Here is a 283128-nt window from a genome sequence, read left to right as displayed (position 1 = left end):
GCGACAGAGAGTGTGTGTGTGTGTGTGAGAGAGACAGTGTGTGTGTGAGAATGTGTGTGTGTGTGTGAGAGAGAGACAGAGAGTGTGTGTGTGACAGTGTGTGTGTGAGAATGTGTGTGTGAGAGAGACAGTGTGTGTGAGAGACAGTATGTGTGTGAGAATGTGTGTGTGTGAGAGAGACAGTGTGTGTGAGAGACAGTATGTGTGTGAGAATGTGTATGTGTGAGAGAGACAGTATGTGTGTGTGAGAGAGACAGAGAGTGTGTGTGAGAGACAGTATGTGTGTGAGAATGTGTATGTGTGAGAGAGACAGTATGTGTGTGTGAGAGACAGAGTGTGTGTGAGAATGTACATGTGTGAGACAGTGTGTGTATGAGTGTGTGTGAGAGACAGTGTATGTATGAGAGAGACAGTGTGTGTGTGAGAATGTACATGTGAGAGAGACAGTGTGTATGAGTGTGTGAGAGAGAGACTGTGTGTGTGAGAGAGAGACAGAAAGACAGCGTGTGTGGAGAGACAGAGAGTGTATGTGTGAGAAGACTGAGAGAGAGTGTATGTGTGTGAGAAGACTGTGAGAGAAAGTGTATGTGTGTGAGAAGACTGTGAGAGAGTGTATGTATGAAAAAGACTGTTGAGAGTGTGTATGTGAGAGAGAGACAGAGAGAGGGTGTGGTTAGGGCTGTAGCAGTGACAGCAGCAACGGAGGAAAGCAGGCACGAAAGAGAAGGTAAATGGTAGAGGTCAAGACAGATTATTGTCCTTGTCACTCACCAGGAAAGCCTGGGGAAGTTGTCAAAGGACAGAACTCAAAATGACTGGGGAGAGAAGAGATAAGCCAAGACACAGCCATTAGAAGACACGGAGTAGGGTGGGGACATAAGCTGAAAAGGGTAATAGAGGAAGCATGTGTGTGACTAATGTGTGCAGACACAAGAGATCTGTGTAAACCAGAAAGTCTTAAAATTATACTAAATTATACTAAAAGCTATCCAGGAGCTTTCTAGGAAAGATGTAAATAAGGCTAGAGAACATGGCCTGATTTGGAGATGATCCTCAGAAGCCGTATACACCCAGAATATCTGTAAAATGGCTACATATCACAAAGGCCTTTTGGATTAACGTGTTCTAGAACTGACCACAGCAAACAGGAGAATATGAAAAAACAAACTCCCTACACATCAGTAGTGGAAACTGGATTGTTACCACCACTTTGGAGAGCAATCTGGAAAAAATGAACCCTCAACTCAGCGGCTCCATTTTTACCCTAGAGAGACTTACAAATGCTCACTAGAGGATATACTCCAAGGATGCTGTCCGCACTCCTGTCATGGTGAAAAGCTGGAAGCAGCCTGGATGTCCATGGGAGAATGGAAATGGTGTTGCATACAGATTGTAGCACTTGACTTCTAGGGCTCCAATGACAGCCCTGCCGCCCGCTGTTCATAGCTCTGGCCTGGACCTGCTAACTTCCTTCTAACCATGAGAATATGGCAAAAGATGGGTGCTGCTTCTGGGATTTGGCTGCCACTGGTTTCCAAGGGCTGTTGCAGGCTCTTCAGGAGCAGCACCGGACTTAAGCTCTTGGTGACGGCCAGCAATCCGGATGTCCTTTGATTGGTCTCTATATCCATCATTATATTACCTTGTACATGTGTCTGTGTACCCTCATCTTACAAGGACACCAGTCACTGTATTCAAGGACCATCTCACAATTCTTAAATGAGGTTGCATTTTTAGGACACTGCCCGATGGCTCCCTCCTTGGTCTAACAGAGCAGCTACCATGTTTCCAGCTGCTCTGTGGAGAGGCCCCGGGGAAAGGGACAGCAGCCCACCTGACAGCCAGCAGGAACTGAACCCTGCCAGCTCTTTATCCGTTACAGCTGCCCCAGAAACACCTCGTACAGCTTAGTGAGAATGACAGCTCCATTCCTCACCCAGGTAAACCAAGGCAGCTGTTAACCAATGACATCATGAAATGTGCATGCAAATGAATGGAACTAGAGAAGAATCATAAAGTGAGGTAACCCAGACACAGAAAGACAACCGTGGTATGTGCTCACTCATAAGTGGGTATTAGCTGTAAAGGAGAACCAAGCTACAGTCCACGGACCCAGAGAGGCTAGGTAACAAAGAGGGCCCAAGGGGGAGTGCTTGAATCTCCCTGGGAAGGGGAAATAGAAGAGATTTTTCAGGTGGATTGGGGCAGGTGGGGACGGGAACAGGAGGGATTAGGTGCAGAGAAGATGAGGTGGAGAGAACTGGAAGAGACCACTGGAAAAGGGGGGCATTTTAGGTGAGGCAGAAACCTAGTGTAATGGAAGCCAGGTAGTGGTGGCACACGCCTTTAATACCAGCACTGGGGCCGGGCGTTGGTGGCGCACGCCTTTAATCCCAGCACTCGGGAGGCAGAGGCAGGCGGATCTCTGTGAGTTCGAGGCCAGCCTGGTCTACAGAGTGAGTTCCAGGACAGACCCCAAAGCTACAGAGAAACTCTGTCTTGAGAAAAACAAAAAAACAACCTAGCACAATGGAAAATCCCAGGAATCTACAAGGGTGACCCTAGCTATGACTCCTAGCAGTAGGGGATAGATAGCCTGACTGGCCATCTCCTGTGACCGTGACCAGGCAGGACTTCCAGTGGAGGGATTGGGACATTAACCCAGTCACATAACATTTGTCCTGCCTACAAGACCTGCTGGGGCAAAGGTGGCGCAGAGATTTTGGGAGAGGCCAACCAATGACTGGTCCAGCATGAGCCCCATGCCAGAAGAGGAAGCCACCTCTAACACTGAGTAGAGCGCCAGGACTCAGCAGTGGATAGCCCAGAGGCCTAGGATAGAACCAAACATGACTAACCAGAAGTCAATGTAATGCTGCCTAGCGATATTCTGCTACACTCATTGGTGCCTAGCCCAATGGTCATCAGAGAGGCTTCATCCACTAACTGATAGAAACAGATGCAGAGACCCACAGCCAAACATTAGGGAGAGCTTGGGAATCCTGCAGAAGAGGGGTAGGAAGGATTGTAGAAGCCAGAGGGGTCAAGTTCCCTACAAGAAAACAAGCAATCACATGGAGGCTTATTGTTTCTTATAAATGCCCAGCCTGAGCTTGGCTTGTTTCTTGCCACCTACCTTGTGCCTCTGGGATTTTTCCTTTCCTTACTTCTGTATATCTTACTTTCACTCCTATTCCATGGCTGGCTGTGTGACTGGCCCCTGACATCCTCCTCTCCTTGTTCTCTCTGGCTCCTTCCTCCTCTTCCCAGTTTTCTCCTATTTATCTTCTCTGCCTACCATCCCTACCTATCCTTGCTCCTGCCTCCTATTGGCCATTCAGCTCTTTTTAAGACAGGCAAAGACACAGCTTCACAGAGTCAAACAAATGCAGCATAAACAAAAGCAACACACCTTAAAGTCATATTCTACAACAACGTCAATACTTACTATTTAAAGGTACAGTCACCAAGAGGGAGGGCAATGGTGCAGGAAAGAATGTGACTGTCACTGGAGCAGAACAGAGAACAGACTCACATAGCAACAGCCAGTCTCACTTTTCTCAAATGGTGCCCGCATATCCACATACAAAGGCGACTTTAGGCTCAGACCATAGTATCTGCTATAAAAATTAACTCGAAATTGATCACAGGTGTAAATCTAGAACGGGAAACTCTGAAACTCCTGGAAAACAACCTCAGAGAAAATCCTCAAAAAGAAAAAAAAAAGGAAAAACCTAGACTGGGGACTTTTTATGTAGAAGACCCGAGGTGGACTGTGGGGAATGGATCAGAGGGTCAAGTGCTTGTTCACTGATCAACACAAGGAACTGAGTTCAGATCCCCAGGACCCTGTAAAGAACACCAGGTATGGTGATTTTTGTCTATCACCCCAGCACTGGGAAGATCACTGCAGGTTTCTGGCCAGCCAGTATACCCAAAATAGTAAAGTCCAGGTTCAGTAAGAGACTGTCTCAACAAAGATAATAATAAATACATATATAGTGAGAAGGGAGAGGGATCTGGGATTGACACATGAAGCAGGCTTGTTTCTAATTTAAATTTATGTTAAAGTTAAGACCTTTTTTTTTGTTTAGACAGAAAAGAGATGATGGGGAAGTCCTGTGTATATGTCAATAAAGCACTGTTGGCCAATAGGGAAGCAAGATAGGTGGGACTAGGAGTCCAGGAGAACTCTGGGTAGGAGAAACACAGGGAGTCAAGATGTAACCGCCGTAGGGATAAGAAGCCTAGACCCTTTTCTCCAGTAAGAGAAATACTTAGATTGGCAGTTATGGGGTGAATACTTAAGTCAGAGATAGCCAGTAAGAAACAAGCAAGGCCAACAGCTTCATAATTAATACAGTGTCTTGTGTGTTATTTGGGGACTACAACTCGGCAGAGCCCAGGCAACTGGTGGGGAGAAACCAAAGCGGCTGGCAAGGAAAAGGCTTCTCTCTACATACATATATAAACAAAGTAGAGAATAATAGAGAAAACATCTGACAATTGACCTCTGGCTGTGTACTTGTATCCACACCCACAAGCCCATACGCAACACACATGCACCTTCATCCACACAAAAAAGATCAGTGGCGGGTGGTGGTGGCACACGCCTTTGATGCCAGCACTCAAGAGGCAGAGGCAGACAGATCTCTGTGAGTTTGAGGCCAGCCTGGTCTACAGAGTGAGTTCCAGGACAGCCAGGACTACACAGAGAAACCCTGTCTCTAAAAAAAACAAAACAAACAAAAGATCAATGTGAACCCATGATGATAATTGATGAACTAGACTTTCTACTCTGAAATACAAATATCAAGAGAGTAAAAAGCGGGAGGGAAACAACATTGCAAAATACACATCTGATAAGGGACTGTATTGTTATCTTAAAATGGGTCAAAGACCCCAACAAAGACATAGTTGACAAATAAGCGTTACAATAGTAATACTGCACGTGTTAGGGAAATGTAAGTAAAGCAATGCCACACTGGTACATGGCAGGCTTGCACAATCTGCACGGACAACACCAAATGCAACAGGGATGGAGCGCCTCACACCACTGGTGGGAATACAAAACAAACTTCTTTTCAACATGCCCGTGTGTGGTGTAGCATCCCAAGGGGACTGGACGAGGGCACTGGCGTCCCTAGAACTGGAGCCGAAGGTGGTCGAGAGCTACCACATGGGTGCTAGGAACTGAACTCAGCTCCCTAACTGCTGAGCCCCAGAAAAGAACACTCTTCCTACCTCACGATCTGGCAAGCATAATCCTTGATATTTGCCTAAAGGACGAAAACCACATCCACAGAAAATCACCTGAATGTTCACACAGATCCACTCACGACTGTCAAACTCGGAAGCAGCCAAGATGACGCCAGCGGGTGAATGACCAACTGTTGTTGCCAGGCAGTGACGTTCCTAGGTTAGTGCTAAAAAGAAGTGAGCCGTCAGTCCACACAGTCAGGAACCTTGAAGGTACACGCTATGTAAAGGGAGCCACACTGGCAGGCTGGCAGGGTGTGGCTCTGACAAAGCAGCGGGCGACAGCACATCGCTGTGACTGTCGGGTGGGCGGGTGGGGAGAGGCAGAGGACGGTGTCCATCTTACACTTTGCTGGCACGTGTTCAGGGCATTCAGTCTCCGGCTGGCTATGGAAACTCAGACATGGGCATTAGTGGTGCACACAGTCACCAGGGGTAGGCCTCGGAGTCTAGTCTGCAGTTCTCAGCTCCTGTCTGCTAAGATGTGTGGCACCCCATCTTCCCATCCTCACACACTGCCAAGCCCCCCTCCCGAAACCACAAAACAAACCTCCCCACAAGCCGCTTCTGCCACGTGACACAAAGGAATGCACGCGTGCCAAAGCGTACAAATGTAACAGCTGTACAGCGCCAAGTGTGACCCCTATGTCAAGTGTGGACTGCAGGAGATTGATTAGAGTTGGAGGTGTCAATGTACATTCATCAACTGGGTCTCTATGGAGACGGGAGCTTAATAAAGGCAGTGTGCTGTGTGGTGACAGCACATACGAGAATTTTGTGACTCACTTTCCACGAGCACACGTGTGCACGTTTGCTGTGAATGTGTGGAGCCAGAGGAAGCGCCCGCTTTCTTCCTGTCACTTCTCCACCTTAGTTTTTGACACAGGGTGTCTCACTGAAGCTGGAGCTCTCTGTTCTGGCTAGGCCAGCCAGCTAATGAATTCTGAGCATCTGCCAGTCCCTGCCTCTGGCCCTGGGGATGCAGCTGTGTACTGCCCGTGCTCGGAGACCTGAATCCGGGTCTTCACGCTTGAGTAGAGGTGACTAACCCATGGAACGTCTCCCTAGTGCCTTTCTCTCACCTTGTTATAGACATGAAACAAAATCCAGGGGTTACATACACAGGAGGAAAGCAAGTGCCTGTTTATATGCTAAACACACTTGTCTTAGCTAGGGTTACTATTGCTGTGATGAAACACCACTGCCAAAATACAAGTTGGGAGTTATGGGTTTATTTGCCTTTCACTTCTCATCACTGCTTATCGCTGGAGGAAGTCAGGACAGGAACTTACCTGGAGGCAGGAGCTGCTGCAGATGCCATGGAGGGAGCTGCTTACTGACTTGCTCCCCATGGCTTGCTCAGCCTGCTTTCTTATAGAACCCAGGACCACCAGCCCAGGCATGGCCCCGCCCACCATGAGTTGGGCCCCTCTGCATGTTTCACTAACTAAGAAAACACCTTAAAGCCAGATCTGGTAAGCCAGGCATTGGTGGCGCACGCCTTTAATCCCAGCACTCGGGAGGCAGAGGCAGGCAGATCTCTGCGAGTTCAAGGCCAGCCTGGGCTACAGAGGGAGTTCCAGGACAGCCTCCAAAGCCACAGAGAAACCCTGTCTGGAAAAACCAAAAAAAAAAAAAGCCAGATCTGGTGGCACCTTCTCAATTGAGTTCCTCCTTTCAAATGACTCTAGCCTGTGCTGAGTTGATGTAAAACCCTCCAGATGTGTACAAAGACCGTATCAGCTTCCCACAGGAATGGTAACTAGGGGACACAGCAGGAAGGGCTTTTAGCTGCATTTGGGGAGGGGGCGCTTTTGAATTTTGAGAGAAAAGATATAAATAGATGTAAAGGCATATCCTACTTTCAGTGTGTGTTAATTTTACACAAGTGGGGTCTTGGGAGGTAGCTCAGTGGGTAAGAACACCTGTTGCACAGCTGAAGGATGCAAGTTCAAATCGCAGAAGCCACCCGAAGAGACTCATCCGCACTTGTAACTTCAGCATTTGGGGTGGGGTGGGGGCAAGGGGGGCGTAGAGTCCCTGAGGTTTGCTGGCTTCCAGCCTAGCTCCAGTTCAGTGAGAGAGCCTGCTGAACGGGACACGCAGTGTCTACACATGTGCACACACCCATGTGCACATACAATGCCCAATCATGCATACGCAAATTTAGTACAAATGTCGTCACTGTCACCTACTTTTGTAGAGTGCTTAGAGTGCATCAGGGCAGACACAATTAGAAGCGACTATTTTTGGTCTCTGTCCCTGGTTCCTAGCGTGGAGCTCCTAAGTCCTGTGGTGTTTTCTAGACAACAGACACGTCTGCTCTCGTGAGGCTCTGAAGTGGAGCATGGGTGTGTGGTAACAGCTTCAGGAGGCGGCTGTAATCGAGGATATCCAGCCATGGTTAGCTTTAGCCGAGCTGTGGGAGAGGAGTCAAGAGACAGGATTAGTCCTAGGAGGCCAGCGACTTAGTCCATAGCACTGTGGAGAGACAACACACGCTGGGAGGGCGGGGCGGTGGGGGAGGGGGCCCACAGCGCTCCCCACTTGGCTCCACTGTCTCCTATGCGGTGGTGCTCTGGGAGGTCCTGCTGGGGTTGGCTAATTATCAGACCCGAGGAGTGGGCTGGGGGAGCCTCACATCAGCGGTCCGGGGTCACAGGCTAAGTTTCCAAAATCCACCCGCAGTGCGGCGGGAAGAAGCGTCAGCTGAAGGCATAGGTCTGGGCTAGAGTGAGTTTGTGGCCAGCCTGGACAAGTTAGTGAGATCCCGTCTCAAGATAAAAAGGGGCTGGGGATAGGGCTGGAGGCAGAGAACTTGCCTGGTGTGCGTGAGGCCCGGTCCTCTGAGTCTGGGTCACTCATGCAAGCATGACAGCTTTGCACCGTGTTCCAGCTGCTCTTGTGCGTCACCGGAGACGCTCTCACCACTATCCTGGGTGGGCCCAGGAGCGCTGTCAGCTAGGCGTGCTGTCAGTTCTGCTGCACACCCCCCCCCCCCCCGCTCTAAGCCCCCCCCCTCACGATGACAAGGTCAGAGCCCACAGCCTTGTGGTTCCTGGGCAGGTTACTGAGGTTAAGTCCCCAAACCCAATAAATTCTTTGGTTGTTGTTTGAGGTGGGGTTTTACTGGGTAGACCAGCTTGGTCTTGAACTTACAGAGATCCTCCTGCTCTACATCCCCCAGTTCTAGGGGTAAAAGTATATGCCACCACATCCAGCCCCCCCAATAAATTGTATCTATCTATATCTATTTTTGGCTTTTTGAGACAGGGTTTCTTTGTGTAACAGCTCTGGCTCTGTAGACCAGGCTGGCCTCTAACTCACAGAGACCCATCTGCCTCTGCTTCCTGAGGACTGACTGGGGTTACAGGCAAGCACTACCACCAATAATTTCTTATTATGCTAATTCTTTATAAGTGAAAAAGACATACAAGGCATGGCATAGCCCTAGATTTCACCAGAGAAAGATTGGTGATGCCACCTGTTTGAAGGGAAGGGAGGGACCAAGGGCGTCTGCCACACCAAATCCAGTAGATTCTGTGTGACAAGTTCCACAGACTGAGGAGATAACTTCAGAAGAAGGAGGTCATTTAAACAAAAGATATAAATGAGAAACCATCCCAAGACATGGTCACTGACCATGACCTCGTCTCCGGGAAAACCAGTGCTTCTTGAATCATTCATGTCACTCATGTAAGTAAACAGTAATAGTATTAATAAAAATTTCCCCAACAATCAAAATTTTTATGGCTGTACATGTGTGACCGAGAGTGGTTTTAATGTTTGGTGAAGAAAGCTTTTTTGATAAGAAAAAAGTTAAAATTGCTCTATTTCAAAGACTTAGAAGAACTAGGCAACAGATCAACAGATGTCAAACAATAACCATAAAAATTTATTAACCTGATCTTAGAAATAGGTGGTTAGCTACGGTTAGCCTTGAATAACTTTTTGATTTATCATTTTATTAGCCTTGGAAAAGTTGTGTTATTATGCCTAGTAACGACGATGTCATTTGTCAGCTTCACTGAACACAAACTCCGAGAAGGTATGCTTTAGTCTGGATAAAAGCCTTGCTAAAATCTGCAAAATACACTCAGATTGAAACTGCCTCTGTTTGCTTCTGTTTGTCACCGACGAATCGTTACCCTCATCCCAGGGACCCCCATACCCGGCTGGGGTGGCCCGTGGCAGCTGTCCTCAAAGTCCCACCTCCTGGCTGAGCTCCCCTGGAGCAGGCTCTGCAATGCCCCACAGCCAAAGGCAGTGACATTCAGACGGAAGCAGAAGTCACCAACCTGGAGGGTGGCAAAGGTCCATGCACCTGCCTGGCTTGGGCGGGACCTTCCCATAAAAAGGAGAGAGGGGAGAAAGTGGGGGAGAGGGAGGGAAGGGGGCAGAGGAGAGGAAGAGAGAGGGAGGAGGGAGGGGGGAGCCCAAAAGCTTGCTTCCTGCTTTCTTCAAAGAGGCAGCAGCTGGGGCCGTGTGGCTGAGTCACAAGGAAGCCTTTTCCCTGGTGGGAGCAGAAACAATGGATCGGGAGAGCAGCAGCTCACACAAGCCAGGAAGAGGCTGAATCAACCTAACAATTGTCTCATCCTGCTGTATCCAGAGGAAACTTCAAGCCACTCGCAACTGCCACGCCTGTGGCTATGCAGCCTGTTAGATGGTCTTGAGTCTGGAAGGAAAGACTCCAAGGAAACAAAGTCCTGCACCTGCCACCTTGGCACCCCCAAGGAAGGCGCATCTCTGCCTCTGGCTCCCCAGGCCCGCCCTCCCTGCAGCAGGAGCAGCGCCAGCCAGCGGGGATCTGTTTGCACACCACCCTTCCCGTTTCCTCCAGCCCTGCCGCACCAGCCTCCAACTCCACCTGCAAGGCCGGGTTCCTGGCGGGTGGTGGGGCCCTGTCTAATGGAGACGGGAGGATGTACACTCGGCCCCAGGAACCAGTAGCCTTCACCCAGCACTGTGGGCGGACAATGTGGGAGGGTCCAGGGCAGATCCAGGCTTTTTGTTATTGTCCAGGAGAAAGGAGATCTGAGTAGAAATTACAGATGGAGGCTGAAGAGACTCTCTAAAAATAGGGGTAGAAGTTAGAAACTGGCTTGGTGGTCAGGGCACACTGCTCTTCCAGGGATCAGAACTGAGTTGGCAGTACCCACAACCACCTGCAACTCCAGCTCCAGGGGGCCCTCTTCTGGACACCACCCACACTTACACTCGTGTGTGTGTGTGTGTGTGTGTGTGTGTGTGTGTGTGTGTACCCTTCCTCACACACACACAAATAGAAATAGAGGTAACTGTTTAACATATACAAGGATGGAAAGACAAAAACAATCTTTTTTTGGGGGGGTAGGGAGATGACTCTTGTCAATGAAAACTCTCCAAATGAAGCCGTGTCTGCAGAGACCGATTCATTTCGAGCCTGTGGGGAGACTGGAACATTGTAGGTCCAGAGGCTATTACCTAGTTCTAGAATAGTCACCCCTTGCCCACCTGTGTCAGAAAAAAAAAATCTTTTGTTTTTTGAGACAGGGTTTCTCTGTATTGTTTTGGAAGCTGTCCTGGAACTAGCTCTTGTAGACCAGACTGGCCTTGAACTCACAGAGATCCACCTGCCTCTGCCTCCCGAGTGCTGGGATTAAAGGCGTGCACCACCAACGCCCGGCAGAAAAAAACATCTTCTGACAAATAGAAACTTTTCAGAGAACTGGGCGGTGGTGGAGTATGTCCTTAATCTCAGCACTCAGCCTGGTCTACAGAGAGAGTTCCAGGACCAGCCAGGGCTACATAGAGAACCCGTCTCAAAGAAAAGCCAAACCAAGGAACCTCTAGAATCCACTGACTTAGAAATCCATTAACTCCCACCAACCCAAGCTCAGTATCAGCACTGGGGCTTGTAGAAAAGCTCTCCCATCTCTCTGTACCTCTGTCTCCCTGGTGTACCCCCAATGTATTTTAAACTCTATGGCTCTTTGTCCTGTAAAACTAAACAAACCCTCATGAAACTGCCTCCATGTTGGGACCTGGGACTTGGGGGTAATGTTAGTCTTGTGTTCCCAGACCAGGGAACACTGGCAGGTAAGGGGCGGGCCTGCAACCCTCGCTCCTGAGAAGTACAGCAAGCTGCCGACACTCAGTCCTCATGCTCACCAGGAGAGGGCATCAGATTCCATTATAGATGGTTATAAGCCACCATGTGGGTGCTGGGAACTGGACTCAGGACCACTGGCAGCCAGAGCTCTTAAGCACTGAGCCAGCTCTCCAGGCCTCCACACACCTAACATTTATACATTTTTTCCCTCCATGACACAGACACTGACATTACATAACATCAGGTTCCGACGACATTCTCACCTCACCCCCAAAATACTCACGTCGGAGACAGGGTCTCTAGGGCAGGCTGGTCCCCAGCTGCCTACATGGCCTTGAACTTCTGATGCTCTTTCCTCTATCTCCCCAGTGGCGGGTGTTAGGAATAATGTGGGGGGACCGTGGCGGGTTCCATGGCGGGTGGGGACAAACATCAGGCTTAAGTGAGAAGTTTCCTTAGAAAGGGGAGGGAGGTGGGAAAGAAAGAGAAAAGAGACACGGAGAGGACAGAAGAGACAAGAGGAGACAGGAAAAGTCCTGTCTGTCCAGGGGAACAGCGGGAAAGAGAAATGGGTGGGGCTCCTCTCTTTAAAGGGTTCTTTGAACCCTTCCTATTGACTACATAGTGACATAGCAGTCCTGGAACCCTGGTCTGACCAGGGTACTGCCTGAGTGTATTCTTCCAGGTGACAGGGGCAGGCCAACATGATGCCCGAATCCTTACACTGGGAACTTTTTACTCCTCTTTTCTGGAAATGGGATCTCTGGCCTGGAATTTTCAGTGTTAACCAGACTGGCCGTGAACTGACAGGGACCCTGGGTAAATGGTGTGTATTATCAAGCCCAGCTCCAGGGCTGGGATTACAGATCTGCACTCTACAGGCTGTGCTGCCACGCCCAGCTCTGGAACCTGGTTTAAGGTCACTGCCTATAGGTGGGGTGGAACCTTCAACAAGACTTTAGAAAGTGACAGTGCCTCCTGGTGACCTTATGAGGACTGCAGACTTAGGTGTCCCTGAAAGAATACTAGCACCAGAAACACTGCCCTTTTGTTGTGTTTTTCCAGTTTCTCTGTGCAGCTTTAGAGCCTGTCCTGGAACTCACTCTGTAGACCAGGCTGGCCTTGAACTCAGAGATCAGCCTGCCTCTGCCTCCGAGGGATTAAAGGCGTGCGCCATCACCACTAGGCTCTTCAATTAGCACTTACAACAAATTATCCCAGTTCTACTAATCTTCGTTCCGCCATGTAGCTCTCTACCCCTCTTCCATTCCGTGCGGTGTCTCGCTGGCGAAATTCACACACCTTGACTCATCCGGTCCCTCTGCCTGGAAGCCCCAACTAACCTCTCCCGCCCGACTACCGGCCAGTCAGCTTTTTACCCAACCAATCACAAAGACACATCTTTACGGTGTACAAATGTCCCACAACATAACATGGTTCATAGAATTACATACAAAATTAGAGTAAGCAAGATTATGCAAGGATAAAACTTGCTACAATGGACATGATTACCGGAAGAGAACGGCAACTTTAATTTGGAGCTTTTTAGCTACCAAAGTAGAAGCAGTTGGTAGTGACACTATAAGCCATCCGTTCCCCCTACATTGATCATGGTGATTTGAGGAAATTTGTCCTGTGGTAAACTGTAACATAAATTACATTGTAAACTGTCATGTGCTGCTGGGCTCGCTGAGAACAGGACAGCCACCTTGTCTCAGACTCAAGCATGTTTAATCCAAGTGTCCTCCAAGACTCCCTGTCCTGGGGCAGGCTACCCCGGCCCTGCAATAGGGAGAAGGGGAAAGCAAAGAGCTCAGGACTCTGAAAACCCTGAACCCTTGAGAACAGCTAGAAGGGGAATCACTTCCAACAGGGGTCGCTCCGGTTCATCCCGGTATCAAAGCGCTTGTGAGACAGCAGCCGGAAGCTCACCCACAGAGGACTCAATACCACTGTGCCAGCAGCCATCACTGCCGGATGAAGGTGGCGCCTGAGTTAATGCTGTATCCATCCACTGCTTGCTCTGTGTTCTGCATGGAAGCCCTCCTGAGGGGAACTCCCTGCCCCACCTGCCAGGGCCTCTGTTGGAAGCTCCGGCTGGCTGCCTTCTAGGAGCTTTAGAGCTGAGTGCCTGGCCCGAGGACGCCATGCATCTATGCTTGCTATATGTTTTTATTTTTGCTTGCCTAATGCACTTAGTCACTCAAAACTGAAAGCGCAGCTACCCAGATCATTCTCTGGGTAAAACACAACTGAGGTGGCCCTGGAACAGAGCCAAACTGTACTTGTACACACATGAGGTTCCTTAGGTAGAACAAAGGCCCATGGCTACACCATGTAACACCGACATCTACACTCCACTGACCTTGCTGTTTCAAATGTTCAAAGAATTGAAGAAAATGATACCTAAGACGTGCATGATAATAATACAAAAGAAAGAGAATCAGACACATATAGGAGCAGGCTATTGAATATACTATTCAAAAGAGGCTTGTGAGCTGGGTATAGTGGCGCACACCTTTAATTACAGCACTTAGGAGGCAGATCCCTGTGAGTTCGAGGCCAGCCTGGTCTATAGGGTGAGTTCCAGGACAGCCAGCCAGGGATACATAGTAAGATTTTCTAAAACAAAACAAAACAAAAAACAACAAAAAGAAGCTTATGTTAACCGCCAGGCGTTGGTGGCGTTGGTGGTTGCCTCCCAGCACTTGGGAGGCAGAGGCAGGCGGATCTCTGTGAGTTCGAGGTCAGCCTGGTCTACAGAGCAAGTTCCAGGACAGCCTCAAAAACAATGCAGAGAAACCCTGTCTCAAAAAACCAAAAAAAAAAAAAAAAAAAGAGGCTTATGTTAATATAATTTGTTGTAAGACATTAATGATAATATCTAGAACAATCTTGGAGAAAACAACTCAGGGGCTTGACAGCTCAGCAGAAGTCCTGGGTTAAGTTTCCGAACCCACACAGCAGCCCCAAACCACCTGTAATTCCAGTTCCAGAGGATCTGGTGCCCTCTTCTGGCTTCTGCAGGCACTGCACCTACACTCATACAGCCAAAACATGCACACTTGTTAAATTACACGCACATGCTACAAAACAATAGGATGGAAAATAAGCAGCTTAACAGTGTCACTGTAAGCCGGGCAGTGGTGGCGCAAGCCTTTAATCCCAGCACTCGGGAGGCAGAGGCAGGCGGATCTCTGTGAGTTCGAGGCCGGGCTGAACCGACAGCCTCCAAAACAGAGAAACTCTGTCTCGTAAAAACCAATACAAACAAACAGTGTCACTGTATCAGGAATTATCTTAAGCATAAAGAGATTAGAAACAGAATAAGCATTCAGTTGCAGGTAGGGATTATCAGAATGCCATTTACAACTTAAACCAATGCTTTCTCCACATTGACTCACACACAAAGGTGAAACTACAAGGAATGAAAAATCATCATTCAGGCAGGGACAGAGGGAACAGATAAAATACATGAACCAGATGAAACTTAACACTGTAAACAAAAATTGGTAGGTTTGGTGGCACATGCCTGGAATCCCAGCACTCACTCAGGAGGTGGAGGCAGGAGGATCAGGAATCCAATCAAGGCTATCCTTGACTCCGTAGCTAGTTCCAGGCTACCCAAGTCCCCTCGTCAAGAAACCGACCAAAACTGAACTACCCAAGTCAACACCACTTGAAGGAGACTTACTTACCAAGCACTGATTTAGCACGGGTGTGCACTCCAAAACAGACCACACATTGTGCTCCCAATTCTCAAAAAGTGAATTCATTCCTACTGAGTATGTTCTCTGACCAAAACGGGATTGAAATTAGAAATCAATAACAAGAGGAAAACCTGCAGACACAAACATATAGAATGTAAAATCACAATCCTAAATAGTAGCTTGAAAATGTTCTACAGTCTTGCCTACAGCCTGGTCTTATGGAGGTTTTCTCAATTGGGTCCCTCCTCTCTGATGGCCATAATTTTTGTTGCCATAAAACTGACCCCTTGCTGGGCGTTGGTGGCGCACGCCTTTAATCATAGCACAGAGAGGCAGAGGCAGGCGATCTCTGTGAGTTCGAGGTCAGCCTGGTCTACAGAGCAAGTTCCAGGACAGCCTCAAAAACAATGCAGAGAAACCCTGTCTCGGAAAAACCAAAAAAAACAAAAAACAAAAAACAAAAAAACAAAAAAACCTTGTCAATTTGACACACAAACACATCACTGTTAAGTCCCAACTTTTCCTTCCTTGTTCATCTCCAAACAGCACACAATATGAACATCGCAAAATATTTCAAGTCTTACAAGTCCCACAGTCATTACAAATTCAAACATTTAAAAATTCAAAGCTAGGGCTGGAGAGATGGCTCAGAGATTAAGAAAACTTTTAAAAATCATTCTCTTAACTGTGGGCTCCTATAAAATAAAATAAAAAAATACTTCCTTGCTTCGAGGGGAAAACCAGGCAGGACATGGTCACAATCAAACTCCAACTGTATAAACAACTCAGTATCCAATGTCTGGGGCCCACTCAGCGATCCGGGCTCCTAAGGGCAGGCTCACTTCTCTGGCCCGGCCCTCAGCAGCACACACAGCCTGCTGTGGAAGCTCAGGCGGGCTCCACCCCACTGCTCTGTTCTTGGGTCATCCATGGTCCCTAGCTACAACCTGGCTGGCTGCACTTTCACCAACAGACTCCTGGGCTTCTCTTCAGGACTCAGGCTCCAGCCTGGTCACAGGGCTCCAAGACTCAACTGGTCGCCAGGGCCCCTTCATGCCCTCAAAACCAGCAGCACGTGGGCGATGCTTGCATGTGTGCTGACCCTGAGAAACACTTCCCAGATTTCCCTCAATCGCTCTCAATCACAGCTGACTGTTCAGCCCCAGCTGCCCAGCACATTGTCTCAGCAAAGCAAGTTTTCCTTGAGTGGTTCGAGTATCCTGTTGATCACAGGCTTCACCACCTCCAGCTGAGCAGACCCTACTCTTCATACAAAAGGCCCAGTGGAGTCTGCTTCCCTCTGAAACTTCACAAGGCAGGCCCCCATCATCTGCCTTGCTCTCCAAACAGCTCCCTGAGCTCTCAACATCCAATAGCCTTTCCAGCCCAAAGTTCCAAAGTCCTTCCACAACCGTCCCCAAAACAACGGTCAGGCCTATCACAGCCATACCCCACAATCCTGGTACCAACTTGTCTTAGTTAGGGTCACTATTGCTGCTATCAAGCACCATGACCAAGAGACTTGGGGGTGAGCTTTATTTGGCTCGCACATTCTCATCCTGTTCATCAAAGGAAGGACAGGCATATCAAAAGCTCATGCACAGGTCACGGAGGGTGCTGCTTCCTGGACTGCTGGCGGCTTGCACAACCTGCTTGGAGAACCCAGACCACCAGTCCAGGGATGGCCCCACCCACAATGGGCTGGGCCCTCCCCATCAACCTTAATTAAGAAAATGCCCTACAGGCTTGCCTACAGCCAACTCTAATGAAGGCATTTTTCTCAATTCAAGTTCCCTCTTCTAACTCAGCGGTTGGAGAGGGGTTATGTTAAGGACCTTTTTATAGGGTTGAATATCAGATATTGACATTGCAATTCATAACAGAATTAGTTATTTAGTAGCAACAAAAGTAATTTTATGGTTGGGAGGTCACAACCTGAGGAACTGTATGGGGTCACAGCCTTAGGTTGAGTACTGCTCTAGCTTGTCAAGGCGACAAAACTAGCCAGCATAATTAGAATACCTTAATGCCAGATAAAAGACTACACACACATATAGACATAAAACAGGTATGGTGGTGCAAGCCTTTAATCCAGCACTTGGGAGGCAGTCTGCTATATAAGGTCAGCCAGGGATACACAATGAGACCTTCAAAACCACCCACCTACCCCAGAAATAAGTATAATATATGAGGAATTAATAGTTTACCACATAAAACTACTTCAAAGACAAGTCATGACAGCCATAATGGGTAGATCAACTTTTTCCCCCTTGGTTTTTCCGAGAAAGGGTTTCTCTGTAGCTTTGGAGCCTGTCCTGGAACTCGCTCAAACTCAGAAATCCACCAATCTGTAGAGTGCTGGGATTAAAGGCACGTGCAGGTAAACTCAATATTGTTAAAAAAAAATCATCTTAAGATAAACATGTCAGCAGTGTTTTGCCTCCACGTATCTCTGTGCACCTAAGTGCAGCCTGTGGAAGCCAGGCCTCAAGAGTCCCTGGAATTGGAATTAACAGATGGTTGAGTAGTGCCATCCCTGGGCTGGGGGTCCCAAGCAATCAGTAAGCAGAACCCATCCACGGTCTGCATCAGCTCCTGCCTTTGACATGGAAGTGTAAGTCAAATAAACCCTGACCTCTACTCTTAGCCACCCACTTAAATAACTCTCATTCCAGCAGTAACAGAAGTATCCTCTTAATCACCAATCTATGAACACAGTGGTTTTAAGGTGTACATGTCCTTTGCTCTCCAGCTTGAGACTGGGCATCCCTCAGCAAACCCAGAGCCCCCAGGACTTCAGTCCTTGATTACAAGTGCTCAGCCACGCCTGTGGCCCAGCTCCGGTTCCCGCATGCCTGCACAGCACGCAGGCCACCCATTGAACTAGCTGTCTACTCAGCCCATTGAAAAAAACAGAGAGGGTCTCACTTTGTAGCTCTAGCTGGATCTCAGCTCCAGCTGGTCATTTTAAGTGTGAAAGGAGTTATCAACAGATGTCAGACGGGCAGGATGTTAATGAGGCACAGGTTAGCCTCAAACGCTTGAAACCTACTAATGGCAAAGGCGAAGTTTTCACAGTGAATTTTAGGGTTCAGAGCTAACATAAAAAACCAGCACACCTACCTCACCCTGGTTGACACTATTGTCCTCCAACTGGACATGCTGGTCCCACGAGCTGACAGCAAAGCAGCTTTCTGGCGTGTCCTTTAGAGCTGAGCACACTAGGTCTGCACACGCAGGCCTGTTATAGTGTGTGCTGCCTGGCTGCCCCATCCCAGATGATGGCCAGGCTAGCTAGTCCTGAGGTCTGCCTGAGCCTCCTACCCCAACAGCAGCAAGAACAACACAGGCAAGGTTATTTCCAGGTTTATTGAAAATATGACACAACAGGCTCAAACGGCTCCACGTGGTGTTTTGAAATTCATCCCAACTGTAGGCTGAGTGACCTGCAGGTTGGAGAGACTGCCGAAGTCCTGCAACAAAACATGGCCAGCAGTGAGTGGTGGAGGTTGGGGTCTGGAGCTGGGTCCTAGACCAAAGGCAGCCAAGGGGCTTAGGACCTGACTAAACACCCGTGAGTTAACAGGACCGCCTAGACTTTCAGTCAACCTTCAGCAGGCCTTCACTCCCCCTAGCCGGCACACACTGAATCGGCCTAAAGCTGCAACACACACACAAACAAACCCAGGCCTGCCTTCCACACCCAAGGAGTCAACAGTCTTGCCACTAACTCCTAACTAAAGCCTAATGCAGGCATCTTCTACCACAGTCCACACATCTACGGCTGCAAGCACACTAAGACACGGCCCCCAGCCCCAGTCAAGGGGCACCACAGTTCACTCTACCCGAGGGAAGCAGATGTCCAAGGCACCAGGAGTGAAGTTCTGGTCAGGCCCCAAGCACACTCCGCACCCAGAGGGCCAGCATGCCCTGGAGTCACATGACTTCAGAAGTCAAGACTGCCCCACAAGGAGCAGATCCGCACAGAGCAAGCTTCAGCTGCTGCTCTGCTGGTTCAGGTGTGGGTGTGCATTTTGTTAGTGCCTCAGATTGCTTACAATCATTAACAGCAGCTCAAGTCTGGAGCCTGGCCACCTCCACACAATTATGAAAAAAGACACCTGTGAACTGTCCCAGGCAGTGCCCAACTATTCTGAAAATGAGACCAGAAGTCATTTCTGTCATTACAATCATGAGAATCCAAGGAAAGCAGGCGACAGAACCAGCACTGAACTGAAGAGGGAGGGGGACAACTTAGGAGCCAGCCCCACAACAAGGACAAGTGCAAAGGACTCAGTAATGAATGCCCCACGACCCTGAAATCGTCGTGTAAGCCATTCCACCACACACGAGAACAGGCCACCAAACACTGTAAAGCCACTCGTGGTCCTTGACCAGGTGTCAGTGACACTCACCAGAAGCTTCAGCATTTCCTTGGTGTCAGGATCGACCTCAATGATCTCCTGGTCTAGGGCTGAGACCTGGGAGGGAAAGAATCAAGTTCATGTTAAGAATGTGGAATCTTTGCCGGTGCACGCCTTTAATCCCAGCATTAGGGAGGCTGAGGCAGGCGGATCTCTGTGAGTTCGAGGTCAGCCTGGTCTACAGAGTGAGTTCCAGGACAGCCTCCAAAACAATAGAGAAACCCTGTCTGGGGGAATTAAAAAAAAAAAGAATGTGATATCTTCCACCTCCTCTCCTCCCATTCTAGACCAGGCCTCACTATCCCACCCTGGCTGACCCCCGGATATGCCTGCCAGTGACTTCCCAGTGCTGGGAAGGCACACCACCAGATGTTAGGACGGTGAGAACGGTTCTTGCTTCAGACAGGGTCCTCTGCACAGTCCTGGCTGGCCTCAAATCAGAGATCCGCCTGCTCCTGCCTTCCGTGCACTGGGAATGCTTTATTCTTTTGCCAGAGATACTCTAGCATGTCAAGCTAATCAAGCCAGGAGACATGCTCCCCGGGCTCCCACATCGACAGAGAGCAGGCTTAATGGACGGGGCAGAAAGTAGGTAGGCAGATGACAGGCACCCACAGGCAGCTAAAGAAGTCTAGCTAGATGTGGCTCACGCCTGTAATCCGGCACTCAAGAGGCTAAGTCAGGCAGACGGATACACTGAGGCGATCCTGTTCTACACCGCGAGACCCTGAGTCGAAACACCCAACCGTTGAATGGCTAAGACCCCTCACCGCAAATGGGCCCCCCCAACCCTCGAGAGCCTCCATTTCCACCTGGACAGGAGATAGAGGTTCAGTAAAGACCCACAGTTTACCTCAGGCACATAATTATCTCTCCGCTCTCTCTCTTCCTCCTGCAACTTGATCGAGATGCCTCTCACGGGGCCTCTCTGAATCCTCTTCATGAGATGCGTGACATAGCTACAACACACAACAGGGCGGCAGGGAGTGACCACACCAGCTTCCCGAGGGTCCCCCAGCATCCTGGTACAGAGCGCCCCGTTTCCGCATCAGAACGGACGCACATCGGAGAGCCTCCCGTGCCCGAGGGCATCGAGGACCCCCGCCCCGGCCCGCTCAGCTCTCACGGAGCACCAACCCCCCCAGGATCGCCGCTCAGCGTCTGCACCCCGGCCCGGCCCGTCTTTAAGAGGCCCGGCACGGCCACGGCGCTACTGCAAGCAGACGCCGAGCGACCCAGCTGAGGGCGGAACCGACGTCGCACCCCTCCAGCACTTCTCGGGGGCCCCGCGCCGGGGAGGCGCCCGCTCACCCGGCTATCTTGTTGCGGAGCTTCTTGCTGGGGATGATGGCGATCTCCTCGCACACGCGCTTGTTGGTGTGGAAGTCATTGCCCAGGCGTGTGTAGTACTTCTCGATGATGACCCGGGCCGCCTTCTTCACGGTCTTGGTGCGCACGCGGCCCTGGGGGTGGGGAGCAACAATCACCGGCGAGCCCGCGCCCCCGTGGGGGAGGCGAGCGCGGTCCGCCCCGGGGAGCGCCGGGCTCGCAGAGGGGCCGAAGCGCGCGGGGCTCCATGCGGGAGCACGCCAGGCCGACAGACTCCGCGCAGGCCCGGCCTACTGCCTCCCGCAGCGGGCCGGGGCCGCCGCAAGCGGGCGATGGACGCGGATTGAAAAGGACGGAGGCCCCGGAGCCAAACACCTACCATGTTGACGGGTCCTGGTAAAAGAGGAAACAGGAAGCACTAGAGAGGCCTATAAAGCGCAGGCCAGAAAGCCGCTTCCGCCCTGCTGGGACGGCGCGCGGCTCGCACTACAGCGCCCCCTGGCGAATGGAGGTGCCTGGCAGTGGGTTTGCGCGTGCGCACGCAGGTGGCCCGGCCGTTTAGTTTCCGCTCCATATAGTTCCCTGCTTGATGGGCTTCTCGTTGACGTTTAATGTCCTTTAGTCTAGGAAAGGCTTCGAGGCATTGAGATGAGGCAGACAGGAAGCCCGCGCTTTGGAAAGGTAAAGTAGTAGAGGGAGTTTTCCCGACTTCCATCTCGCGCGGCTCAGGTTAGAGCTTTGTAGGGTCTAGCCTGATTGGAGAGGCTACTTTCACTTCCTAACGTTAGTGCAAACAAGGCTTCACCAGAGGGCTTTTCTTCACACCCCATCACAGTATTGCATTGGAGCTGCTCTTAGCACGTCAAATGACCTTTCTGTTTTCTTAGCCAGGGAATGAGCTAAGCAGGAAGGGCTAAACTCCGGTGTTTAAAACAGCTGCCGGCTCAGAGAAAGCTCTCAAACGTTTATATGAACAAATTAAGATCTCAGTTCGCAGCTGGGCGGTGGTGGCGCACGCCGTTAATCTCAGCAGGAAACAGAGGCAGGCAGATCTCTGCGATTTCGAGACTAGCCTGGTCTACAGAGCGAGTTCCCGGACAGCCTCCAAAGCCACGGAGAAATCCCGTCTCGAAAAACAAAAGATCTCAGTTCGCTCTACTGCCACTATCTGCCATACCCAGGTCCAAAGCAGGTTCTTAAGCCACGGTCAGTGCCATCAGCCTAGGGAGGGTCTAGCTGTTCCATGGCCCTGGCGGGGTCCTAAGGCTAAAACCTGAGATTGTGCCAGCCACAGCTATGTCTCAACCTCCAACTCATCCATCTCTCACTCTGGTCAGATGGTGAAGCGCAAAAGCCCTTACCTTATCTAAGGAATAGGAAGAGGCTGGAGAGATCAGTATGCTCTAAGTGTTGCACGAGTTTACCAGTGAAATGTTAATGAAGTGGCCGCCAGGCTTAGACAGAGACAGTCTTTCAAGACTTGGATCAGGACCACTATCGAGTTTCTGCACCTCACAGAAGGGATGCTTTAGTATGGAGGCCGAGTCCCTCTACCTCAGACTAGTTTCCCCAAGGATCATCACCCTGGGATGGAATCCCATTACAGAAAATCCAAGAGGACTTTTCTCTGGAATATTACCTGCTTGTTACACACACCCCAGACACAGAGACAAAAGCACAATTCTGCTGCAACGTGTTTATTATGTGCCAAAAAAAGTACACCACAGCTTACTCCACACATCTGTAGGAGAGTGCAGTCTTGCCTGCATATACAACAATGAGGTAGAGACTTCACACACAGCTTCACAAAACCCACAGAGTAGCTGGGATATGCAACAATGCAACGTCAGCTCAGCAGGAGGGAGGAGGGGTTAGGACACTGGATCTTTGGCACACAGCTTCCTTAAGAGGGGCAAGTGATAATTAAAAAGAAAAAGTCAAGTTTTCAAATTCCAGTAGCATTTTTTGTCAACTCTGTTGATTTCTACATTCTTCAAATAAAAGATGTAAGGAAGGGTACTTGCCCCTCTAAGAGAAAGGGCTCCTGTGAGCCTTCAACTGCCCCCACCAAAAAGCAGCCCTTTTTTTTTTTAATTTTTAAGCTCAATTACAAAAGAAAAAAGTCCTGTGACTGTGATTAAAAACTTCTATCAACCCTCCCCCCCACGTAAGTGCAACATAAGAAGGTGCAACAAACCATTTAAAACTATATACAGCAGCTGCTCAAACCTAATTTTCCCCCTCCGGTCCAGTTTTAAATAAAATAATTTTCCCTTGGTTACAAATACTTTGATTTGCAACTGTGACCAGCAGTCCCCCAGACACAAATTTGCTATAATGTTAAAAGCTGCCAGAAAAAAAAAATCTATTGTTCCAAATGACTTAAAAACTGTTTTAAGGAGTGTAAAAAGGAACCAGTAAAAACCCTCGAGCGTAAACTATGAAATATGATTTGGTTTAAATGAAGAGCAAAGTCTCCTTGTTTGTTTACAGTAAAAAACACCAGCTGAACACTCAATTTATGCCGTTCAGGTGGGGGTTAAATAAATTTAAAGGCACTGTATGGCAACTGCACGAATGAACCAATGAGACCTGCGCATCACCACCGTCAGTATTGCAAGGAATGTAAAAAGCGCTTTAATAAATAAACTTAGGTGTAGGCATCTGCGTCAATACCTTCTGGACACATGGTTTGTTGTTTTTCTTTTCATTTGCAAAATGAGGAACTAGAATCTGGGAAAACTACATTTGCTTGAGGGTGAGCCTGAGGGTCCTTGCTCTGGCACACCCCCTGGAAACAAAACCTGACAAAACTCATTGTGCATTAATTAGTGCAGAAACAAAGACAGATTTAGCAAGTACAAAGGTGACTACAATTTTCCCTTGTCTGCAGAAAGCTAGCTCCTTGGGCGCCAGTGCAGGGTATAGGCCTGACTTGCCAGCCTTCAGCAAACAGGCCACTGGGCAAGGCCAGCTTCTCTAACTGGATCTCAGTTCTTCTGGTTCCTCATCAGGGGGCTGTGATGGCGCAGACCTTCCATGCTGTGTCGCCAGTGCCAGCAGCTTCGGCAAAAATACTTGAAGCAGACCTAGGTGAGGGAACGAGGAGGAGAATGCCTTAGGTATAACAGGTCTAATTAAGAGAAATGAAGTCCCTGGTTTCTGTGGGACTAGCCCTTTCACTGTAACAGCTCCAACTGACTAAGGCAAATACTGTCCAGTTGCAACCTGTAATCTTACACAAACATTTTAGGCTCCTGGTGTGCAAAAAGACCATGCAGCTTCCCAATTCCCACTCTTCTCACATGCAGAGCAGCTGAATCTTATGTCTGCCAACATGAGAGAATATCTGAGGAAGGGATTACAGATTCAAATATAAAAGGAGACATGCCTAATCTCAATGAGAAGTGACTAGTTTTGCTCTCTGAATAACCCTAAGCAAGTCATAACCTCCTACCAAGAATGAGAAATTCAAGGTTCACTGTGAAAGATACTGATCTATAAATGCTAATTTAGAAAGATACTTGTTTTCAGGCTTTATCTCACTACCCAAACTTACTCTGAGCTCCCTTGGGAGCCTGTCTTTGACTATCTAGAGCCTCCATGCAAATGACAGCACCACTGTAAGACAAAGCATGGATTAATTGCTAGAGTCTGCAAGATTCCCAAACATCCCAGAGAAGGTTTTAAAATGTGGTTCAATGATTGTGCCTGCACAAGATCAACCTGATGAACATTCCAGCATGAGCAGGGAAAAGGCTCACAAACCACTACTAGGTGAGAGTCACTGACAGCTTACGGCTTCTGGAAAAAGTCAGTTTTCTTTAAGGGTTCATCCCTTGGTAGATGGACTACCATGAGTAGCACATTGGGACTAGGTGTGAGTGTCATTTAAAAATAATAAATAAATAAAGGAGACCCGGCATGGTGATGCATTGCCTTTTATTCCAAAACTTGGAAAGCAAAGGCAGGCTGATAATCGAGTTTGAGGCCAGCCTGGTTTACATAGTGAGTCCCAGGCTGACCAGAGGTACAAGGTGAAACCCTATCTCAAAGATAAAAAATAAAACCAAACAGTATCAGCACCAAAATAAAACAAAAAGATGAAATTGAGAGGAGTGGATGAGAAGTGAGTGGGGCTGGACATAATCACAATTTATTGTATGCATATATGAAAACATACCTTAATGTATTTTTTAAAAAGAGGTCTTCCAAAACATCAACACAGACACCACTCAGCAATTTACTAAAAACACAGACTTGTCAGGATCCACCCAAACCCAGAGTCAGATTCTCATTTAACAAAGTTCTCAGCTGATCTGTACATACATTCAAGTCAGAAAGCATTGACTGCCAAACACACCCAGATCCCATCCATGTGCCACCATCCAGAGACACCCAATAGGAAGTTTCCATGTAGCTTCCACCTCTGATGAGTGTGCTTAGAACCCAGATACAAGTAACAAAGCGGCTCATAAGTTCAGAAATAAAGTAAGGCAAACTCATCCCAGCAAGGTGTGCTTAATTTTTTGGCATTGCAATACAATGCCGTCATTTACATGGTTCACGCTGGAGAAACATGCAATCCAGATATAAAACCAAACCAACACTTCACAAGGTGGGAGGGTCCTCTTAAAATTTTGGGTTAGGCAATATTCATAGATATCCTGAGGCAAACAATATCAGACTGTAGTTGGACATGCTTGTCAGATTTAGAAAAAGTATCAGTAGTGCTTGATTCATAGGTACCCAACTACCAAATGTCCACAAACCCACTAACTAGGTATGGTAACACAAGCCAATGATACCAAGGCTCTGGTAGAAGCAGTGGGCAAGAAAGAGGCTTGTGCAAGCTCAAGGTTAGCTTGGCTACATGAGTCCCAAGCCAGTCAGGACCAAACAGTAAGACCATTTCCAAAAAGTAAAACAAAAAGCACCCACCATCATCAATGGCCATATTGTACAGTAGTAGCCCAGGAAGGGAAAGGGAAAATCCAAAAAGCACCCTGACATACCTAGAGTTGTGGATCAGCCTATCTATAGTGTGCCCTCCTGATGGTTGTCTTTATGCTCTCACACATCACAAGTTACCTACGAACGCTACTGCTCAATGCCATAAATGCATCTTAACACATTTTTTAATTGTGATAGGAACTTTGTTGACATTTCTAGTGCCGAGGGACTCACCTGATCTCGACAGAAGAAAGGGCCAGGCTGTGAACTGCAGATAAGACACAGAGAATCTTCTAGATAGGGGTCAATCTGAACCTGAGGAACAGCAACAGAGGGAAATAAAATGGTTTTATGGGTCAGATGAATGGTTAGTAGCATATTATTGAGCACACAGGGATGTAGGATGTTTGTTTGTTCTAATGGAGGCTAGACAGAATTGTGGGCTAGGGCCTAAAATGGCTCTTAGTGGATAGACTCATTCTACAGAAACAGAGCTGGTTGCTTCTAACATTTGACAACCACAAGCTTTATTGCCTACTCTTCTCAGCAAAATGAACCCTGGCTCTCCATCAATTAGCATCAGGGAAAAGTTCAGAGGATTCAGGTAAAAGGGGATAAAGAAAGTCAATCTACTTAGCAATTTCAGACAAATATCAAAATGAGGCAACTTCTCCCCACCCACACCTACTAAGGCAATTAACAGTCTGGGTCCCTTCTTCCTGAGTCCTCAGAGACAAAGCCCACCTCAAACCCTGAACTAAAGTTAACTTGGAAGTTGGGCTTATTGCCCTAACCTTGGAACTATGCTGGTTTGTTTTTTTTTTTTTAATGATCTAAGTCTCTCTCAAAGTAAGAGACTAGACACTCACCTTCTTGGTAAACTCGGTGGTACTATGCTGTTTTTTTTTTTTTTTTTAATGATCCAAGTCTCTCTCAAAGTAACAGACCAGACACTCACCTTCTTGGTAAACTTGGTGGTTTTTATCTCCACAAAAGCAGCGCTGACTGCTTTCAGGTAACTACGTTGGTTATTGAAAGTCACACGACCAGACCCTAGGAAAACCGGACACAAGCTTACACATTCCTGCTCAAATTCTCTAAAATACTCAAGAAACCCTGTTTCTACACCAGTGCTGTCTGACATAAAAGTATTTATGTAATTTCTAATTTAGTGCTTGTCACAGCAAAATTGAACTATGTTATTAAAATTCTACTACTTTCATCTATGTGTTAAAGATTTTTTTTCCAAGACAAGGTTTCTCTGTGTAGCCCTGGCTGTCCTGGAACTCTGTCAACTAGACTGGCTTCAAACTCACAGAGATCCACCTGTCTCTGCCTTCCGAGTACTGGGATTAAAGGCGAGCGCCACCACTGCCTGGCTGTGTTCCAGGTATTTTAACACATAGGAGAAGCTGCATTTCAAGTACTCAACAGCCACCTTCTGTTGGTGACCGCCACACTGAACCAACATCATAAGACATGTTAGTGTAAACCACTTAGTAAAGAGGGAAGGGAATGGGTCCCTACCTCTGGCAGATGCAAGTCAGAGGTAAAGGGCTCAGGTGGAAACTGCAGACTAAACTGTCTCTGAAGGGTAGAAATGGCGATCAAACCTTGTCTGACCCAGAGGCACCTTAGAGAACTAGGAGCTAGCAGAAGAACCCCCTCTTGCCAAGTCTGGCCCCCAGCCTCTGAAGTCCTTGCTCTCCGTCTGCAGCAAAGCACTGGCATGCACACAGTGCTCCTTCCTGACCAGATTCAGTCTGGGTGGGTGGGTAGACCAAGCATCTGAGAAGGTGGATTAACTATATATGCCTTGATCAGAGTTCAGATTAGCATCACTTCCAAACCCAATCACTGATATTGCTGTACCAAGTCTGGAACTAACCTCCTTTCTCAGAAAAGCTGATCAAAAGTCAGTGGTCAGGACACAGACTGCCTTAGAGTAGAACAGCTCAATAGCTGTACCAGTTTCTGAGTTATCCAGAAAGCACCTTTGATCTGACCTAGTCTCTTACTCTAGACAATATCAAACATGTAAAAATAAAACAAATTTTCCTTCCTTCCTGACAAGGTCTCACTATGTAGCCCTGGATATCCTGGAACTCTCTGTAGACCAGGCTGGTTTTGAACTCAGAGATCCACCTGCCTCTGTCTCCCAAGTACAGGCATGTGCTACCATGTCTGGTAAGAACTTTTAGTACAGGAAATTGGGCAAGTTCTCAGCAGAGTATGTTTTTAAATGCAATACTACCCTATAGTATTTGGCTGTGTCCTTTGAATTTCAACAAACTTTCCCCCTCACTTTCACCAATACTGTCATGGCTTCTATAATCACCCTGTTTCCCACTGTGGGAAACAGAAGCAGAATCAAGAAGCAGGTGGCCAGTATTGGTAACTTCTGGAGGAAAAGATGATTTGCAAACCTGGGTCAGTTCTCTCTCCACTCTCAAGGGCAAGTATTACAATATTAATTTACTCCCAGGGGCACCAAGCCTTCCCACACAGAAGTAGGACACTCACCAATGGGGTACTTGTGCTTATCTGTGTCAATCCCAGCATACACCACTCCACCAAATAGGTCATTCAAGATGGCAGCCAGAGCCTCAGCATTGAGCATCCCGTGCAAGGCACCAACAAACACCGTCCTGCTGGGATCCAGCCTCTGAGATGGGCTCCAGACAAAGTTGCTGTCAGCCAAGACCCAAGGGATTACCTGCACCTGAAAACGCCCCCAAAGGTTTATCAACCAGCAGCTTCAGAGAGTCTCCTGTATGGTAGAACATTGCTCTGGATACTATAGCTGCAGCTGCTGAAGCTGTGCAGGGGTGAAAGGGTGTTGTCACCTGCCTGAGGCACACAGGCTTCCAGTAAGGCATCCTTATCCAACCCAACCTAAGTTGAATTTCCTGTGTTCATGTGTTATTAATGGTGAGAGAAAATACAACAGAACTTTCTGCAGAGTAAGCAAGAAGTACCAAATTGACAGGCCACAGGAACTAACAGAGCATGAGTTCTCAAGAAAAAAAGAAAACCTTGTGAAAGGCAGAACTTACAGAACATTTAAAAGCTAGAAGCATGAAGGACAGAAGGGTGGAAATAACTTTTATCAGTGAGATGGTTACTGACCTAAACCTAGGTATTTAGAGGGCTTTGTGCCAGCAACAGTGGGAACATGTTCTCTCTCCCACGCCAGTCCCCATCTGTGTAAAGCCATGCACAAAGAACTGAGGTGTTAAAAAGCTAGTTTTGCTGATTCTGACTTCAGAATCAAACCTAGTCTAGCAGGCAGAGGGTGTTACAATAAAGTAGGCTTACAAATACCAGTAACTTTTTGGAAAATAAGTCTGAAGATCTTTTAGAAATGTTTTGAAGCAGGAAGAGAACTGAGGCAAACACAAGTAGGTAAAAACAATTCAAAAGAAGACTTGAACAAGGCTGTGGCAATGGTCACAGGTGACAAGTAAAGTGAAGACGTCAGACTTTTTTTTTTCTTGGTTTTCTGAGACAGGGTTTCTCTGTATTGTTTTGGAGGCTGTCCTGGAACTCACTCTGTAGACCAGCCTGGCCTCAAACTCACAGAGATCCGCCTGCGTCTGCCTCCCGAGTGCTGGGATTAAAGGCGTGTGCCACCAACGCCTGGCAGACGTCAGACTTTTTGAGAGGGTAAGCAAGGAGGAACCAGGCAGGACCTAGATCCGCAGAGCCTGAGGTTTGGAAAGCCTGGTAGAAGGTACCAGGGGAAACCAACAGCCCTACAAATCCATGAAAATGGCTACTTTGCACACAGGGCAATATAGAGTTACAGGATATATTAAAGAGTATAGGGTCTACATAGGACAGGAGGTTAGATAGGTACATCTGGTCTATAAAGAGTAGAAACGAGTAAATTATCTGAGATAAAAAAGATGACAGGAGGGAGTCAAATATCATATGGATAATGGTGGATGACAGTCAGTACGCACAGAGAAACAGTCACAGAGAGAATTGGGACAGCCTGCAGCTGGTACATCAAAGAAACTCAATCTCTGCTAGGTGGTAAGGAGGGGTGGGAGACATGAAGGTATTATCAGGGCCTTGTAGCTGTGGTGGTCTCATGTGTGGAAGCAGGAAACAAAGCAGCAAAGAGTTCATGAGTTAATCTTAGATATGACGACTTGTTGTCTGAGGACCAGACAAGTGAGGAAAGAAGGGAGCTTGAGTCACTGTGGGAACCAGAGAATGAACAACATCTGTCAGACTGAACAACAGAAACACAGGGAATTTCTATAAAGCAAAGAACCAGATTAGTCAATGGATTATTTAAAAGTGATCCTAATGGACACTTTCCCCTTTAAAAGACACAGATGTAAAAAAAATAGACTTTGATTTAGTTTACAGCAAAACTGCACTAAAGAACAGACATTTTCACATGCTCCCTGTCCCACAAGCCTCAACTAGCAATATATGCACCAGAAGGTCTGTTTGTTCTAGCTGATGACCCTACACTGACAATTATCATTACCTCAAGACCACGGTTTACACTGGGTTTTCCTCATGTTTGTTGTGCATTATTGGTTTGGAGGAAATATGTGATGACTTATGACACTGCAATGGTAGCTGAATGTCATCTCACAGCCCAAAAAGTCCTTTGTGCTCTGCCTAGTCATGTCTCCCTCCCCTGGAAAGCACTGATCTTTTTAATTAGAGATATTTTTAGTTTCCAGGGAAGCAATAAAATTTCAGTAATGTTACAAAAGTGATGTTCTTTGGAATTAGTCTAATAAAACCACCACACCAATTCCTGAACTCAAAACAAGTGGTTCTCAAAAATCTATCCACTAGCACCATTTGGGGAGTCTCATTATAAGACATTTCTGGCTCTATCCAAAGCAATCAGTAAGCCTGACATCATCTTCAATGAGTTCCCCAATGTGAAATCAGTATGATGTTTAGAACACACAAGCTTATGCCAAGAATGAATAAAAAGACAACAAATTGATAACACTATGCAATAAAGCCCTGAGAGGGAGGGAAGTAGCCATGGCTGGATTTGTGCTGGAGGAGAATTTATTCACCCACCACATATTATGGGGTCAGAAGGCACAGTCTGAGAACCAGGAGAAAATATCTGTAGATTTTATCAGTTTAGTCCAAGTAAAGAAAGTTTCTGCTTTCAAGTTCATCTCTAAATTGAAGTTTGGAATTTAAATGTAGATCAGAACAGAGAAGAAGAGGCTGGGAAGGCTTGATCCCCACTGGCTCTAGGATTGTTTGTGCACATTTCACATACCTCCCTTTTGCCTCTGCAAGGCTCAACAGTTGCCTTTGTGTGTGTGTGTCTTGGGAACTCTAATCTGGGACCGTCCTTTGAGTAGAGCCCCTTCTCGGCCACTTTTCCCTTTGCAAGTTGTGGCCAGCAGGCTCCATAGCATAACTCACATGCCTCCCTCTGGGGCGAAACTTTTTTCTTCTTCTTTTTTTAGTTTTTTTGGGACAAGGTTTCTCTGTGTAGCTTTGTAGACAGTTGCCTTTATTTTTTAATTAACTTAAAAATGTAATTTAGTGATTTATTTACCATGGACAAGAAAAGCAGACTTCTTGCCTCAGCAAGAACAACTGTTGCCCTGGTTCCAAGAAAATCTAGTGTCCTGATGTGCCAATTATCTTGGCACAAGAAGGTATGTGGTGGTTTGAATGAGAACTGCTCCCCAAAGTTTGGGGCCTTTAAACTTGGTCCCCACTTGGTGGTGCTGTTTGAGAAGTTTTTGGTGATATAGCCTTGCTAGAGTAATTGGATCACTGGGGAATGGAATTTAAGATTAAAATCTTCCTGCTACTTCCAATTTGCTCTCTTGGTTTTGTGCTTATGGTACAGGATGTGAGCTCTTAGCATTTTGTTCCTGCCATAATGAATATTTATTTGTTTGTTTGTTTTTCTAGGCAGGGTTTCTGTGAGTAGCCCTGGCTGTCTTGTAGACCAGGGTGGCCTTGAACTCAGAGTTCTGCCCGCCTCTGCCTCCCAACTGCTGGGATTAAAGGTGTGTGCCACTGTGATGAACTCAAACCCAAATTAATTCTTCTGTAAATTGCCTTGGGTCGTGGCATCTTAATCCCAATGACTTGGTTTAAATGAGAATGGCTTTTGTAGGCTCCTTATGTTTGAATGCTTGGTCCCTAGTTGGCAGTCCTTTTTGGGAAGGATTAGGAGCTGCGGCCTTGTTGGAGGTGTCATGTCACTAGGGGCTGGCTTTGAGGTTTAAAAATTTGCTATTCCCAATGTGCTCTCTGCCTCCTGCTTGAGGGTTAGAGAGTTAGAGATGTGTTCTCGGGCTGTTCCTGCTGCCATGCCTCCACTCTACCGTCAGACTCGAAAACTGAAAAACTGATTGAGAATATCTTTTATAAACTACCTTGGTCATAGTGTTGTATCACAGCTACTAGAGCAACAGAAAGTAACTAACACAGGGTATCAAGCTGACTCACCTCTTTGCAGCGCATCCTTCGACTGGACATCTTGAAATAATATTCACTCAGGCCATCTGGGCTCATTGGGTCATGAGAACAAGCCTGAAGCAAGGCCCGGACAGACTTCTCTAGTTCAAACACCAAATACACATACCCTATACCCAATAAAAGGAAAAGAAGTTTTAATTATTCTTTGGGTGGCTATTTAACATCCTCTATGGTGACTGAAGAGTTATGGCTTTGAGCAGGGAGTTTCTTCTAAGAGAGGAGCCTCAAAGTATGAGGACCACTACCCTTTTGGATGTAGATGCTGGGGACTGAACCTACAGGTGCTAGACAAGCATTTTATCACTGAAATGAATTGCTCAACCCAAAGTACATTTTTTTCTACTCCTGAAAAGGCTTGTCCAATGAAACACTCACTATGCCTTATGCCCAGGCTAAGGGAGAGAAATGCATATCCTATTTCACTAAGGGAAGGAAGTGTCGGGCTGGAACAGAAGACCCCACCCACTAGCACACAGCTCTCTACCCCAGAGCACAGAGAATGCTTGGGTCAGCAGAGCCAGGAAGAATAGCAGTTTGTCAGGGGATGCAGATATTGTCTTAAAAGCCTAATTAAACCACTGGTTCAAATTCAATGAAGATGGGGCAGAGAGAAAATAGCACCCGCTGCTTTCTACAGGGCAGGATCTCATTTTAGGCCAGTGAGGAATCAGATAGTTGGTCCTCCTTCCTGACAACTCTAAAGGGAATCTCAGAACTAGGTCAGACGACAACCTCCTAGGCAGCAAAGGCAGGCAAAGAAACACTCTTGAAACACCTTAAAGAGGAAAGGCACTGGTGGGGTTTAGGTTTGGAGGGAAGTGCACAGGAAGGGGTCTGGTGGCAGCTACCCACAGCACTGCAAGTTTAGACAGACAGATGGATAAAGGAATGTGAAAAACTGAAGAGGATGTGCAGATTGTACCCTGGAGTGCCTACATTAACAGCATGCTTCTGTGACATCCCAGCACCACGTGGTACAGTACATGTGAGGGAGGGGGAAAAATTCCTACCATGTCTTTATTACCTTTAGGCATATTACCTTTGGGAGGACACCGGGGGTGCTTGCCATCCTTACCAGGCCACTCCACACTCAGAGAGCCAAAAACACGGAAGGTGTTAACCAATCCAGCTGCACAGGTGGGGAAGAACAGAAACCAAGACAGTCTACTCAGCAAAGACAGACACAGGATCACCAGCACTCCTCAGAACTGATTTCTGGTCTTGTGTGTAAGCAGACACACAGAAGCACTCTGAAAGCTTATGAAATGCACCCTCCCCTCAGCTGTTCCAGTATCACTCTACTGAGGCAGAGGTTCATGCCCCAAACAGGAGCCTAGGGCTCACACTTCTTAAAGATATGCCCCACCTTCAACTCTTGTAAGAGATCTTAGAGGCAACTCACCTTCCGTAATATCCCAAGGAACACCTCCTAGGAACACCTTGCATGAGTAGATGGGGTTCTTGTAGTTTCGGGGAGGAAGCTGGCCACTCCAGGTACAGGTAGCTTCATTCACAGCTTTGTAGGAAACAAAGAAAAAAACAAGGGTTCAATCAACAGCCACTACCTTTCTCTGAAATGGACTTATTGTGAGGAAACAGTAGTTACAATTCCAACCTGGCTGCCTGTGAGGACACTATGCATGGTTATCCTGAAATACAGAAGATTTTATGTCTTGTCAAATATTTAAGGTATTTGATAATCCTACCTCAGCATCTTTGCCTTCAATAAGAATGAAAGGAACAGCAGATGTACAGGGTAAAAATTACCACAACTTGGGCTACAGAGGTGGCTCAGTTGCTCTTCCAAAGGACCTGAGTTCAATCCCTAGCACCCACATGGTGGCTCACAGCCATCTGTAATGAAATCTGATGCCTTCTTCTGGCCTGCAGACATACATGCAGTCATGCAGCCAGAATAACTATATATACGTGTATATACGTAAAATAAATAAATCTTTAAAAATTATCATAACTCAAGCAATTTCAACCATATAACTGATAAACTATCAACAAAGCAGTTTTATCTTGCTATTGTTTATAGATTTATAAATAAAGAGTAGACAGAACAATTTTATAAGTAAAGCCCTTCAAGTTTTAACCCTAGTAGACTTTCTCCCTGAGATACAAGAACACTCTACCATTTCCCTATCTTGTCTCTGAAGTCAGGATACTGCCAATAGAGTAGAAAGCACAACTCACCAGAATAAGAACATTGTCATGTCCCATAAACCCACTCACAAGCACCTGAGCAGGCACTGAGCTCCTCTGCTGCCCACACTGCATGATGACGGATTTCTGCCCTAACCCCCAAGCTTCCTACTTAGGTCAAACCCAATTATGTCAAGAGGCCCTTTCTGCTGTGTAAGTTTGGAACTCTCTTCAAATTGGCCTGTCCTACCAGTTTTTAGAAATCTGTTCTTGGTGATCAGTTCAGGCCTTTCACATAGGAATTTGACCTAGGTGAGGACTGGTTACTCCTCCACAAATTACCTTTTCCTTTCAGCACTGAGGAAGACATTTAAGGAGATGAGCCATTATTCCCTCCAGGATACCAGGCCATTCCCCAACACATACAGTGCTAATGTGTTCCTGTGTTGAAAAACTGGGCAGTGCTAGCAATATTTCATACAAAGCCAAGTAGCCTCCAGAAAGCATACCATGCAACAGCACAAACATGGGCTATCAGAACAAGATAAGCAGACTATTCACACTATTAGGAGAGAATGAAATAGGGACAAGTTCTATGCAAACACATGTAACAGAGAAATAATGTTCATTCAGTCTGGCACCAGACCTCAGTGAGAACCATGATTTGAGTGGGAAGCACGGAAACATTAGCAGTTAATGACACAAGTAGTCATTTACTTTCAAGCTCAAATGTAATGTAAAAAACAGATTTAATGCACACTTAAGATTATGCACTTCTTCAGGCAGTAGTGGTGCATGCCTTTATTTATTCCTAGCACTCAGGATACAGAGGCAGGTGAATCTCTGAGTTTGAGGCCAGCCTGGTCTACAGAGTGAGTCTGATGCCAGTGTGGTCTACAAAGCCAGTCCAGGATAACCAGGGCTACATGGAGAAACCCTGTCTGGAAAAACCAAAACCAAACAAAAATTTTTAATATTTTTGTATTATGTACATAGTTGTCTTGCCTGCATGTATATCTGTGTGCTGTATGCACACCTGATACCTGCAGAGGTCAGAAGAGGGTTTTGGATACCCTAGAACTGGAGGTACAAACAATTGTTAGGTGCCATATGGATGGTGGAAGAGAAACCAGTGCTCTTTAAGCACTGAACCATTTTTGAAGCCTGGACTTAAGATTACTTAGATGACAGAAACTAAAGGACTTCAAAGAGATCAGAGCATCTGGTGACATCCCATCTCTCAGAGGTTAACCTGAATATAATCAGAAAAATCTCAGGACAGAAAGCCAGAAAATGAGTTGTGACTGCTATGACTCTGAATTAGAAACAGGAAAGGCAGATAAAATTGTAGGCATCATTTTCAAGATTTTGTCCTTCTCATGCAACAATCAAAAGTGGGAGCAGGGCACAGCCAATTTCACAGAAGCCCACATACGATGGGCCAGCCACTTCTCCTGTGGCACAGCTGTGTGCTAGGCGGCCTGCCTCTTTCAACTCAGTCTCGAGGTTGTCCCTTAGTCTACAGAATCCACGGCTTTTACAGACCCGGGAACTTCATCACATTATCAAGCCCTCTTCCAGATGAGTTCACCATTGTGTGAACAAAGGTCAATTCCGTTGCTAGAAAGAGGTCTCAGACCTCTTTCTGCACCCAGTCCACATACTGCACTCACCTGCAGCCTGCCGGTGTAGTCTAGCTTCTCTCTCTATGCTAAAAGGGTCTTTAGGAGCTTCCAGAAGGTCCCAGGATGGCCACACAGAAGCTCCTGGCCACCTCTTTGCAGCACTGGTTGGAGAGGGAGTAGCTGCAGCAAGTGCAGCTTGTTCTTGATCCATTCGGGACCCAACCCCTATCTTAAGAGGGTCTCTGGGACCATTTCCTGTCATAGAGAGGAAGGGCAGAGGAGGGGAAATGCGAAGGCTTGACTAGAGGAGAAAAAAGAAGACACAAGTCTTAAAAGACAGTTTTGTTATAAAGTAATAATCATATAACAAAATACAAAAAGTAACATTTGTGATTTGATATATTTTCTCTTATATCTGTTTTCCTATTCATTTTTAATAGTATAGATTATTTATAATTAAGATAAATTTTGACTCACCACGTAGACAGTTTTTTTCTTGCCAGAGTTCTCATAACAATTTTAATGAATTTATCACATTTTATTCAGGAGACCAACTATAGCCTACTGATCTAGTTGCCTGTGGCTAAACAACTTTTTCTCTGATGGCTCTATGCTCTATTAGAAATGTATTTGAACATGTTATACTATATATTTGTATCAAATCTTGAAATTCTAAGTATCAAAAGGATATATTATTAAAATTTGTTGATAGAATATTTTCTGTAAATACAAAACTGTTTCATTTCCTCTTTTGTGTTAGCTTTGTCCAAATTAATTCTTAGGTGAGTATCTGAGAAAGTTGTTTTTGTCAATCATGAGGTAAATTTCCAAGATGAGTTCTAGCTCAGTAATGAAACAGAACAAGCACCTCATGTGAACCCATCTTAAAGGGAAGTAAAGGACCTGACTGTAGTTGTCTTTCTAGAAACTAATCTGGACAGATTAAATGAATGCTTCATGGCAATACTAATGCCATCTTTCACAGTCCAGGACAGATGGAAAAAGAAGTTAGGGTAGGTTCTAAAAGCCATGAATGGGAAACCACGGAGATAAGAAGATGAGAAATGAGCCTTCCTATTCATTAAAGACTTAGCTTAGGGCATTTGGTAACAGAAAATCAAGGTTGAGATAGGACTTTAAAACTGAATCTTATTTCAGAAGATTGTCTCATTGCCTCTTTTCCCCTTGAAGACTCACATGTGATTACTTCTACCCTCTAACAATATTGTCTATGCTATTTTATATATACCAGTTATACCATCCTTCCAACCCATTCTAATGCATTTCCTACCTAATTAGCATGGAGATTGCTCATGTCACACATGGCTGTGGGTAAGGAACATGGAAGATATAAACTTGATAGTTTCTGACTATGGGTTGGCATGGGTCAGCGCAAAAGCACAGGAGCTGGAGTCAAATCTTGATGAAAATTCCAATGCTAATTATTAATTATAAAGGTCGTTTATTAAAATACCACTTATAAACTTTGGGATACTATACACAGAGATATATAACTAATATTGTTTAAAGGCTAAAAAGGAAACATTCATGTATTTCAAGAAACAGAACACTGTCAAGATGCTCATGTTTACTTTGAAATCAACTGTTCTATAACAGCTCTTGGTATAAGTCCTAAAAAGTATTGCTCACAGACATTCAAAGTGCCCCTGAGTTTGCTAAGGATGAATGGCTATAAAGTAGGTGCCTCACTTGTCTGCATCCTGGTGGATGGGTACCCTGTTTCAAGCTCTAAGACAGATACTTCAGCTTCTTTCCTCTAGGACACACACAGACAACTCCACCTCCACATCCCCCATTCCTGAGCATGTTACATACAATCAAATCTGAGAGATGATCTGATCCAGAGCTGAAGCCACTCGTGTCTGAGTCAGAGGGGCTGCTAGAACGGGAGTCCAGGATGGGTCGGGTGTCCAGGCGAGATCCTCTAACTGAGGGTGCTGGGAACTTGTCCAAGTCAGACCCAAGGGGATCCAGAGACAGGAGGCTCAAGGGGGTTTTTCCTAGGACATTTCCCAGTGGATTTTGGAGCATGCTTAATACTAGGATGACAAAAAGAGAGAGAGAAGAAGAAAAGAAAAGGAATGCTCAATGACCTCTTAATTTTCTTTCCAGACAAGAGCCCTTTTCTTTTCTCCCATAGTCACCCGAGGCAGGATTTCAGAAACACAATGTACAAGTAACTGATGGTTTGGGAGACCTGGCCTCCCAGTCCTCATTAGAAGTTACAGGATGACTGAACACCAGAGCTCCTGCTACTCAAGTAGCAGCAAAACTGTTCTCTGCCACAAGGCTTAAGGAGCAGTGCTATCATCTGAGACTTCGCTACTGGGGACCCTGATTACATCTGGATATACCTGCAGTACAATTAAGAAGTCAAAACCATATTTCTTTACTGCCTATCAGTGTGTTCTCACTGAGCTAGATTCTCACTTTTCTAGTGATACTTTGCTAAAACACAGAATTGCATGTAACATACCACACACTAATATAGCATAAGCATGTCTCATCTGAGAAGTTGTCTTCTGAAAACTTCTAACAGGGACAAATTGTCTATGCAGCCCCAAATTTCAAATATTTAGGATGGAAACAGAATGATTTCATAAAGTCCACTATCTGAGGAAACAAACGTGGTATGGAAACCCTGGTCTGAAACTTCCTTCAGACAGTTGTAACTATGAGAAGCTCACCTGGAGGTTTCTTTCTTCTCACTGGTATCTTGGGTGAAATACCAACTATTTCACAATACTGCTCGCCAGGTTCAATAATCAGACAGCAGATGAAAAGTGCTCAGCAAAAATTCCCAACATACAATTAATAAATATCTAACATCAAAAAGAATAAAAGCCTGATGTGGTACAGCACACCCATGAGCTCTAGGACAGCCTGCGAAACTGTCAACATTCTTTTACCCTAGGTTTTTCAAAGTGTTTTTCAAGTACTAGCACTTAACTGCACACTGGATCTACAGGTCTCAAAATGCTTAGATTCTGACACCCATCACAAAAAAATCCTTGATAAACTTCAAGTAATCCTTGTCTTGTCAAATCCCCGTTTGAAATAACTGAAAATAATCCAAGCTCCTGCATCCATGCTCCAAAAAGGCAAGAGACAAGCAGATTTTAGCTTCTTCCCTGATCTTGCAAAGTCTGGCAAAATAGTATTGTTAAACTTACAGATCATTTACATTCACTAGTTATTGAAATGGTATCAATGCCCTAGAGCAGTGGTTCTCAACCTCCCTATTGCTGCAACCCTTTAACACAGTTCCTTGTGTTGTGGTGACCCCAAACCATAAAATTAGTTTTGTTGTTACTTCATAGCTGTAATTTGGCCACTGCTATGAACTGTAATGTAAATATCTGTTTTCTATTAGTGTTAAGTGACCCCTGTGAAAGAACTGTTTAATCCTCAAAGGGGCTGTAGCCCAGAGGTAGAGAGCTGCTGCCCTAGAGGGCCACTTCCTTCTTCACATTTTACAAAAACAAGCTCAGGGCAGTCAACAATGAGCTGACAATCAAATAAAAATGAAAGCATTGGCTGTTCTTGCAGTGGATCCAAGTCTAGTTCCCAGCACCCATATGATGGCCACCATCTGCAACTCCAGTTCCAGGGGATCTGATGCCGATTCTGACCTCTGTGGACACCAGGCATGCATATAATACACATGCATTCATGCAAGGAAAGTACTCACACATACAAAATAAAAAAGCTTTAGAAAATCATAAAAGAGCAAACTAAAAAAAATTCTGGCTCTTTTTGGTATTGAAAGAACCTGAGATGAGGAAGTTCTTGCAAGTAGATAGGGAGTAAAAAAGGAATGGTGTTGAGGAAGGTAAGGCTGAGAAGATAAGTAGGTTCCACCTGGCAAAACAGCACCTTAAAAGCTTCAGACCACCCTTCCCCTAAGGATTTACGTGCAGTTGCTTTCCTAATACACACACACACACACACACACACACACACACACACACACACAAATCTTAAGAGAAACCTATCTTTTGGAGCTGTACAAAAAAGTCCCCAGCTTCCACTATCCCCAAAGGCTAAGAATGTCATCAGATAACATCTAATAAGTCTATAGCAGAGAACTCCTAGCTTTCCTATCAGTCTACCCAGCATTTCAATCATTTTTTTCACGTATTTATTCGAGACATGGCCTTACCATGTAGCACTGGCTGGCCTGGAACTGTCTAAACATACCAGGCTGGCCTCAAACTAGTGATCATCTTGTCTCTGACTCCCAAGTGCTTTGATTAAAGGCATATATGCATATATCACAACTGGATATCACTGGTTTACTTTTAAAGTGCCTTGATTTATGACTGTCTTTTGTTTGTTGCAATAATAACTTCATCAAAATATTACCACATTGGAACATGGTATTTGGGGTAAACTTAATTTGCATTCCCAGGCCATGGTCATTTATACTGGGTTCCAAAATAAAATACCTCTATTTCTTTTGAGGGAAACCTGTGCTCTTGCATCATCATATAGCACAAAGCAATGTGCAAAAAAAAAAATGGGGACTGGAGAGATGCTTCAGTAGTTAAGAGCACTGATTGTTCTCCAGGAGAACCTGGGTTCAATTCCCAACACCCACATGGCAGCTCACAACTGTCTGCAACTGTAGTTCCAGGGAATCCGACACCTTCACACAGACATACAGTCAAAATACCAGTGAACATAAAAATAATGATTTTAAAATGTCTGAGGGAGACTGACTGGACTATATTGGTGTTATATCTAGGGACACCAAGAAGGACAAGAATAGTCTGTGGGAACTATGTCTTTACCCAAAAGTGCTTTTGTCTTTTCATCTTACATGGATTAGAAAGAGCCAAAAACCAACTAGTCACCACTACAGGTGACTTTACTCATTCACTCCAGCTGATATTCACTTGTACTGATACATATTTCACCAGCCACAAATTCTCCTTCAGCTAACATTCAAACTGTTAGCATCTTGGGGCTCTTGCAAATTAATATATCAACAACAGGAATTGTATCTATGGAAATCTTCTACTGTGAGGCCTGGCATGGTGACATATTCCTTTAAACCCTGTACTTGGAGGCCAGGCAGGAAGATCTCTCTGAGTTCCAGGACAGCCTGGTTTACAAGCAAGCTCTAAGCCAGTCAAAGCTACATAATGAGACCCTGTCTCAAACAACAACAACAACACAGAAATCCTCCACTATAACCTATCTAAAGAGAAGAATGGCTAACAGCCCATGCTAGTAAACTCCACTTTCTTAAAAGGTGGTCAGTCATCTAATTTATGATCTGGTACAGGTTTAGTCCAGTTCCTATTAATAGCAACTTTTCCATGTACTGAACATCAAACATATGTCAGAAGTACTCTGGATAGATATGAATCTTTCCCTAAATTCTAAAATATTAGCCCATCCTAAAGAACTAGTTTTGAGATTAGCGATATGCATGCAGTAGCAAAGTCTGATTGTTTCTGACTCCAAGCTCCATCTTCTGAAGTGCATCGTTTACTAGCTACATTATAAAGCACTGCCAGGACCTCATGTCTCCTTATTTTCATGTCCTTGACATTTCCTTTTTGTTCAAAATCATTTAAGATCATCAACTACACATGAGCAACCAATCCACCTACCAGAAGTGCAGGGGACCTAAAAGAGGTCTCAAAATTTAGCTGTGGCCTTAAAACACCACTTGAGGTCTGAATCAGAGCCTGCATTTTAACAAGATTCCTGTAAAGTTTATATATATATATATATATATATATATATATATATATATATATATATATATACACTAAAGCTTTTAAACTCCTGTTTAAAAAACCTAGGTTTGCTACTTAAGTTTCCAATTATTCCCCTTACTACATATAAACATACTTCATATGAAATTATTTACCTTAATTTAAAGACTGGAGCCTATAAATAAAACTCTTACAGCATAATTGAAGACTAACACTGAAGGACGTAGAAGTCAAAGTGACTGTTACAGGACATTTCACAAAGAGTCTAATTTCTAAAAAAACTATGTGGGAGTAGAAGAAGAATCAGAGAAACAGTACCATCAACAATAAAGAATATAAAAAGGATGGGATGGAATATAACACATTTAGGAAAGTGGTGGCCAGAACTAGCTGCATATTATAAAAAGGTTCGTATTGAACAAAAACAAAGGAAGCTAAGGCCTACTACACTTCAGGTAGATTCATGTTTTTAAAAAGGCAAGTCAGTTGCTACAAAAGACATTTCTGGGGCTAGAGAGATGGCTCAGTCATTAAAGGATAAGGTCACACATACACACAGAGAGAGAAATTATTGAAACACTGGGCAAAGGACGAGTTTGGAATATAAAAACAATAGTTTAGTAAGTGAATACATCTGTTTTAAACTGCCCAAAGTTCATTACTGTTCTGTTATAGACAAATCTAAGTAAACTCACTTGTATTTTTAAAATGGTTCACAAAGAATGTGTATATACAAATGCATACAGAGAAAATGCACAGTTGACAAAGCAAAAGGGATGGGGTGAATGTTAACAATAGGGGAGAATCTAATTAAGCTGGTCTGAGACCTTTCAGGCCACAGAATGAGCCAAGTTTCTGGAAACTGTGACCCAAAGTCAGATGCCCTCAAGTGACCTGACCGTCCCTTTACAGCCCATCCTGGCAGAAGGTTCCAACTCATTAATGCCATCAGAGTACAAGAGACTAAATCAGCAGTAATATTTTTAGACTGATTTTTAACTTTCTCTGCTTTCACCCTTCTCTCTCTATGCCAGGTCCCTGGATTTTCAGCTGAGTCATGGTTAGAATTTTCTGAAGCCTCCTCACTCTCCAAGAGTCTAAAGGTACCCAGATCTGAAGGCAGCACCGGAACAGCAGCAGGGACTGGAAATGGAGGCCTGTATTGCAAGACATGCACGCCTCTCAGCTCGAGCTCATTGCTGTAGTGGGATTAGACCCAGTACACCATCATCAAATGCTTTTTATCTAGTAAGAGTAGTCACAGAGATAATCTAGACCAGGAGCCATTATTTCTAGCCTAAGACATAGCTGTGTACTGGAATCTTCTTTCCTATATATGTACCCTTAGTTCTGAGGCTGTTTGTAGAGGGTTGAAGCAGATTTGGGTTCAGCCCATATTCCACATAGAAGCATAACCCTACTTTGAACACTGCCTCAAAAACACAGTTAAAAAAAGACTGGGAGAGCAGAGAAAAGTGCCAAAGACATTTATGTCATCGTCATCCTAGGCTGATCTACCCTGTGGATCAATGGGGAGGTCTGCAAATGACACAACACAAGGGAACATTTCCATTCAACCAGTCAACAGGAGAGAAAACAAAGAGGTTAATCTCATGAGGCTTCTAAAAAAGGATTGCGAATAGACAAGACAGTCTTCTGGCATCCTTACGCTGAACATCTCACTTGCCCACTGAGCTTCTGTACAAAGTGGTCATTAAGAGTGTTTGCCCAGGTTCCTTAGGTAGATTCAAAGTCACCTTACTCTCCTGCTGAGTAATGCTGCACACAGAAGAGTTGCAAGGGAAAAGGCAGAAAGACAAATCCAGTGGGTGCTTAAGCTGATGAACTGAGACCAAAGGTGGGAACTGTCTGTTGAGTACCCTCACCTTAAGAGATGTCATCAAGGGAGTACATCACCTCTGGTGACACAGCCCCTGCACTACATGAGTTTACCTTAAGTCTTCCTGTATAACACATTAAGATTCTGGTCACAAGAAAGGGGCCTAACAGGAAGAATGGGAGTTTTAGAACAAAAGGTTTGGGATACTGAGCATGACAATAGGCATATCACTTGAGATATTTTGCAGCCTCTGAGACTTCATCATCTGTGCAAGCATAAAAAAATCATGAGATGTGCTCAGCACTAAAAAAAAAAAAAAAAAAAAAAAAAAAAAAAATCAAAGCCGGGCGTTGGTAGTGCACGCCTTTAATCCCAGCACTCGGGAGGCAGAGGCAGGCGGATCTCTGTGAGTTCGAGGCCAGGCTGGACTGACAGCCTCCAAAACAATACAGAGAAACCCTGTCTCGTAAAACCAAAAAAAAAATCAATATAAGGTGACAAATAAAGCTATTTTCACGCCATTCCCTATCCCAGGATACTGAGGAAGCTTCCACAGCCAGAATATTCTATTAAAGAACTTTTCCTTTGATAGTCATGGTGATTTTCTTTTTTAAAAATTTCAAATTCCATTTATTTCCTCTGTGTGTGCTGTGTATACACAACATGTGTGTAGGGTCAGAAAACAACTTTTTCGAGTTGACTCTCTTCTTCTAACATGTGGGTCCGAGGAATTAGGCTCAAGTTGTCAGGCTTGGTGGCAAGTGTCTTTACCCGCTGAGTCAACTGCTCAGCCCTATAGATTCTTAATGGCAATGGTTTTATGCTATTCACTGGTAACACCTTCAGTGCCCAAAACAATTCCTGGCATATAGTTGGTGTTTAATGTCTACTGAGTGATTTATAGTCAGGATTTTCCATCAAGAGCCCTACTTTCCAACCTCACCCAATGCACTGTCAAATATTTAAAAGTGGTTAAGACTAAGTTGTGAGGCTACAACTTACTGGAAGAAAATATCACCAACCAGAGTCTAAACAAGAAGCTTGCACCCAGGTTCCACACAGAGAAAATAGGGTATCAGGCTGCTTGCAAGCATAACTCAGATTTCCTGCAGCTATTGAACTATCTCCTCCCTTCCTCAAGAAACTGAGTGAGCTGGTTTTCAGATGGGAAGGCAGTGTGGGCACTGGCATGTGGGCTGAGTGTTCCTGCATTACTGGCAAGGGTGCACGATCTGGCACTGCAGCTGGCTGGTGGGAGGGCTCCATCCTACTCTAGGAGACAGCACCCTCATATGGGTGTTCCACGAAGGCACAAAGCTTAGGAAAAGGGGAAGGCTACCACCACAGCTCCTAAAGTCAAACATAGCATGGAGATGAGGGATGGGCATGTCTTTTCGCCCAGAAAGCAAGAGATACCCACATGTTAATCCTGCCTTCACAGCTAGATCACTGCACTGGGGCCAGTCTCAGGTCTTTACAAACTCACAAGTTCAGACTGCATTCCTTCCCTGATGTATAAAAATCATGTAATATTTATCATTAAAGTGCTTGAGATGGAGAGTGAAGAAAAACATACCTCTTTTTGACCAATAGCTGTACGGTCAGGTTTTTTAGAGGGTAGGAAAGCTAACAGAATTATGCCTAGATTGAACTTTTCTTTCTTTCATGAGACAAGGTCCTGCTACATTGCCCAGGCCATTCCTGAGCAGACAATCATCTTACTGTTTAGCTGTTGGAGCAGGCTCTCTAAATCTCAAGATGGACACATCTAAATTTCTATGTGTCTAAAGTTGTACTTCAGAAGTTAACTTTGTAGCTAAGAGAAACAAGAGCTAAAGAAGGGTCACATCCTAATCTGATACCAGCACAAATCAGACACTGATGACCACACACAGGTGCTCATCTCCTGTGTGAGCTCTTCTTTTGCTCAGATCCTGTGGGAGTAAAGAAAGGACAAAGCTTGTTTCAAAGAACAGATAAAGAATGTACTGTGGCCTCCAAAGCAAAGGACATCGAATAGTGACACATTTCCTGGCCTAGGGAACAGGATAGTTATCAACCTTTCCACAAAGGCTGGAGTTAGATAAAAGGCAGGTAGGTAGTGCTCACGATAACTTTACCTTCAAGAGATCCTACCCACAAGCCAATTAAAAAAAAAAAATCAACCTTCCTCTTCTCCAATGCATTTTACCCAAATAAATGGGCATTAAAATGTCAAAGAGACATTAGGAGTCCCAGACTCTGCAAAGCATTTTAAAAAACAAAACAAACTCCTACACCATATAGGGTGGAGGCCAGAGAAATCAACATAGTACCTTGCTTTCAGAATTGCTGGTCCTAGATTGAGGAGGTTATCTGAAAGGACAGCAGGCATAGTGTACTCTAATGTGAGCAGCAATAGCAGATAGCTACAGGTACCCCAGCCCACCACTTCCGCCCCTGTCTTTCTTCCCGAGACAGGGTTTCCCTGTGTAGCTTTGGAGGCTGTCCTGGAACTGGCTCTTGTAGGTCAGGCTAGTCTCAAACTCAGAGATTCGCCTGCCTCTGCCTCATTTTCCCTTTTCTTACAGAATCTGCTAATACTTTTGTATTATTACACAATTTAAATAAAAAATATTGATTTTTTTAGTAATACTGTAGCATTTAAGTTCACAATTCTTCCTGGACAATAAGGTTTTCATTGGCCAATATCCCCCCCCCCCAAATACTGTAACAAGGGAAATAAACATATAATGGGAAGGTCTGAGAAGAAACAGTTCAAAGATATGTCAAGAACTCCCTGTAATTTTTTCCTATTAATTCTACACCAAGAATACAGGGGACCCTAAAGGGGAGTGGCCCCTCATCCATTAGTTATTCTCAACAGACAAGACAGGGTGGGAGGAGAGGACCACCTCTTCCTCTCTGTATCTGGGAGTTACCTCCTCTCCCAGCCAGCCCCCTGTCAGGATTGATGCTCTTAACCTAATGTTAATGCAATCAATCCTAATGTTAATTCAAATAAAATTGCTCAGCTCATCTTCTTTGCTGATTCAGGGCTACTCAACCTTCACATATAGCTCTCTAGTTTTAAAACCACTAAACAGAATTTGGTCATCCAGTCATCAGTCCCTTAAGTCCCCTCCCCCACCTAAAAGTGTTTTGCTTCATCATCTTCAAGACAGGCCTGGGCATCGGGGCTTAGATGGATCATATCTGCAAAAGGCCGTAACCCTGGGGACCCTTGTCAGAGACACCTCAGGTGTGGACTACAAACTCCAGGCATTTGTCCGGGCAAGTTAGAAACGCCCCATCTGTCTTTACCACAGCCATCTGTCTGTCTAGCAACACTCACAGCTACAATCGACTGCAAAACAGCTCTGTGTTGCCTGTATACAGGGGAGTGATGCAAAGGGGGAACAGAACAACTGTTGCTTTGCTATCTTAGCTCACTACCCCACTCGCCCCCTCCCCCAGCCAGTCACCTTATCCTCTTGCACTCACCCGACTGTGTGCTGCTCTGGGCTGAGGAGTCTGAGTCTTGAGTGCTCCAGGGTCGGTCCCAGCCAGTCAGACTGAGTGATTGCAGGCCAAGGCACAAGCCATTTGCATCTGGGAGGCCACGGGGAGATTCTTGCGCAGAGGTGGGGAAAAGCATCCTGCTTGTAACTGTTTCTTCAGAGTCCTGGAAGTCTGTTTTGGAAAGGAGAACAGCAAAACAAACCCCTAGAGTTAAGGGTTGTTCCCCTCAACACTGTCAACAATAAATACCTCCAATAATAGTTCCCCCAGGTTCAGGGGCAAGATATCCAAGCTGGCTAGATGCTGCAGCTGCTGCCTCGGTACTTTTGGGGGCATTCAAACAAGAATAGTTGCCATATAGCCCCCTCCCCACACACACCCCTATCCCATCTGCATTACAGACTAGGTAGCATGTGATCAGGCTGCTGATGCTTCCCGCTGCCAGTGACATCAGCCGGCAGAGCCTAGCGATAGAGAACCGCATCATCTCTCACAGAACAGGGGGAGGAGCACGAGGGGACGACTGGGAGGAGACTTGCCTCCAAGGGAAAGACGGCACGGAAGCTACTTGGAATAGTCCGGTGCAGTATGGTTAAGTCAGGGTTGTGAGACAGCACCCTCCCCTCCAGTCTCAGCAATGGTGGCCAGGTAGCCCTCTGGCACAACTGCTCTGCTGACAGGAAAGCTAAAGGCAAAGCACTGTGGACAGCTCGCGTGTGCTGCTCTCTCTGCCCTGCTGCCTGCCACTCCCTCTCCTTCTGTTCTCCACCTCAAATCCCCAGCTGCTCTAGTGCTGGACTCTCGAGCTGCTGGCTCAAGCCCTAGCTTTGCAGTCCAATGCGAAGCTTCCCAATCCTGCTAACAAAAACAAATACTACACAGGATCTATGTACTCCAAGTGGCCTCTGAGCAGCACCTTGACACAGCAGTGTTTACCACTGAGGAATGGGATAACCATCAGAAAAACACTGTATATTTGGGCCCTTGGGAACAACACCTGGTGCTCTGGGATTGTCTGGAGCAGCTTATCACAGAAAAGGAGGACATCTTAGAGGGTGGGGGTTATCAGGCAGCTTTAGGTACAGAGCTCATAAGGCCTGGCCCACATACCACAGGGAGGACTGAATAATCCATTTTACCCAGGCTTCTTTATACACCAATAGGATAGATATTAGCCGGAAATGGACACGAGAGCCCAGCTTTTCCTTTCCCTTTTGCAACTAAAGGAACAGACAGAGAAAACACTCCCAAAGTAGTATATGACAAATTACAATAAGAGAAACAACCTCAGAACTACTGTTATGTTCAATCAGTAGTCAGTACTCAGGAGCTCACATCATCTGGTTGTGTTTGTCTTTTCAAGATCCCTCAAGGGTGATGCCTGGCAAGCTACAAACACCACTGACACCCTTAACTACTGTGCTTTCTTCAGAGGTGCTGCCCAAGATGAAGAATCCATTTCAATGACTCCCCAGATCTACTAGCAACAGCAAAAAAAAAAAAAATCAACTTTGAGCTTCGGTCATTTCCTCTTTCCCAATGTCTCCTAAGGGCCAAGGCCACTTCCACCCCTACCAGGCTGGGTGGCAGCACTCCATTCGCCTATTCTCCCCCTTGTTGCAAGGAAAAGCAAGCAGGTAATAGAAAACATCTCAGCCTGGGACTGATCCTGGTAGAGTCTGAGCCAGTTAAGACAGTGGAATAGTGCTGTTAACTCAGGGAATGCCTTCTGCAGCATACTCAGAGTACTCACACAAAGACCCTGGAGGGAGAAATGTCTCTTTGTGGGAAGGACTCCTCCCTTTTGAGGATTTTTTAAATGCTGTACTGCTGTGTCATCCATCTACATTATTCCGGTCTGTCTGTAGCTACCCTGCTTGTTCCTTGTTTCTGTGTGTCAAAGCTGTATTCTTATTACTGTACAGGCTGAGCAAGAATGGATCTATACTAGAATTGTCCCCACCTCAAATGCTGCCCTCCTGCTTCCCATGTCCAACCCTTCCCCCAAACTAAGGCTATACTTTTAAATTAACCCATGTTTTAATTACAAAAATAAAAAAAATCCGTTTAAGGCATCCACACCTGGGTCAGTGAGATGGTTCACTGCCACGAAACCTAATGACCTAAGTTCAATTTTCAAAACATTCTGATCTCCACATGTGTGTCCTGATATTCACGTGCATGAATGAACACTTACATATATATGATAAAAACACAAACTGACTTCAGGAAAACATCAGATTGGATTTATTCTGGAGCTATTCCAACATGGGTAAATCAATAAATGTTATAAATTGACAAAAATGGACTCAAGGACAAAAATCATCTAATCATCTCAATGCATGAAGAAAAGGCATTTGACAATATCCAACATCCCTCCATGTTAACAGTCCTAAAGAAACTCAGAGTAAGCCGAGTGGTGGTAGCACACATCTTTGATCCCAGCACTAGGGAAGGCAGAGGCAGGCAGATCTGAGTTTGAGGCCAGCCTGATCTACAGAGTGAGTTCCAGGACAGCCAAGGCTATACAGAGAAACCCTGCATCAAAAAACTAAAAATAAAAAGAAGAGAAAATTCAGAGTAGAAAGAACACAGCCCAGCACAACAAAGGCAAGATATGACAAGCCTATAGCCAACATTATGTTAAATGGGGGAAAACCCACACATTTCCACTGAATCAGGAACAAGAAGAGGATGTTCACCTGCTCTGTTCTTATTCAATACAGTGCTAGTAGTCTTAGCTATAGCAGTAAGACAAGGGAATAAAGGGAACAAAATAGGGATGGAAGAGGTCAAAGCAGCACTATTTGTAGATGTTAAGGTTCCATATGAGATCCTAAAGACCCCACCAGAAAACTTTTAGAATTGACAGATACTTGAAGTGGCAATATACAAAATCAACACACAAAATTATTAGCCTTCCTAGATACCAATTACAAAACTAGAAAGGCAAAGGGAAAACAATTTAATTCACAATAACCTTTAAAAAATAACTTGCCTAAATGACCCAAAGAACGCTACCAGGGAACTCTTACAGCTGATTAACACCTTCAGCAAAGTGGCAGGCTACAAGATCAACCCAAGAAAATCAGAAGCTCTACTATATACAGATGATAAAAGGGCTGAGAAAGAGATCAAGGAAACATTACCCTTTACAATTGCCACAAACATAAAATACCTTGGGGTAACGCTAACCAAACAAGTGAAAGACCTGCATCGCAAGAACTTTGAATCTTTAAAGAAAGAAATTAAAGAAGCCCTCAGAAAATGGAAAGATCTCCCATGCTCTTGGATAGGTAGGATCAATGTAGTAAAAATGGCAATCCTGCCAAAAGCAATCTATACATTCAATGCAATCCCCATTATAACACCAGCACAATTCTTCACAGACCTTGAAAGAACAATAATCAATTTTGTATGGAAAAACAAAAGACCCAAGATAGCCAAAACAACCCTGTTCAACAAGGCAATGTCCGGAGGCATCACCATCCCTGACTTCAAGCTCTATTAATAGAGCTAAAGTCCTGAAAACAGCTTGGTATCGGCACAAAAATAGAGAGGTAGACCAATGGAACCGAATTGAAAACCCTGATTTTAACCCACACATGTATGAACATCTGATCTTTGACAAAGAAGCGAAAAATATACAATGGAAAAAAGAAAGCATCTTTAACAAATGGTGCTGGCATAACTGGATGCTGGCATGTAGAAGAATGCAGATCCATCCATGTCTACCACCATACACAAAACTTAAATCCAAATATGCAGATCCATCCATGTCTACCACCATACACAAAACTTAAGTCCAAATGGATCAAAGACCTCAACATAAATCCAGCCACAGTGAACCTCTTAGAGAAAGTGGGTGGTACCCTTGAACGAATTGGTACAGGAGACAGCTTCCTGAACATAACACCAGTAGCACAGACAGTGAGATCAACAATTAATAAATGGGACCTCCTGAAACTGAGAAGGTTCTGTTAAGGCAAAGGACACAGTCAGCAAGACAAAAAAAAAAGGCAGCCCACAGAATGGGAAAAAATATTCACTAATCCCACATCTGACAGAGGGCTGATCTCCAAAATTTATAAAGAACTCAAGAAGCAAGTCTCCAAAACACCAAAGGATCCAATTAAAAACTGGGCTACAGAACTAAATAGAGATAATAGAGGAGTCTAAAATGGCTGAGAGGCACTTGAGAAAATGCTCAACATCCTTAGCCATCCGGGAAATGCAAATCAAAACAACTCTGAGATACCATCTCACTCCTGTCAGAATGGCTAAAATCAAAAACACCAACGACAATTTATGCTGGAGAGGATGTGGTGAAAGGGGAACACTCCTCCATTGCTGGTGGGAGTGCCAACTGGTTCAGCCACTTTGGAAATCAGAATGGAGATTCCTCAGAAAAATGGGAATAAACCTACCACCAAAACCCAGCAACTCCACTCGCAGGCATATATCCAAGAGATGCCCATTCATACAACAAGGATGTCTGTTCCACTATGTTCATAGCAGCATTATTTGTAATAGCCAGAACTTGGAAGCAACCTAGATGCCCCTCAACCGAAAAGTGGATAGAGAAAATGTGGTACATTTGCACAATGGAGTACTATTCAGCAGAAAAAAACAATGGAATCCTGAAATTTGCAGGCAAATGGATGGCACTAGAAGAAACCATCCTGAGCGAGGTAACCCAGTCACAAAAAGAGAAACATGGCATGTACTCTCTCATATATGGATTTTAGACACAGATCTGGGGAGTGCCAGCCTATAATCCCATGGCCAGAGAGTCTGGGAAACAGAACCTTCATTCAGTGGCTGATGAAAGCAGAGGCAGACTCCCACTGCTAAGCACTGAGCTGAACTCAAGAAATCCAGTGACAGAGAAGGAGGACTGATGACCAAAGGCATTAAGACTGGGCTGGTTTAACCCCCAGAAACAGCTGACCTGACAAGGGTTAGCTCTTGAATCCCAGACTGATGGCTGGGAATCCAGCATGGGACTGATCAAGACCCCCTGAATGTGGGTGTCAGTGAGGAGGCCTAGGTAATCTATTGAGCCTTAGGTAGTAGATCAGTATTTATCCCGGGTATACAAATGGACTTTGGACTCCCATCCAACAATGAGAGATGCACTCTCACCTTGAACTCTTGGGGGAGGGTCCAGGCCCTGTCCTGGATGAAATGACAGACTATGGACACCCCCATGGAGAGCCTGGGGAAATGAGGGGATATTGGGGGGTTGGTGGGAGGGCACAGGAGGAGGGGAGGGGAAGGGAGAGGGACCTGGAATTGATATGTGAAGCAACCTTGTTTCTAATTTAAATTTAAAAATAAAAATATATAAAAAAATAACTTGTTAGCTAAGCATGGTGGCATACACCTTTAATCCTAGCACTCAGAAGCAAAAGTAAATCTCTGTAACCTGGAGGCCAGGGAGTTCCAGGAAAGCCAGGGCTACACAGAGAAACCTTGTCTTGAAAAGCAAACAAATAAAAACTTGTTATAAACCTAATCAAGGATATGAAAGGCATAACACACACACACACACACACACACACACACACACGTGCTAGAACACTGAAGAAAGAAATTGAGGAAGAACCAGAAGATGAAAACATTTCCCATGCTCATGAACTAGAAAAAAGTACCAATATTGTCAAAATGACTTACTATAACAAACCTATATACTGACTATAATTTCAATAAAAATTCCAGTTGCATTTTTTCACAGAAATAGAGCAATCTTTAAATTCATATGGAATCACAAGAGATTCTGGAGAGGCAAAGCAACCCTGAGTAAAAAATAATACTGCAAAAGATTATCACTTGATCCCATCATACTACAGAGCCACAGTAATAAAAAGACATACTGATCAACAAAAAGTAATAGAGAACCTAGATACAAGCCCACACAACTTTAGCCACCTGATTTTTGATGAAGATGCCAAAAATACACACTGTAGAAAAGACAGCATCTTCAACAAATGGCACTGGGAAAATGATATATACATGTAGAAGAACAAAATTAAATCCCAACTTCTTACCCTGCACAAAATCAACTCCAAATGGATCAAAAGCTGCAAAAGGAAAAAGCATGGAGGAGTACACCTTAGCTAAGGGTTTTCAGAATAGGACTGTCATTACTCAAGAAGTAAGGTCAATCAACCATTAAGACTTAATGAAACATGACAGCTTTTATTTATCAAAGGAAACTCTCACTAAGAGTCAGCCTAGAGAATACCAGTTATGTATCTGATAGATTATTAAATATTTAGAAGATACAAAGAACTCAAGAGATAAAAAAGTTAAGAAAACAACCCAATTTTAAAAAATGGGCATAGAACTGAACAGAGATTCCAAAGAAGAAATACAAATGGCTAATAAACATTTTTGTGTTTTATATTATTTTGGTTTTGTTTGGTTTGATTTTTGAGACAGGGTCTCACTATGTAGCCCCGGCTCACTTGGAACTTGCTTGCAGACAAAGATTAATGTGTCTCTGCCTCGAAGTACTAGGATTCAAGGTGTATGCCACCATGTCCACCATCTAATAAGTTTTTTTTAAATTTTCAACATCATAGCTACCAGGGAAACAGAAAACTTTGACATTTTAACTCTAGCCAGAATGACTACAATCATCAAGAAATCAAACAACAGATGCTGGTGAGGATGTGGGGACAGGGGGGCACTTATACACCAAAACATCAGTGTGGAAGTGTCTCAAAAGACTATAACCAGAACTATGAGCTACCTCTACCATTGTCAGGCATATAATCAAAAGGACTCCCTATCCTCCTACAAAGAATCATGCACAGCCATGTTCACTGTGGTTCTATTCACAATAGTTATGAAATAGAATCAGCCTAGATGTCCACCAACTGATGAATAGTGAAAATATGGTACATATATGCTGGATTTTATTCAGCTAGAAATAACACAGGTCTGAAGATTTCAGGAACATAGATACAGGTAAAAAATATACTAAATGAGGTAACCCAAGTAAAGAAAGACAAATGCTACATCTTCTCTCTCATGTATGGATCCTAGCTTCAAATTTTTATATTTGAATGTTTATTAGGAGTGTCTGTAGACACTAGAAAGGAAAGGACTTATGAGAGGGGAGGGAAATGGGCCAGGAGAAGTAAAGGTATGACAGCAGAACACATGTGATATGAAAGTAAGGAAAAATACTAATAAATTTTAAGTGAGGATATGGGTGGAACATGAGGGTGCAGGGTATGGGGTGGGGTAACCAAAGATAAGGATATGATAAGCTCCTAGAAACCTACTATTTTTTAAAGATGATTTTTGTCTTAATCACTGTTCTTGCTGTTAAGAAACACCATGACCAAGACAATCTTATAAAAGAAAGTATTTAATTGGGGACTCGCTTACAGGCTTAGTCTATTATCATTTATGGTAGAAACCATGCAGAACATGCAGGAGTGTGCTTGAGAAGTAGCTGAGGCCAGCATCTAATAATGCCGATCCACAGGCAGAGAAAAAGAGACACTGGGCCTGACTTGGGCCTTTGAAACTAACAAGCACATACCTTCTAATTTTTTTAGTTTAATTAATGTGAGTGCTCTATCTGCATGTATACCTGTATGCCAGAAGAGGGCACTAGATCCTATTATAGATGGTTGTGAGCCACGTGTGGTTACTGGGAATTGAACTCAAGACCTATAGAAGACTTCGTTTGTAACCCCTGAATCATCTCTCTCCAGTCCTTCCTAATCTTTCTAATCCTTTCAAACTGTTATACTCCCTGAAGACAAAGCACTCAAATTATGAGCCTATGGAGGTCATTCTTATTCAAACCACCACAGTTCTTTAAGACTTATTTTTATTTTATGTGTATGGGTGTTTTGTATGCATGTGTGTTTACCTGATGCCAGAAAGAGGGCATGAGAAACTCGAACTAGAATTAGGTGTGGTTTTTTGATATGTGGGTGCTGGGACTCGAACACGAGTCATCTGGAAGAGCAGTTAGTGCTCTTAATCCATGAGTCATCTCTCCAGTCTTGGGAACCCACTACTTTGTAAGGAGTTGGAACACATGGGTAGACTATGCTTCTATAGGAGTTATTAAATGAAAATCTTTGTGCCAGTACTAACACTTTCTTACTAGTTACTGGTCAAGCAGGCCCCCCCCCCAAACAACACATGCTATTACCAATGCTCATAGTCGCCCCACCGTAACTAGATAATAATACTCTCTTGCTGAAGATACAACACACTTTGGTTGCAGCAGTACATACAGAAGTCAAGGTGGAAATGTCCTGAAAACTTCTCAATGGCTAGTCTTCATAGTACTTAACATTGCTATGCAAGCCACCAGGGGAGAAGAGTCATTCATAGTCTTACTCAATGGTGAATCCTGAATACTGTATTAACCTGCCAGGCAAGAGGTACCCCACTGGTAAAACAGAAGTAGAGAGATTACAAAGATAACCTAAGATAATCTAAGGATGTATGATGAAACCTACTATTTTGTAAGATAATACACTTGTCTCAGTCACTGTTCTACTGTTGTGAAGAGACACCATGACCATGGCAACTCTCATAAAAAGAAAGCATTTAATTTGGAACTTGCTTACAGTTTCAGAGATTTAGTCCATTATCATCATGGTAAAAAGCATAGTGGCATGCAGGTAGACATGGTAGCTGAGAGCTCTATATCCTAATCCAAAGGCAGCAGAAGAGAGACAGTTTGGCCTGAACTTTCGAAACTCCAAAGTTCACCCAGTGACATTCTTCCTTCAACAAAGTTACACCTATTCCAACAAAGTCACACCTCCTAATCCCTCTCAAGTAGCACCACTTCCTAATGACCACAAATTTAAAGACTGTGGGGGCCATTCCTATTCAAACCACCTCATGGGGGTAACCCATCACTTTCTGATTAGATCTAATGTCTGCTCCAAAGGAGGGAATTCTTGTCTGGTACTTTAAGCCTGTTCTGAAGCTCATGATTTGGAGGTCACAGGCTCTAGGAGGGAATCCACTAATGTTGTCTTACTAAATGGACAAGCTGTCAAACTGCTTTCTCAATATGTTTATAATGCAACTCTCAACTTTGACCAGAGAATCTTCTGTAATGTGCAACAGTTAATGCAACAACTCTAAAGGGTCCAAATGTTGAACCCTAAATGGGATATCTACATCAATACCCTTTTCTCAAGGGTCAGGAACTGATGGGGGAAGTCCTGTACATTTGTCAATAAAGTACTGTTGAGCCAATAGGAATCTAGATGGGTGGGACTAGGAGTCCAGGAGGATTCTGGGAAGGAGAAACACAAGAGAGTTCGAGATGTAACACCATGGGGTAAGAGCCCGGAACTATTCTCCGGTAAGAGACATACTTAGATTAACAATTATGGGGTAATTACTTAAGTCAGAGCTAGCCAGTAAGAAACAAGCAAGGCCAACAGCTTCATAACTAATATAGCCTCCTGTGTATTTATTTGGGACTGATGCGGCTCTAGAACCAGGCTGGCGGGAAAGCTTCTCTCAAAGGAAAAGGCTTCTCTTAACAGGGAACACCAAAGAAAGAATGGAAGTCATAGAATGGGGAGGAGTACTGTGAAATGTTTCATGGACATGACAGGACTGCTGATTATTGAGTTCACTGTAATTACAGTTAATCATACAAGAACAAGCCAACAAGACCAGTTACTATTTCAGCAGGTAGCATTTAATTAGACTCAGAGGTTTATAGGGAGGGAAAAACAAAAGACATGAAAATATGAAGAGGATGTGTTGGGGCATGTCCTGGAGGACTAGGGAGGAGTTTACCATGGATATGTACATACATGTATGAAATTATTAACTAAAAGAAAAGAACTTCAAAACATAAAATAAGCCAGGCATGATGATGCAATCCTCTAATCTCAGCCCTCAGGCAGAGGCAAGAAGATGTCTACATAGTAAGTTTCACAGCAGACAGGACTACCTAGAGAGTCCCTGTCTCAAAAGCAAACCAACAAAAAACTCAAATAAATAAAATATAATCAACCTTTAAAAACAATCCACATTCAAATACCCATTCTTGCCTCTATCCCTCTTCTCTACCCTAACTGAAAGGCATTCGTTGCACTGAAACAGTCATTCTCCTTCCACATCTAAAATTAGAGGACCTATGTATATATGGATACTTTGCACCACGGTCAAAGAAATGTACTCAACAGCTATGCTCTTGCTACTCAGTATGGTGGGCCAGTAATTTCAGCAAATCTACATTATCAGCAATACTAGGAGACTGTTTAAAAACTTAAAACCTTTGGAATTGAGCTATTTTAATAAGATTTCCAGTTACATATATGCACATGAAAATTTGGGCAGTACTGATCAATAGTACCTCTCCACTCCAAAAGACCTCAGTCATGAGCAACAGGTCCTGCAAAACCACCAAAGGTCCTAATGGTTATATGAACCCAGAGCCTGGAGAGCCACATGTGGCAAAATTTCAGCCCCATGTCCAGAAGTCTCACTTTTATTCAGACACACATTAACCCACTGTTTCTTCCACATAAGGGTTTTTACTACCTGTGGTAGTTTGAATGTAAATGGCCCCCATAAGTTCACAGGGAGTAGAACTATTAGAGGTATGGCTTAGCTGGAGTAGGTGTGGCCTTGTTGGAAGAAGTGTGCCACTGTGGGGTGGGTTTGGAGGTCTCCTTTGCTCAAGCTACACTCAGTGCGACCTTAAGTTCCCTTCCTGTTGCCCGAGGATCAAGATATAGGACTCTCAGCTCTTTCTCTGGCAACATGTCTGCCTGCATGCTGCCATGTCCTGCCATGATGATAATGAACTAAATCTGTAAGCCACCCCAATTAAATGTTTTCCATTATAAGAGTTGCTGTGGTCATGGTGTCTCTTCACAGCAATAGAAATCCTAATAAACCATAGAATTCTTTCACTAGATTAAAAAAAGTGAAGGCCAGACCCGGTGTGGTGGTGTACAACCTTAATCTTGGCACTTCGGAGTCAGGTGAATCCCCGAGTTTTAGGCCAACCTCAAACTACAGAGCAAGTTCTAGGACAGTCAAGGATACACAGAGAAACGCTGTCTTGAAAGGAAAGAAGATGGCGGTCATACCCAGAAATCAAGTAGCTTTGACAGACTGACAGACCTTACCTGCTCATCAGGTCTACCACCATGTGACCTTATCACAACACTCTTCCAGAATATTATCTGTAAAGTGGTGAAGGCAGCTATCCTTTCAGATGTTTTGTGCAAACTAAAGAAATTATCTAGTACAGTGATTCTTACTCTAGTAAGGCTTTGAACTATATCTCAAATGCTTTCTCCTAGAAGTTTCTTTATATATGAAACTTCTCCCAGAAGGTGTGTTTTATACCTAACAAAGCTTCCAATTAAGCTTAAGTCAGCTCAACATTTAAAAATTATTTCTCTTTAAAAACGTCATCTTTCCAGGGGCTGGTAAGGGGGTGGTTAAGAGCATTTTCTACTCATGTAGAGGACCTGGATTCAGCTCACAGCCCCCACAAAGTGGCTCACCACAACCATATGTAATTATAGTTCCAGGGGATCAGATACATCTTCTGACCTCTCAGCCACTTCATTTGATGTGTGCTTTTACACACACCCACACTTTTAAAAACAATTTTAAACTTTCTATAGTTTTCCTCCCAAATTCCTGAACAACTGAGCAAATGCAGGAAATTAACTCTAAGTTGGCTATGGTTTCAATGTGTCCTCCAAAATTGGTATTAGAAATGTAATTCCAGCACTGGGGAGTCAAAGGCAGTCAGATCTTTGAGTTCAGGGCCAGTATGGTTTCTACAGAGGGATTCTGGACAGCTAGGACTACACAGAGAAAACCCCTAAATTCCTCTCTTGAGTTAGAAGATGTCAACGGGCTCCCTAGTTGGTTTGTAAGAAGAAATGACGGAATGAGTGCATGGCTGGTACCCTCTGTTATACCTCAGTACAGTAAGAGTATCTGCATCAGGTACTGATATGATACCACATGTTGGCACCAACCTCAGATTTCCCCTCTTCAGAACAGTAAGCTAAATAATTTTTTTAAATCACCTTTATTTGTGATGAGGAAGCATGCATGCATACATGTGGTCAGAGGACAGGATTTGGGGGTTGATTCTCTTGTTAAACCATGTGGGTCCTAGGGATCAAACTCAGATCAGCATTTGGCAGCAAGCATTTTTATCTGCTAAGTTATCAACAGCCAACTTCTTTTAAATGTTTTTTCACCTTTATTATTTGAAGTATATGGATATTTTTCGCACATGCACTCCTGTGTCTCACATGCTTGCCATGCTTGCAGAAGCCAGATGAGTGTGTCAGATCCCCTGGTACTGGAGTTATATAAGCTGCTACGTAGGTGCTGGGAATCAAACTTGCATCCTCTGGAAGAGTAGCCAGTGTTAAACTGCTGAGTTATCTCTCCAACCCCAATTTCTATTCTTTACAGTAAAAAGTAATAAGCCTCAGATGCTTAAGTCATAGCAACAAAAAAATGTAGGGACTTTTCTAAATTAAAACATTCTTTTACAGGTGTAAACTACAGACTGGTTTCAAGGCTCCTAGTGTTACAGTCACAACTCTGATCTTTTCCAGCCTTAGCAGTAAGAACCTGTCTCTCTCTCATAGTTCCTACACTAAAAGAAACTCACCATTAAATTGCTCAGGCTCCTCCACAAGTAACATTCTTAGGTATCTGCCAAGCAGGAGAAAAGAGAACAGTGCCTTAACACCTTAGAGGCCCTCCTTTTTACATCATTAAGGCTGAATGTTATAAAGGTTCTCAGTTTTTACAGTTAAAAGAGAGGGAAGGATATGGCTACTAAAACAAATGAAAGTGGAACCATGCTGGGAACAAATAATGTACCCATATTACTGAATGACATCTACACCACAATTATAAGAACTCTGTATATTGATGAGCGACACTGGTACAGGAATGTGGAGACTACAGCTAATGTGTGTGGGTAGCAGGATGTTAAATGGATCACTGTTATTTTCATTATTACAAATATCACAACAAGAAATAACAAAAATCTGCTCTCTTGTTCTTTCTAGACAGTACAGCAACCACATCTGAGCTCTTTTTACCTAATCTCTGCTCCACTGGAAAAGTTCAGTCTTCAGTAATAAAGATAGGACAACAGAGTCATTTGCCCCCATTATGTTCTTTCAAACAAATTATTTCACAGCAAATTGAGACCATTGTTATTATTTACGGTTATTCTTAAAATTCTTACAAGTCAATTCCCCTACTATATACCACAGAATAATAAATAAAAATCCAGTTCCAGGAATGGGTCATCTCTTTTGGAGTTGTTGGCCAGTGAGGTCCTATAGACCCTTCAACTATTACAAATAGGCTATTGTCAATGCTCTTTGATTACCCTTCAGAACTTGACAGAAAAACACTGCTTACTTGAGTTATTAAACACAGGGAAATCAAGCTGGTACTTACCTGAAAGTCTCATCCCTCATACTGGCTAGCTTAGTGCTAGAAGGAGCTATGTATGTTACCAGAGTTAAAAAGCACTCACCAACCTTGCCCAGCTGTGAATCATGTGAGCTACAATGACAAGATAAGCTTGCTAGTCCAACAGTATCACAAATGTCATGGAAGTAACCAATCACTTTCTGATTGAACTGAAGTCCCACTCCATAAGTTGAAGCTCATACCTAACACCATATGGGGGCCTAGAACCTGTGATTATACAGGTTATAGACCATAAGGGAGAAACTACTACTTATCATTCTGCTAAATGACATAGTATTAAACTCTAATGACTTGTCATTATACCCACAGATTATTGTATCTCTCAACCTTCATCCAAGAAGTTTCTCTGTGCTGTAGATGGTGATTAATATAGAGACCTTCAACTAATCAATGTATAGAGAAATAAACTGAACAATGTTACACCCTAAACCAGACATCTATATCACACCCCTTCCTCCCAAGGCTCAAGGATCCTTGTTCAAGAGGGATGGAGAGGTTTTTAGAGCCAGAGGTAGTAGATGACAGTAACTGTTTTCTGAACACAGCAGGGCAATTGGCTCTAAGAACTTATAACTGTTGAGACAGCATGAACAAGACCTTCACAGGCTCAGGCCAGATAAAATTCCAGTGTGGACAGGTAAACTGGACATGAAGTCCCAGCTCTAGTAGAGGAGCTATTGGCAACTGACAGGTGCCTAGGAGATGGTTACTTAGTCTTCTTTAAGGGTAAAGCCCCTGGCAGGGCAAACTCACTCCAGCAAAGACCACACATACAAGAGCATATGGGGAGCATAAATAGTACTTGACAGCTTTAAAAGTGGGCAGTTGAAGCTGGGTGTTGGTGATACACACCTTTAATCCCAGCACTTGGGAGGCAGAGGCAGGCGGATCTCTGTGAGTTCAAGGCCAGCTTGGTCTACAGAGTGAGTTCCAGGACATACTCCAAAACAATACAGAGAAACCCTGTCTTGAAATCAGTCCAACAAATCCCTAGCACAAAATATCCAGGAAATATGGGACACGGTGAAAGGACCAAACTTAAGAATAATAAAGGTAAAGAAATCCAACTCAAAGTTGCAGAAAACATATCCAACAAAATCATAGAAGAAAACTTTCCCAACCTAAAGAAAGACATGCCAATGAAAGTACAAGAAGCCTACAGAACACTAAATAGAGTGAACCACAAAAATAGTTCCCTTGCCACATAATAATCAAAAGCACAAACATACAGAAGAAAAAAATATTAAGAGCAGCAAAGGAAAAAGGCCAAGTAACATATAAAGGCATGAAGAGCCCCAACAGTTAACCCCCCAATAGTTGGAAAATTTATTTCCCAGACCTCAGTCCTCAAGGACTTGGGAACATTCCCCAGACTTCAAGGTTCCAGGTAAGTCACAAAATTCAGCCAGGGCACAGACGTTGCCTAAGACAGATAACGAGCCAGTCAGCCAGACAGCCACAAGCATACCTGATTCATGAAGGTCTGGCACCAACTTCCAAACTCCCCTTGTACCCCACCACCCTGTTTGCGGTTTAGGCTTTAAAAACTTGCTCTAAATTTCTGCTCAGGGTTTACTCCTTCCCAAGGTTGCTGAACCCCGGCGTGCCAGCTTAATAAAAATCCTCTTGTGCTTTACAGCGATCTTTGGCTCCCTCTGGTGGTCTTTGGGACGAGGGTCCTGAGAGAAAGACTGAAGGGTCTTTCAGGCAAACCTATCAGAGTCACACCTGAATTCTCCTTGGAAACTCCGAAAGCCAGAAGGTCCTGGATATTCTACAAACACTAAGAGACCACGGATATCAGCCCAGACTATTATGCCCAGCAAAGCTTTCAATCACTATAGTGGAGAAAACAAGATTATAGTGGAGAAAACAAGATATTCCACGACAAAACCAGATTTAAGCAATACATATCCACTAATCCAGCCCTACAGAAAGTAGTGGAAGAAAAACTTTAACCTAAGGAAGGTAACTACGGTCACAAAAACATAGGCAATAGATAATCCAACTTTACCAAAATCCAAAAGAAAAAGTGGGGTAAATCCACAAACAAGAACACCATCACCAACAAAAACAAGAAAGAAGTACACTCAATGGTCCTTATTCTCCCTCAATATTAATGGCCTTAATTTGCCTGTAAAAAGACACAGGCTAACAGAATGGATACGAAGACAGAATCCATCCTTCTGCTGCATACAAGAAACACACTTCAACTTCAAAGACAGACATTACCTCAGAGTAAAGGGTTAGGATAAGATTTTTCCAATCAAATGGACCCAAGAAATAAGCTGGTGTAGCTATCCTAGTATCAAACAAGTTATACTTTAAACTAAAATCAAAAGAAATGAAGAAGGGCATTTCATATTCATCACGGGAAAAATCCATCAGGAAGAAGTCTCAATTCTGAACATCTACGCCCCAAATACAAAGGCACCCATGTTCGTAAAAGAAACATTACTAAAACTCAAATCACACATAAGACCTCACACAGTTATAGTGGGAGACTTCAACACCCCACCCTTACCACTACATGGGACCAACAGACAGAAAATTAAAGAAACAAAGGAACTAACAGAAGTTATGACCCAATTGGATTTAACAGACATCTATAGAACATTCCATCCAAACACAAAAGAATATATCTTCTTGTGCTCACTTCGGCAGCACATACACTAAAATTGGAATAAAATAGAGAAGATTAGCATGGCCCCTGCACAAGGATGACACGAAAATTCGTGAAGTGTTCCAGATTTTTAAGCATTCATGTTTCTAATTTAAATAAAAACATTACAAAAAAAAATATACCTTCTCAGCACCACATGGAACTTTCTCTAAAATCAACCACATACTTGGCAACATAGTAAACTTCAACAGGTACAAAAAAAATCGGAATAGCCCCCCCCCGTATCTTATCAGACAACCATGTGTTAAAGGTAGAAATCAACAACACAAATTGCAGAAACCCTACAAACTCATGGAAATTGAACAATGCGCAATTGCACTATTGGGGTCAAGGAAGAAATAAAAGAAATTAAAGACTTCCTAGAATTCAATGAAAATGAAGACACAACATACCCAAACTTATGGGACATTTTGAAAGTAGTGAAGGTTTTATATAGTAACTCCACTCTAAATTTGATTTGCAGGGCAGGTAAGATGGCTCAGAGGGATAAACTGAATTTGCATTTAACTTCTTCTATCCTAGATTCCCCCTCCCCAGTAACTCATCCTATCCTTACTTTAGTACTACTTTTTCATGGTAGTCAGTCAAGCTCCTAAACAATAATCTCCTCTACGATTAAAATAAATTTTCAGGCTTTGACTATTTTTTAACCTTATACTGTTCACCAAATGTAAAAGGTTAATGTGAGTTCATTTCAACTCCCTAGAAATTGATGCCTTAGAGAAGGCTTTATTGCCAATAGGTACAAGAGTTGTTCAAAAGACAGACAATGCATGATAGGTAGGATAGTCAAAGTACTGTCTTGAACGTTAAGCTATACACTAATCTTTGTCATTATGATCAGGTGTAACAAGAACACTAAGCTTCTTTTGCATTTCCCATCATAAAAATATGATCACTGAATTACTTTAATCAACTGCTCTTAATAATCTTCAAAAAATTCTGTAAATTATTTCAAACAAGTTTCTATTAACAGTCCTTAAAATAAACATTAATATGTTCAGATTTTACATTTTTATACCATTTTAGTAAAGCTAGAAGAGAAGTGAACTAAATATTATACTGTCTAGGGTAAAATATACACGCGTTCACTCCAACACATGTGTGGAATTACAAGGACAACTTCAAGTGTTGGCTCTCACCTTCTACTTCATTTAAGATAGAATTTCTCTTGCTCACTGATGCACATGCCAGGCCAGTTGACTTGCATATTTTGCTGATTCAAAGATCTTTGCCTCCCATCTCCCAGTAGGGAATACTAAGAATGGTTTTTATTTGAATGAACTAAGGTTGTCAGACTTGCACAGCAAGCATTTCACCAAACAGTCTCTCCAGCCTATGATCTTTTCATTCTTGATCCACAATTCACCATTCTGTGCCCTGATGTCAATAAATCCCACATTCTTGATGATGTGAGACTAATTTTTCTGTAGTTGCCACCTACCCCAAATGGCCAATATATTGATTCCTAAAACTCAATTCCATTATGTCAGGGGTCATCCTTCAAGTCATAATTCATGTAGATGTACTCATAACATTTTAGATATCCTTATAAAATAATCAAGGGTCAAAATCTGGTCCACACTTCATTTCATTTTCTAAATCTTCCTTAAAAGGCTTGACTTGTATAAACAGAGGGCTATATTTATTGTGGGTATTCCCTCCACAATGTCTCCAAGTTTGAAGTGAAGAAACACTTTAGGGTTCCTAACTGGCTCATTATCATTGCCCTTCTTGTAGGTGGTAAATTCAAAGACTGTTGCGTTTTTTACCTCAAAGTGGTTTTCTTTGCCTATCTTCCAACAGAGAAAACCATCTTGTCTCCCCACAACCTCCAATCCTTCCTACCTCAGGAACCTTACTGGGTATGTCAAATATTCTGTGAACACCCCATATGATTATCCATGACCTTTTCAGGTACCACCTCTGAGCTCAAGGTACCAGCAGGGTTTCACTAGTCATTAAACATTTACCTGAACCATGTTTAGTTTAAAATCTCTGTGCCAACATAGCCTTGGGACTGGTTGCAGAGGGAAGAGGGAGTTGCCAATCAATGCAAAAATCTGCTACTGTAGAGGATAGATGCAGCTGCAGCAGCAACAGCAGCAGCAGCAGGGTTTTTAGAGCCATACAAGAACTTTGAAGGCTATATGGCTGCCAGTCACTAATATAAAGTATTATGAAAATCAGTGAGGAGAGGTTTTTATTAATACTTTAGGGTAGCGAAGTGAATCTGAAGTTGATATTATTTGAGTCATCATTCTCTGGAGCATCTAAGGTCTAGCTACAGAATTAAAAAAAACCTAACTCCCTAGGTAGAACATCCAAAGTTTACATAAAAGAAAGCACTTTTCTGTTGTTTCTTGTAGTGGACACCCTAGCCTTTAGGGGTACAGTGGACAGTAATTGTTGGCAATCTGATATAGACTACAAGGACAATACATCTGAAGACTGCCTAAAGCAGAAATCTGAGTGGGCAGAATGTAATGTTATTTATAGTCCATTGCTCTTTTAGGGCATGGACTTTAAACCAGTAGACCCTGGGTTTATGAAGCATTTACATCACACAGTATCACTTCACTTATTGTCAAAGCAAGCATGCTTACACAGAAGGAACATAAACCACTTAAAAATACATAATGAAATAAATTCAGGCACATAAAGTTAAAACACTTTCAGAGAAAGCTCATGGAGTGCTGTTGCCAGATGCTAGAGGATTTGATGGTGTGCCTGGAGCGGAGCCTGGATTAGCTGGACCCCAGAGATGAGGTAAAGCCGAGGATGAAATCGCAACATGCCCTTATGATTACAGTCATTGCTAGCAAAGCACATGGAATAATGTAGATTGAGGAAACTGGGCTATGTCAAAGAAGATGATGAATGTATAATCCGGTTTTTGTCTTTTTCCAAAATTTTTCTATGATAAGAAAGAAGTTACTTTGGATTCACATTTCCAGACAATTTAAGAAGCTAGAACTAAACTTGGAAAAGACAGTGATTGTTATCGTCAAATAATCAGAGACTGTATATTCTTCAGTGCCTGTTGAAGTTCCTCTAAATCACAAATGGTCTGCTTGGGGCATTCTTTTTGCCCTTCATGATTTTGTCATTAAGGAGACAAAGAGCATTCTGGTTCTCAAGTCATTGAAAGTGACGGTGATCTGTTTATCGACTTGGCTGCTAAAGTTAATCAAGATATCACTAAAGTTCAATATCTTACCTGAAATCCTTGCAGAAGTGAAAGATAATAAGATACTAGTCCTATAGAGCTAAAAATAGTCATATAACCAAAACATTTTATGCTGAGGTAATTTGGGATGTGATAACGTATACATTGGAGTAATTTAGTAATTGTTGGCAAGAAGAACAGGAAAAAACAAAAGATGATGCTGAAAAGAATAAAGAAAGGTCACCAGTGGTAGATTCACAACAGTCTGGTGGGAGTTATTTGTCTGGTTAGATGTTGACAGTTTATGACATAAAGGTTCCGAGTAGAAGCCCACACAAATGAAAATATAGTTAAGAGAGTGATGGAGAAAGATATCACAATCATAAAAGAAAGCAAAAAATATAAACAGAATATTTGTGAATGCATTAAGTTCATAGCATAACCAATGAACTAATATTTTAATTATAATCTTTACATAGATTATACATGTATTATGATAATGTAATGCTCATTATTTTAATAAATATACTTCAGAAAATTTTCCCTAGTAAAATATGAAAGTTATAAAGTATTTTTGGAACCTATGATGAGATGTTAAAAAGATAACAAGACTCTCTGGCTCTTACAGTAGTGAGTAGTAATCCTGTAAGAGCCAAAGAGTCTTGTAAAAAGGACCCCAGGAAGACAGTAACATTGGGTATCACTGCAGCTGAAAATGGTGAACACTGACTTTTACCATAACAAGAAATATATTGGTAAGAAGACACATGTAGACAGAATAATGTCACAAATGATATGCACCATGAAAATGACTGAAGTGGGAAATCTGCAATTGTGATTTATTTTGCAGTTAGAAACAAGAAAAGACCACTTACTAAGGGCACTTTGGCACAAATAGAAAAGAGCATGTAGTTAAGATGAAGATAAACAGGTGTTTTATTAGACAAAGAGCAAAGCTGAAAGATTCTGAAGCTGAACTCCAACAGTGCAATGATCAAATGAAAACTAATTTCAAAGCACAACAAAAAAAATTAGATGAAAAATATTAGTTTCAGGAAGAGAAATCAACCCTGAGGCCTGGCAACATATTTAGAACAAGAAAAAGAACAAAAATGCCTTTTAAAGTCCATGCGCTGGCACAGGATTAGTTGCCATATCAATCTTGGGCATCAGGGTTTGCTGACTCTGACCAATCTGTACTGTCTTTATTCCTATCAATGAATTTAAAAGCATGACAAAAATAATTTTGTTGTTGTTCTTTATGGCAATTAAAGTGTTTGGAGGGGCTGGAAAGATGGCTCAGAGGGTAAGAGCACTGGCTGCTCTTCCAGAGGTCCAGAGTTCAATTCCAAGCACCCACATGGTAGTTTACAACCATTTATAATGAGGTCCGGTGCCCTCTTCTGGTGTGCAGGAATACATGCAGGCAAAGACTGTATACATAATAAATAAATCTTAACAAAATAAATAAAGTGCTTGGAAATATCTAGAGTGTTGTGTACTTAGAAAGTTAACAGTTCTAAGTAAGTACCTTTCCATATCCTCTTGCTACCTAGAACTTTTCTATAACAGTTTTTGTTTGCTTGTTTTAGATCCTTTATATATTATTCTCTTGATCATGAAATTAAAGTATAACTATGAACCTGATAGGGGTTGGGAGCTTTGGAGATGGAAAATTCTTTTTTTTTAATTTGCACAGTTTAGGGAAAGCATTCTACCATTGAACTCTATCCCCAGCCCAAAGACATGTAAGACACAGAATGCAATGATCATTTGAGAAGTTTTGGTAAATTATATGTTATCAAAATTAAATATTTCTGGTCAAGACACTACAAGAAAATAAACAGGCAAGCCATGAAATGTGAAAAAAATCTACAACTTTACCTAACAAAGTTAATTCTATGGAGTATAGAAGGAATCTCAGAGGTAAAAATTTCCTAATCTTTAAAAAGGCACCAGATCTTCAAGGCTTTCCAGAAGGATTATAAACAGCCAATAAGAACTTAAAAGAAAACACCACTATCAGCAATCAAAGAAACTCAGAGTTACACAATGGAGCATGAGGACAACTACCACACTGTTCAGATGAAAACAGCACACTTTGTCAGCATTTGGTTATTACCTACCAGAATTCCATTTTGGAAACAACCACTTTGGAAAAAAGGTGCAACTTCTAAGATTAAACACACACTACCCAGAAATTCTACTCCTAAAAAATTCAACTAAGAGAAATAAAATGTATTTCTCAAACTGTACAGAATGGTAGAAGCCTTACTTATAGCTGCCCAAACTTGGATATAGTCAAAGTGAAGATAAAACAAAATATAGTATTTTAATATAGAGCAATACTTACTAATAAAGTTATGCAATGCTGACATATAAAAGAATATGCATAAATATATAAATGCTGAACAGTTAATGGTGCATACTGAATATTCAAGGGTGAACTATATCCATCTATAGCTTACTTTGGACTGAATTATAAAAATAAGACATACTCAAACAGCTAGAGGAGTAAACAGCTCTGTGATAATGAGACTATGATAAAATGCTCATCAAACCTTGATGGTAGATATTATAGGTACCCACTCAATTCTGTAATTCTTTCAACTTTCTTGCTGTGACCGAAATATTCAGAATAAAGTACTGAGAAACTAAAGGCTGAACTAACTGGCTTAACAGTAAGAACTTTATTGTAGATTTCTGTAGCATACATTAAAATCTATAGGCTGCATAATTTGATATAAACCTACTTAATTTGAGTGATAAAAATCATTTTAAAATTTATAATGGCTAAGGGGTATTTTCAAACAGACAGTATTTTAATTTCCCCCAACTCTTTAGATGTATCTAGTAAAACGCGGTATTCTCTAAAGTGAAAAGATCAACAGTCATTTGAAATTTCAAAACAGCATTTTGGCATACTTTCAAGAAAATGAGTTAACATCAGAAGATGGAAAGATCTCATATGTTCATGGATCAGTAGGATTCATATCATGAAAATGGCCATCCTACCAACAGCAATCCACAGATTGAATCCAATCCCTGTACAATTCTTTTCCAAACTTTAAAGGATGATGTTATGTAACCATTTCCTCCAACACTAAAACACTCCATTCAGTAGGGAATCTCCTTGAACTCAAAGGAAGGTAAATAATTCAAAATAGCTTTGGGAAGTTATTGAAACTGGCCAGATTCACTAGGCCCCTCCCTGCCAAATTAAGCAACACAAGCTGAGTCCCTCTCAGAAGAGCAGAACCAAGCTGCAAAGATGACTCCAAGACCAGACCAGGCAGAAACTAGCCTGGCTGCCTGGAAGAGGTTTAGACCAACTGAGTCACGTAGAAAAGAATACTCTTCAACCTTTTAAGCTACCTGAAGGCTGTATAGTGTGCTCCAGTGTGTTCTTAGCTTTTGTGAGCTGTCAACCATGCTGCAGTTAGCTTTGGTGATGCAGCCATCTTTGAGTCATTTCTGCTCCTATAAGTAACCCCTCACCCAAATTTCTGTAAGAAATCCTAAATACAAATTTTTGTTCACCAAGTTGGACTTTGGTGTTATTGGTACTTTGGTCTGTTATGGGCTCCCTATTTAGGGCGAGTAGATTTGTGTGTTGAGTCTCCCCAGAAGTTTTGTCACAACAATTTTCAGCTTCACATGGAAACACACTCACGCATGCATGCATGCATGCGCACGCGCGTGCGCACACACACACACACACACACACACCACAAAACACAAAACACTTCCCTCAGGATAACCAATACTGAATAATAATAATAATAAACTGCTAGAGGTACCACCATCCCAGATTTTAGTTGTACTACAGAGCTATAGCAATAAAAATAGCATGGTACTGGCATAAAAACAGACATGTTGCCAGGTGGTGGTGACCATGCCTTTAATCCCAGCACTCCAGAGGCAGAGGATAGTGGATCTCTAAGTTCAAGGCCATCCTGGTCTACAGAGTAAGTGCCAGGACAAAGCTGTTATACAGAGAAATCCGGTCTTGAAAAAACAACGCCTTTAATCCCAGCACTAGGAAGGCAGAGGCATATAGATCTCTAATGGCTGCTGCATGTAGAAGAACGTATGTATTTGTACAGGCTGCATGTATCGGCCTGTACAAAATTCAACTCCAAAACTGATCAAGGAACTCAACATAAAGTCAGATAACCCAGAATCTGACAGAACAGAAAGTGGGGAACATGCTTGAACTCATCAGCAAAAGAAAAGACTTTCTCAACAGGACACCAATAGCACAGGTACTAAGACCAACAATTAATAAATGGGACCTCATGAAACTGAAGTTTCTGTACAGCAAAAGACATTTGAAAAAAGTGACAGGCTACAGAATGAGCAAAGATCTTTACCAAAAGGTATTTTGGTATATATAAAAAGTAAAAAAAAAATGGGTATCAAGAAAAAAATTCACCAAGCAGTGGTGGCATATGCCTTTGGTCCCAGTACTTGGGAGGCAGAGGCAGGTGGATCACTGTGAGTTTGAGGTAAGCCTGGTCTACAGAGTGAGTTTCAGGACAGCCAGGGCTACAGAGAGAGAACCTGTCTCAACTGCCCCCCCAAATCAAACCAAAACAAAAACCCAATTAAAAAATTGGATACAGAACTTATCAGAGAATTCTCAAAAGATGAAACACTAATGGCTGAGGAACACTTAAAGAAATGATCAACATGCTGGGCGGTGGTGGCGCACGCCTTTAATCCCAGCACTCGAGAAGCAGAGGCAGGCAGATCTCTGCAAGTTTGAGGCCGGGCTAGACCGATAGCCTCCGAAACAATACAGAGAAACCCTGTCTCGTAAAAACCAAAAAAAGAAAAAAGAGAAAAAAAGAAAAGAAATGATCAACATTCTTGTTATCAGGGAAATGCAAATTAAAAATATTGAGATTTTGTCTTATACCAATCAGAATGGCCAATATCAATAAAACAAATGACAGCTCATGCTGGCAAGGATGTGTGGGAAAGGGGAACACATATTTAATTGCTGATGGGAATTTGAACTTGTACAGCCCCTATGGAAATTGGTGTGACAATTCCTTGGGAATATTTCCCAAAGACTCTACACCCTATTCCACAGATACTCAGCCATGTTTAGTGCTGCTCTATGATATCTAGGAAATGCAAATTACCTAATGTTTTACAACAATGAATGGATAATGAAAATGTGGTATATATATACTTTGAAATACTATTCAGCAGTCTGAGAATCATCCCTTTGGTCTAAGCTGAGGTAGAGGTAAGAGCTAGTGGCTGGCTGCTTTGCTTTTCTGATCTTCAGCTTAAGGTTTGAACCCCAGTATCTGTCTCTGGGTCATTTATTTTTTATGTTACATTACACCTCCAACCATTTAAACAGACAGGTTTCCAATCTATTATTCTGAAATCCAATGGATGAATCTTCACCTAGTTAAACATACAAGAGTTATTCTGTATTAGAAATTTTCATTGTGGTAAAATATACCTAATATAAAATTTAACCATTTTAAGTATACAATTCATCTTTTTAGTAACTATCACTACTATCCACTTGCAGAACTTGTTCATTCCAAGTAAAACTCTGTGCCATTTAACAATAATTTAGTACCAACCTCTCCTAGGCTTTTGATAGCTATTTTACTTGTTCATCCTAGGAATGCTATGTACATGAGTGGAATCATCTAAGCTATATCTTGAATCTGTTATTTTTCCTAGCATAATGTTTTCAAGTTTAATTCATGTTGTAGCATGTATCAAAACCATCCTCCTTGTTAAAGCTGGTAATATTCACTTTATTTTGCTATCCATTTGTCTTTCAATGGTTTCCTAATCTACACTTTTTGGCCATTATGAATAGTGTTGTTATGAACATTTATGTACAAATATGTGTTCAAATTCCTACTTTCAAATATTTAGGGCAGTAGTTCTCAAACTTCCTAATGCTGCAATCCTTTAATACAATTCCTCATGTTGTGGTGATCCCCTCAACCATAAAATTATTTTGTTTCTATGTCATAACTAATTTTACTACTGTTAGAATCATGTTTAGATCTGATATGCAATCCCTGTGAAAGGGTCATTCAACCGCCTAGAGGGGTCACAACTCACAGACTGAGAAACACTGATTTAGGGGCATCTTTCTAGATGTAGAATTGCTGAACCACATGATAATTCTGTGTCTACCTTTTATGGAGCATTATACATTTGCCACAGTAGTTTAACAATATTACATTTTCAACCAGTAATGCACAAGTCTTCCAATTTCTCTACATCATAACAATTTATATTTTTGGGTTTGCTACTATTTATAGTGTCCATCCTAGTGGGTATAAATCACTAATTGATAAGTACATGGGGGGTGTTGAAAAAAGTACTTAATTTCTCTGTGTATTTCTGGCTGTCCTGGAACTCACTCTGTAGGCCAAGCTATCCTCAGATTCACAGAGATCCGCCTGCCTGTGCCTCACAAGTTCTGAGATTAAAGGCATGCACCACCACTGTCTAGCTGTGAAGTACATTTCTAAGTTAAGTTCCACATAAATATTTGAAGACAGTTATCATGTAGTTTATGAATCTCCAAGATCATGCCTTTAGAAAATCTCCCACATGCTTTGGTTATTTGTTGAACTATTTTTCTTTTTACAACAATCAATTGATCCAAAAGGCAAATAGCATCTTCTTGTAGGATTCTACTTCACTAGACATACTTATGGTGGCTATACTAGTCCATTTTGTTACTATAATTTGTTACTATAATTAAATGTCTCAGGCTAGTTACTTTATAAAGGAAAATACTTATTTACTTATGATTCTGAAGGTTCAAGGGCATTGTATTAGCCTAACTCTGGAGATCCCTTACTGTGGACAGTGTCATGGTCAAAGAGATCACCTGATGAAATAGAGGAAAAATAAGGGAGGGCTCACAACAATCTTCTGCAGAAAACTAATTCATATTCCCACTGTTTTAATCCTTTATAGAAAGAATGCCCTCTATCATCTAATGACTTCTCCCTAGGTTCTACCTGTTCAAGAATGTGCCATGGAGGTGGCAGCAAGAATACTAGCTCAAAGTCATCCCTCAGAGACAGTTTAGATCAAAATCATCCTAGTCTATGTGAGACCCTTAAACCAGGCAGTGACAGCACATGCCTTTAAAAAATCCCAGCATTCAGGAGCAGAGGCAGGTAGATCTCTAAGTTTGAGGCCAGCCTGGTCTACAGAGCAAGTTTAAGGACAGCCATGGCTGCACAGTGAAACCCTTTCTTGAAAAAAAATCAAAACAGCAACAACAAAAGACCAACCCCTTTCAAAAGATACCCTACCAGCTGGTTTTATTATCTCTACGCTGAGGACCAAGGTGCTAATACACGAGCCTTTGGGAAACACGTTCAAACCAAGCCATGGTAACACTATTATTCCCTTGACTATAGAAACCAGTCCCATTATGATCATGACTCAGGTAAAACTAACACACACACACACACACACACACACACACACACACACAAACACACACACACACACACAAACACACACAAACACACACACACACACACACACACACACACACACAAAGTCATTTCCCAACTGTTCATGATGCCTGATGTCATACATATAACCCATTCCTTAGACAATAGGCAATCATCAAAGGTAGAAAATTAAACTCACTGTGGTGGTTTGAATGAAAATGCCCCCTTTCCAATAGGCTTATAGGAAGTGGCATTATTTGAAAGGATTACGACATGTGACCTAGGTAGAGTAGGTATGGGTTGTGGAGAAAGTGTGTCACTAGGGGTGGGGTTTTCAGGTTTCAGACACTCAAGCCAAGCCCAGTGTCACTCTTTCTTCCTGCTGCCTGTGGATCCAAGATGTAGAACTCTCAGCTACATCTCCAACACCATGTCTTTGAGTGCTGCTGTTTCCAGGCATGACAATAATGAACTGTAGTCTAAACTGTAAGTCAGCTCCAATTAAATGTTTTCCTTTATATGATCATGGTGTCTCTTCACAGCAACAGAACCCTAAGATACTCACCTTGGGGAAGAAGCAGAGTTAAGACAATAGAGTTTTATATTCCACATCTCTGCTTTTCAATCATTCCTTTGTATTTTATAAACTATATATTGAGAAACTTCCAACATAATTATTTTTCTGAAGTTAGTTCTCATTAATTTAGTCATTCTTCAATTAAGAGTCCCCTATATAATGAAGGCCCTTTCACAAGAATTGATCAACTAAGCAAATTGTACACGCAGAGCAAAAATCTCAGAGAAGCAAAGCCCTTGAAGTTCTAGTACCAGGCAACAAAGACACAAAGAAAAGTAATACAAGAACTGAAACACTTCCTGGAGAAGAGCCCTCTAGAATGCAAACAAGGCCCAGAGTAAACAGAAATGACAGTACCACTAAAGGTAGTGGTAGAATCCAAATCTAGACCTGTTGGCACCAATAAACCCAACGACCAACACATACTTATATTTCCTATTCTGTGACATTTTTGAAGATTCAGGGCCATTCTAATATATCCTGCTCAGTTCTATTTTATTAGGACATTATCAACAGTTTTTCTCTTCGTCACTCAGGTCCCCATGAAGCTTGGCATTAAATCTATTCTGTATTATCAATAATTCAATTTTAAGGTTTATATTTTGTGTGTGAATGTTTGGCCTTCATGTATAAAAGTGCACCATGTACATGCAATGCCCAAAGAGGCCAGGGGAAAATGTCAGATGTCCTAGAGTTGGAGTTGAAGATGTTTGTGAGCTACAATGTGGGTGCTGGGAACCAAATTTAGGTTCTCTGAGATGGCACTAAATATTCTTAACCACTAGACAATCTCTTTTATTTCCAAAATCTTTTCAAGTCAGATTTCTTTGTGTAGCCCTGGCTGGCCTCAAGCTCACAGAGATTCACCTGCCTTGCCCCTGCCTCTAGAGTACTGGCATTAAAGGCATGTGCAGCCACCACAGGCCAAGAATTTAATTTTTAACTCTAGCTCTTTCTACCCCTTTCCTACAATTTTCTACTTTCTCAGCAAAAAGTCAACTTGATTATTCTGATGCTTCCAAGTCTCACTACCACGCACATGTATTATACTTGAAGATGGTAATTTTACATCCTTCAGGAAAGCAAAAGAAACCTATTGATTCAAGACTAGCCTAATATAATCTATGAACTTTGGGAAGGGAGTTTAAAGCTGACTATCTTTACATTTCCAATTTATAGTTCTAGAATCCAATATCCTGTTTAGTGTTGCCCCCAAGTAGTATATCAAATCAGTATAGCTGAGGCAGTAGCCTTGCATTCATGAAGCTCAAGTTCAATCCCTATCACTCCCCCCAAATAAACAAAAACCACTAGAGGGCTAGGGCAAGAAACTTGGTGGTAGAAAGCTTACCTAGTGTGCACAAGGCCCTGGGTTCAATCCCCATCACTCAGCTGGTCAATTTCTGGAGTATTATCAAAGATGTGTGTTGAAAACTCAAAAGGATATTTATTCCTAAATGGTAAAGCCGACTTTCAGGGATAACCTCAGATACAGCAAAAGTTTTAACTTCAGGTACTTCTTACTAGTGTATAAAACAGATACTTGATTTTAATCTATCTAAATAATGGAAGCCTAGAATTCTCTTCATGCATCTAAGGCTCCTATAGTGTATCTATTTACATAGCTGAATGTCATACAAACCTTAAAAATCAGTGACAGAAAAAGAGAAATTGAGAATTTAATACATAGTACGTTCTGAAAGATTTCATGTAGATGAAATCTGTATGCTAGAGAAATACTGCAAAACAGATCAAAATGTCACTAGTAATTATGTATGTCTCTTGGATTTTTTTTTGTCTTTTCTACAAAACGTTTACAACCAACATTACTAGAAAAAAATACTTCTTACTAAATAGGGTAAGGGTGCTCAGATATAACATCCTCTAAATAAAACTGAATTTTTCTTTCAGTATTTGCAAAAAAAAAAAAAGCCCATTTTACATGAGATCAACGACAAAATGAAATTAGGGTCACAATACAATTTAAACATACCAAGTTTCAAATTAAAAAAAAGCAGAACTTTTAACTTTGTAATTTCCACCAATTACATGCCTCAGAAGACATTTTCTCCTTCTTTCCTACCTTGGTCTTGTCTCTGAGATGTAGCTTTCCTAAGTACCGGGTGATGCTGGCTGTCCATGATTAACATCAAAGTGACTGACTTTTGTGGGCTAAATGGGATTTATATAGACATAACTTTTTCTTTTTTGGTTTTTCGAGACAGGGTTTCTCTGTATTGTTTTGGAGGTTGTCTTGGAACTCGCTCTTGTAGACCAGGCTGGCCTCGAGCTCACAGAGATCCGCCTGCCTCTGCCTCCTGAGTGCTGGGATTAAAGGTGCGCGCCACCAACGCGTACCTTTTCAACTAGATGTTTTTAACTTTAGGCCTTTCTTTTTTGTTTATGAGTTTGTCTGCCTAAATATATCTCAATGACTAAGGCAATGAAGAAACTAGTTTTCTCTTGAACGTAATACTCTAGAATAGCTGAGCTGTACAAAATTTAAGTGGCTGGATTCCATGAATGAACTCTCTTTGCAGCTGGTTTACAAGTTTGATGTTAAAATCTCACTCCACAGGAAAGTACAACAAAAACTAGAAGGATAATAAGCTCTACTAAGAAGAAATCTAGAAGCTACACCCATCTCTCCAGTGAACATGGGATTACACCAAGCTGTAGGAGAGTCTGGGAAATGTAGGCTCTCTTTTAGTGTGTGTAGACTCAATCCTGTTATTCTGCTGTCCTTTTTCTTTCAACTTGGGAGGAAGACAAAAATAAAGACTATACTTCTCAAAATGTAGATCACGGTATTTATATACTCTCAAAGCAGAATGCAAAATTTTTTTCTGATGTTTTAGCTCCTGTTAACAAGAAATCAAGTTCATGCTTTTAGCCCATTAACACAATTTTTGTGAAATGGGTTAAAAAAGAAAGGCAAATACTTATTTTGTAAACAAGAAACTAAAAATCCACTGAGAAGAAAATGGGTAAGAAGAAATTGAGTTGTATCCCCCAGGTATCTAAGTACTAGAGCCCTATTTCATGATGCACCAGGTGTAAGTAGTAAGTATCCAAGAACTAGGGATCAGTGACCCTGGGAAATGTGCCCTGAACATGATTAGAATCACCATCACTGTGCTCAAGTCTAAGACATACTGAATTTGACAGTTATTTTTATTAGATTTGTTTTTGTCAACTCGACACAAGCTAAACTCAAATGAGAAAATGCCTCCATCAGATTGCCTGCAGTGCATTGTCTTAACTAGTGACTGATGTGGCAAGCCCAACCATTGTTGGTGATACCATCCCAGAGCAGGTGGTACTGGATTATAGAAGAAAGCAGGCTGAGTAAGCAGCACTCTTCCATAGCATTTGCTTCCTTTCCTGCCTCCAGGTTCCTTCCCTAAGAATTCCCTCAATGACGGAGTACAACGTAGAGTTGTAAGCTGAAATAAAATAAACCTTTTCCTCCACCAACTTTTGCTTTTGGTCATAGTGTTTTATCACTGAGTTTTACAACTAAGACACCAGGTATATGACCGAGAGAAGAGAAACACTGCCAGATTCTTGCTTAAAGACACTACTCTGTCAAGTACTGGCATCCTTTTCCAGGTGTTCTCAGATGTTATTCACTCCATTTGAGCCAACATGTTGCCATTTGAAATGCCAGATGTTCCATCTTTTTTCTCCTACCCAAGAACGCCTTTTGGCAACATTCTAGGAAACTCATGGACCCAAATGACACTTAACAAGTTGAGGGAAAAGGCTCCCAAATATGTTTTGTGGAGATACTAACTAAACATCTGATCTGAGACTAAAGGGTGGGAACAGAGTACCATGCCAGGTTTTTGGTTAAACAAACTGGTTTGACTCTGTGCTCTTAATCATTTTAGGATCCATATTTTCAATAGTAACCCTTCCCATTCCAGAAGCAAAAGTTTTTCCACTCATTTAAATCCCTTTTTTTGTTTGTTTGTTTTTTACGAGACAGGGTTTCTCTGTATTGTTTTGGAGGCTGTCGATCCAGCCCGGCCTCGAACTCACAGAGATCCGCCTGCCTCTGCCTCCCAAGTGCTGGGATTAAAGGCATGCGCCACCACCGCCCGGCCTTAAATCCTATTTTTGTATCCTTCAGAATAGTTTCTCCATAGGTAACTTATTTATGTGTCTATTTCTAAGGTGCTGTCCTGGAGCACAAAATAATTTTTCATTTAAATTTCTAACTATTAGGATGAAGAAAGCTATTGTTTTATGCTTATTTTGTGCCTTGTCCTAAGTATTTACTTTACACCTGCTTTTTTATTAGTTGTATTTTTTTTTTTTGGAGACGGGTTTCTCTATGTAGTCCCGGCTGTCCTGAATTTGTTATGTAGATCAGGCTGGCCTCCAACTCAGAGATCCACTGCTTCTGTCTCGCAAGTACTGGGATTAAAGCTTCTGTCTCCCAAGTACTAGGATTAAAGATGTATACCACCATTCCCAACCTTGTAATAATTTCCTATTGATCTCCTGAATTCTCTAGAAATTAAATATCCTCTCAAAAATGTATTAATTAAAAAACAGGAAAAACTTTAAATGCCATGCTTAGTACTGATTCCTAAAGCCTCCACCCTTACCTCTGCATGGCCTCCTCACCTGTAACTGCACTCATTCATTCTTCAGTCAAATGAAGTAGAAGATCTAACCTTGGAAACTGGAACACAAGTAATTCTGACAGTGATTAAGGCATGATCAAGTTTTCTTAGTGGTGCAACTCTGACAGCTCAGAGATGGGGATGTCTGCCACAAAGACCAAGGCACAATGGAATAGAACATCAGTCTTCAGTTTCACAAATGAGGGGAAAAAGAACAAGAAAACTAACTTTGTATGTTTAAGAGGAATATACAACATATAAACCCAAGGAGAAAGAAGTTATCATGTTTTTTCTTTTTTAGTTTTTTGAGACAGGGTTTCTCTGTGTAGCACTGGCTGTCTTGGAGCTCCCTCTGTAGACTAGAATGACCTGGAACTCAGAGATCCACCTGCCTCTGCCTCCCAAGTGCTGGCATTTAAGCTGTGTACTGCCACTGCCCAGCTGATCTTCTCATCCTCACCCTGTTTGCTTCAAATAAATAGCTTAGAAGTCAGTGAGCTTCCACTAGGTCAGGTCAGCTGCTTCTGTAGGTATTCCCAAAATGGTCTCGACTCTAAATGTAAAAGGATAACCAGCCCATAGTTCATGACCCCAGAAAAGCTAGGAAACAAAGAGAACCCAATAGAGACATGGATCCCCCTGGGAAGGGGAAATAAACAAGATCTCCTGAGAAAATTGGGAGGGGGGAAAGGGTGGGGAGAAGAACATGAGGGAACAGGATGGAGATGGTCGAGATGGGGGAAGGACAAAGAAGGGCAAAGAAAGATATCTTTATTGAAGGAGCCATTAATGGGGCTAGCCAGAAGAAATCTGGCACTAGAGAAATTCCCGGGAATTCACAAGGATGCCCCAGCTAAGACCCTAAGCATTAGTGGAGAGGGTGCCTGAACTGGCCTTCCCCTGTAATCAAGATTGATAACTGCCTTAAACTAGCATCATAGAACCTTCATCCAGTAACTGATAGAAGCAGATGCAGAGATCTACAGATAAGCACTGGGCCAACCTCCCAGAGTCTAGTCAAAGAGAGGGAGGTGCATTAATATGACAGCGGGGAACCCGCATAGGACTGAACTAGGCCCTCTGAATGTGGGTGACAGTAGCGTGGCTTGGGCAGTCTGTGAGGCACTAGCACACTGGGACCAGGACTTATCCCTAGTGCTTGAACTATCTTTTTGGAGTCCATTCTCTTTGGAGTGATACCTTGCTCAGTCTAGATATAGGGGAGGCCTTGGTCCTGCCTCAAAGTGATGTGCCAAACTTTTGCTGACTCCCCATGGGAAGCCTTACCCTGAGTGGAGGGGTGATGGTAGTGGGGAGGTAGGAGGAGGGGAGGGAGTGGGAACTGGGATTGGTATATAAAATGAGAAAAGATTGTTTAAAAATTAAAAAATGATGAAAAATCTTGCTTTTATGCCACTTTCTATATTTTTGTTTGGTATGGTTTTTTGAGACACAGTTTCTCTGTGTAACAGTCCTGGTACTCACTTTGTAGACCAGGCTGGCCTGGAACTTACTGAGATGTGCCTGCTTTTGCCTCCTGACTGCTGGGATTCATATCAGCTTATTTTATGTGCATGTGTATCTGTGTGAGGGTGTCAGATCCCCTGGAACTAGAGTTATAGGCAGGTGAGAGCTGCCATGTGGTTGCTGGGAATTGAACCCAGGTCCTCTGGAAAAGCAGCCAGTGCTCTAAACCACTGAGCCACCTCTCCAGCCTCTCTTTGTATCTTTTTTAAAAACTGGTGTTACTCAAAGTTCCAGGAACATGATTAAGTTAAAAAAGATTCTAATGACTTAATTTTTGTGCATTAGGCATTAGAAAAGCAAATGAACTGAGGAAAAACAGTTGCAAGTCTTGATTTCATTGATTTATAATTTTGTAGTAGAAACAAACCAAATAATCACACATATGGAATGAAGTGTTAGGAGGAAGACATGAAACTAGAGAAGGAACACATGGAGAGTTCCTGGACTAGAGTGAAAAGTGTTTCAAATTTTCCAGGTAAGCATGTTTTTCAGATATCTTGCTAGTGTAATTTACCCTGTCCCCAAATAGAATAAAACAGCTGGGAGCTGTATTCTTTGCTCTATTTTCTTTAATCAAGAATTCTAATCTCATATCCTTTCCTTTACAGCAAGTCAGCATTTACTGTCCTCTGTAAAGAACGAACATCACACTCAAACAAAAATTATACCCAAAGCAATTTAATTACATTTCCTATGTACTAGGTAATATTTAAAACTGTAGAACTATTACTTTTCTGGCGTTCAGTCAGAACAAAGTTACTTCAGTTACATTTTGTTCAAAGTACCAAGCTGCTGGAAGACAAAACAATACAAACAAAACAAAACAAAAAACCCAATTTAATCTACAGGTTTGAATTTTTGTGTTCATTAGGAAAAGAAACTAAAGATACTTTGCCAACCTGGTTTCATAGCTATTCTAAATGGAAGTTACACTTGTGAGCACACCTTTATACTTGGGACAGAACTATGCAAGTGTTAATTCACAATTATCATTTATAGCCAAAATTTGTGTTTAAAAAAAGTTCAATTTGTCAGTAAAATATGTGTGATTAAATAACATGGCTTTGTAGCAGTTTCTCAGAGTATCATACTTATTAGGAACTAGATAGTAATGAATTAATATCTGCCCATCATCTTTTAATTTCTTAAACAAAAGCAGTAATCACAACTCTTTTTAAGGAAGTTTTTTTCAGATAGCCTGGTAGCTTTCCTGTGTAGGGGAAAGACCAAAAAGACTAATAGCTTAAAAAAAAAGTAGCTCCACTTATTAAGGAAATGGAAATCAAAATGAGAATTTTACTTTATTATCTAAATGTAAAAATTATAGTTAAAACATTCAGTGGTTATGAGTCATTTTGCTAATTTTCTTCACTCTACATGTGATGAGTCAGCACTATCAAACTGTGGAAGGGACAAAAGGATAGCATTTCCACAAATGTAAGAGTTTAAAATTTTTTGAAGCTGGGCAGTGGTGGTGCACACTTTTAATCCTAGAACTTGGCAGAGGCAGGTGAATCTCTGTGAAAGAGGCCAGCCTGGACTATAGATCAAGTTTCAGGACAGCCAGGGCTACACAGTGAAACCGTAGCTGGGTATGTGTTGGAGGGAGGAAAGAAACTATTAGTTTCAATATAATAATTTTCTTACAGGGTTCAGGGTATGGTTCAGTAGTAGAGTCAGTTCTAACTCCCTACCCTTCAGCAGTACACCCTCCCCCCACCAAAACAAACATCCATTCCTAAATAAACTGAAATGCTAACGATTTGTCACAACATTATCAGAGGTGAAATATTGAAGTAATTATTTCCCTTCAAATGAATGATGGCTTTAATCATCATCAGAACAGAAGCCTTTTTGTTTTGCCCTCATCCTTGTCTAATAATAGTCCCTAGCTGGGCTTGATGGCACATGCCTATGATCCCAGAACATTGGAGGTTAAGGCAGGAGGATCATGAGTTCTGGACCAGCTTGAGGTAACAGTGAATTGCAGGCCAATCTAGCTATTATATAGTGAGACCCTGTCTCAATCTCAAAACAACCCTTTACATAACTAGATTTGTCATCCTGATAATTGCAGAGAGAGAGGGAGAGAGAGAGAGAGAGAGAGAGAGAGAGAGAGAGAGAGAGAGAGAGAGAGAGAGGTCTTCCCTAAATTCACCCCCCATTGCGACCTGTACAAATGATATAACCACAGAACCCTGTCCCAGTCATGCCCTATCTTGCCCCACTGTTTAGTTTTCAAATTATTTGGAATAATCTGTAAGGTCTTCTTTGTACTACCCTCTATCATCCTTCTGAGCCCACACACATACTATTCATAGCTTTCTACAAGAGAGCAGACACTGTGTTATCTGCTCACATCTGTAGTCACAGCATCCAGAACAACTTGATTATTACGTGTCAACTAAGGAATTGTCTCTTCATATGTTTTTAAACATGGTTGTTAGTCTACAGAACAAGTTCCTGGACAGCCAGGGTTACACAGAGAAACCCTGTCTCAAAAAACAAAAACAAAAACAAAAGAAACTAATCAAACAACAAAAAACAATATATGGCCTTTTAAAAGTTTGTTTTCCTTAGATTGTTTTCAAGGCACATCCATATTGTAGTACCAATTAGGACTTCATTCTTCATCACTCAATAGTATGCTCTACTGTAGCAACACTTTCTGTTTATCCATTCACTAGTTGTTTCAACATTGACACAGTATGAAAAAATGATGTGCAAAAGTCTGTTTACAAGTTTTTACTTATACCTATGATAAATTCTTTACAATGCTGGGGACTGAGTCCAGTATCTCACACATACTAGCAAGCAGCACTGCCACCAAGCCAAATAGGCCTCTAGCCCTTGAACCTATATTTGTTTTTAAAGATTTTTAAAAAGATTTACTTTTAAATTGTGTGTGTGTGTGTGTGTGTACACGCATGTACATGCACACGAGGGCTTGAGCATGTGCATTCAAGGGCCTGCAGAGGTCAAAGGCATTTATTAGATCCCCTGGATCTTAAGTTACAGGACTCTGTAAGCTATTCAGTATGGGTGCTGGGAATGGAACCTGGGTCCTCTGAAAAAATAGTAGGTGCTCTTAACTGAGTCACCTCTCTGGCTCCTGTTTTTATTTCTTTTAGATACAGATTAAAGTCATTTTTAGGTCTTTTGGTAACTTACACTTGACCTTTTGACTACTTCTATACTGTTTTCCAAAGCAGCAGAAAGATTACGCACCAAGAATACATGAGAATTACACTTTTTCCACATGTTGGATTTTTTAAAAAATCAGTCACTCCACTAAATAAGTAGAAAATCAGCTGTTCAAGGATAGGACCATGTGAACAAAGACAGGTAATTGCAATGTATCAAGACAGATCCAACACATTAAATTCATTATGCCATGATACTGGAAAGCATACTAGTCAACTTTGGAGAAATCAGTTCAGTATTATGAAACAAAGTAAATACGAATAATCAACCACTTAACTGTCTTTCCTAACTGTTTTAGGTTAACCTATCAGTAAAAGCTTATTTTTACAAAATTACACCAGTTAGTAAATGAAGGAGAGAGGAAATTGTTGTCAATCCATAACATACTAATGCATCCAGGTATGGTCATCATTGGCTGCTGGCACAAGAGCTAAAATATCAACTATGAAATATTCTTGCTTTAAGAAAGTCAAACCTAAGTTTGCTAAAGTCTCTAAATATAATGATCAGTTAATTAAAAATACTGGCAGACAGTCAGGCAGTGGCCCACGCCTTTAATCCCAACACTTGAGAGACAGGCAAGTGGATATCTCTGAGTTAGAGGCCAGCCCAGTCTATAGAGTGAGCTACAGGACAGGCTCCAAAGCTACAGAAGAACTATCTTGAAAAACCAAAAAAGAAAAGGAAATACTGGAAGACATTAAGTACTGCCAGTTAACAATCTGTAATGTGGATGATTCTACAAAATAAACAATATGGAAAAGAAATAGAGGAAGTTACCAGTAACTAAAAGCAACTGGAAATTTCCAACAATCATGTGTATGTTTATCATCTACTTCAGAAGAATGCAAACCAGGTGGGGACTTGTCCCACAAGAAATTCAGTCAATACTAAGAATAATATAACAAGACTGGGGCATTTATGCTCCCAACACCACAATATTCTGACTCAATTCGTCTTAATAAAACTGTTTGCGGTGTCACCACTGTATTACAGACAGGAACCTCTGCTCTTGGCTTAGATTCCTGAACATCCTAAAAACAAATCCTAACAGTATGCTACCTAGCAGAGTCACTTCTTAAACCCATTGACAAAACCCAGCATGTAGGACAGGGTAGGTACAAAGTACTATCCCTAGTTGAGAAGCTATTGGTTAATGATTACTGCTAGGAAAGGAAATCAGTTTTTTTTGTTTTTTTTTTTGTTTGTTTGTTTTGTGTTTTGTTTTGTTTTGTTTTGTTTTTGAGACAGGGTTTCTCTGTGGCTTTGGAGACTGTCCTGGAGCTAGCTCTTGTAGACCAGGCTGGTCTTGGACTCACAGAGATTCACCTGTCTCTGCCTCCCGAGTGCTGGGATTCAAGGCATGTGCCACCACTGCCCAGCATCAGTTTTCTTTAATGGTATAAGTAAATCTGGTATACTGAGCAGGAGTAGTTGATCAACACAAACTGGACATGATTGTGGGAGTGAGGGGGAAATGAAGTTAGGTGGGTAAATTTTAGTTGTTCTTACCAAAACTTAACATTTGAATAGAAATCAACTAGATTATTTCACTTTTATTGAAAATCATAATATTCTTCTATAAATATATGCAACTGTAATTTAATTTTACCTTAAAATAGAAAAAATTGGGGTGTTCAGTTATAGCTGAATGATAGAGTATATGCTCAGTATTTATAAACCCTGGTTTGAATAACCAGCACGAGATTAAAAATAAAAGGGAAGCCGGGCGGTGGTGGCGCACGCCTTTAATCCCAGCACTCGGGAAGCAGAGGCAGGCAGATCTCTGTGAGTTAGAAGCCGGGCTGGACCGATAGCCTCCGAAACAACACAGAGAAACCCTGTCTCGTAAAAACCAATAAATAAATAAATAAATAAATGGGAAAAAAATACAAAGTAATTTGTCCAAAGAAAAACTCATTATCAAAACCACATCCAAGGGCTAAGGATGTCATACTGTGGTAGAGTGCTTACTTTGCATACACAAGACCCTGGATTTTATTTCAGCCCCACCCCTACTCCCTCATTTCTCCTTGGACTGCTTTTGAATACTAAAAAAGCTAAACAACGGGTATTAACAGTAATGGGGTCCTCACCCACTGCCAGCAGAAATGTAAAATGGCAAAACTATTTTAGCATCAAGGTATTTTAACATAAGAAAAAACGCTCAACACCTTCAGCCATCAAGAAAATGCAAATCCAACTACAATGAGATTATAGCTCACCCCAGGCAGAAAAAGGGCTATTCAAATAAACACAAACAAACAAACAAATACTTGTGGGTCTACACTGTTAATAAGAATGGAAATTAGTGCAACCACTATGGATGTCCCTCAAAAAAATTAAAATGGGGCTTCTGGGATTCTGGGACTTAAGAGACTGTACAGGCCGGGCGGTGGTGGTGCACGCCTTTAATCCCAGCACTCGGGAGGCAGAGGCAGGCGGATCTCTGTGAGTTAGAGGCCGGGCTGGACCGATAGCCTCCGAAACAATACAGAGAAACCCTGTCTCGTAAAAACCAAAAAAAAAAAAGAGACTGTACAGTAGTTTAGAGAACTGTCTGTTCTTCCAGAGAATCCAGATTCAACCCCAGCACCTGTATCTTCCTACAGTCTGTCACTCCATTTCCAGGGGATCCAGTGCCCTCTTGTGAAATCTAGAGTGGTACATGGATATATATGCAGGCTTATTTAGGGTTTCTATTGCTGTGAAGAAACACCATGATTACAGCAACTTACAAAAGAGAACATTTAATTGGGGTTGGCTTATAGATTCAGGGATTTAGTTCATTAATTTCATGGTGGGAAATATGGCAGCATGCAGGCAGACATGCTGCTGGAGAAGCTGAGAGCTCTATACCTAGATCAGCATGCAGCAGGAAGAGAGAGACTAGACATGGTTTGAACATTTGAAAACTTACAACAGCCCATCCCCAGTGACTCACTTACTCCAAACAAGGATATACCACCTAATGGTGCCAATCCCTAACAACTAAACATTCAAATAGCCTATGGAGGCCATTCCTATTCAAACCACCACACAGGCAAAATACTCATTCATAAAATAAAAATACTTTTTTAGATGAAACTTCCACCAGCCTTTTGTATCTGTAGGCTTGGGCTAGTGGTTTAAGTTTTGAACAAAAGTACAGTTGGCTTTCCATATCCATGGGTTCCACACTGGCATACTCAAACCAACTACTGTGAAAAAGCAGGAACATACTGAGCTTCTTCCCCAAAAAATGTGTTTCAGCTGTCCTAAAAACCCCAACACCCTCCACACCTGCCCATTGAAAAAATAAGATTAGAACTTCCTGGTGGCGGTTGGATGCTGTCAGCTCTGGATTGGTGGAATCTGCTGAGATGTCAGCACCAGGGGTGCACAGCCTTTGGAATAGACTGAGACTGAACAGAGGGCCTTCAGGGCCTTGAAAAAGATCCTGGTGTCTACACCAGTCCTGGTCCTCACAGACTTTACTAAGCCATTCCACTTGTACATGGATGAGGCCAGAGACATTGCCTAAGGGGTCTACATGCAAACTCTGGGTCCCTGGAAAAGTCCACTGGTATTATCTGCTCAAGAGACTTAACCTCGCCACAGTTACAAGGCCAGCATGTATAAGGGCCACAGCTGCCACTGCTCTGCTGGTACATAAAGCTAATAAATTAACTTTAGGGCATGAACTGCTCCTGACAGCCCCTCACTCTGTTGAGGTTTTCCTAAAGGGGAGCACCTGAGAGATGGATATCTAACTCCTAGGCAAGCAAATACCAAGTCCTGTTTCTGCATCAACCCTACACTTGGTTCCAAAAGACACCAGCCCTCTCAACCCTGTGCCAGCCTCCTGCCAATGATGACTCTTGAGGGTCTGATACGTGACTGTCTTGAGAAACTGACCTAATCCAGCCTATGAGACCTAATCTGAATGACATCCCATTGGAAACACCAAATGAGTACAGTTTCATCCAAGATGATCACTAACCTTAGCAGGAAAATAAAATACAGAGATCAGCCCTTTTGGAAGCCATCTGGTTACCCAAGAGGGTAAGTCATCATCCAGTGCAAATGACACCAAAAAAGGGGTTTCCCAGAAGCCAGAATAAAAAGAGAGGCTGAGCTGGCAACTAGGAGGTGGTCCTAGAACCAGTGGGTTCTCTCCAAGTCTTAGGAACCCTACCAGAACCCAGTTTACTGGACTGCCCAGAATGCAACCCAGTGCGAAACTGACAGAGAAACAAGACTGGCCACACAGGATAAAAAAGAATGGCAGATGCTGCCAGGTGACTTGTTAGAAATCTCTACCAAGCCACTCACTTAAGGGCTACAGACACTGCAGAATTCTTCAGATCCAGATATTATGTTACAAATTTGGAAGCACCAATTTTAGATGCACCACCTGTAGTCAGGTAAACCCCAAAGAGGGAAGGAAGATTCCACAAGAGATCTGGGCTTAGTAAATGGGCCTGGGGAGCACTGGGAGTTGGACCTCACTGAAATCTGGTCTAGTGCTTTTGGCTATAAATATTTGCTGACATCTTCTCAGGATGGGTGGAGGCCCACCAACATGAAAAGAAACTATTTCAATAGTTACTAAGAAACGTCTTCAGGAAGTATTTCCTCCATTTGGATTGCCTCTAGCTTTGGGGTCTGGCAATGACCCAGTCTTCATGACCAAAATGTCTCCAAATCTGATAAAGGTATTAGGTATTAATTGGAAATTATACTGTGCATATAAACCACAGAGCTCAGGCCAGACAGAAACTATGAACAGAACCCTTAAGGAAACTGAACAAACTGGTCCCAGAAACTAGTGAAAAATTGGGTTAACCTCCTCCCTTGGTCCTTCTCAAGACCAAATGTACTTCTTATCGGGAGGGGCTTACTCCTTTTGAAATTATGTTTGAGAGACCACCTCCCATCATCCCCAATCTCTGAGATATTTCCCAGGTAGAATTGTCTAATCACTCCCTTTCTCAAGCCTTGAAGGCTTTAAGAGGAGCTTGCCTGGCCACTGACTGGTCTATGAAAGGAACCCTGCCATCTTCCACCTCTGAACCCTCCTGCCTTGACTCCAGAACCTGTCTGGAAGCAGCTCTATCTGGTCATCTTCACTAACCCAACTAGTGTCAAAGTAGTTGGTGTCATCCCTTAAAAAAAGGCCACTGAGGATGATGACAGATGGACCATCATTTGAACCTCAGACCCCTTAGAGATACTAACCTGCATACACACTCCCCATCAGCTGGAAACCCGGACATGGGAATTCAGAAAAAGCAATGATGGGAAACTATCTTTCAGGTGGACCTCTGTTCTCTTTTGCCCCCTTACAGGAGTAGAGCAAATGGGTCTCGGTAAACTAGATTGTGGAGAAGAATGGCTAGAGTCTACTACTTTTGTATCTATTTTTAAAATGCAATTACAACTTTAAAAATTTACCTTAGAAAACAAAAAGCACTCCATATCCATATGGTTTCACTAGTAAATTTCACCAAAACTTAAGCAGCAACATCAGAAAAATGTTAGAAAGAACTCTTAGAAATAATAGGAAATAAAAGGAAATTTCCAATTTGCTTCAAGGGGCTAATATGACTGACATCCAGGGTACATTAAAGGTACCTACAAGATAATTTCTAAAGTGCACAGACACAAAAAATCCTAGGGACAACATATACAAAAATCAAACTTAGCAACATGCTAAATAAAATGTATTATGAAGAATTTGGATTTCCTGAAGGGCTGAAAATCTAGTTTTACTTTGGTATTCTTTCCTGAACACCAAAGTACTATAAATTCACACATTTATAGAGGTAAGAATATGTTTGCTGATTGGTTCATTTCAACCTGCTTTCTAGTCATGTTTTTTCCAATACGGGAGATTGAACTTGGATAGATGTACTCCCAGCCCTAGAAGCAAGCATATAAGAAAAATGACAAAAAATTAATGTAACTTAAAGCCCCACATTCATTAGCTGGCCATGGTAGCTCACACCTATAATTCCAGTCTCAAGAGGGTGAAACAAGAGGAATGCTATGAACTTTAGGCCAACCTGTGCTGCAGGGCCAGCTCCAAGCCAGTCTGGGATACAAAGCAAAGCTCTAGTTTGCAAGGAAACAAAACAAAAAAATCCATTGAGAAAACCGAAAACAATTCCCTTAATCATTTAAAGAATATCCATAAACTCCAGCATACCTACTGTTAAACCCTCAACACCCATCACGCTTCCCCAAGACTACAAAGCAACACAAAAAAGCGTATACTATCATTTCTAGTTAGCCTTCAATTACAAGAGAGGAAGAGGAAAGGTTACGACAAAAAGGAATAAAGAACTGAAATGACCATAACCTTTAGACAACATAATTGTATATATAGAAGCTCTGAACAATCTATAAAGGCATAGGTAAAAGCATCTATAAGTGAACTTACCAAAGTTACAGACTATAGTGTCAATATACAAAAAGCTTAAGTTCCTATATACTAGCAAATGACTAAGCAATAAGAAAAATTCAGGCGAGTATGGAGAGATTGCTCAGTGGTTAAGAGCACTTCCTGCTCTTGTAGAGGACTACAGTTTAATTCTCATCACTCATACTGGCAATTCACAACTGCATGTTAACTATGGCTCCAGGGGATCTGATATCCTCTTTTGGTATCTTCAAGTACATGTACACATGTGGCATATAATCACAAACACACATAAAAATAAATCTTAAGAAATTTAAGTAACATTTATATCATTGATGGAAAACACTGAAGTTTTCCAAAGATAGCACACAAATATTTATGTCCTTGAAAAATGCAAAGTTTAACTATGAAGTTAAAATGTTAACTATAAACATCAATTCATTTGAATTATCTTAAAACGAATAACTTATGCTCACAAAGAGACATTAGACAGCCAAAAACATAAGCTAAAAGTGGAAGAGTAACTGTACACATCTAACAAATTCACTGCAGAATAAACAAATGCTTACAAAATGTATTTTACCAGTAAGAATGCAAAGGACATGCATAAACAAGGTAAGAAACAGTATTTCAAAAGGCCAATAAAAATTTGAAGATATCTAACTGAACTAGCAATCAGGAAAATACGAAGTTAAAACCACATGTGACTATGTTGGTGGCACATGCCTATAACCCCAGCACTTCAGAAGCTTAGGTAGACGATCATTGTAGACAGCTATGACTAAATGAGACCCTGTCTAAAAAACAAACAGCCTGCTAACAGTAAGAAACTATACACAGTATCGCTGCACTCCGCAAAAATGGTCATTTGAGAGAGTGATAGTTAAGGATGCCATGCAGCAAGCACTGATGTACCCTTCTGTGGGAATGAAAAGTGATCTAAACTCCCATACCTAAATATTCTTCACCAGAGTGTACACCAGGTAATTTGTATACCAGGGTTCATGTACAACAATGTTCACAGCATCAATGCTTTAACAGCCAAAACATTTAAATGTCAACATTTAAAACCAACATCCGAGTTTCACAAACCCCTATAAAGAGTATTTACTGTTCCCAGCTTGGACTCAAGAGTTGGCCACAGTCAAAGCAAACAAGCAGCAGAGCTAGGATTTGTTTCAAATCACCCGTGCCAGAGCCTGTACCATTGTTTTGTGGAAACTTAATGTGAAATGGGCAGACTGAGGGTTTTTTTTTCCAAAACTGTTCCTTTTCCTCTCCTCCCTATTTTGAGACTATATCCACACACAGAAAGAGCAAAGTCACATAGATGGTAGAATGTGGTAGGCAGAAGATTGAGGAAGTTTTCAGAGAGGACAATCAAACCACACTTACATACAAATAGGATAATTCTTTTTATAGAGTTTTTATTATGTGTATGTGTGTGGTGCACATGTGGGCTCAGAAGGTCAAACATTAGGCTTGACAGCAAACCACTTATCTACTGAGCCATCTCATTGGCCGAAGGACAGAATATGCCTAACTATACAGCATTCAAGGCACTTGTCAGTCCAACCCTGGAACATACTTCCAGAATACTCTTCTGGACTGTGGATTTAGCTCATTGATACACTTACCCAGCAATAGAGGTACAGTCTTCATTTCAATTCCCAGTAAAACACATACAAACAGGATTCCCCAACACACACACACATACACACAGTGCTAGGTTAACGGGCTAGTAATACACAACAAAATGAATCTTAACTTTCTAACATTACAAAAAACTAAATTCCAAGTGGGCTGCAAATCTAAGCATAGAGGCAAACAACTGATGCTCATGAATGGTAAGAAATAATGTAACACAATCTCCATCAAAATTCTAATGCTATTTTAACAGAATTTGGGAAAAACTATTTTAAAATTCATATGAAAGCACAGAAGAGTACAAATAGTTAAAGCAATCCTGAGCAAGATAATAATCCTGGAAGAATCACTAGAGTTGATTTCAGGTTATAGTACTGAGTTATAGTAACAGAAACAGCATTACAGTGTACAAAACCAGACGTGTAAATGAATGGATTGCAACAGAGGACCCAGATATAAGCCCACACAACTACAACCACCTGATTTTTTAACAGACATCAGAAACATACATGGGGGAGAAAAAAGACAGCTTTGTCAACAAATGATGCTGGACAAACTGGGTATCCACATGTAAGAGAATGAAACTAGATTCTCTACATCCTGCCTTGAAGAAAAATTAATTCCAAATGGATCAAAGACGTGAATGAAAGAATCAAAACTCTGAAACTGCTAGTGGAAAGCAGAGAAAATAATACAAGATATAGACTTCTGAATAGGATTCTAGTTGCTTAAAAAATGATGACAAAGCCGGGTGGTGGTGGCGCACGCCTTTAATCCCAGCACTCGGAGGCAGAGGCAGGCGGATCTCTGGGAGTTCGAGGCTGGGCTGGACCGATAGCCTCCAAAACAATACAGAGAAACCCTGTCTTGAAAAACAAAAAAAAAATGATGACAATTGGGATCTCCTTGAAATTACAAAGTTTATGTACAGCAAAGGAAACAGTTAACCAAATGTATAGAGTGCCTACAGAATGGGAGAAAACTTTTGCTAGCTACAGGTAAAACAGAATTAAACTTAGAATATTTTAAAAATGGGCTAATGAAGCTGGGTGTTGTGTTACATGCCTTTAACCCCAGCACTCAAGAGGCAGAGACAAGTGGATCTCTGTGAGTTCAAGGCCAGCCTAGTCTTCAGCGTGAATTCCAGGATAGCTGGACTGCTACACAAAAGAAACCTTGTCTCTAAAAACAAACAAATAACAAAACTATGGGATAATTCTAAAAAAAAATAAAGCAAATATTCAAACACAAAAAATATTCACAGCTATCAGGAAATAATTAAATCCATTCCACCACAGTCAGAACACTCATTAAGAAAACAACGGGGGGGTTGGAGAGATGGCTCAGACATTAAGAGCACTGACTGCTCTTCCAGGGGTCCTGAGTTCAATTTTCAGTAACCATATGTTGGCTCACAACCATCTATAATGAGATATAGTGCCCTCTTCTGGCATCCAAGGCTGAATGCTCTATACATACTAAATAAATCTTAAAAAATAAAAGAAAACAACAGGGGGCCAGGGTTGGTGTTGTATACCTCTAACCCCAGCAATAGGAGGAAGAGGTAGACAGACTCTTGAGTTTGAGGTCTACATAGCAAATCCCAGGCCAGTCAAGACTCCAATTCCAAAAGACAAAAGAAAGAAAGAAAGAAAAAAAAAACAAATGAAAGGAGGGAGGAACAGGGAAGGGAAAGTAGAAGGGAAAGTAAAGAAAACAAACAGGGCTGTAAGATGGCTCTTAGGTTAAAAATTCTTATTGTCTAGCTAGACAATAAGTCCTAGCTAGAGCAATAAAACAAAAGGAAATCAAGGGGATACAAATTGGAAGGGAAGAAGTCAAACTTTCATTATATGCTAATGATACGATACTATACCTAAGAGACCCTAAAAATTCTACCAGGAAACTCCTACATCTGACAAACACATTTAGTAATGTGGCAGGATAACAAGATTAACAAAAAAAAATCAGTAGTCCTCCTATATACAGGTGATAAACAGGATGAAAAAGAAATCAGGGACAAACCAGCCTTCATAATAGCCACAAATAACATAAAACATATCTTGGAGTAACTCTAACCAAACAAATGAAAGACCTGTACGACAAGAACTTAGTCTTTGAAGAAAGAAATTGAAGACAACAGCAGAAAATGGAAAGATCTTCCATGCTCTTGGATAGGTAGGATCAACATAGTAAAATTGGCAATCTTACCAAAAGCAATTTACAGATTCAATGCAATCCCCATCGAAATCATGATTCTTCACAGACCTTGAAAGAACAGTACTCAACTTCATATGGTATTGAGGAAGATTAACCTACACAAGATAGGGATGTCATATGATATTTTATTAGGGAGAAGTCACTTACATGAGAAGGCAAGAACCTAAGGTCAGCGCTTGCTGCTCTCCGAGATCTGACCAGAACCCCGAGAGTGAGTGAGTCCCCTTCCTCTTAGCTCTTTATCGCCCCATGCCAAACAGGCATGATCAGCACTACAGGAATGTCTCTCCCTACAATCTGGAAAAATAAAAAACCCAGGATAGCCAAAACAACCCTGTACAATAAAGAAACTTCTGGAGCAGCATGATACCTGACTTCAAATTCTACTATAGAGCTACAGTAACGAAAACAGCTTGGTACTGGAGTAAAAACAGACAGGTGGACCAATGGAATCAAATCAAAGACCCTGATATCAATCCACACACCTACAAACACCTGACTTTTGACAAAGAAGCTAAAATTATACAATGGAAAAAAGAAAGCATCTTCAACAAATGGTGCTGGCATAACTGGATGTCGATATGTAGAAGACTGCAAATAGAACCATGTCTATCATCATGTACAAAACTTAAGTCTAAATGGATCAAAGACCTCAACATAAAACCAACCACCCTGGTTCTCCAAGAGAAAGTGCTCTTAATAAGGATCAGAGTTTGTTTCCCAGCACCCACATCTGGCAGCTCACAACTACCTTGTAACTTGAGCTCCAGGGAATCCAAACCTCTGGCTTCCATGAACACTTGTACTCAATGGTGTACAAACACATTTTAAAATAAAATAGCTGGACAGTGGTGACACACACCTTTAATCCCAGGACTCATGAGGCAGGCAAGTGGATCTCTGTGAGTGTGAGGTTAGCCTGGTCTACGAATGAGTTACGTGACAGTAAGGGCTGTTACACAGAGAAACCCTATCTCAAAAAGAGCAAATATATATGCATGCATACACACACACACACACACACACACACACACCCAACAGCAACAACAAATGTTAACTAGGATATGGACAAAAGATAGCCCCTTACATAGTGCTGGTGATAATATAATCTAGCCACTATAGAAACCAATCTGGAGGTTCCTCCAAAAAAACACCTAAAAATAGATTTACCACATGACCCAGATATATCACTCCTGGGTGGTCCGAAAGCTGGCTCCCCCTCCCAGTGTTATCTTTGAATTCAGAAAGACCAGAGTAACACACAAGCAGAAACTGTTCTTTCACTCTCCTAGACAGTTTTGCTTCTACTTTCATGTCACATATGCATACATTATTTTTATATACCTCTACAAAAATCTAGAGTCTATATAGGAAAAAAAAAGATTTGTCTTGCTGAGACTAAATCAATTCACTTAATATGTTTATCTTCATTTGTATGCAGTTTTCCTGATTGGTCTAATAAAGAGCTGAATGGCCAATAACTAGGCAGGCAAGATAGGCAGGACTTCTGGGCAGACATAGGAACTCTGGAAAAGAATCTGAGGCAAGGGAGATTTACCAGCCAGACATGGAAGAAGTTAGATGTATGGTACTGAGGGGAGGTAATGAGCCATGTGACAGAATATAGATTAACATAAATGAGCTAATTTAAGTTTTAAGAGCTAGTTAGTAACAAACCTAAGGTAAGGCCAAGATTTCATAACTAATAAAAAGTTCCTGTGTAATTATTCAGGATCTGGAGGTTCTAAGAAAGATCCATTAACAAAAATGTATTCTTCTAAAATGACTCAAAACATCCCATCAACATTCTTAAAACATGTTGTAACTCCCACAAAAGATTATGAAACACTATCAAAGCATCCATACTTTTTTGGCAAGAGTTATCTTTAGGAGCTACCCCGCCCCTATTGATTAGCAGTCTCCTATATGGGAAAACCACATGTCTGTTGACCTGTATTTATGTTTTAAAGGCGTCACAAGGCAATACAGTTGCTACCAGTCACGTCTGGTTACTTAGTATTTGAAATGTAACTAATCAACTATGACAAATTCACTTAATTCGCAAGTCTAATAAGAGATATAGCTGAGCTAGGGAAATGGTTAGGTGGGTAAGAGGGATTGCTTCAAAGGATGAGAACCTGAATCCAGAATCTACATCACCCATACAGGAAGCTATAGGTGGCCATATGTGCCTATAATGTCAGTACTGGCGAAGGGTAGAAACAGGATTGTTGGGTACTGTTAGCTACCAGGCTAGCAGGAAGCTGGGAGGGGACACCAGAAAACAATGAGCTCCAGGTTCAGTGAAAGAAAAGACCTTATGCTCAGAGGAATAAGCAGAGTGAGGAGGAGGAACACAGCTTACTAGAACATCTTTATACTGATGATATGTTGACAAGGCAATATTTCACGTACACTGCAGTAAATATTAAATTTATTTCAACTCTAAATTTTTTAAATATTTATTTTTATGTGTATATGTGAGTGCTTAGATACATGTATATGCACCACGTATGTGCCTAGTGCCCTGAGGGACCAGATGGTGTCAAAATCCCAGGAACTGTAGTTACAGATGTCATGAACAGCCCAATGTGGATGCTGGGATCCAAACCCAGGTTCTCTGCCAAGAGCAGCAAGTATTCTTAACAACTGAGGCATGTGTCCAGCCCCACAATTTAATAGTTACCCAAAATCTTTAACAATATGATTCATATTATACTCCTTTGTGAGCCTGGGGCTAAAACCCAGACTAACACTTGGTGATTATGTTTATTTCTGAGACAGATCTTGCTAGTTATCTCGTGCTGGTCTTGAAATTACTATGTAGGTCATGTGGTCCTCAAGTTTATATTTCTCCTTATTTCCATCTCCTAAGAGCTAAAATTGCACATCTGAACCTGCACCTGCACCAGCAGCAGCAGCACCACCACCACCCTACACATAAATACTAGTTTCAGTCTTTTTAATTCGACCCTTACTGTGCATCACACAAAACAGATTATCTTTATTCTAATCACAGGCAGTCGCTACACATAAGGGAGTCCAATTCATGCAAATCATGAAATAGGCAAGTACTGCCAGAGATTCAGTATGATCTTCATAGACCTCCCCATGCAGACCTCCAGCATGCACTACTTAGCAATAGTTTTGGACTAGCCCGGTACATCCCAATTTTCAAATCTCAATTACCTGGCAAATGATCACGAATTCCTCGATTTATGGGTGTTGTGCAAACTTTACTGAAGTCCAGTGAATCATCCAAAATGGCATTTATCCTTCGAAAGATATTCGCATTGCTACATGTAGACAGTGCAGGGACTTCCTGGTTGTCCCAGCAATCTTTTATCCTTCCTGTTTCTTCTTCCTAGACATAGAGAAATACATTTTTAGGTTTTCTATACTATGAAAAACAGACTCAACCCTGTTACTTTAAACAATACCATGAATTTAAAAGAGCAACTAGAACTTTATTGCCTACATATCAAAACAGTAAACAGATTGTTTATTCTGAACAAAGTACTCACTGTGAGTACCAACTAATGTATAAAGATATTTTCTCAAGAACCTCTTAATCCAGTAGTACACACAAAATAATTAGCATGACAGGGTACCAATAACGTGAACTTCAGAACTAGACAGACTTGTTTCAAATCTTCTGTATATTCACACACTGGAATATTGTTTGACATAAAGAAATGTACTGAGACATGGTACAATATACCTTGAAAACATGGAAGAAACCAGTCACAATAAAGACAACATACAAAGGAAGAGAGAGACATTTTCATCCATTGTGTTACTACTGGTTAAGTCTTCCATGCTCCTGTAAATGACCCTTCACCTATGTAAAAACCCTAATTAAACACACCAGGCCACCAGAATAGAAAAACAAGATACACACACATACCTGCAGGCAAAATACTCGTGTACATAAAAATAACTCATTGGCCATACCTGATAACACAAATCTGTAATTTCAGCTATTTGGAAAGGTTGAGGCATGGGGGTCATAAACTCATTTAGTAAAACTACCTCAAAATAAAAAGTAAAAAGAAGGCTTGGCATTTGATCAGTGGTATGTTTGTCTAATATGTTCAAGACTCCAGGTTCAATCCTCAGCACTAAAAAACACCACTCTAGACACAACTGTACACTGATACATATGATACATCTATTATCACAGGAAGGTTGTTTAAAATGTAAGGCTCTATCATGTATGAGCTGTACGATGCCAGCCTTGTGTCTCAGTTTCCCCCTATATGAAATGGTTAAAGATGACCTACCAACTTTTGGATGACTTGTATGGCATATAGCAGTTGTTTCCACACTAAAGATATAATTACAAGAGAGGATGTGGCAAGCATCAAAATGGAACCTACAGCATCCAAAGGGAATACTAGTCACTGGAAGCACACACATAAATCTGCTCACTAGTAGGAAAAGCTGTGCAAGGCATCACCAAAAAAAAAACAACACTCTTAGATATAGACTTACAAACAGACCCTAGTAAAAACTACGGTGGTATCCTCTGGAAAATGTGAAGTATCACCATTTATTAGTACCAAGAGAAGCTAGCTAGCTTGTATCATTCTTCACATTTCAATTTCCTCATTTTCTACACCCAAGGCCACATGTTTAAGCAATGACACACTGGCTGACAGATTGAATTTCTTTTCTTTTTCTTTCTTTTTTTTTCTTGAAAAAGATTCTCACATAGGATGACTCAGAACTCCTTACACCATTACCATTACCCCAATCTTTAACTGCTGTTTGAGAAATGCTAGCCCAGACTTTAATATGTAGCCTGGAGCTGTAGAGAAGCGGTTACCCATAGCTATCCTCCTGCTTCAGCTTCCCAAGTGACAGGATTACAAGTATGTGATTCCACACCCAGTGGACAGACTTAATTAACTTTCTAAGGCAAATCAGCTTAAGGAGTGCAATCATTCCCAAATAACTTGTGAAGAAAAAGAATGGAAATCAGAACAAGTAAGGAAAACCAGAACTAATTTATAGCTTCTCTCCTCAAAAAAGAACAGAACTGCATGTTGTTACTTTGTCTAGTCTATTAAAATCCAGGTGATCACTAAGAAAGACTAAATGCATTCACAGTTTAAAAACTGCTGAATGGTATTGAAGGAGCACATTCATATCCTACTTCAAAAGCTTCAAGATTTTGAAAATGGGTATCCTCTGAAGCCTTTGAAGGCCACCAGAATACTCAATTCTACAAGGATGTTTGCCAAACCCTACTGACTCACACCACTCAAAGGTCTTTTCTAAGTAAGAGGATACTCAACTTCACTTTGTGACTTCATAAAGGCATGAATTTACAATTTGCAGACGGTAAGGCTATATATACGTCATTCATTCACTGCCTAATGAACATTAATTGTCCTCTATAGGCAATACCTTAAGGGTCAAGAAGTGAAACAAAGATTCAATTTGAAAGTCTGGACAATGAACTAAGATCTGATCATGTTGTAAATAAACACAATACAAGTTACTGCATGCTATAAACATATTCTGCCCTCTAATTCACAATGTGTTTGGAAGCTGGATAGAGATGAGGTCTAAAGAACAACACAGAAAAAAGAGACATTATCAAAAGTGTTCCAGTATGGTAGAGTGTTAGGTACAGAAGAGACTGCAAAGACCTCATAAACCAGGTTAAGTACTTATCAGTGTCTTCTATATCAGAAGTTACCAAAAAACTTTAAAGCACCCTTTAACAATGAAAAAACACCTAATTTGTGTTTACTATTATACAAGGGCTATAAATAAAATCTCAGGATCTTGACAAAAACCCAAAACAAGAAAATCATTAACTGTAAGTCTCAATAGACTGACACCAGTTGTAGGAGAGATGAGGACAAATGAGAAAAGTATGATAATAGTTTAGGGGACACATGCAGACTTGGGAAGTCTTCTGAGAGAAATTCATTCCTCGTGAGCAAGGTCTAAAATACTTATTTCAAGTAGTCTGAAAAAATCTTAAAGAATCTATCCAGCCATTTTGACTCACTCCTAATACCATTGGCAAGATGCATCCTATTCCTAAACTGGGTAAATGCCATCTGGCACGTCCCCTTTCTTATGTACCACAAATTAAAAGTCTTGTTTAAGGTGACTGCATAGTTAGAATAAAAATAAACAAGGTGTTCAAATTATACCCCAAATAGCTGATCTTACCAGCAAGTAGCAATATTTGCCTTGAATAACCACAATGGGGGTGTGGTAAGTGAACCAGTGTTGTTATATGGAGAACAGTCCTATTACTTTCCTTATATGCACACTACACATGAAAGTATAATATATGGCACATGGAGTCTGAATTAATACACATATAGTACTTACCAGTGTCTGATACCTAATTATATGCTGAGCAAATTAATGCTATCAGTACTAATTACACCATGAGTCAGAGGCAACTACAGGGATCTTTGAAGAAAGGATCCATGTGTTCATTAAATGAGGGAAAATGTATTTAAAAGCTAAGGCAACTGCTGGGCAGTGGTGGCACATGCCTTTAATCCCAGCACTTGGGAAGCAGAGGCAGGAATCTGAGTTCGAGGCCAGATTGGTCTACAGAGCGAGTTCTAGGACAGCCAAGGCTATGCAGAGAAATCCTGTCTTGAAAAACCAAAACAAACAAACAAACAAAAAAAGCTAAAGCAGCTATTTATTGATGACCCCAAGCCCTTGTCTGCCTGGGTAGCCATGCCTAATATTTTACTTCAGAAGCTTAATTAAAATACTGAAGACAGCATACACATGAAGCTACCTAAAACTTTAATCCACCATAGATTTGACAGATTCTTTTAAAGCACCAATTAAAAGAATTATTTCTCATTTTCAAATTTGAAACTGTCTACTCCCATAGTTGAGTACCACTGACTTTAAATAGTCTATCTCAGTGGTTCTCAACCTGTGGGTCACTATCCTTTTAGGGTTGCATATTAGATATTACATTGTGATTCATCAAAAAAATTAGTTATGAAGTAACAATGAAATAATTTTATGATGGGGGGTCACCATAGCATGAGAAATTATATATTAAAGGGTCACAACATTAAGAAGGTTGAGAACCACTGGTCTATCTTAACTTTTAACAACATGTGGTTTTAAATTCAAACCAATGTTTTAATTAGACCAAATTTTTCTTTTTTGAAACAGGGTTTTTCTGTGTAGCTTTGTAGACCAAGCTGGGCTCAAACTTACAGAGATCCGCCTGCCTCTGCCTCTGCTGGGATTAAATGTGTGTACCACCACTGCCCAGGCAGACCAATGTTTTACTATAACACGAATTTTTCTTAGTTAATCTTCTATTGCCTGGTAACTTATTGTTTTGGCATATTTTCCCATGAAATGAGATCATCAGCAAACTTTTTTTTAATCTCAACTTAAGTCTTTTATTGTGAACAAAAATTAAGCTTTTATATTAATGAAAACCTTGGGATAAACTATCACTAAATTAGAGAGTCAACAGACTTACTTGGCAATACTAGAAAGAGAAAAATGCTAATTCTTTTCAAACTTAAAGCTGGTATTACAGAAAAAAATGGCCTCTAGATAAAATTAGTTCTGCCTTTGTACATGTTATTAGAATGCCTCATGAAGAATCTACTAACACAAATTATTTTAGATCAGGCCTCAATTCTCAAGGGGTAACAACTGATATAAAAACAAAACAAAACAGTGGTCTTCTATAACTCTGGGCCTCAACTGTTCCTTCAGAAGTTCAGGCTACAAAATAATTCATTTTTCTTTTTGTACAATGAAATATTTCTTTCCTAAAATGTCAGTCCTTATGTTAAAGCAAAGTCATGGACTCTGAGTTATAAACACCAGGCCTATCACCTTATATTACTGTGAGCCTGTATTACCTAAGGTATAAAAAAGTTAAGTGGTACAGTTTATATTATGAAATTACAAATTAAATGTTCAGAATTCTCAGTAAATAACTTACTATTGGTAGATGTCCAATTCCATGTAGGTAATGGCATCACTATTACAAGTATGTTTCCAAAGTATTATTCAAGTCACCTTCATCAAGAAACATTTATCTTATCAAAATAAGGTGGGTTTTTTCTTTTGATTTTATACCTCTAGTTTCAAACTATCAATTATGACTATTTTAAAAGTATGTTTTATTTGAGAAGGGATCTTATAATTCAGGATGGCCTAGAACTCATGGTCCTCCTGCCTCTATATCCCAAGTTTGGGCATTATAAACATTTATCACTCTGTATGAGCAAAAATGTAAATCCACTCCATGCAGGTTATGTTTTCTGAAAAAACAAAATCACAAAGTTGCATTGTGTACATGGTAGAAGAAAACCTAGAACTGCTTTGTTGGAAAACTCTGGCCTTGCCTTCAGATATAGTATATGTTCTATGCCAAGAACATGGTGACCATTCCTCAGATCAAAATCCTGGCTGGATTAACACTCAATTTTCATCAGTGGTTGAAGCACTACCATCTCTAGTTTTTATTCAGTCTGCTTCTACTCAACAACACAACTACACTAGAGAGATGCTTTTAAGAGAACTACTGTTAGTCCCCTCTGGACTTGTAAGAACCTAAGAAAGCAATTTAAGTTTGAGCCAGGTGTAGTGGTACACACCTTTAATCCCAGCACTTGGAAAGCAGAAGCAGACAGATCTCTGTTAATCTGAGGTTAGCCTGGTCTACCTAGTTGAGAGACCCTTTCAGAAAGAAAGAAAATAATTCTAGTTTGTCTATGAAGGATACACAGTTTACTCCTCCAAATGAGAGTTTTAAAGCTAGAGTTCATGGATTAGAATTTAGAAAATCTTAGGAGATGCTAGTGCATACCTTTAATCCCAGGTACTGTGAGTTTGAGGCCAGCCTGGTCTGCAGAGAGAGGCTCCAAAGCCAAACAATTCTTTCTTGACATTTTTTGGGGGTAGCCCATCATCACCTACTATACTGAATTCAGAAACTACTTTCTCCTGTTTCTTTCTCCTTTGGTTATTTTATGTTTCCATAGGGTGTATCTGCCAGTCACCCAGTCTTCATTAATTCTATTGTCAGTCTGAGAAGAAAATAGTACAGTCTCCAGATACATTTATGAAAACAGTAAGGGAGTCATTTTAAAGATTTTTCAGTTTTAAATCGTGTTTGTGCATTTGTTTGTGTATATGCATATGTACATGAATGCTGTTGCCCATGGAGGCCAGGGGAAGGTGTCAGATCTACCAGAGCTGGAGTTACAGGCAGTTGTGAGCTGGTAACTGAACTTGGTTCCTCTGCAAGAGCAGAATAACTGCTGAGCCATCTCCCCAACCTCCAAAGAGGAGACATTTAATATGAAACCTGCTCAAAAATAGTTGGCAGCACATGACTATAGCTATTGTCTACATATAATGGTCACTATTAACTATAGGTACCACTAACTCTCCAATTTGATGAACTATAAGGCAGTTCACTGCCTGTATCTACACCTCTGCAGCAGTACCAAACATTACAATCTGCTGTATTTCCAAGCTCTTAACACAGATACCTTATGAAAGTTAGATCCATACTACACTTCTGTTACAGGTATTTTTTTGCCACATTAATTGTACTTACATAAATAGCAATTGCTCCTTTCTTATGCCTTATAAGTATCCGGATATTCACTAATTGTCTTCTGTCAAAGCTCATGACTACTCAGGATTTGGGTTTTAAATTTTTACCACAGAGAATTCCTCATAAAGAACCAAGGCTCCAGAGTTATTTCCAAATCTGGTCTATATCTCCTCCCCAGTGTCTCTCAAGCTGCCTGATGTAGATAAAGGGGAAAGGGAATCTAAAGTCTGAATCTCAATTTTAATCCTAGTGCTCTATCAACTGGGTAACTTTGACCAAAATTTTCAACTTAGCTATGATAGCCTCAAAAATCACTATTTAGACAGCTAGTCATCTAGATACTATTCAAGCACTCCCTAATTTGACATGCGTCCTATTACTGTCTTTTTTCTCTTGTTCTACTGTTCTATCAAAGAGCAGTTTTGACATCCACCTCTCCTCACACCCTTGGGACTTCTCTGATAGTTATTCCTCTTACACATTCATCTTTTCTGTGAATAGAATCAACTCTTTTCAATGTTTACACTGTTTCATAGTCCCATACTCCTCGATCTGGTAGTCACCGGTTCTTCCTCCAGCTTCTCCATAGAGTAAACTACTACCTCTAACTCCCACACCCTTGTTTATCTTTTTAATTCTTGAAGTCTCCTTCCCAACACGTAGCGTCAGTGTCTTAGTCACTATTCTACCTCTGTGAAGAGACACCATGACTAAAGCAATTCCCATTTAAAAAAATAATTGGGGACTTGCTCACAGTTTCAGAGGGCTTAGTAGATCATCATCATGGCAGGGAGCATGGTGGTCCTCATGGCTCTGGGGCAGTAGCTGAGAGTTACACCCTGATCCTCAAGCAGAGAGACTGGGACTGGCATGGACTTCTGAAACCTCAAAGTTCACACCCAGTAACAGTCCCTCCAATAAAGGCACAACTCCTAATCCTTCTCAAACAGTTCCACTCCCTGTTGTCTAAGCATAGAATATGAGCCTATGAGGGCCATTCTTAGCCAAACCTATCACAGGTAGCATGCTTTTTGCTTAAATTCACTGCACTCTATCAAATCCAATGGGCAATTCTTCAACCTTTCAGGGTATTTTCTTTCTGCCTGTATGTTCCTATCAATAGATCTTTGAAAAACACAAATAGGAAAACCTCCCATATAGGATTGCAGTTCTCAAACATTTCAGTCTCAGAACTCTCGACATCCCTAACATTTCTAAAGCAGTAGATCTCAAGAGCTTTGGTGCAGATAGACCCTATTAGTATTTTCTCACTGAAACCTTTTGTTATTGCTGCAGTTATTAAACTGTGTCAATTTGGAGAAACAACTTTTTTAAAAAAACATTGTAAAGTACTGGAACTGGAACTGGAGTTACAGACAATTGATTAACAACCGTGTAGGTGCTGAGAACCAAGCCTGGGTGGCCGCAAGAGCAACAAGTGCTCTTAACTCCTGAGCCATGGCTCCAGTTCTGTCTCAACTTTTAAAGTTAATTTAATAGAAGCTGGCTACATTTAATTTAACCTGTTGACATGTATTATTTTGAATTATATCAAGAAAATTCATTTTCAGATAGCTCCTGGAAAGAAAGTATGTTCAGATAATTTTGATTATTCCTTTTTGATACATCAAACCTTATAAGCACTAACTTCTTAGAAGTTAATAACAGCATGACAACTGAAAGCATATGGATGTGTCCTTCCAATGCTGTTAGATTAAAATATGTAAGTTCAACTCACACTATGAATGGACTTTGTTTTTTAACCTACATCTGACTTTATAATACTTTATGTCAATCGTGTGGTAAATATGGGTTCACTGAATTCTTCAGATCATGTGTTAACATACTTTTTGACAGTACCACAACTCTCATCAGGAGTCTTTTAAATACATAGTGTCAAATAAAGTTTTCCAAAATTATAATTTCTTCTGAGCTCAAATTTTATCACTGGCAACAAACAGTCATTTTCTAATGAAGAGACTGGCACATTTTGTTCATTTTTAAAAATATGTCTAACAGATACCGTAAGTTGAACAACCTTGGTATCAGTGTTCTTCCAAGTAGAGGATGTATTTTTCTTGAAATAAAATCACAGAAATACTTTGACAACCACTCTACCTGGATGCTAAGCAACAGTGCTCTCCACTAGATTACCATTTGTCACAGCACATATTCAAGATTTAGTAAGCTTGATTTTTTTATTACTTCCTCAAGCACACTTTTATGTAAAGCTGGTTTGTAGGGGTATTGTATGAATAGTAAAAGGATGGATGTCACAATTTAATGGCACTGCCACGATTCCTACTAATGTACCAGTAGCTGTATTTACTCCTACCACTTTTGCATCATCAGTGCCAACACCAACAGTTTAAAAGCACCTGATAGGACCAAGTGTGGTGGCACAGGCCTATAATCCCAGCACTCGGGAAGTAAGGCAGGAGGGTCACAAGTTTGAAACCAATCTGGGATACACAGTCAATTTTAAGCAACTTGGGCCATGAGATTCTGTCTCAAAAGAAAGGAAAAGGAAAAGTCCATGCTATTTTAGAATTATGTAACACTTTGGAGACCTGCTGTCATAAAGACCAAGTTCCTTAACCATACCATGAAAAAAATCCCTTCATCTTAGTAACCAACTTGGGTTTCTTTTTTAAAAGTATTTTAATTGAAAGCTAGCATACCCTCAGTAAAGGGTATTATATTTTTAATAATATAACTTAATAAATGCTCACATATTTGTATAAATATGAGTACCACAACACATCAAAATAAAAACACTTCTACAGTGCAGGTTTTTTCAAAATAAAGACACTTTTACATTGTAGGTTCTCCTGTGTCTTTCCCATCCTCTACGCTCCATTTTTGTTTCAGTCCATCCCGCAAGGGCTTACTGTTCAGAGTTTATTTGCATGCCTGTACATTTGCATGTGTGGGAGCCAGTGGCTAAGTTTCCCGTTCTTCAGAGGTGTTCATGCTGTTTGTTGAGACAAGGTTTCTCAATGGCCTAGAGCTCATTTCTGTTGGCTTGTTCACATGTTTACCTGTAACTTTTGAGTCAGGGTCTCGTGTATCCCAAGCTGGTCTCAAACTGGCCATGTAGTAGAGGACAACCCTGAAATTGATTTTTCTGCCTATACTACCCAAGTGCTGGGATTACAGACATCCAAGTGCTAGGAATCAAATTCAGGACATCTTATGCATGACAGGTAAGCACTCTACTCTTAGTTAAACTATATCCTAATCTAGTCTTGTCTATTTTTGGACTTCTTATAAATGGAGTCATAAAACAGGTAATCTTGTTCTCTGGGGTCTGGCTTTTTAATTATTATTTTGTCTTGTTTTAAAAAAGGGTCTTCATTATGTAGCCTCAGCTGGCCTGCTATGTAGACCAGGCTGGCCTAGACTTCAAAAGATCTATCTGCTTCTGCCTCCCGAGTGATGAGATTAAAGGTGCGTGCCACCACATTCAGGGGTTCTAGCTTCTTTATTATTACAATATGAGAACTACTAAAGCCTTGTGACTTAAGCTACATAAGTACCCTTTTAACATATTTTTGACAGAGTCTAAAGTGTCCAGACCAAATGGATCAGACTCAAAAAGTTGGAAGTTTCAATTTTAGGAATTAGGAATTAAACAGAAGTAAAATAAAATCAACACAGCAGAAGGTCAAGATGTAAGAATCTAGATGAAACACCTGGGGCCGAAGAAATGAGTTCCATTTCTAGCTATATAACCAACTGGTGCATAAAATTAAAAACAATCATTTAGAAATAAGTCTAAGCCTTTTTCCCCTTTGTCCATTAAAAGAGTTAGAAATGATAATCTGCATTTGGTTTCAACTCTAAAGTATACCAGAAGACAGATCTCCAACAAGTTTTGAGCTTTAAAACACTTCCATGATTACAGCTTTAATTAGTAACAACAACTCAGGAGAAAGGACCAACTCAGAAGACAGATGATATCAGAGCACAAACTAAAACATAGTGTGCACAGGTGTAATAACAAAGTTTTGTATCAAAAGACACAACCTCTTCATACACCCATACTCATGCCTGCCCACCAAGGTAGAGGAAGGTTTTTTTTTCACAACCTTATCAAAGGAGACTATAGGGAGCTGTGCTAAATCCCTCCAGATGGTACCATACCAGCACATTATGCTGGTGAAGAATAAAGAGACCGGTAACACTATTAGTCAAGTTACTCCTAAAATTAATAGTGAGCCCATTTTTTAGCACTCAAGTCAATCTTTATACCTAACCTTCTAGGGAGTCTCCAGTTACCTCAAGGGAAGTCAGCACAAAATGCCTTAAAAATAAAAACCAAGAGTGTTGACTCACTGCACTCTAAAAGAGCTACTTGGAGCTAGAAATGTCTCAGTGGTTAGGAGCACTTGCCGTTCTTGCAGAGTTCCCATTATCCATAAATACAGAGACTCAACCATCCATGGACACACACATGGTGCACATACATGCATTCAGGCAAAAACAAAAAAGCAAATCTTTTCAAAAGGAGCTACTCAACCCCCCAAAGGAAATAATCAAAGAAGTGAAGGTGAATTCAGTCAGGAACAGGAACACTCCCACCCTAGCACTTAAAAACATATTGAATATTAAGGTAGTAGTATAATCCCTAACAAGAATCTTTTTAAATCCCTGTAACACCAAAGAATTGAAAATTACATCTATAATGTTATTTCTAAAAATGAAATGTGAATATCTACTTTTCATGAAAAGTCAAATACTTTCCTATAAAAATGTGAGAAGGTTCAGTGGTTAAACACTTATCACCAAGCCTGACACCTATGTTCAAAACCTGGAACCTACATGGTATAAGGAGAGAACTGACTCCTCCAAGTTGTCCTCCAACTCACACACACACACACACACACACACACACACACACACACACACACACACACACACAGAGAGAGAGAGAGACAGAGAGAGAGAGAGACAGAGAGAGAGAGAGAGAGAGACAGAGAGAGACAGAGAACTACTTGGGGGTCCTATCTTCAACAAGAACTTTCGGCACTTGGGGTCTGTGCTTCATAAGCAGCTTTTAACTAAAACAGATTGCAAACAACGGCTGGGGGAAACAAAGGACATTTCCAATGCTGCAATGTGGGAAGCAAAGAAGGTGGAGTTAGTAGCTGCATTCAAGGACTTAATGAATACTGAATGGGTGCAATCAATACGTCTTGGTTTCAAATCAAACAACAGATTAGAAACCCAAATTATTCATATAACTTCCTCACCCTAAGCTCAGTATCCAACCCCACTTCTCATTTGTCCCAGGTGCTTTGGGGCAAATTCTACCCAGAGTCAGTTCAGTTTAGATCAGGAAAAGCAGATTTACAGATGAGATTACCACAGCTGTTCCAAAGCAGAAAGATAATTTGTTACTTGATCCTGACTCTTTTATTACCTCCACCATTAGCTACTGAAGATAGGAGTCTAAACATTAGTACTGGAGTTGGTTATGAATTCCCATCAAACTTTAACAAGAACTACAAATTCACTAATATGCCCTTTAAAACGGATATAATTTTTGATTAATTATCTAAGGGGCCTGATACCAGTGAATGAAGCTTAAACACACAACACTTAGCACTAAAATATACATTAGCAAAAAAGAGCTTCCATATAGACGTCCCAGACTCACCCACTGCTCTCTGCTTTCCCAATCAACTAATTCTGAACTCAGACCTGATTGCTTGGCTGATAGCAGATGCTACAGAGGCTAAAATCATGCAACAGTCTGAAGTTCCTATCTTTACTAACCTTCCGGGCATGGGTAAAGAAGCTGCCTTGTTTGTATTAGAGCCTGTGTTCTCATGTAAAAAAGCCAATTGCCAAAGACTTTGAATATACTCACTCCTCCTTTAAAGCCTTAAAAGCAAGATACAGAAATAAACGTTCCTTCTAGACACTTCCAACCTCTACTAGCATGACTAGATATAGTGCTGATATTAAGATACTAAGCCTTGCCTGGCATTGGTGGCGCACGCCTTTAATCCCAGCACTCAGGAGTCGGAGGCAGGCAGATCTCTGTGAGTTCAAGAGACCAGCCTGGTCTATAAGAGCTAGTTCCAGGACAGTCTCCAAAGCCGCAGGGAAACCTTGTCTCGAGCCCCACCCCCCAGAAAAGATACTAAGCCTTGCCCAGAATTAAAGACCCAGTCCCTCATTCCTGGATAAGGGTCCTTTTATGCCCTGGGAGATTAACATTTACAATTTTACAAAGTTCTGCACACACAAAATCAAACAACAACAAAACCCACCACCAATAGAAAAAGTCCAGGCCAGCCCAACCCAACTTTATTTCTGCTGTAGGTGGGTTAGGAGTTCAAAGTCAGCCCAAGTCACATGAAGAGACCCTGCAGATATGGAACTGAGAGGAGGGAGTGAAGGGAAAGAGGGAAGGGAGGGGAGAGGTACAAAAATTTAAGTCTTACTAATTCTTGGAAATCTAAGAAGCATCACTAGAAGAGTTTTAGTTAGACAGAAAAGGTGAAATTAATCATCTCTACTTTTATCAGTCTTAAAACAATTATATAATCCTAGCACTTGGGAGGCAGAGGCAGGTGATCTCTGTGAGTTCGAGGCCAGCCTGGTCTACAGAGTGAGTTCCAGGACAGCCTCCAAAACAATACAGAGAAACCCTGCCTCGGAAAAAAAAAAAGAAAAACAAACAATTATATAAAATTTCAGGGCTGGCAAGATGGCTCAACAGGTTAAAAACACTTGAGTCTGAGCCCTAGGACCCTGTGCTGAAAGGACAGAAATGACTCCTACAAACCGTTTTCTTACCTCCCCACAAATGCACACTCTGGCATGAACACAACTTCCAACACACAATTACTACAATATACAATAAAAATTAAAAACCAATCGTATCATTTCAAATCTGTCTTGTCTGAAGAAAAATTACTGAAATTTTATCTATGTTGAAAACGAAAGTCTTTTGTATAGAAGTTTGGGAAGAGCCTTTCTCCAGACTGCTGGCTCTCAGGATCACCAACAAACTGCTCTGACACATCATGGATTGGTAGACACAGCACATTCCTTCCAGACAGTAATGCTCAGAAGACCTATACTGACTTCCACAGCAACAGGAGATCGCTACCACTACAGTTAGAGTTCATGACGTTTATAAAAATGAACCAACATCCTTCTGATCCTCGACAGGCACACATGTAACTGGTTGTGATCAAGCAACAACAAGATCCGGGATCTCACTCCATCACTTAATAGCTTTGTGAGCTGATATTTGAGCCTCAACTGCAAAATAGGGAACTCTATAGAGAGATCTACACACTGACTCCAAACCAGTCTTCAGGTTAAATCCAACATTAAAGACATTGTATTTGGTTACTGCTGCACTTAAAAGCCAGGGATTCATCAGAATGGGGGGAAGGGGATCAAAGGTGCATCAACTCTGGGTGTGCAGTTGTCTTTCAGTAATCAATTAATGACTGTTTCTTTTAGAGAGGCATATACACTATAGGTCAGTGGGTGCTACTCTCCCCTCATTTTCAACGCATTTATTCTACCTTTGTATAATCTAGGTTTACAATCCTCCCTAAGGATGTTTTACAATGAGCTGATTGTGCCTGAGGAAAATACTTTCTGAGGCAGCCATTATCAATAGCTCCTTGTCAACAGGTTTGGTGGTGTTCTTACAATCGTACTTCTTCCTTCACACTCTGCTGCTTGAACGCTTAAGTGTGCCGCGGCAGTGTAGCTGCCTGTACTGGGAGGGCCCAGGACCATTTCTAACTACAAATGTCCCCATGATCATTAATCGCATGAGTCAGCTCTCTAACTCTTGTCTGCTATACAGGCTGACACAGACTGCCTTCCACACTGGGGAGCTTCTGCCAGGAAGCTCTCTGTAGAACAGTCGTCGGGAGCGGGGAGCAAGTGTGTTCACACTCAAGGCTGACTCGCCTGTACAGTTGTCCGCTTTCTATCAACAGAGCACACAGTGTCAAATGACTTGAATTTAGATGGAAATGAACGTGCGAACTGCGGGGTGGAGCGTGGCAAACCATACAGAAAATGCTGTGAATCCCAGGCAAGTTGTTAAGAGAAGGGTAAATGATCAATGGTGAACTCTGAACACTACCGTCCTTAGGCCTCCTGACAGGCTGGAGCCCCCAGCGTGCATCAGAAGTCAGCGGAAAACAATCGCCGGCTTGTATTTCTGAGGTTCTGTTCTGCCCGTCCGTCTCCTTTCTTTCTTAACAGTTTATGTCCCTACACTCAACTCACACAGAACAGGCGCATGAAAGTGAAAACTCTCCTCAGCAAAGTCTGCGTTGGAACATTTGGGCCCAGTCACCTCAGAGGCGGCCTGGAGAAAGCTGGTCCATGCACGCCTTCCCAGAGCACTAAACCCGACCCACTTGCCTTGGCCCCAGCAGATGACGCAGACCAGCAGTTTACCCAGGTGCCAGAAGAGAGTGGGGAGGCAGCACGGTAGCCAGGGAGACCAAAAGAAGCAGTTGCCAGAGAAATGCGTTCAGCAGAGCCGGCCTGGAGGCCGCGGTGGGGGATGGGGAGGCCTGAGGCAGGCAGCCCCGGGCTCATCCGGGTCGTGGGTGCTTCCGACTCTTTCCACACGCTTAATTCTATCCGAGGACAGAGTCCAGTGCGGTACAGCCTGCAAGCCGCAAAGGGCCACTCCAGACTGTGGCGCTCACACTCGAGGCTGCACGGACCCCTGGGTCCCAGGTGTGCCATGCTTCCTCGCGTTGAGGGCCACTTGCAGGAACTGTGACCTTATAGGGTCCCCCTGGAAAGGGAGCTCAATGTCGTGAGCTGAGCCACTGGAACCGCAGGGCAACCCACGCGGGTGGCAGAGGCCGGAGCAACACGCCGAGCGGGTGGCCCACCACTGAGACACTTTCCCCTGGCCTGGGCCGCTGGCCTCAGGCACCCGAGGCCGGCCTGGGCCTTTCCCGGGGTGGCGTCTAGGCCCCAGGGAAGCTGCCCGTCAACCCTACCCGCCCAGCTCCCCCAAACCTAAGGCCAATGCTGGAGGCCACGCCAACCCGTCTCTACCCCGACACCCCCACGTTTGGGCACCTGGCCTCGCCGCCTGAGAAAAGCTGAGAGACACCCGCGAGGCCACATGAGTGCGTCTGGCCAGGCCGCGGAGTGAGGAAAGCGGACGGACGCCGAGGAGGAGGCGGCGGACGCCGAGCGGGCTCCACGCCAGCGCCCCCTCGCGGGCTGCTCGACTCCTCCTCCCGGCCCGCGCCCCCAGACCCGCGAGGTTCCCGGGGCTAGCCCTCGAAGGCGGGCCGCACGCACGCGCGACCTCACCTGGCCCGCTCCACCCTCAGGGCTCGGGCTCCAGAAGCAATCGAACGTGTGAAGCCACGTGACTTCCCCGGGCTCGGAAGGCGCGCGGCCCGCACGAGGGGCCCGAGTCGTCCTCGGCTTTAAAGGAGCCATGTCGGCGGCGCCGTCGCGGCGCGCGTCCCCGAGCGCCGACCCAGCCTGAGGGGGTCCCGCCGCCCTCCTCCGCGCGACGCCGAGGCGACTCTGGAGAGACGTGAGCCGCCGGCGCCGCCGGCCGCCTCGGCTCTCACGTGCGACGGCTGCGGGAGGAGGAAGTGTGGCGGGCGCCCGGGCTCCCTTCCGCGCGGCCAGCTCCCGTCTGGACATACGTTCGAGGCCACCGGGAGTCTGCAGGCGCAGCTCCGAGGCCCCAGCGGCCGCCCCCGGAGGGCCGCGGCGCCTTTAAGCCCAAAGGCCTGAGTCACGAGGAAGCTCCCTGCCCCCCCTCGCCCCACACCGCTCCACGAGGCCCACGGCCGTGGGCATGTGACCGGCGCCCCGCCCGGGACGCTCGCCCGGGCGGCGGTGGGGGCCTGTGGGGCGACGAGACAGCGAGCGGACCGTTAGCTGAGGCGGCGGGGACAGCGGCCCCGCCCGGCCCCGCCCCGCCCTGGCGGCTCTTACCAGAGAGAACGCCATGGGGTCCGGCGTGGCCCTGAGGGACCGGCGGGCGGGCGGGCGGGCGGGCGGGCCGGCGGGGCTGTGCGGCGCGGGACGCGCACACACGTGGGCACTGTTTTTGCAGCGAGCGGCGCGCGACTCCGCGCCCCGGCGGCTTATAAAGCTCCGCACAGGCGCTGGCCCCGATGAGGAGCACCTGTGTCGGCCCCGCCCGGCCTCGCCCCCGCCCCCGCCCCCGCCCCCTGCGCTCCTTCCAGCCGTCCATACCCGCGCTCCGCCGCCCACCCTGGGCCTGGGGACCCAGACCGGGGCGAATTCCGAGGTTCAAGCCGCTCCAGGCCACCTCTACCACTAAGGAGCCCAGAGATCCAGGCCCGAAGCACGCTCCTCACCCGGTGATCCTGGCCAAGTCACTCTCCCGCAGGCCTCAGTTTCCCTCACAGATTTACAAGCCTCTGTGCCGCAGCTGCGGTGGTGATGTGCGGCCTCGGTAAAACCGTATAACCACGCCCCTCCTTTCCTAGTGACCTCTCGGATGGAAGCCCCATTGCACGAACCCAGCACCCCCACCCCCCACCTGCAGCAGACACGCCCTCACTTCAGACCCACTGCAACTGCATCTCCAGCGAGCTGGACCAGCTAGCGCAGGCGTCAGGGGACTCCGGAAAGTTCCAAAGACAGCAGCGATCCTCTTTGGATTGCAGTTCCCCGGGGAAACCGCTTCCGACGCTCCCTCCAGATATGCTAGAGCGCTTTACTGAGAAAATTCGGGGCAGGAGATCAGGGTGAGCCCGGTTGTTGTTTAGAAAGGCGTCATGGGCCAGCTGGGGCTGGAGCGGACCGGAAGCCCAAGCGAGCGCAGAGGCGGAGATGGCATTCCGGGCTGGAGACCAGGGAAGGCGGAGAGGGAGGACTGCGCTGAGCGGCCCAATCTGACTAGGACCCAGCTAATGCGTGCTGATACCACAGGAGGGAAGTCTGAGCCCAGTTTATGAAGGGCTTTTATTCTGCAGCCAGCTGGAAACTAGAAAGAATGGTGAACGGAGCTTGGAAGTTGCTCGTCTCTTTTACGGTGTTGCTGGAGACTTAGAGGATAAGAAAGGGACCTGAACACTTGTGAGTGGTTTATACGTTAAACTATTTATTAAGCACGTATTCTGCTGACGGTTTCTCCTGACAGGAAGGAAGCCACTGCCAACTGCTGGCAGGCTCCTGAGGCAGGTACTGTAGGTTTCTGCCCAGGGCAATAGGAAAGGAAGCCTATGGCCCTAGTGTAGTGTGCCGTTCTGAGGAGAAGGTGAGGAAGAGGACAGATGCCATAGTTGAAGTCCAGAGGGAACTCAGTGACAGTGAGGGCTAGCTAGTCCCCATCTTCGTGCTTTCCCAAGGGTTGCTGAAGTCCTAAGTAGACAGGGTGATGCCTGTAGGGGAACCCATACCCCTAGGCGCAGCCCACCCCCATGTCCCATCTTGGGCAGCAATACTCCCGATACTCCAAACCTTGCTTCTTGTCTGTCTTCTCTCTTCTGAGAGAGTGCGTGTACACGCAGATGTCTAGCACATAGGAACTCTAAGTGAGGGTGTGTGAGGTGCTCGGAAGACCAAGGCACACCTGGAAGGGCTGGTCAGCCAGCCATGGTAACTTAGGCCTGTAACCTCAATGCTATCACGGATGAGGCAGGAGGATTGCCTTGCATTGGAAGGCACTAAGAACTACTGTCTGAAGAAAGTCTGCCTCAAAAAATAAATAAGTGGAAGGGATGGGTTAGCTGATAAGCATCTACTATGTCTGAAATGTGAATTTTAAACCCAAGGTCACCATGTACTTTAGTGGCTGCCAATTTGTGATCCTTCACATCCTGTCCTCCCTGGCCCCAAAGTGAAGATAAAAATCTGAGACTTGAAATGGCACCTCAAGGCCTATGGGAATGAGTATCTGAAAAAAAAATAAGAAACTTCCAAGCACCCAGCATATAAGAAAGTAACTTTGAACGTGAATTTCTGCTGAGTTTCTTGCTGAGGCGGTAAGAACAGAGTCTTTCTGGGCACTCAACCATGTGCTTAGCACTCTTCTACGCCTTGACTTGCGTTAGCTCACTTGGTAGGTGAAGAGATATGCTCTAAGAAGTGACTTATGCTTGGCTTCAGCTGTTTGGGAGACTGAGGCAGGAGGATTGCAAATTTAAAAGCAGCCTGGACAACTTAGCCTGTGTGCCCCCACCTGACCCCGCCACCTACACCCCAGACTCCATAGTAGAGCTGGGAATATTATCAACAAGAGTGCTCGTGTAGTACGCTCCAGACTCCAGGGTCAATCCCGTGTACCACAAAAGAAGGCAATTAACTCACTCAGGGACCCCTTGCCAACAGGAGCAAAACAAGAACGGTACAGTTTTCTGTTTTCATGGTCTGATGACAATAAAACTTCCAGCATCTCCAACCTCCTGTCCCACATTATTTATTTGTGTGTCTATATGGACAGAAGTGGAAGTCAGAAGACAACTTGCAGGAGTCTGTTCTCTCCGTCTACTGTGTGGGCCATGGGGCTTGAGCGCAGGTCAAGTGTGGTGGCAGATGCCTTTACCTCACCTGATGAGTCCCCCCCCCACACACACACTCTGGTTTTTGAACAGGCTTTCAATATGTGTGTAGCCCACCTCCTGCCTCAACCTCATGAGTGCTGTGATGACAAGTGTGCATCACCATGCCCTGGTTGCTTCCATGCGAAGTACCAGAGCTCACTGATGATGGGGAGGGAAGAAGTAAGGAGTTCAATTTAGTTACGGTCTCAGCTGAGTTGTTGCTCCCAGGATGATATTGGGGAGTAGGGTGCACACTTGGTTACGCCTACAGATTCTACAGGAAGTACAGTCCTGGCTAGAAGGCATCCACTATGTACCATGCAGAGTGCAGGAGACGATAGAGACAGGGTCAAGTCGCCACAGCTGGCCACTGGCAGAAGAGTCCAACATGCCTGGCACTGTCTCTGCAGCTTTAAGTGTAACTGGTTGGTTGTTTTCAGTTTTAAATTGCATGTAGCAGAGGGCCAGAGAGACTATAGTTTTTTTTATGTGCCACATATAAAAGTGCAGGGCACAGTAAGAAGGCAGAAAGTTAAAAGAATAAAGGAGGTTACTGGGAGAAAATGATTTCCTAGTTGCAAGAGATCAGAAGAGAAAAAAATCATTTAGGAAATCAAGACCACAAGGGAAGATGGACATGAAATCTCATTCAAGTTCAAGTTTCATCAGCCTCTTTATTGAAGAAACAATAGGGTTTTATCATTGGTTTGTTTGGATAAGAGAAAATAGATCAGTGTGGCAGGATGCCTCAGTGAGTGAAGTAACCACCAAAAGCCTAATGACCTGAGCCCAATTCCCACAAGCCTCATAACAGTGGAAGGAGAGAACCAGCTACACCAAGCTGTCTCCTACCTCCACCTGCACAGAAGTAATAAATCCTTTAAAAAGATAGCGGATCAGCCCCACTCTTAATCATACATAAATGAAAATTTTAAATAGTTAAGTATATAAATGTATAAAGCTGTTCTTGGGATTTTAAAGCGGAATATAAGAGGACATCTTTATTTTAATTTGTTTTGATTTGTTGAGACATGTAGCCCAGGATAGTCTTGAATGGAAATTATCTTCCTCCCAAATGCTAGGATTATAAATCTATGTTATTAGAGTGAGAAAGAACATTTTTATTGCCTCAGTCTGTGGACAAATTCTGTTAATTAAAAAATAAGAATAAAATGTAAAGGACAATGATAAATTTGACCACAGTGTAGTTTAAAACTCTATGAAAAAATATTTAAAACTTAGAAAAGGTGAGGTATAGACTCATATTTTCAATGCATACCAAGGTCTTCAAAGATCTAAGATAGTGTGGATATCTAAGAACTTCTATTCTCCACAACCCAGTCAATTAAAATGTTCTGTGAGAAAAGTACCCCAAGGTCAATAAATGTGTGTGCATACATGTGTGCTTATGCAGAGACCATAAATTGGCATTTGGTGTCTTCCTGCATGGCTCCACTCCTCCCCCTTTTTTAAAAAATAAGATAGTCGCCAGGCAGTGGTGGCGCACGCCTTTAATCCCAGTACTCTGGAGACAGAGGCGGGTGGATCTCTATGAGTTCGAGGCTGGACTGGACTGATAGCCTCCAAAACAATACAGAGAAACCCTGTCTGGTAAAAACCAAAAAATAAAAAAAATAAAATAAGATAGTCTCCCTGAAATTGGAAGAGGACACTGTTTCGGTAACACTGACTAACCACTGAGTCCCTGGGATCCTGAGATTGGACTTCCATGTGGGTGCTGGGGATTCACACTCAGAACCTCAAGCTTGTGTATCAAGCACTTTACCCAGAGCAATTTCCCAATCTGTCTATGTTGATAGTTCTTAGAGATTTGCCTCTAACCTCTATCAAAGCTGATTCAGACATAAAAATTATTCTAAGGATAAAAACAGAAATCCTGGAGGTGAACCGAGGCCTCCAGGCTCTCCTGAAATCGGCAGCTGCAGCTGCTGTCTGGTGCCACGGTGCCTGGCAAATCCCCAGAGCCAGATGCAGGGCTGTCCCTTGGTACTGCTTTTGTTCTCTCTCCCTAACAGGAGGCCACACCTATTTCCCCTGGCATACTCCTGAACAGATGGGCACTTAAGTGGCAGGGCTCTGGGGTATCCGACAAGGATCCAGAGTCTTGGCAACAGAGGACCAGAATCTTTGCCTCAACATCTCAAGCTATCCGTGCCCAAAGCTGTTCTCCACAGCCCAGTCAATCACGATGTTCTGGGAGGAAAGTATCCCTAGATGATAAATACCAAGTTCGAGTAACAGTGCAAGCTCTAGTGGGGAGGGCGTGGGTACAAGCCCGATGGAAGAGTAAAGGTTCTGAGAAGGCCTGTGGGAAATGGTTACTTTACTTAAATCAGCACTTCCTCCTAAACTGATTTGATAAACTTACTTGATAATAACTTTTTTTCTGGTTGAACACATGGTTATTGATATATTTTGAGCTGCACTGTATATTTGGGAAATTCCCCATATGATACATCCCTTCTTCCCAAGGGGCTTATGAGGGAAAGCAAAGCAAACTGCCAGTCACTAATGGGACTTGCCTCTGCTCGCACTAAGAAAAGGAGTGCGGGGAGAGGGCTGGGAAGCTGGCTTGGTGGTTAAAGTGTTTGCCAGGCAAGTGGAGGGACCCCAAACCACATAAACACTGTATGTGCGTGGCAGCCTGCCTTTAATTCCAGCCGGGGACGGTGGAGACAAGATTTCCAGAGTGAGCTGGTTGGGGACACTAACCATGTCAGTGAGCTCTGGATGTGACTGAGAGACCCTGCCTCAGTGAGTAAGTTGGAAGAATGAGCAAGAATGATGACCAACACCAACTTCAGACCCAGACATGCATGTGCACATACACACTTACAATTATGTGTACACATAACACATTGTGTCCATAAATGCGCAATACAGACACACACAAATGTAAAGAAAAAAAGACCAAAAAAATTTTGAGAGGTAGATTATGAAGTTCAGGTTGGCTTTGGATTTATGTGGCTGAAAGACAAGCCTGAACTTCTGGCCCTCCTGCCTCCACTTAGCAAACGCTGGAATTCCAGGCCAGTGATACCACACCCAGCTGAAACTGAGCAATTCTTCTAGCTCTACCTGCCCATGCTTTCCTAGATGTCTCTTGCTCAGAGATACCAACACACTCCTACCTAGAGGTGGCCACTTCTGGTACCAACCAGAGTCCCCCTGAGAGCCATGACCAACTTTTCCTACACCATCACTAGAGTCCAACAGAGTCACTCTGGTAGTTCTTCCCAACCCCTTAGAAGGAAAGCTGAGTCAGAACCTAGGGAGGAGACATTTTATTGAGGTTTTGCTACATAAATACCTACGGAATGCTGAGGCAAGGGATTGCTGAAGGAGCAGCTACTGTCTTCCTCTGCAGAATCACTAAGGAACTCACTGGAAACAGGTGGGAAGGAGACAGTGCCCCCACACGAGGTGGGTAATAGGACAGAGAAGGGGCGAGGGAGGGAGGAAAGCAGAGGAGAGAGATGCAAGAGCAAACGTCACAGGGAGGGGCAGGTGAAGGTCAGTGAGGTCACGACGCTGAGGAGTCACTGGGTCAGAGCCTGTATCACATCCTTCACCAGCATGGTGCCAATCACCATCTTCTCACTGTTGACAGTCAGATGGGCCGGTCCAGCTGGCCGGGCATCCAGAGTCAGCAGGACCAAGCTCCCACTGGTCAGTGTCCTCCCTGCAAACCTGAGGTGGGAGCAGAGGAAGGGGCAGGGGGAGAGCTGCCGAGGGTGACTGTAAGTGGCTCAGCCCCAGGGCTTGGGCTCTCCTTCAAGCCAGGCTCCAGCAGAGCCCATCTCTGCCCCTTACTGTACCTGTACTCATCAGATGTCCCACAAGGAACACGACCCAGGTTGGCAGTGGCGGTCACTTTCTGCACCACCATGTGGTCACTCCGACAGGTGTCTGGCAGTGTGAGCTTCTCTGTGATCTCATTCATGCCTGTCAGCTTCCCTGGGGGCAGAGGTCATGATGAGCGCAGAGGCTGTGGTGGACACAGGCTAGCACCTGCACCAGCTAGCTGAACGTCCTCATCAAGCTCTCCCAGGCGCTGCAGGTCGGAAACACCCTTATCAGCCTTCTTTTTGGCCTCTCTCCTTCCTCTGAAGCTTCTCCACTCTTCTCCCATTTCAGAACACACTTGCCCTGTTTCTCTCACACACCCCCATTCTTGGTCAGCAACACCATCATGCCACTGGCCATCACTCTGGTCATGCACAAGTCAGCCCATTTCTGAGCACTCCTTTCTGAAACGAGAGTGTTCCTCAGGTTGGTGCCCTGCTCTCTCCCCATTCATGGCCAAGGTCCTCCAAAGGGGATTCCAAAGGCTCCCTCAAGCCACCGCAGCTGTCCTGTCCCTCCTTAGTAACCTGCTCTTCCTGAGGCTGGCATGCCGAATCTGGAGGTGTTTGGTCTTTGCGGCCTGCAGGCACCCCGCAGCACATTTCTGCCCTGCCATCTCCCTCTGCTCCCTCCTTCTCCTTTCAGTAAGAGGTGCGGTTTTCCTTAAGATTCTGCCCATTGCTTCTCAAACCCTCACCCATGACACCACTGCCTCTCTGTCAGGGTGATGTCATCCACACTCACAGCTTCCATTCCCACCTCTATGCTTGTGACTCTAGCCTTCAGGTGTTTGCTAAGCACCGACCTATATTCTCAATCACACCCTAACACCTCCCCAAATTCACTTCAAAATGGCCCATCACCAAGACTCAGCAGGCTCTTCTCTTGCCTGCCTTGTTCTTTCTTCTAGATCAGGGGTTTGACAAATTTTAGACTGCGAGCCAAGTCCACTACCCAAATGGCTTGCAATTGTCTTGTTGCTTTAAAAAAACCCGCATTGGGTGAAAATTCAAGAGAAGATGAGCATTTCTTGAAACTTGAAAGTTAAACAAAATTGAGATTTCCCAAACTTATAAATAAAATGTTATTGAAAACACTGCCACAGTCATTCAGTTAAGTATTCTCTGTGGCTGTTTTATTTGACAGCAGTGGAGCTACGTCATTACAACAGAGACCACATGGCTCTCGAAGCTTTAAACATTTACTATCTGACCTATCACAGTCAACGTTCACCACCTGCTCTAGGTGAAAGGGCACTGCTCGTCTCCATGTCAAGCCAGGGGTTCTAGAGTCAGACTATGGTCCACCTCCTCTCCCTCCCAGGGTTACTATCTGTGACTTCCCCCTTCCTGATCTCTCTTTCCCTCCCTCCCTCCCTCCATCTCTCCCTCCCTCCAGTTCCAGCCCTTCATGCCTTTGCAAGGCTCTGATCCTGCCTCGCCATCTCTCATCAGATCTATTACAATGGCTTTATGACTAGCCATAGTCTTTACCCTACACCCCAAGAAACTGAGGCCAGAGCTGTGTGAAGTCCCGTGTCTCCTCCCCTGATGTAGTGATACTTCTTTTGCTACTCTACTCTTAAATGTGAGTGTTACCAGGCTATTCTTCCTGAAGCAGAAGACACAGCCATTCTCCTGCTTCCCCAACTCCTCCACTGCCAGAAAGCAAACCCTGGTGTTTTTCCCCCAGTAACTTCTGGTACCTCTTCTCACTCTGGAATCCCAGGACCAAAAAGCCTTTAGCATAGCATTCAGGGCTCCTTGGGACCAGGACAAACATCCCACTTCCAGATTTGTTCTTGGTGCTCCCCTGTGATAAGGACTCCTGTGTCCTAAACAGGATTGCTCCTAACACTTTCCACCATACCTCTGCATGTACTGTATCCCCAACTGGAATGTGGGCCTGGGCTGTGTGCAAACGTTCCCAAGCCTCACCATATGCCTCAGTCTCTGTGAAGACTTTAGTCAGAGGCATAGACCACCGGGCCTCTCTCTGTCTAAATGGCTGAGGACCCTCCCACATGTCTGCACAATCTACCATGGGGAGCACTCACCCTGCTCCTTCTTGAACTCATTCTCACTCATGAACACAGGGGCCATCAGCTCCCCAACAGGTGGCTGAATGGATACATAGAACTGTCTGGTTTGGGTGCTGGGAAAAGGAAAAGGAGACAGGAGCAGAAATGAGGCCAGCATCCACCCACCTCACTCACCCTGAGGCAGGGCATCGAGGCAGAAGAGTGAGGTAAGACCTAGGGCTGGAAATGGCAGCCAGCCCCACAGAACTTGATGTAGCCCTGCCTGCCACCCTCTCCACCTCTGGTTCTCTCAGACCCTGCCTCTCTCCAGCTCACTCCCTCACCACCACATGAGTTGGGCACTCACCACAGCTGGAAGTTGGCTGCCTGGGTGGAGTCACAGAAGTTAATGCCCATCACAGCAGTGGTAGATTCTCCGGGTGCCAGCGACTCTGAGTGGCGTAAGGAAAGCAATGAGGGGACAGGAAAGGCCATGATTGTCCTGGAACTCTGTGTGGCTCCAGTCTCTCTCCCCTATCAGAGCAGACTAGCCCTCTGTGGGTTCTAGACTTTCTGAGCCCCTGGACACTACCCTTGGCTTCCTCTTGAAGCCAAGTGCCTTTCCCTCACCCTCTCTCAAATCTGCTCAGTGACCTCATGCCCTAATGTGAACTTGTTTATTTCTTACTCCATCTTGTCTACCATGGTGTGGGTCATATTAGATGCCACCTCTGTTTCCCCACATCAGGGCACCTGGCTTGACCCTAAAATGCTATGGGCAACTACAGAAATCTGCCTAGGGGCCTCCTCCTCTACCCTACCCAAGGCCCTCTGTACCAATTTCAGGGAATTCTTGGATGCTGATGCCAGCAGGCAGCTTGGGAGTGCCCACGTGCAGCCCCTTGATGGGAGTCTCAGAGTTGTTGGAGAAGTAGATGTGTATGGACACCATGTGGGGATCCCCAGGGAAAGGCTGGCGACTGAAGGCATAGTCCACGGCCAGCCCCTCTCCAGCTGCCCGGTGCAGCAGCTCCTGCCTCCCAATGCTGGACACTGGACTCAGCAGCTGGCGGGAAGAGGAGGGGAGGGCAGAAGTAAGGCGAAGGATAGCCAGCCCCAACCTGTCTTACCTAGGGCCATCCTGAGAAACTTGGACTTAATGGTATCCCAACTTCACACCCACTTCCCACCACACGTGCCCACAGCTCAGGATACAGCCGAGCCCTTCCCCAGCTCACCGAAGGCACCAGAGAGGAGTCTGTGAGAGTCAGGCCCTCCAGGTCAGCAGCCAGACTGGTAGACACAACCACGGGAGGAGACACGGGTTGGACACTAGGAGGGGTAACTGGGAGGGGAGGGGGAGAAAGAAAGATGATTGATGAGAAAAATAGGAAATTAGGTTGAAAGGAGTTTGGGGCTCAAGGAGCAAAACTCAGCACTGTGGACAGAGGGAGACACGCCCAGAAACTATGTTGACACCTGACAGATGCCCCAGACCTCAGGAACCCAGCCTGGAGCTCCCAGGATGCCTCCTAAGTCACGCTGGCCATCCTTCCCCATGCGGTCTACCAACCAGACTCACAGTCCTCTAGGTCAAGCAGGGAAATCTCCTTGGCTACAGGGGCGCTCTTGCCGCTGGGAGGCTAAAAGAAAAAGGGTGGGGCTATGAGGAAGAGAAGCACCTGGGCTCTCTCTGGGGTGGCGGAGGCATCACAGTCTGTTCTGAATGGGGGAAGACGTCTGGCCCAGAGGGTAGGAAGGACACTCTTACCGTTTTCTTCCTCCAGGAGGCAGGCTTGGCCTGCTCCTCCTCCGACTCTGATGTCACCTCAGACTCTGAGGAGCTGCTGCTGGAGTCACTGCCCTCCTCTGACGACGAGCCCTCCCTGTGTCCCTCTGGCCCCTTCTTCTTCTTCGTCTTCTTTTTCCCACCTTCCTCCTCACTCTGTTCACTAGAGGGGAGAGGAAGTAGAGACTAAGGTCCGGCATGGACACCCCCCTTGTCTCACAGAACAGGGGAAGCCCCGAAAAGTGGACATGGGAGAGGAGACCCTGGGCCAGGCAAGCCCGTGTCTACTTCTTATTCCTCACCCAGAAGAGCTTTCACCTAGCTGGTGCCATTGTGGGCCCCGAGCCTCTGGCTACCTCTCTGCCACTACCTCTCTGCCACTCCTGTGAGGTCTTTAAGACAGGCAGGCATAGCAACCAGAGATGGAGAAGTGGGGATGCAGGCTCCCAGTGCCTTGTGGGAAGCTCAGGGCCTCCTAGAGACCTGGGTCCCCAAGCCTCCTCCACTTACCTGTCGCTGCCTCCTCCTTTCTCTTCATCCTCATCATTGTCTGAGTCACTGCTGGACTCCCCAGAGCCACTCTCGCTGCTGCTCTTACTCTCAGACTCACTCTCAGACTCAGGCTCTGTGGAGGAAAGCGGTCAGGCCTCCCTGCTGCATGTGAAGCCCCCACCGCCAGTAATGAAAGCCCTCCCCACTGCATGGGTAGGTCTTTCTGGCTCTATGGGAGCTGTTTGGGTTCCCAGCTCCAGCTCAGAACTGAAGCTCTAACTTCATCTGACCTGCCCCAACCCTAGATGCCAACTGAGACTTCAAAACCATGGATGGACCCACACAAATAAATGTCACATGCACAGCACACACATTTGAGAATGGACACTTGGGTTCACATAGGCTGTGATCTGTAGGCAAGCACGTGCCCTTGGTTGCCAACCATATAGACACACACATAGAGCATGCTCCGTCACACAGGCACGCACACGGGCAAGACATCACAGTCTGTCCTGAATGGCGGGAAGCTGTACCCCTCTGCTCACCACTGTCTGCAGACTCGGTGGGGCCAGACTCCCCCTCGGAGTCAGAGTAGAATGGCTTTTCTTTCTCCTTCCTCTTCTCCCGGTTTGAGCACTTGGTCCATTCTGGTACCTGAAGATGTCATGAGTAGGAGCCATTTTCTCATGGTTGGAGGAGGAGGAAGGAAAGTCCATGCCCTTTGCACCCATCACTATGTCTCTCCTTGGCTCCCTACTTGGGCCTGACCCCAACAGAGAAAATGGAGATGTACAGTCCACAGGGAGAGGAGTACATGGTTTACAGCCATGACAAAGAAAAGGCCTAGCGCACAGCACACAGGGAGAGAGGGGGAGGAGAGTACACTACACGCAGAGGGGACCTCAGTGTATTCGCCCAACAGGCCCACGTGGGTCTCAATAAGGGAGAGGTCTTCTTCCTGTGTGGGGGGAGGGCATCAGGGGGACAGCACTGCCAGGGATCCCTGCTGCTGTCCCTTACCCAACACACACAAATGCATGTGATCACAAATACACACGTGCACATGCTCACACACACATACACACACACACACACACACACACACACACACACACACACACACACACACGCCGAAGCTTCTGACCTCTACATTGCGCACGGATGGGTCTGGGGCTTCCTCTGGCCAGTCTGGGAGCTCCTGGTAGCCTGTAGCCTTTGCATTGAGCAGGTGAGACAATGAGCCCAGTTGGAAATGGTCACGATCTGAAGACAGGTTTACAAGTTAGGCCAGCAGTGACAGGGAACAATGCTTGAGGCAGGGGTATTTGTTTTGTGGATGGGACTGGGTGCTGATTCTGGTGGGGATTTCCAAGCTGGGCAAGGGAAACTGACGGGCACACCCCCTGGTGACTCCTGTACCTGACTACACACAGGCCTGCATGCTGGGAGAAAAGGCTTTCTAGTCAGTCCAGAACAGACTCAAGAATGTACACAAGGTGTTAAGGGAGAAGACTCCAGGGTCAGAGATGCTGCGGGCCTGGCTGCTCAGTATCTATGGGGAAGCCAAAGTGTGAATGTGCCTCCATCCTGGGCACAGCCAGGCTTAGAAAGAATCTAACCTAGGACAAGGTGAAAAAGAGGCTGGCCAGGCTAGCCAAGATGGAGGAGACAGGTCTAGTGGGCCTCTATATTCATGGTGAAGGATAAGCAGTCAGAAATGGAGAGGGAGAGTTAGGGTCACAGTGGACAGATAGGGTAGGGCGGTAACAGAGACATGATTGAGGATGGCTTCAGGGCTGTCCGGCATCCCAGAAGATTTATATCACTGTCCTACCTCAACCCCTAAGACCCAGGGAAAGAAAACAAATGCAAAAACACCAGGAAAACCAGGCTCTCACAGGAAGCATCTTTTGGTTAGGCCCTGGCCTTGAGTCCTAGGGCCAAAGAGGCAGCTGAAGCAACCCCACCTCCCAGGTCACAACTATGAGCAGAGGCTGAGAGCCTGGAGACTGGGGCTTGGGCTGATCTCAGTGTGCACGTAGTGTTGGCAAGGGCACCCTCAGGATTGTTGCAATACGGCCCTCTCCTGTGCATGCCCTACTCCCTGCCTTCCCAGGTCCTTCGTACTTCACATCTTAGTGTAGAGTCCCAAGCCCAAAGCTGCTCAGGAGGGAGTGGGAGAGGACCCTAAGTAAGGGAAAGGAAGCAAAAGCCCATGTGACAGGGAGAGCAGACACTTGGGTGACTCAGAAGTAGCTGCGGCTGTGATGGATACTGCAGGGAGAAGAGCAGACCAGGTCTACACTCAAGAGCTTGATTCCTGACTAAGGCCGTGGCCTTGGGTGGAGGCCGGTACCCTGGGCCTAGCCATTTCCTGCCATCTCTCTCCCAGGAGGGTCACCCTGGTTCCTACCCCCCACCTTTGAAGGATGACTCCAAGATAGGGGCTGGCTTAGGGGCCAGGAAGAGTTTCTTGGCATGGCGGCTGAGGGCTCCACCCTGCTCTGAAGGAACGATGAGCTGCCGGGTGAAGCGGGCTCGATCTCGGATATCGTAGTTCTGGTCGTACTTGGCCAGGCTCAGCACGTACTGGGTCAGGAGCTTGGTCTGAGGAGAGAAGGGAGGGTGGCTCAGCAGCGGGCAGAGGGCGAGGACCCAGGAGACTTGGAACCAGGGGAGGAGATTCTCCCCCGTGCTATGTACAGCACCCAACGTTCCTCCCACCTGCCCTGGTTCGAGGCCCTTCATTTCAGCTTTCTGGCTCCGACTTCTGCTCCCCACTGTCACAGCTGCCTCGGGCCAGCAAGTGAGGTTGTCCTCTGCTCCCTCTTCGTCCCAGAGCCTATTCTAATTTCTGGTCCCTAGTGATCCAGGCCAGCCAACCTCTTCACTCTGACATAACAGGGTTAGCAGAGGGTTAGAACACTGCACTACCTCTTGTGAACCCAGGGCTCCACGCCCCCTCCAGAGGATCAAGACAATAAGGGGCTCTTTGGCAGGAACTATCAACACACAGAGCAGATCCCGAACAGCCTGGGGGGAGGGGTGTCTCAGAGATTCCAGTCTGTTGAGGAATATTATTTTCAGGTGTGTGACTTTTGTTTATGCTGCGTTTGTGTAACTCTGTGAAGCTGTGTTACTGGGCCTGTCTAAAACACCTGGTGATCCCAATAAAGAGCTGAATGGTCAATAGTGAGGGAGGAGCAAGGATAGGCGGGGCTGGCAGGCAAAGGGTAAAAGGGAGGAGAACCGAGGAGCAAAAAGAAGGAAGAGAACAAGGAGAGGAGAATGTCAGTGGCCAGCCACCCAGCCATCCAGCTACACGGTAATCCACAGAGCAAGAGAACAGGAAAAGCCCAGAGGCGAAAGGTAGACAGGTTAATTTAAAGATAAGAAAAGCTGACTAGAAACAAGTCAAGCTAAGTCTGGACATTCATAACTAAGGATAAGCCTCCGTGTGTGATTTTACCTGGGAGCTGGGTGGTGCCCCCCCTCAAAAAGCCAAAAGAGAAAACAAAAACAAAAACAAGCAATACCAGTCTGCCCCCTAGATGATTCCAGCAAGATCAAAATGGCTCTGCCGCTGAGCTTTGCTAAGGTCACGTAGAGTCCACAGTCTACAGCTATATCTGAGGACCAACAGTCTCAGAGACCGTCCCAATCTTGGCCTTGTCTAAGCTGCCTTCACATGATGACAGTGGTGGCTGCCATCACTTTTATGAAGGACTTTCTGGAGCTAAGCACTACACCAGGTGTTCCCCACTCTCCTGCCATCTTGACAATCCTGAGTGGTAGGCACCATTGCCTCACTTCAAAGGAAATAGAATCAGGAAGTGGCTTGTTCAAGGTTGAGGAGCCCATGGGTAGTGTACCCAGGGCTGTATCAGAGGCCATCTCTCCCCTCCTGTCATCGCCTATGCCTTTGACCCAGGCCTCTGTGTCTCTTTCCTGTGACCAAGACCAAAATCACCAAACAGCTAACACTAGAGTGTGTGCAGGTAGTAGTCAACGCAAGACAGAACCTAGGAATGACTCTGGGGTCCTGAAGATTCGTGATGACACATCCAGCCTTAGACATGACTAGCTTGCTAACCCTGCTGGCCATCAAGTCGACATCTGAGAGAGGCAGAGATTTCCAGAATCAGAGCTGCTGTTGTGGCAGAACTGCCCGTATCACTTTAGGGACCCCCATGTCTCCACTTGCACCTACACTATGTCCTCCATGGACCCTGATGCCCTGCAGTTTGGTCTCTCCAGCACAGCTCCATCCATGATTCCAGCCCCAGATCCTCCCAATATAACGGAGTCAGAGACACACACACAGGATGCCACTGCAGTGGACCTCACCACAGGCCTACCTTTCCTGCCTGACCATCTGACCAGGCAAAATTGGCCAACATGTTATTAAGATGCAGCAATGTATCTGCCCCCTCTCCTTCTAGTTTAGGACAGCGTCTTCTTCCATAGGCTTCATGGGTGGCCGTTAACAGACTGTTTCCTTCCCTTGCCTCGTTCTAGAAAGAACACCGAAGGACTGGATCCACCTGGCCACAGTCCTAATCCCGTGTCAACAATTGAGACAAGGAGCTGGTCCATGCACTGCCACACCACAAGCTTTGCTCACCCTAAAGAGCCAGTGTTCACATGATGTCCAGCCCCAGGACCCCAGAGCACCTAGCCACAATGTCCTAAAATTGTAGGCTGTTACAGTTGGAGAAATAGCTCAGAGGTTAAGAACATTGGCTGCTTTTCCAGAGGACCTGGTTTCAATTCCCAGCACCTACATGTTAGCTCACAACCATTTCTAACTCAAGTTCCAGGGGATATGATGCCCTCTTCTGACTTCCATGGACTCCTGCATGTATATGGTGTATGTAAAAATATACATGCACACACACAGGCACATACACACATGCACACACATTTTATGTATGCACCTTATATATACAACCACATAAAAACATATGTCTTTTTAGATTAGGCTACAATGCAAGTGTTAGTATACCAAAAACTCCTATTGCTCAAGGGGTACAGGTGCCAGGGACGACCACTAGGGGGCACTCTCAATAACCTGTGTTAACTTTCATGCTAACTTGCACCCAAGCTGACTAATCAAAAAAAAAAAAAGTTAAAATACAACCTTTCTTGAACACTATATAAATTCTAGAATCTAGAATTTAACATCCATCCCTGCTTCCTAATGTTTGTACTTTGTGTAATCACCTTGCTTTGGTGTGAGCAAGCCCTGAGACTTTGGAATGTGTTGCTAGTACGAAGACTCTAGAGACTTTGCCCACTGTGGCTTACAAAAATTAAGTGGCCACATTGGGAGGCTCATATGGAAGGAACTAAAGACAGCCTGTAAAGCTGGGAGTAGTCTCTAGCTGACAACCAGCAAGAAGTCAGGGCCTTGGCTGTATAGCTGACATTATGTGATCTGGGACGTGGACCTGACACTGTGTGAGCTGGGAACTGAACCTACCCTCAGCACAGGCTTCAGGTTGAAACCCAACCTTGGCCTATACTCCCAGTCTTGCATAAGACCCAACTGAGTCATACCAGATTCTTGACCCATAAAAATAAAAGAAAATATTTGTGTTATCTTAAGCCACTGCGTTGATAGTAATTTATTATGAAGCTATGGAAATCTTAAGGGATTAAAATGTGACATCACGATGACTGTACCTAAGGCTCAGGGAACATCTAGGAAAGAGGATGAATGAGTGAATGCATGCATTCACATATAGTTAGCGGTGATGACTATTCAGAGCTCTAATGGTTGGTGTCCTGCTTCCCTTGCTTGAGTCCCTGGGGCTAACACTCGCCACTGTGAATCAAAGAAGCCAGTAAAGAAGTCAATTGTCGCCCAGGTGTGATGGCTCACACACAAGTGGTGGCTGCACTTGGGTGGCAGAGACAGGAGGATCTCTGTGATTATGAGGTCAGCCTGGTCTACAGAGTCAGGACCGTTACACAGAGACCCTGTCTTGAAAAAAGATGAAGGAAAAGAAGAGGAGGAGGAGGAGGAGGAGGAGGAGGAGGAGGGAAGAAAAGAAGTCAAAGTAGTTGTCAATTGTTGTCACCTACCATTACAGTGACAACTGCCATGTGGACGGCCCAATCTTATAAAAACGCAATGGCTTCAGGACCCTGGCTTAATTCTGGGCATGTCATACTCCACGCTGCTTGAATACTGATTGTGCCCTTCACTTGGTTGGTCTCCTTCAGCTGTTGGGGACTGGACCCAGAAGACCAGCGTTTCCTGCATGCTAAGCACATGCTCTATCACCAAGGGACACCTCAGTCCCGCTTCATTTTTCCAAGTGTCCTTCCAACCTGCTCCTTCCTCCCTTCCAAACAAGACAGCACACACAGGGGAGCATTTCCTATGCTTCTCTCTCTGATTCCCCACAACACTGATATGCACAGACCCAGAACTTCGCTGTCCCTCCTTGTGGTTACTGCCGCCTATCTGACTCCTGGCCAGAGTCCTGACAATTGGAGGCCCAGCCTACCCCAACTTGAGTCCCCAGACTCATGCCAAGCACTGTGTATCAAAGGAATCAGTGAAGATGCCATGCGCTGTGATCCTAAGATTGCCACAGGCTGTCAAAAGAGCCACCTTTAGGGTACACTGTAGTCTCAGGCTAAGCTCTACTGTAGACCTGATCCATTCATCCAGATATTTTGCTTCAAGGATCTGGAAACATTTTCTGCAGAGGGCCAGAAATTTTTAGGTTTTATAGGCCATGCACACTGTTTCAAAGTAGTCAGCTCTACCACCGTAGCACAAATATGCCCATATGTAATATGTAAATGAACGTGCTCCAATTGAAATAATTGTAAAAGCAAGCCAGGTTCAGCCCGTGGGCAGCAGTTTGCCAATGCCAGTGTTGCTGAACTCTCCTCTTGCTTGGCATCTCCAGCTCCTTGAAAAATTCTGCACATTCTGCCTTATTCTTAGAATTCACTAGAGCCACCTCAGGGAACACTGGATAACCAAGGGCTCTAAGCAACCCGATACTCCAACTTACTTGAGCCACGTCCTTGACTATAGTATCTCTCATAATCTTTTACCTTCTGAAAGGGACTGGCTGCCAACAGTGCCCAGGCTAGAACACAGCCTTAACAGACAAGTCAGGCATCACCAAGCTTTGCCCCTGGAATACAGTAGTTCTCCCATCAATGCCCATCACTGCCAGCCCCTCCCTTAGCTCAGTCAGCATGAACACCTCACAGCCCATGTTCCAAAGATGACAGATAAGGACTCTAACATCAAACATGAGCCTCACTAGAGACTCTTTAATGGTGACTCCACTGGAGTCCCAAGAATAGCCATGGACGCTGGGGTGGCCCTGGTGACTTGGCGAGACTAGTCACCTGTCCTAATATGCCCTTTCAGAAGAGTTCAGGCCTGCTGGAGAGAGTCAAAAGAATGCTTCCTGTGGCAGCTCTTGGGGTCTAGGGAAAGCTAGTGGGGACGTCCTCACTCCTCACCTGCTTTGAGTTGGTCAGGTAAAGCTTGGCCGCCAGGTTGATGACCTGCAGCTTCACGATGTCCTCCTCCGCTGTGAATGACTTGGCCATTTTTCTCAAGACATCAGGTGCAATCTTAGGCACATGCTCACAGTACTCTCCAATGAGCCAGAGGATGCTGGCTCGTGCCATGGGCACCTGTGGGTGTGGACAGGCGTTAGGACTACAGGAAACAGGTTAGTGTGGGTGGGATGAGCTGCCAAGGAAATGGCGGTCATCCATGCTGGCCTACTGTCTTACAGGTGTCCGAAGATGGGGAAGAGGGGTAGAATAGGTTCAGAGGTGGGCATTTATAAACAGCATGGTTTCATTATTATGGGTAAAGCTGCCAAGCCCTAAAGTCAATCACGGTTTTCTAGATTTATATCTGTACCGTTGTCAGTATTCCTGAATCTCCAGCAATGGAGTTAGGTATATTTCAGCTCTTCGATGCAACAGAAAAACAAGGATTAAACAATGAGCCATCCTTGGTGAGAACTCGGGTGGGAAATAAAGAATGGTGAGGAAAGTTGAAGAGCTCTCTGAGGGAGCCCCGCAGGACTGATCTTGGACAACAGGGTCACACAGTCCAAGTGCTCTCCTTGTACCTAAAGAACTCCAATGCCCATTTGGAAGCTGATTTGGATGAAGCTAAAGCATTTGGTTAAAGTCATGGACAGAACTAGAAAGACAACTTAGACGTTAAAAGCACTTGATGATCTTGCAGATGACGCAAGTCCAGTTCCCAGCACCCATGCTGGTTGGTGCACAACTGCCAGTAACTGTAGCCCCGGGAACTCTGAAGCCTCTGGCCTCTGCAGGCACTGGCACTCACATGCACATACCCCCCCCACCTCACAACACACAAAATTTAAAGCAAAAGAAATCTTTTAAAAAGAAATCGTGGGGGCAATGTTGGGGCAGGCTGGGAACACAGCATTGCTCCCTCACCTGGATGTTGTCTGTGAGCTTTGCCAAGTGTTTGATGATCTCTCCATGCTGTGCTGGCTGCATCTGCAGCAGCTTCTTAATGACCACCACTGACTCTGCGACCACAAGCTCTAGGGAATGAGAAGAACTTGAGCCCCAGAACAGTTGGATGAGCACACCAAGGTGGACAGGCCCACCTGCAATGCCCTTGGTCATCCTCTCCCACAGCCCCCTGTACTTCTCAAGCAGCCCCCCAACTACAGCAATTCCTAGACACCATCTCAAGCAGATATACATTGATTGTACCTACCTACCTATACACACACACACACACACACACACACACACACACACACACAGGAATACCCATTGGTCAGCAGGGTCAGACATGCAGGCACACATGCACGTATATACCATCAAGGCTGAACACTTCTCCAGGCAAACACTGACCATCACGGTTGGACAGAAGCTGCACCAAGCCATTGAGGCAGGTATCACGGACTCGGCCTATGTTCGTTGCACATCGTCCAATGGCCTGGATCGTGGCTGCCACAAAGTCTTTGTCCATGCTGCGAATGTAGGTCTGTGGGACATCATGACACAGGAACATCCAGTAAGTAGTGACCTCACAGTGAAGAGCTTAAAAGTGGCCTTCATGTAGGCTAAGACCGTGACCCCTCATTTTACATCTCATCATGCCATGCCATAGATTAAGTCTTGAACTATGACATCTCCAAACCACACCGATGGACTTCTCTGCCCAAAGCCAACAGAAGGCACCGAAAGGGGAACTTAGGCAACAGTTTCTACAGTTTGGGGCTCTTGCCGAAGATGAGACTGATCATGTCAACTCTCACTGGGTACAAGGATCTACTGGGCTCCTCTCCTGGGAGCTGCTGGCTAGAGGTCAGCCCATGGCTTGTACCTGAAATTCCCGTAGAACTGTGGGGATGTTGGTCTCATTGGCCAGGTTGGTTAGCACTTCCAGCTGCAGGGAGAGGTAGAGAGGAAGAAGATGGCCTGTGTAGCCAGGTTTTCTGGGCTTTTACTGTAAACAGATTTTATGGACTAGAAAGTAATACTCAGGACAGTTCTGCACATGCTCAGAGTATATGGAAATGCAAGACCATAAAGCTTCTTCAAAACACAAGAGGATCAGTTTGCCTCCTCAGTAAAGTCCCCAACAGAGGATAGGTGAAGTAGGATCATGTCACCTTCTTCCTCCACAGAGAGCTATCCCTTTAAGGACGGAAACCAGGGATGATCTGCAAGTTTCTGCACCTGCCTCATTTGTATGGAGCAGGTCTTCACTTTTCTGACCTGCATTTATGTAGGCAATTAACATCCATTTACCAGGTCTCAGTTTAGACTCCATCTTGTCGAGGAAAGACTCCTTGATCCAATGATTGTGGCCTTATCCTCATTTTTATTTATTTTCTGCCTATGTTGTTTCGTCTGTGTACCATGTGCATGCAGTGCCTGTGGAGGCCAGAAGAGGGCACTGGATCCCCTGACAGATTCACTAGATGCCTCCCTACCGGAGTAAACAAAAGAAGCCACCGACATCAGGGGAGCTAAGCTACAAAGTGGACTCTCAGCCAAGCCAGGCTGCAAAGACTGAGACCAGACCACCTGCCTGGGAGAAGCAGAAACTGCCCAGCTGCCTGGAAGAGCTGTAGAGCAACTGAGTCACTTGAAAGAACATGCTCCAATTTGTTAAGCTAGCTGCAGGCTATGCAGTGTGCTCTGGGTTCCCAGCTTTTGTGAGCTGTCACTCATGCTGGGATGTTGTGTGCCTCGGTGATGCAGCTGTCTTGAGTCATTTGTGCTCCAGTGAGTGACCCTTCACCCATACTCTTGTAAGTAACCCCCGTAAAACTCATTGGTTCACCCAGTTGGACTTTAGTGGTATCTGTGCTTTGATTATGTTGTGGGATCCCTATCTAGGAGGAGTAGACACATTCTGCATCTCCCCAGAAAAAGTTTTGTTCCATGACACAAGCCAGAGACAGTTGCCCACCATCTGAGCAAACACTTGCATCCTAGAGATGGGCTCAGCTCCAGAAAGAGGCAGGCACCAATGTGACCAGTATTAGTTAACCCAGCTGGTATTCAACCAGGTGGTGAGCGGGAATCCGAGGCCACACACACTGTCCTGCACTTACCTTCAGGATCTTGATCTGGGTGGGATCCGTGGACCTAATGTAGAAGCTCTTCAGGTAGGGTTCAAACATGCCCTGGCAAAAGAGAGCATTCCTAGGGATCTCCACCACAGCCCTAGATTCGCCTCTTCCAGAGACACCTACCCCTTCCAGCACAGGCATGTCCCTTATGCCTCAACCGGCTCATCCTTGCTCCATGTTCCCTGTCCACCTTAGATCTAATTTATGGGGCGCACACACACACACACACACACCGTGGCCCCTTCAGGATCTAGACCCTGCTCCTGGTTTGCATTTGGGGTCTTGAAAACCTATACCCTCACCAGGGTAATTCTCCTATCTTTACTGCAACCCTCTTCATCCCACTCTAATTCCCTTGTCCTCCATGCTTCCACTTTTGTCCCAAAAGCTCCCTCAGAGCCCACAGAATCCAGAGCAGGCCTTGAATGCATGCTCACCCGGCGCTTGATGGACATGGTGGCCACATTCTGGAGCACTACGTACTGCACCTCACTGTGGAAGAGATGGGTCAGAGGGTTCTGAACCCCTCATTTGCGGGGAGGGCGATGGGTCGAGGAAAATAGGTTGGCCAAAGAGTTGGGAGGAAGGAACTTTTGGGAGGAGTGGGCGCGGACTGAGGAGGGGCGGGGCTTCCCGCACCTGTGGCTGCGCAGCAGGCGTACTAGCGCCTTGGCGATGACGCCCACCTCCGCCTTGGGTGCAAGGTGGAAGTAAAGCTGCGCTACGGCCATGACCACCGCGGCGCTGCGGCTCTGCAGCAGGGGCTTGGTGTTGCGCAACAGAAGCCGGTGATCCGGGTCCATTACGTAGGGCTTCCGAGTAGGCAATGCAGCAGTGGCTGCCTCCTCCGATCCAGGACCTTTGGCTTCATCCTCCTCGGAGCCATAGAAGGCCTTCTCGGGGTTCTCCTCCAGCAAGGACTCCTGCAAGGGACACGACCGGGCGGGTCTGTGGGCGCCTTCCCTGGGGAGCCTTCCTCCCTTCTGCAAAACTGGAACCCGGAGCTCACGTTCTGTGTGGGGCTCAAGAACTGTGTGCGCGCATAGCGCGTGAGCATGCTGATGATCACCACCTGGCCCCACTCTTCCACGTCAATGAGTAGGTTACAGAGCTTCCGGTAGTTTTTGTGAATCAGGTCAATACGCTCCGGACAGACCTCCTCAAAGGCCATCACTACACTGCCAGCCACCAGCTGGGGAAGCAAGGCAAGAAAGAGGATGTGAATGGGACGGGCAGAGGAATTTGAACCAGCATCTGTCTGTTCCCTTCCCACCACTTGTCCTTTCTTCCCACGATGTACCCACCGTGGTCTTGTCTGCCAGAAGCTTCTCAATGACTTCTATCAGCTGGTCCTTCTGATCAGAGTCCAAACTGAGGGAGAAACAATTGCGGGGAATATGTCCCTTCCTGGCCCCAGGCTCCCCAACAGCTCCTCCAGCTAGGATCACCTCAAGCACACCCACCCACCCCATCAAGAGATGTGAGCCCCACCTTTGGCCTGTATTTGTCAGATCCCTAAACTGTCTAACTCCTGATGAGTAGCAATCTGCAAGACTGTGGGGACATCAGGGATGAGCTGGGGGCTTGGGAACCCAGAGCCCTGGAGGACAAACGGCAAAGGGGGGGGCACACCTGTAAAGTTTGGGGATGGCATGAGCTGCTGTTTTCCGAACGTAGGGTGACATGTCCGAGGCAGCTTCCTTGATGGCTAGCATCATGATGGGCACTATGATGGGCACACGGATGCTAGAGAGGACACGGAGGGCACTGGCACGGATCAGCTGGTTTGGATCCTAAGGACAAAAGTGGAGACACAGGCCTGAGAGGGCGTTAGGTCCCCTAAGGGAAAGACCAGACACTCTTCCTGGCCACTACCTCCAGGTCTTGCTTCCCTGCCTTTGGGGGAGGGGTGGAATAGCTGTGTCAGGAACTCCAGAGTCCTGTAACAGTTTCCTCTGAGATTGAAACATTCCTTCCTGCGGAGAAGCCCCATCTCTTCCAGAAGACTCTAAAACTAGCCAGATTCACTAGACCCCTCCCTACAAGACAGAGGGAACCATAAAACAGAGTCTTTCTCTCAGTCTAAGAGAAGGCTCCACGGTCAGAGGAGCTAAGCTACAAAGTAGATTCTCAGCCAAGCTGCAAAGACAGACCAGCCCACCAGCCTGGGAGAAGCAGAAACTGCCCAGCTGCCTGGAAGAGGTGTAGACCAGAGTCACTTGGAAAGGACACTTCAGCCTGTTGAGCTGCCTGCAGGCTGTGCAGTGTGCTCCAATTGCCAGCTTTTGTGAGCTGTCGCCCATGCTGGGGTGTTGTGTGCCTTGGTGATGAAGCCATCTTGAGTCATTTGTGCTCCGGTAAGTGACCCCTCACCCCCCAGTAAAACTCACTGGCTCACCCCGTTGAACTTCGGTGGTGTCCACACTTCGGTCTGTTGTGGACTCCCTATCTGGAGTGAGCAGATGTGTGTGCTTCTTCTCACCAGGAAAAGGTTTGCCAAACAACACGTGAGGGCACCACCTCTTGGCTCTGGGTGCTGAAACCTCACACATAGACTCGTGTGGCAAGGAGCAGCTTTGTGTGGGAAAGCATAGAAAACTTCAGCACTCTTTCTTGGGAGTCAGCATCTGTCTGTGGCTGCAGTGCCTCCCAGGAGACACAAGCTGCTCCCCCACAGTGCACCTGGCCACCCTTCTCCCCCAGTAACCCATCAAAATTTACCTTTCTTCTCCAGTATTTAAAACCCCTCCTGTTCAGATGGAATCCCATCCATGCCTGCTAACAGCATGTGCTCTACTGTTATAATCTAAGAGTTTAGCACTATCTTCCCACAGTGGCAGTAAACCAGAGGTTCTCAACCCCTTTGGAGGTCAGTCGACCACATGGGTCACATATCGGATATCCTGCATAGCAGGTGTCTACATTACAATTCATTTTTTAAATTTTTGTTAAAGATTTCTAGCCTGGGCAGTGGTGGCGCACACCTTTAATCCCAGCACTTGGGTGGCAGAGGTTGGCAGATCTCTGTGAGTTGAAGACTGTGAGTTGGAGACCAGCCTGGTCTACAAGAGCTAGTTCCAGGATAGCCTCCAAAGCCACAGAGAAACCCTGTCTCAAAAAAAAATCAAGAAAAAAAGATTTTCTTGTATTTATATTTTATGTATATGAATGTTCTGCATTTATACCTGCAGGCCAGAAGAGGGCATCAGATTCTATTATAGGTGGTTGCTGAGAATTGAACTCAGGTCCTCTGGAAGAGTAGTCAGTGCTCTTAACCTCTGAGCCATCTCTCCAGCCCTATATTACAATTCATAACTAGCAAAATTACAGCTATGAAGTAGCAATATAAATAATTTTATGCTTGGGGTCACCACAACATGAGGAACTGTACTGAAGGGTGCAGCCTTAGGAAGGTTGAGAACCCCTGCTGTAAACGGATGCTAACCCTGCAGAATGGTAGACAAGAGTGCTGGACAATAAAGGAAGACAGATGCCGCCCTGATTTCTCAACTGGAGAAGGAAAGCCACAGCACCAGGTGTGAAAATGATGATAATCCCTGGCACAATTTTTAATTGATTTTTTTAGTGGCGTAGTTTAAAAGTGGTTTTGCTTTTGTTTTTGTCTTTGTTTTTCGAGACAGGGTTTCTCTGTAGTTTTGAAGCCTGGCCTGGAACATGCTCTGTAGACCAGGCTGGCTTCAAACTCACAGAGATCCGCCTGCCTCTGCCTCCCGAGTGCTGGGATTAAAGGGGTGTGCCACCAACATCCGGCTAAAAGCATTTATTTCAAAAGCAGGAGCCTGTATTTTCTTAGACAAATTGTATCGTGTCAACCATTAAAACCTGCTGGTGACTCCAGCTAAGATTCCTAGCAATAGTGGATACATAGCCTGAACTAGCCATCTCCTGTGAGTAGATTGGTGCATAGCCCAATTGTCATCGGAGAGAGGCTTCATCCAGCAACTGATGGAAACAGATGCAGACCCACAGCCAAACATTAGGTGGAATTTGGGGAATCTTTGGGGGGGGAGCCAGGGGTGTCAAGGTCATCACAGAATCAACTACTTGGGGCATCAAGAAAACTCACAGAATAAACTACTTGGGCTCCTAAGTGTTCCCTGAGACTGAGCAGACAACCAGGAGCCAGCGTGGGACTGGCCTAAGAGTCTGGTGGGACTCCTAAGAGCGGGAGCAGGGTCTGTCTCTGACTCTTTTGACTTTGGGGATCTTATTCCTCATACAGGGTTGCCTTGTCCAGCCTTACTAGGAGGGGAGGTGCTTAGTCTTACTGCAACTTGATATGCCATGTTTTGTTGATATCCCTGGGAGGCCTGCCCTTTTCTGAATAGAAATGGAGGAGGGGTGGATGGGGGGGGGGCAGGGGTAAGGTTAGGGAAGGGGCTCGGAGGAGACGAGGGAGAGGAAACTGCAGCCAGGATGTAAAATAAATGAATAAGTAAATTTATTTTAAAAAGATTGGCCTACTTTATTTTACCATTTTTCTTTTGAAAACAATCATAGGGACAAAAAAATCTTTTCATTTGAGTAGAGGTAATTAGTCTGGTAGATGTTAGCACTATGGCTCTTTATTTCAGCAAGGCACTCTGGGAATCTCTCACAACACTTCCTGCAAAGCCACCCTTGATGTAGGCCTTTGCCTCACATAATCATGTGAGCATTTTAGGAGCAGAATTTGGGCCTATTTTATCTCTGTATCATCATAGCCCTTTTCACAAGAAGGGTGTTAAATTCTATTCTCCTTGCTTTCAGGATCTTCCAAAGTATGACAGAAGAATACTGGCTGACTATACAGTTCTATGGATCCATAACTTAATAAAACCTAACTGGAAAAGATTTTTTAACAAAGCATTGATAACCTGGAAACACGATATATATGCCACACACTCCAAGATGATGCCCTGGTTCAAATAACCTCTCAGCCTTACAGAAGCTTCTCAGTTTCAGGAGGTCCCATTTATTAATTGTTCGCCTCACTGTCTGTGCTACTGGTGTTATGTTCAGGAAGCTGTTTCCTGTACCAATTCGTTCAAGGGTACCACCCACTTTCTCTTCTAAGAGGTTCAGTGTGGCTGGATTTATGTTGAGGTCTTTGATCCATTTGGATTTGTTTTGTGCATGGTGATAGACATGGATGGATCTGCATTCTTCTACATGCCAGCCTCCAGTTATGCCACACCATTTGTTAAAGATGGCTTCTTTTTTCCATTGTATATATTTAGCTTCCTTGTCAAAGATCAGATATTCATACATGTATGAGTTAATCCTAGGGTGTTCAGTTTAATTCCATTGGTCTACCTGTCTATTTTTGTGACAATACAAAACTGTTTTCAGGACTACAGCTATATAATAGAGCTTGAGGTCGGGGATGGTGATGCCTCCAGATAGATGTTGCTTTGTTGAGTAAGGTTGTTTTGGCTACCCTGGGTCTTTTGTTTTTTCCATACAAAATTGATTATTGTTCTTTCAAGGTCTGTGAAGAATTGTGCTGGTATTTTAATGGGGATTACATTGAATATGTAGATTGCTTTTGGCAGGACTGCCTTTTTTTTTTTTTTTTTTTTTTTTTTTTGGTTTTTACAAGACAGGGTTTCTCTGTATTGTTTTGGAGGCTGTCAGTCCAGCCCAGCCTCCAACTCACAGAGATCCGCCTGCCTCTGCCTCCGAGTGCTGGGATTAAAGGCATGCACCACCACTGCCTGGCCAGGATTGCCTTTTTTACTACATTAATCCTACCTATCCAAGAGCATGGGAGATCTTTCCATTTTCTGAGGGCTTCTTTAATTTCTTTCTTTACAGACTCAAAGTTCTTGTGATAAAGTCAGCAAGACAAAAAGGCAGCCCACAGACTGGGAGAAGATATGTACTTAACCCCACATCTGACAGAGGGCTGATCTCCAAAATTTACAAAGAACTCAAGAAGCCAGTCTCCAAAACACCAAAGGATCCAATTAAAAACTGGGCTACAGAACTAAATAGAGAATTCTCAATAGAGGAGTCTAAAATGGCTGAGAGGCACTTGAGAAAGTCGTCAACATCCTTAGCCATCCGGGAAATGCAAATCAAAACAACTCTGAGATACCATCTCACTACTGTCAGAATGGCTAAAATCAAAAACACCAACGACAATTTATACTTGAGAGGATGTGGTGAAAGGGGAACACTCCTCCATTGCTGGTGGGAGTGCCAACTTGTTCAGCCACTTTGGAAATCAGTATGGAGATTCCTCAGAAAAATGGGAATAAACCTACCACAAGACCCAGCAACTCCACTCTTAGGCATATATCCAAAAGATGCCCATTCATACAACAAGGATGTCTGTTCCACTATGTTCATAGCAGCATTGTTTGTAATAGCCAGAACTTGGAAGCAACTTAGATGCCCCTCAATCGAAGAGTGGATAGAGAAAATGTGGTACATTTACACAATGGAGTACTATTCAGCACAAAAAAACAATGGAATCCTGAAATTTGCAGGCAAATGGATGGCACTAGAAGAAACCATCCTGAGCGAGGTAACCCAGTCACAAAAAGAGAAACATGGCATGTACTCCCTCATATATGGATTTTAGACACAGATCTGGGGAGTGCCAGCCTACAATCCCATGGCCAGAGAGTCTGGGAAACAGAACCTTCATTCAATGGCTGATGGAAGCAGAGGCAGACTCCCACAGCTAAACACTGAGCTGAACTCAAGGAATGCAGTGACAGGGAGAACTGATGAGCATCGGGGTTAAGACTGGGCTGGTTTAACCCCCAGAAACAGCTGACCTGACAAGGGTTAGCTCTTGAATCCCAGACTGATGGCTGGGAATCCAGCATGGGACTGATCAAGACCCCCTGAATGGAGGTGTCAGTGAGGAGGCCTAGGTAATCTATTGAGCCTTGGGTAGTAGATCAGTATTGATCCTGGGTATACAAATGGACTTTGGGTGCCCATCCAACAATGTGAGATGCACTCTCACTCTGAACTCTTGGGGGAGGGTCCAGGCCCTGTCCTGGATGAAATGACAGACTATGGACACCCCTATGGAGGGCCTTACCCTCCCTGGGGAAATGAGGGGATAATGGGGGGGGGAGGGCATGGGAGGAGGGGAGGGGAAGGGAGAGGGACCTGGAATTGATATGTGAAGCAACCTTGTTTCTAATTTAAATTTAAATAAAAAAATAACCTCTCAGTTTGAACACAGAGGAAGACACAAGGAGGAGGACACAAAACTAAGGGACAAAGTTAAAATTCAGAGTCTTGCACTGGTGTGGTGCTGTGTACATGAGAAGCCGAGGCAGGACTACGTGTTTGAAGTCACCCTGGGTAACTTAGCAAAACTGTGTCCTAGAACAAATAAAACTAAAAAGGTCTGAGGATGAGCCAGATAAGATTGTATACATCTGTATCCTGAGTACTCAGGAGACTAAAGGAGAATTGTGAGGTACAGGCTATATAATTTTTAAAAAGAATAAACATACACTTATGAAAAGTAGGGGAGATTCATAGGAGCCTATACTTAAAACACATTTTTAAGAATCATGGCTACAAGTGGGGTGTGGTAGGGCATGCCTTTACTTCCAGCACTCAGGAGGCCAAGGCAAGCAGATCTCTGTGAGTTCAAGGCTAGCCTAGTCTACAGAGTGAGTTCCAGGACAGCCAGGGCAGTTTCACAGAAAAGAATTTTTAAAAAACCTGTCTCAAAAAACAAATAACAACAACAACAAAAAGGTTTATAGCTACAGAAGTTTCAGGATAAGTAAAGAAAAACTTAAGAGCAGTGTATAATTGTCTTAAGATAGGGTCCTGAGTAAATTGGGAATGTGGTGGGTACGGTGGAAGGGGAGAGGGGAGTGAGAAAAAAATGTATAACTCAATAAAAAATGAAGTTAGAAAAAAGGAAGGTATTGCTTTATGAAGGAGTGTGGCCTTTTACAGGAGATATATTGGGATGTCCCACAACAAAGGCTGCTAAGCCATAGAACTCAGGACAGTTCTATTAGCTGCCTTTTTTTCCCTTTTATTTTTTGTATTGTTTTGTTTTTCTTTTTCAAGACAGGGTTTCTCTGTCTATTTTTTTAAATAAAGATTTATTGGCATATAACTATGCCCACTTTTTTAAATATAAGATCTAGTAATTGCATGGCTGAGACACTACAGCCTACAAGACCTAAATACAATCTGCACATTTTACAGTTTACTGACAGCTGTTCTAGAGTTGTGTTTGTGTTTTGCTTTTTGCTTATTTTTATTTATTTTTTCATTGATTTGGGCCAAAAGAGCCTAGGTTTTCTTAAGTGGGGGACCAGATTGTACAAACTACAAGAAAATGCAAATTTTATGCTAACAATTTCAGAATAACTCTTATAAAATAATTTAACCTTGATTCAAACAAAGTTTACTTATCAATCAGAGATGGAGCCGATAATTTTGACTTGAAAGGCCAGTCTAGTATTTGTATGACATAAAACATTCAAGCTATGCCAAGCAATGATGGTGCATGCCTTTTCTGGGACAGCCAAGGCTACACAGAGAATCCCTGTCTCGGGGAAGAAAAAAAAAAAAGACACTCCAGCTATTTACTAGTTAATGTATATAGGAATGACCACATTTCCTACCCTGCCCTAAAAACAGACTGTCAACCAGCTCTTCTGCCAGCACAGCAGACTGAACCAGAGCTGAGCCCCAGAGGAGAGCAGTCAGCAGTCGGTTCTCAGCATGCCCAGCAACCCACAGAAATGCTGGACTACGATAAGATGAGGTGTATCTCTAGAACCAATCTCACAGAAATCTCAACTGAAAGTATAGACAGAAGGGCATTGGAAGTCATAACCAGAGCTTTAAAAAGAAAGTCTGGTGGAGACAGGAGGCTACCTGTATGCTCACTGTGGGAGGAATCTTAAACCAATCAGCAAAACACCAAGAGAGAATTCCTCATGAGCTCATGAATTCAAACCTAGGCCCTGTATAGAAAGAAAAAAGGGGGCATTTATAGCTTAAATTGCAAGGGGGTTCACCCCTCCTAGAGGACTTGACTCTTCCCACTGTCCCTCCATTTAAATGATTTCAATTTCTGTTTAGCTCAGATTTCATTCTGCAGGAATAGATGTGATCTGGGTATTTAAAAGGTGATTTTTAATACTCTGTGCATCTAAGACATGACAGTGACCCCCTATGCTGAACCGAGGAAAAACCGGTTGTTTCCAACTCTAGAGTCACCAGCTGTACTGAATATATAGATAATGGGATTCCCAGGTCAGTTTGGGCAGGTGTTTCTGGTCTCCTGCAGTGACCTTAGCAGCCAGCCTCCCAGGGGGAGAGCAATCTCCTGCATGGGAAACTTGATTTTCTTCTCACTGGTTCTCAGCAAAACCTGTCTTCCCTTGCAGGTTGAAGGCAAAAAGGTTCTTCAAGTCACTGATCTCTACAGATACCAGAACCAGGAGAACCTGTTATGGAATATTATTTTAAGGTGCATTACATTTGTTTATTCTGTGGAATATTTGTTTTGATGATGCAAAGATGTGTTGCATTCTTTTTTGGGGGGGAGGAGTGTTTCAAGACAGGGTTTCTCTGTGGCTTTGGAGGCTGTCCTGGAACTAGCTTTTGTAGACCAGGCTGGTCTTGAACTCACAGAGATCTGCCAACCTCTGCCTCCCGAGTGCTGGAACTAAAGGTGTGTGCCACCACCACCCGGCTGATGTGTTGTATTTCTTTAATTCTGTGAAGTTCTGTTACTTTGCCTGTCTAACACACCTGGTTGGTCTAATAAAGAGCTGAGTGGCCGGTCAATATCAAAGCACAAGAAAGGTCAGGTGGGGCTGGCAAGCAGAGAGAATAAATAGAAGGAGAAATCTGGGAGAGAAATAGAGGAGTAAGAAAAAGAGAGGAGGGCATTAGGTTAGACACCCAGCTACACAGCAAGCCAAAGAGTAAGAAATAAAGAAAAGAACACAGAATAGAGAATGGTAAAAGCCCAGAGGCAAAAGTTAGATAGGATAATTTGAGATAAGAAATCTGTCTAGCAACAAGCCAAGCTAAGGTCAGGCATTCATAAGAAAGAATAAGACTCTGTGTGTGCTTATTTGGAATCTGGGTGGTGGGGCCCCAAAGACCTAAGAGCAAAGAGAAAAAAATTCCAAGAGCCTGTCACTGTCAAGGCTCTACTGCCCAGGGCAAGAGAAGGGACTGGCATGTGGCTGACATGAGTCACAATTCATATCCTTCTATCAGTAGAGGCAAGGACTGAGAGTCTCCACTCAGGGGCACAAATGATTCATACTGAAGGCAGCCTGCTGTTAAAAAAGAAATCCACTAAAACAGAAGTTGAGATATAGCCCCTACCTTGAGGCGTTAAGGCCAGCTTTGATTGGGAGGGACCTTGAGGAAGTGACTGAGTCAGGAGGGATCTGGATGGATAGATTAATGGCTTACGAATGGCTCTGTCCCTCTCACCATGTCATACATACCCTGTGCCACCTTGGGACTCTGCAGAGCCTTCACCAGATGTACCCTCCACCTGACCTTGGGCCTTTCAGCTTCCAAGGCTACGAGATTAATAAACCTTAATTCTTTTACTTTATGTGCATTGGTGTTTTGCCTGCATGAATGTCTGTGTGAGGGAGGGTATTGGATCCCCTGGAGGTGGAGTTACAGGCAGTAAGCTGTCATATGGATGCTGGGAAATACATCCAGGTCCTCTGGAAGAGTAGTCAGTGCTCTCAACCACTGGGCCTGCTCCCAGCCCCCTTTTGTTCATTACAAATCATCCAGTCTATTATCCAGTTGTAGCCAAAGGAACTGGATTGAGACAGCTTTATCACAGGCATCTCAGATGGAGTGACATGGACTCTGGGCACCCAGTTCCTGTCTCAACTTCGTTCTAAGGCTGGCTTCTACCTGAGGAGGCTTCACTGCTCCTTTACTCTCCTCTGAACCTGACTTTTCCAACGTCTGCATGTAGGAAGCAGTCTCCAGAGCCTACAATGTTCATGGCCTCTGCCTGGGCCCACCCCTCCCTTATAGTTCCAATGAGGCCCAGGCCCCATGCAGACCTCTGACCTTTAGGCCACGTTGGAAGGTAGAGATGGACAGCAGGGCTAGGTCTTGCTGCTCCTCAGCATATCGGACCAGGTACACATAGACGAGCTTCTTCACCTAGGACAGAGCAGGTGTCTCGGCAGATTCCCCAGCAGGGGGCAGTACTTTCACCTCCCAGGATGCCATCACCACCCCTCCATGCAGCTGTGGGTCATGGGGTCAAGTTCCTCCAGTCGGGGACAGCAGCCTTGAGTGTGTCCCCAGTCCACTGCCCAGATTCACATCCAGTTCAGGGACATAAGGACAATGTCCCTGGATCAGGGACAGCTTGAACAGGTCAAGCCCCCAGAGGTTGAATAGTTTCCTTCCTTGCCCTCAGCCCAGCTCGAGTTTAGTCTGGTTGGGATTGGAGAACTGTTTCCAGGCAGTGCTCACCTCTATGTTCTTACAGGCTACATTCTTCACCACGGCAGGGAACAGGTCTGAGGCGTTCTTACCCCGGGCTATCATCTGTGTATTGGGTCAAATAGGGAAAGAAAAGGGGAGGGGCAGGGCGTCGATTAGGCGAAGCCTGATACATACCCACAGTCACCGCACTGGGACACCCAGGCCTGTCACCCATGGGAAGCCCCTCTTACTGCCACAATCCTCTTCATGGCCTCCAGCTTGAGGGAATCCTTATTGGTGTCCAACATCTCTTTCAGGTCATCATGCCTGGTGGGAGGCACAGAAAGTCTGTTGAGGAATGGGGGCGGGGCATGGATCACCAGGGTCCAGGCAGGACTCAGGTTAGCTCCAGTTCAGAGAGGGGCCACAGTGGGGGTGGAGTGGAAATGGGTAAACTACAGATTGGGGTTTCAGGAGAAACATGTGGGCCAGTCACTATTATGGGCTGGATTGTGTTCCCCAGCCCAAAGGAGGATGTTGAAGTCCGGCCCCGCCTAGTGCCTTAGGATGTTTGGAATGTGATTTGTCAAGGATGGGGGGGAGAGACAGCTCACTTGGTAAAGTGTTTGCCCCCTGGTCAATCTCCACTACCCACATAAAAGCTGAGTGAAGTGCAAAGTGCTTGTAATCCCAGAGCTGGAGAGGTGAAGACTGGAAGGTCCTTGGGCTCACTGGGCAGCCAGTCTAGGCTAATGTGTGAGCCTCAGGTCCCAGTGAGAGACCATCGGGGAAAAATCTAGTGGATGGCTCTTGAAAATGACCCAAGGATGACCTCTGGTTTACAGACACACACACACACACACACACACACACACACACACACACACACTCCTGTACCCCATACATATATAAAGATGGAATGACATGTTTCTTGATTTATAATGGCATTATGTCCCCACAAACCCGGTGTAAAATGAACATATCAAGATGAAAATACATTTAGTACACTTCAACTACCAAACATCATAGGATAGCCTGGCCCATCTTGATGTTCCCAGAAGTCTTGTATTAGCTGATAGATGACATCAAAGTATCACACTGCTCATTACTAGCCTGGGAAAGGAACAAAACTCAAAGTACTTTCTGTGGAAGGCACCTCACTTTCACAGCACCATAAAGTCAAAAGCTCACAGGCTGAGCCATCATTAAGCTAGGAACTACCTGTACTGAAGCTAAAAATGAAGCCATACTTGGGTGGCTTCCTAGTCCAATATGTCTCCTGTTTTTTTGTTAGTTCAATTTGAGACGGAGCTTGCTATATAATCCAAGTTGGACTCCTACCTCAGCTTGATGATTCTCCTGCCTCAGTTCCTGTCGTGCTAAGATTACTAGCTCACACCCAGATCCTCTGGTATCCCATTCAAAGAGACAGAATCACAAAGAGAACACTGTAAAGACCAAGACTGAAGATTTTCATTTGTAAGCCAACAAGCATCAATGATTGCCAGCAAGCCACCTGAACTTAGGTGGATTCCCCTCTGGGTTTCTTAGGGAGCAGGACCTTGCTAACACCTTGATTTCATACTGAAACAGAAGTTTCTTCTCTAGGGTCTGCGGTGCAGCTCAGGGACTAGAATGCTTACTTAGCTGCACAAAGCCCTGGGTTTGATCCCCACATAAACTGGGTGTAGTGGCACATCCCAGGCTCATGAATAGGAGGCAGGAGGACTAGGAGACCATGTCCCCCAAAAGTAACACAGCTTGTGGTCCTTTGTTACATCAACCATAGAAAACTAAGCCGTGCATGATGATGCACAGCTATTAAAAGCAAGTAGATCTCTGTGAGCTTCAGGCCAGCCATGACGACACAGTGAGACCCGGTCTCAAAAACCAAACCAGCCAAACAACAACAACAAAGTTCAGAGAGCCAAGGGACAGAGGATCAGTTGGGGCTAGCTCGATGGATGGGAAGGATCAAAGGAGAAGAACTGTGTGTCAAAACAAGGGTAGGAGACTAGGGAGATATTTCACCAATGTGCTCTCCACAGAAGCCTAAGGACCTGAGATTGCTTCCCAGTATCCACTAGAAGCAGGGCATGGTGGCAAGTGCTTGTAATTCTAGTGCTGGGGAAGCAGAAACAGGAAGATCTCTGGGGCTTGGTGACTAGCCCACCTCATCAAAGCAATGAGAGTCAGGGACGAATGAGAGAGGCCTTGCCTAAAAAAAAAAAAAGGTGGGAGCTTCCTGAGGAAGCACACACAGGGTAGGTGTCTGACGTCCACACATGTGCTCACATGTGCACCTGCACAGTGTCCCCATCCACACAGAAAGAAAAGCAGAGTATGATGCAGATCTTGACCTTACACACCAAAATGAATCCAAGGACTGGCCAGCTTCCAAAGACTCCATAGATGGCCTCATTGTCCAGACATGCCAGTTAGCATTGAGTGGCCATTTATGAAGCCATAAAACACTACTGGGAGAAATAAAACATCTAGAAACAACATAAAATCCTAGGAGAGAGGTCTATGTGTCTCCTGTCCACACTGAAAAGTAAGTGATCAACACCATGAGAAAGAAAATCTCCTCAGCATGTCCTAGTCACATGTGTGAGCCTAACAGAAAAAATGAGGAGGGACAGAAGCACTAAGAAACTCATGTCACAAGAACTTTAGAAATGTCTTTCCTCACCTGGCCTCCATACACACACACACACACACACACACACACACACACACACACACACACACACACACACACACACAGGAGCACTTTCGTAACCCAAGTAAATACATAAATACATAAATGGGAATTGTCTTTTCTGAAGATATTTTTGACAGAAAGCAAAGCAGAGAAAAGGGATGCCTTCTAGAACACAGAGGCCTTTTCTAGCTGGCAGATGATGGGTACAGTAAAGCAGCCAGCCCTGCTTATGTTGGTTCAAAATGCCCTTGCCTGGGTGGATGCCCCCAAGACCCGAAAATTTCTGGCACCATCAAAACAATAGATTGTAAGACCCCCCTTTGCCCTCTCACTACTGTAATGGTAGTTATTTCTTAAGAAACAGTCCTTCCTGATGGCATGCTCCTTCCTGATAGCAGGAAGTATATGAAGCTTACAAAATCAGGAAATAGGACTCAGCAGATCCTTCCCGGAAGTTAAACAGCAGTAACCATCTTGGAGAGATGTGCAGGGAAATCCAGGGATATGATTTTATGAACTGTCACCTCTGCAGGAGTGGACTTTTCAGTGATCCAGCTGTCTTTGAGTCACCCACACTCCTGTAGGTAACTACTCACTCATACTCCTGGAATTCCTCAGCTCACCGAGCTATACTTAGGTAGAATTGTTTCTTTGGCCTGTCTTCGGTGTCACTTGTGGGGTGGATCTCTAACTGTTGATGTCACTCTAGGAAAGGGCACACAACACTCCCAAACACAGACCTGGTTGGCAGTTACTCGGGGGTGTTGGGCTGAGGTGTGCCTAGAAGCACAAACTATTGCCTGGGCATTGTCAGTGCTGAGAGTCTTGGAAGCCGGCAGAGATGGACACAGCTTTCCTGATGTCTAAGTGTGCACTGCTATGCCCCTAAAATATACACTCCAAGTTAAACTCACATAAAAGTACCTCCCACATGTCACACACACACTTGGACACCTGTGAATATACCTGTACCTTAGAGACAGAGCCATACCCACACACATCCCTCACAGACACATAAAATCATATACATGAAACTGCAGACAAATACCCACAAACTCCACAGAAACACACAAAACAGCACAGCATTCTCTCACAGAAGCACTCTCAAAGCACAAACCCCCAGACACACTTCACCTACACAACTATAAATATACGCCACAAGAGACGACATCACATGCCCCTAGCTATCCTATAGACATACACAACCCATACAGGCACTTACAGTCACACATCACAGACATATCTAATACACATACAACATAGACAAGCTTGGTCCTTCCGGGCTCATTCACCAAAATGACAAAATGGATGAGGGGATCCTCTGACCTGAAGCACACCCTGGTGGGGTGTGGGGTAGGACGATGGCCTGCAGTGGACAGAGCAGGCTCAGGCTCCTTAACTCTGAGTGATCCCTAAGAGCTGGCTGCTTCACACCTGGGTGTCATTGCCACACCCAAAATGTCTCAGGTCCCCATCAAAAGCACACACCCCAGGGTGTTCCACCTACAAAACTGGTCATGCAGTTTAGACAGAAAGGAAGAATCAGAGCAGGCAGAATCATCTTCAAATGCCCACGACCCACACTATGCCTTGGGATGAGGTGGCCTTTGCCCCTTTCCCTCCTGGGGAGAGATGGCCCTCACCCCTCTTTTGTCCCCACTGCTCCCACTGTCTTCAGCTTCCCAAGAGGCAGGGAAGGGAGGGGTGCTTGCCAATGCCCTCAGGCCATGAAATATTCAGTTCCCAGTCAGATCTCTTTACCTGGCACTCATTCTGACCTGACCCCTGACCTACTCTGGACGAACAGACTCCCCTCATGATGGCTAGAGTTCCCCTGTGTGTCAAACATGACACTGGGATCAGGCACATCCACCCACCCCTCAGTGGCCCCTGGGCTCCCTCCCGAGGTCTACAAACCCAGAGACTGCTCAAACTGGGACGGTGTTTGTTTCTGTCCCTACACCTTATCCTGAGTCCACTCCAGTCAAGGTTGGAAGTGGGGAGGGGAGAACAGTCAAGGTGGGACCTCAAGCCTTGAATGGTTTACAGTCTCCCTCCACTCAGAGCTTCCTCATCTCCCTAATCACACTCTCAACCCTCAAGAGTCCTGTGACCTCTACCTGAAGCCCCTCAAGCCTGGACCCCGAGTGTGAGCCCAGAGCTCCTCTACCCATGGAGCTGAATGGAGCTGCTGAGAGTAACAGCCACCCATTCCCTGACCTTCTCAGTTCTCTGGGGGCAGAAGACATTCTATACCTTAATGGCTGACTCTGGGTCTGGCCTTGGCCAACCTCAGGGCAAGGTCCTTCTACCGATGTTTCTGGGATTGTGCCTTCCTCAGGAGCCTGCAGCCACCGAAGCTCCTCAGGCTTCAGGGCCTGGTACCAGGGTGGAGGCCCACCTTCAGGACCTAGCACAGGACTGGAAGCCTCCTCCTGAGCAGCCCCACTGGCCCCTGGCCTCACCACAGTCCCTGGGAGTTGCAGGAATCGCTGCATCTTGCTGTATCAGGTCCAGCTCCAAGAGAGTACTGAGCTGGCCAGAGAGCTGGGACTGCTTGTCACTGCCCTCTGCCACCAGAAGGCCCGCCCTGAAACTCAGTAACTAGATACTGGCCAGGTGGCAGGCTCTGGTTTCCTTCTCAATGCTCACAAGCAAAGCCACAGGAGTACAGATGGCTGGGGACAGGGACTGAGCATCCCAGTCTTTGAGCAGATGAGGGGCCAAGGGAAGAATTTATTTTTCACTCCAACTGAACCCAACATTTTCTCAGAACAGTGTTTCTCTCCTTCCCAAGAAATCTCATAGCCCTGCTCACTCTGGCCCAGTCTCTTGGTTCTCATCAGTCCTCCCAAAGCCAATTTGTGTAGTTAATCTTGACTGTCAGTTTGAAGGATATAGAATAATCTAAAAAACAAATGCAAAAAACCAAGGCTTGTATGTTTATCTATGAGTGGTCTAAGAGAGATCGGAAGAACACCCTAAGTGTAAGTGGCAACGTCCCCTGCTCTGGGAACCCTGACTGAATAAAAAGGAGAAAGTGGGGCTGTAAAGATGGCTCAGTGGTTAAGACTTCTGGCTGCTCTTTCAGAGGATCCAGGTTCAATTTGTAACACCCACATGGCAGCTCACAACTGTCTGCAATTCCAGTTGCAGCATATCAGACAACCTCTTCTGGGTTCCACAGGCACCAGGCGCATGTGTGGTTCACAGCCATACACATTAAATAAAAAGAATTACAGCATGAAGGAGAGACAGACAGACAGACTCACACGCACGCAGAGAGGGAGAGGGAGAGAGAGAGAGAGAGAGAGAGAGATTCTGAGGCCCCAGCATTCATCTTCTTGGCTTCATGACTGAGGCTCCCCTGTGTCAAGCCTCAAACATTTTCCCAACATATATCCTCAATCTATGAGCTAAAATAAACCCTGGCTTAAATTGCTTTGTCAGATATTTGATCAAAGAAATAGAGAAGCAAGCCCTTATGTCCCCTTTGTCTCCCCTAGTCTGGGTCAGGACATCTCAAACACTTTCTACTGAGCACCTCTTTACACCTGACCAGTTTTTATAGAACCGCTGTATGCAGGTATATAAAACAGGCATAGAAACCAAGCATTTACTGGCAATAAATCCAAAAGAAATGTACTTTAAAACAATGCCTTGGGGCTGGAGATATGACTCAGCAATTTAGGATGCTTGCAAAAAAAGACTAGAGTTCAAATATGGTCCTGTTCACATCTATACCCCAGCACTGAGAGGGATGGGGAGAGCAGAATCTCCGGGGCCATGGCTGGCTGCCAGCCTAGATGAAATCTGTGAGAGACCCTGCATCAAAGAAACAAGGCACAGAGTGACAAAGAAGGGTATCTCCCTGTAGTTTGCTGGCATGTCCACCCACACATATGTGTGCACATAACCACACACATACACTTCATACACATACATACACACATCATATATGCATATAAAATCATGAGATAACAAGACCACTCATTTACTACACATAATTTTATCACTAGGATTAAAGTAAAGTTGAATAGTAATAGGCATGCACATGTTTGTGTAACAACAATGACGAGAGACACTAATTTAATACATACAGAAGAGTAATGATAGGACAATATGAAAATTCTTGTTTTATGATTAAACCACTATATTTCTGTAAGATTTTGTATATACAGTTGAAAGTGCTGTGGTTCACGGCATGTCAGTCTCCAGGGATAGTCTCCAGTGTGCACCAAGGTGTGTCAGGCAGTGTCAATGTCTGGCCTGATCAGATCACACTTATCGAGTGTGAATGTTATATGTTTAGAATCACAGCTGCAGTAAAGTCACAGCAGGCAGCTTTGCTCCAGGCCATCCCAGACAGTCAGCTCCAGCTAACATCTCCTTCCCTCATCTCTTTCTCAACACAGGTCTCTTTCTTTCTTTAAAAAAGATCTATTTATTTTTCATTTCATGTGTTTTGCCTGCATGCATGCATGGGCATCATGTGCATGTTTGCTTGGTCAGGAGTGGGCATCAGACCCCCTGGATGTGGAGCTGTAGGGAGTCAGGAGCCAACAGGCGGGCACTGGGAATGGAACCTGGGTCCTCTGAAAGAGCACCAGGTGCTTTTAACCAGCGAGCCACCTCTCCAGCCCCGACCCACATCCCTTTCACTCTCTTCAGTCCAGCCTGGGACCCTTCCAATACAGTACTTGCTTAGAACCCTCATTCGTTCTAGTGACTTCCAGGATTCTAGCCACACTGTGCTGACATCAGAAGGACCTACATTTGCTCTCCCCATCCTCTGGAATGTAGGAAATGGAAATGAAATATGCTTATCTGTTGGTTTGTTTGTTTGTTTGTAGTCTGGCCTTCTTAGACCATATGGTGTAGACCAGGCTGGTCTTGAACTCAAAGAGGCCTGGCTTCCTCTACCTCCTGAGTGCTGGGGTTAAGGTGAGCACCATTGCCCCCACCTTTACCACCTTTTCTATCAATGGGACTTCTTACTAAAATGTTAGCATCCACACAGACTTCATCCCTTTTGTCTCAGGTTTTCTCTTCTCAGCAGAGGCCTGCAGCCCTGGGAGCTGTGACTTCTCACAGGCTCATAGCCTAACCTTTGTCTAAGTTCAAGGTGTGTGCTCCATGCTGCATCCTGAGCTGTGGTGGCACAAGCCTTTAATCCCTGCACTTGGCAGGCAGAGGCAGGCAGATCTCTGTGAGTTTAAGGACAGCCTGATCTACAGAGTGAGTTCCAGGACAGCCAGGGCTTCACAGAAAGCCTGTCTCAAACAACAACAGCAACAAGAAACAAAACAAAACAACAATCCTCCCCCCAAAAAACATTCGCCCTGTTCTCAAATCTTACACTTTGCTTCTCAGTTGCACTGCTTCTAAGGGTTTACTGTTAGCAGCCAACTAAGCATGTGAGGCCTAGCACAGACCATCCAGGGTGAGGAACCGTGATAAAATCCAGGGCACTCCACTGGGTGTGCGTGCCTGCTTGAATCCCTTCTGCAGAAGTAAAATGCCTGTCCCTAGTGCTTGGGTTGTGTGGTCATTTCCCTGAGACCCCAGACCCATTTCTAATATGTGAGTACTTTCCTCCCTGAAATGGAAGACGCCTCACAGTCCCCTCCTGACCCTAAAGGCCGACTTGTCATTGTTTCAGTCTTGCTCCCCGTGAGAGCAATTTGTGCTCTCCTGTTCAGGGCTGTATTGTGTGAGCGGCAGGTCTACGCTGTAGGCCTTTAATAAATGACTGTTATTGTATCTATGAACAAATAAATGAACGAGTCTTAGGTAGGGGTTGAACCATACATAGTCCAACCAAGTAGGGGCGAATCATAGGGCTATGGGGTGGAGATGGGAGGGGGTGGGGGAACAGGAATGAGAATGAGGTGAGAGATGGAGATATTAATTCATAGGAGGAGCCAGATTCTCTGCCTACATCCTGGGCAGGCTTCCTGGTGTGGCCCAGACTCAAACCCCAGTTCATGAACTCAGTGCCCACATTGTTGGGTTTGGGGGTTTGTTTTGGTTTCTCCTTGAGCCAACCCACCCAGCAAATAAAAGGCTGCAAACAGGAGGAACACTACCAGCCGACAGTTGTTCTGTGAGAACCCCCCTTGGCTATACCCTCCCAACCAGCCTCGAGTCCCCGTGGTTGCTTAAGGCCAGATGGCCTAGCTGCCCAGATCACACAGAGCTCTCTGGGTGAGCTCACAGCCTCCCCGGCGCTGTCCATGGTGCCCGTGCAGCAGCCGTCTCTCGGCCTGTGCTTCCCTAGCTCACCGCTTATAGTCGGAGGAGAAGATCCCGCCGCTCGCCGGGTCGTGGCCATATTCCGGTTCCCCGGGGCCGGCCGAGCCACCCTTGTCTTCGCTGTAGGCAGGGGCGGCCGACATGGGTCTGCGAGCGGGGTGGCTGAGTGGCTGGGCTGTGCTAGGGCCGAAGGAGGAGGCTCACACCTAGCAATCTGCGCAGCTGAGGCTGCGCGCAAATTCAGCAATCAGGGCCGCACGCCGAGATTCTTAAAGGCACCGTCACCACCCACGGAGTTCAGGGGTTGGAGTGAGCGGACACCGGAGGAGGAGCAGCGCCTACCCGCCCCAATCCGTCAGAACCCCCTGACACTCATGCTTCTTCACTGCTACTGCAAGCATCCACAGGTCTGACAGTGAACCAGGCTGCTGGGTTGATGACAGTACAGCCTTTGGAGGGATGCAGACCTCTTGTAACCACGCCTGATCACCTGATCTCCAGGGGCCCGCCCACCCGCGCAGTGAAGGAAGGGGGGTATGCTGAAAGAAGGCCATACCCACAGGCACCGGTTGGAACACTAGGTCTTGGAGATGAAGGGATGATACTTTCCAACCTCCTTTTCATATAGCCTAAATCCTTCTGGGGGTAACCTGCCTACTAAGGGGGAAGATTAGCAGTTTCCTGCAAGAAGAGGAATTTAAGAGCAGGCTGACCCAGGACCCAAGCACTAACTGCATTCTGGAGCACAGCAGTTCCAGGTGGAGCAGAGAGAACATCTAACATCCTAATTTAGTTTTCCAAAACACTTTAATGATCCCTACTGAAGCCTCTTCTGGCCCACTAGGGAGGGCTCATGGTCACATCAATCCCTGGTAAAGTCCAAGTCCATTGACATCTAGGAGGGAAGGGAGAAGTAACACAGACTTAGTCTGATGTAATCTCCAGGTCTCCAGAGCTTTGTGATTCCTGGAGCTTTGCTCCCAAGACCCAAAGGAGGGAGGGAGGGAGAGAGGGAAGCAAGAAAGGGAAGTAGTAGGTCTGGATGGAAAGATAACCCTAAACTGGGCTATGTATGGGTTATTACATCTCTTTGGGCTAGAGTTTTGGGCATGGGGTTGAGTGGTTGGAAACTCCTGGTGAGGCTTGAAGAGTAGAAGAGTTCCCAAGGGCTGTCTTGAAGTGTAGACCTAGGATCCTCAAGTCTCCAATCAGAACTGGTGGGCTGGTTGGAAACGGGTGGAACTCAGAAAGGTGGACTTTGGGTCAACAGAAAGTGAAGGGGTCAGGTAGGCCTGAGCATGGCAAAAAGGAGGCTCTGGTGGGTCTTGCCCTCCCCCATTCCCTGGCCTTGCCAACTGTTAGATTATAGCCACCAAGGTCTATTCCCTTATTTGACAACAGCCTCCTCCTGAGGCTGACCACCAAGGTCTACATACTAAAGTATTGAAGTCCAGCAATCAAAAACCCCCTTTTGTCTACCCTGATTAACATGTCCAAACACAACAAACCAACTCACCCTAACGGGGCAGGGTGTCTTTTTCCTTTATAAACTGCCATTTGCCATGAGCCACATCTGCCTGCACTTTCTCCAGAGACAGTCAGTCCTTTGTCCCTCTGGGAAAATCTCTCTTCCCCTTCTCCCTTGGCCCTTTCCTCCCCTCTCCCTATCTTCTGTCCCCGGCCTCTGTCCCCCTGGGGGAAACAAGTCTCTTGGGGCTGAGAACTTGGCCTTGGTGTGTCCTTTCAGAAAGGTCTCCTGAAGGAGGAAGAATGATGGGGTTGGACCAGCACTGGGTAGAAGATTGTCAGTATTCAGGAACTGTGTCTGGATCTAAGAACTGGGGCCTGAGGACTCTCCGGCAAGGGCTCTAAAGGATTTCATTGTGTGTAACTTCACAAATAGGCACACCAGTTTGTTTCTGGGGGCTTTTGGACTACAGAGTAAAACCTTAAATTTAGGGGAAACTGGTCTGAGTGTAGTAGGGGAGGGAAACATCTGAATTTTGCTGGAGCAGGTTGAGCAGGTGCATTTGTTAGCAAACTCGGGGGCTGGGATGGGGGTATGTGTGGCTATACTAGAGAGGTTCTTACTAAGTCCACGCCCAACAGGTTCAGTGCAAAGTGCACACAGTTGCTGCTGGTAGGATGATAGGGAGGAGGATCTGAGTCCATAGCTTCTCGAACACGACGCTCCAGCTCCCCAGGGTTAATGCCACCACGTCTGCGAAGCACACGCCAGAGCCTTCTGGAGCGCAGCAGCGCGCGACGCCCCTGTTTGCACACCACACCTTCACAGTAACCCAGAAGTGTGTGTAGTCCACCATCGCTGGAGGTCCTGCCTGCAGTCACAGCAGGCCCAGTTCAAGTCAGAGCCAGCATTTCCTCCAACCCAAGCCCTACACCCAGGCTGCCCCTCCCCCTTTCAGAGACCTGGGCTTTCATCCCAGTTTTCACCTCACTGCAGCCCCCTCGGGACTGGACCAGTTTGTTTGCGCTCACCTTCAAAGTGTATGATCTCCCCGTGGCCGCAGTAAACACCCACATGGGCCCCAAACCACTGCGCCCTAGGAGACTGCAGCTTGAACAGGAAAAGGTCTCCAGGTTGAGGTTCATCTTTGTCTAACTCCACTTCTTGGAAATGATGACCCAAGATTGCCTCAGAGAAGAACTTGATGGTGCTGGATGCCCCTACCAGGGTCTAAGAGGAGAAATGTCTCAGATTGCAGGGTGTGTGCACAGGAGTAGCTGCAGCCTTCTGCTCATCACAAATCTTAGAGCTGGCTCCCTGTTGTTAAGGGACTCCAGGGGCCTGGCAACCATGGTTGCACCCTGTCCCGAGCCACCCTGAAGGACCCCATACTGTCCAGCAATTGGGACTTCCTCACCACCCCGGTTATCCTCTTATCCCCAAATCCTGCCACTCTTTTCTCCCCCTTCTCCTGGATCTCCTTCTGTATCTGTCTTCCCTCTTGTCATTCCTAATAGCAACACTGGATTCTGGGTGTCAGCAGGCACCTGGGTTGAGAAGATGACCTGAAGAAACAGGAAAACTTCAGTGAGATGTGGACCAGGGACCTCCTATGTACAATAACCTCAATAGCAAACAGGCATTCATTCACTCCTTGCTACAATTCTCAAGATAGGTATAGTATCCTTATTTTCAGGAGGAAATTGAGGAACATCCTGTATTGCATGTACTAAAGAAATACCATGGAATTTTTTTTCCTATAAGAAACTGAGAAATCAAGTTTAGTTTCTCATCTTTACTGGGAACAGAGGGCTCTGGAAATTTGAAAGCATGATTTCACTGCCCTGGTTATACCCTAGTTTTGGTTTCAGAGGTGAGAGAGAGGAGAGAGAGGGAGGGAGGGAGGGACTGACAGAGGGAGGGAGGAGACTATTGGGGCACTGCTAAAGGACATGGGATGGGTGACCCTTCATCCAAGCACTCTGAGCATCTTTGTGTCCTTGTGTCCTTTAGTCAGGAGTCATTCTCTCTAACGTCCACCAAATAGAAGAAGCACCTTACTCCAAGCTTCCCTCTCATTCCACGCCCACTGGGTCAAGCAGAAGTCACAGCTATGGAAGAGAGTGGACTGTCCCGGCCCCTGTTGAGACAGCTGGCACCCTGCCTGGGGAGGAGTCAAGATGAGCCAAGCACTTCTGCTCCATTTACCTGGGATCTGAGGCTCATCTGGGGAAAGAAAAACCAGTCATCACCACCGTCTACTTCACATGCCCCCCCCGCTCTGACTGCTTCAGCTGTCTCCCTCTTCTGACTGCTCACCATCTGTGTGTTTTGCATAAGTCTGCACTGCATGGCTGATTACAGGTTGAGAGACCTATGTCATCCCTCCATAGGAGACATCAAAAATTCCCTGCTCTCTCCACCTCAACTTGTTCATCTGTAAACTAGGGACAATAAGGTTGACCAGCTGGGCATCATCTGAACACTGTGAAGCACTGAGAACTCTTTGTGATAAGGACAAGGCCAGAGAGCAGGGTTTGTTTATCTGAGGTCTAGTTGGCTCCTGAACTTGCCCATTGGCCTGAGCATGCACATTTGAGCACCAAGCAGAGAGCTGGGGAGAATACCTCTTTCTCAGTTCAGAGGAGAAGAACAATGGGTCCCAAAGGCTGGTGGCCTCCCTCTGACCCCTGCCTCACTGATCAAAAGGAATCACTCAATTGGAAAGCCCAGACTCTCCCTAAAATTTCCCATGGGGGGAGGGGCAGTCTGGCTGCCATCAGCTTGGCCTTTCCCCCTTCAAACAGGGTTCCAGGTTCATGGCTGATGCTCCACCCATAACGAACTATAATGCTTATTGCCAAAACCTATATGAAGTCCACAATTAGCCCCAACAACAATGCCTTGTAGATCCTACTGCCATTCTCATTTGGAAGAAAGGCAAAATGGGGCTTAGGGAGGTTGTTAAGGTTACATCTAAAAAGCGGTAGAACCAGTGTTCAAACTGAGCTGATCTGACTGAACTAGTGTATGAGACTGCCTCTGGAATGCCGGGACCTCTTGAATGGTACATACAATTCTACCTCAGGCCCCACCCCCAGGAAGTATTGACCCCTGTTTTCTTCTTGACTAGAGAAGCAGCTACCCTAGCATTTAGCATTCATTCATTTAGTTACATTAAAAGACAAAAGAACAACACTCTGGAACCACCAGTACCTGGGAGGCAAGTTTCTCGATCCCATGGCCCAGGGGCTGACAACACTGCCCACCCTGTTGGGGATCCTGACTTGGAGACCTGAGCCCTTCTTTGTCTGATCCTGGCTATCAGAAACAGCAGTGGCAGGGAGTCCCTGTGACTGGCTTTGGGGTCACTGCTCCCAGCCAGGTACCTGCAGTTAAAACCTGGTCAGAGTGGAAGCCCACCTCTTCTGACCATCTCTCCCTTTCCAGGGGCTCCAGTCACTGTGACCCCACCCCAATCAGAGCCCATAATGTAAGTGGCTTACCTTGTAGTGACCACACTCCACTCCTTGAGAGACCTTAAGTCTTCTGTGATCAGAGGAAAGAGGGCTATTGGCCATGGATCTGGCAGATAAAAGAGACTAAACAGGAAATTCTGGGGCCAGATTATGAGCACCATTGTCCTAGCCAATCCGAATGAGGCAGCAGCACCTCTGTTATGACCCTGGGGGCAGACAGGAAACCAGAGCCTCAGGCCTGGGGTGCAGGTAAGGTAAATGGTGCCTCCTTCCCCTCTCCTAACCTTTCAACTTCTGATATCTGATTCCAAGATTGCCTGATCTCCTCAACACCTTTTCCTCTCTACACTGGCCTCAGGGTACTCAAGGCTGAGTCTCTGCCTTGGTCAGAGAACAAGAGCTAGCTTTCAATCCCCACGAATTTAGTGAGGTTTGCTTTGCACCCTCACACGCATATTCTGCAGGTTCAGGTGTAGTGTTCTGTAAGCACACATGGGGTCAAGGTGGTTGACGATATCCTTCATATCACCGCTGACTATATGAACCTCAGTTTTCTTTTTTACACCATTTTCTGTCAGTTCAGAATGATGGAAAGACTTCCTGCTATGTACAGGTGCAGAATTATCTCCCTCTCATTCTGTTAGATGTTGCTCTGTGGAGTTTGAGACTCTTATTATATATAGAAACATTTTATGATTGCTACATCTTTGGATGAACTGACATTTATTATGAATGTCCCCCTGTACCTGTGCTAATGCTTGAGCTGAAGTCTTTAGCTAACGTCTTCTTGCTAATTGCATCTGTGTCTTTTATCACTGGTTTGCTTTCCTTTCTCCCCATTGACCTATGTCTGCTGTGTCTTTACATTTACTTTTGATTTTGAGATGGGAGTCTCACTTGTTGCTCAGGCTGGTGTCAACTCTAGGTTCGGGTGATCAGCCTGGTGAGTATCTGAGACCCTGGACGCACACCATGTATCTGGCTTTATGTCACTATATTTAAAATACATTCATAATAGAATATAATTGGGTCTCCCCTTTAACTCCACAGATATTTAATGTGGTAACTGATATGGTTAAACTTTGGTCTACCATTATTTACCTGTTTTCCCCTTTCTGTCGTGTGTGTGTGTGTGTGTGTGTGTGTGTGTGTGTGTGATGTGTATGTGTGTGGTTTGAGGTGTGTGTGTGTGTGTGTGTGTGTGTGTGCACATTCTTTTGTTCTCCCTTCCCTGTCTCCTTTTGGCATATTTGAATATTTTTTATTATTCATTTTAAGATGGGTGTGGTAGCACACACCTGCAATCCCAGCACCCAGGATGCTGCAGTAGGAGGGTCTGAAAGTTTGAGAGCAGCCTGGGCTACATGGTAAGCTCCAGACTCACCTGGGTTACATAACCTGTGTCATATAGTGAGAACCTGATTCAAATAGACTCCATTTTAACTATCTTCTGTCATTTTGCTCCAGTTCTCTGTCTTATACATTACGTTTCTTTAGACTTTACAGTGTAACGAGTTTTCCAACTGGCCAGTTAGCTCCATCGGTCAGGGTATGGTGCTAATAATAACCACTTCACACAAGCTACTTCATTATAGAGCTTGGAACTGCACATCAATGGAGAAACCATCAGTGCTGCAGGTCTGGTACAGCCATCCCTGCCTGTCTTTTATGATATGTTTGTCATATATACACTGTGCACCCACAGGACAATTTTATTGATTTTTCTTTAAACTGTAGTATATTTTTAAGAGAATAAAATGCCCCTTACAGTTACATGCTTGAAGGTCTAAGTGTTTCTCTGATACTCTTTCCTTTAGACAGATGAAATTTCCTTCAGCGTTTCTGGTGGAGCAGCCAGCTGATGTGAACCATCTTAGTTTTATATGAAAGCAACATCTTTGTCTTTATTCATTCTATCACACACAGAGAATTGTGTTTTAGCATTCTTTTTTTAATCTTTGACATGACTCTCTGTGGATTTCACATCATGTATTCCGATCCCACCTTCTACCCTTGCAACCTCCCTCTCCTGATAACAAAAACAAAAAAAAATTTTTTCTTTGTTTGGTCTTTCCAGACAAGGTTTCTCTGTGTAGCTTTGTAGACCAGGCTGGCCTCCAACTCACAGAATTCCGCCTGCCTCTGCCTCCTGAGTGCTAGGATTAAAGGCATGCATGACTGGAAAACAAAATTTAAAAATAGAACAAAACAAACAAACTAAAACTAAAACACCAACACCAACACTAAAAGAACACAAATAAACAAAAATCCTGGCATGGAAGCTGTAGTGTGACCCAGTGAGCCGCACGCTATACCCCTTAGTCCATACTTCAGTGTAATGAGTTTGGTGTGAAGCCTCTGGCTTCTGCTATACCCTCAATACTGGGCCCTCTCTGGGCTCCTCTTGCGGATCCTATTGTTGCCTTGGGTCATGGAGGTCCCGTAGCTGTGGATCGGCAGGTCCAGCCCCTTCACATGCTCCAGCGGTGCACAGATGAGGTCCGTGTTTGGATGGACTACCTTGTAGTTCAGTTTCTGGGCCTGGGTGGTAACTGGATAGCCAGCCTGCCAGCTTTCCCTTATGGTCACCACCCAAGTGAGAGCTTGCCAGCACTTCCCTGGCTAGCTCACCTAATGTAGCCGACAGTAAGGAACTGGGCCAGTTCTCCTGCTCTCACACCCCAGGGTCCACCTCACTGGCACTCACACCACCATGGCCAGCTCTACGGTCAGTTCTGCCCACATGAGGCGCAGGGCCAGCTCCTCTGTTCTTATGGCCCCAAGGTCAGTCTCCTGCCTGTTGCAGGCAGCAAGGGGTGCAATTTCCCTTTCCCTTGCAGTCCCAGGGCATACCAGAGAGAGGCCAGAGGCAGCTCTCCTGCTCTCAAGCCTACAGGCCCAGCTCACCTGAGCCCCCACCAACTGGGTCAACTCTAGTGTGCTGCCCAGGGGAGGTGTGCCCACTCTCCCGTGTGCTGCAGCTGCTGAGGGGCAGGGCCAGCTCCCCCACCCTCGTGGCCCTGTGGAGAATTTCCTCCATGGCTCCTGGTGAGAAGTCAATGAAGTTGAGCTTCACAGCATGTGCTGTCCTTGGCTGCCTTCAGGCTTCTCCTTCCCTTTGCTCTCGGTGGTTTGATTTTGATGCATTTGGGGGTGCTGCCTTTGTGTTCACCTTGTGCCCATTCTATCAGTTCTAATGTGAAGTCTGTCTTTCACCTTTTCCTTTTATTCCCTCACATTTTCTGCTCCACTTTCTTCTCTTCTAAAACTCCAATTAATAATATCACCCTACGGGCTGGAGAGACGGCTCAATTGGTGAGAGCACTGGCTGCTCTTTCAGAGGATGGGGGAGAGGGGGAGGGGGAGGAGGAGGAGAGAGGGTGGGGAGATGTCCAGTTCCATCACCCTCATGACAGCTCACAACAGTTCCAGGGGATCTGACACCTTCACACCCATGCACATAAAATAAAGTTAAATAAATCAGAAAAAAATCACCCTAACACTATTCAATGAATCATTTCACTTGGAGCCAGATATGTTTTGGCATTTCTTTTATTTCATTTACCTTTTCTTACAACACCCCCACTTGCTACTAAAATAATTCTGAAGATTTTTTCATTTATTTTTAATTCTGGAATTTCTTGTTGTTACTGGAGTTTTTGTTTATTTTATTTTATTTGCATCAGCTTTTCATTATGTGCTCCTGGCCCACATGGAACCCAATATATACATCAGTCTGGCCTTAAACTATTTATTGCTAATCTTCTACCTAAAAATATAGAACAAGGAATATCAACATGTGAGAAGTATACCATGTCACATTTAAAAGCAAGCTCCTTAGATATAGATTTCCCAGGCAGAAATTCTAAATTAATGAAATGCTTCAAGTTCTGAAAGAAAATGACTTTCAAAATGACTTTCAAACCTTACACAAGAAGGTTTCCCTTTGGGAAGGAGAGTGAAAGACAAGCATAAACTCAGAAATTCATGGCATTGGTCAGCATTGATGAAGATGCTAAGGGAGTCCCTCACCCAGAAGAGCAAAAGAGAGCAATACAACCACAAGGACATTTTGTATTTCCATGTCTTTCCTGAGATTGTCCGATTTTCTGCTATTATTTCATTAAATAGATTTTCTGTATCTTTGACCTGTAGCTCTTTTTCTGCTGGTATGCCAATGAGGCAAATATTTGCCATTTGTGTTAGTTGTCATGCCCAAATTCTCAACCACAAAATCACCAAGAGGCCCATTTCGATACAAAAGCAAAGAGTCTTTTATTGTAATTGTTTAATGAAGAACGACCCCGAGAAACCATGAGGCAGGGATCTTATAGGGCAATGTAAGTGGAGTGTCTAGGGGTATGCAACAGTCTCAGGATTGGTGGGCTTCCAGGCTTGAACAACCTGCCCTGTGTTGATTGGTCAACTGGTTGTTATGGCCCATAGGCCCGACCAGGTTGGTTGCTATGCTCTGCACATCATTGTTGTACACTTTTCCATAAAGCACACTCAGAACTGTAAAGCCCTGCCCCACCAGCATCTGACCTCCTAGTGACCAGGACAGGAGTGGCAAGGTCAGATGAGCACATTTAAGCCAGTCATGGCTGCTAAAACAGAGGGCTGGTCCCTTTGTTAGTCAGTTTTCCATTACTGTAGCAGATGTTTAAAAGCGAAAGCTTTATTTGGGGTGTGTTTGAGAGCCCTTGGAACATGGTCCACATGCTGCTTCTTTGTTTGGGGGGCCAACAGTGAAGTTGTATATACAATGAAAGGGTATAGTGGGGGCAGAGTTGCTCACCTACTGTGGCCAAGAAGCTATGACAAGGAAAGAGAGAGGCCACGACAAAAGATAATCCTCAAAGATGTGTTCCCCTACCACACTGCCCAGGGACCTGCCTCCTCTAACTATGTCTTCCTTCTAAGACATCTATAAACTCCTTGGTGGATTGATACCCTGATAAGTTCAGCGTCCCTGGATCAGCCTTCTCTCTTTGGCCAGCTGCAGACCAGATATTCAGCACAGGAGTTTTCTAAGTGAACACTTCCTAGTCAGGCTCTAGTAATTTCTAAAGCTGCCCAGGGATCTCAAATGTCCTCTAGATTCTATCTAGGAATTTTGGGGTTTTTTGTTTTCTTTTTTGTCTAAACATATTATTTTGAAAGAAATAATTTGAAGCTCCACTGTTATTTCTTTACTTGCTCTAGTTTCTTGTTGAGGTTTCTCAGCTCATTTTTATTTTATTACTTATTTAATATTTGGTTTTTGAGACAGTGTTTCTCTGTGTAGTCCTGGCTGTCCTGGAACTCACTCTATAGACAAGGCTAGCCACAAGAGATCCATCAGAGATCCACCTGCCTCTGCCTCCCCAGTGCTGAGATTAGAGGTGTGTGCTACCCCTTCCAGCCTCAACTGATTTTTAAAAATCTGACTCACTAAGCTTTTCATTCCAAGTCTTCCGGGCTTTTTGTTTGTTTTTAAAATCTCTCTTTACTAAATCTCTTATGTATATTTTGAATTGCTTTCCTTAATCAATTAGACTGTTTATATTTATTTTCATAGACATTAAAAAATGCATTTGAATTCCTTATCATTCATTTTGGTATCTCTGTAATATGTTACTATAAAGTTATAAACTTCATTAAATGACTGCAATATTACTTACTCTTTCATACTTGTTGTGTATTTTTTGTTTGCTTGTTTGTTTGTTTTGAGACAGGGTTGCTCTATATTGTTTTGGAGGCTGTCCTGGAACTTGCTCTGTAAACCAGGCTGGTCTGGAACTCACAGAGATGCACCTGCCTCTGTTTCTCAAGTGCTGGGATTAAAGGTGGGTGCCACCAACGCCCGGGGTGTTTTTATGTTTAGATATGTATCTGTTTAGAGGACTGCTTTCCAAGTCTGTGGGAAAGTCTCCTTAGTCAGTGGTCTCTCTAGATGATGTGTCTTGGGGTACGTCTAGTGTCTCGATGACTTCTTCAGTTGCCATCAGTGGGCTTTAACACAATGTGTATTATATTACAACCCATTTTCTCTGTGAGTCTTGCAAGACTAGTGCCTTTCTGGCAATGCAAGTAGATGTGGGTAGGCATCAGAGCATGTGTGCCGCTCCCATAGTGGTCACAATAGAGTTGGGGATTTCCACTGACGCATGCTCCTGCCTCTATGACTCAAAAGCAGCTTTGATACTAGCTTACAAAACGTAGTGAATGGCTCAATACTTAATCCTCTGATGCTGGTGCCAATGTGTCACAGACATTGTTGCAGGCCAGGATTGCAGATTCCCCGTCTTGGCACTCATTCATGTCCAGTCTTCTCATCAATGTATGCTCCAACAAGGCATGGGTAAACCTCTGCTGAGGATGCTCATAGCTGTGGTGTTTGCAGCAGGTGGCCCCTTCAGGATCTAGACCAGTTCCTAGTTTCCAATTGGTGTCATACAGGGTAATTCCCCTATCTTTACCTGAAACCCTCTCCATCCCACCCCAATTCCCTTCTCATTCACCCTCTGTTCCAACAGCTCCCTCAGAGCCGACAGAATCCAGAGCAGGCCCTGAATGCATGCTCACCCGGCGATTGAAGGGCATGGTGGCTTCATTCTGGAGCACTATGTACTGCTCCTCAATGTAGAGAGGATGGGTCAGAGGGTTCTGAACCTCTCAATTTGGGGAAGGGGTGGTAGGTTGGGTGTGTGGGGAGAAACAGGTTGATTAAAGAGTTGGGAGGATTGAACTGTTGGGAGGAGAGTGGGCTCTGGCTGAGAGGGGAGGGGCTTGGGGTTCTAAGGACAGAGACAAAAACCTGAGAGGGCGTTAGGTCCCCTAAAGGAAAGACCAGACACTCTTCCTGGCCACTACCCCCAGGTCTTGCTTCCCTGCCTTTGGAGGAGGTGGAGTAGCTGTATCAGGAACTCCGGTGTCCTGTAACAGTTTCCTCTGAGATTGAAACATTCCTTCCTGTGGAGAAGCCCCATATATTCCAGAAGACTCTAAAACTAACCAGATTCACTAGACCCTTCCCTACAAGACAGAGGGAACCATACAAACTGAGAGTCTCTCTCAGTCTAAGAGAAGCCTCCACAGTCAGAGTAGCTAAGCTACAAAGTAGACTCTCAGCCAAGCTGCAAAGACAGACCAGCCCACCAGCCTGGGAGAAGCAGAAACTGCCCAGCTGCCTGGAAGAGGTGTAGACCAGAGTCACTTGGAAAGGACACTTCAACCTGTTGAGCTGCCTGCAGGCTGTGCAGTGTGCTCCAGGTTCCCAGCTTTTGTGAGCTGCCACCCATGCTGGGGTGTTGTGAGCCTTGGTGATGCAGCTGTCTTGAGTCTAGACAGACCACTGACTAAGAAGACTTTCCCATGGACTTGGAAAGTAGTCCTCTAAACAGATACATATCTCAACGTAGGCAGAGTGAAGGCAAACTTTTCTCTGTCTTTTTCTTGTAAAGGTATACCAAAGAAAATATATTTTAAATCAATAACTATAAGATGCCATCCTTTAAGTAATAAAGTAGGCAAAAGTGTAGAGTCCATTGACTGAATCACTTTATTAGCAGCTCCTAGATCTATTACCATTCTCCATTTTCCAGATTTCTATTAACAACAAATATAGGAGAATTTCAAAGGCTGGTTGGAGTATGCTGAGCATTTAGCTGCTCCTGTACCAGCTGTTCTAAAGCCTACAGTTTCTCTGTTGTTAAAGGTCATTGCACAAACCATACAGGTTTGTCTGTCAACCATTTTAAAGGCAGGACTGTTTGTGACTTTGGAAAATCAATAGCTACTGTGTCCTCTTTTTGTACAACCTGAATGGTCACTGCCTGCTCTTTATAATTTCTTCTAATATTTTTCCCAGAAATATATGGTTTTTTGTTTGCTTGTTTGTTTGTTTGTTCTTTTCAGAAGCATATGTTAATTCATGGTTTGTTTCTAAGACTGGAAGAATGTTAATCTGAGTACATCATTATTGTAACAAATCATGTCCCCTCATATTAATTGCTATGTGAGCCACATATGGCTTTAATTTTCCTCTCTGTCCCTCTGTCCCTATACACTTGACCCATCTCATGCTCTGTTTTACCTGGGATAACATTCCAATCCCTAAAAGCTGAATATTTACCTCCTGAAGAGGCCAGTTTGTATGCCAAGATTCTGGTGTTATTATTGTTACATCTGTACCTGTGTCTACAAGACCCTTAACCTCAACACCATTTTTAATTTTGGTCTTTGTTCATTTATAGAAGTTTGGCAAAGTATTTGCTTTACAATTTCTCCTGGATTTTTTGTTCTTTCTTTTATAGCTGTTCTTTTTTCTTTTCTTTTCTGTCTTTCTTTTTTTTTCTTTTTGCAACAGGCATTAGGTTTTTAATTGCTCTGGGAATGAGTTTCCTCCATAATGACAGAAGACATCTAAACTGAAATTTGCAGAGGAGCCAGTGAGAGCCCCCTCAATATGCTTACCAATGACAGAGGGTCACCTTCTCCATCCCATGTTGATCTACATTCACTGGTCCAGTGCCTGCCCTTGCTATGTCTTCTGCAGACTCCAGAAAGGAGGGGTGGTCTTTCTAAATTATGCTTAGAAAAAACATTGTTTCTAGGAACTCCCTGTTTACAATTCCTTGTTTACTGCAACTGAAACACCTGATATTTCGATTTTTCTTCAAACCTCTAGAAATCACGTCTCCTATCCAAGCTTCATCATGGTTATGAGATATTGACTGCATCTCAGATCAATTCCTCCATTGCTGATCTTGCATTTAGTGGCCTAATTACCTCTTCACATTGTGCATTAGCATTTTCAAAGCCAGAGGTCCAATTATTATTTGTCTAGCTTCTGAATTTGGTTTCATCCTATTTACTGCTGAAGTCAATCTTTGTAAAAAATCAGTGAAGGTTTCTTTTGGGCCCTGTGTAACATTATAATGGCTCAGTTTTCTTTCCTACTTCTCCAGTTCTGTCCCAAGCATTCAAAGATGCTTCATGACATAAGGCCAGGGTGTGGTCCTCATATAGAGATGGCCTTTGTACATCAGCATAATCTCCCACTCCAAGAAGTTGGTCTTGGGAGATTTCCATACCTCTAGTCTTACTTCACTGTTCAATGGTTTTAGCATCAACTTTCCACCAGGTCCTGCATTGGAATTGAGGACCAGGCCCTAAGACTGCTGTAACCAAGTCTCCCAAGTCTTGAGGGATAATTCTATTACAAGTTAACTATGAATTTAACATCTGCTTCACAAAAAGTGAATGCATGCCATGTAAGACTATCGCTTCCTTGACTTTTTTTAAGCTCACATTTCAACAGGAATTCTTTCAGCTCTTGCACAGCCTTGGGGATGTCTATCATTTGGCAGTTCCTGTAAGGTTACTGGATAAATTAAAGTTGGTTGTTTGAAAACATTAGGTTGTTCATCTATAACCTTATAATGCAATGCTGAAACTGGCTCCCTTTTAAATTCCTCTGTTTAGGATCTGTTTAATACATTTTTCTAAAACTTGTATCCTAGCTCTCACATTAACCAACTATTTTTTGGTAATAAAACCAATAATATTTATAACTGACATCACATAAATCAAATCAAAGTTAATTATCCCCTCATTTAATTGTTTCCTTTTCAAACCATCTAGCATATTATTATACAGAAACCTAACTTTCTCCATTGTAGTAGCGTTTCCATTTTTTTTAGTGTGGGAGGAAACTCTCTCTTTTAACTAATTCCTCCCTTTAAAAACTCCCAATTGTCTCACCAAATCTGCTGACAGTGCTGATTCAGATGGTGGTGCCCTGTGAAGTTGCCTGCTGTTGTACAGAATAGTAGAAGACCGAGTAGGTGTCAGGCAGGCACCCAGTGTGGCAGCAACTTGAGGAGGGGTCCAGGGAAAGCCCACAATTCACTGGGAGAGGGAACTTGCTGTCTGAAAAATGCACAGGAGGGATCCCAGGGAAGAAACCTGTGTGGCAGGAACTGCCTAAAACAGAGCTGGCTGGTGGTGAGGGCCTCACTCTGGCAGTGTATGTGCAGTTGGCTGCAGAGAGGCTGCAACAGAAAACATCCCAAACTTGCTCAGAGTCTTAGGGAAAAAAAGAGAGGAGAACCTAGCCAGTGAGGCAGTGACTGTGGCTAGACCCCTGTGCGGCTCCAACATGTGTGCCATTGGCTGCAAAGCCACAAGCAAGCAGATTTTTCATGAACTCGTGACCCAACGTTGGAAGACAGATGGAGCACAATCCTGATTACCCTTAATAATAGTAAAAACACAGAGTCAGATATTTTGGGGTGAAAGCTGAATGACCACAGAAGCAGAGCAGCCAACCGTTACAGTTCTTACCTCCACAAAATCCTCAGACTACAAAGGGGAAAGCTCCTGTCTCCTCCTGCTTTATATTCCTCTCTCCTCACAGCCATATCACTTCCTGTCTGTCTGTATAGACTTTCAGGCTTCTATGGTTAACTAATGGCTAGATTCAGCCTCTGATCTTCAGGCAAAGTTTATTTGTTAGAGTACGTGTGTGTGTGTGTACGTGTGTGTGTGTGTGTGTGTGTGTGTGTGTGTGTGTGTCCCAATACAGTTACCTTTAACTTTAAAAGCTGATGTATTTTCAGAGCAAGGTGACCAGACACTAATAAAAAATGACCCAGGTGATCCAGCCTCCTAAACAGCCTCCTCCCACAGAAGCACTCTCAAAGCACAAACTCCCAGACACACTTCACCTACACAACTATAAATATACACCACAAGAGACGACTTCACATGCCCCTTGCTATCCTACAGACATACACAACCCACACAGGCCACTTACAATCACACACCACAGACATATCTAATACACATACAACATAGACAAGCTTGGTCCCTCCAGGCTCATTCACTAAAATGGGGACTTCAAGATGGATGAGGGGATCCTCTGACCTGAGGCACACCCTGCTGGGGTGTGGGGTAGGAAGATGGCCTGCAGTGGACAGAGCAGGCTCAGGCTCCTTAACTCTGAGTGATCCCTAAGAGCTGGCTGCTTCACACCTGGGTGCCATTGCCACACCCAAAATGTCTCAGGTCCCCATCAAAAGCACACACCCCAGGGTGTTCCACCTACAAAACTGGTCATGCAGTTTAGACAGAAAGGAAGAATCAGAGCAGGCAGAATCATCTTCAAATGCCCACCACCCACACTGTGCCGTGGGATGAGGTGGCTTTGCCCCTTTCCCTCCTGGGGAGAGATGGCCCTCACCCCTCTTTTGTCCCCACTGCTCCCACTGTCTTCAGCTTCCCAAGAGGCAGGGAAGGGAGGGGTGCTTGCCAATGCCCTCAGGCCATGAAATATTCAGTTCCCAGTCAGATCTCTTTACCTGGCACTCATTCTGACCTGACCCCTGACCTACTCTGGACTAACAGACTCCCCTCATGGTGGCTAGAGTTCCCCTGTGTGTCAAACATGACACTGGGATCAGGCAAGTCCACCCACCCCTCAGTGGCCACTGGGCTCCCTCCCGAGGTCTACAAACCCAGAGACTGCTCAAACTGGGACTGTGTTTCTGTCCCCACACCTTATCCTGAGTCCACTCCAGTCAAGGTTGGAAGTGGGGAGGGGAGGAGAACAGTCTAGGTAGGACCTCAAGCCCTGAATGGTTTACAGTCTCCCTCCACTCAGAGCTTCCTCATCTCCCCTAATCACACTCTCAACCCTCAAGAGTCCTGTGACCTCTACCTGAAGCCCCTCAAGCCTGGACCCCGAGTGTGAGCCCAGAGCTCCTCTACCCAAGGAGCTGAATGGAGCTGCTGAGAGTAACAGCCACCCATTCCCTGACCTTCTCAGCTCTCTGGGGGCAGAAGACATTCTATACCTTAATGGCTGACTCTGGGTCTGGCCTTGGCCAACCTCAGGGCAAGGTCCTTCTACCGATGTTCCTGGGGTTGTGCCTTCCTCAGGAGCCTGCAGCCACCGAAGCTCCTCAGGCTTCAGGGCCTGGTACCAGGGTGGAGGCCCACCTTCAGGACCTAGCACAGGACTGGAAGCCTCCTCCTGAGCAGCCCCACTGGCCCCTGGCCTTACCACACTCCCTGGGAGTTGCAGGAATCGCTGCATCTTGCTGTATCAGGTCCAGCTCCAAGAGAGTACTGAGCTGGCCAGAGAGCTGGGACTGCTTGTCACTGCCCTCTGCCACCAGAAGGCCCGCCCTGAAACTCAGTAACTAGATACTGGCCAGGTGGGAGGCTCTGGTTTCCTTCTCAGTGCTCACAAGCAAAGCCACAGGAGTACAGATGGCTGGGGACAGGGACTGAGCATCCCAGTCTCTGGGCAGGTGAGGGGCCAAGGGAAGAATTTATTTTTCACTCCAACTGAACCCTACATTTTCTCAGAACAGTGTTTCTCTCCTTCCCAAGAAATCTCATAGCCCTGCTCACTCTGGCCCAGTCTCTTGGTTCTCATCAGTCCTCCCAAAGCCAGTTTGTGTAGTTAATCCTGACTGTCAGTTTGAGGGATATAGAATAATCTAAAAAACAAAATGCAAAAAAAAAAAAACCAAGGCTTGTATGCTTATCTGTGAGGGAATATTAGAGTGGTCTAAGAGAGGTTGGAAGAACCACCCTAAGTGTAAGTGGCAACGTCCCCTGATCTGGGAACCCTGACTGAATAAAAAGGAGAAAGTGGGAGTTGTAAAAATGGCTCGGTGGTTAAGACTTCTGGCTGGGGGCTGGAGAGATGACTCAGAGGTTAAGAGCACTGGCTGCTCTTCCAGAGGTCCTCAGTTCAATTCCCAGCAACCACATGATGGCTCACAACCATCTGTAATGAGATCTGGTGCCCTCTTCTGGCCTGCAGGCATACATGGAGTGCTGTATACATAATAAATAATAAAATCTCAAAAAGAGTTCTGACTGGGGCTGGAGCAATGGCTCAGAGTTTAAGAGCACTGGCTGGTCTTCCAGAGGTCCTTAGTTCAATTCCCAGCAGCCACATGATGGCTCATAAACATCTGCAATGAGATCTGGTGCCCTCTTCTGGCCTACAGGGATACATGCAGACAGGACACTGTATACATAATAAATAAATCTTAAAAAAAAAAAAAAGACTTCTGGCTGCTCTTTCAGAGGACCCAAGTTCAATTTGTAACACTCACATGGCAGGTCACAATTGTCTGCAATTCCAGTTGCAGCATATCAGACAACCTCTTCTGGGTTCCACAGGCACCAGGCATTTGAGTGGTTCACAGAGACCCATGCAAGCAAAACACCCATACACATAAAATAAAAATAATGCATTTAAAAAAAGAATTACAGCAGGAGAAGGAGAAATAGAGAGATATGGGGATGTCCTTCTGTATGCTGTGGATATATGCTTCTCTTATTGGTTGATGAATAAAGCTGTTTTGCTCAATGGACAGGTAAAGTGTAGCCAGGCAGGAAGTATAGGTGGGGCTAACAGACTAGGAGAATTATGGGAAGAGGAACTCAGAGAGTGAGATGCCATGTAGCTGCTGAGGAAACAAGAGATTTGGGCATTCTCTGGTAAGCCAAGACCACATGGAGATACATAGATTAACATAAATGGGTTAATAATTAAGAGAGAGCTAGCCAACAAGAAGCCTGAGCCATCAGCCAAACATTTTATAATTAATATTAGCCTCTGTGTGTTTATTTGGAAGTAAACAGCCACAGAAACTTCCCTCTCTGAGACAGAGAGATAGAGTGTGTGTGTCAGAGAGAGACAGAGAGACAGAGAGAGGGAAGGAGAGAGGGAGGGAGGAAGGAGGAGAGAGACAGAGACAGAGAGAACATGAGGCCCCAGCATTCTTCTTGACTTCATGACCTTGGCGTTAATCTATGAGCTAAAATAAACCCTTGCTTAAATTGCTTGTCAGATATTTGATCAAAAAAATATATTCCATTTGTCCATTTGTCTCCCCTAGTCTGGGTCAGGACAGCTCAAACACTTTCTACTGAGCACCTCTTTACACTTGACCAGTTTTTATAGAACCGCTGTATGCAGGTATATAAAACAGTCATACAAACCAAGCATTTACTGGCAATAAATCCAAAAGAAATTTACCTTAAAACAATGCCTTGGGGCTGGAGACATGACTCAGCACAAAAGACTAGAGTTCAGATCCCAGCAATCATGTAAAAGCCTGATTTGGTCCTGTTCACATCTATACCTCAGCACTGACAGGGATGGGGAGAACAGAATCTCCGGGGCCATGGCTGGCTGCCAGCCTAGATGAAATCTGTGAGAGACCCTGCATCAAAGAAACAAGGCACAGAGTGACAAAGAAGGGTATCTTCCTGTAGTTTGCTGGCATGTCCACCCACACATATGTGTGCACATACACCACACACATACACTTCATACACATACATACACACATCATATATGCATATAAAATCATGAGATAACAAGACCACTCATTTACTACACATGATTTTATCACTAGGATTAAAGTAAAGTTGAATAGTAATAGGCATGCACATGTTTGTGTAACAACAATGACAAGAGACACTAATTTTTTTTTTTTTTTTGGTTTTTCGAGACAGGGTTTCTCTGTAGCTTTGGAGGCTGTCCCGGAACTCACTTTGTAGACCAGGCTGGCCTCGAACTCACAGAGATCCGCCTGCCTCTGCCTCCCGAGTGCTGGGATTAAAGGCGTGTGCCACCAACGCCCGGCGAGACACTAATTTAATACATACAGAAGAGTAATGATAGGACAATATGAAAATTCTTGTTTTATGATTAAGCCATTATATGTCTGTAAGATTTTGTATGTACAGTTGAAAGTGCTGTGGTTCACGGCATGTCAGTCTCCAGGGATAGTCTCCAGTGTGCACCAAGGTGTGTCAGGCAGTGTCAATGTCTGGCCTGATCAGATCACACTTGTGGAGTGTGAATGTTATATGTTTAGAATCACAGCTGCAGTAAAGTCACAGCAGGCAGCTTTGCCCCAGGCCATCCCAGACAGTCAGCTCCAGCTAACATCTCCTTCCCTCATCTCTTTCTCAACACAGGTCTCTTTCTTTCTTTAAAAAAGATCTATTTATTTTTCATTTCATGTGTTTCGCCTGCATGCATGCATGGACATCATGTGCATGTTTGCTTGGTGTCCAAGGTCAGGAGTGGCCATCAGACCCCCTGGATGTGGAGCTGTAGGGAGTCAGGAGCCAACATGCGGGCACTGGGAATGGAACCTGGGTCCTCTGAAAGAGCATCAGGTGCTTTTAACCAGCGAGCCACCTCTCCAGCCCCGACCCACATCCCTTTCACTCTCTTCAGTCCAGCCTGGGACCCTTCCAATACAGTACTTGCTTAGAACCCTCATTCGTTCTAGTGACTTCCAGGATTCTAGCCACACTGTGCTGACATCAGAAGGACCTACATTTGCTCTCCCCATCCTCTGGAATGTAGGAAATGGAAATGAAATATGCTTATCTGTTGGTTTGTTTGTTTGTTTGTAGTCTGGCCTTCTTAGAACATACTGTGTAGACCAGGCTGGTCTTGAACTCAAAGCGGCCTGGCTTCCTCTACCTCCTGAGTGCTGGGGTTAAGGTGAGCACCATTGCCCCCACCTTTACCATCTTTTCTACCAATGGGACTTCTTACTAAAATGTTAGCATCCACACAGACTTCATCCCTTTTGTCTCAGGTTTTCTCTTCTCAGCAGAGGCCTGCAGCCCTGGGAGCTGTGACTTCTCACAGGCTCATAGCCTAACCTTTGTCTAAGTTCAAGGTGTGTGCTCCATGCTGCATCCTGAGCTGTGGTGGCACAAGCCTTTAATCCCTGCACTTGGCAGGCAGAGGCAGGCAGATCTCTGTGAGTTTAAGGACAGCCTGATCTACAGAGTGAGTTCCAGGACAGCCAGGGCTTCACAGAAAGCCAGTCTCAAACAACAACAGCAACAAGAAACAAAACAAAACAACAATCCTCCCCCCAAAAAACATTCGCCCTGTTCTCAAATCTTACACTTTGCTTCTCAGTTGCACTGCTTCTAAGGGTTTACTGTTAGCAGCCAACTAAGCATGTGAGGCCTAGCACAGACCATCCAGGGTGAGGAACCGTGATAAAATCCAGGGCACTCCACTGGGTGTGCGTGCCTGCTTGAATCCCTTCTGCAGAAGTAAAATGCCTGTCCCTAGTGCTTGGGTTGTGTGGTCATTTCCCTTCCCTGAGACCCCAGACCCATTTCTAATATGTGAGTACTTTCCTCCCTGAAATGGAAGACGCCTCACAGTCCCCTCCTGACCCTAAAGGCCGACTTGTCACTGCTTCAGTCTTGCTCCCCGTTCGAGCAATCTGTGCTCTCCTGTTCAGGGCTGTATTGTGTGAGCGGCAGGTCTACGCTGTAGGCCTTTAATAAATGACTGCTATTGAATTTATGAACAAATAAATGTCAAAGGCAAAGGGCTGAACCATAGTCCAGTCAAGTAGGACTGAATCACAGGGCAATGGGGTGGGGTTGGAACAGGAGTGAGAATGAAGAGGGAGATGCAGGAATGAATTTGTAGGAGGAGACATCTCAATTGATATCCTGGGCCAGCTTCCTGGAGTGGCCCAGACTCAAACTGCAGATCACGAACTCAGAGGCCTCCCATGGTATTGAGTTTGGGTTTATTATTATTATTATTATTATTATTATTATTATTATTATTATTATCATCATCATCATCATCATCATCATTATCATCATTCATTCATTCATTATTTATTTATTTATTTAGCTTCTCCTTGAGTCAACTTCCCAGCTAATAAGAGGCTGCAAACATCTTGCCAGCAGCTGTTCTGTGAGAACCCTGCCTGGCTGGCCCCTTACTCTGCAGCCTTGGGTTCCCTTGGTTGCCTAAGGCAAGGTGACCAGGCTGAGGGAGCCCTGAGGAGGGCACTAGCTGGTCCCAAGCCTGAATGCCTCAGCCTCCCAGGCGCTGTCCATGGTACTTTTGCTTCAGTCAAGTCTAGGCTTGCTAGTGCCCAGCATACAGTGAAAGAGATACAGCAGCTCTCTGGGTCGTGCCCATATTCCTGCTTCCCAGGGCCGGCCGAGTCACCCCCATCATCTTCTGTGTAGGCAGGTGTGGCTGACATGGGTCTACGCTGTGGGGTGGCTGAGCTGGACGAGGGCCAAGGCAAGGGGATTCTGAAAGGCACCAGAACCACCCAGGGGCTGAAGGAGTTGGGGTGTGGGGACACTGGGAGGAGGAACAGCACCTGCCCAGCCCCAGTCACTCAGAACCCCCACCCCCAACAGCCATGCCTCTGTACTTAAAGCAAATGCAAGCATGTACAGGTCTGAAAGTTAACCAGACTTTTGGACTGATGACAGTACAACCTTCCAAACCTCCTGTCACCACTCCATCAACTGACATCTAGGGATCCTCCAACCTACTCAGTGAAGGAAGGGGAGTATGCTGAAAGAAGGCATCGGTTGGAACACCTTGGAGATGAAGGGATGATACCTTTTCAACCTGCGGTTCATACAACCTAAATCCTTCTGGGTAACCTGCCTACTAAGGGGGAAGATTAGCAGTTTCCTACAAGAAGAGGAATTTAAGAGCAGGCTGACCCAGGACCCAAGCACTAACTGCATTCTGGAGCACAGCAGTTCCAGGTGGAGCAGAGAGAACATCTAACATCCTAATTTAGTTTTCCAAAACACTTTAATGATCCCTACTGAAGCCTCTTCTGGCCCACTAGGGAGGGCTCATGGTCACATCAATCCCTGGTAAAGTCCAAGTCCATTGACATCTAGGAGGGAAGGGAGAAGTAACACAGACTTAGTCTGATGTAGTCTCCAGGTCTCCAGAGCGTTGTGATTCCTGGAGCTTTGCTCCCAAGACCCAAAGGAGGGAGGGAGGGAGAGAGGGAAGCAAGAAAGGGAAGTAGTAGGTCTGGATGGAAAGATAACCCTAAACTGGGCTATGTATGGGTTATTACATCTCTTTGGGCTAGAGTTTTGGGCATGGGGTTGAGTGGTTGGAAACTCCTGGTGAGGCTTGAAGAGTAGAAGAGTTCCCAAGGGCTGTCTTGAAGTGTAGACCTAGGATCCTCAAGTCTCCAATCAGAACTGGTGGGCTGGTTGGAAACGGGTGGAACTCAGAAAGGTGGACTTTGGGTCAACAGAAAGTGAAGGGGTCAGGTAGGCCTGAGCATGGCAAAAAGGAGGCTCTGGTGGGTCTTGCCCTCCCCCATTCCCTGGCTTTGCCAACTGTTAGATTATAGCCACCAAGGTCTATTCCCTTATTTGACAACAGCCTCCTCCTGAGGCTGACCACCAAGGTCTACATACTAAAGTATTGAAGTCCAGCAATCAAAAACCCCCTTTTGTCTACCCTGATTAACATGTCCAAACACAACAAACCAACTCACCCTAACGGGGCAGGGTGTCTTTTTCCTTTATAAACTGCCATTTGCCATGAGCCACATCTGCCTGCACTTTCTCCAGAGACAGTCAGTCCTTTGTCCCTCTGGAAAAATCTCTCTTCCCCTTCTCCCTTGGCCCTTTCCTCCCCTCTCCCTATCTTCTGTCCCCGGCCTCTGTCTCCCTGGGGGAAACAAGTCTCTTGGGGCTGAGAACTTGGCCTTGGTGTGTCCTTTCAGAAAGGTCTCCTGAAGGAGGAAGAATGATGGGGTTGGACCAGCACTGGGTAGAAGATTGTCAGTATTCAGGAACTGTGTCTGGATCTAAGAACTGGGGCCTGAGGACTCTCCGGCAAGGGCTCTAAAGGGTTTCATAGTGTGTAACTTCACAAATAGGCACACCAGTTTGTTTCTGGGGGCTTTTGGACTACAGAGTAAAACCTTAAATTTAGGGGAAACTGGTCTGAGTGTAGTAGGGGAGGGGAACATCTGAATTTTGCTGGGGCAGGTGCATTTGTTAGCAAACTCAGGGGCTGGGATGGGGGTACATGTGGCTAGGCAGGCAGTGCTTACTTAGTCCATGCTTAACAGGTCCAGCGCAAAGTGCACGCAGTTGCTGCTTCTGGGATGGTAGCGAGGAGGATCGCTGCTCATAGCTCTTTGCACACTGTGCCCCAGAACTCCAGGGTCAACACCACTACATTTGCGAAACACATGCAAGAGCTGTCCTCCGTAGCGCTTCATGTCACTGAGGGACTGTTTGCTTACAACACCACTTCTGGAGGTACTGCCTGTGGGGATAGCAGGCACAGTGCAAATCAGAGATAGCATTTCCTCAAACTGAAGTCCCATACCGGTCTGTGCCTCCCCCTTCAGAGAGTTTTCATCCCAGCCCACCCCCTCATGACTGGACAAATTTGGTTTTTGCTCACCCTCAAAGTGTATGATCTCTCCATGGCCGCAATAAACACCCACATGGGCTCCGCACCTCTCCGCCCTAGAAGACTGCAACTGGAACATGTAGAGGTCTCCAGGCTGAGGATCGCCTTGGTCTAACTTCACCTCCTGGAAGTGTGGTCTCATGGACTCCTCAGGGAAGAACTTAAAGGTGCAGGATGATCCTACCAAGGTCTAAGAGGAGAAATGTCTCAGACTGTAGGTTGTATGCACAGGCATAGCTGGGTCATTCTGCTTATCACGGATGTTAAACCTGGCTTGGGGTGGACCCTACGCAGAAGATCATTCCTGCATCACAGCTGCCTCCCTGCACTTACACTCCAGAGGCCTGAAAACCAGAGATGCACCCTGCCCTGAGCCACCCTAAGGAACACATACTGTCCAGCAACTGGGAGTTACCTGTCACCCACCGTTACCCACTTATCCCCAAATCCTGCCACTCTTTTATCATCCCTCTCCCAGCCCCTGGATCTCCTTGCTACAGTACACAGGCCAATCTGTGAATCTATGTGCACCACATGACCATCATGAGTCCCATGTACTAAAGAGGTTCCATGGCTTGTGTCCCATGTCCCCTCCCCACATAAGGAACTGAGTAATTCAGTTTAGTTTCTCAGCACTCAGGATACAGAGACAGGCAGATCTCTGTGAGTTCAAGACCAGCCTGGTCTACAAGAGCGAGTTCCAGGATAGCCTCCACAGCCACAGAGAAACTCCGTCTCGAAAAACAAAAAATAAACAAACAAAAGACCTCAGGGGCTAGGACGTGGATTTGTGTGGCTAGGCGAGCAGTGCTTACTGAGTCCATGCCCAACAGGCCCAGCGCGAAGTGCACGCAGTTGCTTCTAATAGGATGGTAGCGAGGAGGATCGCTGCTCATAGCTCTTTGCACATGTTGCTCCAGCACCTTAGGGTCAATGCCATCGAGTTTGCGAAGTACACGCAGGAGCCTTCGGGAGCGCCTCATCGCATAGAGGCCCTCTTTGTGCACCATACCGTCGCAATATTGCACGAGCATTTGTAGTCTGCCACCTCTGGAGGTCCTGCCTGCATGGATAGCGGACCCAGGGAAAATCAGAGCCAGCATTTCCTCAAACTGAAGTCTCTCACCTGGGCAGCCGCTCCTTTCGGAGACCTATGCTTTCATCCCGGTCCAGCCCCCTCATCACTGGACAAGTTTGTTTTCGCTCACCCTCAAAGTGTATGATCTCTCCATGGCCGCAGTAAACACCCACATGGGCCCCGAACCACTGCGCCCTAGAAGACCGCAACTGGAACACGTAGAGGTCTCCAGGCTGAGGATCGCCTTGGTCTAACTCCACCTCCTGGAAGTGCTGCCTCAGGAATTTCTCAGAGAAGAAGAACGCAAATGTGCTGGATGCTCCTGACAGGCTCTGAGAGGAGAAATATCTCAGACTGCAGGTTGTGTGCACAGGCCTAGCTGGGTCAGACCTGGTTTGGGTTGAGGTCCTAGGCTGGTGGTCTTCACTGCTTTACGCCTGCCTCCCTATCCTTAAGACACTCCAGAGGCCTGAAAACCACAGAGGCACCCTTCCCTGAGCCTCCCTAAGGACTGTATACTGTCCAGCAATTGGGAGTTCCCTGATACCCACCCTTATCCCCACTAATCCCAAATCCTGCCACTCTTCTCTCCTCCCTCTCCCAGCTCCTGGGTCTCCTTCCTTCTGTGTGTTCCCTCTTGTCATTCCTACAGGCAACACCGGGTTCTGGGTGTCAGCAGGCACCTAGGTTGAGAGGTGGACCTTAAGAAACAGGAAAACTTCAGTGAGGTCTGGGCCAGGGTAGATACCTGCCATGTACAATAACCTCAAGAGCAAACATGCATTCATCAACTCCTTGCTACAATCCCAAGATAGGATAGTATCCTTATTTTCATGAGGAAATTGAGGAATGTCAAATCTTGCTAGAATAAGCACGTTAATCTGTGTTAACCATGTGACCATCATGAGTCCCATGTACTAAAGAAATAACATGGCTTGTTTTTTTTTTCTTTTTTCTTTTTCTATAGGAACTGAGTAATTCAGTTTAGTTTCTCATCGTTACTGGGAACAGAGAGTAGTGATGTATTAAAGCTTGCTTGAGGATTCAGAGAGCAAAGGCAGCCATACACCATAGAAGCCAGGCCCACACCTTTAATCCAAGTAGTCATAAACTAGGAGGTGGCGGTACACACCTTTAATCCTAGGACTCAGGATTAAGAGGTGGACAGATCTCTGTGAGTTCAAGGCTACCCAGATCTACGCAAGATTGGTCCAATTCTAAAGAGAACCAGCTCACACAACGAAGATCTCAGTACCTGGGATCACATGCCTTTAATCCCAGCATTAGGGAGGTACATAAGAGAGGAGCAGGGTCTTAGTATCAGGCATTCATTCTCCAGCCACATTTAGGATAAGAAGACATTCAGTCTCAGTATTCTCCAGCCACGCTGAGGAGAGGCACTTCCAGCCTGAGGTAGCTGTAAGAGCTAGTGACTGGCTACTTTGCTTTCCTGATTTTCATCTTGAAGCTTGAGCCCCAATATCATTCTCTGGGTCTTTCATTTATTTGAACAACAACAGAGGGCTCTGGGAACTTGGAAGGATGATCTCACTGCCATGGTTATATGTGAGCTTTGGTTTCAGAGGGCATGGGGGGATATTGGGGCACTGTTAAAAGGACTGGCAGCAACAAATGACCCTTTACCCCAGCACTCTGTGCACCTTTGTGTCCTGTGCTATTCCGTCAGGAGTCATTCTCTCTAATGTCCACTAAATAGAAAAAGCACCTTACTCCAAGATTCCCTCTCATTCCATACCCACTGGGTCAAGCAGAAGTCACAGCTATGGAACTGTCCTGGCCCCTGTTGAGACAGCTGGCACCCTGCCTGCAGAGGAGACAAGATGAGCCAAGGATGTCTGCTCCATTTACCTGGGATGAGCAGCTCATCTAGGGAGAGAAAAACCAGTCATCACCACCGTCTACTTCACATGCCCCCCCCCCTGCTCTGACTGCTTCAGCTGTCTCCCTCTTCTGACTGCTCACCATCTGTGTGTTTTGCATAAGTCTGCACTGGATGGCTGATTACAGGTTGAGAGATATATGTCACCTCTCCATAGGAGACATCAAAAATTCCCTTCTCTCTCCACCTCAACTTCCTCATCTGTAAACTGGGGACAATAAGGTTGGCCAGCTGGGCATCACCTGACCATTGTGAAGCACTGAGAACTCTTTGCGATAAGGACAAGGCCAGAGAGCAGGGTTTGTTTATCTGAGGTGTAGTTGGCTCCTGAACTTGCCCATTGACAGGAGCATGCACATTTGAGCACCAAGCAGAGAGCTGGGGAGAATACCTCTTTCTCAGTTCAGAGGAGAAGAACAATGGGTCCCAAAGGCTGGTGGCCTCCCTCTGACCCCTGCCTCACTGATCAAAAGGAATCACTCAATTGGAAAGCCCAGACTCTCCCTAAAATTTCCCATGGGGGGAGGGGCAGTCTGGCTGCCATCAGCTTGGCCTTTGCCCCTCAAATGGGGTTCCAGGTTCATGGCTGATGCTCCACCCATAACGAACTATAATGCTTATTGCCAAAACCTATATGAAGTCCACAATTAGCCCCAACAACAATGCCTTGTAGATCCTACTGGCATTCTCATTTGGAAGAAAGGCAAAATGGGGCTTGGGGAGGTTGTTAAAGTTACATCTAAAAAGTGGTAGAATCAGTGTTCAAACTGAGCTGATCTGACTGAACTAGTGTATGGGACTGCCTCTGGAATGCCAGGACCTCTTGAATGGTACATACAATTCTACCTCAGGCCCCACCCCCAGGAAGTATTGACCCCTGTTTTCTTCTTGACTAGAGAAGCAGCTACCCTAGCATTTAGCATTCATTCATTTAGTTACATTAAAAGACAAAAGAACAACACTCTGGAACCACCAGTACCTGGGAGGCAAGTTTCTCAATCCCATGGCCCAGGGGCTGACAACACTGCCCACCCTGTTGGGGATCCTGACTTGGAGACCTGAGCCCTTCTTTCTCTGACCCTGGCTATCAGAAACAGAGCAGTGGCAGGGAGTCCCTGTGACTGGCTTTGGGGTCACTGGTCCCAGCCAGGTACCTGCAGTTAAAACCTGGTCAGAGTGGAAGCCCACCTCTTCTGACCATCTCTCCCTTTCCAGAGGCTCCAGTCACTGTGACCCCACCCCAATCAGAAATCAGAGCCCATAATGTAAGCGGCTTACCTTGTAGTGAAGATCCCAGGAATATAAAATTGTAAGCCTAGAGAGTTGAGATCTGACAATGGCTTTTTTCCTTATAGCCAGCAGCGTCATCAGTGGTCAAAGGTTAACTAAGCCTTACAACTCCCATGGACCAAGGTTAACCTGTAATAGTTGCTTTATGACTCTCCCATCCTCCCATGTCCTGAACTTCAGCTACTGCCCCTATGCAGCCTTCCACTTCACATTGTCCTGTATCCTTCCCAGGAAGGGAAGAGCAGCTGTGTCAGGATAGCTGCAGGCTTCTGCAAGTACCTTAAGCCAACACCATAAGAAGAAATTGTAAATCTTAAAATGTGAACATGACTCGGAAGGGACCCTCACCCAGCCCCTGCCTTGGCAGCCATGGCAGGCTGCAGAAAAGACCCAGCAAGACAAAGGCCCCTGACTCAGGAGCTAGTGCTCAGCTCCTGACCTTGCCAGGCCTTGCCCTCCATGAGTCAAGGAACCAATCAGAAGTTAGCAAGTGGGTTCTGGATGTGGTTTATGATAACAGAGGGATACAGAGGTAGCAACTACCCTGGGAGGGCCTCTAGGCATAGCAACCTTGCTGCAACTGACCAATCAACAACTGGACAGGTTGCCCCAGCTCAGAGCCATGCACCAATCTTGAGACTGTTGCTATGCAAATAACGGACCCCCCAGACACTCCCCTTGCTCTCCCCCAATATCTTCCCTGCCCCATTGCTGCTTGAGGTCCCTCCTATTCCTCCTGCTTTGTGGAATGGATGCAGGACCTGAGTTAATCCCAGTTAACTTGTAAAATTAATGACTCTTTGCTTTTGCATTGGGTCAGGTCTCTTGTGATTTGGGGGTTCAGAGTTTGGGCACACCAGACTCAGATTAATCTCAAAGTTGTAAAAATTTTGTCCCATGCCTGATGCCTAGTTTTCACTATAAAAAGAGGCTCAAACCCTCCCCTATTGCCACAGTTTTAGAAGCCTGGACTCTGGCTGTGGCCTCAGTTAGCTGCTAAGCTTCTTTTTGCCCCAAGGTGTCTCGAGTAAAGTTTGCTTCTGGTTCATAGACTCTGGTGTTCTGTTCCCCCATCATTTGTGTGTCTCCAGAACCCACAGTAGTCACCACATTTCACTCCTTGTAAGACATTTGTCTTCTGAGACCAGAGGAAAGAGGGCTATTGGCCATGGATCTGGCAGATAAAGGGAGCTAACCAGGAAGCCTGGGGCCAGAATCTCAGCACCATTGTCCTAGCCAATCTGAATGAGGCAGCAGCACCTCTGTTATGACCCTGGGGGCAGACAGGAAACCAGAGCCTCAGGGCTGGTGTCCAGGAAGGTAAATGGTGCCTTCTTCCCGGTAGTGCGATGTTTTACTCTAGTCTTTTGGGGGGGGGAGGTGGTCTGCCACTCAGCTCCCAAGTAAATCACACATGGAGCCTTATTCTTAGTTATGAGTGACCTGCCTTAGCTTGGCTTGTTTATAGCCAGCTTTTCTTATTGCATATTAACCTGTCTACCTTTTCCTTTGGGGCTTTTATCTTTCTTCAGTGCATCTTACTTTGCTTCTTACTCCATGGCTAGATGGCTGGGTAGCTGGTCCCTGATGTCCTCCTCTCTGGTTCTCCTTCTATTTATCCTCTCTGCCTGCCAGCCCTGCCTGTCCTTGCTCCTGCCTCACTATTAGGATCTTCTGTTTTAGACAGGCACAGTAACACAGCTTCAGGGTTCAACACATGCAGTATAAACAAAAGTCACACACCTTAAAATAATATTCTACCACACTTTCTCATCTCACCTTTCAACATCTGATATCTGATTCCAAGACTGCCTGATCTCCTCAGCACCTTTTCCTCTCTACACTGGCCTCAGGGTATTCAAGGCTGAGTCTCTGCCTTGGTCAGAGAACAAGAGCTAGCTTTCAATCCCCACGAATTTACTTTGCACCCTCACACGCGTATTCTGCAGGTTCAGGCGCAGTGTTCTGTAAGCACACATGGGGTCAAGGTAGTTGACGATATCCTTCATATCACCGCTGACTATATGAACCTCAGTTTTCTTTTTTACACCATTTTCTGTCAGTTCAGAATGATGGAAAGACTTCCTGCTATGTACAGGTGCAGAATTATCTCCCTCTCATTCTGTTAGATGTTGCTCTGTGGAGTTTGAGACTCTTATTACATATAGAAACATTTTATGATTGCTACATCTTTGGATGAACTGACATTTGTTATGAATGCCCCCCTGTACCTGTGCTAATGCTTGAGCTGAAGTCTTTAGCTAACGTCTTCTAGCTAATTGCATCATGTCTTTTATCACTGGTTGGCTTTCCTTTCTCCCCATTGACCTATGTCTGCTGTGTCTTTACATTTACTTTTGATTTTGAGATGGGAGTCTCACTTGTTGCTCAGGCTGGTGTCAACTCTAGGCTCGGGTGATCAGCCTGGTGAGTATCTGAGACCTTGGATGCATACCATGCATAATTGATATGGTTAAACTTTGGTCTGCCATTATTTACCTGATTTTCTCTTCTGGGGTATGTGTGTGTGTGTTGGTGTGTGTGTGAGATGTATATTTGTGTGGTTTGTGGTGTGTGTGTGTTTTTTGTTCTCCCTTCCCTGTCTCCCTTTGGCATATTTGAATATTTTTATTACTCATTTTAAGATGGGTGTGGTAGCATACAGCTGTAATCCCAACACCCAAGAAGCTTCATTTTGAAGATCTGAAAGTTTGAAAGCAGCCTGGGCTACATGGTAAGCTCCAGACTCACATGTGTCGTAAGGTAAGAGCCTGACTCAAATAGACTCCATTTTAACTATCTTCTGGCATTTAGCTCCAGTTCTTTGTCTCATATATTAATAGTTTCTTTTTTGTTGTTTTTGTTTGTTTGTTTTTGTTTTTTTGACAGGGTTTCCCTGTGTAGCTTTGGAAACTGTCCTGGAACTAGCTGTTGTATACCAGGTTGGTCTTGAACTCACAGAGATCTGCCTGCCTCTGTCTCCCAAGTGCTGGGACTAAAGGCTTGTAACCCCAGCCCCCAATCACCCCCACTCTCCTGTCCCCCAGCCCCCTATTAATAGTTTCTTTAGAGATTACAATGTAACTAGTTTTTCAACTGGCCAGTTAGCTCCATCGGTCAGGGTATGGTACTGATAATAACCACTTCACACAAGCTACTTGAAACTTGGATGTGCTTGGAACTGCACATCCGTGGAGAAACCATCAGTGCTGTAGGTCTGGTACCACCATCCCTGCCTGTCTTTTACATTATGTTTGTCATATATATATACATTGTTCACCCACAGGACAATTTTATAGATTTTCTTTAAGCTGCAGTATATTTTAAGAGAGAATAGAATGCCCCTTACAGTTGCATGCTTGAAGGTCTAAGTGTTTCTCTGATACTCTTTCCTTTAGACAGATGAAATTCCTTTACCATTTCTGGTGGGAAAGCCGGCTGTGAATCATCTTAGTTTTTTTTTGTTTTGTTTTGTTTTGTTTTGTTTTTAAGACAGGGTTTCTCTGTGGCTTTGGAGGCTGTCCTGGAACTAGCTCTTGTAGACCAGGCTGGTCTCGAACTCACAGAGATCCTCTGCCTCCCGAGTGCTGGGATTAAAGGCGTGCGCCACCAATGCCCGGCTACCATCTTAGTTTTATACGAAAACAACATCTTTGTCTTTATTCATCCTATCAGACGCAGAATTGGGTTTTAACATTCGTTTGTTTTTACCTTTTACACTGATTCTTTGTGGATTTCACACCATGTAACCTGATCTTACTCATCTCCCTGTCCCCTTGCTTCAACCTTCTGCCCTTGCAACCTCCCCCTCAAAAAATTTAAAAGTAGCACCAAAACAAACAATTCATCAGAAACACCAAAAAACAAAACCAAGAAAATAAATAAATAAATAAATAAAACCCAAAACAAAAATTCGGCATGGAAGCTGTAGTGTGACCCATGAGTTACATAGTATACTGCTTAACCCCAGCTGCATCAGGACCACAGACCCAGACATACCCAGCAGCAGCAGCAGCAGCAGCAGCTTGGTCCAAGTTTCACTATGGCCCCAGGTGGCAGCACAGGCCTCTCAGAGTGGAATGGGCCTATCAGTAGAGTAGTCTCCAGACTTCAACATGGCTCCAGATGGAGGTCCAGACCCAGCGCGGTGGCATGCCTTTGATTGTAACAGGAGCCAGGGACATCAATACAGATAGGGCCATGAACCATACATGGTCTGAGGCAGTGGCTCAGGTCTGCATGATACCCTGGTCCTGGGTGGCAATGCTGGCTACCCAGATCAGGATGGCCCAGGCAGCTGCATGTTCCTCTGATGCCAACACGGACACAGGTGGTGGCCCAGAACCCAGGCATCCTTGTGGTTTTTAGTGGCAACAAGGGTTATTAACATCAACACAGACATTGTCCCTGGCAGCACTCTAGACCTGGCTGTCATCATGGCCCCTGGTGACAGCACAGGCTCCCTAGATCAGCATCACCAAGCTTCAGGGTAGCCCTCACACATCAACATGGCCCTAGGTTGTAGCCCATACCCAGGGCATCTGAAAGGCCCTTGATTAGCAACAGGTGCCATGGATAACAACATGAACCCCAGGTGCAATAAGGCCATGGACTCAGACATGGCCCTCAGCTGCAGCCTGGCCTGGTTGTCTCCATGGCCCTCAGGTGACAATGCAGACCACTCAGATTGGGGTGGCCCCTGCAGTGGCATGGTCCTCGGGCACCAACGGGGCACATGTGGTGACTGAGGCCCCTGGTATCCTCAAGGTCGTCGGTGATAACAGGAGCCACAGACATCAACACAGACCGGGACTGTAGCAGGGTCATAGGATCCAAGCATGGCCTTTGGCAGCAGCCCAAGCCCATGGCCACAATGACAAGCAGACAGTTCCATTCCACCCTCACCTCTTGAGATCCTCTCTCCACAGGAGCCATTCTGTCCCCTCCCCCTCCCCAATGCCCCACCATATATTGGTTCATCATAGGGCCCAGCAAAGCATTGGGGTAGCCCGTGGATTTTTCTTGCTCACTCAGGGCAAGTGACCCTGGGCAGGTGTGTGAGTGTCCTTCATCTTCCAGGTCCTAATGGTGCCTGGCAGGCCAGTAGTTTTTCTTCCCTGCCTGGAACAAGTGACCTGCAGCACACATCCTTTCTAGAGACTATTTCTCAGTTGCCTTCTGTCCCGCCATTCTGGCCACCAGACAAGCTCCATGCAAGATGATTCATACTTCCTCATTTTCTTAAAAAGTTTTTTCAAGGCAGGATTTCTCTTTGTAGCTCTGGCTGTCCTGGAGCTCACTCTAGACCAGGGTGGCCTCAAACTCATGAAGATCCACCTGCCTCTGCCTCCTAAGTGCTGGGATTAAAGGTGTGCAACACCACTGTCTGGCCATTTCCTTAGTTTTAAATATGAATGGTGAAGACCTTTCCCCGGACATTTGAAGTAAGCTTCCAGGATTAAATAAAGCTTAGGAAAACTGATCTGGGGACTTGGGAGGTAGCTTGTCCTGACCCGCAGGACACTCATTGTGGGTCTGGTGGACACCTAGGGAAAAGATGGGGGGCAGGGGATACAAAGACGGACGCCAAGACAAGAGTCTGATCAAGGCGACAACTTTATTCATCCCAAAGGGATTTATACAGGGGAAGGGAGGAGGGGAAGGAATGGGGGATGTGCTTTAGCTGCGATGAACCTGGCAGAGCGGAAGGTCAGTGGGATGAGTAGGGCATCCTGTGTCCTCTGGTAACCTAACTGCAGACTCTAACTTTATCTTTCACAATCCACCTTCTATTAAGCCTATGCCCTAGATAAGCCGCAGGTCTGTTTCTGGAATTTGGCAGGTAGCAGGGTGGTCCCGAGTCACATACTTTCTATGAGGGTCTTTTCTTATGAGTACGTGAGGCAGCTGTACCTGGTTGATGGCCGGAGGTCCCTGACAGTAGCTCAGTGGTTGAAAAGAGGGAGAGTGACAGGGCCATACCTTGTGTGGTTGAGAGATGGATTCTACTTCACAGGTGGCTGGATACTACAGTGCAAGCCTACACACTCACTAACAGGAAGAGTGTGGCGGCACAGGGAGGGAGATGGATAAACACGGTGAGTGGAAGGCTGGGAACATGGGATCAGCTTCCAGTTGCTTCCTCAGGGAAAGTGCGGCAAGGCATGGAATTCTGGAGAGAGAGGAGGAATCAACACTCTCGGGAGTGCTGGGGACAGCATGGAGGAGGAAGATGTTTAGTGCCCACAGAACAGCCATGTCCTCCTGGTACACACCTTCCCATCCTAACATACCACTCTTCATGTAAATCTGTAAATTCAGACCAGCAGCCATGGCTTAAGGGAAAATGTTATGGAAAAGAGTTTGTTTTAAGCCAGATCTTGGTCTTCATAGGTCGCCATAGCACCCAGGTCCAGGTGTGTCCACTCATGCACAGTTGGAAAGGGTAGTAAGAACAGGGTGTCAGTTCTTCATGAGAGTTTACAGAGGAAAATGACCACTCATGAAGGAGAGAGTGGCCAGCCACATTAGCAGGCACGGTGAGCTCCTGAAGTCCTAGTGGTCACTCAGCTGCAGCTGTTCTAGTCAGGGGAAGTCCCAGCTAGTTAGGAAACTGCTTCACCTGACTGCTTTGCTGGAGACTTTTCCTTTCATTTTTAAGGAAGAACCCCTGGAAAACACTAGCTGCATGCTGATGCTATAACCAAAGTCAAAGGACTTACATTCTACCAGTTCCCTGTCACAGCAGCCACTCCTGATAGCCAGAGCTCCCATTCGGCTTTTCGTGCCATGCATCTGTTTGTGTGATTCCATGTTCGGTAGGTTCTGGTTATCTCAGAAATTTTGGTACAGGCACACTACTTAGGAGTCTTGTGTCCTTTCAATGTCTCATGTTAACATATTAAAAAAAAACAAGCCATACTTCATGCTAGATTGTGATTGAGGTGGCATGAAAATAAAGACAGGCTGGGCGTTGGTGGCACACGCCTTTAATCCCAGCACTCGGGAGGCAGAGGCAGGCGGATCTCTGTGAATTCGAGGCCAGCCTGGTCTACAGAGTGAGTTCCAGGACAGCCTCCAAAGCTACAGAGAAACCCTGTCTCAAAAAAAAAAAAAAAAAAAAAAAAGAAAGAAAATAAAAGACAGAGGAGGCTGACCTCACACAGGCAGGCTGTCCTTTATCAGACAGTGAAGGGTGGCTGTCTCTCTGAGCAGGTGGAGACTGTGTGCTGTGGGACTGGGAAGGCCAAGGCTTCTAAGAGACAAGAGGGGTGGTGAGGTGAGGAGTTTTTGTGGCTTTTATGAGAACCGCTAGTTGGAGAGACAAGTGGGGTTAATCCAGAATGGAAAGTTTAGCTTGAGTTGGATTTCTCCTGAGAGGGAGGGGCAGGGGGGTTTTCACCCAGTGCTTGGGAGGCTGAGGCAGGAGGATCACTGCAAGTTTGGTTAGTTGGGTTACAGGTTGGTCAGCTTGGGTTATAGAAGGTGACTCTGTGTCAAAAACAAACAAAAATCCAAAGCAAAACAAAACTATCACAAGATATAAAAGCACATTTTAAGCCTCTCCCTGGCTGCTTACGGATGGATAGCAGTCCCTTTTCATCTGCAGTGTGCTGCAGGTTGGTCTGTCTGCAAGCTTTACATGGACATTTTCAGAAACGAGCAACTTGCAAGTTTTAAGTTGCATGCCATTCTGGGTAGCATGATGAAGTCACACTATTCTGTTGTCTTTCTGGCCCATGACTCATCCTGAGGAACAAATGGGAAGATGTGAAAGCCATTATCAAGGCAGCTATCAGAGCTGTGCTGCTGGTGCATACACGCCCGTCATCCCAACACTTGGGAGACCGTGTCAGAGCCATCCGGAGTTATGTCCAGCCTGAACTCTGTTGATCTTGTCTCAAAACCAAAGGAATTAAACAAAGCAACAACAATCAAAAAACCCCAGTTATGTTCCAGAAGAGAAAAATGTTCAACAGGGGCAGGAGAGGTGGCGGGCCCAAGCAGTCTCTTTGATTGTCTTAGATAAGAACCACCCGTGGGTGTGTCCTGTCACCTCCTACTCCAGGACAGCTTGGGGGAGATTGGACTTTCAGTTCGGACAGTGTTAGCCTCACCCTGAGATTCTACAGAGCCAAGTGGGTGGGATGAGAGCAGGCCAGCCATGCTGAAAAGCTGAGCGTTGGTGAGCGGTATCCGGATAGAGGGGAGGGAAGATTTTGCAGTGGAGTCTGCCTGGGGAGATGACAGGTGTTTGGTTGTTAGCCAATGGGTTGCCGAGTTACTAATGTTAGCAGTCCGTTCCTAGAAACAAAACAGCGATGTAAAGGACTAAAAATAAAGACGTGAGCTCTGAAGGGCAGAGGAGACCAAAGGAGACATGATCACACTGACACCATGAAGGGGGGTGATACAAGTTGAAAGCATCACATAAGAAGGGACTTACATAAGGCACAGTTTACAAAATGACAGATAAATCATGGCTCCATGTGAACCACAGATACAGTAACTAAACACATAAAGAACACACTTTGGTGAAACAAAGAAACTCAAGCTCTTTACTGACTTTGCATCTTATGTGTATATGTAGATACCACCAATTGCCCGGCATGAACCACTAAGTATTTGTTTGTTTATGTATTTATTTATTTTTGGTGAAGTTAAGTGTACTCTAGACATTTTTTTAAATCTAATTATGGGCTAGAGATGATTCAGAGGTTAAGAGCACTGACTGCTCTTCCAGAGGTCCTGAGTTCGGTTCTCAGCACCCACATGGTGGCTCACAACCATCTGTAATGAGATCTGGAGCCCTCTTCTGACCTGCAGCATACATGCAGACAGAACACTTTATATATAATAAATAAATCTTTTAAAAAATTAATTATAACCTAAAGAGCAATGAGAGAGACAACAACAATGCATTATAATAGGAGCACAAGTGAAGCTGTATTGGAAACAAGTCGGGAAATGAAACAGAAGGTTAATGTAACAGATCTTAGAAGAAAAGTAATCATCTTAAACTCCTATGAAAATGTGTGGTGGTGGCACACACCAGTAATCCTAGTGCATGGAGGAACCAAGAGTTTAAGGCCAGTCTGGAATACACAGTGAGACCGTGTCTCAAGCAAGCCAACCAACCAACCAACCAAAGAAACCAACAAACATGGTCCTTGTGAGGTAGCTTAGTGATTAAAGATACATACAGCCAAGCCTGACAACTTGATTCCATCTCCAGGACCCACTGAAGGGACCAGACCCTCACTCAGTCCCCTGCTTTAGCAGCCATGACAGGCTACAGAAAAGACACGTAGGCCTCTGACACAAGGAAACTCCAGATCTCTGGCCTCCCAGAGCCTAGGGCCAAAACTGAACACAAAGAAACTCCAGTGAAGACCAAAAACTCCCCTGTAGTCTCCAGGATATAGTTCTGAAAACTATTGGTATCTATGAACAACAGGCCACCTGCAAGTAACAAGGCAAAGCCATAGAAACCACAGAATAAGCCAGGCAGTGGTGGCGCATGCCTTTAAACCCAGCACTCGGGAGGCAGAGGCAGGCGGATCTCTGTGAGTTTGAGACCAGCCTGGTCTATCGAGCGAGTTCCAGGACATAGTCCAAAAAACAATACAGAGAAACCCTGTCTCGAAAAAAACCAAAAAGAAAAAAAAAAGAAACCACAGAATATTCCCTCTTAGAACTGACCAATGAGAATAACTGGTATACAGGTATTTCATGCCAAAATATGACTGAGAAATTCTCCTAATTGTTCCCAAATGTCAACCAGACAGAAACCAACCCAAACCTACTGATGTAATCCTGTAACTTTTGTCTTTAAAACCTAGCAGTAGACAGGGAACTTCACTCCCTCTGGAGGCTGCTGCATCAGCTTGCTTAGACAGGGTTCCTGTCATGGTTGGATGAGCAATAAAGCCTTGCTTTTTGCAGTTTGTTAGGTCTGTCTTCCTAGTGGTCTCTGGGGATCTTCGCAACTTGGGCACAACAATTTCCAAGCAAAATACAATATATCAGAATCCCAGAAAAACAGAGGTTGAATAACCCTGTTGTTATACAGGTGTTTTTGCATCTACACTGTAATGCATCTGTCATTTAAGACAGTGTTACACTAAGCTTTCTGTCAAACTTAAAAGGTTACTCTAAAGCTTCTTCTGTTTTTACAGATCACACAACAATATAAAATGCTCCTTTTTACCACTCTAAAGGCAGTGGGATCTGAGAGTAGAGCCTAAGAATGAGGCAGACTAAAGTCTCATGCAATAACCAACTTTATTCAGAGCATCAGACAACTTAAACGCTGAGGGTTAAGAGTCATCCGAGTAAGGTGGTCAATCACAGGGACAAGCCACACATGACAAAAGCATTTTTCCATAGAGGCCTATGAATAACAACAGCTGTAGTAAATTCACTCCTACCCACCACACCCGGAGGAGCGTGAAAACACATTCCAAGAACAATTTTGTGTTTTGAAGAAACCAAGGTCATAAGACTCTTGTCTTATTTTCTTGGAGTCTTCCCACAAGCACTCAGAATCCTCGAACGACTCTGCTCTGGGACTGTGCTCCAACACTCCCCAATATAAGGAATCTAAATTTAGATTAGAATTTAAATCCAATTTTAAATACTAGCGCTGAATTAATACCATAGAGCCATGGGCATGCATTTCAGTGTCACTCACAGGAGAGTCTATGCATCAGTGTACAGACTCTACTGTTGTCCCAAAAGAACAGCATACTTTGACCTGAGAGTTATGGGCAAAGACTTTATTAGTATTCTCATCAAAATGTTTTGTAATTCAAAATAGAGTGTCATCTTTAAAACCCTGACATTTCCCAGAAGAAAAGGCAAAATCTCCACCTATTCAATTTTTGTTTGTTTTTCTTTGTTTTTTGAGACAGGGTTTCTCTGTGGCTTTGGAGGCTGTCCTGGAACTCGCTCTGTAGATCAGGCTGGTCTCGAACTCACAGAGATCCACCTGCGTCTGCCTCCCAAATGCTGGGATTAAAGATGTGCACCACTGACACCGAGCTATGATTTTCTTTCTAAAAAGATGATAGTGATAAACTATTAGAAGCTTCAGCAAAATGGTTGCATAGGTTAATAGTTAAAACTTGTTATGTACCAGTAAAAAGTGTGAGAAAATGAAACCCACCCAGGTCCCAGGGATGACTCAGTGATGAAAAGCATCTGCAGCCAATCTTGATGATCTGAGTCCAATCTCAGGAACTCACATGGTGGATGGAAGGAAATGATTCCTGCAAACTGTCCTCTGACAGCCACACAGGGGCTTTTTAATTAAAAAAGAATCCATCTAAAGGCGCCAATATAGGATACCTATGAACATACTGAAAAAAGGTCTAGAGATTCAAGGTCAATAAAAAATATGGTTAGGATGACTCCCTAACCATAAAATTTTTTTCATTGCTACTTCATGACTGTAATTTTGCTATAGTTATGAATCATAATATATATATCTGATATGCAGGATACCTGATATGTGACCCCTGTGAAAGACATCCCCAAAAAGGTTGAGACTTAAAAGACAATTATTGTCACAGGAAAACGTAAATATCCACTTTTACTGCTAGTGTTCAACATGGTGGTGGATTTTCTTTGGGGAGGCAAAATCATCAGAAAAGAAATGAAAATATCATTTTCAGATGATATGATTTTCTTTCTTTCCTTCCTGTATTAAAGGGTTGAAACATTAGGATGGGCAATTTAAGGGCAGCATTTCGGGCAGAGAAGCTACTGTGTGTCTACACCAGGCTGAGAAAGCACAGGCCATGCCTAGAAAATGGGAGTGTGGTCTCACTGCATAGCCCTGGCTCTGTCCTTTTCTCCTTCTTCCTTCTTCTCACTGTGTAGTTCTGTCAGGCCTGGAACTCTCTGTGTAGACCAGTCTGGCCTTGAACTCACAGAGATCTGCCTCCTGAGGGCTGGGATTAAAGGAGTGTGCTACCTGTTGTGCCCAAATTCTGAACCCACCAAATCACCAAGGGACCCGTTCTGATGCAAAAGCAAAGAGTCTTTTGTTTATTGAGTTAACCCCATTAACCCGGGTCCTTGGTCCGTTCATCATTGAGGATGGCTGGAGAAGGACTCCAAGCGGGGAAAATTATGGGGCAGCATAAGGAGAGGGTCTAGGGATACACACAGTCTCAGGATTGGTGCGCTTCTGGGCTTGGGCAGCCTATCCTGTGTGGCATCTGACCTCCTAATGACTGAAGCAGGCCGGGCAAGGTCAGACAAGAGCTGAGTCAGAGGCCTACAAGTCTTTTCTACAGCCTGTCATGGCCCAGAAAGTTACATCTTAAATGAGTAAGAAAAATTAAGTGGGTTTGGCTCCAACTAGTAACAAACTAACATCTTTGCTTCTGGTTTATATATAGAACCCATACACCTTGGACTGCATTAAAACCCTTTCTTCTTTAAACCTGCTTTCACCCACCAAGTCTTGTTTCCTTATCCTGCTTTTTGCTTCAATTCTGGCCCCAAGCTTTAAGAATCCAAAGGAACTCTGTTTGAATTCATTCCTACAGCCAGCTTTTGGTTTGCATATTCCTGGAGAATTCTTGACATCTTACTGGGGGAGCCCCCGAAGTTTATGTCTTTCCTTCAACCCCACAAAGTAAACTTACTTGGAAATAAGGCCACACTGCACACGTGTTATACCGGAACAAGATGGGCTTTTCAATCCAAAAGGATTGATGTCCTTATTGCTGGAACCTCGGGTATTATGGTGACTCTACAACCTAATGATGGGCGGGGCATGGACACTGGCTCCAAGTCATCCCTGTCACGTAAGGACTCACTGCGCATGCTCGAGCTTTCCCTTTTAAGCTCGGTTCCCACCCCACCCCCCACCCCCAAGAAAAGGCAATGACCATAGAGGAAGTCTGCCTCTACCCAGATGCAAATGCCAAACAAGTCAGTCTCTCAGCATTTGAGGCCTTCTTGGGGTTGCCCCCCGTTAAACTAATCAAAAAATTGATTTTGCTTCTTAGACTCAAAATTAACACGTCCCTGACCAAGGAAGGCCGGGATGCTCTCCGTCCCTTTCTCGGTGAAGATGCATGGGCTTGCAGCCAGGAGGAGAAAAGAAGGCTACCGAGTAAAGGCACTGCTGGGGTTCAGTGCAGCCAGTGCTCGATAAGCAGGGTGGCGAAAGGCCGCGAGGAGTGTCGCTGGGGCGGGGCGGCTGGCTGCAGTCCCCGAGATGGCTCCAGCAAGGGGAGCAGCCCTCCACAGCCAACCAGGAACCGCAAGCCTGCCGGTGATTCTCCGACGCCCGGGGTCGCCAAGCAGCAAGCCAGTGATTGGCGACGCGCGGCTGCATGAGGCGGGACTTCCTCCCATGCCCAAGAGACAGGAAGTGGACACATTTTCCACCGGAAGGAGGGAGAAGCTACAACCAAAAGCCGTACACCTGATGCTGGCGGCTCTATTGCGGTGGGCGACAGTGGGGTTTCGGGAGGCTGGCTGCAGAGGCAGACGTCAGAGGAATGGGAGTAGAAGAGATGGGTAAGCTACCCGGGCCTCCATCCAACTTCTCTGTGCTTTTATTTTCTCCATTTCTTTTTAAAGAGGGTTGGTGACCCACGGAGCTGCGGTGGCGAGCAGATGTGCGAGAAGAAATACGCACCCATACTGACTAAACTTTAAGCACACACACATGCATACGTATGTGCATACAAGGGTACATGCATGCATACATACATACAGACGTACATATTCACATTCAAAGAGCTGATAAAATGTCTACCAATCCAGGCATTCAGAATCGACGACTCTTTTTTTTTTTTTTTTTGAGGAATCACCTGTAGCAGTAATTTTTTTTCCAGCTCGGAATTCTTGTACGTAGTAGTCTATGCAAATTGCTTTTGAATTGCTTTCAGATCGTGTGGGTGAATGGGAGGAGGTTGGAGTGAAGGGTTGGTGAGGTGCATTTAGCTGCCAGTTTAATGGCTCAGGAGTTAAGAGCATTCGTGGCTCTTACAGAGGATTGGACTTTGATTCCCAACACCCACATCATATTGCTCACAATCCATGACTTTGATTTGTGACGTGGGCAGAAGTACCACCTGAAAATGCAATAATATGGAAGTATTACATCTCTAGAAGCTTGTATAATTCTAAACACAAGAATACAAATGGACTTACATTTTGTATTTTATTTAAAGCTACTGTTGTCTGTCAGGAATTGATGCCAGGGCCTCAAACATGCTAGGCACAGCTTTCATGGCTTTTGTTGTCTTAAATAAATGGCTCACACCTATTTCTAGAGACTTCCCAGTTCATTGGATTGGTACATGGACCGACAACAGGTAGTTTCCATTTGTGCTCATTCTGTTGGCTAGTTAGCTGTGTCTCACCTTCTAGTGACCATCTGTCTCTGGCTGTTCTGCTTCCTCCTCCCTTTTCTCTTAGGGATGCTCATGGATTTTTAATTGATAAGTAACTGTACAAAAACATGACTATTACTGACTGTAGTTGTTATGTAAGTAGCTAAATGTTTAAAATTTCTTATATTGGAAGCCGGACATTGGTGGTGCACGCCTTTAATCCCAGCACTTGGGAGGCAGAGGCAGGCGGATCTCTGTGAGTTCGAGGCCAGCCTAGTCTACAAGAGCTAGCTCCAGGACAGCCTCCAAAAGCCTCAGAGAAACCCTGCCTCAAAAATCAAAAAAAGAAAAAGAAAAGGACTGTTGCTAAGTACTTAGTTACTTTGTTGCTTTTTGCCACTTTGTGAGGAAGTCCATAAAATGATTTTTAAAGATACTTCACATTTAAGAAGGGATCCAGTAAATAGCTGTGGCCTTTACAAGTTCGTCATTACAGGGTATAATTTCCTCTACGAAATCTTAGATTGTAAACTGTAGGGGTGGTCTCTGTAAACACCAGGCCAGCATTGTCGATTCATGTGAGGCAAGAAGGAAGTTGCGTTCAACATGACTCCGTATCTGGTGTTGGTTCAAACTTCTAGAGTCTGACCCCTAATGGTTTATTTTAGGCAAATTTAAGATAGTCACTTTGGAAAAGAGTTTCCTTGTGTGACACAATCAATCTGGTATGCACAATAAGGCATAAAATTACGAAACTCTTTTCAAAGTAGGAGTTACCTCTTATATACAGGTGGACTCTGCAGATAGCCTGCATATGTTATCCTAAGGGCCTTGGGAAGGAACTGATGTGGTTTCAGTTATATAGTTAGGGCAGTGGTTAGTTACTAGGCTGTTAGCAACCTTCAGTTGTGTTTGTAAGGGTTGTGGGGCAGGTGTGGCCTGGCCCTACAGATGGCACAAAGGTCACCTAGGTTATTAACCACCTTTGGTCCAGATGGTGAGTCTGGGGAAGCTCCTGGCCAGACTATTAACCATATTCACCCCTCTGGGCAGAAAACAGGTTGTACATCTCTTCCTTTGAAGACACAATCCTGTGTGTTTAACATTCCTAATTTCCCTAGTCCTTATTTGTGAGCACAAGGACTTTGTGCTTTCTACAGTAAACTAGCAGATAGCCATATTGTTATGCAGTGCTCAAAAAATGTCAGGCAGATAGTTAAATTTAGTGGGTCAGGGGCAACTTGCACACATTGGTCTCCAGGGATTATGAACCAAATTTGATCCAGAGCATTTAAAATAGCATATCATATATATTTGTGCTATTTTAGGAATAGGCAAAACTATACCGAGTATTAAATATGTCAGAGTTTTCTTGTTGTATTGAGGGGATCATTCTACACCACATCCAATACCACATTTGCTTCTTCTACACTCACTCTGCACAAATTAGAAGTCACCACAGTTTCTAATTGGACTAGGTCAGGCCCCTAGGTGTATTTGGACAGAAGAGAATTACTGGTCCACTTTTTTTTTTTTTTTTTTTTTTTTTTTTGGTTTTTCGAGACAGGGTTTCTTTGTGGCTTTGGCGGCTGTCCTGGAACTAGCTCTTATAGGCCAGGCTGGTCTTGAACTCACAGAGTCCGTTTGCCTCTGCCTCCCGAGTGCTGGGATTAAAGGTGTGCGCCACCACTGCCCGGCTTGGTCCACGTTTTTTTACCCTCATCCATCCTGCAGCACCCAAGAGCATGCACTTGACAGCTGCTTTCATTTCTAGTGAAAAAGCTCTTCCTTCAATTTGTAAGATAATTTGCTGTCTTGTTTCTGTCTTCAGGTATGTGAGTCCCGGAAAGCACACCATGCCTTTGACATGCATAATTCAAGTGGAGCAGATACAGGCCCGAGGATTCTGTAAACGGTGTGTGGCATGTAACGCAGTTTGAGAGAGGAGGGAATTAGGCAGTGCTTGGGGGTGGGTGTGATTCTGAGCTATACAGGCATTAGGAAGACAAAGAGGAGGAGGTCCACTCTAGGTGTCTAGAAATCAGTTGATGGTTTATAAAGTATAAATAGTAAAAGGACAGTATTGAGTGCCGCCTGTACTTTGGGATTTTGCTTCTTGTCTCTTCCTTCTCCCTTGCCATTTCTCCACCTTCAGATTAATGTATTAATGTTTAGGACGTGGAAGGAAATGGGAGAGCAGGAGGCAAAGTGACGGGTAGCCATATGGAAGGTAATGCCCACATCTAGTCGGTCCCTTTCTAAGAAGCATGTGCTTGTTTTGTTAAAGTAGACAACTGGGAACTGGAGTTTTGTTGACTGGGTGATTTTCCAGTGAGTATATTACATCCCTGTCTCTAGACCAGTCTGTTTAAATCTCTTAAATTCCCTTCAAGGAAAAGATCCAAATTTAGGCTCAGGAATGGGGGTGGGGGAACAGATTTGGGTCCTAGTCCGTACTATGGGAGTATTATGGCTTAGTAACCGCATGTTGTTTGAATCAGCTGTAACATGTTTAATTCTAAGAGCTCAAATAAATGATGGTTTTATTCCACCATATTTGAGTAAGTGAAAACATCAGAGACACCAGATTCTGCCAGAGTCTTAGACTAGGAAGAAAAGTTAGTCCAACTAAATAAGTTGAGCCTCATTTATTTCCAGGATTGGTATCAGCAGAAAACAGTGACATGATGGGACACAATGAGCTTGACAAGAACCATGCAGCAATAGCTGTTTTTGAGTGGCATTGGTGCCAGGTCATAGGTACCCTCCTTGCTAATGACAGATGCAGACTGGCAAACTGTCGCCTTGTATTTACCTCTGTTAACCATTGGCATTAAGGGAAGCATGTCTGCAATGTTCAGATCTGTGAAAGCCTGAAGTTTTGAATTTTCTTTTCTTTAATATCTAGGCATTTTAAGAACAGTGGTTTAAGAATAGGTTTGTAGTCCAGACTAGCCTTAGCCTTGTGGCAGTCCTGCTGCTCCAGCCTTCTAAGTGCTGAGATTACAGGAGTGAGCCACCATGCCTAACTTTTAGTTTAGTTTCTTCAGATAGGGTCTCATGTAGCCCAGACTGCCTTCAAACTTGCTATGTAGCTGAGGGTGACCTTGAACTCCTGATCCTCCTCTACTGTCCAAGTTCTGGGATTACAAGCATGCCCAGCATAATAACACTTTAAGTGGTGGATTTACTCATGTTCTTCTGGAGACTAAGAAAATAGAGTCCTTGAAGTCAAGCTGACTCTGCCTTTAGCCTCCTAAATGAAAAGGTAGATAGAACAGGTCTTGCTTGCAAAATAAATCCAAGACCTACTTATCTACCAACAGCCATCACCTACTTTCTGCCGTCTAACTACAGGGAAGAGTTAGAGCGAACTGATAGCCGGAGGAAGCCAGAGTGGACACAGTCTCACTCTACTAGTGATAAGGAGGTGCCTGGAGGTCAGACGGGGGTTTAGAAAGTTGAGGAGCTGCTCACTATAGTGCAGGGTTCAAGGGTCATATCATTTACAGAATGCCACATCAGAGTAGATTACACTGTGCGTAGCTTCCGGTGAGTGAGTCATGTAGGGTGGCGATTTTACCAGAATTCAGGGTGAGAAGTTGAGAATACCCAACTGCCGATAAATTTGATCTATTATGTACTGACAGCCAAGTACATGCTCAGAAATATTTTACTGCATGTGTACAAGTGACTACATCATTAACTGGCAAGGAGCCTATTATTTTTACTTTATAGGGGGGGTGAGTGAGGAGGGTGTTTATGTACCATGGTACACATAAGGAGTTCAAAGGACAACTTGCAAGCCGGGCATTGGTGGCGCACACCTTTAATCCCAGCACTCGGGAGGCAGACGCAGGTGGATCTCTGTGAGTTCAAGGCCAGCCTGGTCTACAGAGCGAGTTCCAGGACAGCCTCCAAAACCACAGAGAAACCCTGTCTCGAAAAACCAAAAAAAAAAAAAAAAAAAAGGACAACTTGCAGAGTCTCTCCTTCTGTCACATGGGTTCTGGAGATTGAACTCAGGTCATCAGGTTTGGCAACAAGTACCGTACCCGCTGAGCCATCTCACCAGCCCCAGATGCCAATCAAACAAGACTTTTTGCCATTCACAGTGGCTCACGCCTTGTGATCCCAGCATTTGGGAAGCTGAAGCAGGAGGATTGCCATGAGTGCAAGGTCAGCTTGGGCTACCTAGTGAGACATTGTCTCAAACAACCAAAACCAAACCACCACCACCACTGACCAAAAAAAAAAAAAAAAACCAACCAAACAAAAACCCTGTAAATAAAAACTATTTAATTTTCCCAGAAGTCGGTACTGTTTTATATCCCACATTCCTAACTACTTGTCATTTTGTCTGCTGAAGATGTTACATTCTGGACAGTCTTAACTACTAATGCTTGAATGATTGCTAGTTCCCACCAGGGTCCTGTGAAGCTCTACAGACTCGTTCCCCTTTGCCAGGGTGGGAAGCAGCACTTGTGTGATGACTCAGTCAGGAGTTACACACCGAGACAGGGCAAGCTGGGAGACGAGCAGGCGTTAGTGTAGTTTGGAAAATCTGCCCAGTATCAAGGATCATGGTCATAGAGGTCTATCTGTAAAAATACTTCTCTACCATGGGCGTGGTGGCAGGAGTTCAAGGCCAGCCAGCCTAATGTTTTTCATGTTCTTCTGTTCTGTTTTTCTAACAGATTTATCAGCAGGTTGCAGCTGGACATGGACATGAGGTAAACCCTGCCCCTGGTTGAAATTTAGTTTCATCAACTTCTGCACAGGATTGTAAGGACATGAACTATATCACAGAATCCAGCACGTTTACCCCCCTTTTTTAGATTTATCTTTTCTTCTTGAAGATAACATGCTTAAACAAAGGTTCTTTATGGTTAGTAACTGTGATTCTTGAAGTTGGGCAACCCCCTAGTTTAAGTATATTTTAAATGTCAAAGATCTAGATATCTTGTTAAATTAAAAGTATTAAAATCTTACCAGGTGTCATGTTTTTGCCATTTACCTATGCTTGTGCTCTGTGTGGTACATTCCAAGGATCCCACTAGAACTCTGAAGTCAAACTGGCCATGTCTGTGATCCACATTTCCTGTTTGGTGGTTTCTACTTCAGTAGCTGAGAATACCTTTCACTATATACATGCATATTTTATTAACAGTTTCAGCCAATTCTGTGTAAGGTAGGAGGCCCAGTTTGGCAGAGCAGGGTGTGTGTGTGTGTGTGTGTGTGTGTGTGTGTGTGTGTGTGTGTGTGTGTGTGTGTGTGTGTGTAAGAGAGAGAGGGAGAGAGACAGAGACACACAGAGAAGCTGTTAAACTTTCTGGGCAAGTGATAATCAGAAATCCGAACTGCTGCTCACGCTAATATCATCCTGAAGGAGACAAGGGTTGTTGCTGTATTGAGTGTGCTGGGAAACACTAAAGAGAAGGCTGATCCCTTCAAGGAAACCATGGGTGGTCAGAGTGGGACTTGCCTGAATTGGGTGGCATCATGTGACATGGGACTCAACACAGTCTCTTGTTGTTTTACAAGTAGAGTTCTTGCTTTGACAGTGATGTGTGGGGCATGAACAGGGGAGTCAGGAATGTAGGTGATGGAGCTAGGTGCCATGGTCACTAAATGGCACCCGAGAGCTGCTGACTAGAGGGTGTTCTTCTCACTAGGACCCAGCTTTGATTTTGGTGGGCTGATGATTACTTCAAAACATATGTATGTATGTATATTATATGTCATTTATTACTTGCTACCTAGCATCTCTATGAGACAGATACTACATTTCCTTTGTTTGAAGGGAAACAGATCTATAAGGTTTTAAGCAAAGTAGGTACAAAATAGTGGTCAGACCCAGTTCTTGGTTTCAAATCTGACTGCTCACATTTCATGAGAAAACCTAGAATGAATCATCACTATTGTTCTTTCCCGTATCTCCATCTGTCCCTGGCCCCTTCCTTAGCACACGAGGAAAGCACCACATTTGCAAGTAGACTTGTGTGTGTGTGTGTGTGTGTGTGTGTGTGTGTGTGTGTGTGTGTGTGTGTGTGTGTGTGTGTTTGATGCTCCCCTGAGCTGCAGGAAGGTTGGAAGCGACCTTCCGTTCCTTCACATTGCCTCTCGAGGTTTTCTTCCTCCCTGCCATGGGCGCTTTGCTGTAGTTTTGAATGAGCCCTGCCCATCATTCCCAAGGGTGGCATGAAGCCAGAGAGCAGTGGTTGAACAAGGAGAAAGTGCTTGTGTGCTCAGCATGTGTTAGTGTGCACCTGTTGGCGTGTTAGCCCCCAAGGTTGAGTTGTAAACAAGGCACACACAGCTGCCGTTAGGCATCTTAGAGATAATCTCAAAATTAGAGTGGTGTCAGAACCACCACGAAGGAGGAGATGGTGTCATAGAACATGTACAATGGGAGGGGCTTACATGCTGCTGCCAACTTTTGTTAGGGATCTCGGGGTGGTGGGCGGCTGTCTTAGTCAATGTTCTGCTGTGCTGACACTTTAAAAATTCAAAGTTTCTTCTGAGACTCAGAACAATTTCTTAACTGTAGCTCCCTGTAAAATCAAAATCAAAATGCAGATCACATACTTCCTGCCAACATAACAGTGGCACAGAAGATACAGTACCATTCCAGAGGAAGGAAGGGGAGCATAATGAGGAAACACTGCACCAATGCAAGACCTAAGCCCAAAAGCTAACTAAATTCTGCATCTACATGTCTAATGTCAAAGCACTCTTCAGAACTCCAATGCCTTTCAGTCATGTTGACTGCAACACTTCTTTCTCCTGGGCTGCTTCCCACCCTGTTAGCAGCTCTCCTTGGCAGGTATCCCATGACAACTGGCATCTTCAACATCTTTTGGTTTCCAAGGTAATCGGATGTCAACCTTCACAGCTTCACATTCTCTCTGGGCCTCCATGCAGGGACAGTCTGGCTTTAGTGGCTTTCCTTAGCTGTGGAGGGAGAGTCCACAGCCCCTTATAGCCTTGACTCTAAAGCCAGAAACACAAGGCTGAAACTGCCAAGTTCTATTGCTTGATGGGGCTGGAACATGGTCCCCTCCATTACTTACATCTGCATCAGCTTTCTGTTTCCTTCACTGCTTAAGCTTTTCTTTAATTCCATTCACAAGTTGGAAGCATAACTAAGTGGGGGCTTTCCCTAAAGTCAGTTTAGCTTCAGGCAGACTTTTAGGGTAAGGGCACCAAGCAGCCACAGTCTTTACCAAAATAGCACAAGAATGGTCTACAGGCTACTTACTAATGTTCATCCTCCTCAAGCTTCTTGATCTGGGCCCCACAGTTCAAATCACCCTCAGCACTGCCTTCCACGCTCCCATTAAGGCCAACTGCTTTATTTTTTAAGTTCAAAGTCCATAAATCTTCCATATTCCTCCAATAAACAGCTTGGTCAGGCCTTTCACAGCAGTACTCCGGGACCTGGTACCAACTCCTGTCTTAGTCACTGTTCTATTGCTTGTGAAGAGAGACACCATGACCAAGACAACTCTTATAAATGGAATCGGGGCTTGCTTACAGTTTCAGAGGCTTAGTCCATTATCATGGCAGCAAGCGTGGTGGCAGCTCTCATGGCACTGGAGCAGTAGCCGAGAGGTACATCCCGATCCACAGGCAGGCAGACAGGCAGACTGGACCTGGCATGGGCTTTTGAAACCTCAAGGCTCACCCCCAGTGATATACGTCCACCAACAAGGCCACACTTCCTAATCACTCTAATCCTTCTCAAGTAGTGCCACTGTGATGACTCAGCATTCAAATATATGAGCCAGTTGGGACCATTCTTACTCAGTTTGCCACAATGGCCTTGAGATTTGTGCCTGACTTCCTTGTATTTCTGCAGTTTCTTGCCTTCTCAGGCTTGTAGGTAAACGGTGAAATATCACAAATGTGCAGGGGCTGCTGAAGCCGTCATGACTTCCTGACCCTATCCCTAGGTCTGTAGGTTTAGGAGACTCATAATGCTTTACATATCCACAAACAGACAAGTGCAATTTGACCCCACAAGAGCCCGCTCATTCAGAGTCTAGCTCCTCATCAGACAGTCTGGTCTGATAATGGCTCCCCTGGCATCATGCAGGGAACCACACAGGACAAGTCCACATCAGGTGAAATGGCCCCAGCTCACCATCTACCAGACACTAAGGTGAACTTTAGCTTGTGCTGGCTGAAGGAAACTTGAACACCAAGTTCAACCAACGAGGCGAAGGTGGCTGAGGGAGAGGACAGAAACACAGGGCCTAAAAAAAAGTGACATGCTTTGGCATAGAGATGCCATTGCAGATCTTTAGGCACCCAGGCTTTTCCAAAGAAAAACAGGGGTGCACGAATTGGTGGAGCTGACAGCTGAAGGTGTACAGGTGCTGAGCGATGTCCACATTGAAAAAGGACAGCTTGGAGTTTTCATAGTCCAGCAGAACACCAATCTTCTTTGGAGCAACTGTGATTTGTATGTCTGGAGTTGTCCTGTTGTGCAGAAACTCATACCGGTGCCTGAAAATTCAAAGTTGTTACAGCAGAGTTTTGGAAACTACGGTGAACTGTTTGCAGAGTGTTTCATGCTGACTTGATTTATACTCCTATGACTTTGTCCCTTTCTTGTAGTCAGTGACTACCAAGTGGCATGACATTTCCAAACTACTTTTTCTAGCATTTGTCCTAAAACAGTTTCAGACTTTTTCTTGAGCAAATCCTGCACCTAAAAAGCTTTTATGCAGAACCATGAACTTTCACTGTGTCAGACTTGTACAGCAAGAAAAAACATGTGAAGCCAGTGTGTGACTCATTTGGAGTAAAGACATTTGAAGCGGGGAGCCCTCTGGGCCTTCATGAGAAGCAGGCTTTCTCTATACACTGAACCAGGACTCCATGAAACCTAGTTGTTTGTTTGTTTGGTTTTTGGTTTTTTGAGACAGGGTTTCTCTGTGTAGCTTTGGAGGCTGTCCTGGCACTCACTGTGTAGACCAGGCTGGCCTCGAACTGATAGAGATCTGTCTGCTTCTGCCTCCCAAGTGCTGGGATTAAAGGCATGTACCACCACCGCCTGTCAAAACCTAGTTCTTTTTTTTTTTTTTTTTTTTTTTTTTTTTTGGTTTTTCGAGACAGGGTTTCTCTGTGGCTTTGGAGGCTGTCCTGGAACTCGCTCTGTAGACCAGGCTGGCCTCGAACTCACAGAGATCCACCTGCCTCTGCCTCCCGAGTGCTGGGACTAAAGGCGTGCGCCACCAACGCCCGGCTCAAAACCTAGTTCTTAAATTTACAGCTGAGCAGGGACTTTGGTCACCTGGCTGTCACAGGTGAGTGCTGAGCACTACCTGTCCCTTTTTGTTACATAATCTGTGTGCTTTGGAAAGTGACCAAAATCAAAACCAGCCACAGGACATAAACTGTGTTGTCCAGATTGTCAGTTCAGATGCCCTAGATCAACACTGAAGTGTCAGTGAGCCAGCTAGTCTCCATCTCCGTTGACCTTCTCACTCAGCATACAGCAAATGAGTCCCTTCCTTCTTTCTACCAATGGACTCAAGACCATGATCCAAAAATATGGGTCTAGTGGAGGCCTTGTCCTCATCCTCTACTGGCCTCTTCCCTCTACCCCCTAAGAACCAACTCCCATGCTTCCTTTATCTTCTCTCTTTGACCCTTGTTCTTTCTAAACTAAAGAAGCCTTGAGCTTTATTCTTAGTTCAGATTAAGTGTCTGCAGAGCAATTCTTGCATCCCTAAAGTGGTTCTCAGGGTTATCGGAGTCCAGTCTAATCCAAATCTCTCTGAAGAAAGCTGCTGTTCTCTTGATGCTTGGACATGACCAATAACATACTAATAGATGGTCATAGCCAAGCTTTATCAAGCCAAAATGTCAGAGGCTGTGCTTTGTTAGTTAGTTTGTTTGTTTGATTGATTGATTGTTTTCAAGACAGGGTTTCTCTGTGTACCACTGGCTGTCCCAGAACTCACTAGGATTAAAGGTGTGTACCACCATCACCACCACCACCCAGCCAGAGGAGCTTAGAATGGTAGGGACTTGCCGGGCGTTGGTGGCGCACACCTTTAGTCCCAGCACTCGGGAGGCAGAGGCAGGTGGATCTCTGTGAGTTCAAGGCCAGCCTGGTCTACAGAGTGAGTTCCAGGACAGCCTCCAAAACAATACAGAGAAACCCTGTCTCGAAAAACCAAAAAAAAAAAAAAAAAAAAAGAATGGTAGGGACTTGTGTGACGTGCATGTGTGTTTTGTTTTGCAGGTTTAAAAGTGAAGGAAGGTGGTTGCCATGGCCTTTTAAGTTCAAACACTTTGTATACTGGCCAGAACTCAGTAATTTTTTTTTCCTCCATCCACATGGAACTATTCCATGCAAAGTTATTCTACACAGTGCGCAGCTGCAGAAGCCTTGGTCATAGGAACGCTTAGCCACACTGACTTTAGATGGCATTGGGCTCACAGCAGCTGTAATCTTGGAATACAGGAGCTAAGAATAAATGAAGAAACAGCCAGTGGTTAAGAACTGCACATGTGGCCCAGCAGTGATGGTGGTGCACGCCTTTAGTTCCTTTAATCCCAGCACTCAGGAGGCAGAGGCAGGTGGATCTCAGTGAGTTTGAGGCCAGCCTGACCTACAGATCGAGCTTCAGGACAGCCAGGACTGTCATCAGAGAAACTCTGTCTCAAATAAATAAATAAATAAATAAATAAATAAATAAATAAATAAATAAAGTGCTGCACATGTGAAGCCAAACTGCCCACGTTGGAAGCCAGGCACTGATCATACTGGATGGATTATCCAGCTGCTGTTAGGGCGGCCTTGTTCCACTGTGGAAGTATAGGACAGTATGGACCAGGCACAGCAACGCACACCTTTAATCCTAGCACTTGGGAGACAGAGGCAGACCGATCTCTTGAGCTCAAGGCTGGTTTGGTCTACATAGGGTTTCAGGCTAGCCAAGGCTACAAAGTGAGACCCTGACTCGTCTGGGGTGGGGGAATATAGGACACTGTTGGTAGCTGAAGAGCTTTAGCTCTTCTTTCTCTTTCAGAAGCGGGTGGCAACAACTCTTGGAATGCCTGCAAGCGCCTTGATTGCTGTTAACAAACCTCTTGCTTGCCTCTCTCAACCCCTGTCTTTGGGTGTGCAGATTGATTTTACCTTGTGGATGCAAATGTATGTCTCATGCACCAGGACAAGCAGTTTGCTCCCAGGTCTTCCTGTTTAGGGACATCTTCACAGGCCACACCAATAGTGTAGTCCAGACGCTCATCGACCTCTACCTCCCAGTAATGGCGTCCTCGGACTGGAATTAGATTTCCAATGACAGCAACACACCTGGTTTGAGAAAGCAGACACACGGGCTGGGGTGGGATGTGGGGTGCACAAGACTCTGGCTTCCATCAGAAGGTGGGAACATGTTTCCTTTAGGGTACCCCAAGTGTAGCTAGTGCTGAAGACTGGAATAGTACACCACCTGGCAATGGATGAGCCAACACTGAAACCCACAGAACGGGTTTTGTTGCCTCTTAAAAAATGGCTAAGGCATTTCTAGTAATGAAGGTAGATTCATTATAAGATGGGAGGGACTGAAATATCACCAGATGCTTGAAGTCCGTGCCTGGCCAGCTCTTGCTTTGGGTACACAATAAGGACAAGGGATAGCTCAGGTGACCCTTATGCTAGGGGAGACTAGACTGCAGAGGTTGGGCAGGGGTAAAGGTGTGCTGTGCATGCCTGCCGACCCGAGTTCCACCCCCAGATCCCACAAAAGGTGGAAGGAGAGAGTCGACTCTGCAGTGCTGCCCTCCACCCTCCCCATGGCATGTGTATGTCTGCATTTATACACACTAATAATGAGAATGATAGAAAACTTTAAAAAAAATCCAGAGAGTGACCCAAAAGCAAGAAGCAAGGTAGCACGTTTCTCACCAGTCATCAAAGCTGACTGACCCCCAGCCCTCCACTGGGAACTGTCACAGAAGGACATTTTGCTGTCCAGAGTACTCAACAGAGGAAGGTTTCCATTGCAAGTAGGGTCACATCAGAACCTCCAAAGTATCTATGTCCCACTTGTGTCAAGATTCCTGTGCTAGCCAAACCTTATGCAGCCTCCACCTGGGAAGATCTGTCCAACTGGCATCAAACATTTTCTTCCACTCTTTAAGCCCCTGTCTGATTGCCCTAGCAAAACTTCAGGAAAACAGCCCATGTCTCTACCTGTAGCAGATCCAGTGACTCAGATGGGAGCCATCATGTTCCAACCATTCTCACCTGCCAGAGCCCTTATTTAAAATGTAGTAGAGAGGAGGTGTGTACCTCTCAGATCTTCCTTTTGGTTAACAGACCAGGGCTGGTGTTGGTACAGTCCTTGCCTTGTAAGTATGAAGATTTGAGTTCAAGGTCCAGAACCTATCTGAAAAACCTAGGGGCTGGAGAGGTGGCTCAGTGTTTGAGTACTTAACCACTGTGTTTCCCAGTACCCCCATGGCAGCCCAGAAGTCTATAATCCTAGTTCCAGGATCTGACACCCTGTTTTAGACTCTGTGTGTACCAAGGACACATGCACAGACAGACATGCAGGCAAACACTTGTATACACAAAATAATACAATTTAAAAATAAGTAGCAGGGCAGTGATAGCACACGCCTTTAATGCTAGTACTTGGGAGGCAGAGGCAGGTAGATCTCTGAGTTCAAGGCCAGCCTGGCCTACAAAGCAAGTTTCAGGTCAGCTAGGGCTACACAGAGAAGCCCTGTCTTAGTAAGAAACACACCACACACACACACACACACACACACACACACAAAGCTGGTATGGTATGGTGATGTGGCAGATTCCTGGGGTCACTGGCCAGTTTTTCTAGCCTAGCTGAGCCACAGCCCAGTATGAGACCATGTCTCAAAAACAAGGTGGATGGCTTCCAAGAACACCTGAGGTTGATGTAAGATAAAATAAGCCATTTCTTCTACGAGTAGCTTTTGGTCATGGTGACAGCCATGGAAAGCACATAGGACAGGCGTCAGTAATGCCTTGAGTACCTCTGCCTTAATTTTCATGGGCATGTCTGGCTTGTGCCTGCTTGAGTCCTAGCAGGGGGCACAGACACTATCCTCCTCTCCACCCTTCCACACACCACAGCCATTCACAGGGCAACAGATACACTGGAATTGGAGACTACAATGGGGCTCGCTACCTCAGCTGTAGCCCTAAAGAGCCAAGACCTTAACTGTATCTCAAGATGAAGTGCTAGTCCACCTAAGAAGAACCTGCAAAGAGAGATGGTAAAAAAAAAAAGCCTTTTCCAGAGTCAGGTATGGTGGCATAACCTGCACCCCAGTGCTTGGGAAGCAGGGTCATGGAGATGAGACATTCAAGGCATCCCACATCCACAGGAGATTCTTTTTCAAAATGAAACAAGTTGATAACCCACTTAAGCAAGACTCTATTGAGAGCACCTGTGCCTCCCTGAGTGTGGACAACTGTCTTTTTCTCAAACCTTCCCCGCCTGCCTCTCCATGCTGGCTCTACAGGAAAGGCTTCTCAGTAAACTCCAGCTTTATCTAATACTGCCTCATCCTGAATCATCTGTGATCCAGCTTCTCCTTGGACTGGTAAAGCCTGCAGTGAGGAGCTGTGTTCTCCAGCTGCTGCTGACAATGGGAGAGGTGTGCTTACACCCCCCACCTACCCCCCCCCATCTTCCCCAGCAGGGCCTCTGCACTCTCACTTTTGACCACCTGGAAAGAGAGAGGTGGCGTTTACTACTGTTTAAAGCTTGGATGTTGATTCAGCCTTGGGAGTTAATCTGTCCCCTTCCTTCTGTTGCTCTGATTTTTTTCTCCCTATTATATAGTAGCCCCTATTTTAAGCCTTTTATATATCCTTGGAGAAAGAAGACTATAGGTAAATAGCTCAACAGAATGTACTGAGCTCTAGAAGGAACAGGCAAACTGGACAGACAGACAGCCCTCCGGTAGTGTCTGCCCTCAGGTCTTATGTAAGTTCAAAGAGTTTTCTGCATCCACTCTGGTACTGGCCCACTCCACCACCTTGGTCTAAAGCGCACCAGTGTGAGGGTGATGGGGAGGGGTAAACAGGTGAGGCAAGCTGCAGTTAGTTCTTCCTGCTACACCAGAAACTAAAAACCCAGGATGCTTCCCCAACTACCACACATGCACTCAGGAAGGGGCTGCGTCCTTAGAAAACCTGCCATGGTGCATCACTTGCATTGTGTTTTTGACTCCTCTTGGCTTTTCTAAAGACTTGGAAGAAATACTCTAAAAAGGAGATCTGGTCTACCTCGATTTGGGAGGGAAAGGGTCAGCTGGTGCCTGCCTTATACATAGTCACTAAACTCATTAAGAAGCTACAGAAGAGCCCACTGTGCTGTGGTCTGTTCCCTCCAGGTCTTCAGTGCATGCATTGCTTTGCCAAATGAGCTTCTGCCAGGACTGTGAAGACCTAAAGCAGTGGTTCCCAACCTTCCAGATGTTGCTACTCCCAACAATAAAATTATTTTTCTTGCTACTTCATAACTGCAACTTTTGCTGCTATTATGAGTCATAATGTAAATATACAATATTCTGGATGGTCTTAGGTGACCCCTGTGAAAAGCTCATTCAACTACCCCACAAAGGTGTTCAAGACTCACAGGCTGAGAACCACTGACCTAAGGGGAGCCCTTCACTTCAGCAGGGAAAGTGTTCTGAACCTGGTTTCTGTCCCTATGCTATGTGACCTGATATCCTGGCCATATCCCATAGTTTCCACAGCCTAGGACCTCCTTCTGCAGAGGCCACTACAGTCTTTGCCTTTTCTGGGTCCCTCCCCAACAGCTGCATCCTTTGGTCATAATCCTCTAAATAACAGTGACATTAGGTAAGTTCCCGAATGCTCCATCGGGTGTCCAGTCAGATACCTGGTAAACTGGGTCTTGGTGGGTGGCAGCTCCCTTCTGAAAGTTTTCTTCTCACTTCGAACCACTGTAAACCCATCTTCAGAAATGGTCAGCCAAGGATGGCAGCTGTCCTTGTTCAGCCGGAAGTAGCTTCCTGTGGGGGGAGGAAATATCTAGAAGCCCCAACCAGTCTTTGCAGGATGTTCCCAGCATGGTCTTGTGACGGTGCCCAAGCACAGGGTCCAGAGGGATACACAGAAGCCCACCCCTGGCACTCATGAACTGCCTGTGAGTAGGTATGGCCACTACTGTAGGGCAGGACTTGAACCCTCAGTGCCATGCAGTTCACACGTCTTGCTTCCCTAGACACAGGTGTCACTGTCTTCATTTTGTAGATAAGGAAACTGAGGCACAGCTGGTTAAGAAATAGGCTAGCAAATGGTAGAGCTCAGATTGAACTTCTCACCTCTCTGATTCCAGAGACCGGGTTTTTAATTTAGCAAATGGTAGAGCTCAGATTGAACTTCTCACCTCTCTGATTCCAGAGACCGGGTTTTTAATTTACAGGCTATGTTTGTACCTGAGTAGGAGTGTCTAACCTTGCCAAAGAAAACAAAATTAAGGGAATTTGTTTTTTTGTTGTTGTTGTTATTTTTTTTTCATACTGCAGCCCAGGCTCATCTGAAACCATTCTGTCACACAAACTGGCTCAGCTTTGAACTTGTAGCAATCCTCCTGCCTCAGCCACTTGTATGCTGAGTGTGAGCCAAGGTTCAATCTTTTGCTGTTTAAAAAGAAAATAAAGCTGGCTGTGCCACTGCCCTCTGTGTCATTGTTTGTTTGTTTATAGCAAATATCTGCTATTTCAAAACACCCAACTTGGTTTTCCCATCTGTGTGGCAGGAATATGAATGTGGGTTACACAGATCTCTCCTGCCGGGGCAAATGGGGACAAAGAAGTGCAGTGAGTTTCAGTGAAAAGATCTCAGTTAAAGGAAATTTGTTCCCAACACTGGCTAGGCTCTCTGTTCCTGCTGGTCACCTGAAGGCCACCCACTCAGCCGGCTTGAACTGGATTACTCTGAGCAGCTTCCGGAGGCCTCAGCAAAGCTCAGGTTGCGGAACTGTAGCACAGCCGGGGGAGGGGGCGGGGAGGGTGTGGATGTTTCTTTTTTTTTTTTTTTTTTTTTGGTTTTTCGATCTCTGTGGCTTTGGAGGCTGTCCTGGAACTTGCTTGGTAGTCCAGGCTGGTCTCGAACTCACAGAGATCCGCCTGCCTCTGCCTCCCGAGTGCTGGGATTAAAGGTGTGCACCACCAACGCCCGGCGTGGATGTTTCTTTTTTTTTTTTTTTTTTTTTGGTTTTTCGAGACAGGGTTTCTCTGTGGCTTTGGAGGCTGTCCTGGAACTAGCTCTTGTAGACCAAGCTGGCCTCGAACTCACAGAGATCCCCTGCCTCTGCCTCCCGAGTGCTGGGATTAAAGGCGTGCGCCACCAATGCCCGGCGGGTGTGGATGTTTCTAACGAGGTCTCTGCTCGCTCAGGACTTGGACATGGGACATGCCAGTTCTCTGACACGATGAAGGCAGATGAGAAGGGGTGTCAGCACCCAGTGTGGTCAGACAGAGCGTGGAGGCAGGGAGAGGCTGAATGGTGGAGACTCAAGTGGTTTCTGACTGTGGAGCTGCTTGGTACGATAGCAGGGCCAGCCAGGTGGCCATGGCTACTTGGAGTTCTTGAGAATGTGATAAAACCCCCTTCCAAACCAAGTGTAATGGCTCACACCTATAATGCCCAGCCCCAGAGAGGCTGAGGCAGGAGGATCACCTTGAGTTCCAGATCAGCTTGACAACGTATTGTGTTACAGACCAGCCTGAGCTACAGAGTAAGACCCTATCTCAAAACACAAAACTGAAAAAAAAAACAACAGTGATATAAGAAGTATATAAGCCACCCAGGTCCAGTAGGTCAGCCTCTGGGGAATGAAGAAAAGTCTTGAGTTCTAGCACTTTCTCAGCCGACCCAAGTCCTCTGGGGCCTGACCCTTCATCTATAAACAGAGAGCAAAGGCTTTGATGATCCAGGAGCCCCTTCAATGCCTTAGCTAGGTTTTTCTGGTGCACTCTTAGCAGTACTGAGTCTGCAGTAGAGTGGCTAAATTTGCGTCCCAAGAGTGTGGCCGGGGCACGGACCTGTGGTGTGCACTGTCGCAGGCTCACTCCTGGCACTGGTGCCCCCGACATTGAGGGCTCGGACGTAGATGGTGTAGCTGTGTCCAGGTTGCAGCTGTATCAGGGACTCACAGGTTGGTATGCCTACGACAGACCTGTGCACAGAAGCAGAGCAGCTGTCAGCATGAGCCCCAGCCCTCCCTCCCTCTCACACCCACCAGCCCTGCCTCTCACACCCACCGCTCTCTGACCCACAGTAGCACAGCCAGTGTCAGCTCCCAGGGCAGGGCCTCCCACAGTCCGAAGCTTGCGTGCCAGTCTGTGTCTGGCCGTCTCCCTTCCAAGCTCCTCAGCCAGGTTTCCCAAGCACCTAGCACTGTGCTCCAAGTGTCTGCTGGAACATTGTGGGGTGTGTACCCTGTCTCTGGCTGTTAGGGCTATGTCCTCCTGAGGGCAGTAGAACAGTCCTGGACCCACAGAAGCCTTCCTGCCAGACAACTCGGGTAAAAACAGCCGCCACAGAGAATAGCCCAGTTCATTTCAGGGGATGCAAGTTTATAATAGTGCCGTCTGAATTTCTGTGGCTGTCAAACTCATTTCAGTTCAATGGACAAGAGAAGTCTTCAGGATGGTGCTCACATACGGATATGACACCTTACCCAGGCAAGGACAGGATGTCATGTTGGAGGCTGCAGCTCTGGGCCAGAGGGGCATTTCTGCTTGTTCATTTAGTAGATATTAATAAAGCATCTTGCATTCCAGATGCTTTATGTATGTCCTTGGGGAAACTGAACATAACCCCTATTCCTGGGGAACCTGCAGTCTGTGTGGGAAGAGGCATTTTTCAGGAGACCACCATGGTATTCACGACAAACCTACTCTCTGCTACAGCATGGGAGCCTAGTGGTGACATTCAAGAGGAGTTCTGAAGAGTGACTGGAAGGGTTGAAAGAGGGATAGAATAGTCTCTCCACATAGAAGACACATGCGCAGTGGTCCTGTGGCGAGGAGAAAGTAAAGTAGGCGCTGGAGAGAGAAGGGTTGTTGGTATGGGATGAGGGATGGAGAAGGAAGAGCCAGTCTCAGCCTGTGGAGAAGCCATAACCTTCCCTTCGGTGATTGGACATGTGATTCAGTGTGTTCTGGGGGGTGAGCGCCACCTCAGGTCACCCCAGACCTGTCCTCTGAGGGCTCCATCATTATGGGTTGGCCCAAGACCCCAGGTTATGATAATTAGCGAAGGAAACCTGAGTCACTGTTGTGTCAGAACCACTGAACCCCTCCCCTGACTTCTGATCTTTAGAAGCAGAAAACAAAGGCCAGCTTTGAGGTGGTTATAGGCACATAGATCCTGGCAAGAACAGATAAATAGGATGCATGTTAGGTTCGACGGCTGTCAACCAGCCCTGGCCATCGACTGTCTCCACAGATTGAAGGAAAATGCCAGAGAGCTGTGTGGGGTAGCCAGGGGACTCCAAACCTTTTAAGCTGTAGAATTGTGCAAACAAAGCCCTTCTCGTTTTATTATTAAAGCAAGCAAAACATGAGGTGATGTTTACAGTTAGCTTAAGTGACTACAAGAACAGCAGGGAATACACCTGATGTTATGTCTTATCATCTTTGGTCTCGTGAAAAGAGCCAAGAGTATTCCTCCCAGGCCTTTGCCTTTCCCCCAGAGATAGTGCGGACATGCCTCAAACCCTTGCTTTCAAGTGTGTTTGCTCATCATAGTTTATGCAGTTCTTACGGAAGGGCCCCTGTGGGAAGAACATCCTGCCCTCTGCCCCATCCATAGGCCACAGTAAGTCCACACTTCCTTACTCAGGCTCCCACACAAGACCGGCAATAGAATTGCCTCCCTTTGTGAGTGATCATAGAGGAGGGGAGGAGGGGAAGAGGGAGGGAGCAGGAGGAGAGAAGGGAGGGGAGGTTGAGGTTGGGATGTAAAATAAATAAATAAATAATAATAATAAAGAATTTGTATCCCTAACAGTTGGCCTCAAAGGCCTTTTCCATTCTCTTGACAAGCAGCTCCATGCACCCCTGCACTCCACAGCAGAGCTCCCCTGGACTCCGTGGCAGCGGCTGGGCTGTCCAGCTGCATGGTCCCTTGATCTGAATGCTTTAGAATGGCCTGACTGCAGAACAAACGGCCTGGCTATAAGCCAGAAGCAGCCACACTTCCTCTGTGGTGCCTTGCCATAGACTCTTGGGACGTGTAGACCCTAGCGGCCACCGTGTCCTGTCCTCATGGACTTGGTGGTGCCTCTGTGGTGCCTTGCCGTAGACTCTTGGGACCTGTAGACACTAGCGGCCACCGTGTCCTGTCCTCATGGACTTGGTGGTGCCTCTGTGGTGCCTTGCCGTAGACTCTTGGGACCTGTAGACACTAGCGGCCACCATGTCCTGTCCTCATGGACTTGGGAAGGTCTCTCACTCTCCAGACAGCCTTCTGTATCCTTTGTACACTGTACACCAAGTCTCCTTGGTCATTCCTGTGCCCTTCTTTCCTGTGCCCCAACTTGAGTCACATTAGCCCCAGTCCCCGCAGGGTACCCAGCCCACTCCTGTCCCCAAGGTCATGCCCACACAGCTCCTCTCCTCTCCCTAAAACATCTGTCTCACTCCTGCCCATCCTGGACTCAGTTTAAACATCTATCAGAAGAATAGGCCCTGCCTCTACTGTCATTCTCTCCATTGTATCTCTTCTCTCTCCAAATTGTGTATTTTACACATAGTCTTTGGTTTGCTCATACTTGTTTTCCTCCCTGAACTAGGAGCTCCATAGGGCAAGAAATGTGTCTTTCTGGTTCTTTTTTTTTTTTTGGTTTTTTGAGACAGGGTTTCTCTGTAGCTTTGGAGGCTGTCTTGGAACTCACTTTGTAGACCAGGCTGGCCTCAAATTCACAGAGATCCACCTGCCTCTGCCTCCCGAGTGCTGGGACTAAAGGTGTGTGCCACCAACGCCCGGCTGTTTTGTTTTGTTTTGTTTTGTTTTGTTTTGTTTTGTTTTGACACAGGGTTTTTCTGTGTATCCCTGACTGTCCTGGAACTCACTCTATAGACCAGTCTGGCCTAGAACTCCAAGATTCACCTGCTTCTGCCTCCCCAGTGCTGGGATTAAAGACCAGTGCCACCACTGCCCAGTGGTTGCTTTGTTTTCATTGCTGTTTCTTTCTTTCTTTCTTTCTTTCTTTTTTTAAATTTTACAAGACAGAGTTTCCCCTTAGCTTTGGGGGCTATCCCGGAACTCACTCTGGAGACAAGGCTGGCCTTGAACTCACAGAGATCTGCCTGCCTCTGCCTCCTGAGAGCTGGGATTAAAGGCGTGCGCCCCCACTGTCCGGCTATTGTTTCTTGAGACAAGGTCTCACTCTGTGACCCAGGCCATCCTTTGGCAATGCTTCTGCCTTAGTTTAAAGGTTCTTAGTTTATAGGCATATGCCACTAAAGACAAATCTTAGTTAGACCCTGTGTGTGTGTGTGTGTGTGAATACAATATGTGCACACATAGGTGTATGTTGGTGTATGTGCCCATGTGTACACACATAGGGTAGAGGAGGACATCCAGTGTTCTTCTCTGTTACTTTCTGCTTTATTACTTTGAGACAGGGTCTCTCACTGGTCCTGGAGCTAGACAAGCAGCCAGTGAGCCCAGTGGTCCCCCTGGGGTTACAGGTGTGCAGCCACACCCAGCTTTTACATGGGTTCTGGGGATCCCAACTCAGATGCTCACACTTGCACGGCAAGCACTCTTAGCCACTGTGCCCTTAATTCCCCTGTACCCTCAGAGCCGGCAGAGTGGATCATCTTTAATTCTAGAACTTGGGAGGTAGAGGCAGGTGATCTCTGTGAGTTCAAGGCCAGCCTGGTTTATAAAGTGAGTTCCAGGACAACCAGAGCTGTTCAGAGGCACCCTGTTTTGAAAGGAAAAATTATCCTCCCAGCCCTTAAGTGTATTAAAAAAAAAAAAAAGAAGCTGACTCAGGGTTTCCCCAACTTGTATTCATCATTCACTATTTATAACATTCTAGCTACTTCTTGGGTGCCTTAAGTATCCTAATTAAGACTGCTATGTGTCACAAATTCTGACCTGGTCCCCACACTGCATGTGCTTAGAAACCAGCGAAGGCCCTCCAGACTCACTCAGTCACTCCCGAGGCTTCCGGTGTTTCTGCCTGGATCAGCTCCACTGTGTAAGAGTCCACAGGATTCAGGTTCCCAGACTCCCAGCAAATGAGCACAGCCTCTTCACAGCTTCTAATCGCCTCGCTTATTATAGTGGGGGGAGATGGGGCTAAGTGCAGGAGAAAGGAGACAGGACAACCATTAGGCTCAGTCCTGACCATTTTGTTTAGAGCCATGGACAAATACCATAGCAATGCAAGTACCTGGAAACCCTTTCAGACATTCCTGGGCTTGAGGATGGTCACTAAACAAGTGGTGGCTTGAGTAATAAATGTCCCACATAGTCTAGGGCATTTGAATGTTTGGTCTCCAACTGGTAACCCTGTTTGGAAAGTTTTAGGTGGTGCAGTCTTGTTGGAAGAAGCGTGTCACTGTAGGTGGGATTTGAGGATGTAAAGACTCATACCATTTCAAGTTCAAGTTCACTCTCTGCTAGCACTTGCAGTTCAAGATACAAGCCCTCCCCGGGTGGTGGTGGCGCACGCCTTTAATCCCAGCACTCGGGAGGCAGAGGCAGGCAGATCTCCATGAGTTTGAGACCAGCCTGGTCTACAAGAGCTAGTTCCAGGACAGCCTCCAAAGGCACAGAGAAACCCTGTCTCGAAACACCAAAAAAAAAAAAAAAAAAAAAAAAAAACAAAGGAAAATACAAGCCCTCAGTTTCTGACTCTGGCCTCTATACCTGTTGCCATGTCTCTGCTATGACTTTTTTGTTTTGTTTCGTTTTTGGAGACAGGGATTTTCTATAGCTTTGGAGCCTGTCTTGGAACTCGCTGTGTAGACCAGGATGGCCTTGAATTCACAGAGCTCTGCCTGCCTCTGCCTCCCAAGTGCTGGGATTGAAGGTCTGCTGTGACTCTTATCCCTCTAGAATGGTCACCACAAATAAATTCTTCCTTCTTTAAGTTGCCTGGGACATGGTGCTTCAATACAAAAATAGAAAAGTAACTTAATACAAGTCCTGAGTGTCAGTTATAACTATGGATAGCAGGCCAACCATGAAAAAAAGATCCCTATGAAATGGAAAAAAATTAATAAAGTCTAAAAACTTAGACTAACAAATTCCACATAGGAAAAAGAAAAATTTCAAGCCTCTCTAAATTCCCAAAAGGCAGCCCAACACATAATGTTAAACAAAGGTCTATGTGTCTGGAGGCCTTAGACCATATAACACACCCTCAGCTGTGTCAACATTCCATTGTTCCAAAAAAGACCAGATAGCCATCAACTCCTGGTTGTAAATAAAAACCTCTGGCCCTGGAGATAATTAACAAACCTATATCCCCTGCCATAATTCCGCTCAACTGTGTCTTACTTAAACACATGGTTATTACTTTACTTTATGTAACCACGGAAACTTGTAAGCTCGGGGCTTCCAGCCTTGTGATGTTCCCCTTTATTTTATTTTATTTTTGTTTGTCTTTGTTTTTCGAGACAGAATTTCTCCGTATTGTTTTGGAGGCTGTCCTGGAACTCGGTCTGTAGACCAGGCTGACTTCGAACTCACAGAGATCCACCTGCCTCTGCCTCCCGAATGCTGGGATTAAAGGCATGCTCCACCTAGCCCAGCAGTGTTCCCCTTTAAAAATCCCACTTGGCCGGCCGGGTGTTGGTGGCGCACGCCTTTAATCCCAGCACTCGGGAGGCAGAGGCAGGCGGATCTCTGTGAGTTCGAGGCCAGCCTGGTCTACAAAGTGAGTTCCAGGACAGCCTCCAAAGCTACAGAGAAACCCTGTCTCGGAAACCCCCCCCCCAAAAAAAATCCCACTTGGCTGTAAGATGTATTCCATTGGCTCCCAAGCCAGTGGAATCCAGGCTGCAGCTTGAAATAAAAGAAACTTTCCTTTTACATTTGGTGAATCGCCTCCTTAGTGGTAGGTTTTTGGGGTTCAATGAACTGGGCATAACACCTACAACACCAGGCATGTAGATCTAATGCATTAAATGAAATACAGAAAAAAAGAAAAAAGAAAAGAAAGAAACCACACACAGGCTCTATCCTTTCAAATGAAATGGAAAACCCAGGCACATCTGGAAACCTGCAACTCCTGTGTCACCTTGAATGAGAATGAACAGTTCAGTACCTGTCATGTATACTGCGTGCTCACTGGAGGGGCTGGGGCCAGTCCTGTTCTGAGCTATCACCCAAAATTCATATTGGGTATTTGGCTCAAGATTTGTCACTGAGCAATATGTTTCTTTGACTGTCATGGTAAACTCTGGAAGAGAAAGAAAACAGTCAGAATTCAAATGTTAAAAGGCCATGTGGCTTTATTGTGTCCCATTGTAAAAGACCAGGCTGCAGATCCTCCGTCCCCTGCAGGCATGTCTCTGCCACCTGTGCTAAGAGGCCGGGGCTAATAGCCTGACTTTGAAGTGGGGCTTACAGGATGATAGCATGACACAAGAGAAGGCTTGGGACAGTGAGGGGCTTGCCCCCCCCCTTTACTGCTGGGAATGCTTTTGCTACATATGAATGTGTCTGAGGACACCCTCTGGAGAGTTAAGACCACAGGGAGAAAATCCCCCCACCCCTACCCTTCAGCGGTACCAGCTGTCCTCGAGGGCCAGACTGGAAGACAAGAGTTACTTTTACCTTGAGAAGCAACCTAAGGAAGGAAGGGTTTATTTCCACCAGGGCAGGGAAGGCAAGGTGGCAACTTGCTCACATTGTATCCATGCGCATGACAGGAAGCAGAGAGCCGAGCCCTGCTGCTCGACCTTTCCCTGTTTGAATCAGTCTGGGACATCAGGTGGATCTTGCCTGCCCTGTTAAACCTTTCCGGAAACACCTCCACAGACACACCCAGAGATGTGTTTCCATTGTGATTTTAAATCCTTCAAGTTGACAACGGAGATAAATATCATCATAATGAATAAGGCCACCTTGGATCGTCTGATCGAACTCAAGGAGTCCCAGACCCGAATTGTCTAACCAACCCATAAAATTATAAAACAATAAATGTGTGTTGTTTTAAGACAGGAGGCAGGAATATTGTTACAGAGCCAAAACTAACTGACACAAGACTAATACATAGTGGTGCACATTTATAATCCTAGGGTCAAGGAGGCTGAGGCAGGAGAATAGCTGTGAGTTCAAGGCCACTCTAGGTTACTTAGACCTTCTCTGAGAAATCAAGCCAATTAAAAGTTATGAAGAAGTGTTAAAGAAATCTGTAAACTAATAATAATTATAAAACAATTCGCATTCATGGATAGATCTGCTCTCAGAGGTTGTTGATGAAAATCAATTTTAGGAATAGGCTACTGCATTGGCCATTTTTTTGTTGCTGCAATAAAACAATGTGACCAGTGTGACTGATGGAGGAAAGTTTACTGGGGCTTATGGCTTCAGAGGTGGGGAGGCACAGAAACAGGGGGCTGGAGCAGGGAGCAGAGTGTTCAACGTAGAGGGGGGATTGGAGGTAGGGTGAGGCTGCAGTCTCTCGAAACCTGCCCCTGTGTGTGACATACTTCCTCTAGCAAGGCTACATCCTAAGCCCCCGCCCCCCAGATAACAACCACCAACTGGAGACCAAGTATCCAAATCCCTGAGCCAGGGTTCATGTTCACCAGAGCTACTTTCCTTATGAGTCGTTTGTCAGAGATGTCTCTCAGACCCCGTTAAACAGTACAGGCAACTGCCACTGCTGCTGGTTGCCTAACACGTGACCTGCTCACAGAGCATAGAAAGATCAAGTTGGTACTAGAATGGAAACTTCCTGCAGGCCAGCCCTCACAGTGCCAGTAGGTACTTTGTAGCCTATTGTAGAAAAAAAATCATTGATCTTTCCCAGCACGGTCATGCTACGGCATGGACCTGCTGCTGGCAAATATACTCACGGTACAATAGAGTCTCACAGTTACGAGGGTGGCCAACCACTCTCTAACTGGTTAGGAGGTCTTCTCCACAGGAATGATTTCATGCCTGGCACTGTAAACCTGGTTAGAATTCATGACCAGGGAGATCACAGGCCCTACTGAGGAACCTTCTGTTGTTCTGATAAACGGTCATGTTGTCAAACTGCACTCTGAACATTTATGTTTGCACCCATAGATTTGTGTTGCTCTCAACTTTGGTCAGCGGAGTTTCTTTTTGCAGTGGGTAGTGATTAATGCAGAGACTCGTGACTGGTCAAAGTGCTGACTATACATGACTCTGAGTGGTTAGCTGTGGATGGGGGGGCGGTCTGTATCAATGTCCCAGCATCCAAGGCTCAGGGAAGTTCAAAGAAGAGGGCTCAGAAAGAATTACGGGGGCACATGGGGAGGAAAGCTGTGAAATGCTGACTTCTAGACAAGATGTTGCTACTGCTCACGTCAACTGACAGCAGCTGTGGTCACCCCCACAGCATCAAGCCAGCCAGGCTTGCCACTTGGCTGGGGGAGGGCCCTGGAGACCATCTGGCGGTTGATGGCATCTGAGTAAGGGGGAGTCACTCTTCTTTGTGGGTGTGGCCTCTGGTAGGTTGCTCATGCTCCAGTGGGTGGCCGTGTACCCATGTGCCTGTGGGCAGCACTAATTGACTTTGCAGTTATCAGTAACAGAAACCAAAAATAAAAGAGGACAAGAAGATGGGAGAGAGATGGGGTGGAGGCTGTTTTGGGGTGTGGTGGACCGATATGACCAAATGCATTGAATAAATGTATGAAACTTTCAAATAATAAAAAGCAGTTTTTGAAAATCTCCTTCCTGGCTTCCACCTGGAACACTGTGCCTGCTGACCTGGTTCTCCTACTGGTTCTGCCACAACTCACTGTGACCCACAGACAGCTTGTTTCTCTCTGAGCCTCCGCCATCCTTCTCTATTAAATGGAGATTGCCAAGCCTGGCAATCTCACTCTGACCCGACTCATGCTGGACAGACCTACCAGCAGGACCAGATCCTCATTACTTCTGGTCTATGGGCCTTACGGGGTTAGTTTTTCTGCAGTCTGATCTCCCCTTCCTCTTATGATTTAAAAAGTGCCCCCCAACAGCTATGTGTTGAAGGCTGCCCCTCCCCCAATACCCCAGGAGGTGGTGAAAACTTTAAGAGGTGGGGCCTCGTGGAAGGAGGTTAGGTATGGGAAACATGGCCTTGAAAGGGATTTTGGCACTCCCAGCCCTCCCTGTTTCTCTTGGCCCCATGGATGCTGCTATCACTGCCACACTCTGTAGTGATGCACTGTGTCACTGAAGATGGAAACCATGAGCTACTAAAGTTTCCTACTTAAAAGTTGGTTTATCTCTGATAATTGTTATGGTAACAACAAGCTGACTGTGATGACTAATCTTAATTTCCAACTTGATGAGATTTTGAATCACTAAGGATGATTTGAAACACCAGGCCTCTGGGTGTCTTTGAAGGCATTTTCAAAGATGCTCAGCTGAGGAGGGATGGCCCCCTTTAATGCGGGTGCCACCACTCTGTGGCGCGGAGGTCCCAGACTGAATATGAAGGAGAAAGCGAGTAGAACACCAGCATTCATCTCATGGCTCTCTGTTTCTTGACGGTGGATACAATGTTACCAGCTGTCTCATGCACCTGCTACCACGCCCTCCCTGCAACGGTGGACCTTGTACCCTCAAACTGGGAGCCAAAAATAACCCCTCCTCTGTTAAAGTTGTTTCTCGTGTTGTGTCAGGTATTTGTTACAGCAACAAGAAAAGTAACTAGCCGATGGTTAATAGAAACACACTGCTCACAGGAGAAGGGCTGGTAGATTGTTGGTGCAAGGGTAACCCCAGTCCCAGTACCACACAAGCCGTTTCCCGGGGTGGGGGGGGTGGGGGGGTGTGAAGATAGATCTAGAGCTGCCCAGAGCAAGGGCCATACCCTGAAGCTTTCTGGTCAGCATCAGCTCTTTCAGGCTTACCTGCTTGCTCCTTGCCAGGTGAGCTGTCTCGCACCGGCCTGTAGGACAGCTGATAGCTCTCCACAGTGTCATCAGAGTACAAGCTCCAGCACACACGGACGGAGGATCCTGTGGCCGAGTTGGGGGCCTGTGGGTTTATCACTGGAGCAGAGGGAGCTGAAAAACAAAAAGAGAGAAAACAACGTTGAGGAGCCATATGTACGGGTGTGGGATGGGGCAGCCGCTTTCTTATTTTATTGTGTGGCTTTGTGTGCCTGGGTGTTTTGTCTGCATGCGTGTCTGTGCACCGTGTGCTTGCCTGGTGCCCATGGAAGACAGACAAGAGATACTTATACCTGATACTCAGAACACGGAAGAATCTCCAGAACTCAATGGCAAGCCAAACAGACAGCCTCTTAAATAACATCATTTAAAAATGAACAAAGGGCTCAAACAGGTGTTTGTCTAAAGGAGCCATACCAACTGCCACCACCAGGAGTAGGAACAGGTGCTCAGCATTAGTAACCACGAGGAAAATGAAGATCAAAATCACAACCTGAGGGCCATGTGTGGTGACGCATACGTGCAATCCCAGCACCTGCTAGGCTGAGGGTCACAAGTGAGAGGCCAGCCTGGGCTACGCTGAGTTCTACAGCTAACCCGGGTATAGAGTGATACCCTGTCTCGACAAAACTAAAACAACAAACACAGCCCCCCAAACATAATGAGCTATCCCTTCACTCCTGCCAGAACAGCCACGCTCAGGAAGCAAAGGATAACAATCGTTGGCAAGGATCTAGGGATCTGGAAGCCATGTGTACTGCCAGGGAAATGTACCTTTGTACAGCCACTGTGGAAAACAGCATGGCAAGCCACCAACATTTTAATAAGGAACTGCTAGTGTAATGTCACACTCAAGAGGTCAGGGTACTCTGGGGGAGGAAAAGTAGCTCAGAGATGCAGCACTTGTGTGGCACACATGAGGTTCTGGGTTCAATCCCCAGCACAGCAAATGGAGGGAGGGGGAGAAGAGAACTGTCAAACGGGTCAGCAACCCCACTTTCAGGCACATATCCAAAAGCACTGAGATTGGGATCCTAGACATTTTGCACACTCATTTAATGGTGCTGCATTCACAGGGGTCAAGTTAAGAGACCAACAGATTGATGGAGAAAGAAATTGTGGTATGTTTACTCAATGGAGTACTGCTGAGCTTTAGAAGGGAAAAAACCTGAGCTGGGGAGGGGAGGTGGCCCAGTCGGGAAAGTACTTGCCAAATAAGCCTGAGGACCTGGGCTTAGAGCCCCAGTGTCCACATAAGTAGCCAGGTGCAGCTCTGTACATCTTGGAGATAGGATTCCTGCAGCACACTGGCCTGACAGCCTAGACAATCCGGGGGAGACCCTGTTTCAAAACTGAAGTGCAGAGCAATAGAGGAAGATGCCTGACGTCAGTCTCAGTCTCTAGCCTCCACATGCACCACACACACACACACACACACACACACACACACACACACACACCACACACCACACACACCACACACACCACACACACACACACACACCACACACACCACACACACACACACACCACACACACACCACACACACACCACACACCACACCACACACACACACACACACACACACACCACACCACACACACACACACACACACACACACACACACACACACACACACACACACACACACACACACACACACCACCCCCACATAGACACAGGGAGGGAGAGGCATGCTTGTTAAGACCCCTTAGCATCAGATCTACTCTCTTACCATAAGCAGAAGTGACAGATACCACATTGTTAACTCCAGGTAATGGGCTACCCAGCACATCTGGGTCTTACTCACTTTGCAGAACTAAGTCCTTCTACCCATCCAGTAGTTCCCATCTCTCCCTCCCCAGTCCTGGGCTGCCACCATTCTGTTTGCTGATTCTGTGAGTTTGCTTTCTTCAGGCACCTCATGGAAGGCGAATTGTGCTGGATTTATCTTTCTGTGAAAAGTTAGTTACACTTATTATACTGTCCATTTAGGTCCATTGGTGGTCTCTCTTTCTCTCTGTGTCTGTCTGTCTGTCTGTCTGTCTGTCTGTCTGTCTGTCTGTCTGTCTGTCTCTGTGTCTATGTTACTGTCTCCCTCTGAAGTTAAGCTCCTGTGGAGATGCACGGGTCAGATCCACACCTGCAACAGTGTTGATGGAATCCATCAGCTGCTCCACATCAGAGAAATCCAAGGTCTGGTCTTCAAACTCAGGCTGTGCAGAGAGCTCCACGTCTGTTTTGGTTTTCAGGAATTTCCCCAGTCTGTAGGTATAAAAAGACAAGGCCAGGGCTGGGAAGTCAGACAAGCAGTCAAGAGCACTGGCTGCTCTTCCAGAGGACCTAGGCTCAATTGCTAGCACCCACATGGCAGCTCACAACTCTCTGTAACCCCAGTTCCAGGGGATCTGACACCCTCTTCTGGCCTCTGAGGACACCAGCTACACACACACACACACACACACACACACACACACACACACACACACACACAGGGTCCACAGACATTCATGCAGGTGAAACACTCAAGCATGTTTAAAAATAACCACACAAATTCACACAAAGATGGAGGGGCTTTCTTCTTAGGGTACATCTATAGTGCTAGGTCACTAGGAGGAAATGGAGGGCCTCTGTCAAATTTACATTTCTTCACTTGCTTCTAGATTCCACTATCTGATTTGACGAAGGGCCTGGAGGTTACCTCATCCGAATTTTGTGGTTTTGATGAGTCACTGAAATAAGCAACTGAAAGGGAGGGGATGTTTACTACGCCCGTGTTTTAAGTCCATGGTCAGCTGGCTCAGCTCTTAGGTGGAAACATGGGTGGGTGGGGAAATGGAGGGCAGCTGCTTACCATGGGCAGCCAGGAAGCAGAGAGAGGGGAGAAGACTGAGCCAGGGATAAGACACACCCTTCAAACCTCCAGTGACTCACTTCCTATAGCTAGGCCCCAGCTCCTCATCTCCACCATCTCCCCACTGAACCAAAGAATTACCAACCCATCAAAGGATCCTCATTCATGAGATCCCAGCTCTACCGGGCCAATCATTCTCCCAGAACCCCATTTCTGAACATAGTTGCTTTAAGAACGAAGCCTTCAACCCATGAGTCTGTTAGGGAACACTTCCTATCCAAACCTTCAGTGTCTAAACCAGTAGATCTCAACCTTCCTAATGCTTCGACCCTTTAACACAGTTCCTCATGTTGTGGTGACCCCAACCACAACATTCTTTTTGTTGCTACTTCATAACACTATTTATGCTACTGTTATGAATTGTAATGTAAATAAATGTCTATGTTTTCCATGGTCTTAGTAACTCCTGTGAAAGGGTCCTTTGACCACTGCCCCACCCTCCACCCCCAAAGGGTTTTTGACCCACAGGTTGGGAAACATTGGTCTAATCCCTCCCAGGGAAAGAGGGAGGGCTGGGACTAAGAGTGGGAGTCTGGGGCTGGAGAGATAGCTCAGCGGTTAAGAGCACTGACTGTTCTTCCAGAGGTCCCGAGTTCAATTCCCAGCAACCACATGGTGGCTCACAACCACCTTGAATGAAATCTGGTACCCTCTGCTAGCTTGCAGACAAAAAGGCTGTATGCACAATTAAAAAAAAAAAACTGAGCCAGGCGTTGGTGGCGCACGCCTTTAATCCCAGCACTCGGGAGGCAGAGGCAGGCAGATCTCTGTGAGTTCGAGGCCAGCCTGGTCTACAGAGCGAGTTCCAAGACAGCCTCCAAAGCCACAGAGAAACCCTGTCTCGAAAAACAAAAAACAAAAAACAAAAAACAAAAAAAACCAAAAAACAACTGTATGCATAATAAATAAATAATTAAAAAAAAGAGTGGGAGTCTGTCCATCAGCAGGGAGCAGAGCCACATTTTCTCTGCTCCCCCATCACCCACATGGACTCAGGGTTCTACTCTGGAGCCTCCCTCCCACATGGTCTTACATCGGCTCCCTGGCAGTCACAGGGCTTCTAAGTGGCAAAGGTGGAATTTGAAAACCAGGTCCATTTTTGCCAAAACATACTTGCTTAGGCACTTAGATTATTGAGATCCCATGTTGCTCTACAGACACTGTCTTACTAAGTCCTCACTGAACCACCCCTGCTTGTAAATGGGGAAGGCGAGGCATTGGACCTGGATCTGTCTAAGGTCACTGTCGAAGCGGCTTTAACTCTGCTGTGTCTGACTTTTAAATTCTCATACCTTCTGTCACAACATGACCAAGGACTGAGGAGGGCTAGGGACATGTGCCAGTCCTCGGTTTCTCCCGGTGGAACAAAGCTCTTGTGTGTGTGAGGGGGCCTGAGCACAGGCTTGCTGTGTGGGCCTCACCACATGCTCCTGTCCAGCCCACAGATTCTAAGATTCAACCCCAAAGGCCCCCACTGACCCCGTACCGCCACTGCGAAGCCAGTGCTATTCTATTTACAGGGCCACCGGAGCTGAAAGGGAAGCAGGTGACCCCGCGGAACCGAGTCTACAAGTGAAAGTAGGACACAGAAACTAGGTCAGTACAAAACTTTTACCTGTCAGTCATAGCCACTGCATCCTGAAAAGGAAGAGAAAATATTAAGCCAATTTAGGAAAAAGTTTTTCTCAACAATATGGAATGTAATTTTTTAAAGTTGGAAATTACAAACAAGGGGGAGTCACCCTAACAAAGCCACCATGTCTGTACCTTTCCTTCTACACACCTGCACCTCCCGGGTCACACAGGGCCCTTCAGACCACTGACTACGAGGACTGCAAAGGATTCATCCTAGAAGCACCATCGTTTACTTATTAATGGCTCCTCTGTTGTAGGACACTGGCTGTCTACAAGTTTTCGCCATCATAAGTAACGTGTTGTTTTCTACTTTCTGTATTTGAGACAGTGGCACCATGGGACCACTGGCTCAAGAGGCTGAGCCTCGGTTCCTCTCGAGGCACTTGCCAGGTTGCTCTCCACCTTTATCCGTGATCATGGAGAGAAGGAGGCAGGACTGGGCTGTGAGGAGTAGCTAAGAGCTTGGACAATGAGGGGATCATACTCAGCATCTGAGAAGATCCTGGGGACCTCTTTGTGGACCCACATCTGCACCATGGTCTTATGGGCCCTTGCAAGATCTTTAAATGAAGTAGAAATTTCTGTAACTGCTATATGGGGTTTGGGCCAGATTTAATATGATTTTAATATAATTAAGAAATGGATATTTTTGGCATATGCATGGAATTACAAAGCAAGATTTACAACTGCCACCTTGGCACAGGGCAACTTAAGGTACCTTATTAACCTGGACTAACTTTCTCCCAGAGATCCAAGAGAAGCCATCAGAGGCGGCCAAGAAACTCTCAGGACACTGTCTTTGCTCACCTCCGTGATCAAGGGACAGAGGAACAAAGCTTGCAGTTACCTGGGAAGCAGTGGAAGGGAAGGGCCAGGTGTCCCTGCCTGCTTGACCACTAATGAAGTGCTATGGGGAAATGGAGGGACATCCTCCTACCATGAACGTCAGACAGACGTCACTGTTAACTCAGATCTCTGGGAGGACAGAGGGCAGGCTAGCCTACTCTAGGCTGGACCTGGGATTTCATCTCATGGTTTTGTTCCTTGCCTTTCTGTTTCTCCACAGACCTTTAAGAACTCAACCTTCTCTTCGTGACACATCTCCTCTATGGTTTCCATCAGCTCTCTACAGGCATCAAGATTTTCTCCACAGGTGACCAGTTGTCCATATAAGGATTCCAGCTTCTCCTTCTTTTTCTCTCCTAGGGCTTGAATTTTTTCTTCATACTTTTGAGCGAGGGTTTCCAAGATCTCATTGTAATGTGACTCAAAGTTTTGTTCTTGTCTTCCAAAATTCTCCTGTAAGACAGTTGACCTCAACCATCATTTTAGTGCGTGTGATATGTTGGCTAGAGTCACTGGGGAATGAAACTCTGCCTACCCGGAGTTGTTTTCTTCCCTTCACTTTCTCCCATCTCCTAGCAGGGAGTGGATGCTGGGGGAGTGAAAACAGAGAGTCCTTCGTACATCCTCAGGAATGATATTTAATTAATTAATGCATATAAACATGTATGTGTACATACATATTTGTGCATGTGGAAGCCAGAGGACAACCTCGGGTATCATCCACAGAGTCTCTCACTGGCAGAGAATGTGCCAGTTACGTAAGTGTGGCTGACCAACAAGCCCCAGAGATCCTCTTCTCTCTGCCTCCCAGCACTGGGATTACAAACATGTGTCACCACACCCAGATTTTCTATGTAGGTTCTTGGGGACAAACTTGGGTCCTCAAACTTCACCAACTGAGATGTGTACTCCCCAGCCCTGGATGTGTGGACCCCTGCCCTGAGCCATCTCACCAGAAAGTGCTGCTGTGGTTCCTGGCAGCATGTTGCAATCCTCTCCCTGTTTCAGCTACCTCCCATTACCATAGCAACCAGCCTGGGAGCTCATCAATGGTTAATCAGCTTGTTGCTGGAAGCTTTGACTTCAAGGCAGAAACGTTTTCCCTGAGTGATGTCCACCTGCCATTCCCTCCTGTGCTGTCACATCTCATGATATCTGTCCTCACTAAGTGATACATGGATTGCATAAACACCAGCAGTTTATCAACTTGGTTCATGCCAGTGAGGAGAGATACGAGAGCAGAGAAGAAAGGGTTGTGGCAAATGGCTCTGCCGGATGAATGAGGAAATGCAGGAAGAAGAATGTAGACATTGAATCTGGTACGTGTAGTATTTACCTATTTATTGGTTTTCTCATAATATCTCATTAGATGACCCTAGATGGCTTGGCACCTACTATGCAGGCCAGGCTGGCCTGGAATTCACAACAATCCCTTTGCCTTAGCTTTCCAAGTTCTGGAGTTACAGGCATGCACCACCACACCTGGTTGATAGCTACAGTATTTAAACTGGGAACCCAGAGGCTGGAAAACGTTGAGTGGAGCAGAAGGATTTCTGGTATCCATTTCTCGTACTGGAAGCTCACGATAGCTTGGTGATTTTTGACTGTTGCCACCTTCACGCAAGTACAAGGGCATTTCCAAAGAGGCTTCTAGAAGTCACTCAGAGGGTTGCTACTAAGCACCTACTGTGTGCGTGGGACTCACTCACAATGGTGAGAGGGTAAAGCAATAGATGAGTCTCTAGTGAAGATAGCAGGAGGTCCCCCAGTATCCTCACTGGGGATGAAGGTACTTGGATCTGAGAGTATGGCGGATGGCAGGATGACAGAATAGAGCACAAGGAACTTAAAGGAGTCTGGTGTTTTGCCTGCATGTGTGTATGCGCATCATGTGTGTGTAGTGCCCACAAAGGTCACAGAGCGTACTGGATGCCCAGAACCAGAATTACAAGCCATAGTGAGCTGCCTGGGAATCAAACCTGGGTCCTCCAGAAGAGCAGCAGTGCTCCTAACCTCTGGGTCATCTCTCCAGTCCTAGCATAACCAGTTAGCTCCGGCTGTCTCACTCTTATCCCTTCTCCTACAACCTCGTGCTGGAATGTGGAAGGGCTTCCATCCTTCCCACTCCATCCACAGCAATAGTGGGACAGCTTTCTCTCCCTTTAAAGCTGAGGGCAATGGAAGGGTGAGTGTCTAGCAGTGTTTAACTAAAGCTGGCCAGGACAGAGGACTTGCTCTTGCTCTGTGGGACTCTAGGGGACAGTATGACCAATGGACAACCATGAACAGCTTCCAGCTCAGTAATCTTGGTCCATGGATGAGGAACCTACATCCTTCCCATGTCAGGCAGGAAGAGAGCCCACATTAAAGAATGAGAAGTCCTTTTAGGCAATGCAGATGTAAGGAATAGCTTAGCAACCCTGGGCTCCACTTGTCTTGGGAAAGACTCCGAACAATGTGCCTAGCAACCTGCCAGCAATCCAGGACCTTTATTTGCACAGAGCTGCATGTATACACATTTTATTATTATTATTTTGTTTTGTTTTTTTGAGACAGGTTTCTCTGTATTGTTTCGGAGGCTGTTCTGGAACTTGCTCTGTAGACCAGGCTGGCCTCAACCTCACAGAGATCCGCCTGCCTCTGCCTCCCAAGTGCTGGGATTAAAGGCTTGCACCACCAATGTCCCGCTCTATACATACTTTAAACAATGGAAATAGTTATTATTCTCTGCAACCCCTGATAACACCCCATTTCCATTCAAACACACTCTGGAACATAATCCAGGACTATGGGCAATGCTCTGATCTAGCCTAGGCTGGATTTGGGTGCAACTATATTAAATCAACCTTGTCCTCAGAGTGAACTTCCAGAGAGAATGTACTTACCATTTTATGCTTATGCTTAGTTGACCATGCATAGTAATTAAAATCAGATGCATCATGGGAAGGGATATGAGCAATGAGTAAGGGTTCATGTAATCTAAGCCTGTCAGTCAAAATAGCCAATATCCCACATTATAACCCTAATGACCAAACTCCTCTTCTTGAACCCCATAAAGGGAACCCAAAACAATAATCAGCATCCATGACTACTCTCACTCATGTGTCCTGTTGTCAACCTTGTTGTTCTTGATATTGTTTTTTTTTTTGAATAAGGTTTCTCTACGTAGCCTTGGTTGTACAGGAGCTCACTATGTAGACCAGGCTGGCCTCGAACTCAGAGGTCCACCTGCCTCTGCCTCCCGAGTGTTGGGATTAAAGGTGTGTTCCACCAACGCCAGGCCCTGCTGTCAGTCTTAACAGTATATTTCTAATCTGTTCTATCATTTTGCTTTGAGTAAAATCTGTTTGATAAATAAATGCCAGTGAGTATGTGAACAAAAGGGAATCCACATACACCACTGTTGGTGCTGTAAACTAGTCCAGACACCATGAAATCAGGATGGAGGTTCCTCGAAAACTGAAAATATGTCTTGTTAGTATTCAGGCACCTGTACTGGCCTATCCTTGGGGTTCTGACAGGATACGCCCTCAGCTGCAGCCACTAAGAGCACCACCTGTGCGCATTCACTATGCTCCCTTTTAAAAGGGCCCTGCCCACCTCCCATCCTTCTCTCTCTCTCTCTCTCTCTCTCTCTCTCTCTCTCTCTCTCTCTCTCTCTCTCTCTCTCTCTCTCTCTCTCTCTCTCCTCTCTCTCCTCTCTCCCAGTGCTCCTGTTCCCAGAGACCAGTTTCCCCCTCCCCTTTCCCCTTTTTATGATTTTATGATCCCTTTCCCTTAATAAAAATCCCTCCACTTGAATTATGATGCATGGTGTCTTTCTCTCTCAAGCTGCTTTTTTTTTTTTTTTTTTTTTTTGGTTTTTCGAGACAGAGTTTCTCTATAGCTTTGGAGGCTGTCCTGGAACTCGCTTTGTAGACCAGGCTGGCCTCGAACTCACAGAGATCCGCCTGCCTCTGCCTCCTGAGTGCTGGGATTAAAGGCGTGTGCCACCAACGCCCGGCTTCAAGCTGCTTTTTAAAAAAATTACTTTGGTCCAAGTCAGCCTGCTACAGACACTTGCGCATCTACGCTATTGAGGCTATTCAGAAAAGCTAAGTTGTGGAACTAAGCTAGATGCCCATCAATAGAGGGAGGGGTAAAGAATGTGTATATACACACAATGGAATTGTTTGCAGGGAAATGAATGCCAGTGGAGACAACCAGTTTAGTGAATTAAGCTAGTCTCAGAAGACCAATAAACATTCTCTCTCGTTTGTGGTTCCTAAATCTTACATAGATTCATAGAATCATGTATGTAATTTTGCCACTAAAGTGTCTCGGGAGCAGAGAATATTAAGGGGAGAGGAACAGGAAAGCTAAAAGAGGGGAGTGAAGCTGGGGGAATACTTTCAACATGCATTACAGACATGTGTGAAAATGTCCTGATGTAACATGGTATGTGCAATGAATACGCACAATAAACATTTTCAATGGGGAGGAAGCTTTGACAGTTCACACCTGATTTAATACAGTGACATGACAGTACCCCAAAAACCAAAAATTAAAAACTCCAGAGAGCAAGGCAACAACATGAAGCCTGCTACATCTGGTTATACAACAGGACAACAGGAAATCTCAGGGTGAGACCAACAGAAAGAAAAGGACAAAAACAACCTGTTATCTTAAAAAGTCCCGGTTAGGGGAAAGGTCACTGGAAACCCGCTACCACTGTTACAATGAGCCAATCAGTCTAAATTAATAAATACGGGTTTAATCTGAGCAAAGCATTCCTGTGTGGCCCCAGGGAAAGAGAAAACCAGGAACCACGAGATGAATTCCAGAAGTGGGGCTTTTAATGCCCTCCAGGAATGGAGCCACCAAAGGCAGGCTTTTTAGGGGTGGAGTCTGGACTGAGGTGACTCCAGAGGAGGGCCTGCCGTTGGCATCCTGAAGGTGGGTTTTGAAACAGGCTTCCAAACATTCTAACCTCTTTGTATAAATATAGAGGCAGGTAGGGCTTCCACCTAAACACAACCAAACAAACAAAAAGCCCACCAAGGACAGGGCTTAGGGAAATTGCTCAATTGGCAAAGAGCTTACCACGCAAGCTGGAAGGCCTGGGTTTGGATCGCCAGCACCTATAAAAAAGGCCAGGTGCAGTAGTGATCTCATGTAATCCCATCACTGAGGTGAGCGGAGACAGGGGGATCTCCAGGTCTTGCTGGCCAGCCAGGTGAGCCAAATTAGAGAGCTCCAATTTCAATGTTAGACCCAGTCTCAAAAAATAAAGTACAAGCCGGGCGTTGGTGGTGCATGCCTTTAATCCCAGCACTCAGGAGGCAGAGGCAGTCGGATCTCTGTGAGTTCGAGGCCAGCCTGGTCTACAAAGTGAGTTCCAGGACAGCCTCCAAAGCCACAGAGAAACCCTGTCTCGAAAAACAAAAACAAACAAACAAAAAAAAGTACAGTGTGGCTGAGGAAGACACCCAAGCTTGACCTCTGCCCCTCACATACATGAACATACATGTATATGTACACATGTATACACAGGTACACACAAACACATACATATGTTCCCCACCCCACACCAGCTTCAAGGGCAGAAGAAAACTGTTCACTATAGTGCTACCATAGAGTTATCATTGTCGGAATTTAAAAAAAAAATCTAAACCCCATGTAATTGTCACTTTGGTTGGAAAATTTCTGCTTTATTTATCCATGCAATAAACATGTGCAACACAGGCTTGGAGATACGCACACACTAGCCTCTCCCACCTAGAGGACATAATGGATGTCGTAGGGGATGCAAACAAGTGACCATCATGTCTGGGCCGCCTAGGATTGATGGAAGGTCTATGGAGAGCTGAAGGGAGGGGGTAGGTGACACCTCACATTCTAACAGATAGCTTCTGAGGCACATACACTTCCAGGCGGATCTCTGTAAGTGTGAGGCCAGCCTGGTCTTCAGAGTGAATTCCAGGACAGTCAGAGCTGTAGCACAGAGAAACCCTGTCTTGAAAAACAAAACAAAAAGAAGAAAGAAAAAGAAAATAGCTTCCATAGCTCACTAGGACCAACTGCTTGGTGTGGCCATGGATGGAGGCTGCATGTGTGATGAAATCACCAAGTATGTTCTTACCTCCACCGTAATGAACACCTCCTCCAGGTGACTAGCGAAATTTTCCATCTCAATGATCTGCTGTTCCAATTTGCACATGTTTTTGTGGATTTCATCCTGTGCAATAGAACAAACGAGGCATTAATGCTATGTTTGTTTTAATTTTGTTAAATTAAAAAATATGTATGTATGGAAGTTTGTCTGCACATATGTCTGTACACCATGTGTGTGTCTGGTGACCACAGAAGCTGTAAGAGGGCATCGGATTCCCTGTGCTTACAGTAATAGGTGGTTGTGAGCTACCATGTGGCTGCTGGGAATTGAATCCAAGTTCTCTACAAGGGGAGCCAGTGCTCTTAACTGCTGAGCCATCTCTCCATTCCCCCATTGCATACTTGTAGAGGCATTTAGGATGTATTCCCTGATCACCTCCCCGAGACACACCTACACTCTCCAGACAAAGCTGGAAGGAGACCTGTTACCTTGGCACTTTCCAGTGCTTTGCTGAGTGGTGTTACTTCATGTTCTTTGTGTATTTCAAAATCCTTCTCAACAGTTCTTACTGGAGTTTTACAAGTGACACAGAAGACGTCAGCAGGCTCTTCTTCATCTTCCTCCTCCGGGATGACGTAGCATTCATACTCTTCACTGGCACGGCCATGTGTGTACCTGTAGGCTTCCCGAAGGTCTTGGCACTGGCCAGGAAGGCCTTGCCCTCCATAGCCCAGGTCCTCAGCCTCGGCTGCCTCACTGCTAAGCCCCCAGCCTCTCTGCCCTCTGTTTGGGTCTCTCCTCCTCATCCCATAAGGATACCCCAGTCTGTGTTCATCAACAAACTCATCCCCTAACTCATGGTCATCTTCAAGTCCGTATAAATGGACAAGCTCGGCCACTTCCTTCTGAAGATTCTTACTGTCCCCTGCCTCTCTTGGCTCATTGGTGGGTTCAGCCTGGGTTACTTCTCTCCTGATTCTGCTGCTTTCTCCTGGGAAGAGCTGCAGCCTGTCTTCAGAGTCATACAGGTCCATGTGATAAAAGTGGAAATCTTTGGGGGCTGTTGACCTGCCCAGCCCCAGATCCTCCCCTGATTCCTCTTCCATTGATACAGAACAATCCTTCTCAGACAGTCAGTGAATATTCTGAATCCTAGGACACAGAAGAGATCAACATCAGTTCCCAAGAAGGCTATGGGTTCAGATCTCATGGAAGAAGTTATGGTCTTTGCCCACATGATGGCAAACAAAATTCCCCGAATTGTCTGGGCTGAAGGTGACTTACAATTGCTCAACAATCAAGAAAAACACTCAGCCGAGTGTTGGTGGCACACGCCTTTAATCCCAGCACTCGGGAGGCAGAGACAGGCGGATCACTGTGAGTTCGAGACCAGCCTGGTCTACCGAGTGAGTTCCAGGGCAGGCTCCAAAACAGTAGAGAAACCCTGTCTCGAAAAACCAGAAAAAAAAAGAAAAAAGAAAAACACTCAGAGACACAGGTGACCCAAGGCTGGGTAGCAAGCAGAGGGAGTTGGGGCTCTGTTGCAGAAAGGTGCATTGGGGAGCACCACCCGAACTAGAGTCTCCTGGAAGACCTTGTCTCAATCCTCAGCCCTCACAAACCATGTAAGACGATAAATTTAAGATGGTTATTTTAAGTAATTAAGCTGTGGAGTAATTTGTTATGAAATAACAGTATGCATTATACCAGCCTAAAAATAACCTTCTTTCCCTCCTGCTACTACCTCCCCCTCTCTTTTGTTCATATTCAGCCTCCTTCAAAAGATGGCATTGGCCTCCAAAAGCCACAGAGAAACCCTGTCTCAAAAAAAAAACCAAAAACAACACAAAACAAAAAAGATGGCATTGATGATACTGATCTTTACACCATGGCGTATGTATATGAGGCTTTCCATGGGGAATGCAGGCACAGATATTATTAAGAGTTATCAGCTTTCAGATCCTCGGGTGTGTATGAAATCTTTCTCTGAGTTTCTTTGCCTGGGAATGAACCAGCATGTGAGGTTCTCTTTTCTCAACACTCTTTCTCTTTATTATAAAAGCAAACATATACCTCCTGTTCATGCTGACTATTACATTGCACAGTTAGATTTCATTGCTTGGGAATTTAATAAAACCTCCAGGAGACTAGATGAAAGGACAATCTGAAGTATCAGTATCGATGCTGACAATGAGTGACACTAATGAATGGATAAGGAAAAAGTTTTCCAGGGTAAGTGCTTTCCAGCTCTTTGCTTCCAACAAAATTGCAGGAGGATCTAATCAAGTTGTCAGCTGACACATTATTTACAACAAATGTTCATGATAGGTCATTATATAATTTTGGCACATATTTCAGGAAGAACTGTCAGAACGGAATGGCATTGTCATCATTGCTTCCCTCCCCACCTACTGATATAAGTGAGCGTGGTTACTCTGTGTTTGCATGGACAAACTTAAAAAAAATACAAACGCTCATTCCTGCTGCATTCCAGAATGTGATATTTTCAAACTTGGCTATGAATTAAAGACAAACAAACAAACAAAAAGTCCCATTCACTTTATTAAAAGGTGCATCTGGGGGCTGGAGAGGTAGTTCAGGCCGTAAAGCGCCTGCCACACAAGCATGGGGACTGGAGTTCAGATGATGTAAAATACGCCTCTGTAACCCAGCATGGGAGGTGGGTGAGGATCAGAGACAGGCAGGTCCTGGAGCTATTTGATCATCTAGCCTAACCCAATTGGTGAGACAGTCTTTGTCTCAAAAAAAATAAGGGGAAAGCCATCAAAGAAGGAACCTGACATTAACATTAACATTAACATTGTCATTAACATTGACATTAACACACATGTGCATACATGTACCTAATTGTGTAAATACATACATATACCCACCTCACACATGTATTTCCATTTTATTGTTAAGTTATTTACCAAAATTGTAATGTCCACATGCTGCTCTGCTTACATTCAACTAAAAATTATGTTGGTAACATGATTCAGTTGAAAAATGATTTTACTATTTAGAAATTTGTGATTATAAGAAAAATAAGAGCTAGGCGTTGGTGGCACACGCCTTTAATCCCAGCACTGGGGAGGCAGAGGCAGGCAGATCTCTGTGAGTTTGAGGCCAGCCTGGTCTACAGAGCGAGTTCCAGGACAGCCTACAAAACAGTACAGAGAAACCCTGTCTTGAAAAACCAAAAAAAGAAAAAAGAAAAGAAAAATAAGGAAAAAAAATAGGTCCCAAGTCCTACATGTATATTTTCTGAAGAAAATTCATAGATGATCAACAAATGACATTTCTAACATAGAACATGCTTTCCACAACAAGTCTTTGAAGGATCGGCAGCACCTCCAGGCTGCCGCGCACATTGCCTGCAAGTAAGTTCATTTCTCCCTTCAGTGGCCTCCAAGGCCAGAATTGCTTCCAGCCATGGAAACTTAACCTCCGTCCCTCTTATCATGATCCATCCTGGATCCGTTTACTCCTTATTGCAATGGACGATTCTCAACAGAACAATTTAAAGTCTTTTCTAAGAGGTTATGTGTTCTGGTTTCTCAGTCCTGAATGTCTGGATGCTCAGCTAATCGGGCGTTCCTACTTCATGAAAACAAGGTCTCACTGCTAAGACTTGCTGTGAGCTCTGACTCATGGGGGGACAGGAGGAGAATGAAGGAGAAGGCCAGTAATCTGGAAATGGGACCCAAGAGGATGAACACACAGCCTCCCCCCAGGACCACATCTCAGACAACAACAGCAGCAAGTGGAGGCTTTAGAGTTACCCTGTCCTCACCCCACCTGGGCACCTGGCTGCCGCCTCAGCTTCCTCAAGACCCTCAGCCATTCCAGGGGTTCAGAAGTTCTGGTTCCCCCGGCTTTCAGGCCAATGTAGAACTCTGCACTCTCAGAGTTACCATCTAGGGGGATCCTGGGATCCTTTGCCAGCCCTGTTGATCTCACCATGTGCCTGGGCTGCAGTGCTGGGTCTCATACACTGCGCCAGCACTGACTGTCCCTGAGGCTGGCAGAGTGTGGACTCCAGAGAACAGGATAACCAGGAGCTAGACACAAGGAGCATGGGTACCCCAGACAATCAAGTGATTATCACCCCATCTGAGTCTGGGACATGACTTCTCAAAGATGCTGCCTTCATTCTTTCCTGGTACCCCAGGTCTCTTCTCCCTCCTTAAGCCCAGCCTCTGGTCCCATAAACTCAAAACAAAAAACTGAGGTTGGGGGAGGACAATGGGCTTTTTTATGATCAATTTAACAAGGGTTTGTCTGGTCTCCTCTGCATCTAGTCCTGTGTTGACAGCTAGTCACCAGTCCAGTGAGAGCTGAGATCCAACCTTAGGCTTCCCATGCATGGAGCATAAGCTCTCTAAAAATAAAACTTGCACCTCCGTGTGTGTTGAGGGGCGGGCGGGGAGGAATTCTGTATTATTCTGAGGTCCTGACAAACACTTTCAACTCAAAGATGGAGTTCAAAGTACCAAATCGAGCTGTGGGGAAGATTCCAACAGGAAGACCGACAATCCTTCAACACACATGTGAATAAGAGCACAGCCTTCCACACCAGCATCTGCTCTCTGAGTGTGACTGCCACCTGGTCTGCGTGCTCAGCAGTGAAGCCCAAATCCTGCAGCACAACCACAGAACACAGTCCCCTTCGGCTCCAGCACTTCCTAAATGTCCTTCAGTTTCCTAATGGACTCAGAATGGGGAGGAGGGGAAACACTGACTACAAATTGTCATTTCATAAAGTATGAAATGAAGGCTTGGAGGAGTAAAGCAATAAGCCAGTCTATACTGCACAATTAGGAGCCCCTTCACCTCTCTGCTATACCCGGGCAGTTTTAAAGAGATGGAAGCTGGAGCCCTGGCTCAGTTGTTAGTCTTGCTTACTGCTCTTGCAGAGAGAGAGGATCCAGTTTGATTCCTAGCAAACACACTAGGCTGCTCACAAATGCTGCAACTCCAGCTCAACCAGGCTCTGACACTTTTGGCCTCTATGGGGACCTGTGCTAATGTACACATACACTCACTCTCGAGGACATGCGCGTGCCCATGCGCATCACACACCCACAATATAAAAATATTTTTAAAAAGAAGACATTTGCTTAAGTCTTGTGCTTAAAATGTGTCTTGGATAATTTAATTAGGAAAGTCTTCTTCTTCTTCTTCTTCTTCTTCTTCTTCTTCTTCTTCTTCTTCTTCTTCTCCTCCTCCTCCTCCTCCTCCTCCTCCTCCTCCTCCTCCTCCTCCTCCTCCTCCTCCTCCTCCTTCTCTTTCTAGGTACCCTAGGCACATCTGAGAATCTACTGAAAATAATCTTCCAATTCCCTAGAGATGAGACCATGATGGGAAGGACATCATTCTGCATATAATGATAAATGCTCATCTACATAACTCCTAGCAGTGCCTAAAGAAAGACTGCCTTTCGGTGTTAGCTGTATAGTTTGGCAAAGATGGTTCTGACCAGTTTTCCAGGCCTGGCGCAGACCCCAGAGCTTTCCACAAGAGCAGGCTGCCTGCAGCTCACACAGGAAACAGCAGCAAACACACCAATGTTCAGGTCAAAACATGAAAATAGAGTTTTCAGAATGCATTGGCAGATTCAAACTTAAAAAGTATCGGCAGGGCGTTGGTGGCGCACGCCTTTAATCCCAGCACTCGGGAGGCAGAGGCAGGCGGATCTCTGTGAGTTCGAGGCCAGCCTGGTCTACAGAGCTAATTCCAGGACAGCCTCCAAAGCCACAGAGAAACCCTGTCTCGAAAAACAAAAACAAAACAAAACAAAAAAAAGTATTTATCAACACAAAATACCATAGCAAATGATAGTTGTGTCTAGAGCTCCAAAACCTTCTAGCAAATGGACCCTGCACTTAAAACACCTGAAAGTCAAGAACCATCAACCCCTCCCAAGTCTCTGGAGATTTTCATGCCTGGTACCACCTTCAGGCAATATGAATTCTTGCAAGTTCCAGAAGGCACGGAAGACGTTGCCCCTGCCAGCTGTAGTTCACCTTTGTAGCGTCCTATGACATCCCTTCCCAGCGAAAGGAGAGATGGTCCAGTAACATAGTGACTGTGTTATTACAGTGAGATAATACAGTTTGCGTTACAAAATGTAATTATCCCCAAACTTGCCTGTTCATTGAAAGGCCCACAAATGCATCTTTTAACTCCGAGGTCCTAGGCTTCTGCTGGAAAATTGGATCTCCGTTCGGCCAGCTCCCCTTCCTGGGTGACCTCTGCACGCTCTGCAGGCTGGCCTTGCCTCATCCAACCTGGGAAGAGGGGAGCCAAAGCTGGATGGTAACATGAGCTAGCTCGCCCACAAATAGCAACAGGCCTGCCATGAGTGACAGTCCAAATATAGACCTCTTACCACTCAAATGTCACCAGCAGAGGTCACATGCTGTGCTCTGAAGTACTTCATTTACTGTGGGGGGGAGAGACCCAGGACTCAGATGGCTGGCCACGGTCAGGCCAGCAGGGAAATGCCTGACAGCCCGGGGCTGTGCACTTGCACTTGGATTTTCTCAGTGTTTTGTGCACACAGCTCTGGAGACAATCAAAAGTAACTTGTTTCCTCTCCCATCATCCTTTGCAGTGTGGGTACTGTTCCCTTCTCTCTGAATGAAGATCCAGTAAAGTCTGTGATTCCTGTCCCTTCTCAGGTTGCACAGTCTTAGGTCTCTTCAAAGCCAGCACCTGAGTGGCCAGTTGTATAGATTTTTTTTTTTTTTTTGGTTTTTTCGAGACAGGGTTTCCCTGTGGCTTTGGAGGCTGTCCTGGAACTCACTTGGTAGACCAGGCTGGTCTCGAACTCACAGTGATCCGCCTGCCTCTGCCTCCCGAGTGCTGGGATTAAAGGCGTGCGCCACCAACACCCGGCCAGTTGTATAGATTTATTCAAAGGCCAAACCTAGTTTGTGGAGCATCAACTTCTTGTTTCTATTGCTTGGCCCTCTAGTCGAGTTCTCCTCCCCACACTCTGAGAGCAGAGGGCTGGATATAAGAGTGGTGGTGCACTCGGGAGGCAGAGGCAGGCGGATCTCTGTGAGTTCGAGGCTGGGCTGGACCGACAGCCTCCAAAACAATACAGAAAAACCCTGTCTCGTAAAACCAAAAAAAAAAAAAAAAAAAAAAAGAGTGGTGGTGAAGGTGACCAGCTGGCTGTCACAGCAGGTACTGACACTGAGCTGTGGGACCTGTACAATCCTCAGTCCTGACCCTCTCATGTCTAGAGAAATCCACTGTGAGGACCTGTCTCCTGAAGTTTCCACAACCAGACACACAGTCCTTCTCTCCCCAAAAATCTGTTTTATCTTGGTCAGAACAGGAGAGCTGGTTGGAAACATCCTGAACTGGGCGGAACCAGTTCGAACTGACCAGAATGGGTAGGAACCAGTTGGAACTGGTCAGGACTGGTAGGAACCAGTTGAAACTGGTAGTAACCAGTCAGAACCAGAAGGAACGGATTGGAAACAAACAGAACTGGAGTCAACTGGTCGTAACCAGTTGCAACCAGACTGAACTGGTTACAACTGGGTTGAACTGGAGTGATCCAGTTGGAACCCAACACAGCATCTTCCAGTGTGATGAAAGCTAACTGGCAGGAAGGGAGCTTCCTGCTCAGTACCAACTTGATTTCTCCACATACTGTGAGCAATTGCCCAGAACCACACTGAACCAGACTGAACCAGACCGAACCAGTCAAAACCAGGCTGGAACTGGTCTGAGCCAGTTGGAAACCAAAACCCCAAACAAACATACTGGGGATATCGCTCAGTTGGCAGAGTACTTGCCCAGTATTCATGCAGCCTTGGGTTCAATTCTCGGCATCTTATAAACCAGGCTTGGTAATACTTATCTATATATACAGCACTTGGGTGATTCAGGCAGGAGAATCACAAGTTCAAGGTCAGTTTGCAGGCAGCCTAGGCTTCATGAAACTGTCCCCAAAAATGAAATAACTGGGACTGAAGAGATGGCTACAAAGTAAGAGCATTTGCTGCTCTTCTAGAGGACCAGGGTTCAGTTCCTAGCACGCTCACCAGGCAGCTCACAACCACTCCAGCCCCAGCTCTAAGAGGTCTGATGCCTTGATTTGTCTCTTTGTCCAGTGAACCAAAGAATGGAGAGACCCAGGCCACCATAACTGTCAGAGACACCACTATTTGTCACTATTCCCAAATGACCAAAGGGTTAGTCTCTGGAATATAAATATTACACCATAGGGGAAAATCAGGCAAACAATCCCTGTCCAGCAGACGGGCTTCTTGGGTGACATACAGAGCTAGTTACTACAAGCTGGAGGTCGTGACACCTGTAATCCCAGCACATGGGAAGCAGAGACAGGTGGATCATGAATTCAAGGCCACTCTGGTTTATACACTGAGACTGTCTCAAAAAAAAAATCAAGGGTTGCAGTTATATCCTGGTGTTAGTGTGCTTACATAACACGTACCCTGGGTTCAATCCCTAGCATTTCAAATCACACAAAAACACTAGCCACACATCTCCCGTGATTTACAACCCTTTTGGAATGAATAGTCATTTAGTTAGTGAACACTGTCAACAGTGAAAACACAATACATGAAACCATCAGTACCAGTGAGGTCAGGAAGGAGGAACCCTTTCTTTCTGTAGAGGTCTCAAGCACAAAAGCTGCAGTTGGAATAAGGCCCTCTAGGCAAAGTGGAAGTTTCTGGTGTTTTGAGATAGTTTCACTCTATAGATCAGTGTAGTGGTTTAAATGAGAATGACTCCATTTGTTCAGATGTTTGAATGCTTGACCTCTAGTTGATGGTGTTATTTGAGTAGGTTTGGGGAGTGTGGCCTTATTGGAAGATGTCATTGTCATTGTCACACGTCATTCCCAATCCACTCTTGGTCTTATGTTTGTGGTTCAAGATATGTGTGGGAACACTAGACCTTGAGCAGAGACCCACTTCCCCATGGCCTGGGAGTAGGCAGCTGTAAGACAATGTTTACTAAAAACATGTTTACTAAAAACAATACAATGCCCAGGGCAATAAGTTCCTGAAAAGGGCTTGCCCCCAGAACTGCCCTGTCCTCGACCTTTTCCAAAGACTAACCGCACCTTCAGACCCACCCACATCCACTTCTGGTGTCTGGGTATATAATAACCAGCCAGAGTAGGAATAAGAGAGAGCCATCTTGAGGAGCCTTCGGGTCTATGTGTTGCCAATCCCCGACATCCTCCGCACGACATCCTCCTCACGTTCTCGGACACAGGCCGCGCAGCTGACTCGACAATATGAGCTCTCAGCTTCTAATTCCATCCACATGTCCTCTGCCTACTACCATGATGTCCCTGACATTGTAGATTCCAAACCTATGGAACCATAGCCCAAATAAAATCTTTCCTTTGTAGTGATGATAGTGATGAAGATGATGATAGTGATGATGATGGTGATGATGATGATAGTGATGGCGATTGGTGATGGTGATGATGAAGGTCAAGATGATGATGGTGATCATGATAGTGAAGGCGATGATGGTGATGACAGCGAAGGTGAAGGTGGTGGTGATGGTGATCATGATGGTGAAGACAGTGAAGGTGAAGGTGGTAGTGATGGTGATCATGGTAATGATCACGAAGGTGACGACGATGATGATGATGATGATGAGATTGTATGATGGTTATTGTTTGTCATAATCATCATCACCATCTGCAAAGTTACTCTGTAGTGCAGGCTGTCCTAGAACTTGTAGTTCTCCTGGCTCAGTTTCCCAAGTTGCTGGGATGACAGGTCTATGACCCTGGGTCTGGCTCTTACATAGCCTTTTTTTTTTTTTTTTTTTTTTTGGTTTTTTGAGACAGGGTTTCTCTGTCTGTAGCTTTGGAGGCTGTCCTGGAACTCACTGTGTAGACCAGGCTGGCCTCAAACTCACAGAGATCCGCCTGCCTCTGCCTCCCGAGTGCTGGGATTAAAGGCATGCGCCACCAAAGCCCGGCTCTTACATAGCCTTTGGGAACATTAAGAGTATATGATTGTTCTTCTCATTTGAACACCTAAATAATCATGTAAAGATTTTGTCTATTAGCCGGGCATTGGTGGCACACACCTTTAGTCCCAGCCCTCTGGAGGCAGAGGCAGGTGGATCTCTGTGAGTTCGAGGCCAGCCTGGTGTACAGAGCCAGTTCCAGGACAGAATCCATACAGAGAAACCCTGTCTCTAAAAACCAAAAAAAAAATTGTCTATTGATTCTTTTTTTTTCTTCTTCTTTTTTATTTAAGTTAGAAACATGCATGTTTCAAATATCAATCCCAGCTCCCCCACTTCTCCCTCCCAGCCCCACCCCATTCTCCCACCCCCAGCCCAATCCCCACATCTTTCCCCAGGGAGGGTGAGGCCCTCCTTGGGGGGATCTCCAGAGTCTGTCATTTCATCCAGGGCAGGACCTAGGCCCTTCCCCATGTGTCCAGGCTGAGAGAGCATCCCTCCATGTGGAATGGGCTCCTAAAGTTCATTTGTATGCCATGGTGAACACTAATCTACTACCCAAGGCCCCAGATATTTCTGAGGCCTCCTCACTGACACTACATGGAGTTTGGATCAGTTCCCTGTTGGCCTCTTAGCCAACAGTCTGGGGTTCAAGAGCTCCCCCTTGTCCAGTCAGCTGTCTTTGTGGGTTTCACCAGCACAGTCTTGACCCCTTTGCTCATCACTCCTCCATCTCTGTCACTGGCTTCCTGCGGGTCAGTTCAGTGTTTAGCTGTGAGTATCTGTCTCTGCTTCCATCAGTCACTGGATGAAGGTTCTAAGATGTCATATAAGGAAGTCATCAACCTTATCATTAGGTAGGGGCTATTAATGTAGTCTCTCCCCTATTAGTTTTCCAATTGGTGTTAATCCTTGTAGATCTCTGGAAATCTCACTGATGTCAGCTCTCTCCTCAAAGCTATAATGACTTGTTGTATGAATGGGCATCTTTTGGGCATATGCCTAAATGGAATTTCTGGGTCCTGTTCCCATTTTTTGAGGAATCAACATACTGATTTCCAAAGTGGCTGTACAAGTTTTCACTCCCACCAGCAATGGACCAGTGTTCCCCCTTTCTCCACATCCTCTCCAGCATAAGCTGCCATTGGTGTTTTTGATTTTAGACATTCTGACAGGAGTAAGATGATATCTCAGGGTTGTTTTGTTTTGATTTGCGTTTCCCTAATGGCTAAGGATATTGAACACTTTCTCAAGTGTCTCTCAGCCATTTAGACTCCTCTATTGAGAATTCTCTATTTAGTTCAGTCTCCCACTTTTTAATTGGGTCCTTTGGTGTTTTGGAGAATAGCTTCTTGAGTTCCTTGTAAATTTTAGAGATCAGCCCTCTGTCAGATGTGGGGTTAGTGAATATCTTTTCCCAATCTGTGGGCTGCCTTTTGTCTTGTTGACTGTGTCCTTTGCCTTACACAAGCTACTCAGTTTCAGGAGGTCCCATTTATTAATTGTCTATCTCAGTGTTTGTGCTACTGGTGTTATGTTCAGGAAGCGGTTTATTGATTCTTGATGCTTATGTTTTCTTTTGAGGCAGTCTTTAGAGCTGCTGTGTAGTCAGCACTGGCTTTCAAGTCCTGATCAACCTTCTGTAATTCCAAGGCAATACAGGCATGCTTTACCAATCTGAGGTTTAGAGGCATTAAATGGGCCTAATTACTGAAGTGTTCCGAAGATCTTGCTAGTATTTGTAAAGAACGTTAGATTGGAGGTTCCTACAGGCCATACATGTTTTAAGATTGTAGTTCGAGCCGGGTGGTGGTGGCGCACGCCTTTAATCCCAGCACTCGGGAGGCAGAGGCAGGTGGATCTCCGTGAGTTCGAGGCCAGGCTGGACCGACAGCCTCCAAAACAAACAGAGAAACCCTGTCTCGAAAAACCAAAAAAAGAAAAATGAAAAAAAAAAAAGATTATAGTTCAAGGGAGAAGCCTGTTGTTGGCCACTGTTGTTAATGGACATGTAACCCTTCAAGAGCTCTGAAGCTTGGGAGATGGCACAACCACAGCTTTTGTCACCAACCCTCAGGACATGAGTTTTATTTCCATTGTCCACACGATGGAAGGGGCAAATCAGTCCCCACATATTTGCTTTTTGCCTCTACATGTGAGCCATGGCAGTCTTGTGACCAAATACACATAAAATAAAAGACATGTAATAACATTTTTTCAGTCTATTTCCTTTTTTTCCCCCCTTCTTTATCACTCAGTGTTGGGGGTTGATGCCAGGATCTCACACACAGCTGGACAAGTACTCAGACTATGAGCGTTATCTGGCCCTGTCTGGTTAAATTTGCATTTGATTTAGTTGTTAATTTAAATCAGCAGTAGAATTCCAGAAAGTTGCCTGGGACTTGGCCCAGTAAACAAATGTCTTTTCTGAAACAGACTTCCGGAACTAGTCAAAGGTCAAATGGAGATTCTGTATTTCTACAGCTGGGAGTGGCTGGGCCCTGGGAGGCAGACTGAAGCTTCCTTGCTACTGATTAAAGGTAGGTCAGTTCCTCACAAAATGTAACCAGCCCTATCTGTTAACAAGCATTTATCCTAGGAGCAATACGTGAACTGAAACTGAGCCACCGTCAGGCCTACGCCTTCACCTCTTTGAAGGAAATTTAGGACAAGTGTGGGTAGTTGGGAGTCCATTGAGTTGTGGAACCAGAGTGAGGCTCTAGATATCCAAGGTAGACGGACTGGATGGTGTCAGCATTGCTGAAATGTGACAGACATAAAGGTCTCAGGCTGAGCTTGCCCTTCGACATCAGTTGGGGCTGACCAACCTCAGCATAAAGGAGGCAGAGGCAATGGGGTCTCTATGAGATGGAGTCCAGCAATACCTACAGAGTGAGCTACAAGACAACATTGCTAGAAAGCCAGAAGGCAAGCAAAACAGAGATAAATACAGAAATAAGGAAGGCAAGGAAGCAATCAGGATATAAAGGAAGACCAGACGGCCGCAACAGGAAGGAAAGTGGAGAATGCTGGTCAACCAGCCGAGTAGAGACACGTTTCCTCACAAGGACAGCAGCAAGTGGACACCAATGTTTTCTGGGCTGGAGAACCAGGAGGGCAGGAGAGTCCAGTGCTTTGTCCAAAGACCAGTTAGTTTGTAAGGCTCCATATCTGCCCACTTAAGAAAGATCCATGATATCCATAGGCTTGTGGGCACAGTTGAGAGGGTCTGCTGGATGTGATTAAGTGTAGCGAGGCTGGGAGAATCCTGAATGGAAAAAACATTTAAGGTTATGAACTTAGAGTAGAGCATCAAACACCAGGAAGAATCAGGTCAAGATGGGAGAGCATACTGATATCCAGAGTGAGTTGGCCACAAAGGACAGTGTATTGAGGGTTAGGTGGGTCAGCCTGAGTATATTGAGGTTAGGTGGGTCCGCCTGAGTGTATTGAGGGTTAGGTGGGTCCGCCTGAGTGTATTGAGGGTTAGGTGGGTCCGCCTGAGATTGCCTGCCCCAGGTTCTCTTCACACCTATGGGAAACCGTAGGGATGACAGAGGACCTGGGACGCGTAAATTCTGGGTGTGCTTCTTCTCCACTGCCAGCCTCATTGGGCTGATAGTCTTGCAATAACGTAGGAGCTATTTGCATGATTATCCCACTCTTTGGAAAACTTAGAGCCAAAGGAAACAGAATGACAGAGAGGTAGGATGAGGCAACACAGTCATCCCAGCTACATAGTAAGTCTGGAACAAATTTCCAAACGCTGGGAAGACTGGATGAGTAAAACCTGGGGAGGGTGGAGCTAGCTACTCTATCCATTTCCTTCCTCCCAGGCTCCCCAGTAGAGGACAGCACTCCAGCAGGGTCCCATCCCAGCTTGCTTCCTCATCCACTGTGCCTGCCACCCCCTCCCCCACACCGGCCGCCGAGTTGTCTGGTGTCCCACTACCAATGAGTTCTCGTCCTTTGTGTAAGTGGCTTTTTGGAACAGAAACTAGGTCATCCCCGCTGTCTCTCTCTTCTGTTGGCCCCATCTTGGCTCCTGGCAAACTCTGATGCAAGTGATCCCAATGAGTCTCCCCACCCCCACCAAAAGAGCTCATCTAGTCTTGAGCTGTCACTCCAACAGTAGCAAACACAGTTAGCTCTCTGAAGGGGCCTTTTGGGGACCCATCTCTGGGCACCAGGTAGACTCAGGGTGGAGGGAACATGTGGAAGAGGGGCCTTGTGGTAGAGGGGGACAGGGTGGAGAAGGAATGGCCTCCACACTCCAACCTGACAACTCCCTCCAGAAAGTCTGCCCCACTAGCCTCCATCCCAGATAGAAAATTTTTCTATTCAGATCTTATATCTTTTTCCAATCATTTGAGAGGCCCAAGACATGTGACTTGAGTTTTTTACCATTTCCTTTGAGTAATATTAGGTGATGAGGGAGGACAGGATGCAGGCAAAAGACTACTTGAGTCACAAAAGAGGATGCAAAGCTAATTGTTTTTCTTTTTTTCTTTCTCGCTCTCTTTTTTTTTTGGTTTTTCGAGACAGGGTTTCTCTGTTTTGTTTTGGAGGCTGTCCTGGAACTCGCTCTGTAGATCAGGCTGGCCTCGAACTCACAGAGATCCTTCTGCCTCTGCCTTCCGAGTGCTGGGATTAAAGGCGTGGGCCACCAACGCCCGGCGCTAATTGTTTTTCTAATTCCAAATCTGTCACACTTTTCCTTTGTCTGTGGTGGGTCTGAATAACCCTGTAATTGGGACTAAAGGTGTGTACCACCAACTCCCGGCTGGATTTATTGTTTTAAGAAGCCATTACTTCAGTGTATCCAAAAATATTAGAAATAAAGTGAAAAAAATTTATCTGGATTTGGTGGCTTATGCCACTTGTAATCTGGGCACTTGGGAGACTGAGGCAGGAGGATCACTAGAGTTCAAGGCCAGCCAGGGCTATATAGAAAGACCCTATCTCAAACAGATAAAACAAAGCAAAGCCGGGCGGTGGTGGCAGAGGCGGGTGGATCTCTGTGAGCTCGAGACCAGCCTGGTCTACAAGAGCTAGTTCCAGGACAGCCTCCAAAGCCACAGAGAAACCCCATCTCAAAAAAACAAAACAAAACAAAAAGTCTAAAAATACATAAAGAAGGATGTACAAGATATTAATCACTTCATACTGTTATGGCTTTGGGTTTTTATGTGGGCCTGGGGCTAAGGCCTGAAGTATACTTTCTGCCTCAAATAGTTTTCCTTAGATGGGCAGAAACTGGAAATTAATCTATTTTCATCAAATGTGTTTCATTAGGTAATTGTAATAGAGCCAACTCAATATTTGAAAATATTAAAAACAAAGATGTAGATGCTTATTGCCTTGGGAGCCTGAACCCAAGGTCCATGCTAAGCATGTCTTTACCACCAGATCCTACCTTCAACCTCATGCCTACATTTCTCTAATGCTCATGATATACTTATAAATGGAGATAATACAAATCATTCCATTCCATTCCATGTCTTCCCCCCCCCCCCCCCCACACACACACTGTATTAACGTCCAGGTTCTTTAGAGGAAATAAACTGATGGGATGTTTATAATAATGGAGAAATTTATGATTATGGAGGCTTCTGAAGCCAGAAAGCTGAAGATCTGAGATGGTTGATGGTGTGGAGAAAGGCAATAGATCAAAATTAAGATGGGCAAAGATTCCAGTTTGAATCTGAAGGTCAAAACTTGCCATTTCAGATGAAGGATCTCTATAGAGCCCAAATGGACAAATATCCCCTCCCCCCATGAGAAAATTGCATTTTAAAAAAGATATGTATAGGCCAGGGGTTGGTGGTGCACACCTTTAATCCCAGCATTCGGGAGGCAGAGGCAGGCAGATCTCTGTGAGTTCGAGGCCTACAGATCGAGTTCCAGGACAGCCTCCAAAACAATACAGAGAAATCCTGTCTCAAAAAAACAAACAAACAAGAAAAGATATGTATAATTGAGCAGTCTTGATCAAAGTGTGGCTTGGTTGACCCTTATCTTTAGGTCCTTCCCAACAGGTTGTGTGATCATGAGAAATAAACTCCTTGTGTATGAGGGTGCAGCTTCATCATCATAGATAATTAACTCATTGGGGATGGGTTTCAGACAGGGTTTCTCTGTAGTTCTGGAGGCTGTCCTGGAACTCGATTTGTAGACCAGGCTGGCCTCCAACTCACAGAGATCCACCTACCTTGGCCTCCTGAGTACAGGGATTAAAGGCATGTGCCGCCACGGCCCAGCAAACAACTCTTTTGAGGAGTGTGTGGTTTACTCTTTAAGGCTTACTATTGCCTATATAATAAAGCTTTTTGTGTCTGTCTGTTGTTCTTGAATTCTAAGGTGGCTGCAGGTTTAGGACAAGGTATCTTTAGGAGTCTTGTAGGCCCATGTGAGGTTTCTTCTGGCTTGCTCTAATACCCCAGCAGGCAGGTTGTCAGTAGTGAGGAGGTAGGTCTTACTTAGCTCTAGTGTGTATGTATTATAGATGAGCTCCGTTTCAGGGTCTCAATCTCCTTACTGTCGAGATGAAACTGGAACACTGTATTTAGGCATGCTAAGTTGCCAACCAGGGTGCTTGGCAAGCAAAAATATCGTGCCCACCTCCTTAATATACCAACAATACAGTGGTCACTCAGGAAAAGCTTACAAACTTGGCAAAAATAAAGGTGTCTGCGACTCAGTTCTTAATACCCTGAGGCCCTCAGTAAATATTGAGTTCAAATCAAAGTTGATCTCAACAGTATGTTTGTAGCAGAAGCCACATACTTAATAGGGTCCTACTGAGGGAAATTGTCATTTTAGTGTAGAAAACTAAGACAGAGACTGGAGAGATGGTTCAGAGGCTAAGAGCTTATAGAGAGGACCCTAAATTCAGGTCCCAGTTCCTATGTTAGGCTGTTCACAGCCACATAAACTTATCCAGCGCTAGGGGATTTGACGCCCTCTTCTGGTACCTGTACTCAGGAACAAAGTCGTCCTGTCCGTATATACACGTGATTAAAAAAAAAATCTTTGCCGAGCTTGATGGTGTGCCCCTTTAATCCCAGCACTCAAGAGACAGAGGCAGGTGGATCCCTAAAAGTTCAAAGCCGGCCTGATGTACGCAGTGAATTCAGGGTTAAGAAAGGGCTGTGAAAAGGGAACCCGGTCCGCTTACCCCAAAAGACTTTTCATTGGCTCTCACTTAATTCTAGACAGTCTCCTCGAAAACCAATCAGAGCGAAGGGGCGGGAACTGCTGCTCAGCTGACTGGCAGTAGCGGCTCGCGAAAAATGTCGCGGCCCGGCGGGGTCTGGGGGTGCGCGGCGGCCATGGACTGCGAGCAGCTCGACAGCCTGGAAGGCTGGGTGCCGCTGCGCGAGGACCTCTTCCTGGAGCCCGAGCGACGCCAGCTGCGTTTCCTGGTGGCATGGAACGCCTCGGAGGGCCAGTTCGCGGTCACCTGTCACGATCTCACGGCGCAGCGGCAGCGCGACCAGCCGGCGGGCGGCGGCGGCGAGTGCAGCTGGGCCGGGCTGCTGTCGCCCGCCGGGTTCCGCGGCGCGCACCGGCAGCTGGCGGCGCTGCGGCCGGCCCTGGAGTACTGCTTCCCGTCGCTGCCACCCGAGCTGGACGCGGCGGGCGGCGCGGGCTGGGGCTTGGGGCGCGGGCTGTGGGCGTTCGTGTGGCCCTCGCATGCGGACCCCGGCGACGCGGCGCTCCAGGAGCTGTGCCGCCAGCTGGAGAGCTACCTGGGCCAGGCGGCCTACGCCTGCGGCGGCGCCACCGTGCGCGATGTGCTCTTCCCGGCTCCGGGAGACCCGACTGATTACGAGGGCCTGTGCGAGTTCCGGGAGAGGACGCTGCGTGCGCGGCTGGAAGGGGCGGCAGCTCGGCTGCGTCAGGTATGCGGGCCGAGAGCGGGTCCCCGGGACACGGCGCATACCGGTGTCGCTAGCGCACCTGCGCCTCGCCTGGGAGGGAGCAGAGGCTCGTGACTTTGCAGCAGAGTAGTTTTGGTGTGTCACTTTTCTCAGGCTGGGTTTCAGGTGCGCCAGGCTGGTCTGAATTCCTCATCTCTCTGCCTCTCCTTCCCAAGTGCTGGCTTTATCAGAGTGAGTCTCCGCGCTACGCCCTGCTCTCTTAGTTTTTTGAAATAGGGTCTCATACTGTGGTCCAGACTGGCTTTGAACTCATGGCAGTCTTCGGCTTCTCAAGTCCTGGGGTTACAGACAGGCGCCACTTTACTGGCTTACACAGAAGTTTACTTGCAGATCTGAGCCAGGCTCCGCCCTTCACCTTTTCCCTGATCTTGGTATAGAGCAGGATGTTGTAATGGTTTCCCAGAAATATTGAAAGCAAAAGTGAAAACGCATATCCGTAGGAAGTAAAAACATAAACTGAAATGGAAGCATTTCTTGGTCCTCTGGGAAAATGAGAGATGGCTAAAAAAACGTCTTAGAGATTAAGTGACTTTTAAAAGACAGTTTTATTATTCTTTAAGCAATAAGTATCAAATGGAAAGCCCCCAGCGAGCGAGGCTTTATTCATCAGTCTGGAATGTCAATAATAGGAAGGCTCTTTTGGACCAGAAGGAGGTAGTTTGAGACACACCAATTCATTATTTGTGTGGTACACTTACAGACCCTAAAGGGAGAGAGGCACTGAGTTCACTGAAAGATTTAGGGAGAATGTATGATTTTTTGGTTTTTACGAGGCAGGGTTTCTCTGTATTGATTTGGAGGCTGTCGGTCTAGCCTGGCCTCGAACTCACAGAGATCCGCCTGCCTCTGCCTCCCGAGTGCTGGGATTAAAGGCGTGCACCATCACCGCCCGGCAAGAATGTATGTTTTATCCAGCAACAATCTCCCAAAGAGAGCCAAATGTCAGTCCAGCCTTGAAGGCCTTACTCTACTTTTTAGCGGCTTTTCTGCTCCAGGATTGAATCAGTCAGCCTCCCAAAGTAGCTGGAATGAAGGCCCGTGCCACTTCCTGCCTTATAGTCCCAAGGTAGCTGAATTACAGGTCCATCCCACCAGACTCGGCTCAAAATTGGTTCTTTTTTTTTTTTGGCTTTTCGAGACAGGGTTTCTCTGTGGCTTTGGAGGCTGTCCTGGAACTAGCTCTTGTAGACCAGGCTGGCCTCGAACTCACAGAGATCCTCCTGCCTCTGCCTCCCAAGTGCTGGGATTTCAAAATTGGTTCTTAACACTTCATTTCATAGATTCTTACCCCCTCCCCCACCTAATCTCCTAATATCTGTATACTGTAAAGTTACATTTCCTCCAAATTCAAGTTCATTCCCAGCCAGTACAGTTCTAATCTAGCTCATATTGTGCTGTTCATAAGCATAATTCACTTGCCTGCCTGGAATTTACACGTGGGGTTGGAGGGGTAGAAATACTACCTTTATGAGTCCTTAGAAGTATGAATAGTACTTTTGCTCGCTTGTTTCTTTGAGAATGGGCCTTGCTTGGTAGCTTCCAGGCTGACCTGGAAATAGCTTTTTAGCCCAGTATAGCCTCAAACTCACAGTAAAATTCTTGCTTCGGCCTCTCAAGTGTTGGGATTATAGGCTTCAGCCACCATAGTAAGTGCTCATATTGTTAAACAGTCTTTAAAAAATAGTGTTGAATGATTGTGAATACAGTAATAGTATTCTTCCGTGGACATGCCATCTTATTTAAACCACTTCTATGTAATTGGGCATTTTGGTTGGAGAACATTTTCATGTTTACTTAATATTTATTGTTTTGGAGACTGTCCTGGAACTCACTCTGTAGACCAGGCTGGCCTCGAACTCACAGAGATCCGCCTGCCTCTGCCTCTGGAGTGCTGGAATTAAAGGCATGCACCACCTTACTTAATATTTAAAATTGATGTTTTAAAATTGAATGTTCCGTTTTATTTATTTATTTTTGGTGTGGTTGTATAAATGTCCAGATTTAAGCTTTATTTACATTTTTGCCTTTTAGGTTCTTCAAGATCACGAAAAAGCCGGCACCATGGTAGTGTTAATGAAAGTTTGTCAAGAGGAAGATGAAGCCTATCAGGAATTAGTTACCATGGCAACCACGTTCTTCCAGTATTTACTGCAGCCATTCAGAGATATGCGAGAAGTTGCAACCTCATGTAAGCGTGATATTTTGGTATGTTTCCTGATATTTTTGTCTTATTACTTGTGTATTATTCTTTTACTCACATAAAAGGTTCAGTCAGTATCTTTACTTTGAGCTCATCTTTATATGATATTATATGTATCTAAAATTTGTTTATTTAAAGACAAGGTCTCATATAGCCCAGGCTGGCCTCAAATTTACAATGTAGCTGAGGCTAGCCTTGATCTCTTGAACCTCCTGCCCTCCAGAATGTTCATGGCCCTGGACATAAGACCACAAACAACAATAGCCAGCCTGGTGGTACAGGTGTTTAAGTCCAGCCATTTGGGAGGTAGACTCAAGGCCTGCCTGGGTAACAGAGTCAGCCTGGGAAACTTAGTAAGACCCAGTTTCAGAATAATTAGTGAGAAACCAGTCCATCAGCAGGGACGGTGCCTCCTAAAGAGGGGGAGATGATGGATTGAAAGTGACATTACTCTGCTCATCTTAGCCCCTTGAGAACTCTGCAGATTGAGCAGCATCGACACTGTCCCTGCTGATGGACTGGTTTTGGTATTATGTATATTTCCTTTAGCTTATTTTCCACCTGTAAGAGCGTTTGTAGATTTCTTAGAAATGGGATGCCGATTTAAATAGCAGGGTCCCAGATTGTAATTCAGTAATTTAAACTTTAGTAATTGCTGTCATTCTGACTCCATTAGGGTGACCCCATTTAGAAAATGCATTGCTAATATTGCCTTTTGTCCAACCAGTGAGAGTCAGGAGACAGCAGACAGATTCCTGCTCTCCTGCACGGGGCCATCTTTTCATATGCGCTTTTGTGACCTTGGCAGGAAGTTGTTCTGTACATGTGTTCTAACCCACAGATGGGATGTTCTCATCACTGTTGGCAAAGTCTGTTGATTAGAGAGAGAGAGTGTGTGTGTGTGTGTGTGTGTGTGTGTCTGTCAGAGATAAAGACAGAGACAGAGAGAGACATAGACATATAGAGACAGAGAGATCATCATAGAAGTATGACTCATAGACCATATATTTGAAGAATACAGACGTTTTTAAGTTTTTAATTCAGGTTGTGTGACCATTACCAGCTCTCTAATATTAGAACACTTTTTTTTTTTTTTTTGGTTTTTCGAGACAGGGTTTCTCTGTGGCTTTGGAGGCTGTCCCGGAACTCACTCTGTAGACCAGGCTGGCCTCGAACTCACAGAGATCCGCCTGCCTCTGCCTCCCGAGTGCTGGGACTAAAGGCGTGCGCCACCAATGCCCGGCTTTATTAGAACACTTTTTAATGTTTGTTTTATTTATTTAGTATTGTGTGTGTGTGTGTGTGTGTGTGTGTGTGTGTGTAGAGCACATGTGGAGATCAGAGGTCAACCTGTAGGAAACAGGTTTCCTCCTTCTACCATGTGGATTCCAGGGACTGAACGCAGGCCATCAGGCTTGGCAGCCAGTGATGAGCCATCTCACCAGCCACGAATGTTAGAATACTCTTACCCTCAAAACAAACCTTATACCCACTGGCAGTCATTTCTCATTTTCCCCAACTTATGCAGTCCCTGGTCTACTTTGTCTCTGTATTTGGCTGTTGTGGGAATTTTATTTTTATTTTTTATCTTTGTGTAGATGATGTGTGTGTGTGTGTGTGTGTGTGTGTGTGTGTGTGTGTGTGTGTGTGTGTGTGTGTGTCCTGTCCTTGTTTGTGTGTGAGTGCAGGCTCGCTGACCTATGGGCTGCTGGGGATCTTGTCTCTACTGCCCATTTTAGATCAATACTTGTATTGTGAACATATTATTGTATCTGACTTTAGGTGGATTCTGGAATCTACTTTAGGTGGGTCCTAGAATCTGAAATCAGTGAAGGCAAGGGCTTTCTCCTTTGAGCTATCTCCCCAGCCCACAGAAATGTCACATTAATGGAACTATACAATGTTTGTGGGTTTGTGACTGCTTTTTCATTTAGCATATTTTAAGAATTGGCTGTGCCATAGCCGCCAGGACTTCATTTCTTTTATTGGCAGATAACTGCCATTATGAGAATATACTGCATCTTGCTTACCTATTCACCCTTGTTGGACACTTGGATCATTTACCTTTTTTAGATAACATGAATAATGCTGCCATTAACATGTGTATGTATACCTGTCCCACCCCCACCACTTTTTGAATCATGGTCTCAGCTGTAGCTCAGACTGGTCTGACACCCAGTACGTAGCTTAGGATGACCTACCACAGCCTCTGAGTGGGAATACAGGCACAGGCCACACTTGATTAACATACTTTCATTTTTTTCATGTATATACTAGGAAGTGGACCAGCTAGTAATGTTTATCTTGTGGGTTTTAAAAAAGTTTAACCTTTTGAAAGCCACCAGACTGTTTCCCAAATCAAGTGCACTGTTTGGTGCACCTAAGTGTGGGCTCGTATTTGTGTCAACATCAACACTTGGTATGTTTTGTTGTTTCTTTTATAGATCAAATATTGGTATATAGCGCATATTCGCCTTGACTTACAGCAATTCTGCCCCAGCCTTCCAAGTGCTGGGATTACAATATGTCACATATTTGTCTTTTCATCCTAGTGGGTGGGAAATGGTTTCTTGTAGCATTGGCTTGCATTTGTATAACACACACTGTTCTAGTGTCAACGAATTAAGCTTTGTAGAAGGAAACGGGGTGTTGGATGCACAGGAGCCCTTAGTCCAGGCTGTTAGAATAGTGCACCTCAAACAGGCTGCTTATGAACAACAGAACTTTTTTGTCCTTGTAGCTCTGGTGGCCGGGAAGTCTAAGCTCAGGTGCTGGCAGACCTGGTGATGGAAAGTTGTTGGCTAGTTTGTGGCTGGCTGTCCTGATAAGTTCTTGCCTCTTCCTTTTTATAAGGGCATCAGTCCTAATCATGAGAACTCTATCCTCATGGCTTAATTGGGGATTTAGGCTTCAATATAAATTTCAAGGCCTACAAACATTCAGACCGTAGGCTGAACAACACCACTCTGAATACAAAGATGTGAATATCTTTTAGGTGACCATATTGCAAGAATTTAAGTACTAAGTATTTAAGGGTTCTAAAAGAAACTACAAAAAAAGCAACACTTGAGCCCTGAGTGCAAAACAGCAGACATCTCATTCGCACAACTGTGTAACCTGGAAAAGTTCTAGTCATGCAAAGTCAGTCAGTGTTTCCCCTCCGTCCCCAGCATACACCTTTGTCTTCTGTGGAGAGCTGTCTTTGCGGGGCTGCAGTCGGGGCCAGCCTAGCAGCTGAGGTTTGTACTAAAGCTAGCTAAAGACATTAAAGGATGAGGAGAGCAGATCAGCCAATACTGAAATGCCACTTACATACCTTAACCAAAAAGGGAACATGGTATCATTATGTATGGAACAAACAGACTATTCTTCCTCTTTTCTCCAAGGATTCAGTAACCACACCTTAGATTCAACTTCTCCTTACTTGGCCTTGAGGATCAGAAGTAACCACACCTCAGACCAGGTCTGTTGTTATTTAGATAAGACACCCAAGGCCAAGATTGAACATCCTACTGTAACCATGCCTTTGACCTTCTCTGCCTTTGAGCCAAGATGAAGTGCAGCCATCTTATGGGCACCGACAGTCTTCCAGGAGTGCCAGCACTGAGTTCACTGATACTCATCAGGAGCTGACTAACTAAGCAGTAAAATGAGTGTCTACACAGCTGCTTCAAGATTCTCTAATGGCACCACATCACTTTTTTTGTAGAAGTTCCTGAATGAGAATAACCTGGGTCCTAAAAGGGTGGCTGCCCTCCAGAAGGAAGCCAGTGAATGGACCAGACAGGCTGAAGAAGCAGTGGTCTCTATTCAAGATATCACTGTGAATTATTTTAAGGAAACAGTAACGGCATTAACAGGTAACATTAAAACTACTGTACTAAGATATATGTAATTATTATTTTACTCAGAAAACATTTGTATGCATCTTCAGTATCAGGAACCACATTTGCTGGGTACTGGGAATTCAGTGGAAGGATAAACATGACCACGTTCCAGCCTGGTGAGCAGAGAGAAGTCCGTGATATGTTTGTTCAACATATGATAAATGGCAGGGGCTATAAGCAACACCAAAGGGAAAAGACAGGGCTCTGAGATCCTGCGAAAGCGATTGGGTTTGATTGGGGTACTCATGAAAGGTCTCTGAGAGGTATGTTTGCCGCAGACCTGACTAGTACATGGGAGTGGAGAGGAGTTAGTTGAAAATTTGCAAAGGCTCTGTGGCTTAAGATAACATAAAGCCAAACCATGGTCCTAGAAAGTGTGGAGAGTATTTTATGAGCAAGAATGTTGGTCAGCTATGCAGGGGTCACACCAGACCTAAATAGGAAACTTCATGTCTCTCAGTCTACCTGATATATATATATATATATATATATATATATATATATATATATATATATGACTTTATATATAAAATTGTCCTAGTGTAGTTTTTGTTGCTGTGATAAACACCATAACCAAAAACAACTTGGAGAAAAGGGTTTATGTCATCTTAAACTTCCAGGGAACTTTTTCACTGAGGGAAGCTCAGTCAGGGACCTAGAGGCAGGAATTAAAGCTGAGACCAGGGAGGAATGCTGCTTACTGGCTTGCTTTTCATTGCTGCCTCACCTAGCTGGCATGCTAGTTTCCTTTCTCCCTCCCTCCCTCCCTCCCTCCCTCCCTCCCTCCCTCCCTCCCTCCCTTCCTTCCTTTTATTGGAAACAGATTTTCTTCTCACACAATATATCCTGATTAGTTTCCCCTTCCTCTACTCCTAGATCCTCCTCACCTTACCCCTGTCTGGATCCACTCCCTTTCTGACTCATTTAAAAACAAACAGGCTTCTAGGGGTTAGTACTGCAATATAATAAGACAAAACAAAAACTAATACATCAGAATTAAACAGAACAACAAACGGAAGAAAAAGAGCCCAAGGGCAGGCACAAGAAGTAGAGACCCACTCACTCACACTCAGGAATCCATAGAAACACTGCAATGGGAGCTGTAATTGTGCGTGCAGGCCCTGGTACAGATCGTGCAGGCCCTGTGCACACTGCTTCAGTCTCGCTAAGTGCATATGGGCATTGATCATGTTGGTTTAGAGGGTCTTGTTCTTCTGGTGTTCTCTATTCCCCCGGCTCTTCCACTGTCTACTTTCACAGGCTCCCTTGAGTCCTGGGGGCAGGGAGTTGATGGAGACATCTCTTAGGGCTAAGCATTTCAAGGTCTCATTCTAGATAATAATGTCTGGCTATGGGTCTGTCTGTTTTTGTTGTTGGTGGTGGTGGTTTTTTTTTCCCTGTTTGCTTCTCTGATGGTGGTTTAGCAAGGAACTGATCTATGAGTATAGCAGAATGCCATTTTACTAGTTTTTGTTTGTTTGTAATCTGGGTTCTCTGTGTACCTTTGGTTGTCCTGGAACTCATTCTGTAGGCCAGGCTGGCTTCGAATTCACAGAAATCTGCTTGTCTCTGCCTCCTGAGCACTGGGATTCAAGGTGTGTGTTACCTTGTCTGGCTACTTTTTTTTTTTTCAAAGAACAGTAGTAATGGTTTTATCCTAGGTCCCTGGGCTATGTAGTCTTAGGCTTGTCACCCAAGCGTGTTGGGTGTGGGTTCCATCTAGTGGAGTGTGCCTTAAGTCAAATCAGATGTTGGATATTGGTTGCTCCCACAAGCTTTGTGCCACCATTACTCTATCATGTCTTACAGGCAGGACACCACATTGTAGATCAAAGAAAGGTCTGTGGCTGGGTTGGTGTTTACATTTCTCTTACAGTAGTAGCATACTGAGTACCTTCCTGTACCAAAAAAGACTCTAGAACATAGTGCTGAAGACTCTATGTAGGCACCAATTTGACTTCTCCATGTTCAATAAGTTGTTTAGCTGTTGTCTTCTGCAATGGGAACTTGCCATCTGTTTTAGTTAGGGTTTTATTGCTGTGAGGAGACATGATGACCATGGCAAGTCTTATGAAGGAAAACATTTAATTGGGGCTGACTTACAGTTTAGAGGTTTAGTTCATTGTCAGTGGCATGCAGGTAGACATGGTGCTGGAGGAGATGAGAATTCTATATCTGGATCTATAGGAGCAGGAAGAGTCAATGCTACACTAGGCCTGGCTTGAGCTTCTGAGACCTCAAAGCCATATCTCCAACAAAGCCACACCTCCTCCAAGGCCACACCATATGAACCTATGGGGGACATTTTTATTTTAATCACCTTACCATCAGTTTGTGGAGAGCAACCTATCGTCTTTGACACAGCCTGGGTTGTTTGGGGATTCCCATGGGACCCCTTTGACCAACAATTCAATTAGATATAACTTAATCCCAGTATTGAAAGCTTTATTTGGTGACAAGAGATTTGCCAGTTGGGGCTCTGCCTTCCCATTATTTGGTGATTTTATTTAGATCACTTTTATATATAAATATTTTACTATATTAGGATTCCACACTACCCCTTAGCTGGCCCTTAATTTTAGTTTTCTCCCCCTCCCTTTTTCTCTCCCTCACCTTTTGATCCTCCCATTCTAGCCCACCATTCATAACTGTCTATCCTATTTCCTTTTCCTAGTGAGATCTATTTATCTCTCCTCATCCTTTCCTTTATAACTAATCTCTGCTTCTTCAGATTGTAACTTGGTTATCATTGACTTAGCAGCTAATATCCACATATATGCAAATGCATACTATATTTGTCTTTTGGGGTCTGGGATACCTCACTCAGGATGATTTTTTTCAAGTTCTATCCATTTGCCTACAAATTTCATGATGCCATTTCTGTCAGCTGAGTAATGCTCCAGTGTGTTCACATTTTGTTCACCCATTCTTTTGTTGAAGGACATCTAAGTTATTTCCATTTTTGGCTATTATGAATAGAGCAGCAATGAACATGGTTGAGCAAGTGTCTCTGTGGTAGAGTGAAGCCTCCTTTGGATATATGCCCAAGAGTGGTATACCTGAATCTTGAGGTAGATGGAGTCCCATCTTTCTGAGGAACCCCCACACTGATTTCCTTAGTTGCTGTATGAGTTTACACTCTCACCAGCAATGGATGAGTATTTCCCTTATTCTACATCCTCGCCAGCATCTTCAGATTTGTAAAGCGGGAATCTCAAAGTAGTTTCATTTCCCTGGTGACTAAGAATGTTGAACATTTCTTTAAACATAAGTGTTTCTCAGCCATATGAGTTTTCTCTATTGAGAATTCTCTCTGTGATAGATCTGTACTCCATTTTTTTTTTCGAGACAGGGTTTCTCTGTGGTTTTGGAAGCTGTCCTGGAACTCGCTCTGTAGACCAGGCTGGTCTCGAACTCACAGAGATCCGCCTGCCTCTGCCTCCCGAGTGCTGGGATTAAAGGTGTGCGCCACCAACGCCCGGCCCTGTACTCGATTTTTTAAATTGGGTTATTTATTTTCTTGCTATTTAGTGATTTTTTTTAGTTCTTTATATAGTTTAAATATTTTTCCTCTACTGGATGTGTAGTTGGAGAAAATCTTTTCCCATTTTGTAGGGTGATGCTTTGTCTGATTGATGTGTCCTTTGTCTTACAGAAGCATCTTAGTTTCATTTATTGACTATTGATCTTAGTGCCTGTGCTAATGGTGTTCTGTTCAGAAAATCTTCCTGTGCTAATGCACTTAAGGATATTCCCAACTTTCTCTTCTATAGCTTCAGTGTATCTGGTTTTATGTTGAGGTCTTTGATCCATTTGATCAAAAGTTAAGTTTTTACAGAGTGATAAGTATGGATCTATTTGGATTCTTCTACATACAGTCATCCACTTTTACAGTATGTTGAAGATGCTTTCTTTTTTCTAGAGTGTATTTCTGGCTTTATCAAAAATCAGGTGTCCGTTGGTGTGTGAATTTGTGTCTGGATCTTCAATTCAGTTCCATTGATCATCATGTCTGTTTTTGTGCTAGTACCATGCTGTTTTTATTACGATAGCTTGGTAGTACAACTTGAAATTGGGGGTTGTGATACCTCTAGCAGTGCTTTTATTATTCAGGATTGTTTAGCTATCCTGCCCTTTTTTTTTTTTAGTGTCTATGTGAAGCTGAGAATTGTCCTTTTAAGATCTGAAGAATTGTGTTTGAGTTTTGATGGGAATTGCATTGAATCTGCAGATTGCGTTTGGTAGGATGGCCATTTTTACTATATTTATCCTACTGATCCATGAGCATGGGAGATCTTTCTTCTGCTATCGTCTTCAATTTCTTTCTTCATTGTCTTAAAATTTTTATCATTCAAGTCTTTCACTTGCTTGTTTAGAATTGTTTTTGCTTGTTTAGAATTACCCCAAGGTATTTTATATTCCTTGAGACTGTTGTGAAAGGTATTGTGTCCCTGATTTTTTTTTCCTTAGTCTGTTTCCCATTTGTATATAAGAGAGCTATGACTTTTGTGAGGTAATTTTGTATACAGCTACTTTGCTGGAAGTTTTATCAGCTGTAGGAGTTTGGTGGTAGATTTTTTTGTTTGTTTGTTTGTTTTTGTTTTTTCAAGAGAGGGTTTCTGTGGCTTTGGAGGCTATCCTGGAAGTCTGTAGACCAGGCTGGCCTCGGACTCACAGAGATCCACCTGCCTCTGCTTCTCGAGTACTGGCTTGGTGGTAGATTTTTAAGGTCACTTGTACATCATCTACAAATTAAGATACTTTGACTCCTTCCATTCCAATTTGTGTCCCCTTGATCTCCTTCAGTTGTCTTACTGCTCTAGTTAAGACTTCACACTGCATAGGATTGGGAAGAGTGGCAACCTTGTCTTGTTCCTGATTTTAGTGGAATTGTTTTGAGTCTCTCCCTTTTAGTGGATGTTGACTATGTATGGGCTTGTTGTAAATTGCCTTAATTATATTAAGGTATGTCCCTGTATCCCTAATCTCCCAGAACTTTTGTCATGAAAGAGGTGTTGGATTTTTGTCTAGGCTTTTTTTTTTTTTCATCTAATGAGATGATCACGTGGTGTTCGCCTTTCAGTTTCTTTATATGGAGGATTATATTTATAGATTTACATATGTGTACTATCCCTGTATCTATGGAATGGTCATGATAGGTGATCATTTTGATGTATTCTTGGGTTCAGTTTGGAAGTATTTCAATGAATTTTTGCATTATGTTAGGAAGGGAAATTGTCTGTAATTCTGTTTCTTTGTTGGATCTTTATATGGTTTAGGTCACAGGGTAACTGTGGCCTTGTAAAACATTTGGGCAATGTTCCTTCTTTTTTCTAGTTTGTGGAATAATTAGAGGAGACTTGGCATTAACTCTTCTTTGAAAGTCTGGTAAATTTGCACTAAATCTGCCATTAACTCTTATTTGAAAGTCTGGTAAACTTTGCACTAAAACCATTTGGTCCTGGAGTTTTTTGTTTGGAAGACTTTTAATTACTGCTTCTGTTTCACTAGGAGTTATAGTCAATTTAAATTGCTTACCTAATCTAGATTTTACTTTGGTAAGTGGTATGTATTGAGAAAATTCCATTTCTTAATTTAGACTTTCCAGTTTGGAGTATAGGCTTTCAAAGTATGTCCTTATGATGCTGTAGATTTCCTGTGTCTGTTATGTCCCCCTTTTTGTTTCTGATTTTGTTAATTTGCATAGTCTCTCTCTGCCTTTTAGTTAATTTGGATAAGAATTTATCAATCTCATTAATTTTTTTTTTAGAGAACCAAGTCTTTGTTTCATTGATTTTTTTTTTTTTTTTTTTTTTTTTTGGTAATCTAGTGCTGTGCACTTGCCTCTTAGATCTGCCTTCATTGTGTCCCATAGGATTGGGTGTGTTATATTCATTTTCATTCAGTTCTAGAAAGTCTTTCATTTCTTAATTTCTGTCTTGACACATTTTTCATTCAGTAGTGAATTGTTCAGTTTCCACCAGTTTGTAAGCTTTCTGATTCTGTTGTTGTTGCTATGCAGCTTTAATCCAGGGTGGTCTTGTAGAATACAGTTAATTCAATTTTCTTGTATCTCTTGAGATTTACTTTGTATCCAAGTATGTGGTCAGTTTTGGAGGAAGTTCGGTGAGGTGCTAAGAAGAAGGCATATTCTTTTGTGTTTGGGTGACATGTTCTGTAAATAGCACATTTGGTTTATAGCATCATTTAATTTAGCCCTAGTATTTCTATGGTTAGTTTTGGTCTTGATGACCTATATTGGTGATACTGAAGTATTAAGGCTCCCACTATCAGTTTATGAGGGTCAATATGTGATTTAAGCTGTAGTAGTATTTTCTTTTGAAAACTCAAGTGTCCTTGCATTTAGTGCAAAGATATTATGAACAGCAATGTCCTCTTGGTGAATTTTTCCTTTGAATATGTAGTGTCCTTCCCTATCTCTTCTGATTACTTGGTTTGAAGTCTATTTTGTCAGATGTTAAAATGGTTATACCAGTTTGCTGCTTCGGTCAATTTGGAATATTGTTTTCTATCATTTTACCTTGAGGTGACTGATGCCTATCCTTGATGTTAAGGTGTGTTTCTTGGATGCAGCAGAAGGATGGATACTGTTTTCAATCCATTCTGTTAGTCTATATCTTTTTATTGGGGAATTGAGACCATTGATGTTGAGAGGTATCAATGAGCAGTGTTTGTTGATTCCTGTTATTTTGTTTTTGTGGTGTGTGTGTGTGTGTGTGTTTCCCCTCTTGATTTGCAGGTCTGGAATTATTTATTCCTTGTGTGTTCTTGGGTGTTGTTAACCTCTTTAGGTTGGTGTTGCCCTTCTAGTGCCTTCTGTGTGACTGAATTTGTAGATAGACATTGCTTAAATTTGTTTTTATCAAGGAATGTGTTATTTTCTCCATCTATTATAAGTTTTGCTGGGTATAATAGCCTGGGCTGCCATCTGTGGTCACTTAAGACCATGCCAGGAGATGGTGGTGGGGCATACCTTTAATCCCAGCATTCGGGAGGCAGATCTGTGTTGTGAGTTCGAAGCCAGCCTGCTCTACAGAGTGGGTTACAGGACAATCAAAGAATCTGTAGACCATCTGCTTAGGCCTTTTTGGCTTTTAGAGTCTCCATTGAAAAGTTAGGTGTTAGTTAGTCTAATAGGTATGCCTTTATGTTACTTGGTCTTTTTCCCTTACAGCTTTTAATATTTTCTTTATACTTTTATTTTAGTGTTACCAATATTAATAATCAGTATTATGTAGTACTTGGACTTTTCTAGTCCAGTCTATTTTTTCTATAATTTTGTTGAAAATATTTTCTGTGCCTTTGACTGTGATTTCTTCTCCTTTCTCTTTATTTATGTTTTTCTAGACAAGGTTTCTTTGTGTAACCCTACCTATCCTGGGACAGAAATCTGCCTGCCTCTGCCTCCCGAGTACTGGGATTAAAGGCGTGCGCTACCTGGCTGTTGATTGTGGGTTTTTTTTTTTTTTTTGGTTTTTTGAGACAGGGTTTCTCTGTATTGTTTTGGAGGCTGTCCTGGAACTCACTCTGTAGACCAGGCTGGCCTCGAACTCACAGAGATCCGCCTGCCTCTGCCTCCCGAGTGCTGGGATTAAAGGCGTGCGCCACCACCGCCCGGCTGTTGATTGTGTTTTTATGCTGGCATCTAGGTATGCGGGTTTGGGAAGATTGTAATTCTAGGAGTTATCATTGTGGGGTTAGTGTTTCATTCCTTGGTGCCTGGAAGGAAATGCTTCTGGGATCCTAACTGGTGTGGCCACTTGGGGGTTCCAGGTGTTTCTAGATATTGTGAGCTGACACTTAGGAATAGGGATGGGCTAGGAGAGGAATGCTGAGGGGTCCACTTAGGATCTGCTGGGAATGGGTAGAGAATGAGGGAGGCCATAGCAGGTGGTCTGCTATAGAGCTGGAGCTGAGACTGGGGATTGGACTTGGAGGAGCTAAGGGAAAGGTGATCTGCAAGTTAGCTTACCACTTCCCTGCCTGGGATGGCCTGTGGGTTTCTAGGGAGTGCCTGCTGGAGATGGGGACTGGGGTAAAACAGTAAGCAATGGATGGGGGTGAGGGAGGGTTGGAGGGGAACATCTGTGTGATCCATGGAGAAGAGCAGGAGGGTGGCCTTAGCAGGTGGTCTGCTAAAGAGCTGAGATAAAGACTAGGGGATTGGTTTTGGAGGATTTTAGGGAGAGGTGAAGATCTGCAGTTAGCCCATGGGTTCCTGGGGGAGTGGGGAGGGGCTGCTTCCCTGGCTAAAGTGAAGAGTTTGCTTTCTTATACAACTGGGTACTACCTGGGGGTGGGGGTGGGGAGGGGGTGATGGTGACATCACCCACAGTGGGCTAGACCCTCCTGCATCAATTAACAGTTTCTGAGTTGCCTTTCTTCTTCCCAGGTGACTCTAGTTTGTATCAAAACTAGTCAGCACACTAATAAATTAAGGTCTGAAGTTCAATTGAAAGCAGAGTAATGAGCTAAATGTTGGTCAGACTGTTCACACCAGCCTTTTAGCCACAGAAACAGTTGTGGGACCAACAGCAATTGACTCAATGAAGTGGACCATAAGCTGTTATTGTCCTGCTTTTAAACTGAATAACTGAAATTTTCTATCAATGACCAAGTGTTACTTCTGTGATGATAACAAAGTTATAATAAGGTTTTGAAAGGAAAAAGGCAACAAAGAGACAACTCAGGATTCATTAATGAGTTGTACTTGTTTTATTAATTGTAAACTCAGGAATGCAGAAACAAATGGAGCAGGATCAAAAGAGATTTGGCAAGGCTGCCTGGGCCACAGCCACGCCCAGGCTAGAAAATCTCCAGCTCAAGTTAGCTCGGGAGACTCTGCAGCTCATGCGAGCCAAAGAGCTGTGTCTCAACCACAGGTGTGCTGAAATCCAGAGGAAGGTAAGACAAGAACGAGCACTTTTCTCTAAAAGCATGTTGCCATTTAGATTGCTTTTCATCCTAGGCATTGATAGCGAGCCCCCTTTGTATCTCCCAACACAGGCTTCCATAAATATGCTACTAGTGAAGGTGGGTCATGAAGCTTCCCCTCCTGGTTCTCAAGATGTTTCTGACATATAGCCCAGGATTCTCTTTGTAACACTGAGTTTAGGATTGAAGTGGCGGATTCACTTTAAAAATAATCCAGCAGTATGTTTAGTATATATTCTTGTACACACATATACACACAACCACACACACTCGAATGTGCATGTAAACAATGTGACAGTGTCCTGGAGCCAACATCTTCCAGGCAGGTCCTAAGTAAGTGCTCCACCACTGAGTCCCAGTTCAGCATGGCTAAGCGTGTGCTCCATCATATCTTAATCTAAGTGAGTCTTCATAGTCTCATAGTCAGGTAATAGGTTCCATAATCTCGGGGCTTCGGGGCAGAATCTTGTCAGTAGCTGCCCCGATCAGGCTGCTTGTAAGACGATCCCAGCTCTGGAGACTAGACAGCCAAGAAACAGCTGCCTTCCTATTCAGCATCTGGTGAGGGCTTTCTTCCTCACTGACCACTCCTTACTGTATGCTCACAGGCCTCTTCTGTCGATGGAGAGGAAGTGCTACTCAGAGCCTTCCCACCACAGGGTCCTGCTCCTTGACCTCATCAGACCTGATCACCTCCAATGACTTCCTCAGTACTGTCACATTGGGCTTAGAGTGCCAACATTTACATTTGGGGTGACACGTATGAGGATTCAGGCATCACGCTAGCCTGCCGGACACCTGGCAGAATGCTCTCAGGCAGTACCCTGGTCAGCCCAGGGTTCCATGACTACTAGTCTGTACTCAAGTGCAAAGGACCCTTTAAAAGACAGACCCCCCTCTCCTCGCCCCCGCCCACTTATGCTCTCTTTCCTCTCCTGCTGTTCCCCTGGGGCAGAAAGGACTTTTCCTGTCTCCTTCTTCCGTCCTCTCTCTTTCTCTTCTCTTTTCTGCCCCCCCCTCCCAATAAAACTAACTTCTCAATTGAGCTCTGTCTGTCTGGCATGTTTGTCCCCCACCTCGGTCACCCTCGCCTGCCAGGAATCTGCCAAGGTTCCCCTTGTGCTTTACCTAATTTTTACCTTTTTTTTTTTTTTTTTTTTTTGGTTTTTCGAGACAGGGTTTCTCTGTGGCTTTGGAGGCTGTCCTGGAACTCGCTTTGTAGACCAGGCTGGCCTCGAACTCACAGAGATCCGCCTGCCTCTGCCTCCCGAGTGCTGGGATTAAAGGCGTGCGCCACCAACGCCCGGCGTAATTTTTACCTTTTATATTGTAGTTTTTTCTTTTTTCTTAAGTTAGAAACAAGTATGTTTCACATGTCAATCCCAGCTCTCTTTCCTTCCCCTCCTCCCCATGTTTCCCCACCAAGCCCCCCAGTCCTCCACCCAATCTCCACTCCCATCCCCAGAGAGGGTGAGGCCCTCCATGGTGGATCACCAGAGTCTGTCATTTCATCCAGGGTAGGGTCTAGGCCCTCCTTCAAGAATCCAGGCTGAGAGAGCATCCCTCATTGTAGGATGGACACTCAAAGTCTTTTGTACTCCAGGGATAAATACTACCCAAAACACCATAGATTACCTAGGCCGCCTTACTGACACCCACATTCATGGGGCCTGGGTCAGTCCCATGCCACACAGCCATCAATCTGGGGTCCAAGAGGTCCCCCTTATTCAGGTCAACTGTTTCTGTGGGTTAAACCATCCCAGTTTTAACTCCTTTGCCCATCAGTTCTCCCTTTCTGACACTGGATTCTAGGAGTTCAGTTCACTGTTTAGCTGTGGATGTCTGCCTCTGTTTTCATCAGTTGCTGGATGATGATTCTGTTTCCTAGACTCTCTGGCAAAGGGATTGTAGGCTGGCACTCCCTTTTTTCTTTTCTTTTTGTTAATTCATTTTTTACATTCCAATCCCTGTTCCCCCTTCCCTCCTCCCACTCCCCCCACACCCCCTCAACTGCTCCTCAGAAAGGGTAAGGCTTCCCCTAGGAAGTCACTAAGTTTGCACCATCATCTCATTGAGGCAGGACCAAGGCCCCTCTCTACTCCCACACCCCTGTGTCTAGGCTGGGCAAGGTATCTCTCTATAGAATGGGTTCCACTAAGTCAGTTTGCGCTTTAGTGTTAGATATTGGACCCACTGCCAGTGGTCTCATATATTGTCCCAGCTGCATCATTGTCCCCTATATTAGGGAGTCTAGTTCACCATTTGTCAGACCGGAATCAGTGATCTCTCACTAGCTCAGGTCAGCTGATCCTGACATGGACTTTTTGCCATTATGTTTTTAGACCATGAATGTGTTGACTTTTATGTATAGTGCTCTGTCTGCATGTATGCTTGCAGTACAGAAGAGGGCACCAGATCTCATTACAGATGATTGTGAGCAGCCATGAGGTTGCTGGGAATTGAACTCAGCACCTTTGGAAGAGCAGCAGTGCTCTTAGCCTCTGAGCCATCTCTCCCGCCCTGTGTTGACTTCTTTCTTTTAAGGTGGAGTGTATGCAGAAAACACTGAATGAGTTCAAGTTTGTTGAGATGAGATGGAGTTTTGTCCTGTTTCCTTTCTTACAGTTAGCACCATGGGTGAGCAGAAAACAGCTAGGATGCTTGGCATTTGCTCTTCTTATGCGAATCATCTGTTCCTTTTTCCATACAAACCAGGTTAAAGATCTTCCAAACCAAGGAAAGAATATACATGTTGTAGATGAGCTAGAAATACAGTATTACGAGACTCAGTTGGAGTTGTATGATGTTAAACTTGAGATCCTGAGAAGCGAAGAGATGATCCTGGTCACACGGCTGAACTCTGTTAAGAGACTTATAAAAGGTAACATTCATGTTTATGTTAGAATGAAGTGTTGAGTAACACGTTTGAAGAAATATAGACCAATTATCAATTTCTTCTTATAAATGGCCCACTACATCTACTGAATGAATTCAGTTTACCTTCAAAATTTTTGTTATTCCACAATATATTCAAACATAAAAGAAACAAAGAAGCCCTCATGCCCACCATGTACAGTCGCTTGGTGAAAGCAACTTACAGGCTTTTAGAAATGTGTTACATTTATAAAGACAAGTGTCAGTTTTTAAAACCAAAACTATGCCTTTAATCCCAGCACTTGGGAGGCAGAGACAGGCAGATCTCTGTGAATTCGAGACCAGCCTGATCTACAGAGCGAGTTTCAGGACAGCCTCCAAAGCTACAGAGAAACCCTGTCTCAAAAAACAAAACAAAACCAAAACTATAGACTCTATCAAGTAACCTCCTTTTTTACCTAATACACAATAAACTCATTTAGGTATTAATTTTGAAAACCCTAGGAATTTTAATGGCTGCATAGTATTCCATTTTACAGGCATACTGTGGTTTCTGGGTTCTCCCTGTCTTGAATATCAGTACGGCAGAAAACTTTCCTGTGTGTGTCCTGCGCACAGATTTCTGATAATTTATGAGATGGATTTCTAAAATAGAATGGTTGGGCTAAGGGCACTGCTCACTAACATTTTAATATGTATCTACTGAAATGGCACTAGGACAGTAATTTGAAATACGTCTTCCTCTTCCCTCTATTGTTTCTATCTTCTGAATTTCATAATAGCCCTAGAAAGGCTACACAAAATATACCCCACAGATGAAGGTGTGCCTTCCATGTTTATGCTCTTCTTGAACTTCTGGGTACTTGGTAGAGAAAAATGGCATCTTACAGTTTTTGTTTATTTAATTGCAATTGATAGTGGAAACAATTTAATATACTTAAATGGACATTTTTTGAGATGTTTGCTTTTTTTCTTTTTTCCCCATTTTTCTCTATTTGAAGTTTTGAGACAGGCAGGGTCTTACTGTGTAGTTACAGCTGGCCTCAGCTCCACTACAACCCTCCTTTCTCAGCCCCACTGAGGGCCAGATCACAGATGTGCACCACCACACATCACATCCGTTTCTCCTAGTGATTTTTTATGTTTTAGAGTCCATTTTATTCATGCATGCCATTGTGCTTTGCTCATATTGGCCACCCTCATTACCCATGTCCTTTTTTCTCCCAGTAGTACACACACACACACACACACACACACACACACTCACACACACACACACACTCACACACCCCCCCCACACACACACCCACACCCACACACACACACACACACACACCCCAGCCTGGCCTCAGAAGCCATGTGATCAATTCCTGGTCTTTCTGCCTTTACTTTCCAAGGGCTGGGATTACAAGTGTGCCACCACACCCTGCTGTGTTTCTATATCTAGGTTCTGCATCTCAGAAAAATCATGCCATATGTATCTTTGTTTTTTAGAATCCTTTCCACGGTAAGAACTTTATACATTGTAGGACCTTCTATGATAAATATCAAACTTTTCTCCCCCAATTGGTCTCGAGCACTGATTTTCAAGTCTCTCCTGCTGATTTGGAGACTGAGCCAGCACTGCAGTGGTTGGTCTGAGTGCTCCTGCATTCATTCATGAGGCCTCCTGCTGTGGGCTCCCACTACCCTGTACCTGCAAAGCTGTTAAAGTGCCCTCGTTCCCCTGCTGCTCCAGTCCTCTGACTCTCTTCTTTATTCTTCCAGATGAACTTTAAAGTCACTTTGGCAACTTTTAAACAAACAAACACTCACTGGAATTTTGATTGGGATTGTGCTTAAGATTAGAGAGCATTTGGGAGAATTGTCGTCTTGCAATTTTGATTCCTCCCACCCAAGATCATGGTAGGTCTCTCCAGATCTTCAGTCTCTTTCTCCAATCCCTTCAAGTTCAATGAGCCTCACGCAGGACCTCAGTGTGTGCTTTTATCCTGGTATCCAAAAACCTTTGCAGCTCTTTTCAGTTGTGAACATTTTATACATTTAGGTGGAACTTTTATTTTTAAATAGTTAACCTGGAAGGACGCTTTCCTTTGGGATGGGACTCCTGTCTGGGGAGGAAATAGAAAACATTTTATTCTGTGTGCTTCTGCAGGGTTTGGGATTGTTATAAGCATGGCTTTAAAAATCAGTATATAACCAAAAGTGAAGTCTGGCAAGACAGCTTGTGCTGTGCTGGGGCATTTCATCATAGATAGAAAGAACCCTGAACATTCATTTCATTTGCTGAGGAAGAAGTACACACACACACATACGCTTTCTCTTTCACTCTCTCTGATATGAAGAGATGCTTATCATCGTGAAATCAGAAATAACAGAACACTGGGGCATTCTGAGGATGCTTGAACTAGTGAATACTATGTGGCCATTAAAATGCTATTTCCAGCACATGGTAGAGCACTGTTACTGTGTGCAGCTATGTAAGAAGTGCATGTATGTAATTTCCTCTACATGATGTAATTACAGCTAGTCTTTACATTTAAAGACTTTTTTTTATTTATTTCTTAGAGTAAGACATGTCTAAGAAAGTCACTGATCTTTTAGAGAAACAGGATGAAGTGGTCTACTACGACCCGTGTGAGAGCCCCGAGGAGCTGGAGGGCCTGACTCATGACCTGGAGCTGCACCTGGGTCAGGATGGAGAGCTGAGAGCACTCAGCCGCCAGTGCCAGCGGCTGGAAGCCCAGCGGGGCCGCATCTGTGCCAGGAGGGCCCACCTCAGGAACAGAAAGGTACGGAGGGCCTTCCTCCATGGAGGGGTTCCACTCCAGAGGGAGGTTAAAGTGCTGACAAGGGTTACCTACGCAGTGAGTAATGTTCTCTGTGTGTTTATCTCAGTGGCTAGAGCCAAATATATTTTAAAATGCTAAGAAGTTGTTTCTTTTGAGATAAGTGTCTACCATAATATCTAGATTTTAATTGGTTTGTTCAGTAATTATTTGTTGAATTCCTGTGCATAGTGCTTTTATAGTAAGAGTGGGCGCCATGAGATGTTCGTCAAAGAAAACTGTGACAAGAGCCTGATAACCTCACTTAATCACCAGTACCCATGGTGGGAGGAAAGCACCGCCTGCCGAGGTACCCACTGACCTCTGTGTGCCCACAGAGATGAGGGCGGGTGTGGTGCTGCTGGTGCAGGCCCGAATCCCAGTCTCCAGTTAAATATTAGCAGTGGCTGCAGGTATAGTCCAACAATAAAAACTTGACTGGCATGTATAAAGTTGTTGGCTCAATTCCCAGTGCCACTAAAAATAAAATAGAACTTAAAAACTACTAGGGAGAAACTAACAATCACTTGTATAGCATAAATTTTACTCTAAATTATGGATTATAATGAAGCCAGTCACAGAAATAAAGTTCATTCTTATTTCAGATCTTAATGTTTAGTGAAACAAAAAATAAAAACCCCATAAGCTTGTGGGATTTTTTTCTTTTCTTTGTGTGTGCGCGCACATGCATGCAGTTTTGTTTTGTTTTTGTTTTTTGATGAGGGTGTTTCTGTGTAGCCCTGACCATCCTGGAACTTGCTCTGTAGACCAGGCTGGCCTCTAAGTCAGAGATCTGCCTGCCTCTGCCTCCTGAGTACTGGGGTTAAAGGTGTGCACCACCCTCCCAACTTGTTTTCTTTTTTATTTATTATTTTTTGTTTGTTTTTCGACACAGGGTTTCTCTGTGGCTTTGGAGGCTGTCCTGGAACTTTGTAGACCAGGCTGGTCTCGAATTCACAGAGATCCACCTACCTCTGCCTCCCAAGTGCTGGGATTGAAGGCATGCACCACCAATGCCTGGCTAAAAAAACATTTTTTTTCATACAATGTATTTTGATCAGCAGGTGTCCTGCCAGTGAGATACAGCCTAACCCCGGTCTGGTTTTGCTTTGAGGGAAGTCCTTGCTGAGTTGCCTGCTGACCTCAGTGCTCAGTGGCTCTAATCTAGCCTTTGAGGTGTTCTCCCTGAAAAGGAAAATGTCTCTGTGTCTGTGCTCTAGAGCTGTAGACTCTGGGTTAGGGGCTAGTCTTCAGATGTGTTGCCCATTACCCCACACTTCAGAAACCCAAGCTGGAGCCTTGTGGTTCAGCCACCCAGTTCTGCGGTGAGATGAATGGATGCCTTGTCTCTGTCAGGAGGACAACATCTTCTCCTAGAGCAGTGGCTCTCAACCTTCCTCATGCTGTGACCCTTAAATAATGTTTTGCTGACCCAACCATAAAATTATTTTCATTGCTGCTTCGTATTTGTAATTTTGCTATTGTTATCAATCGTAATGTAAATATCTGTTTTCTGATGGTCTTAGGCAACCCAGGTGAAAGGGTCACAGCCGCAGATTGAGAACCACTGTTATTTACTGACACGGAGCATGAGCCATAGCCCTGCAGATGGTTGGTGTCCCTTCCTCTGCCCAGCTTAGCAGCTCTTTCTTCCACTGGGCAACAGGGTGGGAACTGAGGGCCCATTTCAGGTGCCACTGTGGAATGAAATCACAGCTTGGCCTCTCCTGACCTTTCAAGGGCCAATCACCAGCTTTTCTTTTTTAAGATGTACTTTTATTTATATGTTTGTGTGTGTCAGCATGTGTCTGTGTGCACATGGACTAAGGTGTCTGTGGAGGCCAGCCTCATCTACAGAGTGAGTTCCAGGACAACCTCCAAAGCAAAAACAACAACAAAACAAAAAAACAAACAACAAAAAAAAACCCACTGTGGCTCAGGTTGAAAACATACTCAGAGAATGTTAGTATTACTCCATTTTCTCCTGCGTGTGAAGGGTTATGGTAAATGTACAGTTTTGAACATACGTTCCAACTATTTCTAGGTGGGCTGTTTTTACAGATGTGTTTGGAAATTTAATTGCATTAGAGCAGATTTGTGAGATGGCTGCTTTATGCAGGCATCACTGCTGAGCCTAACGACCAGGACTCCCAGGAGACAACTGACCTAGTGCTGCTCTCTGCAGATGGTTGAGACACTTCATCTCTGAAAGCACTCTGCTGGGAACAGGTGGCACCTGTGCGCAATCCTTGTCATATAACTATAGAGGAGGACCTATCATTGACCCTCACTGGAAACTGAACACCTCACATGCTAGTCAAAAATGTAACACCTCCAACTCTACTCCATTCCATGAACGTCTTACTGAAAACCGTGTGTGTGTGACTTGTGTTATCCCACAGGATCAATGCCGAGAAAACCATCAGCTCAGACTGCAGCAGGCTCAACAGAGTGTGAAACATTTTCACCAGCACCACAGGGTTCAGATAGTGAGTACCTGATGATGGGCTAGCCTGTGGAAACTACACAGCTGTGGGTCTCCTTCCTTTGTGAATACATCCTGATGAATTCTGAGCCTTTACAAGGATGTGTCTGTTTACGTATAGAAAAGAGACAAAATAAAAGAAGAGGAACAAAAGAAGAAAGAATGGCTACACCATGAACGTCAGAAAACACTTGAGCGACTAAGAGCATATAGGGAGGTAAGTTCCAGAGAGACTCACTCGCCGGGCGTTGGTGGTGTGTGCCTTTAATCCCAGCAGAGGCAATCAGATCTCTGTGAGATTGAGGCCAGCCTGGTCTACAGAGAGAGTTCCAGGACAGCCTCCAAAACAATACAGAGAAACCCTGTTTTGAAAAACCAAAAAAAAAAAAAAAACCTCACTCACCTTCTTTACCAGGGGAGATAATGAGCCCCACCCACCCTAGAAAAGAATGTAATGTGCTATGAACAGATAGCATAGTTTTTTAAAGATTTGTTTATTGTCTATTCAGTATCTTGCCTGCATGTGTGTCTGCAGTCCAGAAGAGGGCACCAGATCTCATTACATATGGTTGTGAGCCACAATGTACTTGCTGGGAGTTGAACTCAGGACCTCTCGAAGAGCAGCCAGTGCCCTTTAATCTCTGAGTCATCTCTGTAGCCCGATAACATAGCACTTTAAAAATGCTATTATCAATAAGGAACAAAAATCAGGAAATCCACCGTATGAACCAGGGTTAACTTTTCTTTTGATTGAGGCAGGGTCTTAAGATGTACCCTAGTGGTTGCTGTTCTTTTACTAAGGCTACTTAAACAAGAAAGCATTTAACTGGGGGCTTGACTTACAGTTTCCTGGGGTCAGTCCATTATCATCATGATGGGGAGCATGGCAGCAGGCTGGCAGGCATGGCGCCAGTAGTAGCTGAGAGCTTACATTATATCCACAAGCAGCAGGCTGGGGGCCAGAGTCTGGGCCTAGCACGGGCTTTTATTTTTAGTGTGCATGTGTAAGCACACACATGTCTGTGGAGGTCAGCCTCAGCTGTCATTCTTCAGGAGCTGTCCAGCTTGTTTTGGCCTGGAGCTCACCAAGTAGGCAGTGCTGACTGGCCAGCAAGTTCCCAGGAGCCACACGGCTTCCCTTCAGCTCTGGGAAACAGGCACCTGCCAACACACCAGCTTTTCGTGTGGGTTCTGGGGTGTGGACGCAGGTTCTCTTGCTTGCACAAGTACTTTACCTAAGTGGTCTCCCCAGCTTCCTTTTTCTTTCTTTGTAACTACAGCCCAACTGCTCTCCTGAAGTGAAGCTTTCCCTTTTCCTCTCACTCAAAACGATGATGGTGAATACTTTCATCTATATGCATCTTTTTCATCTTCATTTTATTACAGAGAAAGTAGTATATGGTCACTAGGACAAATGATATAAATGTGGGTTGTTTTTTCTTTTCTGGTTTTTTTGTTTGTTTGAAAAAGACAGGGCTTCACTCTGGTCCAGGGCAGTCCTTGCTGCCATACCAGCGGTGCTCCGTGAACTTGTGAAAGCAGGCTGTTTGGTGGCCAGAGGTCTCCGGTTGGATGCCCCATGCACAGGGCAGTGCTGGTTTTATAGGTCTCTTTGTGGGGTTGCAGCATTTTGATGGCCTACCTTGTGGCCAGTTGCTCACTGGTTTTTCATCCTCAGAAGCGTGAAGCTCCTTGGTCTGCACTGAAAATGACCTGCTCAGAAACCACAGTGCCAGACCAGTCAGGTGGACGCTCTCGGAAGAGGTCCTCAGCAGCTCATCACAAGATAGCTCACCCTGCCTCTAGCAAAACTGGAAGTGTTACTTCCTTACCTGAAGCTAATATGAAAACCCCTAAGCATCAAGACACCTGTGGCAGTATCCCAGTCCAGATTTTTGTTCCAGTTGGTGACCAGCCACTCTCCCGATTCAGTGAGGATCTGTTACTGCCACCACCGCCTCCTCCCCCTCCCCTTCCCCCTCCACCACTGCCTCTCCCTGCTCTGTCCTCTCTTCAAGCTACCACTCATCAGAATGTAGGACTCAGGACTTCAGCAACCAAGGACCAGCCGCTCTCTCTAGTGTGCGAGGCGTCTGCTGAAGAACCATGCGATTTCCTGGAGGACTTCCAGTGTCCAGGTAATCCACTGCAGTTCTGCTCTGATTCCCTGTGGGTTCTTAAGCGGTTGACTTCTCATCAGTTTCAGTTTAGAATCTTCAAAATTCTCTAGTCTCAAAATATCCCATGTGTTGCCTTGTTAGCTCTCTTGCTGTGATTGGTATCAGTGAGATTGAACTTGACATGCTAACTCAGCTGGGGTACACCTGTTAAAGGGACAGCCTACTTCAGACTGTCCCCCACTTCAGCAAGGGTTTGAGTTCGGCCAGTGTTTCTCAATACCGCTTTAAATGGCGGATCCAGAATACTGGAAAATTGGGCCACCTTTTGTCTTCATACTGAATACACTCAAGCATTTGTTTAGTGAGGCCCACAGTTCTCATGCATAACTCTAATTATGGCTTTGGACATTGGCTTTTGGGGAAACTGGCCTAAACCTGCCAACTCTCAGCCTACTGTTTTGGGGAGGGTTGTCTAAGATAAAATCAACCCTGGTAAATGCTGTCCTCTGGCCGAGTATGTCACTCCACCAGAACACAGTTGCAGGGACAGGGATGAGCGAGGCCCAAGGGACATATGTGCTCGTTTGGGTTAATTGAGCATTCCAGGCTGTGAAGGAAAATGCCTGCAGGTTCAGGTGGCAGGCAGCTCACTGCTAGGATTTGCAATACCATGCAATGAAAAGTGACTTCCTGTATGCCTAGATTGGAGTTTGGGTGCAGGAGTATTCTCAGTTTAGGTTGAATACAGTGTGTGTGTGGGGGGAACTCTGTTCAACTCACAAACACTATATAGCACTGGAGAGGAAGACGGTGTGAAACCTTGATTGTGGAAGTTGCCTAATCAGTTCCCAAAGGAGGCTGTAACCAAGTGAGGGCTGAGTGCACAATAGAGCACACTAGTCAGCCATAGCCCAGCTTTTTGGTCCCCAACTAGAAACGACTGTTAAAAAAGACTGTTAATCCTGAAGGCTTACCTGGCAGAGATGTCTGAGTTAGTGGCTAAACTCATGCCCTGTGTCTGACAAGCAAGGAAATGTTTTACCCCTCAGAGTCTCAGGGTGCCAGAGCTTTAAAAAATAGCTTCTCACTAGTATCTTGGAACTCTGAGCTAATTTGTGTTTTGACAGCATTTCACACTCTCAAAAATAGAGCCCTTAGCCACCTCAGGTAAGGTGGGTGGAATTAAACATGCTGTACAGGAAATGGGCCAGCGCCTCCCTTTGGGCTCACAGAGCGACTGATAAGTATGTCATCACTTTAAGTCTTCGTGTGTGGGAACTACTGAGTGCCTGTTGCCAGGGTGAGTCATCACTGACGATAATTGCCCAGACTGCAGTAGAGTGCAGGGTGCACGTTCAAGGTGTGTTTAATGGAAAAGGAAATGGAGAGGAGATAGAGCCTAGAGGACGCTAACCTCGGCCAGTGATCAGACTGTTCCACCGCAGGCATCCTTAACTCTTTAGGGTGTGTGAAGTCACCTTAACAGAAGATGGGATGGGTGTGGCCTGTAAGTTACAGCGGGTTTGAAGAAGGGGTGGAAAGTAGTCAGGCTAAAACACCAGTCGCCAAGCTGTCCTGACCGAAACAGGCTCTGGGTGCTGCTCTGAAGCTGCTGTCAGTGGCCCACTGCACTAGTGTCTGTCACATCATGGCGTGAGCTGGGCTCTGAAGCTGGTCAGCGCTGTCAGTGGCCCACTGCACAAGTGTCTGTCACATCATGGTGTGAGCTGGGCTCTGCTCTGAAGCCTGCTTCTCTTCTTCGTCACTCTTGCTGTCTGCTCACTTTCAGGCTCTATGGATGAAGTGTTGGCCTCTCTACGGCAGGGCAGGGCCCCTCTCAGGAAAGTAGAAGCACCTACCTTGTCCCCTCCCTGCACCTCCATTGGTGAACAAATTCTGGCTGCCATCAGGCAGGGGGTGCAGCTGAAGAAAGTCCACCCAGACATGATGGTAGAGCCCAGCAAGAAGCACACCAACGACCTGGAGGGGAGCATCAGGGCAGCCCTGGAAAGAATCAAGAAAGTCTCTGCTACCGACTCAGAGGACAGTGATGAGCAGAGCCCTGGCGAGTGGGACCGCTAGGGTCTCCAGGTGACAAAGGCAGACTGGCCCATGAACTCTAAGACTACTCTGTGGCCTTAACACTGGAGAGCAGTGGAGGTGTGGTTCCTGTCACTCCCCACAGGGGTAGGCTGGCTGTGGGAGCAGTCCACCCTAGAGGCACTGTGTGAGCTAGAGGTGCAGCCTGTGGTACATATTAGACAGTGTGCTTCCATGTGTGTGAACACTAGTTCCTCAGACTTAAAGGCTTGAATGTGAACGTGATTTTAGCAATAATCAGAATAAGTTGCATATATTCCAGAATTACTTTAAATATTTAAATAAAACTTATTTTGTGTATCAGCACTACAGAAACTCATAATAAACAGTATTTATAATGCATCTGTGTCATGAGGAAATGGTGTCTGGACCACTATGAAAGCGAAGCTTTCCACCTCAGTGGGTTGAAAGTTTCCCAAGATTCCTGCTCAGCATTGATGAGCAAGTGCTAAGGGGATAGGATCATCAGCTCATCTCAGAGACTGATAAGGAGTGGGGCGGGTACCATACGAAGCAGCCTAGCCACTGCTCAGACTGCCCGGGTGTCCCTTAACCTCATCCCAATTCTCGGGGGACAGCAGTTCTGAATTCCTACCAAGCAACTTGAACACACATGTCTTGTTTCTGCACTCCATCTGGCCAGTACCAACCTGGAGTGGCTGGGAAGTGCCCTAGCCCTTCAGCTGTACTGGGACCTCCCTTAGTGGCCTGGCTGGAGGTCTCTGCCAGGCTACCCATGGATCTGCCACCCGT

The 283128-nt window shown here is 45.1% G+C and overlaps 6 protein-coding genes, 2 long non-coding RNA genes, 2 other non-coding genes and 1 pseudogene across 17 annotated transcripts; 4 read left to right on the top strand and 7 right to left on the bottom strand.

Moving 5' to 3' along the window:
* Nucleotides 1-18417: 18417 nt before the first annotated feature.
* Nucleotides 18418-21343, bottom strand: Rps17 (ribosomal protein S17). The gene is made up of 5 exons (XM_005077826.4): nucleotides 21196-21343; nucleotides 20799-20950; nucleotides 20341-20446; nucleotides 19479-19544; nucleotides 18418-18536 (listed from the first exon to the last, which is right to left on the bottom strand). Exons 1-5 carry the CDS (start codon nucleotides 21196-21198, stop codon nucleotides 18456-18458), a joined length of 408 nt encoding a protein of 135 aa, XP_005077883.1. The 5' UTR covers nucleotides 21199-21343; the 3' UTR covers nucleotides 18418-18455.
* A 1154-nt stretch (nucleotides 21344-22497) lies between these two features.
* Cpeb1 (cytoplasmic polyadenylation element binding protein 1) lies at nucleotides 22498-114476 on the bottom strand. 6 transcript variants are annotated; one of them, XM_021231675.2, is made up of 12 exons: nucleotides 114330-114476; nucleotides 97357-97531; nucleotides 47111-47299; nucleotides 37874-38097; nucleotides 36086-36338; nucleotides 33667-33780; nucleotides 33289-33393; nucleotides 32235-32371; nucleotides 28293-28491; nucleotides 26728-26822; nucleotides 26004-26084; nucleotides 22498-23905 (listed from the first exon to the last, which is right to left on the bottom strand). In XM_021231675.2, the coding sequence occupies exons 3-12, from the start codon at nucleotides 47262-47264 to the stop codon at nucleotides 23807-23809; spliced, it is 1461 nt and encodes a 486-aa protein (XP_021087334.1). In that variant the 5' UTR covers nucleotides 47265-47299; nucleotides 97357-97531; nucleotides 114330-114476; the 3' UTR covers nucleotides 22498-23806. The 6 variants fall into 6 exon arrangements, with proteins under 6 accessions (XP_021087334.1, XP_040585369.1, XP_021087333.1 ...); XM_040729435.1 differs by lacking the exon at nucleotides 114330-114476 and adding an exon at nucleotides 114124-114228; XM_021231674.2 differs by lacking the exon at nucleotides 114330-114476 and adding an exon at nucleotides 113735-113752.
* Nucleotides 63286-63392, top strand: LOC121135710. Its single transcript, XR_005872812.1, has one exon. It is a non-coding gene; the product is annotated as a U6 spliceosomal RNA (small nuclear RNA).
* LOC110342351 lies at nucleotides 66027-66780 on the top strand (annotated as a pseudogene).
* A 5127-nt stretch (nucleotides 114477-119603) lies between the features above and the next one.
* On the bottom strand, nucleotides 119604-155955 carry Ap3b2 (adaptor related protein complex 3 subunit beta 2). The gene is made up of 26 exons (XM_040729406.1): nucleotides 155529-155955; nucleotides 146791-146866; nucleotides 146588-146662; nucleotides 146174-146269; nucleotides 136742-136902; nucleotides 136414-136480; nucleotides 136119-136301; nucleotides 135749-136032; nucleotides 135547-135601; nucleotides 135092-135163; nucleotides 133852-133914; nucleotides 133377-133509; nucleotides 132948-133057; nucleotides 131979-132155; nucleotides 126902-127088; nucleotides 125626-125744; nucleotides 125027-125135; nucleotides 124500-124614; nucleotides 123972-124152; nucleotides 123783-123843; nucleotides 123439-123545; nucleotides 123038-123266; nucleotides 122568-122652; nucleotides 122237-122334; nucleotides 120153-120291; nucleotides 119604-120024 (listed from the first exon to the last, which is right to left on the bottom strand). The coding sequence occupies exons 1-26, from the start codon at nucleotides 155639-155641 to the stop codon at nucleotides 119874-119876; spliced, it is 3246 nt and encodes a 1081-aa protein (XP_040585340.1). The 5' UTR covers nucleotides 155642-155955; the 3' UTR covers nucleotides 119604-119873.
* A 22109-nt stretch (nucleotides 155956-178064) lies between these two features.
* Nucleotides 178065-184091, bottom strand: LOC101828386. 3 transcript variants are annotated; one of them, XM_040729373.1, is made up of 7 exons: nucleotides 183981-184091; nucleotides 182672-182689; nucleotides 180933-181134; nucleotides 180540-180787; nucleotides 179716-179914; nucleotides 179357-179574; nucleotides 178065-178171 (listed from the first exon to the last, which is right to left on the bottom strand). In XM_040729373.1, the coding sequence occupies exons 1-6, from the start codon at nucleotides 184068-184070 to the stop codon at nucleotides 179357-179359; spliced, it is 975 nt and encodes a 324-aa protein (XP_040585307.1). In that variant the 5' UTR covers nucleotides 184071-184091; the 3' UTR covers nucleotides 178065-178171. The 3 variants fall into 3 exon arrangements, with proteins under 3 accessions (XP_040585307.1, XP_040585303.1, XP_040585313.1); XM_040729369.1 differs by lacking the exon at nucleotides 182672-182689 and adding an exon at nucleotides 182559-182627 and having other exon boundaries at nucleotides 183981-184085; XM_040729379.1 differs by lacking the exon at nucleotides 182672-182689 and having other exon boundaries at nucleotides 183981-184085.
* A 10899-nt stretch (nucleotides 184092-194990) lies between these two features.
* Nucleotides 194991-196886, bottom strand: LOC106021755. The gene is made up of 3 exons (XR_001196930.3): nucleotides 196649-196886; nucleotides 195160-195364; nucleotides 194991-195049 (listed from the first exon to the last, which is right to left on the bottom strand). It is a non-coding gene; the product is annotated as an uncharacterized LOC106021755 (long non-coding RNA).
* A 4667-nt stretch (nucleotides 196887-201553) lies between these two features.
* On the top strand, nucleotides 201554-201680 carry LOC121135641. The gene has a single exon (XR_005872741.1).
* Nucleotides 201681-202644: 964 nt separating this feature from the next.
* Fsd2 (fibronectin type III and SPRY domain containing 2) lies at nucleotides 202645-243327 on the bottom strand. The gene is made up of 13 exons (XM_040729365.1): nucleotides 243153-243327; nucleotides 237488-238151; nucleotides 237027-237122; nucleotides 231128-231358; nucleotides 230040-230062; nucleotides 227654-227775; nucleotides 225467-225622; nucleotides 221692-221826; nucleotides 219566-219716; nucleotides 215441-215574; nucleotides 213271-213403; nucleotides 209511-209687; nucleotides 202645-206863 (listed from the first exon to the last, which is right to left on the bottom strand). The coding sequence occupies exons 2-13, from the start codon at nucleotides 238103-238105 to the stop codon at nucleotides 206611-206613; spliced, it is 2229 nt and encodes a 742-aa protein (XP_040585299.1). The 5' UTR covers nucleotides 238106-238151; nucleotides 243153-243327; the 3' UTR covers nucleotides 202645-206610.
* A 5714-nt stretch (nucleotides 243328-249041) lies between these two features.
* Nucleotides 249042-254296, bottom strand: LOC121133277. The gene is made up of 2 exons (XR_005870093.1): nucleotides 254161-254296; nucleotides 249042-250251 (listed from the first exon to the last, which is right to left on the bottom strand). It is a non-coding gene; the product is annotated as an uncharacterized LOC121133277 (long non-coding RNA).
* Whamm (WASP homolog associated with actin, golgi membranes and microtubules) lies at nucleotides 254276-282717 on the top strand. Its single transcript, XM_021231680.2, has 10 exons — nucleotides 254276-254887; nucleotides 256958-257131; nucleotides 260836-260986; nucleotides 269769-269938; nucleotides 272684-272849; nucleotides 275447-275634; nucleotides 278073-278159; nucleotides 278277-278372; nucleotides 279834-280293; nucleotides 282065-282717. The coding sequence occupies exons 1-10, from the start codon at nucleotides 254276-254278 to the stop codon at nucleotides 282355-282357; spliced, it is 2397 nt and encodes a 798-aa protein (XP_021087339.1). The 3' UTR covers nucleotides 282358-282717.
* The last annotated feature ends 411 nt before the right edge of the window (nucleotides 282718-283128 follow it).

The sequence above is a fragment of the Mesocricetus auratus genome, unplaced genomic scaffold, assembly GCF_017639785.1.
Source record: "Mesocricetus auratus isolate SY011 unplaced genomic scaffold, BCM_Maur_2.0 Super-Scaffold_4256, whole genome shotgun sequence".
Lineage (NCBI taxonomy): Eukaryota > Metazoa > Chordata > Mammalia > Rodentia > Cricetidae > Mesocricetus > Mesocricetus auratus.
This window is presented reverse-complemented; position numbering and strand designations above follow the sequence as displayed.

Bases quoted from the DNA above. Each gene is read 5' to 3' on its own strand.
- Rps17 (XM_005077826.4), bottom strand. The intron at 19,545-20,340 runs GTAAACTGTGGG...TTTCCCTCCCAG, and splicing joins GAGATAATTATGTGCCTGAG to GTCTCAGCCCTAGACCAGGA. The intron at 18,537-19,478 runs GTGAGTGTCACT...GTTTTGTTGCAG, and splicing joins AGGAAATGCTGAAGCTTCTG to GACTTCGGCAGTCTCTCCAA.
- Cpeb1 (XM_040729411.1), bottom strand. From the start codon at position 113,224: ATGGCTCCTTTAAAGCCGAGGACGACTCGGGCCCCTCGTGCGGGCCGC. The intron at 32,372-33,288 runs GTAATAAAGACA...TATTGGGTATAG, and splicing joins CAAAGGTAATATGCCTAAAG to GGTATGTGTATTTGGTGTTT. The intron at 23,906-26,003 runs GTGAGTCCCTCG...TCCCTCACCTAG, and splicing joins CTTTCTTCTGTCGAGATCAG to GTCTGCTTCAAGTATTTTTG.
- Ap3b2 (XM_040729406.1), bottom strand. From the start codon at position 155,641: ATGTCGGCCGCCCCTGCCTACAGCGAAGACAAGGGTGGCTCGGCCGGC. The intron at 124,153-124,499 runs GTAAGTGGAGGA...TCTCCCCTCTAG, and splicing joins AAAGGAGGAGGCAGCGACAG to TGAACAGAGTGAGGAGGAAG. The intron at 123,844-123,971 runs GTAAGAGTGTCC...TTTTTCTTTTAG, and splicing joins CCTCCTGGAGGAAGAAAACG to CCTCCCAGCGGCAAGAGCGC.
- LOC101828386 (XM_040729369.1), bottom strand. From the start codon at position 184,070: ATGACGCTGCTGGCTATAAGGAAAAAAGCCATTGTCAGATCTCAACTC. The intron at 182,628-183,980 runs GTAAGCCGCTTA...TCTCCTCTGCAG, and splicing joins CCTGGGATCTTCACTACAAG to GCAGGGTGCCAGCTGTCTCA. The intron at 180,788-180,932 runs GTGAGCGAAAAC...CTATCCATGCAG, and splicing joins AGAGATCATACACTTTGAGG to GCAGGACCTCCAGAGGTGGC.
- Fsd2 (XM_040729365.1), bottom strand. From the start codon at position 238,105: ATGGAAGAGGAATCAGGGGAGGATCTGGGGCTGGGCAGGTCAACAGCC. The intron at 227,776-230,039 runs GTAAAAGTTTTG...TTATACCTACAG, and splicing joins GCAGTGGCTATGACTGACAG to ACTGGGGAAATTCCTGAAAA. The intron at 225,623-227,653 runs GTGTGGATCTGA...TTTGTTTTTCAG, and splicing joins TTCCATCAACACTGTTGCAG to CTCCCTCTGCTCCAGTGATA.
- Whamm (XM_021231680.2), top strand. From the start codon at position 254,276: ATGTCGCGGCCCGGCGGGGTCTGGGGGTGCGCGGCGGCCATGGACTGC. The intron at 254,888-256,957 runs GTATGCGGGCCG...TTTGCCTTTTAG, and splicing joins CGGCAGCTCGGCTGCGTCAG to GTTCTTCAAGATCACGAAAA. The intron at 257,132-260,835 runs GTATGTTTCCTG...CTTTTTTTGTAG, and splicing joins CATGTAAGCGTGATATTTTG to AAGTTCCTGAATGAGAATAA.